General features: G+C 42.8%; 3 protein-coding genes and 1 pseudogene across 6 annotated transcripts; 1 reads left to right on the top strand and 3 right to left on the bottom strand.

Annotated features, from left to right (window-relative positions):
- Window positions 1-2,227: 2,227 nt before the first annotated feature.
- On the bottom strand, window positions 2,228-31,351 carry Armc1 (armadillo repeat containing 1). 2 transcript variants are annotated; one of them, XM_036179962.1, is made up of 7 exons: window positions 31,176-31,351; window positions 23,955-24,175; window positions 16,356-16,447; window positions 11,363-11,552; window positions 4,314-4,430; window positions 4,153-4,227; window positions 2,228-3,316 (listed from the first exon to the last, which is right to left on the bottom strand). In XM_036179962.1, the coding sequence occupies exons 2-7, from the start codon at window positions 24,135-24,137 to the stop codon at window positions 3,125-3,127; spliced, it is 849 nt and encodes a 282-aa protein (XP_036035855.1). In that variant the 5' UTR covers window positions 24,138-24,175; window positions 31,176-31,351; the 3' UTR covers window positions 2,228-3,124. The 2 variants fall into 2 exon arrangements, with proteins under 2 accessions (XP_036035855.1, XP_036035856.1); XM_036179963.1 differs by lacking the exon at window positions 31,176-31,351 and adding an exon at window positions 30,332-31,154.
- Window positions 31,352-31,750: 399 nt separating this feature from the next.
- Window positions 31,751-43,473, bottom strand: LOC118577843 (annotated as a pseudogene).
- Window positions 43,474-58,591: 15,118 nt separating this feature from the next.
- On the top strand, window positions 58,592-92,026 carry Mtfr1 (mitochondrial fission regulator 1). The gene is made up of 8 exons (XM_036179806.1): window positions 58,592-58,651; window positions 72,608-72,749; window positions 78,895-78,993; window positions 83,164-83,279; window positions 87,188-87,420; window positions 89,106-89,352; window positions 90,073-90,241; window positions 90,979-92,026. Exons 2-8 carry the CDS (start codon window positions 72,684-72,686, stop codon window positions 91,033-91,035), a joined length of 987 nt encoding a protein of 328 aa, XP_036035699.1. The 5' UTR covers window positions 58,592-58,651; window positions 72,608-72,683; the 3' UTR covers window positions 91,036-92,026.
- A 2,887-nt stretch (window positions 92,027-94,913) lies between these two features.
- Pde7a (phosphodiesterase 7A) lies at window positions 94,914-184,258 on the bottom strand. Of its 3 annotated transcripts, XR_004944228.1 has the most exons (14): window positions 184,062-184,258; window positions 134,250-134,310; window positions 131,518-131,601; window positions 117,763-117,914; window positions 115,565-115,628; window positions 110,971-111,066; window positions 110,497-110,597; window positions 105,590-105,721; window positions 104,992-105,083; window positions 102,848-102,992; window positions 102,112-102,208; window positions 101,521-101,601; window positions 98,516-99,647; window positions 94,914-96,826 (listed from the first exon to the last, which is right to left on the bottom strand). XR_004944228.1 is itself a non-coding variant. In XM_036178874.1 (13 exons), exons 1-13 carry the CDS (start codon window positions 184,197-184,199, stop codon window positions 99,442-99,444), a joined length of 1,449 nt encoding a protein of 482 aa, XP_036034767.1. In that variant the 5' UTR covers window positions 184,200-184,258; the 3' UTR covers window positions 97,892-99,441. The 3 variants fall into 3 exon arrangements, 2 of the variants coding, with proteins under 2 accessions (XP_036034767.1, XP_036034768.1); XM_036178874.1 differs by lacking the exon at window positions 94,914-96,826 and having other exon boundaries at window positions 97,892-99,647; XM_036178875.1 differs by lacking the exons at window positions 94,914-96,826; window positions 131,518-131,601; window positions 134,250-134,310; window positions 184,062-184,258 and adding an exon at window positions 120,961-121,597 and having other exon boundaries at window positions 97,892-99,647.
- Window positions 184,259-217,500: the final 33,242 nt, after the last annotated feature.

Below are 217,500 nucleotides of genomic sequence, written 5' to 3'. Positions count from 1 at the left end.
GTCAAAGCTAGTATTGGGTTCTCTCTCGGATTCAGGAGGCTGATGAGATGCCAAGTCATGCTGACCAGCTCAGTTCAATACTGGAACTTACATGATGGAAGAAGAGACGGCTCCCAGAAGCTGTCCTGACTTACATGTGTGCCTTGGCATGTGTGCACACGGGGGTGAGTGAGTCAGTATCAAGGAGACACTGTGTTACATGGCTAGTAGCAACTAATCCACTGGACACCAGTAAATATTTTTATAAAACATCATGATCTCATCCTAATGATGATCCTGTGAACTAGCCTGTGAAGGAATTTACCTTCATTTTACTACACAGTTCACGGATTAAATTACTATCTAGTTTTACATAGCTAACAAGTTACAAAATAAGAAGCAATTTTTATTCTCCTGTAACAATTCTTTAAAATAAGGGTAGATCTGAAGCTAGAATACAAACAAGCCTCTACAAGCAGCTCTGGAAAATCAAATCCAAAAGTATGACAGGAGAGCAAGTAAACTGATTCTAGGTCTGGATTCTCCAGATCAGGGGTCCGTCCATAGATACAGAGCAATTGGCCAAGTGATGCAACTGTAGAACTGGGACTGTGTTACATAGTATGTGTGCACACTGCTAAAGAGCCAGGCATGATGATGCACTCCTATAACCCTGGTATTCAGGATGTAAGCAAGAGAATTTAGAGTTCAAGGTTAACGAAGGCCAAACACAAGGTTCAGGTCGGCTTGGACTAGACTGCAAGAACCTGTCTCAAAGTAAATAAATAAAATACAAACAGGCTTAAATATTATCTTGAGTCCCTGGTTGAATGCCCAGCACCACCATAAAAAAGAAATTAAGACTCAATAATCTTTATACTACAATATCCCAGGGCTGGACAAATAGCTCAGTGGTTAAGAACATGTATTGTTCTTGCAGAGGACTGAGCTCAACTCCCAGCACCCATATTAGACAGCTCACAACTAACTTTAACTCCAGCTCCAGGGACCAGACACCCTTCTGACCTCCTCAGGCATGTGCACATAGAGAGACAGACATATGTACAAGTAAATAATATTTTAAAAATACAATATCCACTCAATTTTCATTGTTATTTTATTATTTTACAATATATTCCAAAAACTGCCATTATAGTTGCCTTGACTCCTCTGAGAGTCCCGGAATAAAGGAACACCTAGATACACACAAATATCAGTTCAAAATATCAACTGTCCTGAACCATCACTACAAAGGGCTATAGTTTTTAAATAAATGTGTGACAATGCAAAATAAAATAAAAATGTGTTAAAATAGAAAGTAAACTTTGCTTTAATGGCTATAGAAAGGAGGTGGTTTTGTTGTTTTGTTTTCAACACATCTGATTCTGGCAGCAAGTAGTATTAAGTGTTAGCAATGTGCCCTGAAAATCTCAGCTTTCTGTTTGTGCGTATCGCTTGAATCAGAGACCAGACATGTGGGAAAATGCTCTAAATACCTTCAACACCCTTACTCCAGAAAGCCACAATGTGAATGAACTCAAAAGCTCTCATGGGTCATAGTATTTTACGATTATTTTTTCCCAGTTAACACTGGATGATTTCAATCTTCTCTAGAAGAGAAACAATAAGAAGGCAAGGAAACCCTCCAGGGTCCGATTTCACGTCACATTCTCCAAGTAGCGCAACAGCAGCTCTACATGGTGATGAAGATGCATTTCAGTTTCCTCCTGTTAGTTTTCAATGAACCTGACACGAAAATAAATCTAGCTGGATTTCTAAAAAGAAAATATTAGTTGCCAAATATTTTAGAATCTTAAGAAAGCATCACATACATTTAATTCAGTCTTAAAAAAAAAAGTGTGTGTATTTATGTATCTTACCTTCACTGAAGTAATTTTTTTTCCTGGCTAGACATGAAAAATAAGACTAAGATCAGTGCTGGCTTTCTCTCTCTAAGGAACAATTTGGGTCCTGTTTTATTCCATTTGACTGCAGTATTTGCTTAAAAACCACAAAGGGCAATAAAAAGCAGCATCTCCGGAATGGGCACGTGCCAGGCAGTCTATGTCTGAAGTCTGTGTTTTCAAGTCTGTCAGTTCTTGAAACTATTAACTATTGAGTACTCTTCTTGCTGGGTGGTGGTGGCGCACGTGTTTAATCCCAGCACTCAGGAAGCAGAAGCAGGTGAATCTCTGAGTTCAAGGCCAGTCTGGTCTACAGAATGAGTTTCAAGACAGCCAGGGCTACACAGAGAAACCCTGTCCTGAAAAGCCAAACAAAACAAAACAAAAAATCTATTACTTTTCTCTAGCAGGACACAGTGTCATCACAGGGTAAGGCTGCTCACAAGATCACAGTGGACTTTATTCTCAAGAGCCACTATAACCTAAGTAAGCAGGAGTCAACAGAGCCATGCTTGGTCACATCCAAATTCTCCCAAATGCACTTTGCTGCTGTTCACGTCCCAGTTGTCTTAACTGGCTTACAGTAACCTTATTAAAATTATAACAAGTAAGATTGTACAGTTTTTTGTAGTTTTTTTTAAGGTATGTTCAAATGAAAATAATTCCATTTGCAAAATGCCATTAATAATGTCCTTTCTATAAACATGGTTGGCAAAATAAAAAAGGCACAGAAGGGGGCTAACTAGGTATGTTTTCAACTTCCAGAGAAGGGTACCAAAGCACATGTCATGTATCGTTCATGAAGAAAAGCTGATAAAAATACTCAGTAAATTCATGCACAACTTGAGCTATGCAAAACTTCTCTTCAGAAAGCTCCTGAGGCTTGAGGAGAAAACGAGTTTTTCCTAGTCACATGCTTCATGTAAAACAGAATGTAAAGCTGCACATACATTTGGTTTTAACAGTGGACCCATGTTTTTCAAAAAATAGTGAGGCAATTAAGCAAAGGAAAACAATACCAAAATACCTTCATAAACAAATTCCACCTACAGCCTCTGTCCTGTTTACCATTCGGTGGGGAAAATGTCCAATAAAATGTAAAATGCAGCATATGTAGTCATGTAATCTAGAAACTTTCCATGATAATCTATTGCAAATTGCACTTGACAGTTCACCACAACAATGGAAAGCTGGCCCCCTGTTGGTTTGCACAGTCCTTGAGCCCCAAACTGAAGTTGAAGTCACCAGTAAAATGATCTGGATAAAAAGTTTGCAGCTGTGCTCAACCAGCTGGCTCCACCCTCAGGATGTGAGCCAACGCGGGACACTGCCTTGTCCTGTTCCTTTGTGGGACTTTCATCCTCAGGTAGGTAGTCAGGTAGCTCTGTGTTTTCCTCCACTTCCACAGGGGCATCTTGGAATGGGACCAGCATCTGACACAGAAGTGTGAAGAGCCATTACAAACCCAAATGAGCATGACACCATACATTCCCTAAGTCATAGCCTCATCTAAGCATCATCTTCACTCCTGAGACTCTGGAAGGCTCTGTGTCTCCTAATGCTTTCTTCTTGCACGACAGTCTAAGAAGTGAGCCCTTTGCAAGCACACAAAGGAGAGCACCTGTCTCTAGAAATGGGTTAAAACATGGGCAGGACCACTCTGAACCCCTGGAGTGCCACAAAGCTGCTCATCTGTGGGAAGCCAAAGGAGTTCACAGCTTACAGATCCATCCTCCTCACTGCAGACCTAGAGCTCACCATATTTACTTGTTCAAAGAGTGTACTTTATTGTCTGGGATTCACAAAACTAGTTCAAGTTACAAAGAAAGTACTGAAAATCAATGTAAAAAAACTGTCCTTTACTTACATATATAATCTGCATCACATGTTTTCCACCGAGTTCAGAACATTCTGAACGTCACAAAAGACCTCATTATGTTACTAAGACAGTAAGTAATTAACTAGGAGTCGAGATATATCCACACCCTTACTTTATAGCTGTTCTTCTAGGACTGTTAGAACCCACTAACCACAAACAACCGGGAGCCCGGGTCTGGTGGGAGGGAGCAGGACTGTTGTGGGAGCCCGGTCTGGTGGGAGGGAGCAGGACTGTGGGAGCCCGGGTCTGGTGGGAGGGAGCAGGACTGTTGTGGGAGCCCGGTCTGGTGGGAGGGAGCAGGACTGATGGACACAGGTCTGGTGGGAAGGAGCAGGACTGTGGGAGCCCGGTCTGGTGGGAGGGAGCAGGACTGTTGAACACAGGTCTTACCTCTTCCCCACTCTCACTCTTCACGACTTGCTGAGCTTTCATGACCTTGGTTGATGCTATTGCTGAGGCCAAAGCCTGGATACAAGGACAAAAGGAACAATTGTGGTAAGTGATCTGCTTATTGATTACTTCAAGCATATTCAGTCACTGGAAGTACTCACCTCTGCTTTCAAATCCGAACGGATTCGCACCACGCATCTTTGAACAGCCATTTGAAAAGTAAAACTTATAACACCTTTAATTTTTAACAAAGCCTCTTCACACAGATTTCTTCGAGACTGAAAAAATAAAAGCAAATGTATTAAAACAACAGAGGAAATAAATCAACTTAAGCCATACTGAACCACTCACTCGTGCTGATTCTGTCACTGTGAAAACACCACAAAACAAGTTACACAAACTTCCATGGCACAGCCCTCACACTAAGCCTCCACAGCAGCTTGTTCCTGTTCTGGATACTGCAGGGAACTGAATACTGCGGGTACTTGCTTGTCCACCTAAGCACATCCAACCCAGTCCCAGCGGCATCATAATCTTAGGGAGGGAGCCACAGTGACATGTGTGGTCTACCACTGACAGCAGGAATCACTGGTGGGTGTTATTTGGTATAGGACTAGGTTTGGAAAGGGAGGGAGGCAAAAGTACAACAACAGTAATTCCTGGTATATTTCCAACCTCAATCTTAATATGTAGTTTTCATAACTCAGATCATAAAAAGAACAAGTGAAAAACAAAGTACTCAAAAACAAAAAGTAGGGGTCCTCGAGCTGAAGGGTGAGCAAACTGCAGTCTGTCAGCCATTTCTGTGACATTCTACTGAGACAGCCACATTCATTTACTTACACAGCATCTGATTTCAGTTTCCTGCTAAGACAGAGTTGGCAACTATAACAGAGAACTTACGGTTGTGCCTAAAACATTCCCTCCCTAGCCCTCTATTCCAATTTAAAAGTCTCTATCTTACGTTAGAATTAAAAGTATTCAGTGTCGGAGTCACTGTCCCTTATACATATATTTCAGCCTTCATTCAAGGCACTCCTAATGACTTCCACGGCAATATCAAGCATTATCAATACTCTCTTTTTGGCTTTCATTTTCCTCTGCTGGTATTCACATGACCTGATACGTTAAACAGGGTCCCAATCATCCCATTTCTCACTTTAGCATATCTTACTCTGTTTGTGTCCTCTTTTTTTGTTTTTTGTTTTTATTTGTTTTTTTTGAGGCAGGGTTTCTCTGTGTAGCTTTGCCCCTTTCCTGGAACTCGCTCTGTAGCCCAGGCTGGCCTCGAACTCACAGAGATCCACCTGGCTCTGCCTCCCGAGAGCTGAGATTAAAGGCGTGGGCCACCACCGCCCGGCTGTTTGTGTCCTCTTATCCCCACTGTCCAGCACCTGTAATTAAGAGACTGCTTTTCTGCTTTGATCGGGAGACTATCCGCATCACTTCAGCTATATTTCAGCCCACTTCAGATTTTGGCAAGCACAATTTTAATCTTCCTGTATACTGAGTTCCACTTTTGTAAGTAGTGAGGTTTGAGTGTGCGGTGTATATGGGAGGGCAGGGTGTACAGGCATGTATGTATTTGTGTGGTGCACCCAGGCATGCATGGAGGATACAGGGGACAGATGTCCTGCTTTATCACTCTCCCTCATTCCTTTGAGGCAGGGTGACAAGCAGAAAGCCGCAGCAATCCTCTTGTCTCCGGCCCCCAGAGCTGGCGTTCAGACATACCTGCACCCATGCCTGGCTTTGGACGTGGGTTCTGCGGATTACAGTGCAGGTCCCCATGACTACACACCAAGTATTCTTATTTCCTGAGCTATCTCCCTAGCCCCTTTTGGATTTTTGTGTTAGCTTTTAAAAAGTAACTGTTATTCATATTCAACAAAATTAACAAGATATTCTAGAGATATTTTAAATATATTAAGGTATTCCATTTAATCATTTCATGTATCAGAAATTTTCTAGAAATTTTTTTGGCTTTTGTGGCTCAGTTTCAGCAAATTAGTTAACTTATTTGATCCTGTCACAGGTAAGAAGAATGTACAAGTGCCCTCCCCCAACACACACACACACACACACACACACACACACACACACACACACATGCACGCACGCACGCACGCACATACACACACCCCTACTGAACCTTAAAACCTTAGCTTTAAGCCCCCAAATAAGACATTAGAAAAGGTTGTGGTTATCCTTAGAAAATCGACCTGGCATAGGTAAAGAGATAAGTGGTGAGTTATCAGGTTAAGTGTCTACCCCTGAATATGTAATATATAATTTTAAGAGAACTTTCAACTCTAGTCAAGCGGAAGTCACATATACTAGATTAAGATTAAACAATTAAAATATAGACAAATTATTATTTTAAAAAAGTGGTGCTTAGATATTGGAAAAATAACATCTCTGAAGGAAGAAAAAATGAGGTGAACGCCCTATCACTTAGAAGGTTTCTAAGGCCTAGCACAGCACACTGAAGCTGATATTAATCTTAGCTGTCAACCTGACTGGACTGAGAAGTGTCCCAGAGATTAGGAAAGTACACCTTGGAACTAAAGAAATAGCTCAAAGGTTAAGTAGGAGCATTGGCTGCTCTTCTAAAGGATCTGGGTTCAAGTCTCAGAATTCACATGGCAGCTTATATGTAACTCCAATTCCAGAGGATCCAACACTCTTCCAGCTTCTGTGAGCACTGTACAGATACACAGATAGGCAAAACACTCACATTAAGGTACATCTCTAGTATGCTATCTGTGAGAGCATTTACAGGGAATTCTCCAAAGGGAGTACGACCCTCTCTGAATAGAGATGCACCATCCCATATGCTGCAGTCCCAGATAGAGTAAACATGGAAAAGAAGGAAGTCCCACCAGACAGCTCCTGCTTCTGGGGTGACCAGCCTCCTCTACCACTCCATCTGCATGCAATGGCACAGCGTGTGTTTCAGGCCCAAAGGTCAGGAACTCTGAACTAAAAGCTGTAAACCAAAATAAGCAACTCCTCCCTTGAATTATTTCTGTTAAGTATTGTGACACAGCAACAAAAGGTCTAACAGAAAGCAGCCGGAACTCAGCAGCCTCCCTGAGCTGAAGACACAGTTAAGAACCCAGAGAGGCTTAAGGCACTCTAGTTCTCAGGGCAAAGCAAATGAAGAGTGACACAGAGGAGGGCCACACAGAGACAGCACCTCCCTAGGGTAAAGTGTAAAGGCTCCTCCTTTGAGCTGCTTGATAAGCAATGTGTGTCTGTTAGGAAGCAACCTGAAGCTGAGCGAAGATCTACCAGGGAAGAACAGAAAGAACAATTCTGTGGGCTCACACTGGATTAACGTTTCCATGAGCTATTCTAGAAATAATGGGAAACACACTGGCAGGGTTGGTAGGGATCATACTGTCGCAAGGGCACTACATCAGTAGTGTAGCAAAGTTATCCAGGTTGAAAGGTACGGTCTACATAACAAAACTATAAAGCAAGGCTCAAGATCCAACTTCGAACAAATAACTGTGATCCAGAATAAGGCTGAGCAGGGCATAGTGGCACACAGCTTAATTCTAGTTCTTAGGAGTCAGCCTGGTCTACAGAGAGTTCCAGGAACAGCCAGGGCTACTCAGAGGAAAACCTGTTTTGGAAGACAAAACAAAACAGAATAAGATGAAGAATATGTAAAGACTTTGCATACAAATGCATGCTGTGCTCCACAATACACAAAATATGTGGCATCCAAAAAAAAATTACTAGATGTTCAAAAGAAGCACAAAAACACTAAATGAGAAAAACAAATCAAAAGCAACCTATTCAGAAATAATTACAGGTGGTAGAGTTAGTATACAGGAACATTAAACAATTTTCTCGATCACTTTTCTATGTTCAAAAAGATACAGCATATGCCAAGTGGTGGTGGCTCATGCCTTTACTCCCAGCACTCAGGAGACAGAGGCAGGCGGATCTCTGTGAGTTCAAGGCCAGCCTGGTCTACAGAGAGAGTTCCAGGACAGGCTCCAAAGCTACACAGAGAAACCCTGTCTCGATAAAAACAAAACAAACAAAAAAGATACGGCATAAACATGCTATGGAAACATCATAAAAGATTTAAGTCAAACTTCAAAATATGCCGTAAAGCAATGTTCATAATGACAACCACACTGGAAGAGATTGTCAGCAAACTGAACACTCACAAAAGAAAATTAGTGAATACGGAAACCGTCCTAAAAGGAAAACAAATGAACAGGACACCAGTGAACTGTGTAGAAATCTAAAGTGGCAGACAACACATAATTAAGAGTCCCTGAAAGAGCCAGGGAAAGGGGGGAAATTCAGTTTTAAAAAGTCAATCCAAATTTGCCACAAATTTAAATCCACAAAGCCAAGAAATTGAACAAAACTGAAACAGAATTGAAAGCTTGAGCTCCTGCTACTGCTAGATCATGACCTTCAAACTGGAACCCCTGGGAACAGCCCTGTCACTCAGGAAGCTGTGTACCCTAGAGCCAGCCTGGGAAAGACCCTTAGCTTCACTCTCCTCAGCCTCCGAATATCAAAGGGGAAGCCCAGTCAATCAAACAGTGACAAAGGAGAACATCCTCCAGAAGCAGGCAGTGGGGAGGAAGACAGGAGAACAGTAGAAATGAGAGAGAGCAGAGTTCTCAATACAAGGAAATCCCAACACAAGACAGTGTGCTGCTATCTTCAAGTGCAGTGGAGGAAAGTCACCGTGGAGTCCACGTCCATCAGAAACAAAAGCATTTCTGAACAAACATAAAACGAGGCCTTTTGGACATGTGAAAGTGAGAGCTGGAAACTTGAATGTTGAAGTTGCACTAGGGAGGAATTAGTTTTGGCGAGCTGAGATCCTGTTGGGGGCGGGGGGTAGAGAAAGGAGGGAGAAAAGGAAAAGGAGAAAAGGAACAGTTTCTCTGAAGCAACGAAAGAATACCAGATTGAAAGCATGAAACAAATGATGAGGGAAGCCCTTATCAAAAGTGGTGCTTGGCAACCCAGTTTGGGACTACTCCCTGCTGCCAAGACTGTCCTCTACTTCTCAATAAAAACTTAGTACCCTTAAAAAAAGTTGGTTCTCAGTCCCAGAATAGCAGCACTCCTGAGGCTGAGGTGAAAGTCCCGAGTTCAAGGTCAGCCTAGGCTACAAAGTGAGACCAGATTTCAAAACAAACAAACAAAACCCAAGCCCACAGAACTGGTGAGATGTCACAGGGTAAGAATGCCTGTTATCAAGTCTAACAACCTGAGTTTGCTCCTGGGGATCCACATGGTGCAAGGACAGAATTGACTCTGTAATTAGTCCTCTGGCCTTAACATGTGCACTTCACCCCCAAAATTAAAATGTAATAAAAAGGTAAGAAAAAAAAAGAACATCTGATTCTTTGAACAGATCAATAGTTATCAAACCTTTAACTTCCAAGAAAAAGCCAATTAAACTCAGGAATAAAGAAGGAAATATTACTGCCAACCTTACAGAAATAAAGTTATTAAAGGCTAAGTATCCTTTACCTGGTCTTGGGATCAAAAGTGTTTTAGATCTGGGAGTTTTCCCCATATTTTACAAATTTGTGTAAACTTCACTAGCTGAACAAATTAAAAAAATTATTAATTCTCAGGGCTGGAGAGATGGCTGAGCGGTTAGAGCGACCACTACTCTAAGTCCCAGGCTCAGCTCCCCCAGCATCTACATGGTAGTTGACAAACTCCAGTTCCAGGGGGTCCAGGGCCAGCCTCTAGCACACATACACACACGCAGGCAAAACATTAATACACATGAAAAACCTAAAAAACTAGAGTAAAATTTTAATTAAAAAATTTTCTTCAAACTCCAAACCCTTCTGAGTATCACACTGATATTTTTTTTAAAAAAAGTTTTGGATTTTAAAGCATTTCAAAATTTGCATTTTTGGATCAAGGACACAGCTTGTACAAACAAATATTATAAATAACTATATCATGCCCTCAACAAAATGTACACAATACTAAAAAGACATAAACAACTAAAGCTTACTTTAAAAGGGGGGGGGGGGGGGAGAAACAGATGAATAGACCTAAAACAGGTAAAGAGATTCAATTAATGGTCAAAAAACTGCCCACAAAGCAAAGCCCAGGGCCAAATGACTTCATTGATGGTTTTAACAAAATGTATAAAAAGGGGGCTGGAGAGATGGCTCAATGGTTAAAAGTGGATCTGCCCTTATAGAGGACTCACATTCAATTCCAAGCACTGACAGCATTCAGAGATCTCAGCAATAAAAGACCATTTAAAACAAAGAAGAAATGAACATTTCCCTCAAATATAAATCTGAAATAACTTAAAATACATACACAATAAACCCCACTTCAACCACTATAAAAATAAGATTAATACATTTCTAAAATGTTGCTGCTCACCATCATTAGTTATCAGGACACAGTAAATCAAAACCCTGTAAGCAACACTTCAAATCCACCAGGAGAGCTGGAAAATGGCAAGTGCTCACGAGACATGGAGAAACCCGGCCCTCATAAAATGCTGGCTGAAATGTAGAACTGTGCAGCCACAGTGCACAATCTGAAAGCTAATTAAAAATTAAACTAATAATTACCATATGCCTGTGCAATTTCACTAGGTATATACCCAAGATGCTATTGACATGTGCTTAAAAACCACAACAAATGTATAAACACATGCTCCTAGCAGGTTTCTAAGAGCCAAGATATAGAAACAAGTCACCTGCCCATCAGATGATAAATGGATAAGCAAAGTACTGCATATCCACTCAATAGGATATATACAAAGTGGTGCACAAATACATGCTGCAATACAGATGAGCCCTCGAAAGTTAATGCTAACCAAAGATCCTTTTAATGCCTACAGGACCTAATGGTGTCTGTCCTATCTCATTGCTGACATTAGTAAGTTATACCTCATCTATATAAATCATGCACAGCTCTAATTAGACCCCTCTGCTTCTTGTATGTCTGTCAGTTCAGTGGTTACACTGCATATTCTTTAAGCCTTAGTATTAAGAGCATGTACATTTAAAACTGCTATGTATGCTGATTAGCCAATATTTTTAACATAAGATGTCCCTTCTGTCAAGAGTATAAAATATTAATATTGCAACTTTTTCTTAGAGAACATTAGCAAGTGACTGTAAAGAAAGTGGCGATACAATTTCTCTTGCCATCTACGAAGCACATCTATAAGTCTTACCGTATCATCGAGACCATCTATCTGCAAAACTACTGTTTTGGCACGTTTGTTTGTAGTTCCCAGAAAAAACTGAGCTTTTCTTCGACGTGAATTCATTTCATTAAAACTATCACCGTCAGCCATATTGGAGGACTGAAGGATGTCATAGATTTCAGAGGCCAGAAGTTTTGTTTCTCCTGGAGTTGTAGTCCTGCAAAAGACACGCAAAAAGTCACTTTCGCTGATTCTGTAATTTTACTTCTCTTTGGTGAGTTTTGTTTCCTTCATCTTGAAACCGTGTTCAATAAAAAAGCAACACCAATGAGTCTAAGAATAATCAATAATGGGAACTGGGGACGTAGTTCAGATGGCAGAGTACTCGCCTAAAATGCACGGAGCCCTACATTTCCAGCATCACATAAACAAGGTACCGTGACATTGTACTGTAATAACAGTACTCAAGGAACAGAGGCAAGAGGATCAGAAGTTCAAGGACTCCTTGGCCACATAAACTTAAACCGTCTATAATCCAAGACTCTAAAGAGTGAAAAGGAAAGAAGAAGAATCATCAATAATACAGGGAAAGCATCTAGTCTGTATGATCTCCTCTCAACTTTTTACACAGTCCAGGCTAACTTTCTCTACCTCACTGTGATGGTCTGAATGAAAATGGCCCCCATTGGCTCCCAGGGAGTGGCACAACTAGGTGTGTTGGAAGAAGTATGTCACTAGGGCTGGGCTTTTGAGGTGTCCAGAGCTCAAGGCAGCCCCAGTGTCCCTCTTCCTTCCTATGATGCTCTTTCTTTAGCACCATGTCTGCCTGCACACCACCATGCTTCCCACCATGACAATAATGGGCTAAACCTCTGAACTATAAGCCAGCCCCAACTTCTTTCAGAGTTGTCCTGGTCAGCTGACCTGAGCTAGTGGGAGCTCACAGACTCTGGACTGACAGCTGGGGAACCTGCATGGGACCAAACTAGGCCCTCTGAATGTGGGTGACAGCTATGTGGCTTGATCTGGCAGTGGGACCAGGATTTATTCATGGTGCATGAACTGGCTTTTTGGAGCCCATTCCTTATGGTGGAACACCTCGCTCAGCCTTGATGCAGGGTATCAAGGTCCTGCTTCAACTTGGTATGCCAGATTTTGTTGACTCCCCAAGGGAGGCCTAACCCTCTCTAAGTAGTGGTGGGAGGGGTGGGGAGGAAAGTGGGGTGAGCAGGAGAAGGAAGGGGAGGGAGGGGGAACTGTGGTTGGTATGTAAAATTTTTTCTAAAAAAGGGGGGGATTGTCCTGGTCATGGTGTCTCTTCACATCAATACAAACCCTAACTAAGACATTCATAATGAGCCATCATGCATGGCTATGCTGTAACAATCTCCTAATTTCATTTAAAACATGATCCATTGAGATTCAGAATCTATCCTAGCATGGTACAAAAGTACATTTAATTAAAATCATTAAACAGGAAACCAACTAACAAGATCGGGTTACCAAATGTCTCTGTTCCACAATTTTTGCTCAACCCATCTCTCTTCTATCAATTCAGGTAGCTTAAGTTATTTTTAAAGGTGAACTGTAGAGGCAGAGTTGCAATGCAGACATTTTTCAATGTTTGGGAAAAATCCAATGAGACAGAAACTGCTGGCAAGCACATTAACAATGCCATTTAAAGAACTACTAACAGAGCCAGGAAGACAGCTCAACAGGGGAGCACGTGCACGCCAGAGTGAGAGATGGAGTTTGGATCCCAGCACCCAGAGATGCCAGGTAACACGACAGTCTACCTGTAATTCTAACTCTGCAGGCAACGGTAACCAGGCTGACTAGGCTGACTAGACTAGCTAGCTATGTTAACACAGCATTCAAATACAGATGCTTCTAATGCTTGTTCTGGTGGACAGAATTTACCTTCCCCAAGCTTGAAAGGGAAGCTAGGACAAAAAAAAAACCAATAAAAAACAAACAAGCAAACAAACAAAACACACACACACACACACACACACACACACACACACACACACACATACACGAAGCTTGAAAGGGAACCTTCAAATATTGAGATCTACAGAAGCCAAATGAAGTACAATGTCTGTCTTATCTATTTATCAATAGTTGTATCTCCGCTACTAAAAAGGCTGTGGAACCAAATCAGAATGGGTATGATATAATAAATGTTTTATTATTAGTGGAGCAAGCAATCACCATACTGTCCTACAAATGTATACTTTATTTAAAGAAAAAATAAGTCACTTTCTGAAGTTGCTTGGATCCCCCTCAAGAAAAAAGGCTTTAATGACAAAGAAGGCAGGAAGATCTGACCCACCCAATTCACCTTCAAGTCTCTGAATATGATGGTCTGAACAGACAGATGCTTGTGCAAGCACATGAAACACACACACACACACACACACACACACACACACACACACACACACACAGTCTTACAGCCAATGAGATAGCTCAGCAGTTAAAGGTGCTTACTCAAGCTGTCCTCTGGCCTCTGCAGCCAGGCACACACCCATGCAAAATAAATCTAAAAAGTAAACTTAGATAAATTAAATAAAGGACTGTTCTTCTGCTATACTCATAGCAGTGAGCATAGCAGCTTTGGAACCATCACAAATCCAAGGGTAGGCGATGTTCTTCCCAAGCAGCCCTGAGTAAGTGTAGGACTGATCTAGAAGGCATTCTTTGCTTGCATGCAACTGCCCACTGGGATGGCTGTCAGGTCTATACTGTAATCACACTGCCCATCTGTTCCTTTCTTATCCAAAGTGTCCTAGCATCTGGGGACTTTCTCTGCCCAATGCTGTTCCAGCCTTCTTTATGTCTAAGACATTAATCCGCATTTCTAACTTTATCTTAGATCCCCTTCCCTGGTGACCTGCCAAGATAATGTCTTCAGTTTCTTTTAGTAACTTCATAGTAGTCTCCCTCCTTTGTCCATGTATCTTTTCCACATATACACACTTTACCACATCCTTGAGCCAACAAGGTTAAGAAATTACTTATCAGTTAAGTATATGTTACCTGAGCTCACTCTAAATTTTTAAAGTTCAAATGTAAAATGTATTTTAATTTCCAACTTTATTTTGGGTTATTTTTTAACATTTTATTATTTTTATGTGTATGGATGTTTTGTCTGTATGTATGTCTATGCACTACATACACGCAGTACCCACAGAGGCCAAAAGAGGGGCTCAGATCCCCTAAAACTGGCATTTCAGATAGTTGTGAGTGGCTATGGGGGTGGACCTCAGGAAGAGCAGCCAGTGCTCTGAACCACTGAGCCATCTCTTGTTGCTTTTAGAAGCAAGTCTCCAGAGTCCAAGTCGACTCTAGCTCCTGGGAATCCTTCTGCCTCAGACTTTTGGGTGCTAGAATGTTAGGTATGTGTAATAATACCTGGCTCTCAACATTTTTTTGTTTTGTTTTGTTTTTTTCTTGAGACAGGGTTTCTCTGTGTGGCCCTGGCTGTCCTGGATCTCATTCTGTAGACCAGGCTGCTCTCAAACTCAGAGACCCACCTACCTCCCTGCCTCTGGAGTAATGAGATTAAAGGCATGTGCCACCACCTCCCAGCTTTGACACTATGTTTAAATCTAATTTTCCATATCTCTCTTGTACCACTTACTTTCAACTTCAATAACTATGCCTGTTTAAGGAGTACACATGCCTCTGATTTGTTGAGATACACACATGCACACACACACACACACACACACACACACACACACACACACACACACGCACACACACATATGTTATGTTCCCATAAGCTTTCAATCAGATTCATAACAACCTCACCAAAAGAAACTGAATTTACATGACCGTGAAGGGTCCTCTGAGGAAAGCCAGATGAAGTAATAATGCGCCATGACATCCCTCTACAGATCATTTACTATGATTATCTGGCTGCTCTGCTACCAAAGCAATTCATGAAACTGATAAAGCTTCTTTCAGTGTAAGACTTTGTCTCAAAAAAAAAATATTCTCTCTCTCTCTCTCTCTCTCTCTCTCTCTCTCTCTCTCTCTCACACACACACACACACACACACACACACACACACACACACACAGAGCTGAGAATGTGGCTCGGTTGATAAAAGGCTTGACTGGCATGGATGAAGCTCTGAGTTCTATCCGCTACACCACAAAATCTAGGTATGGTGGCACACGCCTGCAACACCAGCACTCTGGAAGGCACAAAGATCTGTAGTTCAAGGTCATCCTTGACTACAGAGTAAATTTAAAGCCAGCCTGAGCTATGTGAAGACTGTCTCAAAAATAAAATAAACACACATATACACTATTCTTTCATTTTGAGGCAATGGCCTATGAGCAAGTGACTTCTTGATATCCTTTTTTAGCCAATAGGAAATATCTGGCTTTTAAATCCTGACAGCATAAATGCACAAGCAGTTAATGGGTCAGAGAACACAGTGGCAGGGAAATGTCTGACTGACTGACACTAAGAGCCATGGATATTCGGCTGGTGTGAAATTTGCACAACACCTCTGTTGCCCCGTTTCTGCCACACCAGTTGCAAATGTCCTAGGGATTATCACTATAATACATGAGAGAGAAGCCAATATCAAATACTTATTAATATCCCCAAAATGACAGGACAGATGTCAACATTTTAAATAAAATACAAACATATTTATAAGGACTGTTAATAGCCATGTTTATCATTATTAACAGCCAGGAACAGTGGCACACACTTTTAATCCCAGCACTCAGGAGGCAGAAGCAGGTGGATCTCTGAGTTCAAGATAAGCCTGGTCTACAGAGCGAGTTCTAGGACAGCCTACACAGAAAACTAATATTCACTAGCAAAATATTTTTGGACATAAAACTTACAGAAGTCTGTTTTGTTAAGAGTTAAAATTTCTAAATAATATTAGAAACTTAAAAAAGAAAATAATTTCAGTAAATTTGAGTCATCAATCAGCTTACACAGACCCATTTTCCTTCTGCCTCCGAGGACACTACCTGTCATACTTACTTCTGGATGACATTCTGTAAGCTTAACATCATGCCCAGCTCTCCCTTCATCTTCTCTCTGTTCGCACGACACTCAGCCAAGTACCGGAGCGCCTGCAGCGGAAACAAGAGTCAATTTAGACATCCAGACTGCTCGAAACTAAGGTCACTTATAACTTACTGGAAGAGGACAAAGGAAATAAGAGTTTTTGTTTTCAGCATCAACTGATTTTAAATTCTCATTCAAATGTAACATTCAAAATAATCTACTAGGGGCTATGGTAACTGAATGTGCATGGGAAATGAACATTCCAACCTATCTGCAAGGTCAAAATTAGGTAGTTCTACATTTCATCTTTACAAGACTATAAGGAACTATATTCCATTTATTAATCTCAAAGAGCAGTTCAAATGACCATCATTTCCCTGGATGCTTTTTACACATTAATTAAAATAAACAGCTGGGAAACAAAGCATACAGTGAACTTTATAAAATTAACTGACTCCAGTTTTACTATACTACACCTTTCAAATGTATTTTCAATTGGAGCCGGGTGGTGGTGGTGCACTAGCTCCAGGCCAGGCACCAAAACTACACAGAGAAACCCTGTCTTGAAAATAAATAAATAATTTAAAAAAGTATTTTAAACTGGAAAAACAAACAACAAAAACAAACAAACAAACAGGCATAGTTGCTTAGGACTACAATTTCACCAGGAAGGAGACTGGGCAGGAGGATCTGCTGTGAGTCAAAGGCTAGCCTTGACTGCATAGGAAGTTTCAGGATAATCTGGGCTACAGAAGGAGACCCTATCTCAAAACATCAAAATAAATAAAATGAAATTAAAAGATGAACTAATGGTCACAGTTCTGTATTTATGAGTTAAGCTAAGTGCTTCAGGCTCTTTTTCTCTTACAATAAGCACATTTTGCCACCATTTCCCTCACATGCTGCTTCTTTGGAGTTGTTCGGCTCTTTGCCTTTACACTTAACATTGGTATCATCTACAGACTTCATCATCAGAACTCAAAGCCATCTCAGTCTACTTACCTTTCAACTTTCAAGTAAAATTGCCAGGTCTTTATTAAAAATGTGTCAACTATAAAGGCCACAAACTCAACCACCTGTTTTTCTTCCTGCAATTGCTACGGCTGTGACTCCTGCTTCACCTACTAAAGACGTACCTGATTGCAAACTGCCCTTTCCTGCAGAAGCTTATCTCAATGTGTTTCAGGCACTGGTCAAGAGGCAGCATACAGCTGTGTCCGTAGGAGAAAGGGGTGAGGTAAGCCCTAGAACTGGCTCTTTCCTTCACTGCAAACATGGCCGCAGTCTAGACTGGTGGCATTTCAAAATGGTAGCACTAGAGGGGAACTCAAATGGGGTTGGTGGTTTGTGAGTTTGTGAGGTAGACATCAGACTGAAGAAGTCACAGCAGTCATATTTGCCGAAGTGGCCCACAGTAGGGTCCCAAACAGCAAGAATTCCAAAGATCTACAGAGGAGGCCAGAGAGTCTGTGTCTGAGTATCAACCTGCACATGCGAAGCACATGTGAGAGAGAACACCACCAGAAAGTAAATCAAACAAGCCCCGGAGCTCAGGATGAGGTGGGACTAGTTTGGGATGACCTCTGCCAGAGGAACAAAGATCTGAGCACACAAAAATCAAACTGGCCCCAAGTTACCTAAAAGCAACACTGGAAAAAGTTCAACAGTATTTATAGGAATATTTTAAACTATTCTTTTTTTTGTTTTGTTTTGTTTTAAGTTTTTGAAACAGGGTTTTTCTGTGTAGCGCTGGCTGTCCTGGAACTCACTCTGTAGACCAGGCTGGCCTTGAACTTAGAATCACCTGCCTCAGCCTCCTGAGTGCAGGAATTAAAGGTGTTTGCCACCACACTCAGCTTAAAACAATTTTCAAAAACCAACACATTAAACTATTTTTATATCTGGCATAAGGAGAAAATTGCCAGATTAGAAAAGAAGCAGGTAAATGTAACCTATAGCCAGAATAGTGAGGCAAAAAGTAACCAAAAGACACAAATCAAGGCAAACTCAAGATTATGAATTAGGCAAACATGAAAAAGGCTATTAATATATGCTCCCTGTCTGAGGCTGCGACGGGAACTGAAGATGGGAGGGGAGAGGTGGAAGCCATTAAGAAGGCAGACAGCTTCTACAGGACAGACCAGATCTGAAACAGATGCAGTGTAGACACTACAGACTAAAGAGCAGTGGGCTCTAAAAGGTAGCAACAGAAACCAGCCAAAATAAAGTGCAGAAAGGAAGAAACAGATCGAATAGAGGGCGTAAAGGCTCAGTGCAGCAGTGTCCATAGGACAATGTATGCTAATGATATGTGGACCTGAAAAATTAAAAATAAAAACCTATGAAAAAATAATGGATGAAAATTCCCTAAATCTCAGAAAAGTTAAACCCACAGACCAAAGAAGTTCAACAAATTCCAAGTAAAATAACGACAACAAAAAAATAACCACAAAATCCTTAAGAAACCTATCAACCATTTCCTGAAAAGCAGTAATACAGTTCACAGATGAAGTCATAAAAGCCATTATCAGGGCGGCAAGATGGCTCAGCAAGAAAAGGGGCACAAGCCATGAACGCCAGATGACCAGAGTTCAATCCCCAATCTGAATTTGATCCCTAGCCTGAGGTCAATCCCAGAGTATTCGGTAGAAGGAGAAAACCCACTCTTGAAAACTGGTCTCTGACCTCCACAAGTGAGCTGTGACACACACGTACACACGTACACGTGTACACACACACACACACACACAAATAAATGTACAGACATATAAAAAGTATTCAAAGAAAGTATAGCACTTGTCTTATTAGGAATCATATACGCTGGCAGCCTGATGTAGTGGCACACTCCTGTAGCTCCAGCACTCCAGAGGCCGAGGCAGGCGGACAGACATGAGCTCCAGGAAAGCCTGATTTACACAGCAAGTTCCAAGCCAGCCTGAACTACAAGAGTGAGACCTTATGGGGGAAAAAAAAGAAGAGAGAACATATAAGCCAGGAGACAAACAGCAGCAATAGTTTTTAAGTATAGGAAAACAATAGCAAACCTGTACTGCAAATGTTTTAAAAAAAAAAGTCCTCAGGCAGGAAAGAAAAGGATGCTAGTACAAATCCCACTCTATGTTTAGGGATGAAGAACACTAGAAACGGTAAAGATGAGAATAAACAGAAAGACATCTGAAACAATGTGGCTGTACATACCTTCAATTCTAGCTCTGAGAAAGGTGAACAAGGGGGTTAATAGTCCAAAGCAATACCAGGCATGGGAGCACATGCCTTTAATCTCAGCACTTTGAAAAGTAGAGGAAGGCAGATCTCTGTGAGTTCAAGGCCAGCCTGCTCTACAAAGTAAAGTCCAAGCCAGCCAGGGCTACACGAAACTCTGACTCAAAACAAAACCAGAGTTGGAGACAAGCCTGAACTATAGGGCAACAGCACTCCAAAAAATCCTCCAAACTTTCAGTGACTTAATATTTGAAACTAGGTATGGTAGCACATGCCTGTAATCTCAAGATTTGAGAGGCAGAGGCAGGCAGGACTCTTGGGAGCTCAAAACCAGCCTGATCTTATACAGTGAGTCCCAACAGCCAAGGCTATCTAGTGAGACCCTGTCAAGGACAAAATCAAAATCAAACTGAATTTTAAAAAATTTAATATATTTTAAAGCTAACTGAGAGCTAGGGAGTTAGCTAGGTGCTTGCTTAGCAGTGTGAGGTTCTAGTCCAATCCTGAGTATCCCTACACAGAGACTGAACGGACACTCACTGTTAAAGCAAATGTATGTATGTACATCTACAGTAGAAACACACAGCAGTATATAATGAAAATAAAACAAAGATGGGAGAGGAGGGGCCAGACTGTTGTATGATCTCACATCATACATAAAGCATCTGATGAAAGTGGGCAAATAAATTCAAAATGCAGCTTACCAAACATGAGCACTGAACTGAAGTTCTGAAGTTGTATTATGACACAGGAACTATTAAAATGCAAGCCTGCTTGTCATCCTTATTAGAACCTCAACCCACTGGCCTCTAGGTTTTCATTAGTTCTGGTGTTCTATGTCAGCTCCCTAACTGCTCAGGCTGGCACCTATAATCTTACCACTTTAACCCCTCTTGCCATGACCCTAGTCTAACTTCCTTGCAGTCATCCTGTCCAACTTACCTGCCCAAGTACCAACCCTGGACAAATCCAGCTAACAGGCTCTCAGAGCCTGAAGTGGGAAGAAAAGTATTTTAATAATCCAGTCGCAGGATCATATCAAACCAATCCTACTGCACTAAGCAGTTCTCAGCACTGCTGAGCAAGTTTACCCTCCCCCACAGTAAACAGCCTTTCCTAGTTTCGATACTTAGGAAATCCTCCTCAAAAAATTACCTACTCACAGCCAGATGTGATGGTGCCATACCTGTAATCCAAAACTAAGGGAGATGAGACAGGACAGGCTATATATAGTAGAGGTTCTATTTCCAAAACAACAAAACAAAACAAACAAAAATTACTGATGTGGTTTGAATCTGGAATGTCCCCCAGCAAAGGGCCATGTTTTGAAGAGCCAATCCAGTTTGTAGCACTATTGAAGGCTGTGGTTCCTTTAAGAATGTCTGGCTAGATCACTGCAGGGGGCAGGGAGCTTTTGAAGGTTATACCCAATCCTGGCTGCCATTCAGTTGTTTCACAGTCACTAGGATTCAAGGAGTCTCCCACACACAGGCACGTGCTCACTACCATGAGTGCAGGAACTGAGCTGTTCTGCCATGCCTTCCCCATCATGAAGAAAATCCCTCTGAAAAACTGAGACAAAAGAAACCTCCCCTTCTGCTGTTTCTGCCAGTTATTTGACTAAAGCGACATCTCATGTGACACAGGCTGACCTTTAACTCCTCATCCTCCTGCTTCCAGCCTGTCTCTTTTAAACTGTTACAGAAATATTGGGGCACACACATAAAGAAAATGTGTGATGACCCCTATGTACCCATCATTCAGCTTCAATAAGCACCAGTCACTTGACAATCTGGTTCTACCCCTCTCTCTGGTTCACAGTCATATCTGAACCTTAGAGAACATCTCATTTGTAGATATTTCTCTACATCTCTAAGAATTAGTTTGATGTTTCTGTCTATTGTTGTTCTGGGTTTTCAGACAGGGTCTCACTGTGTATACCTGGCCAGGTTGGAACTCATTATATAGACTATGCTGGCCTTGAACTCAGAGATTCACCTGCCTCTGCCTCCCAAGTGCTGGAATCAAAGATGTGACACCATACCCAGGAAAAAATTAGTTTTTAAATTTTCTTTAAATTTCTGCAAATTAAATCCTACACAAATGACTTTTAAAAAAGAAGTAACAACCTTTTCTTCAAGTCTTAACACATTTTCACTGTCTAGCTAAAAACATTTCAACAGCAACTTTGACAGAGTCTCACCATACAGTGCTAACTGGCCTGGAACTCACTATGTAGACCATGCTGGTCTCAAACTCACAGATATGCCTGCCTCTGCCTTTCAGGTGCCAGGATTAGTGTGTGCCACCACACTTGACAGCATTAGTCACCACACACAAAAGCATTACATTTTTCATTTAATTTTTACATTATTTATTTTATGTGTGCATGCCCCTGCACCACAACACAATGCCTGGAAGTCACCAGACAGATTGCAGAAGTTGGTTCTCTCCTCCCAAGATGTGGGTTCCAGGCATCAATTCAGGTCATCCGGCTTGGTTGGCAAGCACTTTCACCTGCCACCAAGCCATCTTACTGGCAATCCCTGCAATTTTTTGTTTTATTTAACGTATCTAGATATTTTGCTTTTAATATGCTTGCCTGCGTAGTACACACTACGGTACTGTGCAGGAGCAGCCTGAGCTCCTAACTGCCAAGTCATCTGACCAGCCTTCATAATGACTTTTTAGTGTCATCACTGTAGACTGTACACTCACTTCCAGCCACTTGAAAATTGCTTATGATGAATTTGTTTAAATCAGGATATAAGTCAGGTCTACAAATAACACTCAACTGACACATCCCTTAAAATGTGTAACAGTGACTTCCATCACTCCTCTCTCCTCTGCTGCCTTTCTTTTCTGTACTAAGGACTACTGAAGGGACCAGATTTTACCTGTCACTCAACTCCTCTACTCTGGATCTGTCTGATGCTTCCCATGTCTCTAGACTCCACATTTCTCATAATTCCTTTCGAATTGTTAACTTTGATCCTGTATATTTTCTCTGTCCTTATCTGTCCTCCTTACCATAGATTAAAATGAGTGGCATGTCTGTCAACTAGTGAATGGATAAACAAAATGGTGTGTGTCCATACAATAGAATGTTATCCAGACATAGAAAGAAATGGAGCACCGAAACTTGTTGAGGTATATCTGTCCCAACATAATACAAATGAAAGAAAAGTCACAAAAGTCACATAGTATATCATTGTATTTCTATGAAAACTCTACAGGCATTTTTGCAGAGTAGCAAATATGCAGTCCAGTGCTGCCTAAGCAATGGGGACGGTACTAGGGAGTAGGAGGTGAACAGTACAGTACTCTCTGGGGTGATAGAAAGGCTCTAGAGTAAGATGTGGTAACACTCTTCTATAATCCCAACACTTGAGAGGCTGAATCAACAGCACCTCAAGTGCCAGGTAGTCCTGAATACATAACAAGACTATGCCTCAAAACAATATAACAAAATTAAAATGTTCTAAAATTGACTACAAGGATGGCTATACCATTCTGTAAATAAAAGCCACTCAAGTGTACACTTTGAACACATGAACTTTATGATGGCACATGAGTTACATCTTTTAAATCTATTATGAACCAGATGGGGTTTTAAACAACTGTAATCCCAGTACTTGGGAAGTTGGGCCAGGATAAGTGAGTTCTAGGTTAGCCTGGGATACAAAGTAAGATCCTATCTCCATCTATTCCCCGCCCCCCCCCAAAAAAGCTGTTATGAAATTTAAAAAAAAAAAATTATCTTTTGAGTGATGGATGTAGTTCTGTACAGGATGTACTTAATGCCAATTTCAATCCCCTGTACTAAAAAGTACCTTTCTGAACTCAAGAGTTCTCTTAATTGATGGGCTAAAGAACATAGATCAGTATAGAAGGCTTGCCTAATATGCATAAAGCCCTGGGTTTGAGCCCCAGCTATATACACAAAGGGGGGGGGGGGTAAGAGGGAAAATACAGTAATGATCTGGGTGTGGTGGTATATTTCTGCACTCAACAGATGACCTGAGCCCAAGAATTGGAAAAACAGCCTGGTCAACACAGCAATATCCCATGTCAAAAAGAAAACGAAAATAATAGATCATGTTAACTGAAAATACCAAGTACCAGGGCATTTTATTATATGTGTTACATAGTTACCATTTACATTAAAGAACATGTGGCCATTTGTGTTAAAGAACTACACATGTCATAGTTTTATATTTTTATATGCCAAAATACAGACTGCATGATCTAACAATGTCCTTTAGTCTCTTACCATGTTATCAAATGACTTTGAAAATTCTTACTTGCAAAATTAAAACATCAAGACTGAAAACATTAAAAGCAACTCACAAGCAGAGCTGAGTGAACAACAGGGGGGTTGGGATGGTCCATAAATAAAATAAGGCCAGGCAGACATCCCTGATCCTGGACGATGGCTCTTCTATTTAAGGGATCTGCTGCTAAATCCCGTAGCTGGTTAACTACCGACAGAGCATCAGGCTCTTCATTCATAGTAGAAGAGGATGAATTCATCTTCTATGACATGTACATGAATACAATCTTCTTAAATTCTGTAAAAAGAAAAAATAAGGTTGACAAAATTAGTTATAGTCTGCCAAGGTAGACTAGGATCCCATCTGTTTATTTATTTACTTACTGAGACAGGGTCTCACATAGTCCAGACTGGCCTCAGACGACCTATGTGGCTGAGACTGTCCTTCTACTCCTGATCCTCCTGCCTCTACTTCTCAAAAGCCAGGGTTATAAGCATGCGCCAACTATGCCCAGCTATGGTGCTTTTAAAGTAACTGCATTATAATATCTTTAGAAGGAAGCAGATGAATCTAAATCACACACACAAAAATAAGAACTGGCAATTCCAGAGCTTGTGAGAAATAAAATGAACATAAGCTGAAGGAAGAAATCAAGTTATTTATATATGCAAAAGAGCATATGTCATCTTCAATATTCCAATAAATCTCATTTTAGCAACACATATTTTAACACTATGGTTCCAATAAACAAGGTCTTTCTGTACAGGCTCGTAACCTTTGCTCTCCTCTGCAGACTCTACCACTGCCAGGGCTGTTCCTCTCCTAAAACATTTCCAGGCCTACAGCAAGTGCTCAAGGAACGTGGTGAGCTGACATATTGGGTTTTCATTGCTCATCTGTGGGGAGGGACTGGGGAGAGACACATGGAACTATCTACAAAAGACACAGTCTCCTAGGGAAAAGGAGAGCACCAGAGGAGGTCTTGCCAGATACTGTGGCACACCTGTGATCCATGCTACTGAGACTGAGGCAGAAAGAACTCTAGTTCTTCAAGGAACTGGGGGTATAGCTAAATGGCAGAACACTGCCTAGTATACCTTACTTAGTTCCTGAGTTCAATCCCAAGGTCAGGGAAGAAAAAGAAAAAGGACTTCTCTGAAAGAAGTCAAGAGCCCATTTTGTATGTCTCATCTATGCCTCAACCCAACAGTCTGGATGACGGCAATGAAACTGGACTCATCTCTGCCATCTCCTAATGCCTAACAGAAAAGCAATGAGAAGAGGGACAGGAGACAAGGTAATTCATTTCACAGACAGGGAAACATCACAAGGAAGTTAAATATTTGTCCCAGGTCATCGGGTCACTAAGTATGGAACTGGGGGAGCTCTGACTTACTAGTATGTTCTGTTTCTCAACAGTCTTTCTACCTTCTAATCCCTCCTTGTAAATTTAGCTGATCTTCTCTCTATGTAAGTAACCAGCATAGCTAGGTTCAGTAGGTCACATCTGTAATCTCAACAAACAGGCTTCAGTAAGGCAAGAGGATCATGAGTTCCTGAGTTCAAGGCATAAGTTACAAGTAAGTCTCTGCCTTAAAAAACAGAGCATTACATGTAAAAGCCAAAGAAAGAAATAATTTTTGTAAATGCAGAAATTTAAAATCACAACTAATCAGACTTTATATTAAATTCCTTATTCTGAAGAACATACACCTATTAATAAGCATAACAGATAAAGTCTTAAAATTCCAGCAGACTATTCAAGTATCTTGTGGGAAAGGTAACAAAGTAGAACAGGACTTAGCACACACAGAGGTGGACAGAGATAAAGAGTAAAGCAGAGGTACTAGTGGAGGAAGGGAGAGAATGAGTATTTCCTAGCCAGGAGCACATACAAGCCTGTGGGCCCAGGCCTCCAGGGGCTGGCTCAAGAGCTCAGTCAGCCTGACTACAGCATGACCCTGACTCACAAAAAGTACGTCCTTGGGTTGGGGATTTAGCTCAGTGGTAGAGCGCTTGCCTAGCAAGAGCAAAGCCCTGGGTTCGGTCCTCAGCTCAAAAAAAAAAAAAAAAAAAAGTACATCCTAACATTAGCACTAGGTGTGTGGGCCAGCATTAGAACACTGACCTGGGTTCTATCCTCCACACTGCAAAAGATACCCCCCTCGGTTCTTTATGCATTCAAGGAGTCTTCCAGTCACACCAGACTGAGGTTTGGTCACTTAGAAACTGTGCTTTAAGAGACTGGAGAGGGGTCGGGGGTTTAGCTCAGTGGTAGAGCGCTTGCTAAGCGCAAGGCCCTGGGTTTGATTCTCAGCTCAAAAAAAAAAAAGAGAGAGAGAGACTGGAGAGATGATGGCCCAGCAGCTAGGAGTGCTTCCTGCTCTTCAAGAGGACCTGACTTCCCAGCACCCACACCAGGAGGTTCACAACAGCAAGGGACCTCAGCTCCAGGGCAGCCAACTCCTCTGGCCTCTGAAGGCACCCACACGCAGCTGCATACACTCACACAGACACACACATGCATGCACATCAACAAAATCTTTTTTGAAAAGCTATCATTTCTGGGAAACCCCTTACACTTTGTATCAGTGTCCACATCTGTAAAATGAGGTTGACAACACAAGCAACAAAGCATCGCACCTTATCAATGAAATGGCAATACATACAAAGAGCTTTGTCTATGCCTTCCACATAGTACATGTTCAATAAATGGTAGTTTTCTGTTACATGACAAAAAAAGAAATTCAAAATAGTGTTAGAGTAACTACTGAGCAATGTCAAAACCAGTAGTGGTCTTTAACTCATACCATACCGAGAAGAAAAAATACATGTAAAATACATTAATAATTTTAATCTCCAAGCAAATACAAAGAACTCAAGGAAAAGAAGGTAACAACATAATCTTTATCAAGTAGTTATCTTAGAAACAAAATATTAGTTATTTTTGCCATTCTAAAAGTCAGGATAAAAGAACACATGGATGAGACTACCAGGTTTAGGATTTGTGTAAATCCTGTAAATAAATGCATGTTAACACACACACCACCAACAACACAACAACCAAATATTATAAACAGTGGCTTTTTCACAGAAGCCAGGCCTTCCTTGAGACTATACAGTTCTGTTTTTATCTGCCATCCTTGGATAACTACAAATGGAGATTATCCCTTAAATTTTATAATCTTCCTGATCCTTTGGAACGGCCTGCAGTCAAAATATCTTAAACCTTCCAATCTTCAAACCCTACTGAGAAGGGCTCAAACTAGGGTCATCTAGAAGAGGCAGGACAGCCAGGCAGTGACAGAAACCAACTGCAACAAGCAGAGCTGTGGTCAAGGACATGGCGACTACAGCTTTCAAATGAGGCAAGCCAAGCAGGCTGAGCTCGGTTTGCCCTCCAAATTACAAGCTTTATGTAAAACTCCAGGGCAGAGCTACTCAATGTCAAAAGTTCACTTTATTTTAATATCTGATGGCATCAGGTTACACACACCCTTTTCTAACTATGTGGCCTGAATCTTTTAAAATAATCAATGTTTCTGTAGACTGCTGAGTTCACATAAGCAATTTTTATTTTATCTTAATTTTATTTCTAAGAGAAAGTCTCACTGAACAGCCCTAGCTAGGCTCTAACTTGCAGGAACCCTCTTCTAAAGCCCTGAGTGCTGACACGACCTGAGTACACAACTGTGCCTGTCAAATTCGATGATTTGTAAGAGGTATGCTGGGGTTAGGAAGATGGAAACAAGCTTGGGTAAAAGAGCACTTGCCTAGGTGCCACATACACACACAAAGAAAGGAAGCAGGAAGAGGAGAAGAGGAGGAGGAGGAAGAAGAGGAGGAGGAGGAGGAAAGAAACATTCTCCTCTCTCTGCTTCTGGAGTAATAGGATTACACTTGTCAGTCACTGCCTGGCTTCAAAGTTAGAACTTGGGGGGAAGAGATGGCTGAGTGGTTAAGAGAGCATACTGCCCTTGCAGAGGACCCATGTTCAGCTCCAAATATCCATGTTTGGTAGCTCACAACCACCTGTAACTCCAGTTTCAGGGCATCTAATACCCTCTTCTGTCCTCTGTGGGCACGTGCACTCATGTGCACATACCCACACATATAATCAAATATAAATCTTTTGTTAAATTGGAACTTTAAGCCTGACTTATTTACTGAATATACTTTGTAGGTTTTTTTGGTAACTATCAAGTTAAATTGTTTGATGGAGATATTTGCCTTCATAAGCTGGAAGAATGGTTATATGTGATTAGTGCAGGATTTACTCCAAACTTCTATTCCAAATTTAGCAGACCTCAAAATAAACAAGGGAAGGGAATGAAGGAGAGCAACATGTAATGACATATGAAGAAGCCATCATGAAATTCATTACTTTGTATGCTAATGTAAAAAATTTCAATTCATTGTGGCACACTAAAAATAATTTTAGGGCTGGAGAGATGGTTCAGTTGATAAAGTGTCTGCTGTGCAAGCATGAAAACTGAGTTTGCATTTCCAACCCCAATGCAGAAGCAGGGTGAAGTGTTGCATGTATGTAATCCTAGCTGTAGAGGTGCAGACAGATGGATCCCTGGAGGTTCAGTGACAGACCCTGTCACAAAGAGTAAAGTGGAGGGAGACTGACAAAGACACCTGATACCAATCTTTGGCATCCACATATGTGCACCCTTATGCACAGACCCACCTGAGAACACACACACACATTGTTGGGGAGATGGCTCAGTGGGTAAAGGGCTGCATGAGCAAGCACAAGGACCTGCATTTGGACCCCAAGAACCAGTGTAAAAACAAACAAACAAACAAACAAAAACTAAACAAAAACAAACAAACAAAAAAAAACAAGCATAGTGGCATACATCTAGTAATTTCAGTGCTGGGGCTGCAGAGAGTCCTGGAACTCATGGGTCAGCCAATTAGCCAAATCAGTGAGCCTCCAGGTTCAGCAAAAGACCCTGCTTCAAAACTAAGGTGTTAAGAGATGAAGGAAGCTGCTCAAGGTTAACCTCCAACCTCCACAGGCATACACACACACACACACACACACACACACACACACACGCACGCACGCACGCGCACGCGCACGCGCGCACACGCGCACACGTACACAGCACCAACAAAGAGGGATAATAATTTAAAATAACCTGAAATGCTGATCTGAGCAAATGTATAGGAGATAATGAACCACAATGAAGATTAAAACAAACAAAATCCTTCTCTTCCCTTCTATAATGAATACCACATTAGGCTCAAACACAGATATGTTTGTTCATTTGTCTGCTAGCTGTGTTTTCACCCAAAGCACTAATGTCAAGAAGCATGGACCTGGACAGCCTCAATCAATACAACTTCCTTGGGCCTATCAAAACATCAGTAAGTATTTTTGAAGGCAAGACCCAAGATCAAGCACATCAAATGATTTCTGGGGCAAACAGGAGCCTGAACTTTTATTCGGGTATATAAATGAATGCCTTTGAACAAAGCACTGAAGTGGGGCTTGAGAGATGGCCCAGAAGTTAGGAACAGTGGCTGATCTTCCAGAAGTCCCCATTCAATTCCCAGTACCCAGATAGCAGCTTACTACCCAGAACTAGAAAATCCAGTTCTAGAGTATCCAATGCCCTCTCCTGGCACCAGGCATGCACATGATGCACAGACATATATATGCAGGCAAAACACTCAATCACAGAAAAAATATTTTTTTTTTTAAATTTTTAAGAAAACACTGAAAACTAAAACTCTCCACGACACTAGCTTTAATTATTGAGCAATGGGATATTATGAATCTGGCAGCTTGTTTCAGTTTAATTATTAAATTGCCAAATGAATAAGCTGGAAAAACCCCTTCCTTCCAAAGAAACTAACTGGAAGACCTTCATGGCAAATGAAGAAAACTGGGGTGTGGGCCTTACAGAGGACGACTAGACTGCAGCAAACCGTGTGTAAATAAACGAAGGGGTTTTAGTTTTGTTTTGTTTTTTAACCGTCAGCAGTAAATTAGCATTCTTTTGTCTTAGTTTGTTCTTTTACCTTTAAAACCAGCACCTGCTGTCTTACAAGACGATTTGAAACACCTTACATACTGAGGTCTATTTTAAGATTTGGAGCTGCTAACTTAAAATTGTCGAGAGGCACATTTCATTTTTTAAAAATGAAAAAAATCAGTCTTACAAATGACAAAACTGAAAAACTCTGTCCTTGTCTTTCTGTATCTCAGTCTTAGAAGACATATAATGTATGCCTTTAGCCTTTCTTCTCCTTACTTAGCTCTGGTTGACCCACGTAGATGAGACTGGACTGGAACTAACAGGGATCTGCTTGCCACTACCTCCTCAATGCTGGGATTAAAGCCATACACCACCACGACCCAGCCTTATTTTCTCTTCCTTGGTTCTACTTGGACAAACACAATCCTCCTCAAACTTTAATGTGCACTGCGATCACCTAAGGAATCTTGTTAGAAAAGCAAGTTCAAGCTCAGTGGGTGCAGTGGGGTCTGGGAATCTGAGATGTCCGACCAGCTTCCAGATGAGGACTACGCCGCTGTCAGGCAAGCAGTCTTAGAAGCACGCAGCATGTGAGACATCTGTCTTTGGGCAGATGTCGGAAAGGTTCTCTTCTTTCAGCCAAGAATCACCACTTAATTCATAGAAGTACTTAGCTCTCAAGTGCTAACAGCTGCAGCGGGTACAGAGTCAGCCTAAGTCCTTAATGAGTTAAGTGGGGTTGAAAAGCAACCACCACCATCAAACACAGAGATCCGATTTGGCTTCTCCTTGCGATTAACTTAACTGTAACTCTGGGAATTGAGTTACCTCCTCCAAACCTCAGTTTCTTCACATAACAGTCTTCAGCGGGTTTCAGGGTGAAAGAATATAGTACTCAAGACAGAAAAATGTCAGGCAATCAAGCAAGCACAAAACAACTGGCCCAAGTGGGGCCTTCTACTGCAAGCGCTGGGGAGATAGTATCACGAAAAGAGCCGCTAACTGCGCAAATGCCCACCACCTGTGGCCACGGGTGTCTCTTGAACGAAGGCCTGCGCGCCGAGACTCGCAAGTGTGCGGCATTTACAGAAAGAACGCCGAGAGCCGAAGCAAAAGCAAAGAGGCAGGCGACACCCACTACCCGTAAGGCAGGCTGGCTGGTCAAAGCCGGATGCGGGGAGAAGAGCAAGCGTCTGGAGCTGCAGAAACGTCCCGCGGGATGCTGGCCGGAGGCGAGCGCAGCGGCGGGCCCGCGGTGCGGCCGCCGCCTCCCGGCCCCAGCTTGCCCCCGGCTCACGTACCCTCCAGAGCTCCGGGCGTCCGGAGCGAGCCGCAGCATCAGAGCTGCACCCACGACGGCACACGACCGGCGGCGCGGTAAGCCCGAGCCGCGGCCTGACTCAAAGGACCACAGGGTTCAGTCGCTGGCGGAGGAGGTCCTGTAGGATCCGCGGTGACCCTGTCACCTCTGCTGGCTTTGTCGTCCCATTGGCTGAGAATGAGTCCAACGTGAGGAAGGCCACCCAATCAGCGAAGGGTTATTTTCAAACTAACTCTCTCATTGGTGAAGTAGCCGGGACCAATGAGAACTCAGAACACTGAATTGGACCCAAGGGCTCGCCGTCCGGCGAGTACTGCATAAATTTGAGTCTATCGCTGCTTTGCGACTACAATTCCCAGAGTCCCCGCGGCATGGCTTCTGCTTCTGTGTTCAGAAATTCAAACCGAATATTCCGTCTACTGCAAGTCTTCCAGGTCTAATAAAACAACCTCGTAATCTTTCATCCGCGTCTGTGAGTCTTTACTCAGAATCTTCAGACGTTTCCTTGTAGTTTTTAACTATGAACGTCGGCACTCTGGCGTCCTTGGATTTCGTTCATTTCTTGTTAGTGCCGCTTTCTAGCAAAGCAAAGGACGCCAAGAGCAAGGGTTGGCCGAGGTGACTTGACGTCGGAACGAGTTTGTCTTCTTTCTTGTAAGTGACTTCTGTCAGTTTTTCAAGTTCGTCGTGAAGTTTTGAATACTGCTTTCTATTTATCAAAGTAAAGACATAACTTGTTTTATCGATAGTAGTCATTGAGAGGTTGCTTTAGATATGTGTTTTAGTCTCCAAAGTATTTCCCGAATTGTAATCCAAATCCCGCAGGCCAATCTGAAAATAATGCATCCATCACACTCATTGTGGATTTTCTTTTTTACTGCCTGATTCTGACGTGTAGTTCATATATTAAAGTTACAGGGATTGGTTGTTATTGTTTGTTACAAGGAATTTGAAGGGGCTTTAATTTGGAAAGAGTGTGGAAGAGTACCAGACTACTCTAAGCTCTTATCTCCAATAGTTTGTTAGTGAATTTATAAACCAGACGGCCAAGGTGGCGCAGGCCTGTGATCTGAGCACTAAGTAGGCTAAGGCTGAAGGGGGATCATTCCAAAAGTTCAAGGTCAGTTTAGGCTAACTAGAGCTTCACAGAGACCTTGGCTTAAAAAACAAAACAACAAAAGAACCCATCTAGTCGAGTTTCTTTGTGTCCCCTTGTTCCTGGTTATACTATAATAAACCTAAAGTGAAAACAGGAGCAAAGTAATGCTCAGTGGAAAATGATGACATGTCTCTAATACTATCTGACCTAGGGCAAAAACAAGTCTGCCATCCTTCATTTCCAAAGCCACAAAGGGGAATGGTAGTAAGAGAACATTGAGCCTGAATTAAAGCTGTGGGTGTAGAAAAACGGAAAAGAAAAGAAGGAAAGGGAAAAAAAGTAAATATCCTAAGTCCAAAGGGCACAGCCAGTGCCCTATCTGATTGAGTAAATAAAATGTCTACTATTCTAATAAAAGATGATTCAGTTATCCAGAAATATAAATTTACTATTTTTGCATATTAGGAAAAGATATATCGTATTTTCTGAACTAGTAATTAATGACAGTGTTTTGACACTGTTGGGAAAATATGTTTCACAAAGTCTTTATCTATTGGAAGTTCACCATCTGAAATTGAATGTATTCATATTTCTGCCATTAAAGCTCTGGGGAGGCTAGACTTTCTGCAAACTGCCATTACTAAGGAAAGATGGCCAGAACTAAAAAGCAAAGGATGCCTTAAAAAATAATTGGTGCTTCCTAACACTCCAGTGGATTAATTACAAGCCTCAGGGAAGTCTTTACGTTTTTATGAATTCTCATTCCTGATTTAAAAGTGTCTGAACTTGACACCTATGAAGTTGTGCTACCTACCATTATGAGTCATTGCTTGAGTCTTAGATATCTTGCCACGGGACAGACTGGAATGTAGAGTTTCTCAATCGCTGTGTTGCTTAAGACACTATACAGACCCTGTCAGTTTTATTTAATAGCCGTCTTTTGAATACACACATTGTGCCAGAGACAGTCTTAGCTATGGGTCAAAAAGAAGAAAACTCAGCCCTCCAAAGGGCTCAGAGTTCGGGAGCTCAGACAGCAGTGGCTTCTAGTGGCTTCAGATCAGACAATGCTTTTTCATTTTTGAGATTTCTAATCTTGCTTGTTTTTCATTTTCTTACATATATTATATGTTGGGAATATTACCCTCCCACCTATTTCTACCTTCCTTTTAATTACCCTTCCCATTGTCACCCTTTGTTCCCAAAGACGGTTGCACCTCTACTTTCATGCTGTGTATCATTCATGATTTCATGAGATTATATAAGACCTAGGAACCACAAACAAGAGAAAATATATTCATCTTTCTGAGACTGGCTTAATTCATTTAATATTATCATTTCCAGTTATGTGTATTTTCCTACAAAAAATATAACTTCATTCGTTATGGCTGGAAAGACTCCATTGTATTCACATGCCACATTTTCTTTACCCAGCTGGCTTGGTTCCATCATTTAGCAATTATGGATAGTGCTGTAGTCAACATTAATGTGCAGATCTCATATGTTGTCTTGGTGTCCTTCAGATAAATACACAGGAGTGGTGTAGATTGATTTATAGTTTATTGGGAAACTTCCATACAGAGTTCCACAGATGCCAGACTAGTTTATATTGTCAACGGCTGCAGAGAAAGTTCGATTTCATTCAGATCCTTACCAAGGTTACTTTTCTAACATCCTGACTGGAGTACAGTGGAATCTCAAATGTGTTTTGATTTTCATTTCTCATATGTTGTTGCTCAGGTTACCTGTATTTCATGTTGTACACTGCTCATTTCCATTAGCTCATTTGGTGATTGTGGGTTATTCCTTTTCAGTTTTGGTTCTTTTTATAGTCTGGATATTATTCCTCTGTCAGATGTATAGCTGGCAAAGATGTTCTCCCACTACATAGGCTGTCTTTTTGCTCTATTAAGCATTTCCTTTTCATTATAGGAGCCTTTTAGTTTCATGAGGTCCCATTTGTCTGCGATTGGACTTATTTCCTGAGCAACTAGGATCCTATTCAGAAAATTCTTGCCTGTGCTTATGTCTTGAAGTCTTTTCCTTTTCTTCTAACAATCTCAAAGTCACAGATCTTATATTAAAGTCTTTGATCTGTTTGGAGTTGGTTTCTTAGCAGTGTGAAAGACAAGTATCTAGCTTCATGCTTCTATATGTGGATATTCAACTTTTCTAGCGCTACTGGTTAAGCAGGCTGAGTTTCCTCCAATGTATATTTTTGGTATCAAAATCAGGTAGCTATAGCTGTGTGTGTTTATATCTAGATCAGCTAATCTCAATTAATCTGCATGTCTGTTTTGTTTTTGTTTTTGCCAGTTCCAAGCTGTTTCTGTTATGTGGTTCTGTACTATAACACAGAATCAGGTCTGATGTTACCTCTGACATTTGTTTTGCTCAAGATTGCTTTGGTTCTATGGAGTCTTTTGTGCTTCCAAATAAATTATAAATTATTTTTTCTATTTCTGTGACAAATGGCTTTGCGTTGGTGGGGGGCGGTATGTGGCATGAGCATGCCATGGTATAGGTGTGGAGGTTAGAGGACAATTTTGCAGAGTCACTTCCAGCCTTCTACATTGATATAAGTTGCAGGCATCAAGTCAAATGTATAGCCTTCACAGCAAGCACGTTTTCCCCACTGAGCCTTCTCTACTGGCCTGCTTTGGAATTTTGATGGGGGTTATTACATTGAATTTGTAGATTGCTTTTTGTAAAATAGTCATTTCACAATGTTAATTTTTCCAATCCATAAGCATGGTGATGGATAGGTCTTTCTGTCTTCTAGTGTCTTCAATTTCTTTTTTGACTAATTTAAAGTTTAATTTTTTTCAATCTATAGGTTTGGTTTTTTGCTTCCTTAGATTTATTTCAAAGTGATTTTTTGTTTATTTGCTTTCTTTTTGAAGCAGTTATTCCTTGGGTTGTTTCCCTGATTTATTTCTCAGCATGTCAAACAACTTTTGAGTTTCCTAGCACTTGATAAGTTGAGTCAAGAGGATCAGAAGTTCAAGACCATCCTTGGCAATGTGGTAGGTTATCTTCATCAAATAACATTGAGGTGGCTCGGGCTGGCTTTAAACTTGTGATCCTCCTGCCATAGCCTCCCAAGTGCTGAGATTATAGGCATGTCCCACCACACCTGGCCCTTAAGGACTACAACATACAACCTAGATATGCAGTGCAAGGACAGGGTAAGAAAACGGGAAGCAAAACAGAACAAAAAAATCTTTTGCATTTGGGAGGCAGAGGCAAGTGGATTTCTAAGTTAATGGCCAGCCTGGTCTGCAGAGCAACTTTCAGGACAGCCAGGGCTACACAAAGAAATCTTGTCTCAAAAAAATAACTACAAAGACAAATATTTTTGCTAGGCCAGAGACAAAAATATTGGGAAACATCCTTGACTATTAGTGAGTTTTAGGCCAGCTTGGGCTATGTCTCAAAAGAATCAACAAGTAGACCAGCAAGATGGCTCAGCAGATAAAGGCACTTGCCCACTGACAATGCAAGCCTGTGCTGAACGTGATCCCTGGGATGTGTGTTAGTTACTTCTCTGTTGCTGTAATAAAACACCAGGACAAGAAGCAGCTTAGAGGAGAATGGGATGGATTTTAGTTTAAGTCACAGAGGGGCAGAGTCAATCAAGTTAGGTTAGACGTGGCAGCAAGAACCTTCAACCCACCTGGAGTCAGGAGGCAGAGAGATCAGACTCTGTCTACTCAGGGTTTTAATTAGGGTTTCTATTGCTGCGATAAAACACCAGGACAAAAAGTGATTTGGGGAGGAAAATGTTTATTTCAGCTTACAATTCTTCACCACCGTCCACCACCAAAGGAACTAAAGGCAGGAACCTCAAGACAGGAACCAGAGGCCATGAAGGAACACTGCTTACGGGCTTGCTCATCATGGCTTGCTTAACCTACTTTCTTACACACCCCAGGAACACCTACCCCAAGGGAGCATCACTCATGGTGGAGTAGGCCCCCCTACATCAGTCATTAATCAAGAAAATGCCTAACAGACTTGCTACTGGTCAATTTTATGGAGGCATTTTCTCAATTGAGAGTCCTTCTTCCCAAGTGACTCTAGCTTATGTCAAGTTGACAAACAAACAAAAAAATTAAAAATAAAAATGATACCCAACCAGGATAATAAACCCCTTTTAAAAGTTGTAATGTTTTACATTGTGATATTGATACATATTAGTCTTTAAGTTTTCACCTTAAAAAATCACAGACTCTCTTTGAAATGTTCAAAATCTCTCTAAAACTCCAAATGGTTTCTCCGAAAAATCCAAGTTTCATAACTATGGGTTCCTGTGAAATCAAAATAAGTTAAATATTTCCATGTTCCAAGAGAGAGAACAGATCCAGACACTCTGCCCAAGGCTAACCTGGGGCCCAGCTGCCATCCTGTGAAGCCCAACAACTTGGAGATGTTAGTGAGATGACCCTACTGATCAACCTGTTCAGCTAAGATCCATTTGTGAGAGGTTTCAGAAGCCTACAGCCTGCAGTCTGAAGAAACAAGATCAGCTGAGGAGTTGGCAAGCAAGCAAAACGAGACCCTAGAACACAAGAGAAGGAGCCGTCCAGCCATTGAACCAGATCACCAGAGTCATAAGCCTACAGCAACTGGGAACAAGTAAGGCCCCCCATCTCTGGACCGGCAGACCAGGTCTCTAGCCCCTAGGCCCCAGCCATTGGAGCCCCAGGGACCAGGCAGCTTACCTTTCCCTGCTCCCTCACCATATGACAAGGGGACAGTCAGAATCAAATCTAAACAGAACCAAAGTTCCACAATGTAAACTCAGTCAGGCTTCTGGAACCCACTGAGAATCCCTCTGGGCTCCACAGGGCTGAGGCAGTTCAACTTCTCCAGGTCTGCTACGCACAGTCCACACAGATTATCTCTTAGGTCCAGGCCAGCTCCACTCTACAGCTGCTGCTCTCCTAGGCAGTCATTTCATTATGCTGACCTCTGGATCTCTACTGCAACTGGGATGTACATTTTCCAGGAGCTTCTCCTGGGCTCTCTTCAGGGACTCTGACCCTGCTTCATAGTGGCACAGTTCAACTCCTCTCCATTACCCCTTCAATACAGAGGCTTTTACTGCAACTGAGGCTGCACCTTCACTAATGGCCTCTCCTAAACTCTCTCCAGGGATGCCAGGCCTGTTACACAGTGACAAGCCTCATCCTCTCTCCATGACTCCTTCAAGTGTTGTGAAATAATTTTAAGGTGTGTTTTTTTTTTTATTTTGCATTTGTTTAATCCTGTAAAGCTGTGTTACTTTGCCTGTATAAAACACCTGATGGTCTAATAAAAAGCTGACCAGCCAATAGCAAGGCAGGAGAAAGGTTAGGCAGGGATGGCAAGAGAGAGAATATATAGGAGAAATCTGGGAGGAAGAAAGAAGAAAGAGCAAGAGAACAAGGAGAGGAGGACTTCAGGGGCCAGACACACAGCCAGCCACAGAGTAAGAAGGAAAGAACAGGCATACAGAAATAGAGAAATGTAAAAGCCCAGAGGCAAAATGTAGATGGGATAATAAACATTAAGAAAAGCTGGACAGCAACAAGCCAAGCTAAAGCCAAGCATTTATAATTAAGAATAAGCCACCATGTGTGATTTATTTGAGAGTTGGGTGGTAGGTCCCCAAAAGAGTCAAAAAAGTAAAAAAGCAAAGAGCAAAAACACACAACATACAAAAGTCACTTGGGTGACTCTTATACATTACCAAGTTTCCTGCCAGCATGAGATTCAACTTTAATACCCTCTATACCACAACTTCTGTGTGCTTGCCCTCAGGAAGTTTTTGCCACAATGATGCTATCTCTCTATCTCTCTGTCTCTCTGCTCTCACTCTCTCTGTCTCTCACCATTTGTTTTTTTACTTTTTAAAATAAATGTAAAATATATACACTGTACACTGTGGAGACAGGATGACCATCAGAGTGTGGATGATGGTCTGGCTGTAGAGCTGCTGAATATACTCCTTGGTGTAGTCAACTGCTGTCTTGGGTACTTCTGGTGGAGGTGGGGGTCTTTCTACCAGCTTCACAAAATAGTAACTGTAAGGATTATGTCCTTAATTATGTCACCAGCCTGGACACCGTCCAGCCTAAAAAGCAGGTGTGCTCTCTCTGTGCTTTCTCTTTCCGCACTCTCTCCTTCCATATTCTCCCTCCTCTGTGTGGTCTCTCTCTCTCTCTTTCTCTTTCCCTTTCTCTCCCAATAAAGCTCTAGAAAGGTAACCATGGCTTGTGACTCTTCCGTCACTGATACATCCAGCACTCTCCTCCATCAGCATGGTCGCCACAGGTGGTGGTGGCCAGCCACGAGCGCTGCCACCAACGTCTGGTGCCGTGACTTAGATAGACCACCGGAGGACCTGCTGTAACTGCTGCCACTTGCTGCCTCCTCCCCCATCCAGCAAGACCGCAAGCGCGTGCAATCGTCCCTTGCCTCCACTGGACCTCCACACAGCTACCACTACTGCTACCACCATGATTCTTCACCACAGTGAGTGAGTCTGCCGTTCTAGTGGCTGTAGTCTGAGCTATATTCTTTGCGACGGACATCCCGGGGGTTGTCCTCGGGCTGTGCTGGCAATGGCAGGCACATTTTCCGCTCCTGATGAGGGGGTAAATGCTGTCCACCGTGGACCAACTGCAGCAAAGCTGCATCCCTTACCATCCCTTGATGAAGAGGATGGCTAACTTGAGCTGATTCATATCTCTCTCTTCACTCCTGGGGATGCCAAAGGTTGGAGTCTGATCCTGGTTTGTTATTTTAATTTTTTATTTTTCTCTCTGCTATAGCCATGGGACAAAGGGGCGGATACATTTACCACTTACATTGATGGATAGGGGTGGGTACCAGTAAATCAAGCCACATAACAGCTTTGCGGGAACTTATGCCAGCAAACAGGCAAATAAAAGAGTTATTTTATCGCCAAATTTTCTTCAAAAGCTCTAAACCCTTCTTCCTCCCCACTTCTGCGTCTGCCACGTGCAACCTTTTCTGTCTGACTTCAGCTGGCAGTGGGCAGGCTCCCCAACTAAATTTAAACATCTGGAGAGCAAGGCTCCTGAACCCACAGGCAAAAGAGTCATCTGTGGCATTTAAGGTGTGCAGGAAAGAGATAAAAGCCCGAAATCAAAATTGCCAAGTGCTAGCAATCACTGACTCCCAAAAGCTGTTGGGTCCCTGTTCTAAGTGAGGAAAAAGCCACAGGCTAGTTAATGCCCTGCCAGGCCATCAACAGCCTTGTTAAAAGTGCCGCCTATAAAGACAACCAGTCAGCTGACTGCCCCCAGGTGCCAAAACGCATGGGTACATCAAGCTAAGACCTCCAGCAGACCTAGGCTTGGCTACAGACATGGCAGGGAAGCCAGAACACAGCAGGGAAGAGATCCTTTTCTTTCCTTCTAGACACCAAAATCACTGACTCAGTTCTGGGAGTTTTGAGATGTCACATCTCCTTTCTCTATTGTCGGGTACAGGGGACAGCCTTACCCACCTCACCAGATTTAATTGCACTTTCAGAGTTACTGCCTGTGTTTCTCGAGTGCATACAGACAGGGCCCTGATCTTTGCCTTGTCCATAATTCAAAAAAAATAAATTCTCATGCACCAAAGTTTTTCTCTTCCCATTTCCCTGTTCTAACTCACTGTTCAGCTAATGGTACAAGACCACCACAAAACTGGAGTCCAGAGATCAAGTAAGAAACTGTAACAGCTAAAGGTATTTACACCCCCAGACCCAAAAGTATCTGGGTACTACCTAAAGATTTTAATGTAAACATCTATTACTGTGAGATGCTTTTAACAATTGATTACCTGTCTCCTGGATGCCAAACTAGTAAAGAAAACAGGTGTTTTAAAATAATCTGTCTCTGATAAAGCTTAACATGTTTCAAAATCCGTCTGAACAGGCTGGATCTACCAACATAAAATAAATGATTCTTTTCTCTGTAAGCTTTTTTCTATGTCACCAACATCTTGTCAGACAGAAGGTTCCCAGCCACAGCCAAGAGGAATACATGTCTCCAGAGCAAACGGACAACAGATAGTATCCCACACCTGTCTACCTCGGAAGACTCCCCCAAGAGCCAAGCAACGTCCAACAGTCAGCTGGAAGAGGCTTTTGAGAGAAACAATGCCCCTATTCCCATCTACCTGCTTTTTTTTAATATATATATATATAATAAATGAAAGTCTAGGATGTAAGGATTATGTCCTTAATTATGTCACCAGCCTGCGACGGCATCCCAGCCTAAAAAGTGGGCGTGCTCTCTCTATGCTCTCTCTTTCCATATTCTCCCTCCTCCACACTGTCTCAATCTCTCTCTGTTTCTGTTTCTCTCTCTCTGTCTCTCTCTCTCTCTGACTCTCTCCCCCCCCCCCCATAAAGCTCTAGAAAGGTAACCATGGCTTGTGACTCTTCTGTCACCCATACATCCAGCACTCTCCTCCATTGGTACGAGTGCCACTGCTTAACCAACAGTGACAATAGACCTTCTCCATGATGCTAAGGCAACCTTAACCATGGTAATAGAGGTGCTTCAGGCACTGGCTGAGGGAGACTCGGCTATGTGTAAGCTGAATCTGAATTCCACATTATTATATCTCACTGTGATGTCTTGTGCTTCTAAGAGAACCTCTTTATTTGATCCTCCTTATCATTGAGCTCCAATTGAGCCAAAGTCTAATGGATGGACATGCATCGTATCAATTTTGCCAGATACCACATCTTGTCCTTGCTGTGTTTTATTTGTCTCCGACAATGGTCAATTTCTGCTGGTCTCTGAGGTTTCTCCAGGCAGGTGTGATGGGTAAACAATATTCTCCCATCGACAAGAAATGTCAAGAGAAGAACTTGTGTGGATACATGATTGGGGTAAAACTACCAGTGTCTGTGTTGTTGGGACCCTCAGGTTAGGTACCCATGATGCACCCAGCTCTGAAGCCTTGTCTGGTGCTGGTCTCTTTTTAATCACAGCTGATTCTTCAGCCCCAGCTGACCAGTATCAATCGTCCTATGAAAGCAAAGTTTCACTTTTGTGGTTTTGGTCTCTTGTTAATCACAGTGATTTTTTTATTTCCCAGTGACCAGAACCACGGAATCTTAATTTAAAACATCACATAAATGGTCCTCTTAGTGGTACTGCTTCTCTGAAACTTCACAGATGAAGTCTCCATCATCTAGATTGCTCTCAGCATTATCTTGCAAACTCACACAATAACAGCTCTTTAAACTCTGGGCACTCAACAGCTTTTCTAGTCCAAAGTTCCACAGTCCTTCCACAGTCCTCCCAAAATCACATGCGCAGGTTTGTCTCAGTAATACTCCATGCCCGCCACCAAATTCTGTCTTAGATATTCTTTTGCTGTGCTTTAAAAAAAATGACACTGGGCAGTGTGGTAGCACACAACTTAATCCAAGCACTCAGGAAGCAGAAGCAGGAGGACCTCTGTGAGTTCAAAGCCAGCCTGGTCTACAGAGCTAGTTTCAGGATAGCAAGAGCTACACAGAGAAACCCTGTCTTGAAAAACAAACAAAATGAGCAAAAGCAGCTTGAGGAGGAAAAGGTTTATTTCAGTTTACAGTTCCATACCACAGTCCATCATCACAGGAAACAGGAACTGAAGCAGAGGCCATGGTGGACTGCTTTACTTATACAACCTGCTTTCTTATACAACCCAGGATCAACTGCACAGAGAGGGCACTGCCCATACTGGGCTGGGCCTTCCCACATCAATCATTAATCAAGAAAATGCCCAAGAGACTTGCCTATAGGCCAATCTGATGGAAGCATTTTCTTCATTGAGAATCCTTCTTCCTAAATGACTCTAGCTTGTGTCAAGTTGACAAAAAACACCAAACAAACCAGGACACACAGAAGCTGGGTGGAGGGTGGGGGTGGGGAGGTGGAAGGGTAGCTATAGAACATCAAAAGCCTTTTTCCAGTGATATTTCCTTCAATAAATCTCTGTCCTAAAAGTTCCACAACATTCCCAAGTAGTGCCACTGACCCAGGACCAAATGTTCAAATATATGAAGCTATGGTGGAGATTTCTCATTCAAAACCATTAGAATTCCTGGCCACTCCCCCAGCTACATTACTGTACAAGTGCTGTCCAGTAGCCAGGCAAGAGGCTTAGTCATCCTTGGACCTTATGTCCTATGTAATCTGTGCATTGCGTGGTCATGTAATTTGCCCACAGCATGATCAGGTAATCTATGTGCATGTGTGGCATAGCTACTTAAGCCCATATGCACATATTGGGAGGGGGGGGATCTCTAAAAAGCAGGTCACAGACTCCTCCCCCCTCTTCTTCCTCTCTCTCCCTGCACAATCTCCCATAGGCCTAAGCACATTCCCCTCTGTTCCTTCGCTTAATAAAATCTTATAGTGGTTTTTGTCATGCCTTATGGCTTTTCTCGCATGGTAGACAGCACCACTTAATGACTAACACAGTATTGCATAATAATAACTAACGAAAACACATCACCACATAAAGGAGGAGGGAGAGAGCCAATGCCATAACCATTCTCTGACACAACACACACCGTAGCAGGTGTGTCTCCCCTCAGCATCACATACACAGAGTGATAAAGACAAAAAAATGTTTAAGAACAACTTTGCTAGGTGTGGCAGTGCACACCTGTAGTCCCAGAAGTCAGGAGATGGAAGCAGAAAGATCAGGAGTTCAATCAGCCTGTCTCACAAAAAGGGTGAGGACAGGAAATGGCACAGAGTGGAAAGGCACTTCCATCCAAGACATCAGTGACCTGAGTTCAGTTCCTGGAAACCACATGGTGGAAGGACAGTACACCTGCAAACTGTCTTCTGATCTCCACACAGAGGCCTTGGCATATGCACACCTCTTTTACAGAATACATACATAAAGCAGATGTAGGTGCAGCCCAGTGTTCAAGCTCTTCCCCAGCATGTGTGAGTCCCATCTCAGCAGTAAAACAAAAACCCATATTTTAATCCCATTTGTTCATCCGTGCACACATGCACTCAATGTACAGAATGTGTATGGAAGTCAGAGGACAACTTGCAGGAGTTAGTTCTCTCATGTGGGTCCCAGGGATCAAATCCACATCATTAGGCTTGGCAGGAAGCACCTTTACCTATTGAACTAACTCACCATCCTCCAAAATCAACATGTTTGAAAAGTATCTATGTGGGGAGAGGCTCATGGGCCCCACTCCTTTCTAAGGATCCATAGGCAGTTAATCATTGATGGGGAAGGGAAAGATGTTTTTCACAGCCACCGCAAGTTGCCCGTGCTCATAGAAGTACCCAAGATAAACTCAGTGGTTCACAGGGAGGGAGAGAGGGAGGAGGAGGGGGGAGGGGAAGAGAGGGAAGGGAAGGGAGAGAGAGAGAAGAAGGGGGAAGAGAGGGAGGGAAGAAGGGAGGAAGGAAGGAAAAAGTTGGGAAGAGAAAGGAGATCAGTGGAAGTAGGAGGAGAGCAAGAGGGGATGATGAAGGATGAATATGTCAAATACTGTATATACATAATGAAAATTTAGTGTAATCCACTACTGTGTAAAAATAATATATGCTAATAAAATGTTTTAAAATGCATAAACCTTCTGGTGGCAGCCCACATAAAAGGATATGGAAGAAAGACACTTTTCTTTTTTTTTTTTTTTTCTAGACAGGTTTTCTCTGTAGCTTTCTTTGGAGGCTGTCCTGGACTATCTCTGTAGACCAGGCTGGCCTCAAACTCACAGAGATCCACCTGCCTCTGCCTCCCAAGTGCTGGGATTACAGGCATGCGCCACCGCCGCCCGGCGACCCTTTTCTTTTTGTCTGTGTTTCCCCACTCCCGCCAGCAAGTGCACCTGTCCTACAGGTGCAGCAGTGTTAAAGCCAGCTGCCTCAGGATTCCAATTCCGAATGCAGACAGCAGCTGTCCAGGAATCCTTCAGGACTCCAGGGCCAGAGTGGGACTGAGTTGGGCTGAACAACAGATTCTCAGCCTTTCCATCATGCGATATCCTCTGTTAGACTACTCAGACCACATCTAGGAAGTCAGTCTATGAATCCCCTTTTAATGTATAGACTCATTCTGTAAGTTCTGTCCCTTTAGAAAATCCCAACTAATACATAAGGCTAGACAGAAGGACTGTGAGTTCTAAGCCATCCTGGGCTATGTAGGAAGCTCAAGAGAGAGCAAGAATTCTCAGCAAGAAGTACTGAGCAGAGGGCATGGTTCAGTGGTAGAATGCTTTCCTTGCAAGCATGAAGGGGAGGGGGGGTTCCCAGCCGAGAACCACAAAAATTAATAAAAATTACAATAATGAAGCATTAAAGAACTAGTGGAATGTTTGAGTAAATCATGATAATTCTACAGGCTTTGGGCCATTGTATAACCACTGGTAAATACAGATCAGAACTGGGGTAGTAGTGCAAATTTATAATCCCAGGATGTGGGGAACAGGCAAGAAGAGTGAATTTGAGGGTGGTCTCAGCTACAGAGCAAGATCCTGCCTCAAAAACAAGTAAGGAGCCAGGCAGTGGTAGCACACACCTTTAATCCCAGGCAGAGGCAGGCAGATCTCTGAGTATGAAGCCAGCCTGGTCTACAAAGTGAGTTCCAGAACAGCCAAGGTAAGTAACATAGAGAAACCTTGTCTCAAAAAAGAAAAACAAACAAACATAAAAAAACAAATAAGGAGTCGGGGAGATGGCTCAGTGATGGAGACGAACTTGCTGCTATTCCGGAGGACCCAGGTTCAATTCCCACCACCTACACCCCAGCTTCACTAGATATACCCATGAAGAAAATGCCTCCCTCTTTCTTCCCCAGCACCCATTACCCACCAATAACTCCTTTTGACTCGCTCCTTATCCAATATGGATCTCAGCTTCAGGTGATCCATTGCCATCTTCCGAACCCTGCAAGCACCAGTCATGAACAGGATACACAGACATACATGCAGGCAAAACATACATACATATTAAATAAGTAAGTAAGTAAATCTAAAAATTAAAATAAAATGAATGAATATAGTTAAAAATAAAACAATAAATTGAATTTCAAGTTGTTATTGGAGGCTTTTTCTCTTTTTAGAGAGGCTGCCACTCAGCTCCCAAATAAATCACACATGGATGTTTATTCTTAATTACCTTAATTATCAATGCCTGGCCATAGCTTGGCTTAGTTTCTAGCCAGCTTCCCTTAACTTATCCCATCTACCTTTTGCCTCTGGGCTTTTCCCGTTCTCTTACTTCTGTATCTTACTCTTACTCATGGCTTTCACTGTAGCTGGGTGGCTGGCCTGTGGAGTCCTCCTCCTTCTCTGGCTACTAGATCTTATCCAGCACCCCCTTTCTAGATTTCTCCCTCTATATATTCTCTCTCCTGCCAGTCCCACCTATCCTCTCTCCTGCCTTGCTATTGGCTAGTTCTTTATTAGACCATCAGGTGTTTTACACAGTCAAAGTAACACAGCTTCACAAAGTTCAACAAAAGCAACATAAACAAAACTTTAAAATATTCTACTATACTGAGTTGCAGAAACAGCCTTGTAATAATTTCTAAAATCTTAAGAAAAGCAAATACTAGTCATTTAAAAAAAATGACAGCAAAATAATTTTCTTCTTTTATGTGTATGAAAACTTTGCCTGCATATATGTACATGCACTACGTGCATGCCTGGTGCCTGCAGGGGTCAGAAGAAGGCACTGGATCCCCAGAACTAGAGTTACAGACAGTTATGAGCCGCCATGTAAGTGCTGGGTAAGAACCTAGGTCCTCTGCAAAAATAAAAAGTTCTCTCTTAACTGCTGAACCATCACCCCCATCTAATCTTATACAGTCAAAGTAAATTATGTATGATATGAACATTGGAAATACACAGAAAAGTGTATCTAGTTTTTTCAGTTGAAATGAGTGGGACAAGATCTGAGAAGAAAGAGATGTCTTAGGTTTCTATTGCAGTGATAAACATGACTAAATGCAACTTGGGGAGGAAAGGGTTGAGTCAGCTCACAGTCCATCATGAGGGTAAGGCAGGAACATGGAGGCAGGAACCTGGAGGCAGGAATGTAAGCAGAGGCCATGGAGGAGTGCTGCTTGCTCTCCAGACTACACTCAGATACTTTTCTTATACCTCCCAGGACTACCTGCCCAGGGATGGCACTGCCAATACTGGCTAGGCTGTCCCTCATCAATCATTCATTAAGAAAATTCCCCCGGGTTGGGGATTTAGCTCAGTGGTAGAGCGCTTGTCTAGCAAGCACAAGGCCCTGGGTTCGATCCTCAGCTCAAAAAAAAAAAAAAAAGATAAGAAAGAAAGGAAACTCCCCCACAAGCCAGGCTTTAATCCTAGCACTAGGGAGGCAGAGGCAGGTGGATCTCTGTGAGTTCAAGGCCAGCCTGGTCTACAGAGCAGCCAGAGCTAGAGCTACACAGAGAAACCCTGTCTTGAAAAACAAAACAAAACAAGACAAAACAAAAAACCAACTCCCTCCCCTAAAAAAGAAGAAGGAGGAGGAGGAGGAGGAGGAGGAGGAGGAGGAGGAGGAGGAGGAGGGAGGGAGGGGAAGAGGAGGAGGAAAGGAAGGAAGAAAAAAGGAAAATGCCCCCCATAGACTTACCTACAGGCCAATCTGATTAAAGCATTTTCTCGGTTGTTTCCTTTCCCCAGATAACTCTAGATTGTGTCAAATTGAAAAACAAAACATAAACAAAAACCCTTAATCAGGACAGGAGTCTACCACACAAAGAAAAGTACGTGACAGCAAGAATAACTTTATTGAGAAATGGGACATGTAGTTTTCTGTATCTGATGAGTTTGCATTAAGTGAAGTCATTTATGTAGTTCTTATCCCCTCTCCCGGCTCTCTCCCAGAAAAGAGCCAGAGGCAAGAGTTTTACTCAGTCCAGGTGAAGTTCCTGTGACATTTTAACAAGAATATTGTTTAAGGAGAGGTTAGTTCGTTCTACCTTTCCTGAGGACTGAGGGTGATACAAGATATGAAAACGCCAAGGGATGTTAAGAGCTTTATATAAGGTTTGGGAAATCTGGGAGGTGAATTCAGGACCATGGTCAGACTGGAGAGAGGTGGGAATCCCAAATCAAGGAATAATCTCCTGGAGAAGGAGGTCAGAGATTGTCTGAGCCTGTTTGTTAGTCGTTGGAAAGGCCTCAACTAAGCCTGAGAACATATCTACTAGAACCAGGAGATACTTAACTTGTCTGACTGTGGGCATGTGAATAAAATCAAATTTCCACTCAGTCCCTGGGAGGAAGCCCCTAGCCTGGTGGGTAGGAAAAGGATTGACTCCCATATTTAGAATTAGGGTCTGACTTTTGACAAATTTTACAAGAGGCAATAATAGATTTTAAGAACTGTAAGTCCTCAGGAGTGGGCTGTAGGTGAGCCTTGACAAAATGAGACAGAGCCTGACTATTAGGATGAAAGAACTGGTGTAGATAGTATAGAAGTTGCCAAGTGTCAGGAGATGACTATGAGGATGTGGGCTGTAGTGTACGGATTGATTCCCTGCAGTGGGTGGGGTGAGTCTGGGCCCTGGAGGGCTGCTATCCTAGCTGCCTTTGTCATTTCCCTTGGAGATGATGGAGCTGTTGGTCTAATGAGACCAGTAGTGAATAATTACTATAGCTTTGGAGAGATGGAGCGGGGGGGGGGGGGGGGGGGGGGGGGGCTTTTAGCATGACCATAATTTGGCCTGAGTTAGTTATGGATCCTCCTTTTGTTATAAGAAGCCTGCACTCTTTCCAGATGGCAATATGGGACAAGAGGACATGAAAAGCATATTTGGAGTCTGTGTAAACATTTAGGGATTGTCCTTGTGTTAATTGGAAGGCATAGATAAGGGCTATTAGCTCAGCCTGTTGGTTAGTAGTGTGAGCAGGGAATGCCTGTGCTTCAACCACCCTACTATCTGACACTGTGGCATAGGGCTTAGCCTGATTTATGGGTCCCCTCATGTAAAAAGGAGCTGCCATCTGTGTACCAGGTATAGGTGGCCCAAGGCAATGTGCCCTCCTGTATGTGTGAAGGATGGGACAGTAGTTCCTCTAGGGTTTCAGTGCAGGAATGAGATGGGGAATAGTCAGTAGTAGGTTGAGGGGAAAGACTTGAGATATTGAGGTGTGGACAAGATTGAAAAGTAAATGTGGCATCTTCCAGTAATGCCACTTGGAGAGAAAGAGTTTGTAAGCTTTGTAAGTTAAGAGATGGGACAGGTTGTGGTGGGAGAATGCTAAAGGTTTGTTTCTTTGATTCACAAATAATGAGCTCAGCAGCTGCTAGAGCATTTATGCAGGGTGCCCATCTGAAGCATGAATCTTAAAAGTCCTATTAATAAAATCAAACCCGAGGCAGGTATTGGGGTGAATGCTGGAAGATCAGAGAGACAGAACAAGCCACAGCTACCTCACCTCACCAGTTCCTCAGCTGGTCTTATTTCCTCAGACTGGAAACGTGTGAATCCTCATCCACATGAATCTCAGCTGAACTGTGCTGCTCAAAGCCTAAAAGCTTAACCAGCCAAATGCTGCTAGTTTCTGGTCTTCACGCCTTATATATCTTTCTATTTCTGCCTTCACTCCCTGGGATTAAAGGCTGGATTTCTGGGATTAAAGGAGTGTGTCACCATGCCTGGCTGTTTCTAATGTGGCCTTGAACTCAGAGATCCAGAGGTATTTCTGTCTCTGAAATGCTAGGATTAAAGGCATGTGCTACCACTGCCTATCCTCGTGTTTAATAGTGTGGCCGTCCTGTTCTCTGACCCCAATAAGTTTATTAGCCTGCACAATTTTTGGGAACACAATACCACATCCTTGAGTGGTAAGATCTAATTTTTTGACAGGTATGTTACAGGTGCAAAGGAAGGTCCCAGCTGCTGGCCTAGGACCCCAAGGGCATATCCCTCTTTTTCTATTGCCTAGAGGGAGAAGGAACAAGTTAGGTCTGGGAGACGGAGGGCTAGAGCCTGGAGAAGAGCCTTTTAGAAATTCTGAAAGGGCTTACTAATGGGATGGAGGAGGGGGTTTGTGTGGAGAGCCAAGAGCTGCCTCATATAAGGGGTGAGCAAGGAGAGAAAGAGGGGATCCAGGAGCATAAAAAGTCAACCATTCCTAGAAATGATAAAATCTCTTTAGTAGAGGAGACTGCAGGAGACTGAATTAAGTGCCTTCTATCTAAAGTAATAGCCTTGTGGGTTGGGGTAATAGTTAGACCCAAGTAGGTGTCCTGAGGGGTGGACAGTTGGACTTTGGAAGGTGAAATTCTATAGCCCTGGCTGGACAAGAGATTTAGGAAAGCAGAGGTGTTAGTTTTGTAATGGCGGGCTACAAAGTAGAATGTCATCTACATACTGTACGAATTTAGAGTTGGGGAGAGACAAAGAGAGTAAGTCAGAAGCCAGGGTCTGGCCAAATAGGTGTGGACTGTCCCGGAATCCCTGGAGTTAAACAGTCCTGGTGAGCTGTGTGGATAGGTGAGTGTCAGGGTCAGTCCAGCTGAAAGCAAAGGTATTTTGAAACTCAGGACTGAAGAGGAATAGAGAAGAAAGTGTTCTTGAGATCTAGAACTGAGAAATAGGAGGTTCCTGAATGGATAGTGGAAAGAAGTGCGTAAGGGATAGGCACTACAGGATAGAGGGGGACCACTGTACTGTGGGATGTCTTTCAGTATGCTGTGAATATGTGCTGCTCTGACTGGTTGATAAATAAAGCCGAATTAGCCTATAGCAGGGCAGGATGGAGTCGGGGAAAATCCAAGAGAGATAACGAAAAGAGAAAGGAGAGTAAGAGGAGACTCTAAACTGCCGTCCAAGGAGCAACATGTAATGGGATGCAGGTGAAGCCACAGAACACATGGCAATACATAGACTAATAGAAATGGATTAATTTAAGATGAAAGAGCTAGCTAGCAAGAAGCCTGCCATAGACTGTACAGTTGATAATTAATATAAGCCTCTGAGTGATTACTTGGCTATGGGACCTCAGGGCTGGGCAGGTGGGACACAGGAAAACTCCCAGCTACATTATGGCTGTGGGATCTAAGGGACAGGCAGGACACAGGAAAACTTCCAGCTACATTTTGGCCCCCAACATGGTAGCAAGAATTTCCACTTCAGGTTCCTGCTTCACAGAGGAGACTGCCAAACTTTCTACAGGACACAGGGAAAAGGGACTCTACACTTGTGCATGCATGGAGATGGGACCCCAGAAGCAGCTAGGAGCATATAGAAATGATATCAAGTCCCACAAGTTGGAAGGAAAGAAATGACTCCCAAGAGTTGTCCCCTGATCTCTTCCACATGGGCTCCAGGGTATTTTTATGCCTGCAAACACACACCTAAACACACACAGATGCACACAAACACACAGACACAGACACACTGATACACACACGCTATTTTAAAAAATTAAATGAATCAGAGGAAGGAAAAGCTTATAGAGGGAACAGTTGCTGTAGACTGCTGATTGCTGAAAATTGTGAGGACATGAAAAAAAAAAAAAAAAAAAAAAAAAGCCGGGGGCAGGATCCCCTTCACCTTGGAATCTGCTTGAAGCCTCTCACCAGCAGCAGAGCAAGAATTCCAGAATAATTAACAACTGCTTGGGGCCTTTCTTCCTTCCAGATACAAACCTGCAAGTGTTTAGAAATCTCAGTAGAAACCTTGCTTGCAGGGAAAAAACATGTACTAAACTCCTTGTGCAACTCTAGTGGCTCATAGTTTTACCTTATCAGATTATAATTCCATCCAAAGCATCTCAGGAACCACCCTATTGTTGTGTGATATCTTGTTTGTGTTCTGACAAATAAAGCTTGCTTGGAGTCAGAGGGTACAGCTAGCCACTAGTTAACCATAGAGGTCTGGAGGTCTATATAGAGAGGAACAGGAAGTGATAAGGCAGGGCGGAGACAGGATCTCAGCCCCTTTTGGATCAGAGGATCCAGAGAGGTAGGAAGTGACTATGGCTACTCCCTTGCTTCTCTGATCTTTCAGATTTTTACCCTGATATCTGACTCCTGGCTTTTATTGGTAAGATTAATTACATTTATAATCTCAAAGGGAGGATGAGATGTGATCCATCACAATAGTATATATGGTGAATGCTAAGACAATTGCAACTCTCCCTTGAAGAGCCCATACCAACACTTGGGTGTGTCTTGCTTAGTTTCTGTGACTCTTCTTTGAGAAGCACACACCAATTCTCTTGAGTGTGCCTTTATTTGTTGGAATGTCTATCAAAATGCCTTTTAAAAATTATGAGTGTCATATACCCACAGATACATACATAAATAAGTCTTAAAAACAAATTGTGTCTGTGTGCACGAGTGTGGGTGTGCAGGGGCCACAGCGTGCATGTGGAGGTCAGAGGGCAACCCTAGGTGTTGGTTCTTTCTTTCCACCTTGTTTGACACAAGGCCTTTTATTATTTGTCACTGCATAAACCAGGCAGGCTGGCCAGGGGTATTCCCGTCTCTGCCTCCCATCTGGCAGATGTTAGGTTTGGGGTAACAGATGTGTAGTAGCACATCTGGCTTTATGCGGGACCAGCAGATCCAAATTTAGGTCTTGAGCTTACACAGTAAGTGTTGTGCCCACTGACTCATCTCCCCAGCCATAAAATATCTTCAATAAACCCTCCAACTTTGCTTCACACTGACTAGTCTTGCAATCTTTTCTGCATCAAAGTCATGAATCCTGGAAGTCCTTGGGCTGTTGCAGGTACCAGCATGGAGTTGTGTCTTTGCCCTTCATTGACAGCTACTCTAGTATTCCTATTATGCTTTTTCTTTTGTGTATATTATTTTGTCATTTTTAGATTAAAACTGACCCTGAAAGTTTTCCTTGATTCTAACTAAGAACATTGGAGACTCATTTCAGTGTATCCCATTTCCTACAGTGAGGTAGTTGAAGCTAAGGGCAAAAGCAGAACAAGAAATCAAGCTTGATTGCTAGAAGCGACCACATGGAAATAAATTAATCTGGATCACCAAATGGGGCTGTCATTCAGCCTGACATGAGAGACAGGTTAATGTGGTCATTAGTCTTTATTAAACATTGGATCACAAGCACAGGAGTTTGTTTTTGTCCTTCATGGTGATGTTTTTGGGTCTTTGAAATAAGCCTGAAATTGGCCTTAGAATTTGGCAGATATTAAGCACTGAGTCCTCAAGGAGTCTTTGAGCTGGCCTTTTGGGATAGGAGTCACACAAAGTCAAAAGGAAAGTTGCTTTTCTAGATTTATTTTGTGCATGGGAGTGGTGTGTGTGTGTGTGTGTGTGTGTGTGTGTGTGTGTGTGTGTGAGAGAGAGAGAGAGAGAGAGAGAGAGAGAGAGAGAGAGAGAATTACTTTTCTCCCTCTGTTATATGGTTCCAGGATCAAATACAGGCTATTACACTTGGTGGCAACAGCCTTTACGTACTGAACCATCTCCCTGGCCTCCATAAGTGAAAGGAGCTTTTCAAGGCAACTGCTGACTCATTTCCCTCTCTTCATCCAAATAGCAGATGAACTTTTAGTTATTCAGGATTCTTCCAGAAAAGCTGAACCATTTGTTTAGGATAACTAAACAAGAAAACAAAAACCCTCCAGGATCAAATATACTAACAAAAAACAAAGTTCATTTTTTTTTTCTAATATTCCCAAATGGCTTGCCTGGTAACATTTGATATCTGCTTACCAATTTGGTCCAAATTCAGAAAAATCGCCTTAGAAAGAGTTTGTGTAGATGTTTTAGCAGCTCCAAACTGAAATGTAAGCGCCTATGGGCTTGGGGAAGAGAAGCTATATTCATTATCTCTTATTTCCCACCCAGCTCACTACAGACTGCCTCAGCCTAACACAATAGCCATGTATTATCTCCTGCTCTGTGGCAGGCAGCTGGCCTGAGCTTAGCTTAGTGTTGCTGGCTTGGCCACTCACAAGCTACCACAGGGGTGTTAGCTGTGGCTGCCGTCATTTCAAGGCTTCAGCAAGATCTTTCTCCCAGCTGAAGCCACACAGCTTTCAGCAGGATTTAGGTTCCCACAGACTGATGGATGGGTTCTCATTGCTGGCTACAGGCCAGAGAACTCCTTCATTTTCTTGCCATGTGGGTACCTCACAGCCATGACACTGGCTTCCTTCAGAGTGAGTAGAGGAGAGACCTAGGGGAAGCAAGCCAAGATCAAAGGCAGGGTCTCCTTTGGTACTTGCTCTATTCTGTTCATAAGAACCAAGTTACTAACAGCAGTCCATGTGCAAAAAGGAGGAGTTATACCAGGAGGTGGAGCCTAGTGAGGGCCACTTCAGAAGCTAGCTGTTGCAGGGCTGTATACCAAGAGTTAATAAACATGATAGGAGGCTGGAGAGATGGCTCAGCAGTTAAGAGACTTGCTGTGCAATCATGGGAAGAGTTCAGACCTCAGGACCCACCTAACAAGCCACATGTAACCCCAGCTTTGAGGTAGCCTGGCTAAGAAAATGCAAGCCCCAGATTCAAGGAGAGAACTTGCCTCAAAGGAATAGTTGAACAGTATTAGACGCCACCTCATGTCTCTTCTTGGCTTCTGCACACAACGCACAGGCCACATATTCATACAGATATACACAAATACAAACAATTCTTTTAAAATATTTATTTATGTATTTTACATACATGAGAGTTCTATCTGCATATATGCCTACTTGCCAGAAGAGGGCATCAGATCCCATTATAGAGGGTTGTGAGGCACCATGTGGTTGCTGAGAATTGAACTCAGGACCTCTGGAAGAGCAGCCAGAGCTCTTAACCATCTCTCCAGCCCATCAAATAATTAAAAAACAAAACAAAACAACATAGTGAAAATATATCAGTTTTGTCAGGTCACAAGTCTAAATTCATATACATTCCAGCAGTGACCAGGATACTCGGTACCTAAGCCTTGGTTTTTAAACACCATTCTAGGGCTCTTCAGAGAAAGGGCTGATGGTAGGGCTTGGGGCAAGAAATACACAAAATAAGCCCATAGCATCCTGCAGTTCTAGAAGAAAGGGCATAACCAAAAAGCAAACTGGCCACAAAAAACGACATAAAAGAGCTTCATGAGTGCTTTGAGCAAAGAAATAAAAATCACAAGATAAATTTAAAATGACACATACATATGTAAGTCTACATTAATGATTGAATAGAAATAAGGAAAAGAGGCAAATTTTTCTTATAATAGAATTCCAAATAATGTAGTAATGTACTTGGGTATGCCCTTTCAAGAGTTGAGGCCTCATCCTGCAGTCCTCTAAAATGTAGGCAGAACTAGTGAGGTGTGGTCCTAGTTAGTCTTATTAATAAAACCTGGAGTCGGGTTGGGGATTTAGCTCAGTGGTAGAGTGCTTGCCTAGCAAGCGCAAGGCCCTGGGTTCGGTCCTCAGCTCAAAACAAAACAAAAACCTGGAGTCAAATATTAGGGTGAAAGATCAGAGCTGCGGAGCAGCAGCCACAGCCACTTCTTACCTCTTCAGATCCTCTGACCGAATGGGGGGCTGAGACCCTGTCTCTTCCCACCTTATGTTCCTCTTACATTCCTGTTTCCACATCCCTAGTGCTGGGATCAAAGGCAGCGTGCACCACCACTGTCTGGCTCTGCTTCTCTTTTAGACTGGTTCAATCAATGTAGCCCAGGGTGGCCTTTAACTCCCGATCTTCCTGCTTCCTCCTCCCAAGGGCTGGGATTAAAGGGGTGTGCCACCTCTGCCTGGCCTCTATGGTTAACTAGTGGCTGGCTCCACACTCTGATATCCAGGCAAGCTTTATTAGAACACAAACAAAATATCATACAACCAAAGAGTGCAACCATACAAGTGAAGAAACTAGCAAAAACTGCCATGCTCAGCTGGCCAAAACATCCCTGCTAACATGATCCCTTTGGTATTATGTGAGTCAGGTATCTCTATATGTAGCATTTTCCTCAAATCATAATCTATTTATATAAAAAATACCAGACATATTCAAATCAGGAAGTGTTTTACAATTCCTGATTATATGCCTCAAAACTGTAACAGTTGCCAGGCGGTGGTGGCGTATGCCTGTAATCCCAGCACTCTGGAGGCAGAGGCAGGCAGATCTCTGTGAGTTTGGGGCCAGCCTGGGCTACCATGTAAGTTCCAGGAAAGGCGCAAAGCTACACAGAGAAACCCTGTCTTGAAAAACAAAACAAACAAACAAACAAAAAAGGGTTGGGGATTTAGCTCAGTGGTAGAGCGCTTGCCTAGCAAGTGCAAGGCCCTGAGTTTGATCCTCAGCTCAAAAAAAAAACAAAAACAAAAACAAAAAAACTGTAACAGTCATGTCAAAGTCATGAAATGTAAGACTAAGAAAGTACCAGAGGAGACGAAGGTGATTGTATGACTAAGTGCAGCCTTCAGTCTTTGCATAAATAAAACCTGAGTAGCGCTGGAGAGATAGATGGCTCGGCGGTTAAGAGCACTGGCTGTGCTTCCAGAGGACCCAGGTTCAATTCCCAGTATCCACATGGCAGCTCACAGCTGACTGTAATTCCAATTCCAGAGGACCTAACACCCTCACAGAAATGTACATGGAGGCAAAATACCAAAGCATATAAAATAAAAATCAATAATTAACTCTAAAACAAAAATAAATAAAACCTTAATAAAAGCCTGGAATTTTTTCAGTAATTATCTTAGTCAGGGTTTCTATTGCTGCAGTGAAACACCATGACCATAAAGCAAGTTGGAGAGCAAAGGGTTTATTTGGCTTACACTTCCACATTCAGCACCAAAGGAAGTCAGGACATAAACTCAAGCAGGCAGGAACCTAGAGGCAGAAGCTGATGCAGAGGCAATGGGGGCTGCTGCTTAATGGCTTGCTTCCCTTGGTTCGCTAAAACCCAGGACCACCAGCCCAGGGATGGCCCCACCCACACGGGGCTGGGCCCTCCCCCATCAATCACTAATTGAGAAAATGCCTTACAGCTGGATCTTATGGAGGCATTTTCTCACCTGAGGATCTTTCCTCTCTCATGACTCTAGCTGTGTCAACCAGCCAGGTCAGTAATAATGTCTGAGTGCTGGATTTCTAACTCTGTAAATGTAAGATTAGGGGACACTGGGTGAAGAGAACACCAGAGTTTTTTTCTACCCTTTGCCACTTTTCTGTAAAACTAAAATTATTACAAAATATTTTTATTTCTTTCAAAAAGCAAAGTTTAATAGTTTAAAAAGGTAATGACTGCAGGACTTTCTCCTAGGTCAGTTCCTGTCTCAAATTATTATTATTATTATTATTATTATTATTATTATTGTTTTTCGAGACAGGGTTTCTCTGTGTAGCTTTGCGCTCATCTTATTTCAGACTCTTTTGCCTTCACCAGGGTTTGTGTCACACTACTGAGATGGCACACAGCTGGGTCAGAGTTCTTAGAAATAATTCCATTATTGGGAGAAACAACAATACCTTATGATGAAATTGATCAGGTTTAAGCCATCTCTCCTTCATCCAGACATTCAAAAAGTCCAGGGCCCCTCTAGGGCACTTGAGGATAAAGCAAGGTGTGAAGGAAGGGAAGAAAGAAAAAAAAAAAAAAAACAGGTTCTAACCAATCTCCAGTTCAGGGGCGCTTTCAGACACCCCCTTTTCAGACACAGAGGATAACAGGCCACTGGTGTCACACAGCCAGGCGTTGCCCGTGGGTCACACTGCTGGTGGTCGGAGCTTCTAAACAACTGTTAGCTTAGCAGGAAATCCTACAAGTATTTCAGAAGCAAGACACCACTGCCAGGAAAGCCACTCCTGCCTGTCTGTTGCCCCCACCAGCTCAACTCAGCAGCTTTCACCCAGCCTCAGACCAAGCACTCACTCCTCTCTGAACTGTTCTGAGGCCTCCCACCCCCAGGCTTGGTCATGGTTTCCTGGCCCTTTTGTACTTGCATTATAACATCTGATCACACGTGGTGGTAACCTTATCTTTATCTCAGGGTGTGGTTCAAAGTTTAAAAAACAAAACAAAACAAAAAACACCACCAAAAAACAAAAAACCAACTTTGTACTGTCATAGTGGGCTCCCAACAAGCCATTACTGAGTAACTGAAAAGAAGCTCTTGCTGAAATACAATGCCCTAGCCAGGAGGAACTAGGCCATCCTGGGCAAGAACACCAGTGCTCCAGAGAGCTTCAGAATCAGCTGCCAAAGAGAGGGGTAAGAGAAAAGACGAAGTAGCAACAGCCTCTCCCCTGTTTTTTGTTTTGTTTTGTTTTTTGTTTTGGTGGTGTATGTGGGGGGACTTAAGGTTTCTTTCCAGTGGCTTAGGCTGGCCTGCCTTCAACTCCAGATCTCCAAACTGCTGGGATTACAGGCACCGGCCACCACGCCCAACTAGCAACAGCCTTTTGAAATACTGATAGGTTTTTCCCTCCATATTCATGTTTTATCGCGCCCACACACATTACCATGCTGCTTATGGCTAATTAGACACGGAGAGGTCATATTGTCACAAAGGTTATTTGAAATCTAGGGGGTCTCAGAATAGCCATTCATTAAAAAGCACGTGCACAAGCACTCTGGCTGTGGTGGCCCACGCCTTTAACACCTGTGGAAGAGACAGGCGTATCTCCGTGGGTTCAAAGCCAAGCCCGGTCTACAGAGCGCGTTCTGGGACAGCCAAGACTACGCAGAGAAACCCTGTCTTGGGAAAAAAACAAAACAAAACAAAACAAAACAAAAACCAAACCAAACCAAACCAAACCAACCAACCAACCAACCAGACCAAAGTGCACCAATTAGGCCGACTTTGAGGTGGGGGGCACGGACGGCAGGAAAGTAAACTCTTCATTCCCTCTGAGCAGCCCCGCATTCCTACTTCTCCAGAACAGACATCCGGGATGGGAGGCCGGAAACACAGATCGGCCTGGCCAACGCAGGTCCCCACCGAGCGCGCGTGGGATGAGAAGGGGCTCGACACAGGCTAGGTGAGGCTAAAGACCCAGCTCCTTCCAGCGGGCACACACTTTCGACTACACACGGAATGTGGGTCTCCCTACACCCTTACGGGGCGAAGTTTCCCAACAAAAGTAACCGCGCCAAGGAGCCCTGAAGACACAAAGCACCATTCACACAAAGCACCACGCCCCTTACTGTGCTCCGCGCGTGCGCACAGAGACCCGGAAAGGTAGCCGGCGCCGCTCGCGGGGGAGGCAGACACGCCTTCGGCCCGCCCTCCTGAGCCCGCCCCCAGGCCGCAGCGAGCCGCTCACTGGTCAGCCTGGGCCCGGCCAGGGGCGGGGATTGGCTGATTGGCATAAGGTCCCGGGACGGCCAATCTGGAAGGCTGAGTCGTCCGGGAAGGTGCAGGCTGCGGCGCCGCGGAGGTGAGTGGGGGTCGGGGACGGGGAAAAGCGGTTGGCGAGGGCGGCGGGGAATGGCTGCCACCCTGAGCTGGACGGCGGCGTGCGGGTTAGGGCGGAGACCGGAGCGCGGCGCGGGAAGACGGCGAGCGGGAGGGAGGCCGCCGGAGCCCGGAGCGGAGGGCAGCCTGCCGCCTCACCCGCGCCGGGCTCGCTGAGCTCCGCGGGCCGCCGGCCTGGCTCCCATCCCCCCGCCGTCGGTGCAGCCTCGGGCGCCGGCCGCCAGGCGGGGATCTCCGCGGTGCTCGTCCTCGCTGGGTCCAGGCTGGGGGCGCGGAGCGCGGCGACCCAGGACGTTCAACCTGCTCCACCTGGCCCCACGTTCCTGCCAGTGACGGCTCGCCGCCCTGCACTCCCCTCCTAAGCGTGCGCAGTTTGCGAAGTAGACCGATCAGCAGTCAGACTAAACAGACTTTCCCCTCCGATGGTTTGTTTTGGGACTGGTCTGATGTAACCCATTCTGGCCTTCACCTAGCGATATAGTTGAAGATGGCCTGGAAGTTCTGATCCCCCTCCCTCCACCTCCCAAGTGCAAAGTTTAAGGCTTGCTTCACCACTCTCAGGGGGAAAAGGGGGGATATTTCACGACACTTGGAAATTTAGCACTGGCTTTCTTTTTTTTTTTTTTTTTTGAGACAGGGTTGTGTCTTTTACTCCAGCCTGGGGTGGAATGCACTATGTAGATTAGGGAGGCTGAGCTGCCTACAACTCTTAGGTCACCCTCCTGCCTCAGCCACCACTCCCAACTCCATAAATAACCTTTTATTGGAATCCAGTCACATTTATTTTCATAGTGTGTGACTGCTTCTACATTACAATGATATAGTCACGGAGGTTGTGACAGACTTAAAAGAATTACTATCTAGTTACAAGAAAAGTTTGACAGTTCTGGCTGCTCCCCATCCCCCTCTCTCCATTTGAGCCAAAGTCTCACTAGGAAGACCTTGCTGGCTTACAGGTTGATACATAGACCAGAATAGTCTTGAACTTACAGAGACTCCTTGCTTGTTTCTCTAGTGCTAGGATTATAGATGCAAGATCTTGCTGTGTATTCCAGGCTAGCCATTTGTTGCCCAGTCTGGCCTCAAACACTTTATTTTTCCAAGTACAGGGATTATAGGCAGGTGCCACAATATGTGGCTGACTTTGGGCTTCTTTATTTTATCTCTAGACAGGGTTTCTCTGTGTAGCCCTTGCTGTCCTGGAACTCCCCCTGTAGATCAGGCTGGCCTCGAACTCACTGAGCCTCTGCCTCCTGAGGGATGAGATTACAGGTGTGCATCACCACCGCCCATCTGCTTCCTAGTTTGCAAGCACTTTACAGAAATAGTCAAACTTTGTTGTATATAATTGTAAATAGATTTCTTCTACCTTCTTTTTCAAAATAATTTTTAATTTTTTATTGCATTTGTGTGTGGGTGTGTGGTCAGTAGACAACATATGGGTTTTCTCTGACCATGTAGTTAGTCTCAGGGATCAAACTCAGGTCATCATGCTTGGCAGCAGGCTCCTTTACCCGCTGAGCTGTCACTGACATTACACCCACCCTTGAAAGCAGAATGGCTAGTAAAATAGCCTGAAGTCAGTCAGCAGGGAGTACGCTCTTACTGTTGTTTAGGAACCAGACTCTGCCATCTTGCAAGTAGGTCCTTCATTTATGAAACTTCAGTTATTAGCAGTCACACTGAAAGCCATTGTCACCAAGTAAATGTACAAATATTTGTAATCATTTAACAGTAGTTTATGGAACTGCATTTGACTAGCATAAGCTAGCTGTTAAAGTATAAAAGATAGACCGGGCGGCGGTGGCGCACGCCTTTAATCCCAGCACTGGGAGGCAGAGGCAGGCAGATCTCTGTGAGTTTGAGGACAGCCTGGTCTACAGAGCCAGATCCAGATCAAACACCAAAACTACATGGAGAAACCCTGTCTCGAAAAACAAAAAAACAAATTGTGTGTGTGTGTGTGTGTGTGTGTGTGTGTGTGTGTGTGTGTATGAAGACAGCAAGAAAATTAAGTTAAGCTAGGAAAATACATTTGTTTTTTGTTTTTGAATTTTCAAAAGAATCAAACCTTTATTAAGGACAATGAGAATATTTTATGGCTGCAATGGGTTTTACAGGACTTTCAGTTAAATTCTGAAGAAGAGTAAAACAGAAGCTGACAAGGGAAATTAGTGCTCTGAGTCCTCCAGTGGGCATGGATCTGAGTCTTGTGTCTGGGCTCCCAAATTCATAGATGTAAGGATTATGTCCTTAATTACATCACCAGCCTGCAACGGCATCCCAGCCTAAATAGTGGGCGTGCCCCTCTGTACCCCCTCTGTCCATATGGCCTCTAGGAAATACATTTGTAATAAGTTGTAAATAAATATCAATATAGCTAGAATTCTTAAACTTAAAAAAGAGTCTTTCTTTGTAGCTCTGGTTGGCTTGGACCTCACTGTGTAGATCAAATTGAGCTTTGAACTCATGGACGATTGTCCTTTCCAAATGCTTGGATTGTAAGAACTCATTCTGTAGACCAGGTTGGGCTTAAACTCAGATCCATCTGCGTTAGCTTCCTGAGTGTTGGGATTAAAAGTGTGTGCCACCACCCCGTTAAAGACAGGGCTGCCCTGCTTGGCTATGTAGACTAGGCTGGCCTCAAACTCAGATCTTTGTGCTTCTAATCCTGATAGCTGGGATTAAAGGTGCATGCCACCATACCCAGCAACCCACAGCTATATATTTGTTTTAAAGATTTATTTATTATGTATATAGTGTTTTGCCTGCACTCCAGAGGAGGGCACCAAATCTCATTATAGATGGTTGTGAGCTACCATGTAGTTGCTGGGAATTGAACTCAAGACCTCTGGAAGAGCAGCCAGTGCTCTTAACCCCTGAGCCATCTCTCCAGCCCCTTCTAGTTTTTTGGGTTTTTTTTTTTGTTTGTTTGTTTGTTTGTTTGTTTTTTTATTTATTTTTTTATTTTTTAAAACCTTTGCATATAAATCTAATCCCAGCATTGGATAATGGAGGCAGGTGGATCTCTGTGAGTTCCAGGCTAGCCAGGACTATATAGTAAGACTCTATCTTTCGTTGTTGTTGTTGTTGTTGTTGTTTTTTTCAAAACAGGGTTTTGTGTAACAGCCCTGGCTGTCCTGAAACTCTCTTGGTAGACCAGGCTGGCCTGAAACTCAGAGCACAGAGATCTGCCTACCTCTACCTCTCAAGGACTGAAGGAGTGCTTAATCACGCCCAGAGTAAGGCTCTGTCTTAAAAAGCTTAAGTTTTATGTTAGTTTTTAAATGAGCTTACCATAGTAAATACTAATTTAATATATAATGGGAGTTGAAGCAGCCTGGGTTACAGAATGAGACCCTGTCTCAAGAGGAAGAGGAGGATGAAAAAACAAACCAGAAAATGAATTATTCTATTTGAAGTTACCAACAATATAGAAGTTAATGAATGCAAGAACAAGTAAAAGGGGAGGGGTCTCATGACTTGCTCTGAGATGTCTTCAGTGTTACCTTTCCCTCTGTAGACATCAAGAATCTTTTGCACCACTGTTTCTTTGTGGATCTGTGGTATGTGCAGATGTGTGTGTAGCTGAAATTTTTCTCTGGTCCCACCCAGTCCCCCTGCTGCTCTGACTGCAGCCCCATGGTCCCAATAAACACACAGAGGCTTATATTACTTATAAACTGTTTGGCCAATAGCTCAGGCTTATTACTGACTAGCTCTTACACTTAAATTAACCCCTAATTCTTATCTATGTTTAGCCACGTGGTTGGTGCCTTTTCCCAGTTCTACTTTGTTGTCTTGCTTCTCATGGTGGCAGCTGGCAGCGTTTTGTCTGTTCTCTTTTCTTCTCCCTCTCTCTCCAGTTAGAATGTTCTGCCTAACCTTATTCTGCCTCCCCATTGGCCAAACAGCTTTATATCAACCAATCAGAGCAACATTTTCACAGCATACAGAGAGACATTCCTCATCATGTATGTGGAGGCCAATGAGAGCAGCACGTGCCTTCCTCTATTACCCTCCCCCCTTTTTTTGTTTTGTTTTCTTGAGACAGGGTTTCTCTGTATAGTTTTGGTTCCTGTCCTGGATCTAACTCTGTAGATCAGGCTGGCCTTGAACTCACAGAGATCCACCTGGCTCTGCCTCCCGAGTGCTGGGATTAAAGGCGAGCACCACTGCCACCCAGCTCTATTTTTTAAGACAGAGTCTCTTACTGAATCTGAATGGAAACTCAGGATTTCAGCTGGACTAGTTAGGTGACCTACAAGTTACTAGCCTATATACCATCATTTCAAAGTTTCTAAGATAAAGCCTCTTTAGCTCTACATATGTATTCATACACAACTTAGGAAATAATCTGCAGCCTGTTCTTTTGGGGAGGAGGTTTGAGATAGGGTTTCTTTGTGTAGCCTTGGCTGTCCTGGAATCAAGAGAGGTCGCCTCTGCCTCCCCAGTGCTGGGAATAAAGGTGTGTGCCACCACTACTACCCAGCATCTGCAGCCTGTTTTAATGATATTTCTTTTAGCCTTGTGAAAAAGCTGGGCTTGGTGGCATGCACTTATAATCTCAGAGGATTCTGGGGGCTCACAGGCCCTCCAGCCTAGCTAGTTGATTATTCCAGACCAATGGGAGACCTATGGTGTGGGATGGGAACTATACTTTTCTATGGGCGTAAGGAGAAATAATTTAGAATGTCGTTTATACTATAGGATTATGTAGGATTATGCTGGTTTAATTAAAGTGGCAGTTGTTGGTTCTCCAAGATCTGTGACTTCACAGCCCCAGGTAGTTGGCAAGTTTTCCGGTGCCATTCTTGATTTCCCTCTTGTTGAGTGGGCCTTAAGTCCAATAAGAGAGCTGTTGGGGACAGACAGGTAATCACTATTGTACCCTTAGGGTCACTGTGCCATCCTGGTCACTGTTCTGGTTCATAGCTGGGTAGGATTGTGGGTTGTTTTTCCTCCTTAGGAAGCTTGCATATGGAGCCTCTTGGTACCCTGAAAGCTAGTCTCCAGGGAGGAAGCTTTCCTGCCAGGGAAGAGCACATCAGTTGATTGAGTATCCAGTACTAAATGGGCAGCCCTAAAACCGTATACATGCAAGTAACACACAGACTGGAGCAGATTGTATTTATATTTTTGGAATCTGTGGTATTAGTCAGGGTTCTCTAGAGGAACAGAACTGATCCTCTAGATCCCAGTAGTCCAGCAATGGCTGTCTGCTGACAGGAAGGTCAAGGACCTGAAGGTTGTTCAGTCCACGAGACTGGATGTGTCTCAGTAGCCCCAGTCTGATGCTGGAGTCCTAGAGAGGTACCAGTCTTTGGTCTGCATTGGAATCCCAAAATCCCAAGTGGATTCTAATACCAGTGAAGGAATGTCTCAGCAACAGGACAGATGAACTTACCAGTGAGAGTGAGGGCAAGCAGGCAAAAAAGCAGTTTCCTCCTGCTGCACCCTTTGTGGACTGCAGTTCCCTCCTGCTGCACCCTATGTGGACTGCAGTTTCCTGCTGCACCCTATGTGGACTGCGACCATAAGGTATAGCCTAGATTTTGGATGAGTCTTCCCATCTCAAATGAACCAACTAAGAAAAATCCCTTACAGGTGTTCCAGCTGCTTAGGTTCTAGTCCATTCCAGATGTGCTTAGGTTGACAAGATTAGCTATCGCACATGCATACTTAAATTTATATACACGCGCGTGTGCGTGTGCGTGTGCGTGTACACATATATGCATCAGTGCTGGGTGTGGTGGGGGAAGCAAGCTGGATGGCTCTTGAAGTACAATTCCCAAAGTTGTCCTCTGATCTACACACATACACACACACACACACACACACACACACACACACACACACACGAAATGCTATTTGCTTGTTTGGTTTTTTGTTTTTCCTTAGACAGTTTTTCTCTGTGTAGTCCTGGCTGTTCTGGAACTCGCTTTGTAGACAAGGCTGGCCTCAATAGAATTCTGAGATCTGCCTGCCTCTGCCGTGCTGGGATTAAAGGCATGCGCCACCACCACCACCTGGCTGATTGGAACAGGTTTTAAGTGTTCTCAAATTAGATCTTTTTAAAAACAGTTTTGAATTATGAAACATATTAGCTACTTTTTCACTGCTGTGACTAAATACTTGTTAAGGAGGAGAAGGGAAGAACGCTTTTGAGGGCACATTCTTTTCTGGTGGGGCAGGCCTGGTAGCAGGGTCTCCTTGCAGCTTTGGGAGCCTATAGCAACAGGTTACTGACATTCCAGAGGATCAGACAGCAGAAAAGTCATTCTGCTAATGGTGTTATTTGATCTAGGACTCCAGCACTTGGGAAGGGGTACCAATGTACCAAGCAGGCCTTACTCCCTCAGTTAATTATTTCTGGAAACATCCTTCCCAGACACACCCAAAGGTGTGCCTTAATGATACCAGTCAGGTTGACAGTGGAAATTAGCCATTACATGAAGTATGTGTAACTCTATCACAAAACATTCATGTAATAGTCACCCAAATTAAGAGAAGAAAGTTGTATGCATATCAGAATACACCCCAATAACCCTTTCCCAACTATTAATTACCCACATGGATCTAGAGGTAACTGCCATAACTCCTAGTGTTTTCCTTATGAGTCCCTTGTTACCTGTGGGGTATATGCTGATGTCCTTTTTAAGATTCTGTTCCTGATAGCACTGATTTACTCCTCTGTTTTCTTGAAGAATCTCTTCAGAGCACTATATTCTTACACTTTCTAGTCTCACAGAGAACCGGCCTGTTCATTCTTAGTCACTTTTGTTTTATAAAGGTCTCTATATATGGCCCATGCTGGCTGTGAACTCACAATTCTCCTGTCTCCACCTCTAAAGTACAGGAGTTAAAAGAATTTGCCTTCATGCCTGGCTAAAGAGCCAACTCTTGACTTTACTTTCCTGTCTTGATAGGTCTCTGATGGTTTCAGGGACATGATTTTGTTTTCCTTTTTTTCCAGCTAATTTACTTGTCCTATGTGAGAGGAAAGTTTGCTTGAATATTACTCATAGAAGCAAAAGTCTGTGTGTGTGTGTGTGTGTGTGTGTGTGTGTGTGTGTGTGTGTATACTTATATACAATCTGTTTTTGAGGCTTGGTCTCCCTGTGTAGTTCAAGCTGGTCTTGAACTCTTTTTTTTCCTTTAAAAACTTGTATTACATTTTAATTAATGTGTGTGCATGTTTGTAGATGGGTGTGTGGCACATGGTGGAGGTCGGAGGACAAGTTGCAGGAGTCAGTGTTTTCCTCTCACTGTGTGGGTCCTGGGAATCCTGCATGGTCTTTAGGCATGACAGCAGGCAGGCAACTTTACCTCTTGGTCATCTTGTTGCCATTTCTTTGAACTCTGATCCCCTGCCTCAGACTTCTACATACTGGGGTTAGAGGAACATCACCATATTTGACTTGACAGCCACTTAACACTTGAGCAGCTATTACACACTGCCCCAAAAGCTGAGATATAGTGTCTTTCCAAGTGAATGAGAAAAGCAATTTGGGCATATTGTTTTAATGTGCTAATGCACAGAGAAATATAGGCACAGGAGGGTCTTCATTCCGGTTGATCAAGAAAGACTTCTTAGAGGAGGCATAGCTTAGCTGAGACAAAGAATTAGTAAGACCTAAATTAGTGTAGGAGACAGTAGGGAGGTAGAACACTGACTGTAGGTTGAGCATTGAAGAGAGTATATTGGATTTCTGGAGTTACCTTTATGACTCTATCAAAGCATACACTATGAATGATGAAGAGGACAACAGAGAACTGACCAGCTCATAATAAATTAGGATAGCAGTGCATGGAAAGGAAGGAATAATATCCAATTATTTACAGTTGTGAGGTTTCTAGTAATAGTGAAGACAATGAGACGGTATCTCGTGAAGACAACTTGATTGATACAGAAAATGAAAGCAAAAAGGAATAACTGGCGATACAGATGTGCTTTTCTCAAGTTTAGGAGGTTGGGAGGGAAGTTTGGAAGATGTGTTTGGATTTTCTTTTAAATGCAGAGGGGACTAGGAAGTAGTGAGGGTGGAGAGGGAACCGATGCCGTGCAGGGCATGTTTGGTGGTGGAAGACCCTGCAGTGACACTAGAGGAGACCTGAGCATCTGCTGAGGGTACAGTAAAGGCACAAATGCAAATAAATATGTGGCAGGGCACTATGAGATTTGTACTCAGATGATGTGTCAGTCTGTTGCTTTATCTGCTGAGAAATGGAGGAAGATCCATTTAAGTAATAGTCCGTTTTCTGTGCTCTTACCAGAATGTCCAAGAAAGATAGTTGGTTTCTTTTTGTTTTTGTTTTTAATTAACGGCACTGTTTGGCTCTTTTGGAGACTAGGAAGTGCAGTACCTCGGCACCTGTTTCTGGAAAGGCACACCGTCCAGTGAGGAAAGGTGAACAGCATGGGAGGGAAGTTGGGGAGGCGACATACACACAAGGTGTTGAACTGGTTTTTCTAGCCAGAAACCAACCACATCACACGCCCTCCCTGCCTACCCATCATCATGGGCTGATACCCCATCTGGATAGCTCCTTGGGTATCAAGTTTTTGGTTTTTGTTTTGTTTGAGGCTGGGTCTTGATACACAGCCTCCACTAGCTTTTAACTCAGGATAGCTGATTTTGGCATTGAATTCAGTGCAGTCCTGTGCAGCCTCTAGGAGGACTAGGATTTTATTACTACTTTAGGGATTAGGTTTCTTTCACAAGGTCATTCATTGTGCAGAGCCAGGCCTGATGGTGGCTCACACTTGTTTGGTTTTCCTGTATCTGTTTTATTTTATGTGTGAGTGCCTGTATTTAAATCACATACAATGCAGCTCTATCAGAGGCCAGAGAGGGTGACAGGTTTCTGTGGAACTGGAGTTATAGGTGGTTGTTACAGCTGCCATGTGGATGCTGGGAACTGACCTCATGAACTCAGATCCTCTGCAAGAGCAGCAAGTACTTGGAACCACTGAGTGGCTCACACTTGTAATTCTATTGCTTAGGAAGTAGGGGGAGAAGGGTCAAGCCATCTGTGCCTACATAGTGAGTATAAGACCAGCCTGGGCTACCTTGTAGCCCGAACCAATTGAAACAAAAACAAAAAAATTGGAGGGCAAAGAAATTGGAGGGCATAGTCAAATTGTGGATAAGTTTGAAAGAGCTGGCCTGGCAAGTGTAGGAGGGAGTAATGTGTAAGGAGAGGTAAAAATGTGTAAAAAAAGCTTCGTAAACTTTTTACAGCCTCATTGCTAAAGGGAAGATTTATGGAATTGTAAAGTTTCCGAGAAAAACCGCTGAAAATAATGGCAAATCTGTGAGTCAAGTGATCCTTGGATGTAGTGGGTACAAGAGTGAGGGTGAAGACTGGCTAGGAGAACATTGCTGCATAGGCCAGGGATGCAGCTCCATGGTACAGCTCCCCTTGTGTGTTGAAGCCATTCAGTACTATGAAATGGAGAAAAAGACTTAGGGCCAAATAGGATTTCTTTTTGGTGATGCTAAAGTCTGAACCTGGAGTTTTGTGCATGCTACAATCCTCAGCCCTAGATTGGGGGTGTGTGTGTGTGTGGGGAGTCATCTTGCATATCCTAGGTTGACTTCAGATTGACTGTACAGCTGAAGATAGCCCTGAGTTCTGTCTCCCAGGCACAGGCATTACAGGAGTTCACCGCCATACCCAGATCCTAAATTTTGTTGTGCTTTTGTTGTATGTATGTATGTGTGTATGTATGTGTTTATTTATTTATTTAGAGCCAGTGTCTTGTTATGTAGTCCTGGCTGGCGTGGAACTCACTGTATAGACCAGGCTGGCCTCACACAAAGCTCCATCTGTTTCTACCTAAAGTTTGGTTTTAAGTGAGACACTAAACATTTTCAAACATTGCCTACATAGTAATGACTATATAAGGACAAGATTGCCTCTGTCTACTCTGGTCAGCTTTAATAGTTTGACAAATATCTTTCTGTACATAAGAAAAATAAAAAGTGGAGAATTTTTATAAAAATGAAATCATACTGTTTAGAGAACATTGTTCCTAGTGATGTGACTGGACCTTCAAGTCAGTATATAAACTATATATGCATAGAATTTTATAATATTCTGTGATTATTGTATTGATAACCTTTAAAACCACTACAGAGTATGTTTTAATACAGCAAAAATTTCCATTGCTATGTAACTTGTTCAGCTGGCTGTGATGGTGCACACTTTTAATTCCAGCACTTGGGAGGCTGAGGCAGGTGGATCCCTATGAGTTGGGAGGCCAGCCTGGTCTACATAGTGAGTTCCAGTAAGCCAGGGCTATGTAGAGAGACTGAAGGGTTCAAGCAGGCTCAAGCATGGCAAACATGGCACCTGCAGGCTTTGCCCTTCCCCCTCCCTTGCTGGAAACCATTAGGTTACATTCCTAAAGCTAGTTCCCAAGGTCCATTCCCTTATTTGGCCACTGACTCATTCCTGATCCAAAACACCAAGGTCCAATAATCAAAATTCATTATTCGGCTAACTTATCCAATCAGGGTTAACCACTATCCTTGCTCAGACTCTCCCTTTTTCTCCTTAAAAACCCACTCCTCTGCAAAAAAACACCTACTTGCTACTGCTGCTTGCTGCTTGCTGTCTGCTTTGCCTGATTCAGAGGCACCCCCTGCCCCTGCCCATCCAGGGTAATAAATCTCTTTTGTGCTGAGAACTTGGTTCTGGGTGTGTCCTGTACTGACTCCTGAGGGCTGACCAACCTCCCCAACTGACCCTGTCTCAAACCAAAACCCAAACACAGGCTGTTTTGTAAAACTTTGAGTTGAAGAATAACTACACTCCTGAAAAGTTTGCAGACATCTTGGTGAGTTATTAAGAAATCTATACATGAGTATCTGTGCCAAGAAATAGTGTCAGGAACCCCGAGCTCTGCTGGGACCTCTTACCGGCCACAGCCTCCTCCTTCTTGTTTGCCCCCTTTTTAAGTCAGGGTCTCGTGGAGTCCAGGCTGGCAGACTACTATGAGCTGGTTTCTGCTGCGTCCTCCAGGTGTAGGGATGGCATGTGTTTTAGTCTTACCTTCTTATGTCTTTCTGACAATGGGCATCATCTGTGGGACAGTGATGGGACCAGTCACTAGACAGTCAAGTGTGCAGGATTACTTTTAGGGAAGGCCTTAAAGACTCAGTGAAAGTCACAGCTGAATGACAGGAGTGAATTGAGTGTCACAGACATAATGTGGGGTGGTTGGTGGTGAAGAAGCAGCACTTTGGGAGAGTTCAGAGTCAGAGTTGGAGAACTGGCTTGCTGGGTAAGAGCACCGGCTGCTTTTCCATAGGACTAAGTTCAGTTTCCTGACCCCCTTCTGAAAACCTCCTAGATCCTGCTCCAGGAAATTTGATGCTATCTTCTGGCCTTTCTCAGGCACTCACAGACATGTGGCATATAGACATACTTGGATACAGATCATAAAAGTAAAAAATCTTAAAAGCTGAGAGTGCATTCCTTTACTGCATCCTGTGTTTGAGGTTTGTTTGTTTTTTTTAACAAAGTGGGGGAATTGCTGAGAAGCAACATTGACAAGTTTAAGGGAATAGTGAAGAGAAACCTTTTGGAGAAGTCTGTAGGAGGAGGAATATTCCAGTGGCTAGCCAAAATCCCACTGAAGAGTGAACATGGGCTAGGAAAATTCAATGTTGGGTGATTATGTTGACTGTGGAGTTGGGGAATGTTCCATAGAGCACAGTGGAGGTCATTTGGTCACTTATCCCTCCCATTTTCAATTCAGCATGACATTTTCAATCTCTATAGTAGTTAGTGAGTCAGTGTGTCGTACATCCTATTGATTCTGATTTTCTTGAGAATCCTGACCAATACACTATTAAAAATAAAGAAATCTGGCTATGTATGGCAGCACATACTTAGAGAGAACTCAGGAAGTGGAGGCAGGAGGATCAGAAATACAAGGTCGGTCATTCTAGTTTATTCAGTGAATCAAACCTGGTTTGAATTACATTAGACCCATCTGAAGAAAAAAGAATAATTCAAGCAAAAAACCAAACCAAACCAAAACAAAAAACAACCCAGGGTTGGGGAGGTAGCTCAGTTATTAAAGACGGGGACCTGCATTTAGTTCCCAGAACCCAACTGAAAAAAACTGAGTAGGCAATGAACGCTTGTAATCCCAGCACTGGGAAGAGGAGATAGGCAAATCCCTGGGGCTCGCTAGCCAGCCAGTACTCTGCTCAGGCAAGTTCCAGGTCAAGGGGTGGCCTTGTGTTGAAAGTAAAGGGTTAAAAAAAAGACAGCATCGGGGTGTCCTGTGATACCCACAAGCAGGTAGGTGCTCATGCATTCCTCCACTCGACACAAAATGATGTACATAGATGTCGTTTTCTATTGATAATTATTAACGCTTGGAAGCAATTGATGTCTTTAGATGACTGACTGAATAATAAACCGTGACACTTTCAGACAAGGAAATATTCACTACAAAAGAAATTCTCTCTCAAACTGGAAAATATTTGGAGAAAGCTGAAGTGTATCATACAGGGTAAAAGAAGCTAGACTGAGAAGCTGCAAACTGTAGGATTCCAGCCGAGACAAATCTGAAGGACTTTAAAGGATCAGTGTGCTTAAAAGGATAATAAGTTAGTTGGGAATGCTGTGCATACCTTTAGACAGAAGCAGGTGGATCCCTGAGTTCAAGACCAGAGTGAGTTCTGGTCAGCCAGGGCTACCCAGAGAAACCCTATCTTCAAAAACAAAAACAACACCAAAAAAAACCACCAAAACCCCACACAATGAAAACCCCCAAAACAAGAAATTAAAGTTTGTGTTTGCTTATGTAGAGACAGGGTCTTGCTGTCTGGCCTACGCTGGCTGGAAGCTCTCATTTCTTCTTGTGCTTCAGAAGTGCTGGAATTACGGGAGTATTCCACCACATTTGGATCTGTACACATCTATATTAAGTTAATCTCTCAAAGTGATAGGGTACTATTATTTTATTTGTGGACAGGATATTACTGTATAAGCCATGTATACTGATGTCTATCCTTCAGCCCCAGCCTTCTGAGTGCTACCACACCCATGAAGTGTTTAGTGTGTGCTTTGTTTTTTGGGTTTTTTGTTTGTTTGTTTGTTTTTGTTTTTTTGAGACAGGGTTTCTCTGAGGAGTAGCCCTGGCTGCCCTGGAACTCACTTTGTAGACCATGCTGACCTCGAACTTAGAGATGCCTCTGCTTCTGCCTCCCAAGTGCTGGGATTAAAGGCGTGTGCTACCACTGCCCAGCTTGTAATTTAGGGTGGCTCTGAATACCCGATCTTCCTGTTTCTATCTCCAAAGTGCTGCGATTACATGTGAGGCTCGCAACATCCAGCTGCTTTATTAAAAAAAATTTTCCAGCCATTTCTGTTTTGACAGTTTTGAGTCTTTGCTTTTTAAGTTCCTGTTGACTCAGAGACGATTTATTCATATAAATCAAGGTGATCTACAATGTGTCTGACCAAAGGTCTAGTCATGGACATGGTATAAAGTAATGAAGACACACATGTTCTGGTTAGAGTTGGACATGCAGCATGATTTTACCATTACATATGCTGTGTCATCTCAGCCTACTTTATTATTATTATTACTTGTTTGTTTATTGTTTTGTTTGAGACAGGGTCTCTAGGTAGCTCTGACTACTCTGAAACCGTGTAGACCAGGCTGGTCTCAGACTCAGAGTTTGCCTGCGTCTGCCTCCTGAGTGCTGGGATTAAAGGTGTGTGCTAACATGTAAGCAAGCTGAGAATGTGTAATTTTTTTTTCTCTGATTTGCACACCAAGTTTTGATGTGTTGTATTTTAAGCTGACTTTATGAGACATATAAATAGTAGAAGTTGTGAATAAGAATGATCTCATGTTAGTACTCAGCATTTGTGTTGAAAATTTCAGCGTGCTCTATGGACCATGTGCTGCTGTGGATGCTTGAAGCACTTGAACTGCAGGTTGGGAAGACGTGGACACCTAAATGCTGGGCTGGATTAAGTGCCTGATGAGGATGGTGATTCAGCGAGTTGGGATCAGCATGCAGTCGGTGAGTGCTCACAGTCCAGCCTAAAAATCCAGACATTTGATGTTCTGAGGCTTTCCTGAGGAAAATGGTATGAACATTAACAACAGCATTTATAATTATTGTTTGTGTTTTGTGATTTGATGGCTATTTAAATCACAGAAGTGGGTCTGTTCCTGGCACAGTGAGGCAGTAACTTCCTAGATTATGCTCAAAACTTATTATTATAGTTACATGACCTTAAAAACAATGCATTCACTAATGAAGAAAAGGATTAATCTATAGAGAATCACTGATTGTTTAGCTTGCAATTTGTAACTGTTTTTAATTAATATTAAATATTATAAGTAAATGATAAAGCATGTTTTCCTAAAATGTAACAATAGCGACAAAGAAAATTTAGCCTGTTTTATAATTCTATGCCATAGATTATTTATTTATCTATTTATTTAATTCCATTTTATTCATTCATTCATTCATTCATTTATTTATTATGTATGCAGTATTCTGTCTGCATGTGTCCCTGCAGGCCAGAAGAGGGCACCAGATCTCATTACAGATGGTTGTGAGTCACAATGTGGGTGCTGGGAATTGAACTCAGGACCTCTGGAAGAGCAGTCAGCGCTCTTAACCACTGAGCCATCTCTCCAGCCCCCTTTTTTAAACTCTCCTGCAAGTTGATGTATGGGCAGATTTTCGTCTCTGAATAAGAATACTTGCCAGTATAGTTAGCGATGTATTAGATGGCGGTCTGTCTGGATAGGGCATCAAGGGAATAAAGAACGGACAGAATGAAACTGGGATCAGGTGGTTAGCATGCATTGTGTATTTTCTCAAGGACTTGGCATGAAAATGAATTTGATTTAATGCTTGAAAGTGTCCTGGAAGCCCAAATTGTTCTCACCCGTCACCTGTTTTATCTATATCTTCACTTTTTAAACATTTCATACTTTTTTTTTTTCATTCATTGTGCATGTGTACAAGCATTGGAGAAACTTCAGGAGTTGGTTCTTTCATTATGTGAGTTTCAAGGATGGAACTTGGGCCATCAGGCTTACAACAAAGTGTCTTGACCTGCTGAGCCATCTTGCTGGCTGGAGTCTTTGTCTCTCTGGAGATGAGCATTTGTGTGTGTGTGTGTGTGTGTGTGTGTGTGTGTATTTATTTGCTGTATTGGACATTGGACCTAGGGCCTAGTACATGCTAGGCATGTGCTCTACCACTGAACTTCATCTCCATCTCCCAGATCCTTGTATGATGTGTAGATGTGGGTTAGTTAATACTATGGCACATGTTGGAGGTCCGAGTTGTGGGTTTCAGGGATCGAACTCAAGCTGCCAGTCTTGGGCAAGTCCCTTTAACTGTTGAGTCTTTGCACCAGCGACTCCTCATCCCTTAAAAGCAATGTTAGATTGCCTCACAAAGCTACTCAGGCTGGCCTTGAACCTGCAGTTATGCCCCCTTAGCCTCCTGGGTAATTGGGATTACAGGTCATGTCACTGGGTCTGATTTAGCTCTGTGTTTTACTGTAGATACCAGAAGAGGGTATCAGGTCCCCCAGAACTGGAGTTAAGAGACCACTGTTTGTGAGTGCTGAGAATTAAACTCGGGTCTCTTGGAAGAAGAGTTAATCCTGTTAACTACTGAGCCATCTCTCCAGCCCCTCAACTTTTTTTTTTAAGTGTGTGTGTGTGTGTGTGTGTACCATAGCATGTGTATTTAAATCAGAGGGCAACCCCAGTTGGAGAAAGGAAAGGAAAGAAAAGGCAAACTCCAGTCAGCAAGATGGCTCAGCAGGTGAAGACACTTGGTGCCAAGCCTGATGGCCCAAGTTCTATCTTTGGAACCCACAGAGTGGGTGAAAGTCTTGCAAGGCTCCTTTGCAATGACTCCTGCAAATCTCCGCCATGCTTGAATACATGAACGAACACACACACACACACACACACACACACACACACACACACACAAATGTAAAGAAAAGTTTAGAATTTAAATTAGAGGAGTGAGCTTTCTCCTTCCTTCCACAGTGTGGGTTCTGGGTATTGAGCTCAGGTCAGGCTCAGCTACTTCTGCCTTCTTTACCTGATGAACCGTCTCACGAGCCATAATTCAACATTTGTTTGTGCTTAAAACATATTCATAATGTTTGACTTTTTTCTCAGTCCTATATGTTTATCCTTAAGTAGAAATTTCAAAATTTGTGTTTATATTTAGACTTTTTTTGAGATGGTCTTAACTATGTAGGCCATGCTGGACTTGAACTCAAGATCCCTCTGTCTCAGTCTCCAGAGTGATGATGGTATTACACCATGCCTGCATTCAAATATGACCGGAACTGGTCCCGCAATTTCTGTTTGAAAAGTTAAAGGCAGTATGTAATTTGTATTAGCAATCTATTAATACACACTAATTATCCCTTTGTTTCATTTTGTTCTGTGGAGGAAGAGTATAAATGAGTAAGGCTGGGAGCACTGAGAGAGGCCTGCTTTCTAGTTAGGGATTCTACTGTCGTACATATGTGTGTGGTATATGTGTGTGGTACATGTGTGTGGTATATGTGTGTGGTACATGTGTGTGGTGTATGTGTGTGATGTATGTGTGTGGTATATGTGTGTGGCATATGTGTGTGATATATGTGTGGTACAAGTGTGTGATATATGTGTGTGGCATATGTGTGTGGTACATGTGTGTGGCGTATGTGTGTGGTACATGTGTGTGGTACATGTGTGTGGCGTATGTGTGTGGTACATGTGTGTGGCGTATGTGTGTGGTACATGTGTGTGGTATGTGTGTGGCGTATGTGTGTGGTTTATGTGTGTGATGTATGTGTGTGGTATATGTATGTGGCATATGTGTGTGGTGTATGTGTGTGGCATATGTGTGTGGCATATGTGTACAGGCGTTTGTATCTGGACAGTCGCACACCAGCACCCTTTTTTATTTTCCTTGGCTCCTTTGGAATTAGGAATATATATTTATTGGATCTCTTTAAACATTGTGATTAATGGTGTGGATTCCCCCCCAAAATGTTACATGTACATGTTAATTTACAAATAATTTCAGGGATAAGAGACTCAAATTATATTGTGTAGTTTGAAGAAAATACCAGAAAGAAGCTTATTGTTTGACTAAATATTTTCTTTCAATTAATATATATATTAGTTTCTAATGGATTCCTCTATTGAGCAGGGACAGATGACAGCTTCAGATTCTAGCTTGGAGCATCAACACTTCTAGGGTAGCATTTCACAATTGGAAAAGAACAAAGTGCTTTCCCTTTGTCTCCTTGCTGTCATCATTTGAAACACTGTTGCTAAATGTTATAGACTGTCACTGCAAGACACAGGCATGCACAAATACACAGGCATAGTAGATTATTTTTAAGCAATTTTCATAGATAAAGCAATAGATAGTTTCTTCTTAGAAGTGGATTGTCTTAATAATTAGATCAAATGTTCTAGGAATGACAGTTTTCTCCCTGCTTTCTCTTACATCTGAAAAAAAAAATGGTGACAGTTTGTCTCTAGAGAGAGTCTGCCCTTCTCCAGACCAGGATTCTGACAAGCACAGTTCAGCCCCAAGTTAGGGTAGGAGATGCACTTGGGTCATGCAGCCTGCCAGTGCACAGATGGTGACTTTTCAGTACCATCTGCTCACTGTTTCTTCCCAGCCATTTACAATTTCTGCCCCACTGTGAGGGCTGTATTAAAAGAAAAAGGAAAACAAAACAAAACAAAAAGCAAGTATAAGGGCCTGGCGTCAGACTTCTGGAATTGAGCTGTTCTTTCCTCTCGTTTCTTACTATTTAATGGGGGCTGTGACTCTTCTTTCTAAATATTCCTGTCGTTGTTACATAGACCTTTTGTTTCATTCTGTTTTCATATTAAGTCCTGGGCAGTTCACAAGGATCAGAAGAGCAACATTATGTTAGTCTCTTGTGTCTGCTTAAAAAAATAATGACAACAAAGTAATCTGTTCCCAGTTTGTAGGCAAAACCCTAAACAGGTTACTTATTCCTTGTAATGAAAAGCTGGACCACTGGCCACCTTTCTTCCTGAAAGCACTTGGCGTTCTTTGCCCCTGGTATGAAACAGATGGGAAGATGCTAGTGAGGGTCACTGGAAGCTGGCAGATGCTCTGGGTCCTGACCTGGGCAGGTCCTCTCTGAGTTTTTCTTTGTGAACTTTTGTCTTCTCTAGGCGGGAACTTGTTTCCTAGAGAGGTGGAGGTTCACTTCCGACTAGGTAATCGTTACATTATGATGCACAAATAGCATTCCATTTTTCCTACATCATAGAGTTTGGCTTGTGACTAAATGGAAGATTAGAAAAGAAATGAGTGAGTGGTGTGGTCATTATTGCCTTATGGGTTTTGTTTTAAGAGATCAAGACCTATTAAAATGTACAAGGTAAAAAGCTTAGTGACTATTTCATAATGATTCTATTGTTTCTTGGCTGGTGAATCTTTACTAAACTCTGAAGAACTGGGAGAACTGTCTCCTCTGTCAGAAGTTCTTCCTAGTCCTCATGTAATGAAGACTGCTAATGGCCCTCTGTAATCCGTGGAGCCATTGATACTTTGCTGTAGGCTTGGGTAGCTTTGCCTCTTAAATCTTTGTGTAACTTAATTCATCTTTTCATTATCTGCTGACCCAAATTTCCAAATTGTGCTATCACTTTTTATTTACATTTACGAAGAAAGAATTCTGGGTTTTGTTGGCTGTTATAGCCAATTTTCTGGACTTCTCCCAGGTAAAAGTTAGTGAAACCAGGAGCATATATGATTGTAGTTAGAGTTTTCCTGCCTGGCCCTGTCAGGACAAATCTCTCACCCGCCAGGCCCACAGTCGCTCAGACCCAACCAAGAAAGCACACAGAAACTTAAATTGTTTAGAAACTGTATGGCCGTGGCAGGCTTCTTGTTATCTACTTCTTCTATCTTAAATTAACCCATTTCTGTTAGTCTGTACTTTGCCACATGGCTTGTGGCTTACCAGTGTCTTTACATGTTGTTTCTCATAGCGGCGGCAGCTGGTAGTGTCTGTCTCTCTGCCTTCCACTTCCCAGAATTCTCTTTTCTGCTTGTCCCGCCTATACTTTCTGCCTGGCCACTGGCCAAACAGCATTTTATTTATACAGAGTGATATCCACAGCATATGATAGAATACTTTTTAAAACATTGAGGCAAATGCATGAGGGGTGGGTACCATATGTACCCCACAAACCTCACTTTTGACTCATACGTATTAGTATACTAAATTGGATTTGATTGCTAAATTTGAGAATATAAAGCTATTTCTGTAACTTTTATATGCCGTGTGTGCTTAGAGAATGGTGTGAGGTCTAGTTCAGCTTAGTGTTAGAGGCAGGCACCACATAAATGGATACCAACTGCTGGTCATAAAATTTCCATAATTATACTAATATATTAGCGTAATTTCATTCTTTAAATTAGAATTTTGGCTGACCTTAAAAAGGGAACTGTGTCCATTCTTTTATCGGGTTGGTGTTTATTTAGTGTTAAGAGAGAATTGGATGTGAACGTTTGAGTAAAGTGTGGTCCTTTTCTTTGAAGATCACACTCAGCACTGTGCTGCACCCTGTACCTCTCTGTCTAGGCTTTTAGTTGTAGCACTCAACATGGCCAGATTTTCTGGGTAAGGAAAGGTAATGTTACAGGTGTAATTTGCAGTGACTTAACATTTTAAGTTTGCTAGAGGATGTCATTGGGGCTGGTGAGATGGTTCCACTTGCTGCCAAGGAGTGACTAACAACTTGAATCTGGTCCCCAGAATTCATGGAAAGTAGCAAGAGAGAAGAGACTCAACAGAGCTGTTCTCGGACCTCCACATGTGAGCCAGTATACACACATCTGAGCACGCACACATGCACAAACACACACACACACAAAAAAAAACAAAAAATTGCTAGATACTATTCTGTATCTCTATATAATATCTTATATGAAGTCTTATTGCTTTAATACCAAATATCTGTCTAGCTATCTATCCTTTCAATTTTGAATTGAGCAATACTAGCTTATTTCCTAGAACATTTAGAACATTCTGATACTGTGATTAATGTGTTAGCATGCACTCAGTAGGCCAATGTATTGTATTAACAGTTTGAGAAATTTTGTAAACGTTTAGTTTTCCCTATTTCCTTAGGTACTTTGGTCTGGAAAACCATATGGTTCATCTCGAAGTATCGTAAGGAAAATTGGTACCAACTTATCTCTGATTCAGTGTCCAAGAGTACAATTTCAGGTACTGTTTTATATTTTTCAGATTTTCATGGTAATATGTGCCTTAGAATGTGAATGGGCAATGTGGTTTGGAAGTACTGAACTGTTTTGGAGGCTTTCTCTTATTAATAACACTGAAATAGAGAGGATTAACAGCAAAGGTCTTTCTAATTTTAGTTCCTCTGAAGTGATTATTCCAGATCCTCAACATTTATCCTCCTTGAAATGCCTAGGGGAAGCTTCAGAGACCTGTGATAAGACAGTTGTTAATTCCCAGGTGACCTTGAACATATTTGGCCTTTGGGTTTAACATGCCTTCTTTAGCTACTCTGGTCCTAAAAGAAGTCCTTTTTTTGTGGCGGTGGCTAGGGTTTACCTGAGGGCCTTAGATGTGCTAGGCAAATGCTCTACCATTTATCTGTACCTTTTGCATTTACAAATGTTTCTTGGGGTCAGCAAGACAACAAGAATGATGATTTTTTTCCCTGGGACCCTCATGGTAGATTTGCACACTCACAGTGGCACACACACACAGAGCAAATAAGTAAATAAATAGACGTAGAAATCACGACTGTTCCTCCCCAGCAATACATGTTCATCACTGTGAAGACTTGAAGGTTTGTGTTTTTATGGATTTCTAAGTTGTGTGAAGTAAAAACACAAGAGGTGGGTGTACACACTCCTGTATCCCAGCACTTTAGAGGCTGAACTAGGAGGATCAGGAGTTACAGGCTAGCCTGAACTACATAAGGTTACCATGTTTCTGTAACAAAGATGGAAATAAAAACGAAGCCCTGAAACGGAAGTGTGCATTTTTTTTAATGTTTTAACCTTAAGAACACAGACATACCGGTGATCACAAATATAACCAGGGTAAGAGTTGATGGTAGGATGGTTAATTCGAATTCCACCTGCTGCAGGGACAAGCCTCAGGGTGAGTCGATCTTGACTATTCTTTTTGGTAATTCTGTTCCAGGCTGTTTTCTTGGATTTTGAGGAGTGGTTTTTGGAATTGGAAAAGTTATGTGACTGCACAAGTAATGAGTTACAGTCTCACTACAGGCCACCCACAAATCCGGGAGCAAAATGGCCACTCGAAGAAAATGGCCAATTTGTCTCCAACAAACTTGAAGTTTGTGCTTTTTGCTAGGTGTTGATATTCTCCTAGAGAGACACTAAACAAGCAAATGTGTTAATAAAACACAGGGTTAGGATCAGAAATGTCTGTAAAACCCACAAAACCATGTATACAGAGCATAAACCGACTCGCGGAAGTTAAACAATGTTAGGTATTACAAAGTAACGTGGGGATGAGTGGTTGAGGAATATGGGTGGATGTGGACATGTTATGTAAATGCATAGGCCATTTTAGAGCAAGTGACCCACGCTTGCTATGCTTTGGTATGTATGGAAGATGTCCTGGAAGCCGGCCCACCACGGTCACTAAGCATTTTGTTGTTGAAGTACATTTCTCAGAATAGTTTTACATTATCACACTATTTTAAATTAGTCAAGAGTATTGTGGTAAGATTCTGAGATATTGCTGAGTTTTGGTTTACTGTTTTTCAAATTAAGAAATTCATTTGAATTTCTTAAAACTTTAAAACTGCAGTGCCTGCTCTCCATTTCTGTGTCTTCACTCTTCCATCTTTTCTGCTAACAGTAGCTTTAACAGGACAGGACCTTCCTACAAATGAACAGTAAGTCCTTTGTTTTCAGACATCTCATTTATCCGTGCATGCCCATGGGAGTGATGTCTAAATCATGCTTGAAGAACTTGGTCTCGTTCCCCCACCAGTGCCCACTTCTCCTTGGCCCAGACTTTGCTTCAGTTGTCCTGGAAATCGCCTTTCCCGTGTCATGCTTAGCCACTCAGTGAATGGTTCTTTGCAAGCAGTAGCTGAAATGGCCTTTTAAAAAGTTTGGGGTCCACTTTCTGTTGTCTCTTAACTGAATTTGGCTTCCGTGGGGGAACAGCTTGTGTTGGGGAGAGTATCAGATCAAGATGGTAGAGACAGATCTTGACTGGTGCACTGCCATCTCGAGACCACTGGTCATGTGTCATGTGTTCATGTACATGGCAAAGTTTTACAGCATAATAAATATTTAAGATTGCAAAATGAGCCCTGGGAGGGGTGTGTGTGTGTGTGTGTGTGTTTCTGTGTGTGTGTATGGATGCATGCATGTTCTGTGGAAAGGTCAGAGGATAAGTTCCAGGAGTCATTTTTTCCCACAGTGTGAGTTTCAGGGATCAAACTCAGACATAAAATTAGAAACGATGTTTGATCCATAATTATCATCATTTATAAAACCTTGAAAATTAGATTTGAGTCCTTAAATGTGGCCTGTTTTTTTTTTTCCTCCTTGTTTGAAATAAGGTCTGACTATAGCCAAGATTGGACTGGAATCTCTGATCATCTCCGCTTACTGCCTAGTATTGGGTTGCAGGCATGCGCTACCATGCGCTGACTCAAGTCTCTGTTTTCCTGTCCTTTTTCCTTCTTGTTTTTGGGACACAGTCACATATCCCAGAGCTTCCAGCTCTGTCACGCTCTTCTGTGGTGCCGGGGATCAAGCTTAGGGCCTTCCATATGCTAGGCAAGTACAGATGTTAAGCATATAGCACATAAAATCTACTTTTGATTAAGACTTTTACTTTTCTGTAAAAATTACAGAATTTTCAGCCTTCCTCCAATATAAAGCATAGCTAAAGACACAGAGTTCAGGGTCTGGTGTAAGGAGCCCTGTGTTTACAGAAAGATGGTCCAAATACTGACAGTTCTCAGCACAGCGATGCTGATGAATGTGGTAGGAAATCTCTTTGGCCTTGTTGCTTCCTTTTCCTCAATTATAAAGCGAGTTGTCTTGTTTTAGTTCTTTGAATTATTTCTTCCTTTTGATGCACTGGGGACTGAACCTAGGATTTTTGCATGCTAGACAAGCACTCTACAACTGACCTCAGCCCCTCTCTACCTCACCTTTAGGAAGTTAATGAGCTAGCTCCTCAGCCCCTCTCCACTTCTTCTAAGAAGTTTAAACTGTTAACTATTGACCTTCTGACTCTGACACATAATATGTGAAATGTAGCCTAAGTTTAATTCAGTTAAATTGTTTTCCCTAGATACATTTTAGAATCTACTTTGGTATTTCTTTCACCCTATGTTTAAGTTTAGCCAGAGAATTCTCTTCCTCTGCTCTTTGTTTTTATAATAGTGCTAAAACTTAATACTTTGCTGTTTAATGCTAATTAAAATGTAAGAGCGTAAAGGCATGTAAGACTTTACTTCCAGCCCCACCATACTGCATACAGCATGAGAGCTACAAACATGTGTCCACTGCTCTGCTCATCGCTGGGGCCAAATCCCTGACGGAGTGACTTAAGGCAGAGGGGAAGGCGTGGTGGTGGGAGGGGTCAGGTGACACTGCCCTTCCTCTGCAGTCCAAACAGAGAAGCTGGAACCCGTTGGCTTCCTTCTTAACCACATCTAGGGTAGGTCTTCCCTCCTCACTGAAACCAAGAGATGTGTCTTCTGTGTGTGTGTGTGTGTGTGTGTGTGTGTGTGTGTGTGTGTGTGTGTAAGACATGATTATATCTGTATCCATGGCAGGCCTGGAACTCACTTTATAGACCAGGTTGGCTTTAAACTCACCTGCTTCTCTGCCTCCTGAGTGTTCTGGGTGATCTTAAATGCAGTCACTTTGATAAGAATATTAACCATCACCATCACTAGTGCAGTAGCACTCTCCACAGGTGGGCTTGTTGACTCTGGGCCCCCTATATTTGCTTCCCTGAGTCTCTTCAGGAAACAGTGGCATCTTTGGTTTGTTTTGGGTGCTAGAGAGCTCAGGCCTTGAGAGTGCCGTGGAAGTAGCATTGCTAAGCTGCATTCCTAGCTCCAAATCAGACTTCTCATACTTAGAATCTAAATTTTTTTCTTACGCTTTTGGATGAATGAAGTAAAAGAATTATATGATGTAAAACTTGGGTAATGTTAATCTTGATTATAATAATCCAGAGGTGGTGACCCAGAGCTGGGTGGCCTATGATAGTACTGGTCAGCCCTTTCATGGAGGCCTGCCATCGAGCTACTGGACAACCATGTGCTCTAACACCGGCTGACAGTATCTCTTTGGTTTTTAATTTTCTGTGAAATTTTACAGATAAAGAACTTTCTCTCTTTGTAACTTCCAGCTTACCAGCCACGCCGCAGAAGGGAGTCCTGCCCACCCAGGAGAGGATGCAGTGGCATCTTTTGCAGATGTTGGATGGGTAGCTACAGAAGAAGGAGAGTGCTCAACAAGACTCAGGTTCGTTTGGAAGGCTGCTGGGGCTGAGATGCAGTGTGTGCTGTTGTTTCCAAGCTTGTGTTGGAATACATGAAGATCCTGATTTGATGATATCTTGCCCTGCTCTTTTTTTCTTGAACAGTCTTCTTTGTGGTTTATTTTTTGGAATCTAGTATTTGTAAAGTTCCCAAGAACATATGTCCTAAGTCCTTGTGAACAACAGAATCTCCTTCCATTCAGGAAGTTACATTCTAGCACAAGGGCCAGAGAGAACTATCAATGTTAGCTAAGTTATAATAGTTTCATTGGAGCACAGGGATCCATCGGATCATAGAGAACTTTTGTACTTGGAGAATGTTTCTTAAAAACTGTATCAAGGTTGTGTCATGTAATCATGGTTACAGGAGGGGACAGTGAGTGTAAGAGATGTTTCCATTCATTGGAAGCTTATAGAGAATATCCACTCTGCAGTCAATCTATGAAAGTTACTCAGCACCTACTCTCCACTGGGCACCAGAGAGCAGACACAGTCAGGTATGAGAGACACGTCGCACTGGAGGAGATCCCAGGGGAAGTCAGTGTTCCTGATAGTGGAAAGTGTACCAAGCAGGTAGAGAAAGTCCCTGCATGAAGAGAGAAGTTAGCCTGGCTTCTTGAGAAGTGGGTGCCAGAGCTGAATGTTGAGGGGCCAGCAGGAGGTGAACAGATGGGGAGGGCTGTTTCTCAAAGGGTGGGAGATCTTATTGAAAGGTCAGCCGAGACACCTGAGACTATCTCAAAATAAAGTCTAGAGTGCCTTCTCTTTACATCAAAGAAGAATGATAATTGTCCTCGTTAATGTTGGTATTGTTGTCATGAAACACCAGAACCAAAAGTAACTTGGGGAGGAAAGGGTTGATTTCACTCACAGTTCCACAGAACAGTCCATCATCAAAAGCAATGAGGGCAGGAACTCAGGCAGGGCAGGAACCTGGAGGCAGGAGCTGATCCAGAGGCCATGGAGGGGTGCTGCTTACTGGCTTGTTCCCCAAGGCTTGCTCAGCCTGCTTTCTTATAGAACCCAGGACCACCAGCCCAGTGGTGACCCCACCCACAATGGACTGGGCTCTCCCCTATCATCACTAAGAAAATGCCCAAAAGGCTTGTCTGTTTATAGCCAATCTGGAGCAGTGGTTCTCAACTGTGGGTCTTGACCCCCTTTAGGTTAGACAACCCTTTCATAGAAGAAAACATAGATATTTACATTATGATTCATAACAGTAGCAAAATTAGTTATGAAGTAGCAACAAAAGTAATTTTATAGTGGGGGTGGTCACCACAGCATGAGGACTGTATTAAAGGGTCAGGGCATTAGGAAGGCTGAGAACCATGGGTCTGGAGGTGTTTTCTCAATTGATGGTCCTCCTCTCAGATGACTCCAGCTGTATCAAGTTGACATAAGACAAACCAGCACAGTAGTAAAGTTAGGTAATGTCAGAGCATTGGACTTTACCCAAGAGCCTGTGCTTTTCTACCTTAGAGTATGTGGGAGCCAAGTGGAACAGGTAAAACAAGAAATCTCACTAGCAGAGCTGGTGTGGTGAGATGATTTTAAAGGAACATCACAGCTGTTTTCTGTTTTTAAACATCTGTGCTAGGTACTCCTTTTTGTTTTTATATTTGTTAAGATTTCAGTCAAATGAAAAGGAAAAGGATAATATTCATCTATAGTCATTATGTAGAAATGTAATCCTTACTTTGTGTATGTGTGTGCTGTGTGGTGTGTGCTTGTTCGTGTTTGTTAACATATATGCACATATACAAATGTGTGGAGGCCAGAGGTCAGCCTCAGGTATTCTTCTAGTACTGTCCATCTTGTGTTTTGAGACAAAATCTCTCTAGTACCTGGGCTTGCAGATTAGGCTAGGCTGCCTGGCCACTGAGTCCCAGGGATCCACCTTCCTCTGCCTCTACACTGCTGAAGCTACAAGCATGTACACCCACACCTAGCTTTTCACATGAGTTCTAGGGATCAAACTTAGGTCCACAAGGTTGTGCAGCAAGCACTTTCTATCAACTAATGATCTCTCTAGACTCTCTTGTTTTTTGAGACAGGGTCTCTTGTGGCCCAATGTATCCTTGAACTTACTGTGTAATGAAGGATGATTGATTTTGAACTCCTCTCTCTTGCCTCTACCACCACAGTCCTGGGACTGTAGGCATAGTCTGCTGTCCCTAGTCCTGTGCAGTGTTTGAAGCCAGCGCCTTGTACATGCGGAACCAGTACTCCACTGACTGAAGTACATTACCCCAGCCCTCAGATGGTGTTTCCTGTGTAGGTACTTTGTACTAGCTTTGTACTCATGACCTCTCAAGTTCTGGAATGACAGGCATATGTCACCATGTCCAGCCTTTGGAAGTTTTTGTGAAGGTTTATTTTTCACTCATCTTTTAAACCGATTTCCTCATTTGGTCATCTCAGTGTCAAGGTAAAAAAGGAAGCAGTAATCAAGGCTTCAGAACCCAAACACTTCGCTATCCCACACATATTCCAAATTAAATAAAGTTACTGCTATGATGCTAGGTGGGCTAAGGACTGGGGAAGAACAGGCATTTATTCTTGAAATTTTTTGTTTAAATCTTATAGGTGAAAAGGCAGCTTGCAAAAATTTTAACTCATAGAGATTCGAACAAAACACCCGGATTCAGTTCCTAATGCTTAAAGCCAAGAGCCATACATACAGTTCTCCAGCAAAACAAAGCACCAATATCAAGTTAGGCAAAAGCTAAACTGAGTGTTGCTTAACGGACTTGATTAATGCCCGTGACTAGTAACATTTGATTATGCATGGGCATATAATCCCAGAATTTGGGGCTAGAGGTTGGAGTATCCTTGAAAGCTGGGCTGCCTAGAGAGTTTTAAATCAGCCAGAGGTTCGCAGTGAGCCCCTTCCTCAAAAACTAAAAAAAAAAACAAGAATTAGTCTGATTGCATGTGATAGAGAAGCTATGAGGAAAGTGGTTTGGCTAATGTGGCGGCCCACTTTTTATGCCAAGTGGTTTATTTTCTGTCTCAGAAATCTCCAAGCATAGCTGGGTGTCATGGAGCCAGCCTTGCTGAGGTCTACAGTGTGTGCTGCCACACTACCTGCTCTCACTAAGTACCACTGGGCACTGACGGTCTCAGCGCAGAGGAAGGTTGAGGCTTGGCTGCCTTCAGCTGTTGTCGACTGGTCCTGTCTGAAGCTCTGTCAGTCTGGTTAGCTACATGTTCCCCAAACTGCAAGAGAAACTGGAAAGTACAGTCTTTAAGCTAGGCACAACGCAACTCTTTCTGCTCTTTGTAGCACAGGTTGGCTTCCAACTTACTATGTAGTCCAGACCACTTTGAATTAGCAATCTTCGTACCAGGAATTGCTTCCTGCACTCATGAAGAATTCTTCTGGTTTTGTAGTATTCCCAGTGACTGGCAGATCAGAGCCCAGGGAACAGTGTTTGCAATGTCCAGACTTTCACAGCGTGGGTATAAGGGGAATGACACGGATTCCCCTTTCCTTTCAGTCTCTGGGATGTGGTTGCTTATATTGCCCTCATATTTCTTGTTTGATGTGTTCTGTCAAATATGAGGAGGTACTGGAAGGCAGAAGCCAGGACCCTAGAGACGGGCTCATGAATTTCTGGTTTGATCCGTCGGTTATGATTAGATTACCATTTAGAAGATGATAATTGTCTTAGTTGAAGCTGAAACAGAACACAGACCATCAGCAGCTTGTCTGGGCTCCTGTGGTGCCTCTTGACAGTGGTGGATTAGCACTGTAGACAATGAAGGAGTGGGGCAGTGCCGGCCGGTAGCTGGAGAATGCTGCCTTGTGTGATAGCATCGTGTGGGGGTCTACTCATGTCTCCGTAACAGCCCTGTGATGGCCACCTTTATTATGTTTTCCTTGCAGGGCAGAGGTCAGGTCCAAGTCTCCCCCCGAGGATGACCTTCCTTGCCTTGAGAAGCCCCCAAGTAGGCACATTTCCTTACCAAACTTGTCTCAGGATGAGCATCCTCCAAAGACAGCACTGGCCAGTGAGGAGGCCTTGCAGAAGATCTCCGCACTTGAGAATGAGCTTGCTGCCCTTAGAGCTCAGATTGCCAAGATTGTGACCCTGCAGGAGCAGCAGAGTCTCAGTGCAGGTATGTGGCTCCTGACTGGCCTTTTATGATTAGCCAACAGGATGAAGGTAGGACAGTGCGAGTTGTTAGTCTTCTTCAGTGTGAACCTGGTGTGTGTGTGTGTGTGTGTGTGTGGTGTGTGTGTGTGAGTGTGTGTGTGTGTGTCTGTGTGTGTCTGTGTGTGTGGTGTGTGTGTGTGTGTGTGTGTGTGTGTGTGTGTGTGTGTGTGTGTGTGTGTGTGTGTGTATGCATGCCTTTGTGTTTGAGAAAATGACTAGGGAATTATCTACTTGGCAAACACTGAAATGCTTGCTGAGGTGTGTGCTGTTATGAATTGCTGTTATGAATGGTTGCTTTATGGGAAGCTTAGCTCCCTCCATCTGATAACCGCTTCTCTCAGACACGAGGACAACCCATGGCTGTGGCTTTTTGTCTAGTGAAAGGAACCAGTTCTGGGTGGGACTTGTGCCAAGTGCTATTTATGCTTGCATGGCTTGAGGTAAACCTCTGATATTTCACCTCTCTTTCCTGCTCTAAGTTAGGTATAACAGTACCCATGTTACCAAGTCTCTCTGCCATTAAGTATAGAAAGTAAATGAATGCACACAGCAGATACCTAATGGCCATTCTCTTCCTCTTGTCCAGAGCAGAAACCAAATTCAGGACTTTTGATCTAATACTGTTGGCTTAATTAGTGTGGCGTTTTTTTTTTCCATGGAGAAGAGACTATGGCCAGTCTGTTGGAAAGTAGTGGTTGTTTTCCCTGTTGTTTCTTTTGTAGCAAGTGCCCTGTGTTTGAATCATGTTGGAATCCCCATGCAGTGTGGCATGATGGGTAAAGGTGCTTTAGGCCTGAGCACTGGAAGGTGAAGTGTGGTCTTTTAGTGATTTGCATAGACATGTGTTTGCATATCAAGTTCTGGCTTTTTCTTCTGTTAACTTGGAAGTGTTTTCTTTACCTCCCTCTGTTGGGAGACTAGGAAAATTACCACAAACTGGAGTTGGTTGAGATGTCTTAGTTGTAATCTGAATACTCTCTACACATAACTGTCGCCCCCAAGTGCTCATTAGTACATTTCTGCAGCAGGGAAAGCTAACTTGAATTAGATGAAACAATGAATTTTAGGCTTTTTATTTCCTTTTTGTTTGGAAATTAAGTGTAACACTGTTTTGTGGGACACTTCTGTGTCTCTGACCGGCCTGGAATTTATTATCTAGCTCAGGTTGGCCTTGAACACACCAGTTCATCTTCCTGCTTCCTTCCCCCCATGCCAGTGCTGGCATTATAGGTATGTGCCAAAGTACACACCTATGATGCAGGTTTCTGTGAGACTTACAATAGTTCTGAGTTGTCCAGCGTGTATTGAGGACAAATGTTTCTGAGTATAGACGGCTTTATTTTTTTTGCTGAGTGATTATGTTGTGTACCACAAAAGATGATCTCAAATCTCAAAACCACCTTTATCCATTTGAATGAGACATTTCCATTGGGTGAGTTTGGCTTCAGTGGAGTAGTAACTCAGACTGAGACATTTTTCAGCAATTGAACTGCATTTTCCAGCAATTGAACTGCATTTTCCTTATAGAACTGAGATTCTTTAAGGATACTGCTTTTAGGAGTACAGAAGTCTGTTACATACTTTTGCTTTTAAAAAGTGATGTTTTCTTGCCTGTTACCAAAAAGTTTATGTTCGTTTCTTCTGTAGGTCACTCAGATTCCTCCACGGTAGCACCACCCCCTCCTCCTCCTCCCCCACCCCCACCACCCCCACCTCCCCCTCCCCCACCGCTCCACCAAAGTATGTCTGCTGTTGATCTGATTAAAGAGCGAAGAGAGCAAAGACTCAATGCTGGGAAGACTTTGGTGAAGAGCCACCCAAAGCCGCCTGACATGCCAAATATGCTGGAGATCCTTAAAGACATGAACAGTGTGAAGCTACGGTCAGTCAGGAGGTGAGACGCTCCCCTTCATTCTTGTTCCCATTTGTCTTGTAGAACCAGTGTTGCCTCAGAAATGTTGACAGAGTGACTGCCACGCACCATCTTCCCTTCAAGAAAGGCTTCTCCATACAGAACAGCCAAGGGCAGGCTTCTCAATTCCACCAAGTATCATCCTCTAGACCAGGATGGCCTTGAACTCTCAGCGATCTAACTGCCTTTGCCTCTCTCTGTCTCCTGAGTGTTAGGATTAAGGGCATGTGCCATCACCCCCTGGCCATAAACTCCTATCTTTAAAAAAGATTACCTGTTTTAAGAAAAAGTTCCAGGGGCTGGAAAGAAGGCTTAGTGGTTAAGAGCACTGGCTGCTCTTCCAGAAGACCCAGGTTCAATTCCCAGCACCCACATGATAGCTCACAACCATCTCTAGTGGGACCTGATGCCCTCTTCTGGCATAAAATTGTACATGCAGATAGAGAATTCTTAAATAAATAAATCTTTAAAAAAAAAAAAATAGAAAGAAAAGGCTCCATGTGTGTATGGGGAGGTCAGAAGAGAACGTGTGGGAATTGGTTCTTGCCTTCCATGGGAGTCCTGGGGATTGAATTGAGTCTTCAGTCTTGGTTGCAGACTCCTTTACTTGCTGAGCCTTCTCATTAGCCCACGTGTGGGTTCTTTAGTGTGAATGCTCACTCAGTGAAGGCTGTTCCTTTGGTTTCTGCTCCCTTCTCAAAGGTCAGAGAAAGATGTCAAGCCTAGGCCAGTAGATACTACTGACCCTGCTGCCCTCATAGCAGAGGCTCTGAAAAAGAAATTTGCTTATCGCTATCAACACAGTAGTCAAGGCGAAGTTGAAAGAGAAATTCCAAAGCCAGAGTCAGAGGCCGCGTCAGAGCCAGCCCTGGTGAGTATTAGCAAGTGAGGTGGTGATTTGTATGCTGGTCACCCGTGTGTGTCCCCTGCAGGACGCACTGGGTCCTGTTTTCTACCTGTATGGAGAGTGGCTAGCTGGGTGGGAAAAGGTGGTTCTTTTGTCCGTTTGAGACATGAAATCCAGATTGGCCTTGAACTTGGCTTGTAGCTAAACTGGCTTAAGTCCTGATCTTACCACCACCTCCATGTGCTAGGATTAAAGGAGTTGGGCCACTGTGCCCTGCAAGGACATCTTTGTTTCTGCTTTTCTCACTGTAAAAGCTACTTGTTTGGAAACCCAAAACTTACAGAGAAGTATATGTGAAAAAAGCAGTCTACCCTGAATTTCCCTGCAAGCTTTATTATGAAATTCAACCTAATAAAAATTTCATTATGACAGTGTATAGTGTTTTTATTCAAATTTTAAAATAGAACGGGGGGGGGGGGGGGGGGGAAGGGGGGAGGGTTGAGGATTTAGCTCAGTGGTAGAGCGCTTGCTAGGCCCTGGGTTCGATCCTCAGCTCCAAAAAAATAAAAATAAATAAAACAGGATCATTTTCTCCCGGGGCACCCTGTGAGTTTTCCTAGTGAGATCTGACATGGACTTGGAAGGTGTGTGCCAGGCGTCTTAGAGACTGAGCAGACAGCTCTAATACTAATTCCTTTCTGCCTGTGTTTGCATGAAGAAACCTGTTGACCTAGTTCATGCTTTTTTCTTTTCTTTTCCAGTTTGGCCCACATATATTGAAGTCTACAGGGAAAATGAAGGCTTTAATTGACTCCTAATGGACAATGAGTTCAGAAAGAAGCCTGGTTCACCTGTTGGCTTGCAGAGCTGAATTTGACTAGTAGAAATCACCAGTATTTAGTAAATTCCTGACTGTAGTATTCATTGGTCTCCTTAGCCTAATTAGGAGTAAGAAGTAGTGAAGCGGCAGGAGTTGGTTGACTCTTATGAGATGATCAGTTCTAGAGCTCTCCTTAACACAATGATTATGACATGTTTTTTAATAGGAGCCAGGCTTTATCTTCCAGCCTCAAAAGTATGTGTAGGGCTTCAGGATACAAACAGGCCATTTGTGGATGTTGCTGTGCATTCTCAATTCTTAACACTAATATCTGTGCAGATGTTTTATATGCACACATTTGGATATAAAACTGTGTAAAAACTCGTTTTTATAAATGGCATCAGTGAGGATACTGTTATCTTCATCTTTGAGTTGACTGGTCCGTGACGGAACAGCTGGTGTACCCTGTTATTAGAGTAGAGTACTGGAGGTGGGAATGCCCCAAACAGAACTTAGAAATGTTCTCACATTTTCTTCCTCTTGGAGCTGAGTTTACATAAGCAGCAGCAGCAGCAGCAGCAGCAGCAGCAGCAGATGTTTACTGCCGAGTTTCCATATTGCTTTCTGTTAGAGGGAAGTGAGGGCCAGGAAGGCTGCTTACACCGCATTGCCACCCAGTACTGGGAAGCCAGTATACTTCTCAAGTGGTAACAATCAAATTATTGAATTAAATCACTTTGTAAATAAAAGGCAGAATGTATCATCGTTCTTTTCAGTTTAATGAGTGGCCTCATGAAGATGATTTATTGCTAAATTAACAACCGTCTTAGTTAAGTTTACTATTGCCATGATGAAACACCACGAACCAAAAGTAACTTGGGGAGGAGAGGGTTTATGTCTCTCACAGTTCCACAGAACAGTTCATCATCCAAAGTGGTGAAGGCAGGAACTCAGGCAGGGCAGGAACCTGGAGGCAGGAGCTGATGCAGAGGACGTGGAGGGTGCTGCTTACTGACCTGCTCCCTGGCTTACTCAGCCAGCTTTCTTATAGAACCCAGAGCACTAGCCCATGATGGCCCCACACACAGCAGGCTGGGCCCTCCCCCTCAATCAGTAGTTAAGAAAATGCCTTACAACTGGATCTTACAGAGGCATCATTTTCTCAGTTGAAGGTCTCCTTTCTGATGGTTCTAGCTTGTCAAGCTGACATCAAGGTAGCCAGCACAACAGTATAAAATGTTAGCATAACTAAGTTCATACATTTTAAATACTGGTCAAAATAGCCTTTACAATGAAACATTACTGAATAGGTGAATAAAATCCCTCTAAGCTGTTTGTCATTGGTCAGCGGGCAAATTGCATTATGCAGATAAACCTTAGGAGTTCCTAGAAAGTTGAAAACTGCCTTTATTATCTAGGGCTTGAAAGGACTTGTTGTAATTTAAAGTACTTAATAAGTTTTCATGATTTTTGTGTTTCCAACAAGCTCAACTATCTTTAATATCAGAATCTCTTACTTTGAATAAATACTTGGATTATTTAAATCTAGCGACTAGTTCTTCCCAGGAGAATTAAGAGATGGGAAGTATAGATAGGTATTTTAAGTTATTGAAAATATGTGTTTTAAATCTTAAAGATTGAGCTATTTTTCATAGTTTATTTAGTTTAAAATGTGGTATGTTATTGATGTATATTGTTTCTAAATGTTTTATATGGTTTGAAAACTGTCTTTTATGAGATTCAGAAAATTCACCTGACCACATATTTTGACCTAAGAAACTTATTTATTCAATAATACGATATTTATATCAGTATTGAATTTGGCTAGTATTCCAATATATGAAAGTTACTATTTTACAATAAAGCAAGCTGTTGAATTTTCTTTCGACTACACTGTTCTCTTTGTGCATTGACCTCCCTTCTCCTCCTTTCCTGTGTAGCTAAGGTTCTTTGTGCTGCACCCGTGGCTGCAGGGTACCTTGTAATGCATTTTTAAGCAGCGATACATTCCTTAATGAGCTGTGTTAGCTATTGTTCACTTCCTCTTAGGCTGGTTTAGTGCAGGGAAGCCGCCCCAGAGGCCTGAATGAAACACAACGTACAGCTAAGGAGAGTTCTCCTGGTAGAGGAACGGTGCATCTGACAGCTGTGGTGGCAGTTCATAGATAGAGCATGTGAGTCAGAGCACTGGATTTGGAGCCACACATGATCGTGGACAAGTGAATTTATTCTGGAGCCATGGAGATCCCTGTCTCAAGTGGTTGTTTGCCATTCTGGGCTCCTCTTGAGCCTGTTTCTTGGTTCTTCTTGAACAGTCCTTGGAAACCCTCTAAGCAGGCCAGCACTACACTGGTCTTAGTGGTACCTTGATGACAAACAGAAAAACAAAAACACCACGGCCAAGTAAGGACCCAGCAGTATCTTGTATTTTTCCGGAGGAAGTTGTCAGTAGTCTGCTCCAGGACTAAGAGATGGTCCTCTAGCTAGAAGTTCTCAGACTTTTGTCTTTGGATGGATTTTCTGGACTCTTGGAATAGTCAGACGGCCCTTTATGGCTAGAGCAGAACATGAGTGTAATTTTAATATTCTCAGGGCAAAGGGTCAGATAGCATTTCAAACCAAGTGCTTATGGTAGGGGAGCCATGATTACTTCATGGTGAAAAACCATAATTTAAGGACAAAGGCCACTTTTTACAAGGTTCTCACCTAAGGTAATAACATGTCTGTCTTTGTTCCCAATGGCCATTCCTGTTTACTGACCAGATGTTTTTATGAAAGAGTAAAAGGTTCACACCCCAAGGATTTTATGTTAGAAACCAATGTCTTAGGGGAAACAAAAAGGCCTCAAGTATAGCCAGGAAGTCATTCTGCAGTACTGATGTTAGCAACAGAGCAAACAGGTGTGTGTGTCGCAGCACAGGGTCACATTAGCCAGGTGGTCCTTATCCGCCCTGACACATGGAGCCTAGGCCACAGACTTCTTCCAGAAATCTGAATGGGAATCTCTGTGGACTTAACAGCTCAAGGGTGTCATGAGGAAATGGACTAGCACCATTTCTTTAGTACTTACCAGCTCTTTGACTTCATGAGGTAAATATTTTAGAAGTCAGGAAGATCAGGTACCTTGTTGAATGAAGGACATAAACCCAGGTCTGCCATGCTGTGGACACTATTCCTAAAAACGACACTACATAATCCTGCTTCCTAAGGAGAAACTGAGGCAGAGGGAAGAAAATCGGAACCAAGATCAAGGGGAAGCTCCCAGGATAGATGAATTAATTCCATTCCATGTCCCCAGAAGTTCAGCTTTGTAAAACTGGTCCCCACTGCGACACACAAATCTCTGTATAGCATCCCAGTGACCTGAACTGATGTGTCCACTCCAACAGAAACACTTAGCTCCTTCCTGTTACGATGATTCTCAGATGGAAAGCCCAGTTTACTGTTCATTTTGTGTGACAGAGAGCTTTCCGCATGGCAGACACAAGCTCTACCACTGAGCTGTATGTATCTGTACACCTAAGAATCTGGAGCAGTTAATGAGTGCATGTTTGTGTAATACCCTTCTCCTCATGCAAGACTCTAACTCATTACAGGGATGGGTCTTTGGGTGGCAGTTATGTCCACAGAAGGAGACCCCACGATGGGATTCATGTTCTCAGAATAGGAAAATGAGCCCTCTCTCCTACTGGCCATGGGAGAATGAACTAAGTTAGCAAACAGGGAAGGCAGCCCTTTTGGAACAACGGTCCTGGCATCTGATCACGCACCCATCCAGTCTGTGAGCTGTTCTGTGCTACAACGCCTGAAGTAAACCGACAGGTAGACTGATGTTTCCTTCAAAACTTTATAATCTTTATAAATTTTTAGGTAAGATTAAAAAAAACTGATAGCATTACAGTTCTCTGAAATTTTAAAGACGTGTCCAAACAGTGAAGACATACTTCAAATTTATTTTACGCACACACACACACACACACACACACACACACACACACACCCGAGAAGGAAAGAGAGAGTGTGAGAGCTTAAAGACCAGTACAAGATGGAATTTTTTAATAGACTACTGAATCAACTGAAAGCTGTAAATGACTAAGTCAGCAGGTTTCAATTTTAAGTTCACAGCCGATAATATTGAGAATAATGGCATTTCTCTGTCCCCTCCCATCCTACCAGATTCTAAAGATGGAGTCCAGGGTAGCTTAGAAAAGCTAGGGAGTTTAAATGTAGCTGATGAAGTCAGTATTTTATACAAAGTACCATTCTGAATACCGAAAACTACAGTAAAGTCTGACTGTAAGTGCTTCAGGTATTAAGAGACAAGAATGGCGTTGGTCTCATCATTAGCCAGTCTCTCAAACAATGCCCCAGCATTCCCTTCATATGTAATTCTGAAAGCTAATGACAAACATTTTCTTTCACCAAGAAAATTTGAAAGGAGACCCTGGCTTGTAACTTGAAATGCTCTTTAAAATTCTAACACCCATTGTCACCTTCTGTATACAGCAGGAACCCAGACACTGTTTATGATACAACTTCAGCACTACCAAAACCACTCCTAGTAAATTCCTTCTCCATAATCTGATAGCTAAAGGGCACACTCCACAGTAATTTACACCTGCCCTACGCCATGCACACTCAAGAACATGAGACCCTTTATATTTCTGTCAGCTCATCCCCATGTTGCCCTGCAGTGGTGGTGACCCCTCCTGAAGACCATGTCCTCATGGGGGTCCTCCCAATGCCATATAGGTTCTTAGTAGGGAATGGTGCGGCCCAAATCTCCAATGTAAGTTATGTTTCAAATACACATTGAAGATATGCTAACTACTCTGAACATTTCTTTAAAAGCAGTATGAATTACATTAGTTACTGGTCTCAAGACATGACAAGCTTGTGACAGTTTTTAAGTCTTAAATCGGAAACATAAACATCCAAAAAGCATTGTGGGAAAGACCAATGCAGAACCTCGAAGGGATCACTAGCACCTCTAACCTATACCTCAGGTACAGAGTATTTTTTCCAGGTTTGCAAAGGACAAAAGTAGATATAATTTTTGCTTTTTTTTTTTTTTTAATACAAAGAGGCTTGTTACAAATATTAATGAAGAACCAGATTTGTAGTTAAGGTAGGACTTCTTAATTTTTTCTCACCCCTAAAGCAGACTCCCTCACCCACCTCCTCTTCAGTACTGGGCCCAGACTCCCAAATGGCTGCTACAACCTCAAAAATTCTTTGACATGTCCAATTTATCTTGAAATGCCATGAATTTTGCACTATGTGTTTGCTTACTTTAAAAAAAAAATGTGATCGAAATGTTTCCTCAGATTCTTCTGGAAGAACCAATTGTTCAAGGAATATAAGTCAAAGAAGCAAGAGGGTGTCAGGCAATTCCCACACAGCTGTAAGCAGACCAACTCTGGGGTTTGGGAGCATCACCTAGCTTCCCTTTGAGGAGCTGTAAACAGCTACACCTTGGTGGTAGTAAACTCAAGACCAGCAGAAGTAAACAGCCACCCCAGGCAGTGTGACTGCCTAGGCAAGCTCAACAGAAAAGGGCTGAAGAAGTAACAGATGCAGTGGAATTACCAATCAAGCTAATGTGTAGGGGCAGCTAGTGGCAGAGAACCTCTAGCACCCAGGGGAAGAGGGTACCCAGTCCACAGCTATGGATATCAGCAGGTATCCCCACAGGGAGATGGATGCATGAGGAAACGCGTCCCTTGCTCAGAATCCTTGCTCACTGAGTAAACCAGCTGCTCCTAATTTGGCTTCTCAAGGAGATTTGCCTAAAGGGAGAGAATGATTGGTAGTTACATTTCTCATTGCAAATTAAAATGCCAAGACTGTTCTGTACAATATCAGTTATTGTGAACGTGTTTAAGGTGAGTTTCTCATGAGCTGGGAAACAATCTATGGGCTTACAGGAGTTTTTGTCAGACCGTGGACAAATCAAATCCCACTTTAGGAGGGACCAATTGGCTTTCTTCAGGTAAACCGGACTGTTATCCTGAACCTGTGCTGTCTAATAAGAGAGCCAATTATGAGCATGGACCACTTGAAATGAGACTGGTCTGAATTGAGATGTGGTGTAAGTTTAAAATACAAAATTTAAATTTCAAAGACAACACTCCACTTTAAAAAAAAAAAGATAAAGTATCTTTAAACATTATCATATGCCTAAATAAAATACTTAGGATATATTAGAATAAGATTATTGAAGTTCCATCTTTATGTAGAAAACAGGTATCACTCAAGTGGGTTCTGTAAACTTCTACTTTCTTCTAGAAATTAAGAACACAAATGTTTGACTTTAAAATTTGCACTATATCCCTTTTAGTGAATTAGGCCTGGGAAGGCAGAAAGGCCACTCTTACCTGGCATGGAAAATTAAAGGTACACACCTTTAATCCCAGGAGACAGAAGCAGGGAGATAGATCTGCATGAGTGAGGCCAGGTGTCTACACTGTTAAAAGGCCACCTGAGACTGGGGAGACCCTGTCTCAAAAAAAAAAAGTGAGTGGCTGTTGGTTATGTTGCTTTAAGAAGGCCAACATAAACACAGCTGGTACTTTCAGCCCTTTCCAAGGTGTGATTTCCTAGGCAATTCCCAATTTCGGGAACAAAATGCTTTGAAGTCAAGTACCATCCACACAAGGCAAGACTGATCAAACTGAACCAGGCTTTGCCACACTTGTAGGGTGCAGAAAATAAGGGCCACATAAGCCAGAGGTGTCTGCATACAGCTTAGACTGCAGAATACCCAGGAGTGAATGGACCACCAGCTGACTGACCACCTAGGAATTCAGAACATGATTTCCAAAGGGTTGAGTGGGAGGTAAAATGCAAAGATAAAAATGAGAAAAGACCGGTTTTTATTCATCGAAAGTTAACAGCAACAGGCACATGTTTAAATGAGTATGGCAAAGCCTTTGACAAATGGCTTTACACTCAAGCTTTCTCCCAAGATGGCTGTTGCAACAAACTGTAAACATAATTAATAAACAGTCTTTTACAGTAACAAGGGAAATACAAATTAACTAAAAGAAAGCACCGTTTCTCTTAAACTAGATTACAGTTGTGCTTGCTCTACATAAAACCATTGAAAACAAATTACAAAAGTGGAATGTTTTGTCTAAAATTAGTCCTTGAATTTTATCCTAGAAAACGTCTATTCACATCAAAAGGCCCACCAGAGCGCAACATTTCATCAAAGGGAGGGGCAAGAGAGCAATGCACCTTTCCAATCACAAGGAGAAGTTTGGTCACTTAGCTTTGTGCATAGTTTAAGGCAACTGGAGCATCTTTCAGCTTTACCCACCTTCCCCTCCCCCACGTGTGGCTGCTCACTAGGTCACATTCTAAAACAATAAATAAAAGCTTACATTTCCAATCCCTTCCCACATGGATGGACAGAACATGCACAGCCATACATGCACAAACATGCACGCAAATACACATACAGTCACACAACATACCTCTCACGCACTGCAGCGAAAGGGACTTTAGTTCCCTTGATCTGAAGGACACACTTTCCTATCCCACTTTATTTCGGATTGGCAAATACCCTGAGCTGATTATGGTGTGTTAAACATTCCACCTTTTTCTTGCATGTGCAGGTCAAGTGCACAGTAGTGAAAACAACATGCAGTGTCTTCACTGCAGAGTCTGGACACAGCTGGGACATTGGTGTTCCTTCCCTCCCGCCCCAAATTAAAAACGGAGAGTTAAAAATCTGCATTGCCACACAGCACTGGAATGAAACACTTGGTGCTCTGTGAAAACCACTCACTCTCCAGTGCACAAGACAAAACAGTGAACAAGAGGCTCTGAGGGCATCCAAAGAAGAAAAAAGGCAAACCACAGGAGAGCTGCAGTCTCCAGTTCGAGCAGTGAATGTCTCAGTGGTTCCTTCACAATCATGCTCCAAGGCAATTTAGAACCAGTATTTCAGAGTTGATTTGTAAACATTTGAGTCTTGCCAGAGGCAGCAGAGGCTGGGCACTTCACATTTCTGTTTTCTCAGAGAGAAGATAGTGGAAGGGATGGATGCGCTGCTGTATCAGACAGGTAGACCAAGATTGCTGCTGAGATTCGGTTCAAGTTTCAGGGCTTGGAGGACACTGTGAAAATGGCAGCAAGTCTTCCTCTGTTAATCCTTTCTGGTTCTCCTGCTGAGCTTTGAATATTCAAGGTCTCACACAAAAGCCAGATGCATATTGCTGTATATTCAGGGCTTATCATTAAAAAGTGGGCTCAAACGATCCAAACAGAGGAAAACGCAATAATAAATAATGCTGGCATCAGTTCCCTGGAAACCCGGCAGTCAGAACCAGTTCTTCACCTCGACACCCATTTCACAGTTCCAATCTTGCAGGAGGGAGTTTTTCCCACTGGTTCAGGGTTATGATAATTGATTTTCCTGAGTTAGCAACTGTGAGTTCAAATCAAATGCAGCATTGGCATCCTCGCTGCTGGGCTGCTGTCTTTGCAGTCCCTTCCAGCTGGCTTTATTCAGCCCCACATGTCCGAGCATTGTCTGTGACAGCCTCGTGTCTGAAAACCTGGCCCACTCTGTAAATAAAGGCTCCACCAGGTAAGTCATAAAACCTTGAGAAACGGGGAGAAAAGCCATTAGTACACATATCTTGCATTGATCTTTAAAACATCTAGAGTTTTAATGTTCTTCAGTTCCACACAAGTATTACCAGAATACGATTTTTTAAAAGGTCTGGGTGTGTGTGCACATGTCATTTACAAATCTGGATCTCTTAGGTATCTTGGTGGTGCTCTAACCAGTGAGCTGGCCAACATTATCCCGCCTTTCCTGACTCTCTCAGCTGCACAACCACATCCTACATAAGCTATCGGATGGTGGCCACACCAACTCTAAGGACACCAGGACAGAACGCGACTCAAGGGACATTCTCCGACAACTGCAGGCCAAGAGGGGCTCACTGGTGACGGCTTCACTTCCTCAGGGATGGAATGTTATACCTGGCACAGCTTAGTATTTATGCAGATGTCAAAACTCCTGAGAAGAAACAGTCTAAGAATCATGAGACTAGTTTTTAAAAAAGTGATTAAAATGAGACCAGCACAGTGCACAAGGGGAGGTCAGAGGCCAGCGTGCGGGAGATGGTTCTGTCCTAAACCATGTGAGTCCCAGGATCAGACTCAGTCTGTCAGACTCGATGGCAGGCACACTGAACCATCTTGCCAGTCCTTGTTTTGGTCTTTGAGTCTGGCATACCCCGTTATAGCTAAGGATGGATGACCTTGAACTTCTGCCCCTTCCTCCCCGACTCCGAAAATGGTGAGATTATAGCCATGTATAGTCATGCCCAGCTAAAGTCATGACTTAAATAAAACATACTTTTACTCATGTATGTGTGCCAAGTGCCTTCCAGATGTGTTTGAGTGTCCTCAGAGGCAGAGGCCAGAAGAGGGTGTCAGAGTCCCTAGAGCTAGAGTTATGGGTGAGCCACCTGATGTGGGTGCTTCCAACAGCTCCGGAGCAGCTGAGCCATGGAAGTTCTCTTTAGACTAGGGAGTAATTTCCTCAGGCAAAAAGACATTAAAGGGACTACCTATTCACCTAGCTTGCATATTTCACCTATTCTTTGGACTTGAGAATCCTTGAAAATCAAGACAGCAGCAGATCTGTTCACTGTCTCCTCAGCTCCACCAAGAGAAAATGCAGTGTACAGCCTCGGCCACAGGAGCCGGTGGTGACTGCTACAGGCTCAGCACCAGGCACTCCCGCAAGCTGTGCCTGGTTCCTGCATCTCTGCCTCTGTAGTCAGGTCAGCCCCTTTGCTCTACAGGAAGACGCTCTGTGATCAGGGGCATCAAGGTGCTGCTGCTGCTGCTGCATTTCCCCCACCGCATTATACCTGTGCTAGCCACGAATTTCTAGAAACTTCACCTTCCTGACATTTATCAATCCACTTCACTATGTTCAATCTAAACTCTAAGGCCCTCCCAACCCCAGCCGCTTAACATTCATTCTATTGTAACTCTTGAGTGACATCAGTCATCTTCCTTCACCTTCAGTGGCGATCACAGGACAGTCTGTGTGCTTTCCAGGACACACTTAGTTCCCTCAATTCCAAAGTGCTTCCCACCTCTCAGTACAGCGGCGACAGGCAGTGAGGACAACAAAGTCAGAAGCAACGAATGCGTGTGTGATACGAGTGTGCACTTTGGGAGCCCGACAGATGGACTGACTGCCTGGGGACAGGAGGTGGCTTCGGGAGGAAGTGACATTTGAACCTTCAAGAAACGAGTCTAGGAGGCAGACAGGAGGGCTGGCAGAGCAGAGAGGGAACAGGTGACAGTGGTTCAGAGTTCCTCAACTCTGCCACAAACTAGAATGAGCATAAGCTGAATGCTTTGTTTTGAATGATTTTCTAGTCTAGTCCTAACAAAATCAAAATGAGTGTAATTTTTTAACAAGCTGCAACTAAATGTGCATAGTTACCAATCTGGATGTTGGCAATAGACTCGGTCTGACGATCGCAAAGTGGACTCACACCCAAATGATACTTTTTTTCTATATCTCCTATAAATTAAAAAGAAGGGAAATGTTAAGATGGAACAGATCTGCTGTCTAAATCTGTAACAAATACCTTCATTGTATCTGTAAATTTACTGGAAGAACATCACACAATCCTCATGAGGGGATTAAACGTGAAGTTAGTGACGCCCAGAAAGCCTGCCAAATTGGTATCACTGTTTAAATGCACCAAATAGAGTATTGTTTACTAGGTGTTCCTCCCAAAACTAATTCTGTCAGTATTTTCAAGCATGCCTCACATGCTCACATGGTCCTGCGTTCTACGCAGGCAAAGGGATGGAGTGACTTCAGAACCATCTTTCTGCACAGTCAAGCCTCCAGCCTACTTTCTGTATAGTCATGAACACACAGGGTCACTCATATTCAGAGATGCTCCGAGTGTTACTGGTCATGCACACATGAACTATGAATAGTTGTTAAAGACGTGATGCATCTACGGTGAGGCTCTTCTAAATGCTTGGGTTCTGAGGTTATTCACACATTACTATAACCTGCCTTGGTGGAAGAATTCCTCCGTTACTTTTTCACTCCACTGCTTGCTTAATTCCCAGTTCCGACATGGGTTACAAATGTCAGCACATTTCAAGGCCATCTAGCAAACAAAATATTAAAACTGTGTTAAGGAAGAAAAGCTCTTAGTTGTACCAAGTTTCAATAAACTCCAACAATGGGAAGAACACGGAAGAGAGAAAGGAGCACCTGGGCTGGTAGCTCAGGTGTAGGGCATGTGTTTAGTGTGCCTGGGATCCAGAACCAAATCAAATGGAAGCCAGCAAAGAGGAAACTACTGTGAATGAAAACTCACGGTTACATTAACTTGACGCTGCCACCGACCTACCAATTATCTGTGCAGAAACACTGATAAGGGCGCTAAGCCTGTTAACTAGAACTACCCTCGACAATCCCAAGAAGGCAGCAACTGGGTCAGTCATAAAGTACCAACAAACCAGAGAGACCATCTACCTTGCCCCCTTAATGTGAGAACTCATCAGAACAGAAAGCCGCTGATGACTGGGTGCCTTCTTCGCTCTTCATCAGAAACTCGGGGATCAAAGTACCAAAGCCAAAACCACTTCTCCAGCCTGTCCCTCCGGAAGGGAGCGAGCTAACTGAGGAACTTCTTTTTCCTTCCAACTCACCCTGAAAAAATATGCTGCTACAGTATTTCCTTTTTGCTCTGCCCATCACATGAGTTACTCTGGAAACAGAATCTTTGCAGTGTGGACCTTACCTGTAGAACCAAATGCCTATGTCTGCCATCGTCCAGGTGTAAGTCACCTCTGTCCAGGTGAGATCTGAACAATGACAGGTACTCGTTCTGGCGACTGATGTCTGTGGCTAGTATTAAAGCACCTATCTGAGTCTCCATCTGCTGCCTGGAATTAGAGACATAAGAAAAAGACACTGAGTACTTTCAGTTCATTGTCTCCCTTAAACTTAAATATTCAGAAAGCTTTACAAAACCCTAAGATACCCTGTCGGTTGCTTTAAACTTAATATATAAAAAAGTATTGTGAAGAATGCATTCAAAAAAAACTATTAAAATAATCAAAGTCAAACTGAGTTTACAGGGAAATATCACTATGTAAATATTCCAAAGTAGTGTCTTTTTCTGTCAGCCAAAGTGTCATTATTCACTTAAAAGGAGAAGAGTCAGTATAATACTGGAGTGCCACTTGAGAAATTCTTAAGAATTTTCTTATTTTCTTAGAAATCCATGTGTACAGCAAATGACCTAAAAGTCAGAACATTCAGATAGAGAAAACGCTAGCCCATTCAACTGTCCACTGAGACACTTTAGAAAGGTGCTTCATGAAATCCTAATAAAAGTCTACTCAGCAGTTTAATCAAGTGGCCAGAGAGATGGCTTAGTGGTCAAGGGCATAGACTCTTCTTCCAAAGGACTTGGGTTGATCCCACTCCCACATACACTACCCACACAGTAACTCCAGTTTCAGGGAGTCCTCACTCTCTCTTGGTTCTGGGGCACCAGGCACACATGTGGTGAATGGATATATATGTGGCAAAACACTCATGCACATTAAAAAAAAAAAATGAAAAGTCAATTATCTATATAAGTACATTTGCATTTTCTGGAGGGAAAATGTAATATGTTAATACAGGGAGCAGCTACACTGAATCATTTTAAAAACTGCCTCATGTGAGATAACAAGAGAAAGACACTTAAAAAAAAAAATCTGTCCTTAACAAGGTTACAATAAGCTTATCTTCAATAAAGAGCTGTCAGCAAGGCCAGTGAGATGGCTCAGTGGGAAGAGCACTTGCCGCCCAAGCTTGATGACCTGAGTTCACCTGAGGCCCCAAGAGGAAGGAGGAGGCTGCGGTAGGCAGTCCTCAGACCTCTGCATGTGTGTGCCCCGCAGCACGTCTGTGCTGAATGCATACGACACAGTTTTACAGTTTAGAAAACACAGTTAAAGAGGTCAGGACAAACACAATACTGGATATTTAAAACCAAGTGACCAAAGACCCCCCTGGCAGGGCAGGAGATGTTTCTGCCACCACCACCACATTGGACTAATTTACACTAGTGTTTTTATTAGGCTACCAGAACGGCCTGTTCAGTATTACACTACTTTTTCTAAGCTGTCTTATACTGTCCTTTCTGCTCTTTTGCCTGACAGCACCCCGGTGGTGCCGAGACTGCACGTCTGCAGGCACGGGGCTGACACGTAGTGTGGTACTGGCTTTGAAGGCGTCCTTGGGCCTGAGTGAGTCTGGCTATGCAGGGCCTCCTTTCAGTGGGATCTTTCAGGCCCAGGTCTGAAGCCTTTGTCAGCAAAGTATGAAAAGTTAAGTAAACCACCGAACCCCTGTATGTGGAGGTTGACAATATTCAAACAGATGCAATATCAACCAACAGTAACATCGTAACAGCCAATATCATAAACAGCCAACGAAACACCAGGGGCACCTACACAACAGAATTTTGATAGAACTTCCTTTGGATGTTAAGGGTGTAAGTATTTGACCCACATTTATGTGTAGGTGCTGGGAATGGATGTCTGTGAGCCGGCATGTGGGTACTGGGAACTGAACTGAACCCAGGCCCTTGCCAAGAACAGCAGATGCTCTTGACTTCTGAGCCCATTCTCCAGCTCCACAATTTTGATTTTTTTTTTTTTTTTAAGCTGAGGATTGAACCCAGGGCCTTGCACTTACTAAGCAAGCACTCTACCACTGAGCTAAATCCCCAACCCTAATTTTGATAATTTTTAAGAAGATACATCCAGTTTAACAAAAACTGAAAACTATGGAACATCTGACTAATAACATATTCTTCAAACCTTTATTAACTAGCTTAATTACTAACTTTATTTCCATAGTCAATGTATTTGTCTTAATCCTACTTACCTGCTCTCCAGTGGCAAATGTGAGAACAAACCAGATTCTCTCAACAAGCCCACTGCTGATCTCCAGTGGTGATTTTCCAGGACTGAGGTATTCTATAAAAAGGGTTTCTCAGTTACCCAACAGTCATTTCGGAGCATGAAAACCACTCGTCAGCAATACTAACTTGGCTAAGGCTCTAACATTCATTGGAAATCTGCTTTCACTACTTTTATTTCCATAGAACACTAAAGAACATGGAATGCAAAGTATTAAAGTATTAATAATTTATTCGTGTGTGTGTGTGTGTGTGTGTGTGTGTGTGTGTGTGTGTGTGTGTATTTGTGGGTAGGTGAGTGCATTTGTGGTGTGAGCAGTGTGCACACGAGCATGTATGTAGAGGCCAGTGATCAACCTTGGATGCCACTCCTCAGGAGTCGTCCACACTGTTTTCTGAGGGTCTCTCACCGGCCTGGGCCTCAAGGATTAAGTGAGGCTGGTCAGCTAGTGAGCTCAAGGGATCCTCTTGTCTCTTTCTCCCCAGTGCTGGGATTTTAAGTACATACTTAAAAAAAAAAAAAAAAAAAAAAAACTAATTAATTCTCAATGAAACTGTACTAACCTTGTATAAAGTTGCCAAATAATGGTTGGTTTTGATAAGGAAAGGCTGATTAACACCTGGGTGATCCAGATCATGAGTAGCAGCTGCAATTAAGCTCAGCAAGATATCCCAAGGAGTTACAGAATTCGCAAGCTGGAGTGTAACAAAAGAATAATTAGTAATAAGAATTAATAATAATAATAATAATAATAATAATAATAATCACAAACACACCTGAAATATACTCTCTATCACTAGGAGCCAATGAGGGTGGTGGGTCTCCTCCTCTGCCTGGTAATTTTTCAGGTACTCCTTAATGCCATCAAGATCCTGCTAGGTAATGACTCAGGGGACAGTGTAGCCTCAACTGGGATGCATGGTGCCACTGCCTGATGGACAGAGCTTATCATGATTCTACCTCACTGTCACCACACACCTAAAAACAGCTAAGACAGGAAGTACTCTTCCTCAGAAGCAATTGACTCTCAACTGACAAACGGTTGTGGATTTTCATTCTACCAATGGATGGCCATATTCAGGACAGTGAAGTCACACCAGAAAAGGAATTTCATTGATTGCAATGTAACTTCAGTCTTAGTAATTATCACCAAACATAACCAAGAAAATAACCACAGTTAAAAGTCTATTATCAGCTGATGAACAATTTTAGTAATAAAACCATGGGTCTGTCACCTCCAGCTCTCATGAGGCGGCCCTTTCTGGAAAACCTGTACCCATCCTGTAGGGCCATCTCCAGGGACCCACACTGCACCGTCTCCTTGCTCTCTCCTTCAGCTCTGGCCCTGGCAAAGGACACATCTGTGTCCCCAGCCCTTTCTTTACAAGCCTGGCCATAGCGGCACACTCATTCAATCCTTTTTATAGTTAGGTTCACTTTCAGATAATTTGAGCTTGTACAACCTTGTAATCCAACAGTAAAACCTTCTGAGCATAAATCACTGACAATGCTAACATATGAGAGAAATGAGGGTGTTACAAAAACTTCAACAAGATTATAAGTAAATTTACATTCAAATTTGGGTATTGCCTTCCATGCCAGAATAAACCTTTTTCTACCTATGTGTTGAGGTTGAGCTCAGTCACAAGTCATTGAGTACTTGCATCTAGGAAGCTACAAAGTATCTTTAAATTTTTGATTTATTATTGGGGTGGGGTGAGGAGACACATGCCATGATATGCGTATGAAGGTCAGAGAAAACCTTTCAGGAGCTGGTGTTTTAATTCTGCCGTCCAGGGACAGTGATCACTGCACCAGCCCAGTGAGGTATCTTAAGGTAGAGAATATATATATGATTTCTCTTTGTATCATACAAGTTAGTTCATTCCGAACTCAATAAATATGGCACAGTTAGTAAAGAAAATGCAAAGGGTTTACAAATTGAACTTGAAAGCATATTTTCATTAATTCTTTGAGAATTTCATACTTGTACATAATGTGAGTTGATCATACTTGCCCAACTCTTGCCCTTACCTCCTCCCAGATCCACCTCTCACTTCCCCTACTAACTCCATGTTCTCTTTTTAAAAAAGTAATCCACAAAAGTCTAATCTGTGCTGCTCAGAACTCATGGATGTGGGGCCATCCTCTGCAGTGTATTGAACCTACCAGGGCCTGGACTACCCTAAGAGGAAACTGTCCCTGCCCTAAGAGCCATCACTGTCTACAGCTCTTCCACTAGGGAAAGCTGTGTCTCCTGACCCATCTAGAATGCTGACTTGATCTTGTGTAGGTCCTTGTGTAGGTCCTGTGGCTGTGAGTTCATGATTCGTCTTGCCGTATCCAGAAGACTTTTGCCCAGGCCCTTTCTGGCCTCTGGCTCGTACTGTGTATCCGCCCTCTTTCTCCATGGTTCCCGAGGCTTGCACAGAAGGGATATGATCTGATATAAATGTCCTATTTATGGTTGAATAGTCAGTCCATAGTACTTCTCTGCTCTTTGACCAGCTGTGAACCAAGTTTTTTGAGACAGAAGTCTCACACAGCCCAGGCTGGCCTTGAACTCACTATGTAGCTAAGGATGACCCTGAATAGATTTGGATCCTCCTGCCTCACTCTTTAGAATGCTGGGATTACACATGTGTACCATCACGCCCAGTTTTATAACATGTGTAGGACTTGAACCTATGCCTTTCTATCAAGCTAAGCAAGCATTCTACCAAATTATCTAGACCCCCTGCCCTAAACACAAACGTCTGAAAGCACTAACAGAAAGATGAACAGAAGGTGGACTGTAAATCAAGCACTCTCCTGTGACTCAAATCAATGAGCATGGGAGTACACACCTACTGAACACCTAATTTATGAATGGGGAGGGGGTTATAAGTGGAATGCCATGTCTTTCATTAAGCAACATGGTAAAGTATTATATTCTTACAATAAGAGGAGGTGGTAAATAACAGTGAAGTACCTTCCTGGAAGAAAACGGTAACTTAGATTTACTGCAAAATTACTACATGACCACACATAATTTTACAATCTCAGGTAAAAAAAAAATGACACACAAAAAGAAACAACTGAATTTTTAAAAATTCCGTGGGAGGGTTGAAGACAGCCAGGTGGGTAAGAGCACTTGCCCTAGACCTGAGAACCTTTGTTCAATCCCCAGAAATCCTCAAAGGAAAGAACAGACTCCTAAAAGTCATGCTTCCACTTCTCTGCTCCAACTGGGGCATGTTCATGCCCTCCCCCAAAGACACAGTAATCATAATGAAGTCTGTGGGGGAAATATAAAAGCAAATCACATATTTAAAGCAGAAAAATGATTAAAAATATAACGTTTCAGGCTGGAGAGATGGCTCAGCGGTTAAGAGCACTGGTTGTTCTTTCAGAGGTCCTGAATTCAATTCCCAGCAAGCACATGGTGGCTCACAACTATCTGTAATGAGATCTGGCGCCCTCTTCTGGCCTGCAAGGACACATGCAGGCAGAACACTATACATAATAAATAAATAAATCTTATATATAAAATATATATAATGTTTCTGTTTAAAACTTTTACTAAAAGAGAACTTTGTAACAAATACAAGTAATTCAATGGTGTGTGCATATGTGTGTAAATGCATGTGCACATTCACGTGTGTGAATATGTGTGTGTCCTTGCTATGGCATGCTGTGGAAGTCTGAGGACAAGCTCAAGTGTTGATGTCACTCACCCATCTTCATCTGAGACATGGGTCTCTGTTCTTCCCACAGCACACTCCAGGACAGCTGTCCTGCCAAGCTCCAGACTTTCCTGCCTCCCATCTCTGCAGAAGTGCTGGGGTTACAGACACTCTAGGACACAGATGCTACGTATCCAACTCCTACATAGGTTTTAGGGATGCAAACCCAGGTTCTCAGGCTTGTGAGGCAAACACTTGAACCCACTGAACTATCTCCCCAGCTGTGCTAGTCTTCATCTTCATTACTGTGCTAAAACACTAACCCTGGCAGTGTGGAGAGGAAAGTTGACTTCTTCCTACTCCCCAGGTTACAATGCACCGTCAGTGGAAGCTGAAGCAGGAACTCAGGGTAGGAGCTTGAGGCAGAAACCATGGAGGGATGCTGCTCACTGGTTTGCTCAGGTACACTTCCATACAGCCCAGGCCCACTTGCCTAGGGATGGCACCATCTATTATTGGGCTGAATCTTTTTCTATCAACTAACAATTAAGGAAACACTTCACAGACATGGCCACAGGCAGTCTGAGTGGACAATCTTCAGTTGAGTTCCTCATCCTAGGTGGTTCTAGATGTGTGTCAGTTAACAGCAGAGGCGCACTACGACACCAGCCCTAACACATATTTAGAGTGTATGTACGTAATCCTTGACCTTCCCATCCTTTTAATTCAGCCTCCCGAGTATTTACAAGCATGAACCACTCCACCTGTCTAGAAGGGGTTTTTATGAAGACAAATGTTGTTACTAAATGGCTATGGATTCTAGTAATATCTGAGTTTTGTGAATAAGAAACTACAACTCTTTTAAAGTGTCTGAAAGTCAGATTCACTTGTATCTATCTGTAAAACTATCTTCAGGGCCCTTTTCAATAAAGCAGAAAACTACGAAGAGGTGAGGTGGCGTTCCTCCAGGGAGATTCTGGTGCTGGCTGCTTGCTGGCACTATGGGTATTTTCCTCTGGAACGGCTACTACAAGGGCCATCATCATTTTTATGGAAGATGTAAGTAGCCTGCCCCAGCAGGCTGACATTTTCTATGTCAGGTAATAACATGACCCACAACTGACACTGCAGGCCAAAATTCCTTCTTTCTTTCTTATGTCACTGACATGTCTGTCACAAGCAGCCAGCACATCACTTAGGACATCACTACATGTCCGCCGCTAAGGAGAGCTGCTCAGTAGTCACCAGCTCCTGACAGGCTACGGTGAGAGGAAGCTACCACCAAGTTCAGTCTGCCTTCAAACTACTGGCAATCCTGCTATCCGGGCTTTTCGAGAGCTGGGATTTATAGGTGTTAGCCACCACACCTGCCTTAAAGTCAGGCTCCTACTATGGACCGCCAGGGACCAGAAGAACAGTACTGAAGCACTGTTATCAAGTGGGCTTGAGCATCTCCAGAACAGGTGGAAGAATGCTTTTTCAGGCCTATGTCCCACAGCCTCAGGCTCTGCGTCAGCACGCCCAACAGTCTCGCATGGCGACACTTGAAAAGAAAACTACATCTCTAATGAACAGAGCCCCCGGGGAACTCAATCACATGACAAATGCTCTCACAGAACCCAGGGTTTTCAGATGTCTGGGCACAGTTCTCTAGTCTTCAGCCACATCTGGAAAGCCAGTCAAGTTTGATCTCACTCTTACAGAAGAAGCTTCTGAATTTGCGCTGAACCACACTAACTTGTGGAAATCTATGTCCAAAGAAATTGACTTGTGAGTGTCTCCTGAAGTTGGTTCCCACCGCTTACCTTAGGTTCCTTTAGGTAACAGTGCATGGCCTGAGTAACGTCTGCAGCATGGACCGCATTGTGGTAAGGATTTTGACTGTGGTAATCTTCTTGAATCATAACTGAATTAAACAAAAAAAAAAAAAGACTGTTTTTACTATACAAGAAGGACACGCAAATACTGAAAGTGGTAATTATGAGTGACCCACATACATTTTCCATGTGGCTATCAACTCAGGCTGTTCACATTCACCTCAATTCGGGCAGTCACCAGGCAGTTCAATACCACGTCACAGCAGAGAGCATCAAAACAGAATGTGGCTGCAAGGCCAACTGATCCATGGCCTGTCACACATGCTGCCTGTCACTGACCCAGATGTTGCTATGTGGTGTGCAGCTACAGGCTTGTATGAGCCTGAACAGTTTGTTATGGCTGACTGACAGCCAAACAGATTCTTGTACACTTTCATTGTTAAATGGGTTAGAATCACTTACCTAAAAATCGACGGAGTTTCACCATATCTAAATGGAAGTACTCAATCAATCCATGAAGACTAAATAAATGAAAGGTTAAACTTACTAGACTATTTCCTAGGAAAGAAAGAGGAGAGGCCGCGTTAGTAAGACATGCAAGGCCAAAAGGCTACTGTCCCTAAACAGAGTCCGACCATGACCCCGGAAACAGCACCCACACCCACTCTGTTCTACTAAAGTCTGTATGCAGCACCTTACTCTGATAGCTATATACTTTAAGAAAAAAAAAAGTTTCAGTTTTCCACAAAGAACTGAAAGATAAAACTTTTAAGGATTTTCAGGTTAACTTTTTTTTTTTTTTAAAGATTTATTTATTTAGTATACAGAAGAGGGCACCAGATCTCATTACAGATGGTTGTGAGTCACCATGTGGTTGCTGGGAATTGAACTCAGGACCTCTGGAAGAGCAGCCGGTGCTCTTAACCTCTGAGCCATCTCTCCAGCCCCCAGGTTAACTTTTTAAGCTACCAAATAATACTCAATAGTGGAATGGGAAAACTGACCTATAGTGAACAAGCCAATCCAACTTTACAAGCACGTCATAGAAACGAGTGGACTCAGAGCAAATTTGGCCACAACCTTCCAAGGTGGAAACTGTGTTTATTTTTACTGGAACACAACTAGTCACCTCCTCAAGGTTCCCAAAATAGAAGCTTTGAGCTAATCCTCTTGCCTTTTCCTTATTTGAGCAGAAAATCTGAGAGCTGGCAGGGGAGCGGGGTGGCAATATGACAAAACCTACCACAATGAAGCTATGGGACCACTGCCGGGCGATCTCACTGTTTTGTTAGGGAAATCCCTCTGTCACTTTGTAAAGCACCTATTTCCAAGACTTTGCCATTCTTCTTAAAACTTTAACATGCTGATTTCCCATCTTTTCCCCCATTTTCCCCAAGCCTTTAGTTTCCCTTCCCTTAAACACTAATTCATCCATCTCTCCTCAAAGACAGATCCTGATCCACTGGATGCATTTGACCTCATCAATCCACGCTGTCCCTTCTCTCTTTCCTGTGATGTCCAAAGGAGCATAAACACCCAAACATCTGTGCATCCCTGTGGCTCTCCATTCCCCACACAAGCGCCGTCAGTGCTCATCCTTGTGTGAATCCCCATCTTTACACACTTGTTTGTTCCCTTCCCTGACAAAACTCTCCAGGTCTCCATACTGTTATATGTCTCGGGATTTTGTAGACTCCATCTACAGGACAAATATGCTGTATTAACAGTTAAAATTGTTTTAAAGGGATTTACTCTCACAAGTAACTGCAACATGAATAACATGTGTGACGCTAGTATCTTTTGAAAAATACGTTAAAGGTATAACAAATCTCACACTAAGAATTTACAATATTTAGGAGGTTAACAAAGCATTACCCAACAACTCATTAAACCTACAGATGAGTACAGGTAAACACTTAAACACATCTGGAGCACCATGGAGGCTGTGGTACACAGGGGCAGTCCACAAGAGGGTTTTTTTTAACATAACTGCTTGTGTGTGTGTGTGTGTGTGTGTGTGTGTGTGTGTGTGTGTGAGAGAGAGAGAGAGAGAGAGAGAGAGAGAGAGAGAGAGAGAGAGAGAGAGAGAGAGAGAGAGAGAGAGAGAGAGAGAAGGTCAGAGAACTTTGGCAAATCAGTTCTTCCACCTTTATTGGGAATTGATTTCAGGTCACCAGGCTTTTATAGCAAGAGTCTTCATTTACTGAATCATCTTGCTGGTCCATAAGGATTCTTTTACACACACACACACACACACACACACACACACACACACACACACACACGCACGCCATGGTACATGCGTGGAAGTTGAAGGGCAACTTGTAGAAGTCATTCTTGCTTTCTTCAAGTGGGTCCAGAACAACAAAGTCAGATGTGCTGGCTAGTTGCAAAGCCATCTTGCCAGCCCCAAGGTTCTTTTTAAAGATAACCTGGCATATCATCTTCATATGGAAAGAAAAAAATATCTATAAGAAATTGAATGCCAACAAACCAGGCATGGTGGCACAGATCTTTAGTCCCAGCACTAAGTAAGTAAGTAAGTAAGTAAAGGGAGGGAGGGAGGGAGGGAGGAAGGGAGGAAGGAAGGGAGGAAGGAAGGGAGGGAGGAAGGAAACCCTATTTAGAGTAAAGCTGCCACAATGAAAATACAGGCCAGCTAGGGTGTGGTGACCCCTAGTGTTTAGAAATTGACTCTCCATGAGAGCTGGAGCAGCAACACAAGCTGGCCACTCTCCCCACTCAGACCAGAGGCTCTCAGGAGCAACAGCAGGGCCTTGCTAGGGCTCATCACCTGACTGACATCCCTGTAAGAGGAGAGTCAGACAGTAACTGCTCTCCCTCTGAGAGCAGATAAGGAGATGGGGTGCACCGTCCTGACAAGCCACTCCACTCTGCCTGCTCCTTCCTCCCTCTCCCCTACCACCGAGAGAGTGCCAGAGTAAGAAATGCAAACCACCACTGAATCACATAAGCAAGGAGGGGAAACTGTGAACTTGGATATGCTGAGCACAAATCATAGAGAATTTTAGTTCTGAAAGGAAACCATTCCAACTATATAATGCAAGCTGAAGAACAATTTTTTCTGCCCATTTGTTCAATTACATTTCTTCCAGTAGATCATCTCTGTGGCTTCCAAGGGGCTGTCGTTAGCTTCCTACAAAAGCAAAGGTGAGCGGCTAACAATTTTTCACTTGGGCCAAGTCATTCGGCCATGCTCTCCAAAAACCCAGTTCAAGTGGGGTAAGTCTAAGGAAAGGGGGTTAGTAATGGAGACTGACAGAACTCGGCTGAGCTCACTGGCTTTCACTCTAAGCCTCTGATGAGCTGGTTGTATACTTCTTAAAATTAAATTTAGAAAAGAACAACCAACTGTGTCAATGAATGACAGCATCCCAGTAGCTGAAAAACAGGCTAGGAACCATCAGTTATAAGGCTGGCCTTTAAAAGTGTTGTGGCTGGTAGTGCTCCATCTGCATCCATCTGTGACAACTGAAGTCATGTTTGTGTTACGTTAGGAAGGAAGAATTTCCCAAATCTTGAAGGAGGTAGGCCACCTACTATTTCCCCATCTGCATTAAAAAACAAGAAAGGGCTGGAGAGATGGCTCAGGGGTTAAGAGCACTGACTGCTCTTCCAGAGGTCCTGAGTTCAATTCCTAGCAACCATAATGAGATCTGGTGCCCTCTTCTGGCTTGCAAGGACACGTGCAGGCAGAACACTGTACACATAAACAAACAAACAAATAAATCTTTAAAAAAATTCTCTGGGATATAGTTCAGGAATCCAAAAAAACAAACAACAACAAAAAAAAACCAAAAAACAAAAAACAAACCCACCAGCAGGCCCAGAGGAAGGCCACCTGCCTTTCCAGTAGGGCAGCCAGCTAGGTGGCAGGGAGAGAGCAACAGGACACTAACCACCCTGGGGCTCCAGAGAGGTGGGGAGAAATGGAGACCAACAGACGGGCAGGGTGCCAGGGCGCCTGAATGACAGCGCAAACCTCATGGTCTTCACCACTCTGCCCATCAGTCTTCTCTGCTTCTACTGCTCAGAGGCAATAACAGGGACACTCAAGGAACTGCAGCAGGGCCAGTGAGAGGGATCAGTGGGGAAAGGTGCTTGCAGAAGAGGGCTTGACAAACTGAGTTGGAACCCAGTAAGTAACCCACTGGAGAGAGAACCCACTTCAGCAAGTCATCCTCTGATTTCCACGCGTGCATGCTGGCATGTGCAGACACACCGCCATAAATCAATCAACACATTCTTAGAAGAAAAAGCAAGTAACTTCAAAGTAAGAGGGGGCACATGCGTTAGTCCACCCTTGCCAACAGAAAACCTGACTTCTTGGTCTAACTTTATTAAAAGTGTACTGAGACAGAAGGGGCAAAGATGGCTAGTGTCACCAAGAATTCTGCCAAAGACTGTCCTAAATAAAAAAGGTTTCCAAATAGAATCCATTTTTGGATCCCAAAGAGAGTAAAAAGAAAAGGCAAGGCCAACATCAGATAAAACAGGGCTAAGCTAGCGGCAGGGACAGAGTCGAATGACCTGTGAGAAATTTCTCCAAACCACTCTTACTCTCCAGAGCCTGAGCTACAGGCCCTTCTCCAGCATGGGGCGGCAGTGGCAGAGGGAGGCTTCGGGCCTCTGCAGAAGAAGGACCAGCACACTCAAGAAAGGATCAACGGGTACACCACGCCTCTGCATGGGAATACTGTGTCCGGAAAAGGCACCGTAAATAGTTACACACTGAAGAAATTTAAAGGGAAAGTCAAGACTGCTCTGAGATTCAGTCTGAGTTATTAAAAATGGCAGTAAACACTGTCAATTGGCCAAGTTGTGACAGAGGTGACTTTTGATTACTATCAAGACTAATAATAAAAGCAAAAAATTATGAAATGATTTCTGTTGGCTTTTTGCAAAGTCACGACCAAGGACAAGATGCTGTCACTAGGTTACAGCCTAAGTGAGTAAACCAAGGACGCGCCACGCTGAGGCTTCCAGAGGCGTCTAGTGACCACGGAAACTCGAGTAAGTCCAACGCTTCACTTACCATTTGTTAGTCTGTCAAACAGAAAGATATCAAAATTCCAGTTTCCAACTCTGTCCAGCATACACTGAAATGAAAACCAAACATGTCTCCTGTAATTTAGTCTCAGTAACGCCCACTCTCTGCAGACAGTCCATAACAAAGTTAATGGAAATGAAAAGTGGCTTATTTACTTTGAGAAACATCAAGGATAATTTGCCTTTGTTAATTTTATTTTCTAGTTTTGTTTTTTATTTTTCAATCCCAATGTGTTTACTGGGATGATCCCGCTCATCTTACACCGGTGCTTTCAGCCTTGATTTTCTGCCTGCAGCAGCGGCCACCACACAAGACTACTGTTTGCAGGGCTGAGGCCGCGGAGACGCTGCAGCATCCTGCTGGGCCTTGCACACCCCTAAAGGAGACCAGGGGCTCTGCACCACGCCACTTTGCTTCTGTTTCCTCTTCTTGTCTTCTGGAGAGGGATGGGGAGATCCTTTGCGCGAGGCACGTTCTTGTACTGGTTGTCACCCCTGGAAAGGCTATGTTCTAGTTTTGAGGCAGGGTCCCACTTACGCACCCAGGCTAGTCTACAACTCATGGTAATTCTCCTGCTTTGGCCTCCTGAGTGCTGGGGTTACAGGTGTGTGCCACCACACTTGGTGTTCATTCTCCTTTTAGTTAAGACGTTTCCAACTGGCTCCAAAATTGTCTACAGAAATAAACTCCCTTGGAAAACAAATTATTTTATTTTTCAATTAATATGTATAGGTCAGGTCAGCCTTTCAACCTGTTCCTATGATCTACATACTTAAGAGAATCTGGAAATAATTTACCAGCATATAGCCCATATGCTGCATATTCTGAAATCAGATTTTAAGACTCTGCCAAAGCGTTATAATGGCCACCGAGTAGTGGCTAACGGCTGGGTGTGTCATCGCCCGTCCTCACGTACACCTGGGAAACAGAGGAACAACTGGTTCAGCTAGAGCAGAAAGCTGTGCTGCTGCCTGAGGAGTCACTGGCCGTGGATCCCCACACTGAACCCACACCACAGCACAATTCAACGATTTGCCATCCAGAGTTTTTTGTTTTGTTCTTTTGCGACAAGGTCTCACTCTGCAACCCTGGCTGTCCTAGAACTCAGTATGCAGACCAGGCTGACCTCAAACTCAGATCTGTCTCCCTCTCTTCCATAGTGCTAGGATTAAAGGTGTGTATGACCACGCGTGGCTTGCTCACCAGCTTTTTAAAAAGACCCTTGAACTATGGGGTATTTACTTAAATGTCATTCAAAATTACCAATGGAACCAACCAATTAACTTTTAGGATAATATTTACTTAGGTAAACAAATCTACCTAAGTCCGTATTTCATGGGCTTTTAAAGTAGATATTTTATTTTGTATCCCAAAGTTCCCCGTACATACAACAATGAACAAACCACCACCAGCAACATTAGTGCGACATTTGTGGAGACTTAAGTCACAGCACCAATAGCCGGCAACACCACACAGGTTAATGTTCTGACCGAAACACAGAGTTCACAAGTAGTTTCAATTTTAGAGGATCAATAGTTCTGACTTCTCACCCAGGGAATGTTCTTTTCTTGAAACTTTAACATAAATTCAAAGAAGATACCTCAAGGCCAATCTATATAACTTTAGAAATCCTGGCCTATAAAACTTAAGTAAAAAAATAATTTTCAATAAATTAAAATTCAAGATTATATAAAATCCCATCTGATAAAAAAACAAACCCATTCATTTCACTTCAATCTTACTGAGAAATTTCCTGTGAAGTTTGTAAGAGTGAAGTAAGTAATTCTTAAAAGCAATGGCTTTAGCTAAGATGAAGCCGATGGAACTTTTGTGTGGAACCCTTGGGTGAACTCTGCCTCTTACGCTGTACAGCTCCCAGCTTCTGCATCTATAGCACCGAGGCATCGGATTGGGCCCTCTTCCCAGCGTCAAACTCCGGCCAGCTTACAGTTGACTGTTCTGTTGATCCACTCATTACTTAATGTTATAATAAATGCAAATGCGTTCACTACGTTTCTTAGAAATTTTCCTTGTTCTTTTAGACCTCCTTACAAACAAACAGCCCCAAATCTGAAAAGTTGGCTCAATTCAGACAGGAAAAAGGTGTCTAAATCAGTATTTTGGGGAGGTGGCTCCAGGAACTTAACAAGCAACTCAAATCTTTTGGAAGAAGTTGTACAAACCTTGGCTTGTCCATTATAATCGTCATCTAGAATGTTTAGAGAGCTAGGAACTGTGGCGCCCCGGAAAAAGCGCGAGGATCTGAGATAGCGCTGGAAACTTAGCAGCCTTCTGATGTTCCTGGCGGACACTGACGCTTCAATTTCAGACTGAGCTGAAAGAAAGGGAGTAGCTGTGACACACAGGCAAACCCGCAGAGGCCGCTCTGTAACACCCCGGGGTCCATGATACACAGGCAAACCCGCAGAGGCCGCTCTGTAACACCCCGGGGTCCATGACACACAGGCAAACCCGCAGAGGCCGCTCTGTAACACCCCGGGGTCCATGACACACAGGCAAACCCGCAGAGGCCGCTCTGTAACACCCCGGGGTCCATGACACACAGGCAAACCCGCAGAGGCCGCTCTGTAACACCCCGGGGTCCATGCAAGTACTTCAAATGTGCTATATACACACACTTACATTTTTTCCCTTTAGTTTTCGTGTATGGGTGCTTTGCCTGCACGTATGCATGTGCACCTGGTGTCCTCTCGAAGGACAGCCAGTCCTCTTAACTGCTGAGGCATTTCTACAGCCCCAATACACATGTTTTTAAAATTCATTAATTGCCACAAAGAGTTCTTCCTAGAAGTACTTCATTTCTATATGTTGAACTGAAGAAGTAAAAAACTTTTGACACCTTTAGAGAGCTATGAAAGCGTCTGGATTTAGAAGCAGTTTTAAAGTTTAGTTTAACTACCGGTAACCACTACGTCTCACTCTGTTGCTGCAATACACTACACAAATATAAAATCGGAGCAAGCACACACACACATTTTAGTCTCACTACTCAAGAGCTGAACCCCAGTCACACAGGAGATATTAACAACTACAGTAATAACACATCTCAAATCCTAATGAGAGTTTAAATATCTTAAAGATAATCTTAACTATTAAAAAAAAAAAAAAGGAATAAATCTGTTTACGTCCTGGAAGGTTCTAAAGGATAAAAATAAAAAGTCCTCTAAAGAGCAAGACTCTGGGGACCGTGGTTGTTCACTGGAAACAGTGTGTCCTTTCAATGAGTGTAACATTGTTTCCGCCCTCTACTGTCAAGGAAACAAAGATGGTGGTTATTTAGCTCTGTACCTCAGCTCCACAGTCCTTCCAACATTAAAAGTTACTGAGTTACTCAACTACAGGCCTCTAAAGAATCCTCCCATGCGCTCATGATCACCAGTTTTCTGTGTGTGTGCCGGCTCCCATGGTTACACTACTCATTTCCTCTATTCCCTCCCTCCCTCTCTTCCTTCCCTCCCTTTCCTGCATTTATTCAGGACCACAGTCCGACTATGGAAATTAGCAAGCGGTAGCATCCAGCTGTTGCTAGCAAGCCTTTTATTCCCCTTCAACTCTGAGATGATTACTATTAATTGTTAATTAGAAAAAATCTAGAATCATGTGGGAGACTAAGCCCTCACGTTCACCTGTGGTGGGTGATTCTCAGTTAACCAATGCAGAAAGCCCCAGCGAATGGTGGTCAGGACCTTCCCCTGTGGATCTGGACTGGAAAAGGATGGAGAGGCATCTGGACCCCATTGCTGTCAATGCTCTCTGCTCCCTGACTCAGGGGAGGAGATGCGGCCAGTCTCCTGAAACCCACTGTGCATCCTGCTGTGCCGGACTGTAACCTGGAACTGCACGCTGGAATGTGCCCTTTCTCCCGGAAGCTGCTCTTGCCAGGGTATTTTATTGCAAAGTTAAAACAAAACAAAACAAAAAACCAAAAAGCAAAGCCGGGCGGTGGTGGGCACGCAGGAGGCAGAGCCTGGTGGATCTCTGTGAGTTCAAGGCCAGCCCAGACCACAAAGTGAGTTCCAGTAAAGGCGCAAAGCTACACAGAGAAACCCTGTCTTGAAAAACAAAACAAAACTACAAAAAAACTAGGACAAACTAGTCAGAGCCAGCCACAACTCCTCCCTGGGCACGTGTGCTTGTACATACACCCACACGCAAATACTTTTAAAGATGCTGCATGTAATTCTCAAGGCAACCACTAAAAACTTAAAAATACACGCAACAAGAAAGAATCAAAGTGGTACACAAAGGAAGATCAGACTTTTTTCTTTCCTTACATTTTCTTTTTCCATACAATACACCCTGATCACGGCTTCCCTTTCCTCTACTCTTCCTCCCCTCCTATCCAGATCCACCCCTTTTCTGTCTCTCATTAAGAAAAGAACACACTTCTAAGGGATAATATTAAATACAACAAAATAAAGAATAATACTACAAAACTACCACATTAGAGTTGGACAAGACAAAAACAAATAGAAGGAAGAGAGCCCTAGAGAAGGCACGGGAACCAGAGACCCACTCATACACACAATCTGGAATCCATAAAAACACTAAACTGGAAGCCATAATACATATATACAGAGGACCTGGTGCAGACCTGTGCAGGCCCTGTGCACACTGCTTCAGGCTCTGTGAGATCATATGGGCTTTGCTCATGTCAGTGTGGAGGGCCTTGTTGTCTCGGTGTCCTCCAGCCCCTCTGCCTCTTACACTTTCTGCTTCCCCTTCCTTGGGGTTCCCTAGCTCTGAGGGGAGGGATCTGATAGAGACATCCCATTTAGAGCAGCGTGTTCCAAGGCCTCTCACTCTCTGCATATGTCTGGCTGCGGGTCCCTGGGTTTGCTCCCCTCTGCTGCAGGAGAACAGGAAGACTACAGATTTTGTTAGTGTGTAGGAGAGAGATTATACATGTGCATGAAGGTAGCGGCTACTCAACTTTTTCCAATTTCTTTTTTCATAAAGAATCCTGTAGGGTTGGGGATTTAGCCCAGTGGTAGAGTGCTTGCCTACCAAATGCAAGGCCCTGGGTTCGATCCTCAGATTAAAAAAAAAAAAATCCTGTAATGATAAGCTCTGTGGAAATCCCTCTACACAGCCTAACTCCCTCACAGTCAATCCTCAGAAGCAGGGCAAGTGAAAAAGCTTCTGTCACCAGTGTCTAACACACAGGCCCCACTAGAGAATAAGATTTCTGTAAGTGAGGTAAAGAAGTTTCTAGAATTGTCCTGGGAGAGCTTTGGAAACACAATCTAATAAAGGGTTGGGAACTATAAATCAACACTCATCACCGTAACACTGTTGGAAATGTGTATTTTCTTTCTGCCCCCCACCCCAGTATAGTAACTAGTGGCGAAGGTCCTTACACTGAAAATCCAGTGGAGACATCTTCTGGAGCACCCGTAAGGGTTACGTCGGAAGACTGTGCTCAGCTTTTCTTTCAACCTAGCTAACCCTGGAGCCAGTGCAGAGGGAGGCTTCAGGCTGAGTGGATAACAGCATCTAGGACTATATCAGAGACGGCATTCAGGAATGGGAAAGAGTCCAGCACCCTTCATTTGGATAATTACTGAAAAACTCACCCTCTGGCCAACTCACACAAAAATCCAAGCCTATTATCAATACTCAGATGAGCTCATTCTGTACTCGAGGTGAGTCATTGCTTCACAGCACAACAGATTAAACTTATCTTACTAAAGCTCAGCCGTCATCAAGCTTGGACTACTTGCTTCCCGGGCTTGTTCTGGTTATCACGTTAGTTACACTCTGACACAGCTTAGAAAGCCCCTGGCATAAGGAAGTTCACGTTATTATCAGAGGGTTCCTTAAAAAGCACCACCACCCCATGCAGACCATCCAGCACCACCAAAGCTAATGAGTATGGGCATTGTGTCCAGGCGTCCTTTCTCTACTTTTCTGGACCCAAAAATAAAGTAGAGGACAGTGGGTGATTTTTAAAACATGCTGGGTTTTCCTCATCATCATATTAGAAAGTACAGAGGAAATACAAGCCCCAGGATAGGAAGAGAAAGGGCTGGAGATGGGCTTCCATGAGCACCCGACTCTCCTGCAGATAGCTCTCTACTACACCCCTCTGCAAACCACACCCTTGGGCATAGCTGTTAGAAAGGCCCTTCACAAAGGTCCTTGGCTCTTGAAACGGACCACTGCTCTCATAATCCACAAGGGGGCGCCCTCTAACCACGGGCTCTGTACACAAATCAGACACAGGAATTACTGCTCAGTTCTTCATCTTTATAACTAAGTGCTCTAAGGTTTTAGCTCTAGTCCAACTCAATACTATGTTGAACAAAGACTGAATAAAAATTGCAAATATATTCTAATTTTTCCTTTCCTTCCCTTAGCTTCCCTCAAAAAAAAAAAAAAAAAAAAAAAAGCTACATAAAAACCACATCTAAAAGTCAATTATTTAAAAAAAAAAGAGTAATTGCATTTCTCCTACATCCGTGGGACAAGGTTTTTAAGAAGAATTTTTGACTTTGGCAGGTATGGCCAGGTGGGAAACACTGTTCTAGGCAGGCTGCTCTGAGCAATGGTCTTCAGCTGCCTGTGCTGAGAATGGAGACGAGACCCAGAACAGGAAAAGACAGGTTTAGAACAGAGACTCCTCCGGGTCCGGATCCTGCTCTGTCAAACGAGCTTTGTACTGACAGTTTCTGCATGTCCTCCGTTCTTTATCAGGAAAACAGGCCTGAGGACTGTGGTAGAGTCCAAATGATGTAGTCCAAACATGCAGAATGTCTGTCTCTACATGGTTCTGGAAAGAAGCAAGCACTCAAAAAATACAAAGGATAAATTATATTTATATTAAAATGATAATTATAAACATAATACTTTAAACATAGACTTTTATACTTTTAATTTTGAAGATCAGATTTCTTTTTTGTGGTTACATATTTAATACTGAAAACTACTGTATATGTAAGTACTTCAGAACTAACTGTACTTTTACAAGATTTCAAAATAGTCTCAGGACTCTAAAATGAACATGTGGTTCAAGCCTTACTATGAATAAAAAGTGAGCCACTCACAATCTCAAATTAGATCAGCTCTAATAAGAATGAAATGTATCACCAGTATTTTCCCCTCAAATTAGATCAACTCCAATAAGAATGAAATGTATCACCAGTATTTTCCCCTCAAATTAGATCAACTCCAATAAGAATGAAATGTATCACCAGTATTTTCCCCTCAAATTAGATCAACTCCAATAAGAATGAAATGTATCACCAGTATTTTCCCTCAAGCACTTCTTTTTTTTTTTTTTTTTTTTTGGCTGAGGATTGAACTCAGGGCCTTGTGCTCTACCACTGAGCTAAATACCCAACCCCCCCCCCTCAAGCAATCTTATAACCCAGGTTCACAGAATTAATGCTCATTCTGATGATTGAATAATTAAATAAGAGATGCAAAACTCTTTGAGACAAGACTGTTCTTGCTACGGATTAGGTATCTTCATTTCTCAGGCTGGAACATATGTTATTTAATGCTCAGGCCTTGAACTTAGCTATGTACACGAGATTCTTAATTCCCTATTAATGAGCTCGGAGAGAAGGGGAAGGAAACAGGTTTAGTGCGCACTTCCTTCAAAGAGCAGCTGCAAAAGCACATCAGGGTGGATTTCAACCTCTCTGGTTCTGCCACGTACAGAAGAGCAACCACCACAGGACTGGAGTAAGATGAAGGTCCAATCCATATCAGCCCCTACGAGTTTATTCAATGAAGTCATCAAAGATATCCAGAATAACCATTTCTTCCTCCAAGTCTGGGACAAAGCAATGAAAATGCTTCTTAAGTGCAGGTGTCTGAGAAGGTTCTGGAAACCAGAGTGGCATTTCCCAGTGCATCAACATGGCAGTGCTCATCTCTACACACCAGCTGGTAAGGGGCGACTACTAAAAGGAGTAGGGACCTCGGGTCACTGTCAGGAAAAAGGATGGAGTTCGTGTGTGTGTGTGTGTGTGTGTGTGTGCGCGCGTGTGCGTGTGTGTGTGTGTGTGTGTGTGTGTGTGTGTGTACACGCATGAACACACAGGCGCACATGCACTACCATGTGTTATGCTCATGGGAAGTGAGTTCTCTCCTTGCACCACGTGGGTCCCGGGCACTGAGCTCAGACCTGACGACAAGAACCTTTACTTAGCTGTACCGATCTTGCCAGCCTTGTTTCAGTGACAGCTCTGTGAGTTCAAGAAATGCTGCCGTGGAAAGACGCAGGTGTGATTTCAAGATGAATATGCGGGAGTCAACTAATTTAACCGACACTTTGGACAAAGTGGCCCTGGTCTATAATGGCACATCCACAGGTGCAGGCTGGGTGTTCACGTTTGAGTAAGAAACTAAATTATAGAAGACAGAGACACCTCGTTAGACCAACCAATCATCAAAACAAACTAGCCTGTGAACAGGAAGGTGGTGATGGGCAGTGGGAACATGAAGGGGAAGGCAAGGACAGACGGACAGGTGAGGAAAGTGCCAATCAAACATCAATGCTTATGGGCCGAGGGATGGATACGGCGGCCGCCACCCTCATACAGCTGCTCCATACGGAAGCGGAGTTCGAAACTATCCTGATCCACACTGGAAAGCTCAGGGCACACACAGACCCAGATGGTGTTCATATCATGTAAGCACGAAGCAAACAATCTAAGCCTAATACAGCCTTGTTACGATGACAGGAAACAACCCAAAGCCAATATACCTGAGGAACTATGGCAAAGGGTTTTGTATGTTTCAATAGACAGTCATAATAAAGACAATGTAAAAGGCTTAACTCAAAAGGAAAACAGCACGTAGCCTGAACTTGGGGGAAGCAAATAAAGATTATCGTCGGGGAACTGTCAATAAGACCCTATAACTCTAATTGGTAGAAGACACATAGCCCCAGTCAATTCAGTGCAATAAAAATATCTCAGGATCCAGCATGAACTGGAGCTGCTGGAGAGCAGGGATGAATAAATAAATGAAGGGAAAGCCTAAAGCTAAGAGCTTTGAGGAAACAATGCAAATACTCTGGCTCCCCCACTGCCCTGGCACGCACTGGTGGAGAGCGGCACTGAAGGAAAATGAACAGTGGGAGGTAATGGGTAAAACACACTTACTTCGGCAGAAAGAGAAAAAAATGGAGATGACTGCATTTGTGTAGACGTGAAAAACAGTAAAGAAGCATTCCATGTGTTACATCTCCCAGACGTTGCAGAAACCACATCCCCTGTCTGTTGACGTCAACGGGCTGTGGCAAATCCCAAGGAGGGAACAGACAGGCTGACAACTTCCACTATGATTTAACAAGCATGCCAGAATCTAAGTAGAACAGGATTGTGATGGTGTTATTTGAGGTACTGGGAAACAAAACTAGGGCCTTGTACATGCTAGCAATAGTTCTACCAACAAACTACATCCTCACCTATGATTCTTAACGGATGAAGGAAAAGATGGCCGAATTTCAAGCAAACAAAGGGTTACCTGGTATGTGTATGTGTGTACGTGCCTCTCCCCGCCCCCCCTCGTAGTGTGTGTGTGTGTGTGTGTGTGTGTGTGTGTGTGTGTGTGTGTGTATACCAGAGAGATTGAGGTCAAATGCCACTCTCAATGGCTCTCTACTTTTCCTGTTTTATTTCTGGTAGTGATGGTGTTGAACATAGGGCCTCATACATGTGAGGCCCATACTACCATTACACTATAGCCCTAGCTTCCAAATTTCTATTTGAGACGGGGTCTCTTGCAGAACCTAGAGCTCATCATTTACTCAAATGGCCAGCAGCATGCTCTGGGCCCCCCGTCTCAGCTTCCTTAGTCCTGGGACCCGAGACTTGCTCTCCCACACCTTGCTCTTTATGAGGGTGCTAAGGATCTAAACTCACGCTTAACAGGGAGAGCACTGTACTGAGACGTGTCCATGACACACAAACACATATCAACATAGAATTCAATTATATTATCATGGCCAGTTAATTTAGGAGACCACTTATCTATGGCCAACAGAGCACGGGGAAAATAGAATCTCTGCAGGCTACTTGGGACTTTTGCTTCAGCCTACTGAACTCAAAAAGAAGGTAAGAGACAGGAGCTTTCCTCTGGGTTCTCTCTGGGTTTGTTTGTTTTTCTTTAAGTGGGAGCCTGAAAACACCTAGAGGGGGGAGCTGTCACAACTGAGGACAGGCATCCTGAGGACAAGGCAGGAGGACGTGCCGAAGACCCACAAGCTCCAGGCCACTGTCAGCCCTGCACTGACCTGGCCCCACTGTCTCCTCCCTACATTCTCTTCCAATATCAATGACGACTCACGTGGGAAAGAAAGACGCCTTCTCTTGAGCTTATGCAACTACATATAATAGATATCTCTGAGCTACAACAGACAAGACAAAAGATAAAGTCCATAAAATACGAAGACTGCTTCAGAAAACCTCTTGGGTGAGAGGTCTCTGGGGAAATGTTTAGATTTTGACATGAAGACATGAATTCCTAAAAGCTCAAATGTAGGACGAAGCTCCTCAAGAGCGAACGTGTCTCTGACACTTCTATCTAAAAAAAACAACCTGAAAAGACGGACTTCCATCAGCAGAGCAGCTCACACAAGGGGCTGCCAGGTTAGCCCTACCTGCAGACTCCGGATCTTTGGGAAGCATGTCTTGGCAGAGGACCTCACCATGGAAATCACTCTGCTCTGTGGCCATGAATAAAAAAAAAAAAAATCAAAATGTCTCCAAATTTAAATTCTCCCAGTTCTTTATAAATAACTGCAAGACTGGTTTAATGTAACCTAATTAACAAAAACATGGTCTGAATATAAGCCTATGACTTTATATAAAGAACTAATTTCATTATATCACATTTTTTTAAATCTCTAAATGATTAACACCATCATTTAGGGCATTAGTATCACAAACTAGTCAAATGTGAATTCCTTTGAATGAACTTACATATTTAATCTGATTATCCCTCTGTGTGTCTTTCTAGTTCTAGTGGTGACATCTGATAGGAAAGATGTTGGGGGTTTTTAATGCATATTATCACACTGTCCTGAGTCTGAAACAACTGTAATTTCCACCCTGTGTCTTAGTTCATTGTTGGCTGAACTTTCTAAGTCAGAAAGGACTTTGTTTAGTAAGGTTGATTATTTATTGTAATTAATAAGCTCCTGTGCTCAACTGATTTTCTTTCCTTCATTGGGGATAAGATCTCATATAGCCCAGTGTATCCTTCTTTTGGCATGTACCTGAAACTGGTCTTGAACCCCTGAACTTTCTGCCTCTACCTCTCAATTGCTAGGATCATAGGTGTATGCCATTCATTGATTTTTCTCCTCCTCCTCCTCCTTTTTTTTTTAAACCTCCCAGCCTCCACCTTCCGGAAGATGTATTCATTCATTCATTCATTCATTCATTATTCATTTATTTATGAGGCAGGGCCTTGCTATATAGCCCAGGCTGCCCTCACACTGGCCTCTTGTCTTCATTTCCTGAATGCTGGGATCATAGACGCCATACCCAGCTAAAAGGTCTCTTTAAAGTGAAAAAATGCTGGGCAGGAAGGCCTATGGCCAATCCGACTGTGAAAGTATACTTACAGGCCTTCAGAGAAGAATTATGACAAGAATAAGAGGTAAGCCAAGACACAGAAATTCCCAGCAAGGAAAAGTACTGTCTACATAAGATTAACACTGAGGTCCTTCTTTAAAACCTTGGAGCCTGTAATCAGTCCCCCAACTGGTGCCTATCTGGTTTAAACTGGCTGACAGGAGAATTAACCTTCAGAATGTGAACCCAAGCAGCGTTTATAATGAGCCATATACAGAAGAAAAGCTCAACGCTGCAATGTCTGAATGTCTCATTTCTAGGAAAATCTAGTAAAGAAATTTACTCAACACAGAAGAGAACATATAATCTCCGAGTTAAAATATCTGTAGCACCTGGAAACGATCAGCGGATGGAGGCAGAGCACAGAGAATACAAGAGCCCAGCCTAGTCAGCTCCCACGCTCTGCTAGAAGCGCGTGTCTTTGGTTTGTCAGTGTCTTTCCTTCTCCCCTGAGAAGCCCTGATCCTGGGCTCAGCAGGGAACGTGGGGGACAGAAACCCTAAGGGCTTGAAGACAGAAAACCACCAGAACTAGAACAGAATCACTGAAGGCTCAAGGAGGCCAGAGGGGACAAGCATGACTGCAACTTAAGAACACCAACACGCACAGGACTTGGTAATGGGCTAACCTGAAGCAGAAGGGTGAAAACGGCCAAGACTGCAGCAGGGGGTTAACAGTTAGGGCCGAGGTAAAGAGGTGCATAGAAAGGTGGGCGGAGCTGCGGACGGAAAATTACACCTACATCCGGAATTTAAATAACATTTTATTTCAGCATGCATGTTTTTATGTCATTGTGAAAGTAGTATTATTTTAAATTATACATGTAAGAGAAAAGGCGTATGATAGTCTTTTAAAAGGTTGGGTTACCTGAACCTTCAAACCTACCCTGCAAAGTCAACTACGTGCAGGTGCCCGTACCAAGTCAAGATCCCAGGAAGTGAAGGAGCTTATGGCTGCAGGTGTCTAGGCAGGGCACTTCATAAGGAGCAGAGAGAAAGAACAACTTTGCCTCCACAGAAATAAACCAGATATTTCCACCTTGTATGAAAAGATGGAACACTACAAGGAAGAGCCCTGACAAGTCATGGCCAGCTACCCCTGAAGGTTGTGGCAGTTTAGTGCATACATGTAGGCCTAAGGGTCACACATTTCACTTATCATCCAACCTGGCAATCTTTAACTCGGAAAAGGAACATGTAACAATTTATAAACTTTTCTCCACCACCGGCACATTTGCTCTGTCTGCTCTTATTTTTAGATTATGTCTTATCTCTTCCTGGCTTCATAATGATGTAAGAATTCCCTACTACTCCATCCCTTCCCCACCAAAGTTTACCATTCTGTCTCCTATTTGAAACTTCCAACATCCTTTATAGCAATCTTATTTCCCAAATCTTCTTTTACTGAATTTAGTGAAACTCTGGGGGTGTATGAGAGAGAAGACCCCTAAACCAATACATCAGAGACAGATGTCTCCAACAGTCTTAGGACCAGAGGGTTTTATAGCAGATACCTCAAAAGTTTAAAAGACTGATAGTTTTAAAGCTGTTCAAACTTCATATCATAAAAATGGAACCAAACGAAGTAATTTTATAAAGGAAAAAGTCTTTTTAAAAGCAAATGCAACATTCTTACTGGAATGTCAGTCAGTAATGAAATCTTTTAACACCGCCAACATGCCCTCAGTAAAGGTGGCAGCACTAACCCACTTCCTTACTGTCTTCTGTGAACTAGCCACACTGCCCAGTTCGAGGAGGGAGCCAGAGAAGCCCGGTCCTACAGACACTTTCCCTTGTTGATCTCTAGAATTTATTCTTTATATTGACCTCTACTCTTATTACTGGAATCAATCACGCTGACTTTCTTCAATGCTTAAAGCAATCTTTGGTTCCAAGCAAAGATCTATCAGTTTTCCAATACATTACAGATGTAACCTGACGCTCTTTGGAACGCCTCGTCTTACACAGGTGGGGTCCGGCTGTGACTGTTCTTTCATATGCAGGCAGTGTCGAGACCATGCCAGCCTTAAGAATTAATCTAAGTGTATTCTGTTTCCTCTACTTTGGCTTCCTTTTTTGGTAGCACTTCACAGCTAAGGTCTTTCCTTTCTCTTCTAGCCTCTTGGTTCCTTTGCGCAGCAGGCCCCCACCTCACAGCTCCTGACTCGGCCTCTCTTGTAAACAGCTCTGCTACCCTAGCCTCAGGATGCCCTGAAGCCAAAGGGCTGCAAGAGCACCCCACACAGCAGATGCTCTACTTGGAGAGGGTGGTACAAAAGGAAAGTGGAGGTTTCCTCACTGGCAAACTGGTAACTGCCTCTTTGCAGGTTCAGGTTTTGCCTCTTTTACGATTTTTGCTATTTGCTCTTTGACTTTGGTTTTCACAGTTGTACCAGGAACCACCTAAGCATGCTTTTCCTTCGATGTTTCTCTACTTTGCAGGGCGTTTACCCACCAACCCCACAGCTCCCCAGAGTTTTCTTGAGTGTGAGCAGCAGGAAATATTAGATAGAGGGATTTATAGTGCAGAGATAAACAGATAAAAAATAAAGGAGAGCCTGGAGAGGGCCTGGAACCTATTCCAACGGCCCTGACTGTCTCTGCCCCAGGGTATTTATAGAGATGCCAAGGGGTGGAGCAAAAGACCCCCCCCCCCCAGCACAGCCAAGTGCAGACCATCTCAGTCAGACACCTGCAGAGGCCTGTGGTCCTGATCGTCCTTTCTATGTGGACCTGCTGGGTAAAGCACAAGGAACCTGAAAACGGGCTCCCACTCTGCTCTAGGCTTAAAATACTTCTTGATCTGCATTTGAAAAGGCGGCTGTTCTATGACAGTAGTTTTGAGTCATTTGTTACTGTAGGAAGAAATGATCTTTTAAGGCAGCCAGTGTCCCTGCACACTCTCACTGGTTGTGCAAAGTCTGAGAAGCCGCTAACATGCTGCCACGAGCATCTTTTCTTGGGATGCTTGTTACAGACTGCAACCACCTTGACATAAGCAGGGCTTGAGATATTTCAAAGTTAGGATTCATTTCTAACCTTACAAAGTGCTTCGGGTTTCGCTCAAGCACCGAGGTAAACCGTGCGCTGCTCCCTCAGCCCATGCAAATGTGGCAGGTTGTAAAGCCCTGCTTCTGCTTCTCTAACAGTAAGTGTCCCGTGGAAGGAAGCTCTGGTCACCTTATCCCCTTTCTCAGAATCAGCACATGACCCTTCAGGGGAAGGTGACTCAATGCCAGGCTCACCTCCCCACCTCACTGTATTATGAATTATTTAGGTTGTTTTTTATATTCTGTCAAGTTTGGCTTCATTTTTTAGAGTGTTAATGTATATTACTAAATATTACCAAAAGCCGAATGAGTCCAAAACTAGACTTAACACATTTATTTAGTGTTTAAGAGTTCTATCACTTGTTCCCCTTTCTCTCCACTAAGATCAAGACACACACAAAATGTTTTTAAAATATGCTATTCTATCGGTATTTTTAAATAAACCAAAAAGATGACATTTCATTCAACTTCTAAACACTATTAAAAATATTATTTGCATAAAAATGCTGATGTTACCTCAAGTAATGAAGAAAAACAGTAACAGAAACACCTACAATCTAATTTAGTGTGGCTCAGTTGGTGGAGTGCTTGCTGGGCAGGCATGGAGCCTTAGGTTTGATCTCCAGCACCAGAGACCAGGCATAGTAACTCACGCCTATAATCGAAGACCCAGGAGGGAGGGAGAGGCAGAAAAATCAGATGTTCAAGGTCATCTTGAGCTACACAGGGAGTATGAGGCCAGCCTGAGCTACATGAGACCCTGAGTCAAAAACAAAGCCCTAATTATTCTCTTCTCTTCTCTTCTCTTCTCTTCTCTTCTCTTCCCTTCCCTTCCCTTCCCCTCCCTTCCCCTCCCCTCCCCTCCCCTCCCCTCCCCTCCCCCCCCCTCCCTCCCTCCCTCCCTCCCTCCCTCCCTCCCTCTCTCTCTCTCTCTCTCTCTCTCTCTCTCTCTCGTTTTTCGAGACAGTTTCTTTGAGTAGCTTTGTGCCTTTCCTAAAACTTACTCTGCAGCCCAGGCTGGCCTCGAACTCACAAAGATCTGCCTGCCTCTGCCTCCCAAGTGCTCGGATTAAAGGCATCTGCCACCACTGCCAGGCTCATTATCTCTATTTTTTAACGTTATCTACAAATATAGTATAATTTATGAACTTATGTTTTTTAAAAGTGAGAATATAATACAGCATTTTTTTCTTCCTTGTATTCTTTCTCCTTGAGGAAATTAAATGCTATGAAGACCAAAACTTTAGTTTTGAAAACATGAGAGAAATACGTACAGTGGAAAACACGGAAGTCAATATATGGGTGTGAACCTCTTCTTTCTGCTTCAAATCCTGCACGGCTTCTTACGCGGACATCTCCTGGACAGAGTCAGGAACAAATGTAAGTTTAGAAAGCTGTTTCCCTTGTACACATAGGCCCATGTGGGATCCTACTCAGTACGGCCCCGTCACAGGAGGCCAGTGAGGAAGGTAACAGGTCAGTACAGCAACATGCATGTGAAAATGTCACATTGAAACCCATGACTGTACGGTAAAAAATAATCCAAACAAAATGAGCTGAATGAATGGTTAAGACTGACTTATTTGGAGGAGGCAACAAAATTTCAGTATTGAGTTGTAAGGCTGGGTTAGAAAACTTCTAAAAATTTCATTCCTTAATAATTATCTATGTTTTAAAGGTCATTTCATAATGCTGATGGGGTTGAACCAATAACGATAAAAGGCCAGTGGGAAACAAAATCTGTTTCACAGAAGAAAATCCTAAAACAAACTTCAAAAGGCATAGCAAGCAGGCCTCCACCAGCACGCCTGCTCTGCTGAAGCCGGCACACTGGACTGCCCACAGAGTACGGACACAGGAAGCGTGATCACTCCCAAGTAGCCTGACATCCGAGATGGACTCGCGAACTCCCACTGGACTCTTCCCACTGGAAATCTCTCTCCTCACCCGAGGTTTTTAGCAAGTGCTTACATTTTTGTTTTTATCTGTTTGATGCTGTTCTTACATGCTTTTCAGATAATTCCACAACCAATTACCAGGCACTTGCTGTATCACTGATAAATTCCGCAATCAAACCTAAAGAAGAATCTTAGTTCCCATTCTGTGGGTGAGAAATTGGGCTCTGGCAGATCAAATCACATTTGCATGCCTGAGTTAGTGCAAATGACAAGTAGTACTTAAACCCACGGTTCAAAATGCAGCACTTTCCTGTTAATGCTGCCACAGAGAGCAAGTTCATAACAGAGGGGAGCCTTGTAACCTCCTGTGCTCCTGAAACTGTGACTTCTTGAGGATCTCCCTTCATCAACTGTGACTCCATCTTTATCTACCAAGGCTTCTTTTATGTAGTGACTCCTCATTATGACAAAAGTTTGCCGAGTACATGTCAGACCCAGCACATACCAGTGCACAGTTCACCTTCTCAGGGGCCAGACAAATAAAACAAACACATAACTCCTTTCTAGGGGAGGGTGAGAGGCTATAAAGTAAGTTAAGAGGAATGGGGAATGGAGGGATGTGACGGGACAATGTCATTGAAGAGGTCTCTAAACAGGGACTTGTGGCGAGTGAGCCAGAAGGCTATCAGAGGAAAGAGGCTTCCAAGCACAAGCAAGGGCAAGCATGAACACCCTAGGCCAGGAGCACACATGGCGTGTTCTCAGCCAAGTGAAAAGGCCAGCACGGCAGGAGCACTGGGCGAGTGAACTTGGGAAGCGTGAGCTCAAAGAGGCATCAGGCCTGATCCCACTGGACACTGGTACCTAGCATACCATACTGGCGTCGCTCTAGGGCTGGAAGTTCTCAGAGTCCTCTGAACACACAGTTAAGGCGACTTCAGATGACTTTAATGATGGAAAAGGTTCACCTTGGTTGTGTAGACCACAGTTCCAGAAGACCAATTAGGACCAAGTTCAAGAAGGAAGGCAATACCATGGTCTAGATTGGGCAGCAATCGTCAGGATGGGGCCAGGCTGGCTTTTTGAAGCAGAACTAGTCAATGAACTAGACATAGACTATATAAGAAACAGGAGTCAAGAATGACTGCCTTTTGGGAGAATGGAGTTGTATCTATTGAGATGATAAGACCACAAATGTGGAAAACAAATATTCCCAGTCCTGTTAAAAGTCTGAAGTCCCCATCACATACCCATAGAAATAGAGTAACTATGTCTAAAGATTTGTTTCAAGGGTAGAAGAGCCATAAACGTCTTTTTTAAGAGACAGGGGAAGAGGTAGGACAGAGTGGAAGTGGGTAAAACACACAAGACACCAAGTAAATGAAAGAGGAAGGAGTAAGAGCGAGAACAGAACTTTGGGCCACGGTTAGGCTTAAGCGTACAGAGTCAGTGAAGGACTCAAAGGAAAGAACAGACGTAGATAAACTGTAAGGGATTGCCGGCATCTCAAAGCTGGGGGCGGAGCTCTGACACGGGGAGAAAAGCCAGGAGCAACTTCTCAAACATGAGCAACTATGCCTGCTGGGATCTAACTGTGTGTGTTTAATAGGGTGAAAAAAAGCACACGGGAGTGTTTGGCTGAAGAGGGAATGCCAGCAAAGTCAGGAAGGAAAAATATCCATATATGTGCAGCTGGTTACATGACTTGTGAAATGAGGTAATATATAAGAATCTTAATTAAGTACCAAGTTCTCTCAGTAAGCCCCGAGAACAGAATGAAGACTACCTAATAGGAATTTCTCAGATTCGTCTTCATCCATGTTGGTATGCACTTCTTTATTTAGCAGCTCTAGAAACCTATTTTCCATGAAGAATGCTCTAGAACAGTTAAAAGCTGGACACTAAGAATACTGTCTTACTAAATCAGACTTCTGAATTGTCTTTTAACTCTAAAATGCATCTTATTTATTCTTCACACTCAGTACTAGTTTTTAGATACTAGACTTCAATTTCTGTTACAAGTAATGAAAAGGCTACTTCAACAAAGATACCTCATCCCAAATAATGTGACTACAAAATTAACTGGTACTGATACAAACTGTGCTTACCTAGCATACGAATATATAACGCAGTCTGATCAGAACTGTCATAGGAAATAGCTCCACGTCTCTGGAAAAAAAAAAGCATACATTTTAGTACATGATAATGAAATATGATCTAAAATTTAATTCAGTAAACATGCATTTATTACATGTTATTTGCAAAGCATTGTGCACAAAAGGTTGACTCTACCAAATCCGCTCTGGTCTCCAGCTGGAGGGAAGGGAAATACATGGCTGAGAACTACCATGACAAATGGCTACAAGAGAAAAGGGCTTGTGATGCACAAGTTGATTTCTTTTGGAGGTGTGGGAGGCTGAGGATAGAACCCAGAGACTCTGGTATGCTAAGAAAGCACTCTATCATTGAACTCTATCTCTTCTATAGAAGGCTGTTTCTTTAAAAACAACAACAAACCCCCACGAGTTACGAAGTGGGAGAGAGAGAGGGTAAGGGCACTCTGCTGGCGTTCAGGTGCATCTCCAAGCCCCAGGTCTTTATATGTTAGAAGAGTGACTATTTCACATCCCACTCACAGTTTTCCAACAGCTCCCTCTGCACTGGAGATGAGCCCACACTCTCGGGTCCCCAGCTTCCAGGGTCTGCTCCAGCTGTTCTTGTCCTAGCACACCCTTCCCCACTAGGATTCGGTCATGTGGTCCTTCCTCCTCTCACCCTGCCCCTGCCTGAGGCACTGCCATTCCTGTTTCTTATCTCTTAGGTCAGGATGGAACAATCTCAGACGTCCCTGCCTAACAAAGCTGCAGCCATCTGAGAACCATGTTCTCCTGCAGTGCCCACAGCATTGGCTCCATTTGCTACTGCCTTTAAAGCAACAAATGCCACTGACTGCTTAAAAATAAATAAAAATAAAAACAGTAACAAGAAAACAGCTGGGCCTGGTGGCACACACCTTCAATCCCAGCACTCAGGAGGCAGAGGTAGCTCAGCTTCCTTGTAGCATTTGGCTAGTATTACCCTATTTGCTCTGTATTAAAATAGAAATTTCACAGAAGCTGGGACCTTATCTGTATCAGTTACCACAGTATCCTGGCCTCTAAAATAGGAACTATCACTTAGTAAATAAATAATAATGATAATACTTTGTCAACAAATGCACTTGTTGCAAATGAAACTTAGGAACTGAGGAGTAAGTGAACAGTTACTGATAGAGCCAATACAAATGACTACACTTCAAAATCTGGCTGGCAAAACTGACCCACTCTCATCAGCATCTAAGTTCTGTGCCAGCCAGCCCCTGAAGCACGGCTGCCTACCCAGATCCACACCAAAACCCAACGTTCAGGGCGGCACCTGGCACACCAAAACTGGAGAAGGAGCTGGCGAGACGGCTCAGTAGGTGAAGGTGCTTGCTGCCAATCCACGGCCTGGGTTCAATCCCCTAGACTAACATAGCAGGAGGAGAGAGATTCCTGCAAGGTGTTCTCTGACCTCTACAGGCATGCTGTGGCATGTGAGTACACACACACACACACACACACACACACACACACACACACACACACACACTTGATCACAGTACATTAAAATAAAACTTTGGTAAGATCACCATTTTTACTATGTTAATCCCGCCTATCCACGAGCATGGGAGATCTTTCCATTTTCTGACATCTTCTTCAATTTCTTTTTTCAGGGACTTAAAGTTCTTGTCATATAGGTCCTTCACATGCTTAGTAAGAGTAACCCCGAGGTATTTTATATCATTTGTGGCTATTGTCAAGGGTGATGTATCTCTGATTTCTTTCTCAGCCTGTTTGTATCTAGGAGGGCTACTGATTTTTTTGAGTTGATCTTGTATCCTGCTATGTTGCTGAAGGTGTTTATAAGCTGTATCAGTTCCTTGGTTGAATTTTTGGGGTCACTCATGTATACTATCATGTCATCTGCAAATAGGGAAAGCTTGACTTCTTCCTTTCCAATTTGTATCCCCTTAATCTCTTTATGTTGTCTTATAGCTCTGGCTAGAACTTCAAGTACTATATTGACTAAGTAGGGGGAGAGGGAACACCCTTGCCTTGTTCCTGATTTTAGTGGTATTGCTTTGAGTTTCTCTCCATTTAATTTGATGTTGGCTGTTGGCTTGCTGTAGATTGCCTTTATTATGTTTAGGTATGTTCCCTGTATTCCTGATCACTCCAAGACCTTTATCATGAAGGGGTGTTGGATTTTGTCAAATGCCTTTTCTGCATCTAGTGAGATGATCATGTAGTTTTTTGCTTTGAGTTTGTTTATATGGTGTATTACATTGACGGACTTTTGTATGTTGAACCATCCCTGCATCCCTGGGATGAAGTCTACTTGATCATGGTGGATAATTAATTGTTTTGATGTGTTCTTGGAGTCTGTTCGCCAGTATTTTATTGAGTATTTTTGCATCAATGTTCATGAGGGAGAGCGATCTATAGTTCTATTTCTTTGTTGCATCTTTGTTTGGCTTAGGAATCAGGGTAATTGTAGCCTCATAGAAGGAGTTTGGTAATGTTCTTTCTGCTTCTACTGCATGGAACAATTTAAAGAGTATTGGTATTAAGTCTTCTTTAAAGATCTGGTAGAATTCTGCAGCGAAACCATCAGGTCCAGGGCTTTTTTTGGTTGGGAGACTTTTAATGACTGATTCTATTTCCTTAGGGGTTATTGGACTATTTAAATGGTTTATCTAGTCTTAATTTAACTTAGGTATGTGGTACCTATCCAGAAAATTATCCATTTCTTTTAGATTTTCCAGTTTTGTGGAGTAGAGGTTTTTGAAGTATGACCTGATGATTCTCTGGATTTCCTCATTGTCTATTGTTATGTCCCCCTTTTCATTTCTGATTTTGTTAATTTGGATGCTCTCTCTCTCTGTGAAGTGCTGGCTGTCCTGGAACTTGCATGTAGACCAGGCTGACCTCGAACTCACACTTCCACTCTGCCTCTGCCTCCCAAATGCTGGGATTAAAGTGTGTGCCACCACTGCCTGGACGTTTTTTAAAGCAGTCAATACAATTAGTTCCTTTAAAGGCAGTAGTAACTGGAGCCAGTGTCACGGGGTACTGTATGGTGATATGATACTACAAAGACCTGAGGAGACAACCGGGGGGGGGGGGGGGGGGAGTGGGGGGGGGCAAATACTATTATTTAATACATATACCAAAAAAGAAAAGAAAAGAAAAGAAAGAAAGGAGAGCTGCTCAACCTCATCAACAAAAGTGTACACTGAAGTCATGTAATCAAAGTTCTACTCATCAGATTAATGACCTTCTATCCCACAAAATGTTGGCTGGGATTTATAGGCACTTAACATGTATGTATCTACAAATCTCCAGGGAGGTAAGAATATTGGCTTAAAAATAATTATAAAAAAGTTTGCTTTAAGTGATTACACAGAATTGGTATGCAAAACCACTCCCCCCAATATTTTTTTGGTTTTTTTTTTTTCTTTTTTTTTTTGGTGTGTGTATGTGAAGGGGTAGAGGCTAGAGGTCAATCTCCAGAGCCTATACCTCAAGCATCATCCACTTTGTTTTGTGGAACAGTCTCTCACTTGGCCTAGAACTCATCAAGTAGGCTAGACTGGCTGGCCAGAGAACCCCGGGATCCGCCCGTCTGAGTCTTCAGGGCTGGAATTGCAGGTGTGCACCAACAAGTCTGGCAACCCCTGCAGGTCCTCAAGCTTGACCACAAGCACTTCACCAGTTGGGCTCGCCTCTCTGCCCCAAGTTATATTCGTAATGCTTACTTATCATTTCAGGAAAACCAAAAACAAAAACAAAAAACAAAGACAGACTAGAACCTTGTATAACTTAACCTTCCTAAAAACATAGAACAAACCTTTCAACCAAAATTAAATTCTATCAATATCCATTGTCTCCAAGGACAATGGAACACTTTAATGCATAGCTTTGTGCTTTTAAAATTTTATAGCATGTATAGTTATTACATTTCACAAAGCAAATAAAATAAAACGTGGAAATCATCTAAAAAAAAAACCCTACAAAGAAAATATGATCTCAAGTAGCAAGGAACCAATGCATACAGAACACATCCCTGACCCCATCGTAACAGTGTCTGAAACAGCTGCTGTTCCACAGTCTAGAATAAAAAGCCATGGCTATCACCTGATGTTAAGACGACACTCAGCTGGGATTACGGTCATCTCCAAATGCTCAGTTTACTAGGTTACAGGCCTCACTGGCAGGCTAATGGTAAGCCCGTCTGGAAAGAGTGTATGAGGCAATAATATTTCTATTGGCTAAAGCCTATTAATGAAAGCACAGACATCAATATGTAATAACTTGACACTGCCATACCCATCAATCTGGTAGTGTCAATAACAACTTGTGAAACAGTCAGTTAAAAGGAAATCTGAAGTGCCATTCTCTACTAGGGGTGGTCGGCAGTACTGCTTTTCCTGTAGGGCACATAGCTACCAAACAGCCACTTTTTAAAGGCAAAGTCTCCTTGATTACATCACATAAAGAGCAGCTGGAGACACACGTCAGCTCTGCAGTGACACATGTCGAAGTTAGGAACAAACACAATCTAGAGGAGTTCAGCCACTCACAGTAATATACTGTAAGGTAAACATTTCGGACTCACGTAGGAAGCACTAGACATGCAAAGGGCAGGGCCTCTACTAATCTGGGCAAAAAGCGTAAAATTTAATGTATCTCAATTAAGTATATATTGACAACTGCTTTTATTCAATAAATAAAATATTCAATTTGTACTTACTTAAGGCTAGTCTATAAATACTTAGCCTAAGAGCTATCCTTAATCCCAAGATACAGCACCTACTAAATAAATCCAAATGAAACTAATTTTGAAAAAAAGAATGGACCCACCAATGAATATAAATCACACATCAACGTCCTCATAAATGACACTTACTATGAACACCATCAAGTTCTCACTGTGAGCAATCTAGGTAATCTAAAGGAACTCACTTTGGGAAATGAGTTATACTATACTCTATGAATTAGAGTAAAATTGTATTCCATGGATGAGTGTCACTTTCAAAGATGTGCTTTATACACCAAGACACAAGCTTCACAAATGTTTCTTAAAGGATCTTAAGTTTTAAAGCCACATACTGGTAGAACTGTATTTTTGGTAAAAACAGTACAACAAAGTTCATCAGAGTCCTGTGTCCGCATCAGTCCTGAAGGCCGCTGGGCTGCCGCCCACATCCCACTGCACTCTCCAGCAAATGGAAATACCCAAGGCTTCCACTCGTGACTCTTCTAATTTAGCCATCCTGGGAACAGCTTGTAAAGCAAACCAGTATAGGTCAAAACATGGGCGAGGCTGAGCTAATCAGCAACCAACAGCCGCAGCAGAGACATGTTAAAGCGTAGGTAGGCTCCCAAGAACCACGGCCCTCTCATAGCTGCCTGAGACACTCGTGTGCCCTGGAACCGAGTGAATCATTCTTCCATAAAGACTTCTTTTGGAGGGAAAGGACAAAAGGTATAGAAGTTGTTCCCAATATTAGTTAATACATAACTTTTAAAGACAGGCACAGTAAAAGCAACAGCAGGTAATGTTCTAGGTGTTTTCATATAAAATCTCATTTAACCCACACAAGAATTCTGAACACTAGCCTTTATCTCCACTTTGCAGACTGGTAAACTGAGTTAATGGATTTAAATACAATAGCTCTAACTGAAGTTTCTGGGAACAACACTGGAAAATTACACCACGTATGCAACAGACAAAACACAACCAAAGTTCCAGAACCATTTTTCCCAATACAGCAAACATGTTTTTAGAACACAAGTCTCTTAACACGGACTAAGAAGGCAAGCTTTTATCTAACTGCCTGACCAAACGCCACCTTCACCTGTCTAGTCTTCTGTCCAACATGTATTCTAAAATAACCAGGCGTCAGCATTTAAAAAAAAATTAAATTCTGGTGGTCACTGAAAAAGCGGGGCTCTGCAACCATCTCCAGCATGACTAATGCATTATTAACACTAACTTGACCTTCATCCCACAACGCGGCAAGCCAAACCTTTAAAAAGGAGCAAATGACTGAACAAAAACAATCCTTACGTTTTCTAACACAGGAGTTTTTAGAGTGTACTGGATTTCTTGAAGAAATGTCTTTGATCAAATGCACTGACAAGAAGGAACCACTTCAAATACAAGACAAGTATGCCTAGAATGCTGTGCTTCAAGGTGAACAATTCAACAGTAGGCTTACAATGTTGCTTGAAAAAGAACACTCACTTTACAGGCACTTTCTGTTGCTTAGCAAACAATGGCTGCCTTGTGAATTTTAACTTAATATTTGCCTCCTTCCTATACAGAAAGAAAAGAAAGTGCATGGTAGATGAAAGATGGAACTGTTTCTATGAACATGTAGAAAATACTTTCAAACAGTGTGGACTTAAGTGTTGGAACTTCAGCTTTGACTGGTTCAGGTGGCCAGTTGGCTAACTCACTCTCAAGTATTTCTCAACTGAGTTCACCTTCAAAACAACAGATCATAATTATATTTTTGTGGATATATTTTAGCTAAGGTCCAAGACTTAAGAGAGACCATACGACAGGGTGGGTTTTGGTTTATAAAGCTTGCCATTGTTTAGAATATCCTCAATAATTATACTTTACATATAAACATCAGTCAATCCTTTTTATCAAAAAGAAAAATATTTAAAATATGTGTACTCAAAATCTGGCTTGTTTAATTCTATTATCTTCAAAGTCAAACTTCTTTAAAGGAAGGGCAATGGGCAGGCTACTCTGCTTCTAAAGAATGATACCATAAAAAGCCTGTAAGAGCAATAAAGTGAGGTAAAGAAAAAACCAAACAAAGCAAACCCCACAAATAGCAATTCTAAACCTTTTCACTGACAGAACTCACAGCTCTCTGGAATCAGAAAGATTAAAATCAAGACATAAAAAGGAGGTGTTACACACCTATCAAATATGCAAATTAATGATGGATGCCACGATCCTAAGAGCAAAGACGCCAGCCTACCTTAGAGGCGATCCACTTGATCAGAACCAAAGCTAGACACCAGATCAAAGTGATTCCCATCGGATCAACCAAAAGCCCACTGCATACTCTCTCCCGCAACCAGTGAGCAATGGCAAGGAAGACTTCTTCAGGAGTCTGATGAGTAACAGCTGTCCCCGCCGGGCAGGAGCGAGGGGACACTGACTGCCTTGAACCTTAAGCAGCTGCCTTCGGGCAGTGGTCACCTGACTCCTCTGAGAATGCACGGCCTGGCCAGCCTTTCTGCCCAGTGAATTTGACTGCCACAACCCCACAGTTGGGATAGGGCACAGGAAGTAATGCTGGAAGACAGGAAAAATGTCGCTGGTGTAACAGTCTCACAAAAGGTCTCAGGCTAGCCCAAACATGTCTATAACCATTCTACAGAGTATTTTGAAACCATTTTCAAAAATACTTGGCAAGGCTAAAACTTTCCTCATTCTTTTCATGAAGGCCCGTTTTGCAAGCATAATACATTTGGAAATGTTAGTGCATTTTTTACTTTACCTCTGAGTATTGAATTTCTTCAATCTCCTATTTCCTTTCAAACTGGACTGCTTTATGTCAAGAGCGGCTGTTGTAGATGAGGTCTGGGCTACGTAACATTACTCGACACTCCTTTAGATGTACTGACAAGTATTTTCAAATAATAAAGGTGTTTGTTCTCAAACCCTAGGGCAATCTAGCTCCTGTAATATCCAGGGTGCGTGTCTTGCTCTTGTGACTGCAAATGATCTGTCCAGGGACAAAGTTTGCCTCTCTCCATCCATCTTTACAACCTCTCAGAGCATCCAGCAGGTTGCAGATTGTTTCTGATAAAACGCCTCTCCTGAAACTCTCACTCATTCAACAAACATTTATTAATCTGCCATCATGTACCAGGCTCCATGATAATGACAGGATGTAGAAAGCTGAGTGATCGATTGCAAGCATGACTCCTGACCTTTCGACAGCTACAGGGTCTGTGCTGACCAAATGGCTGCAAACAAACACGAAATTGCTAGAGACAGAAAAAGCCTGAGTCTCTACTGCAGAGAGGTGGGCCCCTACTGCTGCAGATGGGGAGCACAGGCCAGACCTGCAGAGCCGTCTGGAGGCCCTGTGCCAAAAAAGTTGAACACATTTTGATTCTAAGACCAATTCGGCCAGTGTAACTCAGAGAGGTAGGGGCTGGCTGGGCAGTTGGGACATCACAGCAGAGGCTCCAGGGAGAACAGATGACAGCTGGATGGACAGAAATACACAGAGGAGATGAAAGAGTGTGCCACGGACTTCAGTTCCCAAGGAGACAGTACCGTCCACATAGCTCCACCTTACAAACGATGACATTAACATGTGTGAAAGAACCCAAATAATAACGGATTCTTTGTTATCCAATTTTCAGTATAAGCGGCTTATTTGGCTTAAAAATATTTTGTGTGTGTGTGTGTGTGTGTGTGTGTGTGTGAGAGAGAGAGAGAGAGAGAGAGAGAGAGAGAGAGAGAGAGAGAGAGAGAGAGAGCACACCACTCAGGTAACAGTTCTAACTTCCAGGATCCAGACTGAACGCAGGTCACTAGGCTTGCACGAAATGGCCTCCACCCACGGAGCCCTCTCACTAGTCCCAAAGTATTTAAAAGAACTTAATTCTATACCTATCAAAAGTGAAATAAGCACAACGCACATGTCTAAATTATGATTTCCTAAATTGAAATTATTCTTAACACAGAACCATAAACTTTGTACATCTTGCTATAAAAGATACAATAACAAGACGTAACATGCAAATTATTATCTTGAATTGTGCAAGGATAATTTGTCTCTGATGCTCTGCTCCAGTAAGACTCCAACAATCAAAATCAAAGGACCCCCATCCAGGAGACAGAGGCACAGGGCAGAGAGCGTCTGTCTGGCTTAGTACTCTACTCTTCTACAGGAGACCTCATGGAGCCAGTGGCTAGTAAGAGAGTGGGGTCATTCTCTGCCACCTAGCCTGGACTCTAAACTTCAAATCAGCCCATCTCTATGATGACCAGGAATGTGTCCCTTATCACCTTCAAACTTCTTGCCAATCAGCTGCTAACATGGCTCATTTTAAGAAGCCAGATATAAAATTGCTATATTTTTATACACTACTTAAGTATGTTTAATGTGTCTTTGTTTATGGTGAACACATGAACTTGTATTTTCTTTCAAACTAAAAGAGAAGGGCTGTAAAAGGAGGAGATTCAGAAACACTGTAAAAGAAAAAAAGGAACAATAAGAAAAATAAGCCCAAAGTTCTCTTGTGTAAACGAATTTCTGTTGGGATTATTTTTACCATCTCAAAACTCCACTGGGCTTGGGCATGGGAGCTGCCTTATGCCTTATGCCCTTCCCCCACCTCCCAGACAACAGCTAGCAGTATGTGGTGGTGGCACACACCTGTCATTCCAGTTCTCAGGAGGCTGAAACAGAAGCCTAAATAACATGAGATTTTGCATAAAACAACAAAGGCCTGAGTGTGGGGCATGTAGGTTGGAGGTCATGCCTTTCTGGCGTGTACATGGGTTTTTATCCCAGCATAGCAAAACCAATTCATAGTGTGTTATCAGTGCTATGCCCTAACCACTCTGGCTCCAACTTGATTCTGGATCCCAATTCCAATATCCAGCAGTTCACAGCATGCTAGTCATGTGGAAAGAAACCTCTCACCCAGGACAGGCCTAGCAACTAACTGGGCTTTCATTTCTAACATCACCTAAGAATTTGGCTCTCTACAATGGTGGGACATTCCCAACCCAGTACCCACTTCTTACATGTCTCCTGTGTGTCTGATACTGTGATGCAGAGATAATCAAGACACAATCTCTCCTATCAGAAAATTTCCTAGTAGACGGAAAAAAAAAATAGCTATTGAATTTACAACTAAAATCAGTCTTCACTGCGGATAACATGTTTACTGTTCGAAGATTTTGCCCAAATCTCAGGCAATACAGTTCTCTGTAAACCATGCTTATTTATCTCAATGTCAGGAATCTAATGGCTTTCCAACTCTTTATTATTTGAGACACACTTAGTTCTAATTTATCTTGGTAAACTGTAAGGCTTCTTGTCATAAAGAAAATGTTTTCCGTAAGACTGAAAATAAAGGTTCTCATTGAGCTTGTTGTCTGCGTCACTGAGACCAGATATACTCTTTCACATCACCTTTCTTTAGTGTCTTAAATCCTCAGTGAAACATACCAGTGCAGCAACAAGATGCTTGACAATTCCAGAAAAATGAGGGCATTAAACACAGCTAAACCTTCACAGACAAGCAGGTATACATCTTTTAAAACCTTTTGGTTTATAAGATTGGTGTCTGAAAACTCAGTTACAAGCAGACCTTATTAGTTTGTGAGGGTGATCAATAGAAAACCAAGTATGACTTTGATCACTGTTTCCTAAAGGAGTAATTCAAGAGCAGAGTTTATCCGGGGCTCTCTGCTGTGCTCAGGACACCTGTCAATCTTGGCAACAGCCTTGAGCTATCTATACAGACACTCAGCATGTCCCTCAACCAAATTAGACTAACCTCATCTGCATTGACATCAGTGCCTATAATTTTGGAATCTTGCAGACAGAAATAGCTTGTCACAGAGTTCTTTATATAAATGTGGTATAGTGTTTTTAAAAAAACTGTAACTAGATTTATGATAGAAAAATGTGGACACTTTTATAGTGAAACTCCAATTATGCGTTACCATCCTGCAGCCTATGATGGTAAAAAGTAAACGAGAGGGAAGCTTATTTTGCCTTTTACTAAAAGCCACAGGTTAACATTTTTCAAGTGGTATGAATTTGAAAAACTAAACACTGGTGGACTGGTGAGACAGTGCAGTGGGTGGATAAAGGTGCTCTCCAGGCAAGCCTGACACTCTGAGTTCAATCCCTAGAATTCACATAGGCGGAACGGGAGAACCAACCCCAGAATTGTCCTCTTACCTCTGCATATGTCCGCGACACATGTGCCCTCCCCGTGTGTGTGTGTGTGTGTGTGTGTGTGTGTGTGTGTGTAAGCTCTAACAAGTTAAACACTTACTTGTTTGTTCTAGATGTGTGGTTTTCAACCTGTGGGTCATGACCATCAAGAAAAATTTCTGATGGTCTTTAAAACCCCAACCTTAAAATTTATTTTCACTGATACTTCCTTCATAACTGTAATTTTGTCACTGAGCAGTGTCTCAGTTCCTAAGTGTTGTGGGATATTTGTATACTGTGTGGAGATGTGTTGCTGTGACTGGTGTAATTAAAAAGTGAACAGCTGATACCTAGGCAGGAGAGACTGGCGGGACTTCCGGGAAGAGAGGAAGAGGAGATAATCAAGGAACACAGGAGATGCTGAACCAGTCAGACACACAGAATGGGAGAGAGGTAAAAGCCACGTGGTAGGACACAGATTACAAAAAAAAAAACCAAAAAAAAACCATGGGTTAATTTAAGTTATATGAGCTGGTGGGACAAGCCTAAACTAATGGCCAAGCTTTCATTAATTAGTAAGTCTCCCTGTCGTTATCTGCGAGCTGGCGGCTGACAAGAAAGCTTACTAGACCTAAGGCTATAGGGAAATACATGTTTTCTGATGTGTGTCTCGACCCACAGTTAAGAACTGCTGTTCTAGATTTATCTGTCTATCTATCCAACCTATCTATCTATCTATCTATCATCTATCTATCTATCTATCTATCTATCTATCTATCTATCATCTATCTATCTACCTACCTACCTACCTACCTACCTTATCTATCTATCTATCTATCCAACCTATCTATCTATCATCTATCTACCTACCTACCTACCTACCTACCTTATCTATCTATCTATCTATCTATCTACCTACCTACCTACCTACCTACCTTATCTATCTATCTATCTATCTACCTACCTACCTACCTACCTACCTACCTTATCTATCTATCTATCCTCCTCCTTACTACCTACTACCTACCTACCCTACCTACCTCCTACTACCTACCTACTTTGGTTTTTCGAGACAAGATTTCTTGGTGTAGGTTTGGTGCCTGTCCTGGATCTCACTCTGTAGCCCAGGCTGGTCTCGAACTCACAGAGATCCACCTGCCTCTGCCTCCCAAGTGCTGGGATTTAAAGGCATGCACCATGGTCACCCAGCCTCTAGATATATTTATTAACAAATTTATTTTATGTCAAAAATGCAGATGATTGTTTAAAATTTAAGACTTAGCAAACTAAAAAAAGTGCACTTTGTATTTCATGTGCAACTTTTTTTTCTGAGCTCTATGCCACAGCATGTAAGCTATGGAACAAGGCAAGGTCAATAAAAGAAGGTTCCACTACTTGGACCCGGAGCACTTTCTCTCTGGGAATGTCTTGACCAGCAAGCCGTCTTCTCGAGGATTCAGGACTCACGTTCCTCTCATTTTGATCTTGTGGATGCCATCAGAGACGGTGGAGCCTTGATGAAATCTAGGTGTACTGGAGCTGACTCCTGGTCTAACATGCTAGTAGCCTTAGGCTTACGGCATGCCAGTGTGTGGTCCCTTTTAGTGTCCACACTCCATAGCTGGGGATCTGCACTGCTATCTTGATTGTTTTCAATACCTGGCAGTGTCTGGTGACAGCGTCCTACTTCGCCACAATTTTAAAGCAATTATAGCACGGAGTCAACAAGCAAATCTTTGCACTGTCTTGGTGTCCCAGGATGCTGCTCTGCCCACTAGACTGGAAAACTTAGGGTACTTGTGAAAAATCAGGATGATTTTACTTCTTCCTTCAAATGAGGAGTAACACGCCCCTCAAATACTGGGTTACAATGTGCCAAAGGGTGTACCTCACAATGACCAGATGGCCTTAAGTAGGTGGTGAAGCCCCACCTTACATTTACACATTGCTGCTGCTGTCCTGTAGAAGCTCAGCTTTTTGTTTCTCAGTTTAGTAACTTTTCTTTTAATTAGAACTTTGTAATTACATTTCTTTCTTTCTTTTTTCATTGTATGTGTTTGGGCGCTGTTACTTGTTTTTAAAAAGTGGGCTGGTCTTGAAGTCCCAGGCTCAAGCCCTCAGCTCCCCAAATAGCTCCAACTTCAGCAAGTCAGTCCATTGCTGAAGTTTCAAGGTTTCACATTTTCACAAAAGCCTAGCATATTTAAATTCTAGATTAATAAGAGAATAATTGAAGACACTCTTAGGAGACACCAAGGATTAGCAAACTATCCGGGTCAAGGCACTACAGTCTTTATACAAACTTCAGGTACCAAGTCAGTTTAGTCACCACAAAGTTTTCCTAGTGAAGTTACTAAAGGCTCCTCAATGGGACAGGGCATCCACCATCTGACCCCTCGAGAGACTCGTTTCAATGAGACCTACTTGTAGGTTAAGAATAAAACAACATTCTACCCTTGAAATAGTGTATGAACAAAACACTGACAATAGTTGCTACACTCCCCAAAACAACCAACAGAAAAGGTTCCCAAAGTACACCAGAGGGACTCTGGTTCAACGGTGTATCTCATCTGCAGATGTACTGTTGTGAAGGAGGGGAAGAAAGGGAGAAAGGAGGCTGGAAGATGGAGCAGACTTGCAACTCTTCACTGTGTTGGGCCCTGGGGACTCAAAATGCACCAGTGATCAGCATCACAGGAAAATGCTAGGTGCCCTTAGTATGACACATGTGACGTCTGACCCATCAAAGAAGACACCAGGATAATGTGACATGGTCAGTTTTTCAGGTTAAAAAAAAAAAGAAAAGAAAAAAAAAGGATAAGGAAGAGAAAGCAGGCGAGGCTCAGTATGTTTAACAATCAGAAAACTGCTGCCTAAAACCACAAGGTGCTACTACACATCCACAAAGAATGGTTACAATAAAATGAAAAATATATCAGTGATGTCTAGTGTTGGCAAGAAATGGTTTGAACACAAATGTTCATAACTGTTTCATTCATCTCAATCAAGGGTGGTGACTGGTCCAACACCCATTAGTGGATGAACAAATAAATTATAGTGCATGCAATGGCATGCTCCCCAGCAATACAATGGGAGAGAAAGAGGGCCCATACACATTTGACTAATGAATAAATGTAATTTAAAAACTTGGGCCAGGAGGTGGTGGCGCACGCCTGTAATCCCAGCACTCGGGAGACAGAGACAGGTGGATCTCTGTGAGTTCGAGGCCAGCCTGGTCTACAGAGCTAGTCCAGGACAGGCTCCAAAGCTACAGAGAAACCCTGTCTTGAAAAACCAAAAAAAAAAAAAAAAAAAAAACCCAAAAACCAAAAACCAAACCAAAACAAAAACTTTAATTATAAGATAATATAAAACTGGGGGGAGGGAAGGGCATCTACAGACGGGCAGCAATGTGTAAACGTTGTAATGTGGGGGCTTTGCCAGTTAGCTAAGATCATTTGGTCACTGTGAGCTACACTGTTTGGCACACTGCAAATCAATATTCGATGGGAATGAGCATGTTTACCTGCAGAAGTAATCTCAAAAGCACCACAAAAAGCAAGGAGGGGTGCTGTCAGCAGGTAACACTTGCATCAAATAGCAGAAGTCTGACCAGTGAGGTCTGGGGCAGGGGCTGAGGGGACTGAGGATACAGTATCTTGACTGGAATACAAGGTGATCTGTAAGAGAGAGAGCCGATGGCCACGGGCTGATTCGCATCTGTGTGTCCAGAGAGGGCTAGTGCCTGAGCACAGCATTCTGTGCCGGTCTCAAGGCCTGGGAAGAGCCGGGCTGGCAAGGGGGATTTAGGAGTAATCCTGCACTAACCGAACTGTAGGGTGACTAGGATCATACATTTTTTTTTTAAAGATGGCTGAATCAAAGCCTCCACCCTCACAGACAGAAGAGGGTGGGGAGGACAGCAGTCCAAAACTCCCAATGGCACTTAACTATCCAAGCTGAACAGCTTCCCCGCCCCGTCACCCATCCACTCTCACAGGTCCACGCGCGGGTAACACTCCTGACCCTCTCACACCTCAGTAGCACTAAAGTCAGAAAAGAAGCTTGAAATACAACCCCCAAAGTGACAAGAAGGTTCAACAAGTAACAACCCAGGGACTGGAGAGGTGGCAGAGCTGGCTAAATGCTCACCTAGCATGCACACAGCCCTGGCTGGATCCCCAGCACCATGTAAAGCAGGCCAGGCAGCCTCAAATCCCGCACTCTGGAGCTCTAGCAGAAAGGTCAAGTCGGGGAAGTCTCTGCCCCACAGTGAGTTAAGACAGCCTGGACTACACAAGACCCGTCTCTAAAAACAAACAAAATGCCCCAACAGCACAGGACTCCCCATTTGGACCCAGCATGGACAAAAATCTGGCTCCAATCCTCTTCACTCCCTTTTCAGGAGATGAAAGCAAACTATACCAGCTATTAATTTAATTAATTTAAAATTTTAATTAATATTAAAAATTATTCAGTCCTGCTGTGGACACTGATTTGTATAATGCCTAAGACAAAAATCTGTGTTCTTATCATTATTATTTACTAGGAAAGATGAATGATTTATTTAACAAAGACTCTGAAAATATCCCAGCACTAAAGTAATTCAAAGAACTGGTTCCACCAAAGAAAACTGAAAAACGCTGGAAACCTTAGGAAATATCGGCAACGATTCTGTGACTGATATGAAAATTGAGAATACTCAACAGAACGAAGTCAAGGCTGGAATGCAAGAAGAGCACAGACTCTGCCTTTCCCTCAAGTAGAGTGAGTGAGTGATCCCAAGTCTTAGGTTTTCCACAATCTCCTGGGTAAATGAACAAAACCAACAAAGACCTGACCAAAGATCAGAGCAACCCTGGTAACTAGTACTAGCGGGGGACAGTGAAAATCAGTCACCACAGATCAGCTCCAGTAACTAGTACTAATGGGAGACAGTGAACAGCAGTCACCACACTCCTGACTCATTTAGAAAGCCCCAATCAAATCATGTGCAGTTATGCCAACTGGCAAACAAACAAAAAACCAAATCACTGTCCTCTCTTGGGTTCACTACATTTTAGAGAAACTGATTTCAAAGGCAATTAAGATAATCAGTAAACCACGTTAAAGAACTCTTAACTAAAACAAAGCATAAAAAAACATTCCAAACAAGAACTATCTTCTCAACACCATTTATTTACATGAGAACAAGAAGCATATAGTTATGATAGTTTAATATGGAAGACGAAAAATTCAGAAGGCAAAAATAACTTGATTTGCACTGAAATACAAGGTGCTTTGTGTTTTTAAAGGGCACTTATAATAATGAATACTCTATAAAGACATTTAAAAGTTAACCTGTGTGACAGTTGAGTAAGAATGGTCCCCACAGGCTCATATATTTGAATGCTTAGTCATCAGGGAGTGGCAGGGCTGGAGAAGGATTAGGAGGTGTGACCTTGTTGGAGGAAGTGTGTCACTAGGGGTGGGCTTTGAGGTCTCAGGAGCCCAAGCCAGGCCCAGTGTCTCTCTTCCCACTGAATCCAGATGTAGAATTCTCCATTCCTTCTCCAGCACCATCTCTGCCTGCATGCAGCTAAGCTCTGGGCAATGATGATAATGAGCTAGACCTCTGAACCTGTAAGCAAGCCACAAGTAAAGTCTTTCTCTTATAAGAGTTGCCATGGTCATGGTGTCTCTTCACAGCAAGAGAACACTAGGACAATCTCTGTCATCTAATAGCAACAACTTTGTCATTAAAAAATTCTTTGCTTGGGCTGGGGATTACCTCAGCGGGAGAGTTCTGGCCTAGCATGCACAGGGTGTGGTTTTTACCTGAACCAAAACTACTCATCCTAGAGACCGGGAGAATGAGAAGGGCTTTACTAGTGGCCGAGAGGGACAAAAGTTTCTGCTTTGGGGTACAGTTTCTGTTTGGAATGATGAAAACGTTTAAGAAATGGAAGGCTGTGGCAGCCACAAAACATTCTGAATGTACTTAATGGATATAATTTGTTTCTGAAAGCTCCAGGACAGTAAGTACTTTGTTAGGTTTAACACAATAAGATTTATATATCTATAGATTGAATGTACTTAATGGATAGAATTTGTTTCTGAAAGCGCCAGGACAGTAAGTACTTTGTTAGGTTTAACACAATAAGATTTATATATCTATAGATTGAATGTACTTAATGGATAGAATTTGCTTCTAAGAGTGCCAGGACAGTGAGTACTTTGTCAGGTTTAACACAATTTAGATAGATAGATATAGATATAGATCTAAAACATTCTTCTATGTTACTTAAAGTTTGGAATCCTCTTTTCAAAGTCTAAAATTCATGCAAACAATGTGCTCTTAGAGCAGGAGCAAGAACGTCGTCATTCATGGGCCATCTAATCACTGATTTCAATGCAATGTTCGCTGTTCCTAGCCATCCAGCCTCTTGGCATTTTCTTTTTTAAAATCTTTAAAATATTTTTGTACATATGTATGCATTAAATGTATGTATGATGCATCTATGTTTGTGCTTTTGTGTGTGAGAGCACACGCACACCACAGTAAACGTGTGGACATCAGAGGACAACCTTGGAAGTCTGGGGTCAGTCCTTGACATCTGTTTTGAGAGTGTGTGTGCGTGTGCGTGTGTGTGTGTGTGTGTGTGTGTGTGTGTGTGTGTGTGTGTGTTTGGTTGGCTGGTTGGTTGGATGGTTGGTTGGTTGGTTGGTTCTCTCCTTCCACCTTTATAGCCTGGTTGAACTGGGGTCCCCAGGCTGGCAAGATAACTAACTAACTTTAGTTGCTAAGCCAGCATAGGCTCCTAGCTTGCTCCATGCCCCCAGCACCCTTTGGAAACAGTTTCTCACTATGTAGCTCTGGCTTGGAACTGGCTATGGAGACCAGACTGAGCTCGGACTCACAGAGCTATCTGCCTCCCCCTCCTCCTGAGTACAGGGATTGAAGGTGTGTGCCACCATTCCTGGCTACCCATCTTGCTTTTTGAGGCAGGGCATCTCCTTTGGTTTGCCACTGCACAGGCTAGTTGGCCCACAAATATTCAGAGGATTTTCCTACCTTGTAGGAATGCTGAGATTATAGACACCTGCTACCTCATCTGCCATTTTACAAGGTTCTGGGATTCAAACTCAGATGGCCAGCAAGAGCTGTTACCTGCTGAACCACCTTGATGGCCTGACATTACTTTCTATGTCTCAGGTTGTTGTTTTGTTTTTCCCCCACCAAAATAATGGAAGACATTTCAACAGAATTGTAAGGAGCACAACATTTATAAAGATATTCAAGAACTTAATCAACATTTCCTTATCCATTTCTCTGCTGCAATTCAATCATTAATAAAAAATCCTAAACCTTTACAAATCAACCATCTAGGGACTGGAGAGATAGCTCAATGGTTAAAGCCTTGGTAATATAATCATGAAGACAGGAGTTCTGATCCCCAGGACCTACATTAAGTCCTGGAGAGCATGGAGGCCTGTCTGTAATTTCAGCTGGGAAGGCAGAGAAAGGAGTCCCCTGAGTAAGGTGTCTAGTCATATTAGCAAACTCTGGGTTTGACTGGGGTTGGGGGTGGGGCCTCTGCCTCAATGAGTGAGGTGGAAAAGCCATATGGGATGAACCATGACATCAACCCTAGGCTTCTAAGTGCCCTTGCACCCACATCCACACACATGCAAACACTCACAACACACACACACACACACAAAAAAAAAAAAAAAAAGAAAGAAAGAAAAGAAAAAAGAAAAAAAATCATCTACCTAACTCCCTTCAATGAGGGCTTTGATTCTATGTATGCACGTATGTTTTGAGTCAGTCTCTCATGCAGCCCAGGTTGGAAGTGAACTTAATTTACAGCCAAGGATGACCTTGAAAGGTGTATCAGTTTTTAAAAACTCCAAAAGAAAAGGTGAAATTATCACTTTTGATCATGAGAATATTTTAAAACTTAACCAGAAAAGCTTACTAAAAAACTGAAATAGGTAGTTTGATAAAACTGAAAGATTTGATTCATTTTATGAACAATTAAGAACCGGTTATGTATAGAATAAGCAGTTTACAACTGTTGAATAATACATATATAAAAAGTCCAGCCCAACAAACAAGCTTCTGGATTAAATGACCTTACAGGCATGTGCAGAAGGTCCCATTCCAGCACTGCAAAGCACACATTCTTCTCAGCAGCATCACTAAGATGCACCACTTACTGGACACAATGTAAGTCTGCACAGGTATAGGAATATTAAATAATTCCTCGTATCTATCTGATCATAGGGGTACAGCCAGAAATTCACCTCAAGAGAAGGTAAGAAACACACAGACTCATGGGACTGAACAAACACTATTGCATGATCAATGTCTACTTGAAGGAATAAAAAGAAACTTGAAAATGCCTTGAAAATGAACATGAAAACACAATCTATCCAAGACTATGGGTACAAAGAAAGCAGCCCAGAAGTGGAAGGCCCTAAGTACCTGCATTAACAACACCAGAAAGAATTCAAATAGGCAACTTAACGTTGTACCTTAGGGCTTAGGAAAACACAAACAAACCATCCCAGAGTCGGGAGACGGGAATAACTGAGAACAGGGCAGAGAGAAGATGGTGTAGAGGACATGAGGTCCTTGTGCTCACAGAGAAGCAGGAGGGAACCAGGAATGGCAAATACACAGGGCTGTCTCTTCAAAGGAGGAGATGCAGAACCTGTTTTCTGCCCAGAAGGCTGGGAATGGATATGGTTAATAGCCTGCTGACCTCTGTGCTGTCCGTAAGGCCAGGCCACACCTGTCTCCCTGACTCTTGTTTGCCTCGGTCATTCTCCCTAACCCCTTATCTTGAGCAGTTTCTCAGTCAATCTATAGACCTCATCCTTACAGGAGATGTCACATAGACTTTACAAATGGGAACAGAGGTGGTTCATAGTTTAGTGACCTTTGCACTACTTGTATGACCAATACGAAACCAGATCTTCCCCCCAACCCTTACGATATCACATGTAGTCAATCTATGGAACCCATCTTTCTGGAAGATGTCACAAGTACTTTACAAATTTCAATGTAGTCATGTCCTAAGCTTTGTTGTACACACAGAATTGTGTAATTATCTTTAGGAAACTTTTTTCCAAATTGTGCTATACTTAAATATGCCTAAAATTAACTGTCCAGAGTCAGACTCTGGAAGTTTGAACCAACACCTGCTCCTGAGTCATGCTAACCAGATTTCCTTCTTGCCTCACACAGATGGACTCTGCCAGCTCTGGTGTTTGCAGACACCTCCTCAAAATGAAGCCAGGCTCTAAACGTAAGTGAAAGAAAGTTTGGCTCTTTGAAAAGATAAATAAAATCAACAAGTTCTTAGCTAAACTAATAAAAAGAAATGATGGAAGTGATCCAAATTAATAAAATTAGAAGTGAAAATGGAGATAACAGATACCAATGCAGCTCAGAGAATTAAGACATACCTTAAAAACTTGTATTTCACTAAATTGGAAAATTTACAAGAAACAGATACATTTCTAAACACATATGACAGACCAGAATTAACCTGAAATAAACCATACAGATCTACAACAAGATTGAAGCAATAACATATTTCCCAACTAAGGAAAGTCAAGGATCCAGATGGACTGTAGTGAACTCCATAAGACCATTAAAGAACTGACTCCAATGGGTTCCAGAATATTCCATGAAGTAGAAAAGGAAGGAATACTCCAACTTTCTTTTTAATAAGCCAATATTACTGACACCAAAATCAGATAAAGACAGAGGAGGGAAAAAGAAAATTATAAAACCAAGCTCATTGCTAAACACAGATGTAAAAATTTTCAATAATATGCACTTAATGCAGGGTTGGTTAAACATATGCTAATCGATAAATGTAATATATCACACAAATGGCCTCAAGGACGTCTCAACAGATGTAAAGACAGATTATGATAAAATCCAAAATCCCTTATTACAAAACTCTGATAAAGGGGGAATACAAGGAGCAAATCTCAACATAATAAAGACTGTATGGGACAAAACTACAGCTCAAATCATTCTCCACGGGGAAAATGCTGGGCATCTCCACTCAAATCAAGAAGAGAGCATGGCACACACTTCTTGACACAGTGCTTGAAGACTTAGCTAAAGCCACAGGGAGGGAACTCACAGGAATAAGAATGAGAGCGTAGCTGAAGTTTTCTCCAGTCCTGCCCAGCACCTTGGACTCCGCAACCGCTTATAAAATAACCATTCAGAAGTTTATATTAATTAAACTGCTCAGCCATTAGCTCAGGTCTACCACTGACTAGCTCTTGCATTTAAACTCAACCCATTTCTGTTCATCTGTATGTTGCCACATGTTCCGTGGCTTTACCTGTTGCCTTTACATGCTGCCCCCTGGATGGCAGGCTGGCGTCTCCCTGACTCAGCCTTCCTGTTCCCAGAATTCTTTTCTCTGCTTGTCCCGCCTATACTTCCCGCCTGGCTACTGGACAATCAGTATCTTATTTATAAGGAGCAATATCCACAGCAAGAGAGGAACCTGCAGATGATTTGAGTCTATACACAAAAGACCCTAAAAGCTCCAGCAGAAAACTGTTACGTCTGATAGAAATCTCAGCAAGTGGCAGGGTATGAACCGAACATAAAAACCAGCAGCTCTCTTACTTACCAATAACAAAACCTGAGAAAGAAACCAGAACAGTCCCATTCATAACTGCCTCAACCTATTTAACCTTGAAATAAGCCTAAGAAAGTGAAAGACCTTTACAATGAAAACTTAAGACACTGAAGGAAGAAACTGAGGGAGATACTGGAAAACGGACACTTCCTAAGCTCATGGGTTGAAAGAATTAATACTGTGAAAATGACCGTGCTGTCAGAAGAAACCCAGAGTCTATATCATCCCAAAGGAAATCCCAGTGCCATTCTTCACCATAGAAGAAAAGTCATAAAACTCATATGGAAACACAAAAGACTCCAAAGACCCAAAGCAACCCTGAGCAAATAAAGATGGAAAGGTCATCTGACTTCAATTAAGCTATAGAACCACAGTAACAAACACAGCATGTTACTGGCCCAAAAATGTATCTGTAGATCAATGCATTAGAATAGATGATCTAATATGAACTACAGCCACACAGTTTTTCCTTCACATATACATTATATGTAGTAGTGGGTTTCATGACATTTTCATGAACTTGTACGTACTATGATCATATCTGTGTTGGTCTGAATAGAAATGGCCCCCATAGACTCATGTGTTTGAATGCTTGGTCTATAGGGAGTGGCACTATTAGGAGGTGTGGCCTTGTTGGAGGAACTGCGTCACTGTGGAGGCAAGCTTTGAGGTCTTATATGCTACACCCAGTGTGGTATACAGTCTCCTTCTGCTGCCTGCAGATCAAGAGGAAGGAACTCACAGCTCCTTCTCCAGCACCATGTCTGCCTGCATGCAGCCATGCTCCCTGCCATGACAATAGACTAAACCTCTGAACCTGTAAGCTAGCCCCAATTAAATGTTTTCCTTCACAAGACTGTCTCCTCACAACAACAGAAACCCTAACTAAGACAGTGTATATGTCTGTACAGAGCCATAGTTGCCATGGTAATGGTGTCTCTTCACAGCAATAGAACACTGAGACACCATTCATCAACACTGACTCTGACTCTTCCCAACTCCTATTTCTGTGAGAGAGTGAGTGTGTGTGCATGTCCCAGTGGGTTTCATCGGGTTGCTTACAGGAACATGGGCATTTTGACAATGGCTGTACCACTAAAAAGCACTACCCCCTCCCTGAAACCATAAGAAAGAGTGGGCCCTTGTGAATCCCTCCTCCCTTCATGACAGGAAGGTGACAGGCCCAATCTTAGGTAGGTCTCATGTGAGGTTATTACAGCTGCTAAAAGTTCAAGCATGTCCGTTTCACCTGGCGGACAATGGTCCACAGCACTCCACCCCATCCTCTGACCTTTACAATCTTCTGCTCCCTCTTCTGAGATCTATTCTGAAGCCTTTGAGCCTCGAAGGAGGTAACAGGGCTGTCAGATTTATGGCTTGACATTCAATAGGTCGTTTACTCTCAGCATTTCGACAAGTCATGAGTCTGTCACTCAACACAGCCCACCACAAAAAGAAGCCTCTTTGACCACTGTGTGCATCAACACTAATCTACTCAGGTAGGTATAACGGCGTAGAAGACCATGTGCCAGGCCTGTCACATCAAGTAGCTTCCCTACTAGGACCTATAACGCACCCCTGTGGCAGTGTGAATGTAATTGACCCCATAGTCTCATAGGTAGTGGCACTATTAGGAGGTGTGGCTTTGCTGGAGTGAGTATGGCCTTGTTGGAGGACATGTGTCACTGTGGAGGTGGGCTCTGAGGTCTCACATATGCTCAAGATACTGCCCACTCTCTCAGATCACTTCCTTGCCTGTGAGTCAAGATCTAAGAACTCTGAGCTCCCTCTCCAGCACCACATCTACCTGCACACCACCATGCTCCCAACCGTGATGATAATGGACTGAACCTCTAAAACTGTAAGCAAACCACCACAATTAAATGTTTTCTTTATAAGAGTTGCTGTAGTCATAGTATCTCTTCACAGAAATAGAAACCCTAACTAAGACAAACCCTCCTCCCCAGCAGTTCTGGGCTTCTGATCAGGTTTATAGTACCAGACAAGAATTTTCTCCTGTGGAGCAGGCCTGGATTTCAGAGAATAGTTCCGGACACTCCACGTCCTATAACCAACTAGCCAGTCCCGCAGGTGAGCAGGTCCTGCCCCTGGTACAGAATGCACATTCAAGCTGAGTTGAGACTGCTGATGACAGGTCTCCCCAGCAGCCTGCCTAGCATCTCCCAGCCCTGTGAGGGCTAGTCAGCAGGGAAGGGACTGTTGTGTAACCAGAGCACGTTACATCTTCAGCAAAAGCAGCTTACCATCTGGTTCTGCTTTACAACTACCTGATGTTTAATTTAAAAAAACAAACAAAAATAATACACTGAAGAAGAAACACTCTTTCTTTAACAATACAGTGGGGAATCATGAAGGAGGAGGAAGAGAAGGAAAAGGAAAAGAAGAGGGGGAGGGGTTACCAGAAGCAGAAGAAGAGCAGGAGAAGCAGGAGGGGAGCGGCCACTCCTTTAGGACCTGAAAGGCAGGATGGTACCCCACCAACATTGCTTCTCTGGGGTACTTCCTAGAACATTGATGACTAAATTAGAAAAATTCACTGAAAAGTTTGTAAAATATTGGGTAGAAAGCAATTTCACAGTTCCCTCTACCTTCCCGTCTCCCATTCCCCCCTCACCTCCCACCATTCCTTAGAGAGGGTAAGGCCTCCCCTGGGGAGTCAACAAAGTCTGGCATACCAAGTAGAGGCAGGCCCAAGCCCCCCCCCCCCCGCCCCATGCATCAAGGCTGAGCAAGGCATCCCACCAAAGGGAATGGGCTCTAATAAGCCAGTTCATGTGCCCAGGATAAGTCCTGATCCCACTGCCAGGGGCCCCACAAACAGATCGAGCCACACAACTGTCACCCACATTAAGAAGGCCTAGTTCAGTCCCATGCAGGTTCCCCAGCTGTCAGTCTAGAGTCTGTGAGCTCCCACTAGCTTCGGTCAGCTCTCTCTGTGGGTTTCCCCATTATGATCTTGACCCCCCTTGCTCATATGATCCCTCCTCCCTCTCTTCAGCTGATGATGCAGGGATCACCCCAGGTAGGGGAAATGGTTAAGATCTGGGTAAACTGGGAGGGGGTACATGGGAGGGATTGAGAGATAGGAACATGAACAATCAAGATGGCCGAGTTGGGGGAGGGGACAGAGAGAGAGAGAGCAATGAAAGAGATATATTGATAGAGAGAGCCATTATGGAGTTAGAGAAACCTGGTGCTAGGGAAATCCCCAGGAACCCACAAAGGTGACCCTAGCTAAGACTCTTAGCAATGATGGAGAGGGTACCCGAACTAGCCTTCCCCTGTACTCAGACTGGCGACTACCCTAATTGCCATTACAGAACCTACATCCAGTGACTAATGGAAGCAGATGCAGAGATCCATAGCCAAACACTTAGGCGAGCTCCTGGATTTCTATTTTCTTTAAACACACATTTTAATTTCCAATATGTTACTTATAAATTAAAATAATAAAATAGAAACATGGACTTGGGTTATTGATGACTTTAGAAAAATTTATTTACTATTCATTGCTTGGGATATTTTATAACATGGAAAATTGCTGTGGTATAATTTAGATTAAAAACCCTAATCATAAAACATGCAGGAGGAGAGAATACATGTTGACAGACACAGGGTTCCTGAAATGAACACCAATGTGTTCACAATGTTATCTCTTTACCTCTGGCTATAAGACTGCAAATAATTCTCATAATTTTTTTAAAATCTGTCCTCTCCCTTAAATTTTCATTATGACATTAATGGTGATAAGAAAACCACAATTTTTTTACAATAATAATAAATTTAGCATCTTTTTTTCAAGTACAAGATGACACTATTCTTCCACTGTGCTAAGGAAGGGCTGTGCAGTCCCTTCCAGCAGGGGGAGACTCCAACTGGGCAGCTCTGGATGGCAGCCTCCAGTTCTCTTGGTGTGGCAGGCACTGAGAACATGCTGCATTCCTCACACATAACGTCTATGAAAACATGACCTAAGCCAGTCTCTCCTATCTAAACACGTGAGCTGATCCCTCAACCTCAGTCAGCCTCCTTCTAAAGACAGCATGCTCAAGCAAAGGAACAATGAGCCTTAGACCAAGACTTGGTTTATCAGTCTATTGATCCATATTTGATCCATATGAGTGCTCTGTACGCCAGAAGAGGGCAACGAAGCCTCTTACAGGTGGTTGTGAGCCCTCACATGGGTGCTGGGAATTGAACTCAGGACCTCTGGAAGAGCAGCCGGAGCTCTTAATTGCTGAGCCATCTCTCCAGCCCCCAGTTTGTCAATCTAAAGCTAAACATTATTGGGCCATGTAATTTCTGGCAGGCAACAACAGTTCACTCTAGATCTTACTTGTTGTGGGGACTAAGAATACCATGCTACCCCCTCAGGAGATAAAGCAGGTGGAAACAGCTGAGAAGTGAGAGCATGATCCTACATCACTACTTTATTAGAGTACCTACAGCTCGGGAGCAGCTGCACTTCATTCCACGTTGGCACAAGACAGCTCTTCAGCCAGTAAAGTGTGGAACCAGCTCCCTAAGAACAAGCTAACTTGCTGATTGCATTCAAGATCTTCCCATGGAAAAGCATGTGTGTGTGTGTGTGTGTGTGTGTGTGTGTGTGTGTGTGTGTACATGTGGGGTTAGGTGTGTGTGTGTATACTTGTGACAGTGGGTGTATATGTGTGTGAATTCTCTTGACTGCTTTAAATTTAACTTAAAAAAAAAAAAAAACAACCACAAACCAACAACAAACAATGTCAAAGATGATGTCAACAATGTTACTTCCAAAACACTAGGGAAGGAAAGCAGAGCTACAGACCAGTTTCAACCACAGTTGCTGCAGTAGTCCTAAATAAAACATCAGCAGCATACAGGATCATTGAAAGAATAGCATCCTTACCTAACAAGAAGCCTATAAATACAACAGGAAATTACTTGCATATGAATTAAAATGTTGGCACCTCAACAGATGCCCCTCAAAATATCAGGATAAAATAAATATCCACTCCCAAATAAATATTTCGAAGGAAATGAAAAAGAGGTAAAATTATCATTTATAAGAAACTATTAGATAAGTAAGAAAAGGCACTGAAAACTATTAGAAATACTAAGTTTATTTCATAGTTGTTTATAAAAGTAACCTACAAAATTCAGTAGTGTTAGCTGGATGTGGTGATGCACGCCTTTAATCCCAGCACATGGGAAGCAGAGGCAGCAGATCTCTGAGTGAAGTGCCAGCCTGGTCTACAGAGCGAGTTCCAGGACATATAGTATTGTGAAAAGTCTACCTTAGTGAATCCTCAGGGTGGGGATTGAAATGTAATTGTAAATAATGACAATGATTGACTTGTCAAGATATTTTATTTAAAATATAAATCAAGTTTAAACAATTTTGAGTCATAATTTCACCTCTGCACAAATTCTTAGAATAAAAAAATGAATGGAGTCCTTCACATGTTTCTGTCATGAGACAATCACAAGCAGAAGACATTTGGCAGAAATACTGAAGGGCTTGGTTCCTTTTGTCCCTAAGATCTTCTCTCTAATCACTTGGTGCTACAAGCCAGACTCCCTTAAAGCATTTAGTGTGCAATAATCCTTGATAATTTTCTCAATTGTCACTCTATAAATAGCTTGGAGCTCTGCAGCATCACACCCATGAACTCCTCATAAAAAAACAGCACACTCTGCAAGATGTGAAATTACATCTGTATCTTGTTTTCCTGAAGGGTCAGGAGCAGACACTACGCTATCATTAAATGAGTGTGTCTATTACAGTGATATGAAGATGCTGGAGCTCTATGAAGTCGCAGGACAATGATGTAATGACTGCAGGGCATAACATATGCACACATCATACAACCAACATGTGCTCCCACGGAAACATATTTTCAGAAAAAACTTTTAAGAAACTAAAAGTTACTGAACCCGGGAACCGGTAAAAAAGGTACCTTGAAAACCAGGTTTTCCTTTTTAATATTATTTTCAGTGTGTGTGTGTGTGTGTGTGTGTGTGAGAGAGAGAGAGAGAGAGAGAGAGAGAGAGAGACAGAGACAGAGACAGAGACAGAGAGAGAGAGAGAGACAGACAGAGAAGGAGGAGGAAGAGGATGTGAGAACTGTGGAGGTCAGAGGATGACTTTCAGGAGAAAGAGAGAGAGGGAAAGGAGGAAGTGAAGGAGGAGGTGGTGGAGGAGGGGGAGGAGATGGAGGAGGTGGTGGAGGGGGAGGTGGAGGAGGAGGAGATGGAGAAGGAGGAGGAGGAGGAGGAAGAGATGGAGGAGGAGGAAGTGGCAGAGGAGGAGGAGGAGGTGTCGGAGGAGGAGCAGGAGGAGATGGAGGAGGAGGTGGAGGAGGAGGAGGAGGAGATGGAGGAGGAGGAGGAGGAGGAGGAGGAGGAGCAGGAGGAGATGGAGGAGGAGGTGGAGGAGGAGGAGGAGGAGATGGAGGAGGAGGAGGAGGAGCAGGAGGAGATGGAGGAGGAGGAGGAGGAGGAGGAGGAGAGGAGGAGGAGGAGGAGGAGGAGGAGGAGGAGGAGGAGGAGGGAAGTGTGAAGGTCAGAGGACAACTTTCAGGACCCCATTCTCTCCTTTCACAATGTGGTCTCAGGACCTGAACTTGGATCATCAGGCTTGAGCAGCAAGAGCTTTTCACTTACAGAGCGATCTCACCAGATTAATTACATCATTACATTTTATATCAAATACACAATAACAGAAAAACCTATGATTCTAGCCCTCAAGAATTTAAACTCTCACTTAAAGTTGTAACTTTAGAAATCTAAGCTTTTTAAAGAGATCTTGCAAAAGGCCACTCTTAGTCAACACTCAACTGTCCAGCATTGTTTTTCCAAACATAAAACATCTGTTACTTCATTTAAAAAGAAAAGTTCTTTTTTTAAGTTTTGTTTTATGTGTTTTGCCTACACGTATGTCTATGCATCAGGTTCCATGCAGTGCGCAGGGAGGCCACAAGAGGGCATCAGACTGCCTAGGAACAGGAGTTACAGTTCTCAGGCACCTTGTGGGTGATGGAAATCAAACCAGGGTCCTTTGCAAGGGCCTCCAGGAGTCTGACTGTTGAGCTTGGCCTCTATTTACTTCATCTCTTAAGTGTCTTGAGTTTTGATTACTAAAATGAAAACAAAATTTGATATTTAACAGGCAAATATAAGCGGCACAATTATAAAACAAACAAAACACCTGTACTGACTGAAGCAACTTTATTCTAAAATTGTTTCCACTTTGAAAAATACATATTTATTTCATATTAAAGTTCTTAATAATATTTAACATTGAAACAGCCCACAATTTCCAGTATGTACTGGGACAACACTGGACTCAAGAGATAAAATTATGTATTAAACAATTCATCCAAATAATAACATGAAATGAAAGATTTTAATTAAAAAGAAGGAATAAAAACTTGTTGATTTGGTTTCAGATCCTACACTGCAACTTCCTTTTACAAAACTACCACTTGAGTTTCAGAGTCCTACCAAAGTTTATCCAGTTACACATAAAGACTCTAAAATTCACATCCTTCATCCAACTACACCCAACTGGAGTCAATTTTGTTCACACATGTCAGGTCAAAGCAACATGTCACAAGCTCCATTGAGAAGCCTCACACAAACCTTGCCTTCTCTGAGGGCAGACACTAATAAAAGTTGAAAACATAAAATGCCACCACTTTCCTCCTGATTTTTCTTTGGGAAATTACAGATTTTTATTTTGTTTAAAACAAAAACATGCTATATATGTCACATATAATTCAAAGCATTGTTGTCAAATGAATATTATTTTAAAGTTTTGTTCTTATTTCTAGTATAGCAATACATAAAACCCAGATAAAGCAAAGGCTCTTTGGAGTCCACAATAAAGAAACAAGCCTGAAGATGCTTCAATGGTTAAGAGCCTGGTCCTGCTTGCACTGGACCTGGGTTCAGTTCTCAACGCCCATGTCAGGCAGCTCACATACATATCGGTGTGATTCCAGCGCCAGGAAACCAAACACTCTCTCTCTCTCTCTCTCTCTCTCTCTCTCTCTCTCTCTCTCTCTCTCTCTCTCTCTCTCACACACACACACACACACACACACACACACACACACACACTCTTTAATGGAAAGAAGTCTTGAATCTGAAAATTCTGAGAATCACCACCAGTTACCCTATGAAGCAGGAAGTAATCAGGTGAGAGCCTCTGCCGTTGGGAAGGAATCAAAAGAGTGCAGGTACTCCATTTCCTCCCAGTTACAACTGTTCACAAGAAGAAAGTTTATTTTAACGTTCATATGGTATTTCCGATTTTAAATATTTCTTGCAAAGCAGATGTGCTGACTACAAATTATTACAGCATTTGTTTGTGGAGGGATTTAGTTCATCTTCATTTTTCTAGTTTAGTTTTTGATAAATCCAGAATTTTCCACAGGTGTATATATTCTCTGTCAGCACTCTGAAGTTACTTGGGTGCCTTCCAGCCTCCACTGACAGACAAGATCATCCACTAGCCACACAGCAACTCTGCTCTTCAGACTGAGTTCATTCTTTCTTGCTTTCAAAAAAGTCCTCTTTCTACAGACTCTGACTGCTGTGTCTGAGTGTGTTTCCCTCTACAGACTCTGACTGCTGAGTGTGCCTCTCCATTAATCCTTGTGAGGCTCAACTGAGCTTCTATGTGTACAGTTTGTGGTTTTCATCAAAATTGGAAAGTTTCTCAAAAGGCCATTTTCTGCACATCTCTGTCTCATCGGCCTCCATCACATGTAAGATATGTCTTTGCCACAGACTCTGGGGTTCACTTTACTTCAATCAATTTCCCCCTTCAATTTCTACTGGTCTGTCTTCAAATTCACGGACTCCTTTGTATCTCAGGTCTGCATGCGTCAGCTTTGGATTTCCATTTGAATTTTCAACAGTTTTACTTTGGCATACAGTGATTTTCAGAAAAGCCACAAAGCTACAGAGTTCCTATAAATGCTTCCTGATGTTAACATTTTACCATAGCATGTTATACATAACATGTACATGTTGTATGATATTTTGTGTTCTAACAAATAAAGCTTGCCTGGAGATTGGAAGGTGAAACCATAGAAGCTGGGTAGTGGTGGCTACACCTTTCATCCCAGCACTTGGGAAGTTCACACCTTTTATTCCCAGCTCTCAGGAGGCAGAGACAGGAAGTGACAAGGCAGGGCAAAGACAGGATCTTGGTCCTTCTGGTTAAAAGATCGGGAGAAGTAAGAAGTCACTGGTGGCTGCTCTATTGCTCTCTGATCTTTCAGGTGATTACCCCAATATTTGACTCCTGGATTTTATTGATAAGACTAATTACGTTGACATTTCATCTGGCACCCAACTTTTGGGGCAACTTTGCAGCCACTAGCCCAGGCCAGAGCTGCGGGTGGGGTGGCCCCTCACCACCAGCAGCTCTGCCTTCAGGCAGCTCCTGACACATGTGCCTTTTTCAGACAGCGGGCTCCCTCTCCTGGTGGGCTGTGGGCTTCCCGTGGACCTCCTCCTCAGGCCGCTGCCACACTAGGTAGCTGCTTTGACACCTTACTTGGGCTTCTACTGTTCTACACAGCGGCAGCCAGCCGCACACTTCACCTTCATCATCATCAGATTTGGTGCAACAATTGGGAATTCTTAAAGGGGGCAATTAGTTTAAAAAAAGAGAGAGAGTTGTTTTCTCACACTAAAAAATGGGAAACAATATTACAATGGAAGGAGTTAGGTCTCTATATGGTTAACACACTGGATGGTTTGAAACAACTAAATGAGGGGATAATTATTCATGCTTCATGTACACATGTGTATGTCCACATTTATAAGCCTGCATAGGCATCCCCCCCCCCTCTCACACACACATACACTTAAGTCACTTACTATAGCATAATTACCAATTAAATTACTCACTACTTAAATCTCACTATCTCTCCAATTATTATTACTGTTTGTTTCAGGATCCAATACAGGGTATCATTTGCATTCAGTGACCACATCTGCATGATCTTGACAGCTTCAAGGACCACTCACCAGGTGCCCACCTAGAAGAATTCTAACCATTTTCTTTCTTTTTAGGTTTTGGAGAAGGTCAAGAATACTGTCATCACATATCAGAGGGTTGTTTTTATTTTTGTTTTTCTTTTTCTTCTAATTATTTCTATGTTTTTATTGAAAATCTCTATTTGTTCACTTGTTACACTCTTCTTTAGTTGTTTAAATATGGTTTCCTTTAGTCCTTTTAACATATTCCCAACAGTTGAAGCCTTTACCAGATTCAGTATTTGGGAACAGAAACAATTACTGATGATGCTGGTTAGCCTAGCAATTTCGTCACTGATGTTAAACCCAGGCCAGCCTTGAATTCATTCCAAACTTTCTAATAACTAAATCTAATGCTTAAAGTGGTGATAATGTGCACCTTAACACAACTACAAATGTATCTAACTAGAGAAACAAACAACAAATGCCATAAAATGTCCTTTCTAGATCTGTGTTATCCCATGAGAATCATTAGTCTCTGTGGCTACAGTCAGAATCAAGATATGTCCCAGAAAATACACATTGGATTTTAAAGAATAACCAAAAATGTAAAATAAAATGCATCAGTATCTTTATAATAAGGTTACATATCAAATTAATACTTTGGACATAGTAAAATAGAGCAAGTTTCTCTTACTTTGCTTCATAAAATTTGTCTATTAAAAAACTTGGCTCACATTATATGTCTACTGAATATCAATTATTTTATGCCTAAATCAGTTCCTAACGTGAAGAGATATAACCATTTCCTTTTGGTTTAGTATTCTTTAATTCCTTACTCATGCTTAAAAAAAAAAAGAACATGTGTGGTCTGGGCCTATGGCCCGGAGGTACTGAAGGTGAGGAGCTGCCTACAGCCAACCTATTAAATCAACCAGGGAGACAGAGCCAGAGCCAGAGGCCTATGGCCCAGAGGTACTGAAGGTGAGGAGCTGCCTACAGTCAACCTATTAAATCAATCAGGGAGACTTAACCAGAGCCAGAGGCCTCTTGGTTGATTTAACTTTAGTTTCCTATTCCCAATGGTTTTTCTCACATAGCCAACTTGAATCACACTCTGAGGTATCTTAACATTAAACTAGGAAATTAAACAGTATATTAAAACTACATCACAAATGGGAATGAGCTAAAGCCTACTGAGAAAACAAACCCCACACCTCAGAGGCCCTTCTGGAAAGTTTTGCTCTGAAATGAATTTGGGACATTTCACCATGATGCACAGGAAGGGAAGAGTGGAGAAGCACTTGCCCACATCAAGTCTGTGTTCTGCTTTGACAGAAGTCCCCTCTACACTCTAAACTGCTGAAATCCTCGTAATGTTTGTAGACAGAAATTCTTTTTAGAAATTGAAAGATTTTTAGAACAGTATCTAAAATGGGTCCTATATTCCATATCTCTAAAACTGCAGAAGTAAAAGTGTGACAAAATTACAGAGTCTGCTGGCAGGGAGTCCTGAGATAGCCCGGAGACAGGACACTTAGTCCTCAAGCCTTTCGTTCTCAAGAATAAATTTCCCCCACCAGCACACATTCTCAAAGGAAACAACGTCACTTTCTTCTTTATCATTATTGCAAATGCAGAGGTAATAAGCCCAGTGTTTGCTGCAGCTACTCAGATGAAAGGACTCATTCTCAAACTCATGATGGAGCCAAGCTGACATGTGGGAGAGTTCAAACTACTGAAAACTTATTAATAATAAACTTACTCCTGTTATTACATCAAGAGACTTAAGACTTAGTAGGTAAGTTTGTCTATATAAGTAGAATGCCCTTTTATTAAGATTTTAAAAGTTGAAGTTTATTTACAAATATGACAAAATGTCCCTTATCATTCAAAAATTGATTTAATAGCTATGCTAAAATGCCAAGAAAATTAGGTAATAAATAAACAAGTCACAGAAGATACATATTAATTAATATAAAGCATATATTACAAGTTGAATATCAACAAAGATCTAAGAAAAGAAACTAAAAATACTGGCAAAGCATAAAGACTCCCATACACTGCTCGTGCCAACAGATGGGTGTGATTTCAGCAGCGAGGGTGCTAACAGTGGCTATCTCTGGGCGGTGGGACCGTGGGTGACGCTTCGTCTTCTTCAAATTTTTTTTATAGCCTTGTATTTTATAACAAGCACATATTAACTGTAGCCCGCCCCCTAAAATCTGAGTTACTTTATAAAGCTCCATTTAAATATCACCCATTTCTTCTTAGAGAAACAAGTAACAAGCGTTTGCTATTTACGTCTCAGAGGGCAGCTTCCTAACCTATTTCCAGGTTTGCATCTCCTACTCATCCAGAGGAGCAGCCTCCCACCAGGCCCCACCACAGCCCCAAAGTCCCCCCCCCCCCAACACACCAGCATACATAGAAATCTCAGCTGGAAAGAGCTCAGTTCAAATCCTAGGTTCCACTCACAGCTATGCTACTACGGACAGCTGATTGTTTTAATCTCACTACATTCTCCTTTTTCAGGATTCTGAGTTTTTACTTTATGTGTATGTGTATTTTGTCAGTGTGTCTTCATGCTACCTACATGCTGGTGCCTGCAGAGTCCAGAAAGTGTTGTATCCCCTGGAACTGGAGTCACAGACAGTTGTAAGCTGCAAAGTGGGTGCTGGGCATCAAACCCAGGTCCTCTGGAAGAGCAGTCAGAGCTCTTAACCACGGAGCCATTTCTCCAGCCCCTAGTCCCAGTAAATTTTTATGTGAGATCTACATAAATTAGAGAATAAGAGAGCACCAGTAAATCTGAAGGCAAGTTAAACATAGGACAAACTTGAAGATGGCGTTATAATATGAAATTATGAAGAAACTGGAGACTGAGCCTAAGGGAAGCTTATGGTGGCCTGTGTTCTGACCTAGGAATTAGACCACAAGTTTTCTTACTCTTCTGTCCAGAACCTTAATCAGTGTTGCACACTCCAGACACTGAGGTGGATAGAGAGACATGCCCACTATGTGCTAACCAGGGGTTCTGTGGTGGCAGAGGTAGCAGGGGAAATAGAAACAGACAGCAGGTAGAGACACACTATGTCAAGCAAAACAAGGGTTGAGATAGATGGGGACCGAAGGAAGGTCTGCAAACGCTGGGCTGAGACTGGGTGGCAGAGCTATGGGAGAATCCTGAGTCCTAATGCTGGCCCATTCACAGACCGAAAAGAGCATTGTGAAGAGTGAGGAAGAGAAGGGGCTGGGGCCAATCAAGCAGACCTCCCCCTCCCCCCCGAAAAAAACCTGGATTTTATACACACAAAAAACCCACTAGTTTCAGCTGGCTGACATGACTGGACCTGCATTTTAAAAAATCAATTCTACCTTAGCTGGTCGTAGTGACACACATCTTTAATTCCAGCATCTGAGAGGCAAAGGCAGGTGGATCTCTGAGTTCAAGCACATGGATCTCACTTTGTAAAAGGGTTTTTGATTCCCAGACCCAAAGACTATCTACCCCTTAACTTCATGAACTATCCAAATGAACCCATATAAAAATGCACCACAATTTTGTGTTTATGTGTAAATCTGGTTATCTCAGCTCAATCTCAGAACCCATGTAGTAAACACCACAAAGTTATCCTCTGGTTTCCCTATGGTATCCCTACCCCCATCACACACACAGACACACACACAGACACACACACACACACACACACACACACACACACACACAGACACACACACACACACACACACACACAGGAAACAATCAATGCTATATGTGTCCATCTCCTATGGCTGCTGTAACACAGTACTACAAACTGGATGAGTTAAAACAAGAGAAATTTATTCTCCCCAGTTCGAGGATGGAGGTCCAAAACCAAACACTGAGAGTGCCGTGCTCCTTCGCAAGGTTCCCTCCCTCTCCCCAGTCCCTTCTGAACCCAGCTAGCTTTGGCCTTGCTAGGATACAGCTGCCTCTCACCAGCTCTTGGCGTCTAGATCCACTTAGCTTTCTTCTCCAAATGCATCATGGTCTGTATGTATCCACAAAGATAAATGATCTCATATAATTATGGATCTAAAGATATTTAGTCTAAGAGAGGTCACATTGTGAGGTTCCTGCCAGTTCTGATCCTGGTTTTCTTCATGGACTTTTCATACATGTGTCATTATAGTTTACTGTACTTTTGCTCCCTCGTGATGTTCCACGTCGCTCTTCCCGCTGTGCCTGCCTCTTCTCTCCCTTTACATGCAATCCATTCCTATTTCCACTTGGAGTTTTGTGACCTTCTACACACACACACACACTTTTAAATTTAGTTTCCACATGAGAGAGGAAGGAGGAGGTAGTTGCCCTTCTGAGTCTGCATATTTTGCTTCCCATCGTGAAATTCAGCTGCATCCATTTCCCCTCCAGTTGCACTGGTCTCTTTAACGTGGTCATCCTGCTCTCGAAATGTTCATGACTCAACAGTCAAAACCAAGTCTGCTCAAGAGAAGAGTCTGCACTGTCCCTGGGCCTCAGCTCTGCAGTTCAGTCATCTGTGTGACGCTGGGGACTGAGCTCTGGGCTCTCTTCTGACCATACCTTTTCTTCAAGACTTCTTAGATTTTTTTTTTTCCACATAAAGAGATCCTCAAACAGTTCATTAAGTTAAGTTTACAACCAAAAATTTCCCTTCCAAGTTCTGAGGTAGGCAATTAAAACTTTTTTTTTTTTTTCCATTAAGACTGTAGTGTTTTCTCCATACAACACTTCAAACACTATTCATTGTGGCTGCAGTTTTCCTTACAGCTGAATTTGCAGGTAAAAGAATAGAACAAGAGTTGGGGATTTGGCTCAGTAGTAGAGTGCTTGCCTAGCAAGCGTAAGGCCCTGGGTTCGATCTTCAGCTCAAAAAAAAAAAAAGAACAGAACAAAATATTTACTGCATGAAGTAGCACAGACCTTTTATTTGTGGGTGCTAACTCAGAATCTTCAGACACCGTTATATTGTGTGGGGTAACCAGATATGGGGAAAGTTAAAGGGACTGAGGGGACCCCGAGCACAGGACACCAGAGAGGAGAATAAACAGGACACAGGTGCCATGGAAGGGGGAATGGGAAATGAGTGGGGGAGACTCCCGGGTGCAGGAAGAGGATGGCGGACTAGGGAGAGGGAAGGAGAGGAGTCCACACAAGGATGACTGAAAGGCCACAGGGAATTCTGCCTGCTTAAAATTCTCTCTCCCTCCCCGCCCTCCTCACCCCGCCTCACACATAAACACACACACAAAACTATGCATATATGTTGCTTAACTGAAGTTACTGCAATTAAGGTTAGCAATGTCCCCGCAAACCACCCCAGACGAACAAATACCCCAGTGCCAGGCAAAGGTAACCTGAGCTGTTGCTCAGGGAAGTCCAAGAGACCTTCAAACAATGCAGGCTCTGCTGCTGCCCTTGGTAATTTCCAGAAAATGCCCTTTCCCTGAAGACTCCTCCCTGAGGAATAGCTAGAAGTACTAAAGGAGCCAGTGGGAGAAGAGCAATCAGTGGCACTATCCTGTAGTATCAGCAATAAGCAGCATGGCAAGATATTGTAAAAGGGGCAACCATGGCGCTCATATCCTGCGGGTGACCAAAACCCAATTGGATCTCAGGCCTGCTCAACAACAGGAGGGAATTCATGCCCGGCACTGTAAAGTTAGCCAACTATCAGTGGCTGTGTAGGTCACAAAAACCTAGAGGAGAGGCCGTTATGGCTGCTTCCCTAAACGGTTAAACTGTATTCTAAGAACCTCTCCTTACACCCACAGTGGAGTGAGTAGAACTCTCACTTCTCATCAAAGAACTTCTTTTTGCAGGAGACAGAGATGATCACAAAAAGCCACAGCTGGTCAGAGGCAAACACCAACTGTCTGTGAGATGCCCAACCCCAATTAATACATTTACAACACAACCCCTCACTTAATGCTTAGGGAACATCATGGGGAAAGAGGGAGAAAGATTTTACAGAGGATGAGGAAAGCTTCAGTGAGAGAGTGAGTCTTCTCTTAAAACAAAACCCACAAAAGACATGGTGGCTGGAGATCCTGGGAGGAGTGGGGGGAGGGTGAATATGATCATAATTCATTGTATGGAATTCTTTAAGAAGAAAAATCATCACAAAACTAATTATGGTAAAACTTCTCAATGTGAAGAGGTTGAAGAACATTTGTCCTCTTGAATAAAATTTATCTATATTTATACTTAAAACCAGGCTCAGGAATACAGTGATGAATACACCACTATTTTATTAAATTAACTAGGCTTGGTTTTCTCATAATTTTAAAATTCTACTTGAACAATGTTCAAACGGAACAAATAAATGCAAATCAAAGGTTTCAAAAAATGTCTTTGTTGATTTTAGATCTCACACACACAAATGTTCTCATTATATAACAAAAATCACCAAAGTAAGACAGTAAAAATCACCACAATTTCACTATCCAAAGCCAGCTACATCAATATTACACTGAACAACCTTACAGATTTAACATAGTCACACACTGACATCTGTGGCATCATCCACGATTTTCCCTTCAAGCATAGATGCTACTAGAAAGCTAATTAACAGTCCAGGCACGGTAGCACACAGCCGCCATCCCAGCACTTTGGAAGGTGGAAGCAAGTTTGGGCGGTACAGTGAGATATCTTAAAAATATCCTCACTCCCTGGAAGGGAAGAGGGAGGAAAGACAAGCAGGCAACATAAATACTAATTTATTCCTTAATTCAAACAGCTGAATAATTTTTCCACGATAAATCTGACTAGGTGGCATTGAATACTGTATTCTGTTTAATTAAAATATCATCAATTGAGTTAGGGATGTAGGGAGCTGGTAGAATGCCTACCTGGAACATCTAAGGCCCTGGGTTTGAGCCTCAGCACTGGAAAGGTAAACAAAATACTATGAATGTAATATTCTTCCACTGATGAATACTGAAATGTAAGTCATTATTAATGTTACAAAGTGTCATCAAAAATCTGTATAAGGATGACAAGATGGCTCAGCAGGTAAAGGGGCCTAGAGTACGAGCCCCAGGACCCACACAGCAGAAGAACTGACTCCTGAAAGTCATCCTCTGACTTCTACACACACTGCAGCATGTACAAACAAAGTGATATCCCACTTCTTGGAACCAACTTCTGTCTTAGTAAGGGTTTCTATTCCTGTGAAGAGACATCATGACCATAATCTTATAGAGGAAAACATTTAAATGGGGCTGGTTTAAAGTTTCAAAGGTTTAGTCCATTAGCTTCATGGCGGCATGCAGACAGAAGGAGCTGGAGAAGGAGCTGAGAGTTCTACATCTTTATGCACAGGCAGCAGCAGGACACCATGAGTCACACTGGGCACAGCTTGAGCATATGAGACCTCAAAGCCTGCTCCCACAGTGGCACACTTCTTCCAACAAGGGTATACCTCCTAATAGTGCCTATGGGCCTATGGATGTCATTTTCTCTCAAACCACCACAATGTGTATGTCTCTGTGTGTGCACATGCGTGTACAGGTACCCACAGGTCAGAAGGGGACTGTGATCACTTGGGGCTGGAGTTAAACGGTGTTTGTGAGTGGCCGGACTTGGGTGCTTGGATCCAAAGTCCAATCCTCATGCCTGCACTGTGAGTGCTCTTAACAACTGACCCATCTCATCTTTCCAGCACCTAGAATGAGAGAACCTTAATGCTCACTGATTTTTGGAATTTATTGTAGAGTACTGTCTTGGGGTTTCTCTAGCAACGTCTGGAGAACCAGAAGAGTATTTCAAAATATTCATGGCAGAAAGAAGTTAAGACTAGACACAAGGTTATCAAATCTTTTCTCTAAGTCACTAATTCCATGAAAATCTAGTTGCTAGCTGACAAAGCATGAAAACAGTTTGGATAAGGGACATTGTGTTGCATGTAACTCAAGAACAGTAAGCAGTACTAACACACAGCGTATTTATGATCCATCAATTTTTTTAAAAGATGCATTTACTTGTATTTTATGTGCACGAGTATTCTGACCCAGGTGCATGCATGCGTTTGAGAGCCTATACATGTGCACCATGTGCATGACGGTGTCCGTGGAGGCCACAGGGGGCATCAGGAACTGCAGTTAAGACTGGAAAGCTGCCAGATGGGTGCTGGAAACTGAAACTGGGTTATTTGCAAGATCAGCAAGTACTCTTAACCACAGAGCCACTGCTCCAATCTAATAAATTCAAAAATTAGGTTTCAGAGCAGGGTGTGGCAGCACACACCTTTAACCCCAGCCTTCGGGAGGCAGAGGCAGAGGCAGAGGCAGCTCTGAGTTTGAGTTGCAGGACTCCACAAAGACACCTTGTCTCAAAAAATAAAGAAATAAATAAATAAAAATTGCGATAGTTGGATCTGATCTGTCTTCCAAGTTCTAGGTAGTAAAGTACTGATTCCCAGCATGGCAATGTTAGGAGGCATCAGGTCTGCAGCAGTGTGCCCTGAAAGGGGAACAGTGGGACCCTAGCTTTTTCCCCTACTAACTTCCTGGCCAAGAGAGGAGATTTTATTATAACATGGGCCCTCAACATGATATGCTGCCTCACCGCAGGCTCAAAGGCAACAGAACTGATCATGAATTGAAATGTATCAAATGTGAAACAAAGTAAGCCTTGTCTCTTTATAAGTTACTTGTCTCTGGTATTTTATAATAATGAAAAACTAACAAACTTTCAGTAGTAAGGCAAAAAAAGAACAGAATCAATACAAGACTCCACATTTTCTGGTGATTAATATAAATGGATAGATAAAATATCACTGAAATCAAAACCATCTGTACCACTGAAAATGCATGTCTGGCAAAATTTGACTTTAATACTTATTAAAAATTTTGTGATTCACAGTTTTTAAATTTTCTACTCTTAGCCATGAGTGCAGCAGTAACTCAGACGTTAATAAATCTGACGTTGACGGAGCCCTGATTGGATGTGTTTGCAGTCTCAACCCAGGCTAGCCTCAAACTCACCATGCAGCTGAGACTGACCACGAACCTTGGATCCTCCTGCCTTGACGTGGAATGCAGGCATTACAGGTGTGTGTCACCACCGCCTGGCCAATTCAGTATTTTTACATTAGAATTTTGCATTAGGATTGTGTCCTGGAATCCAGAACTAGGTGACTGGTGAAACTCAAGCACTCCTCATTCCATGCCCTGAGTTTGTGGGAAAGCTTACGCCTCCATTTGCTGAGAAGTATGTTATAATGACTAACAAAAATGTTCAAGTCTAAACGCATTTACTAGAATAATAACATGTAGAGAGAATAAGAGATCAGAGAGAAAAGGAAATATAAAACTGACAAAGTCATGAGCTGTTCATGTGTTTTTAATGGGTGGAGGATGTTGAACTGCTACACATTTAAATTTTAACAAGAACGTTTTAAATTGTGAGTTAAATAACAAACCAAACATTTTATCACTTCCAAATACTGAAGCCCGGAGGACACTCCCTGGAGGAGTCGGAGCAGTAAGGGTCTCCACCTCCCACGAGCATGCGTGGCCTGCCTCCTCACTGTGGCCTGCACTGGCCTGATGCTTTACCTCCTCCTGCCGGAGCAGGTCAGAGCAGAAGCCTAAGGGATGCGGTCAGCAGTGGAGCTCTTGTTGGCCTGTGACAGGCAAAGAGTAAGCAGGAAGGCAGGGAGGAAGGGAGGAAAAGCTTGCCTGTGATTTGTCACTTGCTTCATGATCTGCAGGCTCTCCCAAACTTCAAAAGTAGGACTATCTGACCCCACGACCTGACTGCCCAGTCCTCCCCTCTCCAGTGCCATTTTGAAGACCACCTCATTAGCTGTGATCTGATAGTTCCTCCCAACAATTCCACGTTATTTCCCAGTCTCTCCCCTACAGGATGAAACTGCTTCATAATGAGCAGAGCTACACAAGCAGAGCCGTGGAACTGGAGTAACCCAGAGCATTGTGAAATGGTAAACCTGGAAGGAAGCAGAGGAGTCAGTTCCCCCTGGGAACGTCGTGATGACTCCATCATCACCAAAGAAGAGCTTACAATCCCATGAGGCAGCCCACTCTATCTGCCAGCAACCTCACCCCCAAACAGCTGGCTTCACTTCTTCACTCCTAAATACTGATCTGAAAGAATTCTGTTGACAAACTAGCAATGTAAACTGATTATGTAAACCTTCTAAATAAAAAATAGAAATTACTTCAATTTCATCATCCTGAGACAGTGTTAACATTTGGAGATAAGGCCAGCTTTTTCTTCTTGCAAGCGTGTTTGTGTGTGTGCATACCTATATACATTGAGATTTTTTTTGTAGTTAAATTGGGAAATTCTAGGATATTCCAAATTTTCTTCACTTAATTATGTTTTAAGCATTTTTTCATGCAATTAAATATTCTTTAATTCACTTGAGTAGCTATACATTATAAAATAAGAAAAACACTAATGTATTTCACTATATGTGATCTGAACTATTATATTTTAAGCTCTTCAAAGCATTTAAGTAGCTGTATAACACAGAATGATTTAATTACCATATTCCATAACAAGAAAACTGTACTTAGCCGTTTAGCAATTATTTGTTGTTCCTAATTTTTCACAATGGCAAATAATGGGATAAATATCCTTGACAATTAATCTTTATCAACATTTCTAATTCTAGTAACCAGAATAGAGTCCTAAAAGTAAAATCTCAACTAAAAGCATTCATTCTCTAAGCATTTATTTAATTCATCTGTCACTCTGAAGAAACACACAATAATTTACAACTCTGTTCCATATTATATAATACTACATATTATATGGTATTATCCCATAAATATAACTTTCAATTTATAAAACAAAATTGTAAATTTGAAACCTAAAAAGAAAAAGAAAAAAGGCAGCGTAAGAGTAACAAAGTTAGAATGGGACATCCCTTTAAAAGTTCAGAGTGATGCTTCAGACAGGCCAGTCTCCAAGCTTAGCTGACTCCCTGGTATTTTAGAGTTCAAAGTAACTAATGAAACACTTTAATACTTCATTAAGTGTTCGGTTACGGTCCCTCTTCCAGTCCTCACTGTTCCCTGCTATGGGTCCTCTTTCCATCCATACTCAGTAATACACTATGTGGTCTGAATGAAGATGGCCCCCATAGGGCTCTCAGATGGTGAATCGTTTAGGAAGGATCGGGGGTGTGGCCTTTCAGAGGTGTGCCACAGGGGCAGGCCAGGCCCAGTCTCTCGGCCTGTGGATCAGGGTGTAAGTTCTCAGCAACTGCTCCATACTTCCTGCCATGATGATCACAAACTCACTCGCTGAAACTGTCACCAAGCCCCCAATTAAATGCTTTCTTCTCTAAGTTACCTTGGTCATGGTGTCTCTTCACAGCAACAGAAACGTTACTAACACACATGCTTTCACATGTAGTAAAATGAAGCAAAAGAGAATGCACAGACTAAAGTCACGACTTGGAGTTTAAGCCACTCCCAAAACCCAGTTGTGTTACCTTGAAAAATGACAACATGAAGCTTCTGTTTTCTCTACATTAGATACACTTGACACAAAATGCAAACAGGATGCAACAAGTGGGGTTACAGGACAAGTCCAGATCTATCTTCCTCCTTTCTCCTCCTCTCATTCCCAAGCCAGAGCTGTGGATGCAAGAAGACAGCAGTACTCCACCACATGCACAGCACTGTCCACCTCCAACTCAGCCAGAGCTGTGGATGCAAGAAGACAGCAGTACTCCACCACATGCACAGCACCGTCCACCTCCAACTCAACCAGAGCTGCAGATGCAGGAAGACAGCAGTATTCCACCACCATGCACAGCACCATCCACCTCCATCTCAACCAGAGCTGCAGATGCAGGAAGACAGCAGTACTCCACTACCATGCACAGCACCGTCCACCTCCAACTCAACCAGAGCTGCAGATGCAGGAAGACAGCAGTACTCCACCACATGCACAGCATTGTCCACCTCCAACTCAACCAGAGCTGCAGATGCAAGAAGACTGCAGTACTCCACCACATGCACAGCACCGTCCACCTCCAACTCAACCAGAGCTGCAGATGCAAGAAGACTGCAGTACTCCACCACATGCACAGCACCGTACACTTCCAATTCAAATCCTCCTGGATGAAGTGTGCCCTTTTCCCTTCAGATAAAGTGTCTCTAATTTCTTTAGTCACACATCAAACAAAGTGGATTCCAATCTCTCACTCTCCTGGGTCACATGATTTAGTTATATCTTCCTTAGAACATGGCCTCTGGACTGAAATACTTCCAAGATGCTCTGGAAAGCCCCGAGTGAAGGTTATCACCTCAAACAGTGACCAAATTGTGTCCAATTCATTTTCTTTACTCATAGTTACAGGCTATCACAATTCATAATCCGTGAACCTAAAATTCTGACAATAGTCCACTTACCATCATCACGGAGACAGGTAAAATTAGTAAGAGTAAGGCAGTTGGAAGAAATCAAGGTATTTCATAGCCCACAGCTCTGTTTACTACTGGGCACAAACGGGAGTAATACCACTTATTTTACAGAGAGCATTTATAAAGATTAAAAGTATCAGCTAAACAACCAGACATGTACATGTTACTCCGAAATAAACAGTAATTATTATTTTTATTATTTAAGAAAGGACAATGTTTCTTCATTAGGCACCAAATTTGCCAAATACTTTTTTGTTTGTTTGTTTTTGTTTTTCAAGACAGGATTTCTCCATGTAGTTTTGGTGCCTGTAGACCAGCCTGGCCTCGAACTCAGAGATCCACCTGGCTCTGCCCCCCAAGTGTTGGGATTAAAGGTCTGTGCCACCGCCGCCCCAGCTACCAAATACTTTTTTTTTTTGTTTTTTGTTTTTCGAGACAGGGTTTCTCTGTGTAGCTTTGCGCCTTTCCTGGAACTCGCTTTAGAGACCAGGCTGGCCTCGAACTCACAGAGATCCGCCTGGCTCTGCCTCCCGAGTGCTGGGATTAAAGGTGTGTGCCACCACCGCCGCCCGGCTACCAAATACTTTTAATGGTCCAAAGCAGTACTTTGGTCTATTCAAAATCTGAGTAGTGGTAGGCTTTGTTGAAACTCAAGCTACCAAGTTAGCAACCATATAGTCATTATCTTCTGAAAATTAAGATCCATCTCTACCAGTAGGTGGAGCCATGGAGCAGCAATCAAAACTTTCTGGACCAGCGTTCATGGGTAGCTTTGTGAAGAGTCAATGTTAACAATGTTGCATAATGCACACTTATAAACGGATGCTGGATTTGGAGTAGTTACAAAGGATTGAAAGACATGAAAAATAAATTTCCCTAGAAAAATGCAAATAGTTCAAACAACACTTCAGAAAGCACAAACTCTCGCTTACTCTCATCAAAACAAACCCAGATGCAGCCCATCTACTACAGGAGCAAATATTTATAAAGTCTGGTGACATATGAGCAGAGACGAAAGTAGTATGATTATTTATCTTCATACATGAAAGGACAGAGCTTGTACAGAAAGCCAGAACAATGTTCTTACCTTCTGACATGAGCTAGTGATTCCAAAGACTTTATCTAACATGCATGAAGGCATCTATTAAAGGGAGTTTTACGTACAACAAAAGCTTGGCAGAAAATGTTCAACATTTGAAGAATGTGCTGCTGATCCATCAACCTGACATCCTGCTAACCATCAGCAAGCAAGGACCTATACACTTGCTCTGGCGTCTGCTCAGCCACTAACTACACAGTTATTTCATTAACTCAGCTAACGTGTCATGCCCTTAGTCATACCCACATTTCAACTGTCCACCACATAGTTAGTGACTTCACACTGGGGAGTTCAGAGAACGTACAAAATCACAGAAGACTTAACAAGCAGCACTCATCTCCACAGATGTCCACACAACGCACCCTTTCTCCCCTTCCCCCTAGTTTACTAATTTGTCTACAAACACCTACTTAATCTTCAGCCTTGGCCGAAAGGTCAATGACTGTACTGGGTTACCGCAGCTTATCCCAGGACCTAGGTGGTTCATCACACTTGATAACATGCTAATAACCCCACAGATTTTTTTCTCAATCTGTACACAAAGGGAAAAAAAAAAGAAAGCAAACTGTTAAGACAGCAATCTCAAGGTGGTTTTGTAATTATGACTCCTTTACATCTCCTAACATCTAATACAGAGTCTGATAAGTGTTCTGTGGGTCTTTCTTGGTATGAAATAGTGTCTTAAAGAAAGACTTTTCACACAGTGCTGCATACATGTGAGTCCAGGACTGCGGAAGTTCAAAGTAGGAGGAAGAGAAGTTCAAAAGTCTCCAGCTGTAGAATTAGTTCAAGATCAGCCTGGCTACCCAAGACCTTGTTTCAAACAACCAAAATGGGGCACGGGGAGAGGAAACAACCCCACAAGAATTCAAAATGAGATTGGAGGCAAAGGTAGGAAGCGTAAAGCTTTGAGGCCAGCCTGAAGTACACCGTGAGCTCCAGCCCAGCTGGAACACCACAATGAGACTATAGATAGTAGCTTATATTCATATTCCGCATCCTAATACTTCGTTCAGTCAAAGTGCTTACATTTTTACATTTTAAAAACTAAACCTCAAATTTCTAACACAAATAAATTTTCTGTTGCTATGGTAGAGCACCATGACCAAAGCACCTCCATCTATAGATCATCATCCAGGGAAGCTGGGCCAGAACATGATGGCAGAACAGGTGGAGAGGCCATGGAGGAGTGCCGCTTACTGGCTTATTCTCATGGCTTGCTCAGCCTGCTTTCTTTCTTTCTTTTTTTTTTTTTGAGCTGAGGATGGAACCCAGGGCCTTGCGCTTGCTAGGCAAGCGCTCTACCACTGAGCTAAATCCCCAGCCTGCTTTCTTATAGTACTCAGAACCCTCAGCCCAAGGGAGGCACCACCACAGTAAGCTGGGCCCTTCTTCATCCATCATTAATCAATCAAAAATATGCACCATAGGCTGCCCACAGGCCAATCCGGTAGAGCATCTTCTCAACTGAGGTTCTCAAATAACTCTAGCTTGTGCCATGCTGACACAGAACTAGCCCATACAGCCTCCAAACCCGACTAACACCCCCAAGTGCAGTGCCCCAGCACCCCCATCAACACACTACTCAACTCTCACACTTAATGAACCATAAATATGTAAAACACCAATGGTGAATACAGCACAATTTATACCTTATTTCCTTTCAAATATGAATTTTGTTCTGAAAGACTAACATTTAAACTCCTCTATGTAACAGGCATCCAAAATGGCAACACACAGGATTCATTTATTGTCCTCACTTTTCAAATAATTAAAGAACTTCTTATTAGTTGTTTGGAAAGTAGCATAATGACTGGTTTAAGATACAATGCCAATGCCTCCGCCTAAGAAAAGCCAGTGCTGCAGAGGTGAGTTCTCCAGGAAGCTTTACTTCTGAGCACAAAGCATTAACTGGCACACAAATCTTTTTTGCCCCACAGGCTGAATCTTTTAACTGGGAAAATCTGACTTTGTGCAGCATTTTCTGACTAATAATCACTTTGTTCCACAACACTCAAGTCCATAAGCTAAATATCCCAACAATGCCTTTAAAACTCATACCAGCTTGGGAAACTTCTTCCCATCCCTCACTTGTGGTAGGTCAGCTGTCAATCTGTGTTTCTGTCAGGGTGATCGGCCTGGAGCTGCTTGTAACTCCATTCCCAATTCCCTGCTACTCTGAAAAGTTTGCTCAACCTCACAGGCTTTGAGAGAGATGATGCTAAAATCTATTTTGGTTGCTCAGAGTCTTGTTTTAAATTTTATTATGGTGTGTGGGGGGGGGGCCACAATGTGGAGGCCGAGGACAACTATGCAGATCCAGTTCTCTCCCTCCACCTTTCTGAGGGTTCTGAGGACTGAACTCGGACAGTCAGGCTTCCATGATCTGGCAGCAAGTACCTGTGCTACCTGCTCAAATTTTTTCGTGCTAGTTGTCTGGGTCATTTTCTAATCTACAATCACATGTTTGAAACCAAATTTTGGATAATGACCCCTTATTCTACATTGATCTCTGATTGTTTCCTATTCACAAGTGATGCTCAGCTCAGTCTGAGGTGATTTCATCTATTCATTCATTCAAATGTTTATTACATACCTACCATGAGCTGGGCTCCTGTACTGTGGTGAAAATAAATAACTAGAATGAGAGCTAGTTTTGAACCTATTTTAAAATAAAAAATTGTAATTAAAATTGTACTTAGTAACTGAAAGAAAAAAATTAAGTCTCTTAAATAAAATTACAAAACCACCTAAACTTCTGCCAAGTTCTGTAACCTTAAGCTTAGGAACTAAAGATTCATGGGTAATGAAAGCCTGTGATTCAATCAAATGCCTGTTTTAAAAAGCTCTGAATATGATTCCAAGATTATCTACCCTTTTTTCCCATTACATATCCCCATCTACCCGCAAAGTACTCAGTATCAACACACAATTTATTATTATGTGGTACACAAAGCCTTGATAGGGATAATATACCCATCTTAGCCTCTGGATAAGTTTATATTCCCTGTAACAACTGAGCAATGTTGTTCAGGAAATAAAATCTTCATTAATGAGAAATTTCTGTCTCAAACCTAAGGAGTTCCAACATACTCTCTGGAGACCTAGAAATTGTTACCAAGTTTTAAGAGCTGGTAAAATAGGTATCACTCTACAGGATCAGCTTTATGTGTCAACATCGTGGTTTTAAAATTCCGATACCCATTTAAATACCCTTAGTCTAGGAATGAGTGATGAAAAAAAAATGAAGCTTAAATTGGTCTTTGTGGGTTAATTACGACGCTGGGTAAAACTCTTGGGATCAGCCTGATTTTCCATCCCTTGGAAGCCTCCTCTTGTTCATATCCTCCTCGGGGAGCAGGAACATTTAACAGACAGAATAACTTTATATAAAGCGATTGCCTTTACTATTTACACGTAACTGAAAGTGGGTGTCTGCCATGCCTGGTGATCTGAGGAAGTCAAGAGTATTTAGAAATAAAAAAGTTACTTCCACTAAAGACCTTTAATTAAGCTGGGCAGTCGGTGGCGCACGCCTTTACCCCAGCACTTGGGAGGCAGAGCCAGGTGGATATCTGAGTTTGAGGGCAGCATGGTCTACACAGAGAAATCCTATCTTGAAAAACCAAAAATAAATAAATAAAATTTAAAAATACCTTGCTCATGATACTTACAATATAATTGAGGGGAGAAAATAGGCTGCCATAAAAGGTAATACTAAGTAACAGGAAAAATTAGAATATTTTATTTTACAAAACGATCATGGGACCCAGCATGATGGCTCAGGCCTGCTAATTGAAAGTCTGAAGCAGGAGTATCATGAGTTAAAGGTAGGGCTGTATAGAAAGGTTCTGCCATAAGTAAATAAACAATAAACAAACAAATAAATGGTTGGGGCTCACTGGTTGGAATGCTAGCCTAGCAAGTGTGAGAGAGACTCTAAGTACACTCCCCCAGTATCCATCCCCAAAGTAAACCTCATAAACACAGAACTTCTGGCAGAAGGCAGTGAGGGCACCCGGTTCATATGTAAACAAAGTAAAATTCTTCTGTCTCGTTATTCTAAATCTGGCAACCAAAATTAACCCAACTACGGAGTTGAGCCAAGGACTTCATAGAAAAAAAAATAAAAAATGTTCAGGAGCAACTGGTGTTGGGCCATCGGAAACAAAGTCCTTGTGAATGCTCATCGGTGGTTTCTCTCCTAAAAACTCCTTCATCAAATGAGAAAACTGATTCGAAACCATCAACTTTGCACACGAGTTCCTGGCACCTAAGGCCCATCCGCTAAAAGGAAGCAGTTCGGGTGAGGACCACAATGGGACATCTAGGCCCATTGTTCTGAGAACCTCAGGACCAGCGCCGCACTGCAAGGCACGCGAACCCGCGCAGGTGTGGGGGGAGGGCCAGGGGGCGGGGGCGAACAGGTGTACTCCGGGTCACCGCTACGGGACCAGGGGCCCAACTCGAAAGAGGTGCGGAGAAAGGAGCAGAGGGACAAAGTCACTGCTGGGGCTAGCAGCGGGAGTGACGGGCTAGCACCGGGCGGGGGGTCGCAGAGGCCGAGGACACGGAGCCCGGCCCAGGGTGAAAGGCTGTCCACCGGGAGATGGACCGAGCAGCTTACAGTGCCCGAACAATGGCCCGAGTCCCCTCCGAGAGAAGACAAAAGCGCTGAGCCGCGGGGTGCGGGCCCCGGGGCGGCGGTTACCTGCGAGAGCTGCCGGGGATGCGGGCAGCCGAAGAGCGCGGAGCTGGAGCTGAAGCTGATGGCTCCTCGGCGGCTGAGGACGTGCTGGGGGACCGGCCTGTCCAGGGGCAGCACCGGCAGCTGGTAGCATACTTCCATTGAACACGCCCGCCTTGCCTCCGCGCGGCGCCCGCCAGTCCGCGGCCGCCCGCCCCTGCGCTGCGAGGGGGCCGCGCCGCGGGGACCCGGGACCGAGGGGCGCGCGGGGCGGGCGGGCGGCGCAGACGGCCGCGGACGCCTCCCAGCCCTCCGCGCCGCTGGCGGCGGGAAGGGGCTGCAGCGGGCGACCAGGGGCCGGGGGTGGGGACCGAGCAGGACAGGCGGGCGGCGTTCCAGGGGAAGCAGCCGGCCCGGGGCTCCGCGGCGCGAGAGCGGTCCGGGGCCCGGTGCACGGTGCACGGGCGCGGAGCAGCGGAGCAGCGAGCAGCTCGGCCGCCGGAGCCCTGCCCCTCCCCTCCCCGAGCCTCACTCCACTCCGCCGGCGGCGCGAGCCCGGCGTAATTCACACTTTGCAGCAGCGGACCCTGCGCCAACCACGGCCGCCGCCACCGTGACGTCACGACGCCGCGCCGCAGGCCCCGCGCCCCGCGCCGCCGCCGCCGCCGCCGCCGCCGCCGCCGCTGCAGCAGCGCCCGGGAGCCCGCTGGTGGCCGGGACTAGGCTGCCTGCGTCCTCGCCACTCTGCGCCGCGCCCCGCGCCGCGCCGGCCCCTCCCGCCTCCCCGCAGCAACCCGCGGCGCGTGCGCAGGAGTGTGGCGCGGGGCATCCTCGGGCGCACGGACCCGGAGTTTGTGCGGCCTACGCGACGGGCGCTGTTAAGTCCGCCCGGCTCCCCAAAGCCCGAAGCACCGGGCGCCCTCATCGCGCTCAGCCCGGCCCGCCCCGGCGGGGCACCGCACGCTTCCCCTCCTGGAATTCCGGTCCTAGGGCTTCCCGGGAGTCCGCTGCGGCGGTGACGTCAGCAGGCCTCGCGGGCACGGTCCTCCCGCTACGTCACCGCCCATGCCCTAGCCAGGCAAGGCTCCCGAGGCTGGCCTTGGCAGGTGAGGCCCCAGGCCATAGGGGCCAAAAACTCCAGAGTGATGAGGGTCTTTGACTGATGAGGGGAAACTCCGAGGCTTAGAAGCAAAATTCTGCCACCAAGAAAAAAAGATGAGAAATGACGAGATCGAGAAGACAAAGGGGACAGAGAGACCGAAAGTTCCTCTAGCCAAACGTGTTGCTTCTTTGTTAGCATTTGCTGTTTAGGATACAGGAAAAGCTCTTCACCTGTTTTGCTTGTTTTTTTTTTTTTCTTGTTTTGTTTTGTTTTTTGTTTTTTTGTGTGTGTGTTTTTTGCCAAGTTTCTGGCCCAAACTGCCAAAGCTTTTCAGCAGGAACTGACTGTTCCTGATGCTTTCGGCATTAGATTCTTCAACCTGAACAATCTCTCCCCTGCTGGCAAAATGGATTTGGATCATTTCTCAGGGCATCTAGTCTCCCAGTTATTTGAGATCATTGGCAAAGTGGCAGGCCTTTAGAAGTACAGTGCTGAGCCTGAGCTTAATGATGATATAAGTCGAGTACTGAATACACATGATCAGATAAACGAACAAAGGTGTATTCTCTTACTATTTAAACAGTGTGTCCCTATGTATTTTTACTTGCCTGGCCTTCATTGTTATAGGATACCTCCTGTGTTGTGGAATTTGTCTTCCCTGGATGGTGAAGCATTAACTGAGCTCTTGTAGTGCCAGACCTGGTCTTACTGTCTTTGAAACCCCAGTTATTCCCTTAACATGTAGTAGATGTGTTAAGCATCTCATTTGGGATTCTGCTGAGTACTTCTGCCCATTTACCCTTCAGGAAATCCTTATCATACAACAGACTTAGAGGTAGATTCATAGAAACAAACGTGCCCTACACCTTACATAGATACGTCCCAAGAACTAACCTCAAGCAGTATGTACTCTGCATCTATTGGACATGGCAGCATACACATATAATTGCAGTTCTTGGGAAACCGAGGCAGCAGGATGAAGAGTCAGCTCAGACATCATAGTGACTTCAAAACGAGGCACACTACATATTGAAACCCTATCTCAAGCAATAACAAAAACCATTTGAGTACCTCTACACAAAGCTGGTACTGGTGAAAATTTGTGTTGAATAAAATATACCACATTAATAATATCCAAGTGTTAGTTAATAGTAAGATTCACCACTATGTAGGCAACTGAGCAGTATACCCCTCTAGCAAAGTACATTACAGTGTACCTCTTTGAGCAAAGAATCCTGGCAGATACGCTCCATGCAGTGTTTTACCCAACTCTGTAGTCACATAAGTAATTTGATCCAATTTCTACAGATAAGCCATCAGTTTCCAAAACGAAGTCACTTATAGTAAACTCTGGTCTGCCTTCAGAGCCCTGAGTTTTCCACCACGCCATGCAGTGTATCAGGGAAAGAAATTCATTTGTCTTCAGTGTTCTTGGGGGAGGCATTAGGGTTCATCAGAGAAACACCAGAAAGGGTTGGGGGTGTTAAGAGAGATTTTAAGAGATTGGCTCAAGATTGCTAAAGCTGAGATCTGGGGAGCAGACGGACAGTAAGAGTTGATTTGTATTCTGGGACCTGAAACCTCTCAGAGAAAACTGCACAGGCGGGATTTCCACAGTGGAGTCCTTAGACAGAGTCGCTGCTGCTTCAGAAAACCTAAATTCTCCAGCTGACTAGACGAGGCTCGGCTGCTTTGGTAAGGATAATCTGCTTAAAATGGACACAGTGTAACAGTTGGCAGTGTTGACCCCTGTCGTACCAAACAACTGGATGCTATAGCCTTACCAAGTTGACACATAAAGTGAACCACCACCAAGAGAAACGTTAAGCTTCAATCATGAAAGAAGTTCCATTACCTAAAGCAACACAAAGATACCTAAAAATAAACGTAAAGGAAGTCAAAGGTTCATGCAAAGGATGCTTTTACATGAGTAGACTACAGTAGACTTGGATGTTGAAGAAGAATGTCTTCTGAATATAAAGACTTAACCTACTTAAAAAAAAAAAAAGCCTGCCACCCACCAAGTTAATCTATACACTTACATGGTCATGGAGCATAGTCCAGTGTGTTTTAACTAGACATGCAGATTCTAAAACTGCCAGAAGATGTTAGCCACAACACTTGTATGAGATTTTGAAAAACAACAAAAAACAAAGTGAATATGAAGAGTTGGATCGAAGAAGCAGAATCATTGAAAGTGGTACCCGAAGGATTTTTTATAGAGATTTGTTATTAAAATACAGGCTTTCCTATGGAGAAGCTGGTGTGGTAAGGTCAGTAAGGAATGATTACAGGCTCACAGAAAAGCCACTAAGCCCGGAGCAGGAAGGGGAACTAAAGAGGTTTATGGACGGCCTTTGCCTCCATGTCTAGTAGTGAGTCTGAAGTCACTATAAGTCAGCATACAGGCAGATGGGAAGAAAAGTCAGCTGCAAAGAGCTAACAGGTTTGGACAAGTTGTGACCTATGAGAAAAAAAACTGGAACCCATGTCTTCTCCTCACTGTGTCTCACTCCAGTGACCCAATCTACAGAAGAAGCTGGTGCCATTAGCCAAGGAGCTAGCCCTGGGTACAGAGCAGCTAGAGACACTGCAGGCCTGGCTACTCCCCCTCAACCCTGAGGCAAGCTGACAGAGGAGGGGGCATTTGCACAAGTCTCAGTGGCACCTAGGATGTGGCACAGACCTCCAAGAAGTAATGACTTCATAGCCACTCTTCAAATCTTGTGAGTGTCTGCTGTGGCAGCTGAGACCAGAACCATAAAATGGGGGTGGGCAGGGGAGACGACGTCTTGGAAATGCAGTCCTAGTTAGCAAAATTCATTGACAGTACAAAATTACGCCAGCCCTACGCTTACCACCCTGACATCCATGCTCACTTACTCACTTACTTTTCAGCAGAATCATACTTCTTCCTGTAATGTATAGCTCTCTCTTGCACAACCCAGGCCAGATCACCCCCTCTCCAAAAGAGATTACAATGTCTTCTTCAGTTATGTTCGTTTCTCCACTTGATAAGTTACAGCACCTCCCTGATATTCTGAAACTTAAATACTAACATATAAGGCAACCTACCATTAATCAGTATTAGAAGAATGAGATGGAAGCAAGTAGAAATTTATTTGGCTAGGATGTACAGACCTGTGTCAAAATGTTCATAACTATTGTTCTTGTGTCTGCATCTGGTAACATGCCTATGACTACTGTTTATAACTACCACCTTTCCCTGCCATGACCATTTCATACTCCCTTTGCCTTCAGGAAATGTCTTAGCTGGTAGTGGTTCCTTGCCTTGTGAGCTGACCAAACCTTCTTTCCTGACCAGTCTTCTTTTCAGAGGGATTGTTGTCATTTACCCACAGAACCTACGAACACCACGTACCAAGAAGAGTCCCAAAGTCTCCTGCATGACTTTCTTCTCTGGCTGTGTGGCCAGTGGGGTTGGTCACTCCAGATAACATAGTCATCCCTTCCTGGGTCTCCAGCTGTGTGGCCAGTGGGGTCGGTCAGTCCAGATAACATAGTCATCCCTTCCTGGGTCTCCAGCTGTGTGGCCAGTGGGATCAGTCACTCCAGATAACATAGTCATCCCTTCCTGGGTTTGATAGTTAACTAGGAGTCCAGAATGGCCAAGTGACCATCTCAACTTCCAATATAATTCTTACTGTGAGCCGCAGTGGGAGCATTCTCTTCTAGGATATTCAGAGGGAGTGACAACTCAATTTTGGATTTATAGTGTCTGTATCAATGAAGAGTAAACTGCTGTTTTTAGCACCCAGTTTCTCACCATTTGTTGTAGCAGCCCTGGGAAACACAATAACGATACTCAGCAGGTTTTATGAAGGTTCTAGATTCATTTCTCTATGTCAGGTTATAAAAGTGTCCCCTGCTTATGACAGAGCTACACAGCAGCTGGGGTTGCCTGTCCAAGACCAGCATAACATCAAGCCAATCAATAGTCCAGCATGGGTTGGGGAGGGGCTCATGAGACCCCACCCCTAGCTGAGAGTTATTGGCAGTTGATGGCTTCTTGAGGAGGGAGAGTCAGTTTTCTTAAGGGGTGTGGCCTCTCCTCTCAAAGGTCACCCATGCCTGGTGTCTGGCCCTACATTCATGTGCGTTTGGACAGCACTAACTGGACTTAAAGGTTTGTAAAGAGAGAAAAAAAAAAAAGGAGGGGATAGAAAGTTGGGAAGAGGACATGAGGGGGTCCAGGAGAAATTGGAGGGGACAGTGGGGGGTTTATGTGGTCAAATTACGTTGTGGACATACATGAAATACTTAAAGAACAGGTAAAAAAAATCTTAAAAAATATAAAGCTTTTAAAATGGGGGAAAGTAACAACTAATCAAGTTAGCTGTTTTTCCTTTGTTGTTGTTTTGGGGAGGGGCACAGCAGAACATTCATTTGCTAATTAAAGGATGTGGGAGACCTGACAACATGGGATCACAAATGTTAGTCTCTAGTTATAAACATTGAAGTAACTGCTTGTGTGGCATTTAAATTCTGTCTTTAAAAACATGCTCCTCTCTTGCCATCTCTGGAAAATAGTTATGAAGAACAGGGGGCCTTTCCTTCACTCTCCATGAAGGCCCTGTGAAATGTCAAACAGAATGAAGCTTAGAACAGCAGAATCTTGAACATTGATTGCTAAGCAGTGATTTACAAATATTTTATTTTCAAATTATGTATGTATATGTGTGTGCCTATGTTTGTGCACATGACTGCAAGTGCCTGGTAGCATGGGCTCTGGAAAGCAAGTCCTCTGGTTTCTAAGCAGTTTATTTTCACAACTATCTTTGAACGTAACTGCCATTTTGATATAAAATAGTAACATTTGGGGTTAATCAGATGTCTCAGCAGATAAAGACACTTGCTGGCAGGCCTGATGACCTGACTTTAATCCACAGGACTCACATGGTGGAAGGAGAATACAACCTAGTCCCACAAGTTGTCCTCTGCCCTCTGTGTGTATACTTTTGATCATTGATGGAGTTGGCTATTTTGGTTTGATTTTAGGTAATTAAGTTAGAATGCATGTATTTTGCATTCCGTAGTGGTCCTACGAGTCATTGGTGGCCAAAGGCAGAAGGATGCTATGGTTTGAATCTGAAATGTACAGGTTCATGTGAGTGCTTATTCCTTGGCTGGCTATGATATTTTGGGAAGCTCTGGATCCTTTGGGAATAGGGTCTGCCTGGAGGAATAGGTTACTAGGGGCAGCTCTTTATTGGTTATACCTGGCTATACTTCCTGCCTCACTCCAAAGTTCTTGGTATGCCATATGTATGATGAGTGGCCTCTGCCAAAAGCTCCTATTGCTAATGAACTTAGAGGCTCTGCCATTCTTTCCCTGGCTTGAAAAACTGAAATAATTAGAAACTGTGAGCTAAAGTAAGCTGGTTCTAGCTTGCTTTTCTGTTGCTCTAATAAAATACCATGACCAAAAGCAACTTGAGGAAGAAAGGATTTATTTGTCTCATTGGTTATAGTCCAGTCAAGGAAAGCCAGTGAGGGAACTCAAAGCCTCAAGCAGAAACAATGGAAGTGGTATCCAAGACTCATGCTTAGCTGCCTTTCTTAATAGCCCAGAACCTCCTGTCTAGGAAGGGCACTGCCCAACGGAGACTGGGCCCTCCTCCATCAATTAGCAGTCAAGAAAATATCCCACAGACATACCCACTGGCCTATCTAATGGGGACAGTTTCTCAACTGAGGGTCCCTCTTCTCAGGCATGTCAGGTTAACAGCCAGGATCAACCATCACACAGTCTTCCCCTCTGAATTGCTTCTGCCACAGCAACATGAACCAAACAGATTTTTTTTTTTAATTACAGCACAATTTTAATAGCAAGGGAGAGAAGAAAATACCTTTTCAATCCCCAGATTTTCTGTGCATCTGTTGATTCACTGGATATTTACCAAATAGCCACAAGATTTTGGATGTTCTACCAGGCATCTAAAATAAATCTGAGAGTGGTTTCTGTCCAAATGAAGTCACTTATTAATGGAGGCATGTATAAGTAAGTAAATGTGTAACAGTATAACGTAACATGTGGTAGCATTAGGGGATGTATTAGTTGGCTTTCTGTCACTAACACATACCTACAATAAAGCAACTTACAAGGAGAGAAATAAAAGCGTACAGTTTTTTTCTGGCCTACAGGTTCAATATTTTCATTCTATGTTTTTTTTGGGGGGGGCCCATTGTTGGGCCAGTGGCAAAGGAGCACATAGGGTATGAGGCTGCTCTCCCCATTCTGGTTAGAAACTGAAAGAGAAAGGACCAAGATGACCTCCTAAATGGTCTGCCAAGTCACAATAGCACCACAGGCTGAAGACTGAGCTTTCAACACTTGGACCATTAGGAGATACTCATCCAAACCATAGCTGGTACCATGACTCAGAAAGTATACCAGAAAGCAGAACACAGAGGTCAAGGAAGCCTTCCTTGAAAAGGTGATATGCTATCAGAGACCTCACGGAAATGAGGAAATGAGTTAAACAGGGACTGAGGCTTGGGAAGAGAACTTCCTTGAATGAGATCCAGTACAGATGTCTAATGCATAAGTAACTCTAACGTAGGGAGAGGCTAGTAGTCCAGAACCAGAGAAGGGAGACAAGATCAGGTTACTAAAGGTACAGATGTCTAGTGCATAAGTAACTCTAATGTAGGGAGAGGCTAGTGGTCCAGAACCAGAGAAGGGAGACAAGATCAGACTACTGAAGACCCTCCTGGGCCTGTTGAAGGATTTGGATTTTATTCTTAACTATGATGGAAAGCCACTGGGATGTTACTGCTTAGTGTTTCAGCAAAGTGGCATTCACATCTGACTTAGACATCTGTTTTAAAAATCTTTCTGGTCGTAGCTACATAGACAGTTGTTTCTAAATGGAAACTTGAAGTAAGGAAATCGTTTCTAATAGCTTTAAGTCACCTGAAAGACAGACAACGGCACCTTCAAGTTTTCCAGGCTGCACTATGCAAAGTTACATAGCACACATGCACAGATAAAGATCTAACCCTCCCAGAGCCATCCTCCTTTCAAGTTAAAATCAAAACAGTCACAGAGTTCGTCAATGTTTCCTGAAGTTTTTCAAGTTAGAAACCTGTAAGAGTTTCTGAATAACCAGTGTACATCCATTCCAATATCTTATTCTTAGCTCAAGAAATTAGAACCACTCAAGTTGGTGGATAAAAATAAAACACCTCCTTAAAAACCTCAAAATAATTTTATTTCTCAGAAACAACTTAGATATTAAAAGTTTATAAGACATGGTGAAATGAATTATATGCTAGCAGAAACAAATACCTTTTTTTAACTGACAAAACATACATTAAATTTTAGTCACAAGGACAATGATTTTGTTAAATGCAACTAAAACAAATCTTAAAAAATATAGGAAGCAACATAACCCAAGAATTACTAATATTCAGAATTCTTAGACTAAAATTAATAATGCAACATTTAGCTAACTTTAAGGTGAAATTTTCACTTGGGAATAAGTGAGAATTAGTAGTAATTCTGGTTATTGACTTTAGAAAATGGAAGGATGAAATGTTCAGGGTCACAGCTTTTTAACAGGCAGGTATGATACTACATGCTTTTAGTCCCAACAGTGGGAAGACTGTGTCGGGAGGATCATGAGTTTGAGGCCACCCGGAAGCTACATAGCAAGACACTGTCTGTCTCTTGACTTAAAAACAAAGACTTTTAACACATCTTCCAAAGACAAACAGTTCAGTTAAGAAATAGGCAAAGAAATGGGCTTGGATCTGTGATCCAAGCACTTAGGAAGTTGAGGCAGGAGGATTGTGAAAGTGAGGCCAGCCTGGGGCATAGAGCAAGTGTCTTGAAAGAAAAAAAGCGAGCTGAGGAACAGTTACATCAGGAAAAGCAAAGGACTGAGCAGACGTTTTAAGGAGGTGTTACTAAGCACCTAAGAAGAGGCTGAATGTCACTTGCCATGCAAGTGACAACCACAGAGAGGTGTCACTTCCTCATTCGGGCAGTTATCAGATGTATTAATGTCTCTATCTACACAACAGGAAATAACAGATGTTGATAAGGATGTGAAGATAATGGAAACTCTGGACACTGCTGGTATGTAAATGTAAAATAGTTCTTCTAGAACGGATAACAGTTTGACAGTTTTTCAAAATATTATACATCGGATTACCATATGATGAAGTAATTTCACTTTCTAACCCCCTAAAGATACAGAAGCAGATATTGAAATGGATACCTGTTTGCCATTGTTCGCAGTGCTCAGGAAGTGGAAACAGTCCAAACGTGTATTAGTAGGTGAATGAATAACAAAATGTTGCACCTACATGCAACAGAATATTATTCAGCCTTAGAAAGAAATTCTGATGTGTTCTATACAATAGATGAGCCAATAGTGACATTTTGTTAAGTGAAATAAACCACAAATGTAAGGAAAATACTTTATGATTCCAGTTGTATGATGTAACTAAAGTAGTTCAATCCATAAAATAACCAAAAGTGTGATGGAGATTACCAGGGTTGGGAAAAGAGAATATGTCTAGACCATTTTCTGCTGCTATAACAAAACAATGAAGTCTAGGAAATTTATAAAGATAAGAAGTTTATCTAACTCACACTTCTGGAAGTCTAAGGATACTGTGCCAACATATGTTCACCTTCTGATGGGGACTTCATGCTGTATCACAACAAGACAAAGGTGTGGAATTAAGTTTGTGCAAAGAAGAGATATATACCAGAGAGAGGAAGTGAGGGGTGAGAGGTGACCTTGCTGTATGTCATCCTGCTCTTGAGAGAGCCAATCCAGTTCCATCAGAGCAAGAACGTCCCATGAGAAAAGCATCAATCATTCATAAAAACGTAACCACCTCTTAGAGGTGCTGCCACTTCTCAGTACAGTTGCTTAATAATTATATTTCAGCATGAGTTTTTTCTGAGAATGACCACATCTAACCCAAGGCAGGGATGAATGGGGAGTTAGTGTTTACTGGGTTCACAGTTTCAGTTTGGAACAATAAAAGGCACCTAGAAACAAATAGTTGTCTAGCACTGTAACTGTACCGAATACCACTAAATTATATAATTATGACTCATTGAAATGGTCACTTTTATTACCCCCCCCACCCCTGTTGCATGAGTCCTAATTGGTCTTAATAAAAAACCCCAGAGCCAGATGTCGGAGTAAATGCTGAGAGATCAGAAAGACAAAGGAACAAGCCACAGCTGCCTCTCACCTCACCAACTCCTCAGCCAAAAGGAGTGAGCTCCTCTCTCCTCCCACTTTAAATTCCTTTCTATGCCCAGCCATATCACTTCCTGTCTCAGCTCCCTAGTTCTGGGATTAAAGGTGTGTGTGCCTCTCAAGTACTGGGAGCAAAGGCCTGAGATCCAAGTGCTGAGGTTAAAGGTGTGTGCTGTCTGGTCTCTATGGCTAACTAGTGGATGGCTTTGCCCTCTGATCTTCAGGCAAGCTTTATTTGTTAGAGCTTACACAAAATATCAACACACACACACACACACACACACACACACACACACACACACACACACACGCCCCAACAAAAATCCTCCCACTTAGAGGATGTGCTATGACAGTTCATTTCTTTAGCCATTCCCTCTGGAGCCTAGAATAATACCCGATGGAAGCAGGGGACCACGTTTGCATGCTCACTGTGAGTACATTCTCAGAACATGGTCATAGCTCCCCTTCACTACAGTGGCTAGAGTTGAGCTGTGATGTGGCTCATCAGAGCTTCTGTTATATCTTTCTTTATTTTCCCAGGCAACTGTAAAAAACCTTTTCCAAAATGCCTGTGACACTTCCTCTTTCATTTCAAGTATTCTGAATCGAATAAAAATATTGAAGTTGTTTGCTATGATGAACTCTGTACAAGTGTTTTTTTGTTTTTTTTTTTGTTTGTTTTTTGGTTTTTGGAGACAGGGTTTCTCTGTGTAGCTTTGCGCCTTTCCTGGAACTCGCTTTGGAGACCAGGCTGGCCTCGAACTCACAAAGATCTGCCTGGCTCTGCCTCCGGAGTGCTGGGATTAAAGGCGTGTGCCACCACCACCCAGCTGTGATTTTTTTCCCCCAATACTTTATCTGTTGATTCTTTGATTCAGGCTGGTCTATGACAGGTGACATGGATTTTTTGTTTGCAACACCCACACATGTTGTTGGAAATAGTATACCTTAGAATCTCAGCTCTTGTGTATATATATTTCCTTGGTTTGAACAATTTATCCAATCCAAGCAGGCAAAGAGATATAACTGACAGTTACCTGCTGACATGTGATAAGCCATGTGGGTTCAACTCGGTAGAACCACTGAAACTACAGTTCATAAGGGAATGGGCAGAGAGAAATGAGCCATGCAACAAACAGAATACTAATAAAACTTGAAAGAAATGCTTTGTAATTAGATCTGGGTGGGTTCATTTTGGGATTTTAATTTTAATTATCACCATGTCTGTGTGTGTGTGTGTGTGTGTGTGTGTGTGTGTGTGTGTGTGTGTGTGTGTGTGTACATGAGTGCAGGTACCACAGGAGCCAAAAGAGGGCATAGGATCCCCTGGAGCTGGTGTTACAGGTGACTGCCAACTGCCCAATGTGGGCTCCAGGGTTGTAGCAGAGGCTTTTACAAGAGCCTAGCAGAGCCAGGCAGCAGCACTTACTTGTTTACTTGCTGTGTGTGTGTTGTTTTCTCTTAAACACAAAAACAATCATATGCCTTAAAGGAGAAAAAAACCTGGAACCACGAGAAACAATTTGTCTTTGCATCATCTGACAACTTTGGGGTTGGAGAGATGGCTCAGAGGTAAAGAGAACTGGCTATTCTTCCAGAGGTCCTGAGTTCAATTCCCAGCAACCATGTGGTGGCTCAAATCCATCTTTAATGGGACCTGATTCCCTCTTCTGGTGTGGATGAAAAGAAAGCACTCATACACATAACATACACAAACATCTGACAGCTTTGGTCGCATCAAAGAGATAACTGGAAGAAATATTTACTAGATATTACTTTACTCTTTACTCCATACCATTAAAATGTGATACCAGGACCGCTCAGACCTGTAATGGCAGCAGCGATGAAAAGTCACAGAGAAAGAGGAACACCTTGAAAACATGAAACAAAGTTACCAATGGGAAAATGATGCCAATCTTTCTGCCAAAATAATTGGTGGGGTGAGGGAGGCAGGCAGTGCCAGTAGTCGGGTAAGTTACTATTAGGAACATAGCTAAGACCATCTGGTGTAACATAAAAGCCATGTTATGTGACTTGGAATAAGATGCCTGAGCTTGCCAATAGGCAGCTCTGATAAGGGTTAGACTTGATATGCTAATGAACTAGCCCCAAGGTGGTGTTGGTCTGCTGGTGAACCACCCCCAACCCCTGAGCTCTGATAGCGCAAAGGTACCGAAGCCCAGTGAAATGATACAAAATCGAAACTTTGGGAATGGTCTCTAGGATTGCACTGCTGGGCTCCCAAGACATGGCTTCTGTGGTCTCAGTGTTGATACTCATCTGCAAGAGGACTTGAGACTCTGCATGGCCCTGGCCTCAGTGATCGTTGAATGCCCAGCATTTGTCGCCGGGCTCACACATCCTTGTTTGTCAGCACTAGGTGCTGGCCTGTGCTCTCAAGGACTTCATGGATGTCCATCAGTTCCATCCTCCCCACCTGCCACATGGGTCGAGCCTCTAAGTTTCTGAAGCATCCTCACTGGAGATGATTCCTCTGTGGAACCCTCTAGCAGCATTTCTGCCGGAACAACTGTTCCCTGCTTGGTGAGATGTCTAACGTTCATATTAGGATGATATAAGGAATGTTTGCGTGGATAAACCGAGCATATTCGAAAGACAAATCTTGTGTGGAGATCTTAATTGCGAGTGCCTTGCAGTCCGTCGGCCCTGCTCTCTGCAGATATTTAACATGTGAGTCTTTGAGGTCACTTGAGTCCTCAAAGCCTTTGCTCCAGTGTGTGTAACTAGTCTCGCAGGTGTCCGTTCCTCTTGTCTCTCTCGAAGGTGTCCCTCTTGTCTATGTGTTTTGTTCGTGGTGCTTCCTCTATCTGGAACAACTCACCAATTGCAGTTCTAGTCATAGGACTTGGCTTAACCATTGCAGTGAGCCCGTCCCAGGTCAGCCAGAGCAATCACTCTGGGGGGCGGGGGGGTTTAGAGACAGGGGTTCTCTATGCAGTTTTGGTTCCTGTCCTGGATCTCACTCTGTAGACCAGGCTGGCCTCAAACTCCCAGAGATCCACCTGGCTCTGCCTCCCAAATGCCGGGATAAAAGGCGTGCGCCACCACCGCCCAGTGGCTTACTACATTTTTAAAGATTGGATGTATTTTTTTTAATGTACTTACATATGGTAGTGTTTGCCTTTATTTACACTCACGATTTTTTTATTAAATATGTTTATTTATTTAATTTTTTTCCAATTTACATACCAACCCCAGTTCCTCTTCCCTCCCCTTCTCCCACCTCCTCACCTCCCTCCCACTCTACCCCCATCCACTCCTCAGAGTGGGTAAGGCCTCCCATGGTAGTCAACAAAGTCTGGCATACCAAGTTGAAGGAGAGCCTAGCCCCTCCCCATTGTATCAAGGCTGAGCAAGGTATCCCACCACAGGGAATGGGCTCCAAAAAGTCAGTTCATGCACCTGGGATAAGTCCTGGTCCTGCTGCTAGGGTCCTACAAACAGATCGAGTCACATAGCTGTCACCCACATTCAGCGGGCCTAGTTCGGTCCCATGTACATTCCTGAGCTGTCAGTCCAGTCAGTGAGCTCCAACTAGCACTGGTCAGCTGTCTCTGTGGGTTTCCCCATCATGATCTTGACCCCCTCTTCTTTTTTTTTTTTGAATGTCGAACGTCATTTATTGAAGGAGGGAGGAGGTCTTAAATACAGACTTACAGCACAATGGGGGAACCCCGGTTGGCAGAAGTTTGCTTCTGATGTGGTTTTTTGGTTTTTGTTTTTTGTTTTTTGTTTTTTAGCTGGACCCCGGGCCTTGCACTTGCTAGGCAAGTGCTCTACCATTGAGCTAAATCCGAACCCCCGCTTCTGATGTTTTACAATTTTGCATCTAAGCAGTTAACACCCAATATGCTGGATTCACAGATGAGGAGCTTCCCTTAAGCATTCAGGAGGGTGGAATCTCTCAGGGAATTAGCATAGGGAGGATATCAAGGTCAAGGTCAGGAAGTAAGGCAACAGTTACCCAAAACAAGGGCCAGGGACCTACACGTCCCCCCCCTTTTACTAAAAAATGAGCTTCTGACTTAGTTTGCATGGAACGTCAGCAGAACACCTTACCCGTCATGGAGACACCACACTCATGATCTTAATGACCTTTAAAACATATTTCCCCCAACTAGTCCTGGTTCCTTTTCTAGGTCTGGATTACAGCTTTCTCCTGCTATACTAGATGCACACACCTCTCTACCACGACCATGCCCCAGCACTTCACAACATCTCACATCTAGGAAAGTGACTCCCAAACCTCTTAAGTTTCTGTCCTGTACTTCCCTCAAAATTTACTCCCTTCTTTCTGCCCATGGTCTGGATTTTTGCTCTATGTGGTCCCTTTAAGCTTTATTTAAATTTACAGTGGCAATGCTTTGAGGCAGCCATTTCTCTTACCTTGGGATGTTCCTGTGCCACAATGTTCATTTATATAGTGTTTACTGAGATACACCCCAAATTATATGTTCTCCCTGCACCTGTGAAGGCAAATTTCATATTTCTCAACCAGTCTGGGTTCTTGTTTGCAAACAGCATTAGATTACTTTGGCACTTAAGTTTTTTTATTAGTGTTTATTAACTATTCAAAATAATTTCATTGTGACATCATTTTTCCTAACAGTCCCACTTCTACTCTCTCATCTTACATATAAGAGAAAACCGTCGATAGTTGTCTTTCTGAGTCCGACTTATTTCACTTAGCAAGTTCATTCCCAGATCCATCCATTTTATTGCAAATAGCATAGTATCATTCTTCGTGATGGCTAAATACCACATGTTCTTAACCCACTCACCTGTTGACTGACATTAAGGCTGATTCTATAACTTACCTATAGTGAACAGTGTCTCAATAAACTAAGTTGTACAAGGATCTTTATTATGGCTGCCTTTTATTCCTTCAGGTATATACTCAGATGTGGGATAGCAGGATCCTATGGTAGTTTCTTTCTAGTTTTTTGAAGATCTTCCATACTGATTTGCATAGAAGTTAGACTACATGAAACTTCAAACTATACAGGAAAGCACAGCAAAAACACTTCAAGATAGAGGCATAGGCAGTGAGTTTCTGAATAGTCTTTCAATAGCTAGAGAAATAAAAGATAGAAATGACATTTAAAAAAAATGAAATGACAAAGGGAATTGTATTAAAAGACTTTTGCATAACAAAGGAAAGAACAGAGTTAGGAGACGGCCTACAGAACAGAAGAAAATCCCTGCTAGTTATTCACCTGACAGGGGTAATATCCGGATTATAAAAAGCTAAAAAGAAAAAAAATCACCCAAAGAACAAATAATCCAATCAAAATATGGGTGAATGAGCTAAATACTTTTTAAAGTAAGACATGTAAGTGCTCAATAAGCCCAAGAAAAAATACTGAACACTTTTAGCCACACAAGAACTAAAAATACAAATTACATTAAAACTCTGTGTCACCCCAGTCAGTACAGCTATTATCACCAAGAAAACAAAAGCCAGTAAATGCTAGCAAGGATGCTTGGGGAAAAGAATAATTGCACATGATTTGTGAGAATTATCATTTTAATGTGTTGTTGAATTTTATTTGCAAGTATTTTGTTGAGGATTTTTGCATCTATGTTCATCAAGAACATGTGTGCATGATTTTTGTTTGTATTCTCTGGTTTGGGTATCAAGGGTAGCACTGGCTTCATAGCATGAGTATGAAAGCATTCTTTCCTTTACCTTTTATGGGACAATCTGAGGAACATTGATCTTAGTTCTTAAACATCTTATGAACTCCAATAGTGAGTTCCTTGTTGGGAAACTGTTACTGTTTCAATCTCATTGCTCATCATGGATCTGTTTAAGTTACTTATATCCTCTTGGTTCAATTTGGGTAAGCCATATGTGACTAGACATTTATCCTCTTCTAAGTTATCCCATTTCTTGGAGTGTATGTTTTCAAAATAATCACTTACGATCCTCTGAACTCCGGCAGTACCTATTGGAGTAGATAATTTTCCATCTCTGATTCTATTAACTCCAATTCCATCCTTTTCTTTTAGTCAGTTTGACTAAGGGCTTCTCAATAGTATTAACTTTTTCAACTTGCTGCTTGTTGATTTTTTTATCTGGATTTTCAGAGTGTGGACTGGAATTAACATTTTTATTGAGTCCTGGAGCCTATTAGTCAACTTATGTCCACTAATGATTGTTTAATGACATCTGGTGCATCAGTATTCAGTACGTGCATACTTACAATCACTAGAGCTTCTTAATTTTCCTTTACTAGAATGTGGTGACCTTCCTTTTCTCTTCTAACTTTGGAATGGCATCTACTTTGTTGGAGATGTCAATAGTTACTCATGCTTGCTTCTAGACTCTAATTAGAGTATAATTTCCTTCTTTTCTCTTTCAATATCTCTGTATGAATATCCTTTGAAGTGCATTGCTTGCAGGTAGCGAACAGTTGGGTCTTATTTTTACCCAGTTAGCCAGTCAATATTTTTTGATTAGCACATTAAAATCATTTACTTTACTGGTTACAATGTAAAGGTGCATACTGATCCCTGACATTTTGTTGTCTTTCTAATTTTCTCTGTTTCTCATTTCTTATACTCACACTGGAATTTATTCTTCCCTGTGATCTTAAGGTTATCTTTATCTTCTTATTTTGTATAGCAGCCTTTTAAATACTGTTTGCAATCTTGGCTTCATGATCATGAATTCCTTGGGTTTAATGCTTATCTTGTAAGTTTTTTGTTTATTCTTTAATAACTTTGCTCAATAGAGTAACCTAGGATTGTGGATTTTTTTTCTTTCAGGCCTTGAAACATGTCATTCTAAGATGTTCTTCTACATCTTAAATACATGGATTTGTTTTAATTGTGTCACAGAGATCTTGCATCTTTTGTTCATGTATTTGTTTTCTTTACTACTGTCCGGATCTTCTAATTTATCAGTCTTGGCTCTAAGGCCTAAGCTTCTGTGTTTCATTTAATTTATCTATTGTTATAACTTCCAACTGAGCTATTTGATTCTCTGGACTTTGTATCTTAAAGATTTCTGGTTTTGTAAAACTTTGAACATTTTGTATATTTTACTGAGTTTTTTCACTCATGTCCCATCTCAATCTTCCTTAATTTATTCAGTCTTTTGCTTTTCTGTATTCTGTCAGAATGTATTGACCTTTTAAAAAGCATTCTTTTGAATACTTTATCAAGTTCTTCAGTATCTTTGGAGTTTGTTACAAGGGAATTATGAGCTTTCAGTGGAGTCACTGTGGTGTTTGAATGGGAATGCCCCCATATGCTCATATATTTGAATGCTTGTCATCATGGCATGGCTAGCGAAGGACTAGGGGATGTGATGTGGCCACAGTTTTCTCAGGTCCTGCCTGGCACTGCAGTCCTGCAGCCACTTATAACATAATCACTCAGAAGCTTAATATTAATTATAACTGCTTGGCCATTAGCTCAGGCTTATTACTGACTAGCTCTTACACTTAAAGTAACCCATAATTCTTATCTATGCTTAGCTACATGGCTTGGTACCTTTTCTCAGTTCTGCCTTGTCATCTTGCTTCCTCTGTGTCTGGCTAGTGACTCCTGACTGCTTCCTCTTCCCAGCATTCTTTTAGTCTGCTCGCCCCACCCATACTTCCTGCCTGGCTACTGGCCAATCAGCATTTTATTAAACCAGTGTATAAGAGCATTATCCCCCAGCAGTGTGACCTTATTGGAGGAAGTGTGTCACTGTGGGTGGGCTTGGAGGTTTCCAAAGCCCAAGCCAGGCCCGGGTGTCACTATCTTCTGGCTGCCTGCAGATCTGGATGTAGAGCTCTCAGCTATTTTTCTAACACCTGCATGCTGCCATGCTCCCCCACCATGATGATAATGAACTAAACCTCTGAAGCTGTAAGCAAATCCCAACTAAATATGTTCCTTTCTAAGAGTTGCCATGCTGATGGTGTCTCTTCACAGCAATAGAACACTGACTAAGACAGTCATACTGCCTGGCTCTATTACACTTTTCCATCAGTCTTCACATTTGTTTGTCTGTTGCAATACATTTCTTCTCTACTTTCACATGCAAACCTTTTAGAGAACAGCCTTGTCTTGACAACATAAAGATATTGGGTTTTGGAAGTTTTGAGTAGATTTCCAACTGTATTTTATAGTGTACTTTTCCTATTACTTCTTTGATGTGGTTAGTATGTCTAGACATTGTGTGAAATGTATTAGAGCCAGGGGGTCCTGCATTGCTTTAGGTTTCAGAAAAGTATGGTGCTTCTAGAAGACTGAGTTCACAACAAAGTCTATGGGGCATACTCTCCGTAGTTACTCCTCCAAACATGTCAGCAATGTGCAAAGGGTGTGGGAATGACTTACGCTGCAGTCCATTGTAGGAACACTGTTCTCTCTGTAGGGAGGGGTGTCCAGGCGTGGGTCTTTAGGATCTCCTTATAGCACTCACTTGTTACCTAGTGTTGGCTTCAGGTTTTTAATTCAACATTTTTTTTTTTTTAATCCTTCTTGAGTGAAAGCATTTGCTAAAGTTTGAGTGAGATTGGGCTGTGTATGCAGCAACATCTCCTGATTCTGACCTGGCCTGGGAATGCAGCCCAGTAGCAGAACAGTGACAAAACGTACTTGAAAGGTCATCCTTGATTGTCAGCAATGTAGAAACAACAGTAAACAATATCAGGGGTCAGTGAACCATTTCTAGAAATAAACACTAAATTTTGACTAAGACATATACAATTCTAATGACAAAAACAACAGGAATGGTGGGCGCAGAGATAATACAAGTCAAAAAAGTTTAAAATACGATAAAAAAAAAGAGAAAGAATTAATAGAGAAGAAAAATGAGAAATTAAAAAATAAAAGTAAAAGGGGATAAAGCAGGAGAAGGGTGGAGAGTAGAAAGAGAACAAGATAGGAGAAGGAGAAGATAAAGTAAATAATGAAGAATATATTTGGATTGTGACTCATGTCATCCTATTGGCCTGATACAATTGTGATGGCTGAGTATCCACTTCCTTCTTAGCTTCCCCGTGTGGTTCCTTCCCAAGCCCTACACTTGATGGAAGAGGATGACCTCGTGGATAAAGGAAGACTGTTCTTCAGTTATGTGTATAGCTGTGATTTCCTACTAGGATCTCCAAACAACCTGTCAATATCGTATAGACCACAAGGGCCAGTGGGATGGCTCAATGGGTAAAGGCAGTAGCCACCAAGCTTGGGGACCTGAGTTTGGTCTCTGGGGCACATGTGGTGGAAGGAGAGAACTGACTCCTACATGCTGTTCTCTGACCTCCACATGTGCACTATGGCATGTGTGCACTCATACACATACATAAAAAACATGTACATTAAAAAACAATGCACATGCATAAGAATAATTTTTAATTGTCAAACACAAAATAGCCAGCCAGTCAGCAAGCTTAAAGAAGGAGAAAGGGTAGGAGAAAGGAGGAGGAGCAGAGGGAAGAGGAGGAGAAGAGGAAGGAAGAGGAGAAGGGAGAGGAGGAGGAAAGAAGAGGACAGAGGGAGAGAGAAGGATTGGTCTTAATTAAAACAAAATTGATTATCTTTACCAGCATGACTGTGCAGATGAAAGTTCATATTCCCTACTCTGTCATTCTGCATTTTCTGTGTTTTCTTTGACTATTTGCCCTACAGAGATAGTCATCTCTGTCTTTTTCCTTTTTCTCTTGTTTGCTTGTTTGTTTAGTTTTGAGACAGAATCTCACTGTATAGCTCTGGCTGATCTGGAACTACGTAGATGAGGCAGGCCTGGAACCCATAGAGATCTGTCTGCCTCTGCTCTCTGAGTGCTGAGATTAAAGGGGTGTGCCATGTACACCTGGCACCCCTCTTCTTTTTCTTCTGTTTGTTACTAACCAGCTGGTCAATGGGAGTGATTTCAGTTCAAATCTGGTTGTGGTTGTTTTCAGTTTCTATATTCACTGGTAAAAGTATCATGAACTCAAAGATTCCTCCTCTGGAAGCTACTCCAGTCAGATTAGTTTTCCCATTTTTCTCTGAGCAAGGCTGCCTTTGAGTTCTCAGACACATCTGGGTTTTACACACCCTGTGGTGCACATGTGAAGGGTGAGGCAACCAACTCTATTGGATGGAGGAGGGTTCAGTAGTCTTAGGCTTTTCATCTCCCGAGCATCCAGCTTCTGAGGCTCAGTCCCTGCACACAATTAGAAGGGCATGCTCTATTCTTTAACTCTCCCCAACTGGCTGTATAAGCCATGAAAAAAGAGGTCTAGTCCCTGTCTCTGACCCAAATTACACTTCATATACCTATCAATTAATTTACTTAAGTGAAGCTTTTCTGGGCCACAAGATAGATGGTGGCTGAGACAGCAGAAAACATGTGGGTTTTCAAAGCAGCAAATGTAGAAGACCCCAAGATGACTCCACGTTACAGCCTCACATACTTTCCTGTGTGTACATGTGTACATGGGTATTTATTAATATATGCAGGAATATGTCTGTGGATTGATTGGTGTGTGTTATGCACATGGAAGCCTGATGACAAGTGTCAGGTATCTTTCCTTTGGTGCCATCAATATTTCAACTAAATTTAATTTTATGTGTATGGGTTTTGTCTGCATTTCTGTCCATGTACTATGTGGGTGCCTGGTGACCTTGGACCACCTGGGACTGGAGTTACAAACAGCTCTGAGCTGCTCTATGGGTCTGGGAATTGAACTCAGGTCTCCTGGAAGAGCAGCCAGAGTGCTTAAGCATCATCATTTTTTCCTTGACATAGTCACTCACTGGTCTGGATCTCACCAAGTAAACTAGGCTGGCTGGCCGGCAAGCCCCAGGGAACTGCTGGCTCTGCCTCCCCAGCACTGCAGTTATAAGCATGTGCCGGGTGTCTGAATTTTTCTTTCTTTCAACGTGAGTTCTAAGGATCGAATTCAGGTCCCAGTGCTTGCAAGGCAGGCCCTTTACCAACGGAACCATCTCCCCAGCTCCCAACACAACGCTTTGGTGTTGAAAATATTTCCAGGTTTTCTCAACTGTGAGCCGCCAAGAAGCTAGGACGTGTTGCTTCGCTACTCGTCTGCCATCTTGCCTCTCCTAAATCAGACAGTGTAAAATGAAGAACAGCAGAACTGATTTATTGAATGCATGTTGTGGAGACTGGGAGAAAGGATAGGTGACTGAAAAACAGTCAGGCTAGTCTATGGCATGGCAGAGTATCAACCAAGGGCCAACCTTTATTGGCTCTGTAACTACTGCTGTTGGGCCTGGAAGACATTACAATATCTTCTCACTGTTCTTCATTTTTAATCACTTGTTTAGGGTTCAAAGATGGGTACATATATTTGCCTAAGCCTGGGTTAGCCTCTGGCCAGAATGGCAGGCTTGAGGATACAGACTATTTGATTCTTCACTTTTGTAGTCAGTGACAAGACTGACTCTCCAGAAATTCTCAATGGGAGAATGTCTATGTCTCCAGAGGACCCCTACACTGTACAGCTAAGATAAACCAGCAAAAGGACATTTCCCTCCAGCATCCATGTCTCAGAGCCTCTTTGAGCCTCTAAGTTCCATGGAGCAGAACGTCTGTTTGACTCATTTTTGTTCTCATGGTGTTTCCTAGAAAAGCACTTCCTATTTTTCATAACTGAGACCTCTTTTTAAATTTGAAAGTTTCTGGTTTAAGCTACTCCACACTACTTCAAGTTGTTCAGAGTCTTAAAATTTCTGATACATTCTTTTAGTGTTTCATAAATAGTTATCAAAGAAGAGAATAGATAACCTCTTTTTTAAAGCCAAGAACCCACAATGTCTTGTGTGTGTGTGGTGACAGAGACAGAGAGAGAGAAGATGAGAGAGAGAGAGAGAGAGAACACGTCAGCTTTGTCACTGTCTTAGCATACCTGAAAGGATCAATTTTGAAAGAGGAAAGGGTTAGACTCCCAGTTTGGAGGGTTACAGGACATGACTCATTAGCCCTGCTGGTTTGTGCCCACTGTGACCCATCACATCCTAGCAGGAGTGGACAGCAGAGAAAATCTGTTGACTTCATGGCCAGGAAACAGAAAGAAGGGGAAAGGGAGAAGGGCCCCACATCCTCCTCAAGGACATTTCTCAATGTCTAGGCCTTGCCTACAGAATGCTTCAGCAGCAGCAGCCCTCCTCAGCACAATGTTGAGGACCAAGACTTAGCAGATGGCCCATTGAGAGACAGTCACTAGTCACTAGTCAAACTACAGAATCCCATTCCTGGGACCTGAAGGTTCATGTCCATCTATAATGCAAAGCACATTTATTCCATCACCACATACTGTCCATTCTGTGTCTCTTCTACCAAAACATGAGTTGAGGAGTCCCAGCTGTACTCTCACTTTCCTGGAGCCACCTGCCACCGTGTTTTTCTCTCCATGATAGACTGTACACATACACTGTAAGCTGAAATAATCCTTTCCTCCATTAGATTGCTTCCTGTCTTGTGTTTGATTATAGCAACAGGAGCACTAATGAACACAGAAGTCTGTGACAAATTAAATGCATTCTTCCTATATAATCAAGCAACGATGCTCTTGGTGTTTGCTGAAATGAGTTGCAAACGTGGTCGGGTGTGGAGGCACGGGTCTGCAATCTCGGCAATCTTGGGAGTCTGAAGCAGGATAAAAGGGATTTGCAACTAGTTTGGGCTTTCTTTAAAAAATCAAAACAGGAGCTGGAGGAGAGATGACTCAATGGTTAAGAGTACTGTGTTCTTGCAGGGGACCCAGGTTCGATTCCCAGCAGCTACACGTAGCTCACAATCATCTGCAACTCCATTTCCAGGGGTCCAACACCTTCTTCTGGCTTGTGTTAGCCCCAGTCACACATGTTGTATATAGAAATACGTGCAGATGAACTAACACACATAAAATTAAAAGTTAAAACAAATCTATTAAAAATGGAAGACAGTGGACAGAGGATTGAGGGAGGAATGAAGAAAAGAAAGGGAAAGGAAGGAGGGAGAGAAAAATTCAGGTCCATATAAATACTTTCCATGACTACAGTAACTCTATTCATAATTGCTGAAAGTTATCCTTCAGTATGTGAATAAATAAATATGAAGTGCTGGAAAGACAGCTGAGTGGTTAAGAACACTTATTACTCTTCCTGAGGACCCCGGTTCAGTTCCCGGCACCCTATCAGGCAGCTCATAACTGTCTGTAACTCTAGCTCCAAAGGATCCATTACCCTCTTCTGTCCTCCATGGGCACTGCACACATGTGGGCACAGACACACGTTAACAGCTAAAAATAATTATTAAGTCAACAAACATGGAATATTTATACAATATAATATTCCCATTGCAAAGGGAAAGAAGACATGAGTTATAGAGTCGGGGACATTCAAGAAATTTAGACGCATATTGTCAAGTGAAAGAAGCTAAACCAAAAAAGATAAATACCCTATGGTTCCGACTCCGTGGTATTGTGGAAAGGGCACAGCTAGGGAGGCAGTGAAAGGATTGGTGACTGTCAGAAAGTCAGGCAGACGGGAGGTTTTATAAGAGACGGTCCTACAATGGTGGTTACATGTTATTACATGTTTGTCAAGCACAAACAGAGGCTGATTGGGGAGCTTGTCAAGAGTCGGAGGCCAGCAAAGTCTATATAGTAAGGTAGAGGCTCCATCTCTGGGCTACTCAGCACGACCCCGTCTCAAAACCAAACCAAACATAAAATGTGTGAACACAGAGTGAATCCTGCCATTGTGAGCTGTGTCCAGGCTGGTTCACTGGCTGAAGCAAACACACTCTAGTGAGTCAACGTGGTGATGCACAGGAAGCCGCGTCAGCGCTCACACTTGCACTGTGTGCACCTGGGAAAAGGAAGCAGGACTGTGGGGGTGCTCTGTGCTTCCCCTTTCTTAGTTCTTCCACGGCAGGCTCTTGCGATGTACCTCAGGCTGGCTGTAATGCCCACTCCTCTTGCCTTTACTTCCCCAGTTGCCAGGAGCATAGGCATGAGCATCACCAGGCTTTCCCTCGATTATATTGGACATATAAAATTGCGAAGATAAAGTGTCTGTTAGTTTTAAGAAAATAAATTTTACTGACTAATAAAAGTGGCTGTGAACTCTAAGAGCTTTTTGTTTCTGTGATATTTATCCCATCAGAAGCTGACATTTTAAAAATACTTTAAAACAATTATAATAAGTCTGTTAGAGGTTGAACAAATAATAGTTCATCCTGGAAAATTTCTGGAGTAAAAGCAGTGGAAAGGTTTATTGTTTTCACATGTTTGTAAATCTCTTTAATATGAGTCTTTTAAGTGTATTCATAGTGTAGTAATTAATACCTCCACTGTATCAGAGAACTCCATAAAGATTAAGCTTATGGTGATGGATAACAGTTTTCAAAAGTCTAATTTAAACATGAATGTTTGGATGTGTTGCAGACAACAAATATTGTCATGTATTTACTTTGAAGTGACATTGAGTTAATTCTGGAGAAAAGCTGTCAAATACTCAAGACTTGGTAACCATCATTTTTCTGCCAGTCATTCTTTCCAATGAAATGGTATTTCATGCAAAACACAGCTTCCTCAGTTCCCAGTGCAAACAATGGCCCAGTGTTTCCTTGAGCCAACAACCATCCAGCAGCAAAGGGATTTGTGCACACTGACAGTTCCATCACACAACGTGTTAAGAAGTGGACCCAAGAGTTGACATGTAATAAAACATAATCAGTTGGCTTCAAAACCATGCCTAAGCTGAAACGGGCCTTTTGAAGTGTGTGTGGATTGCAGTGAAGCATGCTCTGCCTGGTGGGACAGTTGGATCGGTGCCAAGGCATCACAGATTTACGGGCTATTTCTGTTATGCCATCATAGCAAGTGTCAACACAGTGAAAAAGGCAGGTGTCTTTGTGTGCTTGGGAAAATAACTCTGATCTTGTAAGGCCTCCTCCCCTGAAAGGGAGACTGTGGATCACACTTTGTGAACTCTGAACCATATCATACAAGAGTGCAATTGCTCCCATTTAAAAGCTTAACTCAGGCCATCTCTAGATACGCTACTGCTCGTTTACCATTACTCAATTTGTTCAACGAACTTTGTGTGTGTGTTGGGCATCCAAAAAGCATCAGGGAATGGATGCTGGCTGTAAAGAACATGAATACTATTGAAAAGACTGAATTTGCAAGGAAGACGTAAGAAACTTGATAAATCTAAAAGTTTAAAGTTTATAGCTTTAATTACAAAACATGAATGCAAGGCAAATAGAATTAAGTAATTGGAAACACATACTTTCTACATGAAGGAAGGGTAAACTAAATGAAGCATGTTATATTCATGACACTTATGAATCATAAGCATAAATACTTTCAAATGAAAAAAATAGACTGATTTTTATGTGTGTAGTATATGAGTGAGTGTGTATGTGTGTTCACATGTGTTTGTCTCACACATATGCATGTATAGATTGTGGCCCAAGATTGACATCAGAAGCCTTCCTTGACCTCTTTTCATCTTCTTCCTTAAGGCAGGGTCTCTTAATTGAACCCAGAACTTGCTGATGCAACAGGTTCGGCTAGAAAATTTGCTTCAGGGATCTCAATGCCTTCTAAGGCTGGAAATCTGGGAGTGTCACCTTGCCCATCCAACATTTATGTGGGCTCCAGGAAACCAACCTCTGATCCAGATCACTTTGAGTGGCAGGTGCTTTAACCACTGGGCTTAGTCGGATACTACTGAATCAGTCGTGCCTGATAGCAGATGAAAGGTTCATAGTTAGGAGAGAAATTGAACACATCTTTTTTAGAGAAAAGAATATGAAATTTTATTAATTTTAAACACTTTCATGAATTTATTAACTGCTACAGCAGAAAACAGCTATTAATATGATTTTTTTAAAAGTGGGTTATATAATTTATGTTACTACAGTTTTTTTAAATGTCCTTCAAAGGCCTGCCTGTATGCTAAGTGGTAATCTCCAGGTTGGCACTATGAAAAGGAAATGGAAACTTTAAGAGATGGGCTTTACTGAGAGGTATTAGGTCCCTGGGAACACGCTTTTGAAGGGAATTGTGAGACCATCCCTCTTCCTTGTTTTTCACTTTCTGGTTGTGTGGTCAACATTTTTCTCCCTCATGCCCTCCTACTGTGAGGTCTTGCTTCACCACAGGCCCAGAGTAATGGAGCAGACTGGCCACAGAAGACTAGAACCTCTAAAAGTAAGGACCAAAGACATTGTGAGTACACTGTGTCAGACTCGCACACCCCTGTGTCTTTCCACACTCTCAGATTTATTAAGTAACACTACATTCACAGGGTATGGGAGCTCCAGTGGCAGCAATCTGCTAGATACCCCCTCCTCTTTCCTTGGTAGCCCTGGCCAAAAGGAGCATAGGCTCTTTCATTAAGATTTCAGTCTTAATCATTAATGTTACCAGCTGGAGGTCTCTGGAGAGGCCCTGGAGCTGCTGCTCTAAGCTGCAGGGTCAGAGCTAAGTTGCAGGGACAAGGTGAAGTGAAGGTCAAGATCAGGTCCAGATGAGCAAATGAGTGGATGGAGGGCAGGTCAAGATCAGCCAACAGGAGAATTAGCAAACAGCAATTCAAGTAGTCTACATGAGCAATAGGGAGCAAAGCTAATGTCAGGACAGCAAGGAATTTACCTCACAACCAGAAAGTGAAAGACCGGAAGAGAAAAGGAGGGTCCTGTAACACCCTTCAAAAGCATGTCCCCAGTGACCTAAATACCTCTCATTAAGCCCCGTCTCACTAAGAGAACTCTAGACTGTCCATTCCTGACACACCCACCTGAATGACGAGATGACAGGTTTGGAGTGGGTGGGGGTTACAATCACAGTGTCAACAGGTTCAGGTGAGAAAGTTATACATGGTCCTTGGTCTTGTGGGTCTGATAAGTTCTCTGGCCTGGTATCCTGATAGGAGTTTGTTTTTGTTGTTGTTGTTTAGACTTATTTATTTTATTTTATGTGTATGAGTGTTCTTCTTGCATTCATGACTCTGCACTACATGCATGCCTAGTAACCACAAAGGTCAGATGGGGCATCAGATCCTTCTGAGAATGGCGTTATGGATGGTTGTGAGCTGTCATGTGGGTGCTAGGATCTAACCTGGATCCTCTACAAGAACAAGCCATCTCTCTAATCCCTCAATTGGATTTTAATATGTCCATATACCCTTGTGGTCTCAGTTCATCCTGATAAATTAATAAGGTGCTACCCTTTCTATCTCCAGAAATAAGTCATTTATCAATCTGTGTCACATTGTTGGTGCTGGACAGATGGTGTCATTCGTGTCTACCCAAGGATAGAGTTATCCTTCATGCTAAAAACAGAGTTACAACCTGTTTATAAAATGGAATTTCTCAAGGAAAGGCCCAGCATGAAAAAAAAACCCCACTATTTTATATAAAATGGAGTAACTTAGAAAATGGCTAGCCTGATCTCAGCAATAATGGTTTTTCTCTTTATAAATTGACTATCTCAGATATTTTGTTATAGCAACATAATGCTGACCAACACAAAAGCTGTTATTAAGAAGTAGGGATGTTGGTCATAGTGTACCTCAGACCATGGGCAGAATCCTTTGTATTTGGTTTATGAGAAATATCTGGTTCCACATAATGGTCTGGAGAAAACTTAAAATGATCAAAGGGAACTTGATAGGTTATTCTGGTGGTACATCATAGGCCAAATAATGTTAGAAATGTGGGCAGAAACTGTGGTGCTGTGTTAAAGACGGTAATGAAAATGAACTGAACGAGGGCCAGTCTTGTTTTTATCATGACAAAGTATTTGGCTGCATGCTGTTAATAGCTTGACAGTTTGTGAGAGGCTGAACTTGAAGATGATGGACTGTTTGGCAAAGTTCAAGGCAGCCAAGTAGACAAGCAAAGACATGTCCATGACTGTCTGTATACAGCCCAACTTTCAATGAGAGTCAGAAGTGAACGAGAGTGCTGCAGGGAGACAGATGCAAACATCTTCAACTTGGCCGGAAAATGAGTGCACATGAAAGTGTGGCCAAGGAGGGCATACATGCTGGTACCAGTCAGGACATAGGAAAGGAAACCCTGCGGGCAACTAGAAAGATCAGCCAGGGCACTCACTGTCTCCGCAGAATCATCTTATACAAAAAGCCTTCAAGTCAAAAACATTTCAGAGTCCCAGGATGCCTGGCTGTCCCCAGGATTGCCTAGGAAGTCCTTTCCCTGAGCTCTTTTGTCAAAATGACAAGAAGCTTGGGGCTGTTGTAGTCAGGGACCCAAGTGTCTCAGTTAAAGCTCACAGTGGTAACAGACCTTACTACTGTCAAGTGTGAGTTTGGTTTTGCAGGCATGCAGGGCCGACAAGAGTCTTAGCATTCAAAGGAAGTCCTGATACATCTGTGTGTGTGTTGGGGGGGGGTGGCAGTGCAATGTGTGATGAAGCTAAGACTGTAGTGGAGACAGGTAGAGATGCTGGCAGGACACAGCACCTGCTGAGGGAAACTGTAGGTAGCATGCACAAGAAAGAGGAGCCGTAGGTGCTCTGACCAGCAGGAGTTGCAAGATGGCGTGTCCTGGTTGCTGGGTATGAGGAGTTAAGATTGTTTGCTTTTCCTGGTTTCTATCTTCATTTTAATACCTTATTTTGATACCTTATTGTCTTTGATACCCTTTTCCCCTTTTGGGATGGAATGCTGACTTTGTACCTGTTCTGCTCATTGTATTTCAGAAGTATGTGGTTTCCTTTATTTGGTTTTTGTAGAGTTGCCTTAAGGCTCAGAAGAGACATTGGACTTCGTTTTTGAGCAATGCCACAAAGAAGGATTCTAAGGTTTTGGATGAGGATTATAGATGGACATTAACCTTCAGGTCCCAGGAATGGGATTCTGTAGTTTGACTAGTGACTGTCCCTCATTGGGCCATCTGCTAAGTCATGGTCCTCAACATTGTGCTGAGGAGGGCTGCTGCGCTCTCGCTCTCTCTCTCTCTCTCTCTCTCTCTCTCTCTCTCTCTCTCTCTGCCACACACACACACAAAAGACATTGTGGGTTCTTGGCTTTAAAAAAGATGTTATCTATTCTCTTCTTTGATAACTATTTATGAACCACTAAAATAATATATCAGAAATGTAAAGACTGAAAAATTTGAAGTAGCGTGGAGTACCTTATGATGTAATACGGTATCCCATATGCATTTCTTCCTTGGTGATGTGTCTGTTCAGAATTTTTGTCCACTTTTAATTAGGTTATCTGTGTTCTTCATTGGATGTAAGGATTATTTATATCTGCTGGATATAAATTCATTATATATGTATTTTGCAAATGTTTTCTCTTAGTCTGTGGGGTTTTTTTTGACACCACCTGTGACAGAACATGCTTCTTCCTTCCTTCCTTCCTTCCTTCCTTCCTTCCTTCCTTCCCTTTGTCTTTTTCTTATTGAAAATAAACTTTTTTGAGGGCTGGAGAAATGGCTCAGAGGTTAAGAGCACTGACTGCTCTTCCAGAGGTTCTGAGTTCAAGTCCCAGCAACCACATGGTGGCTCACAACCCTCTGTAATGAGATCTGGTGCCCTCTTCTAGCCTGCAGGCAGAACACTGCCTACATAATAAATAAATAAAATAAAAAATAAACTCTTTTCACACAATATTTTCTGATCATGATTTTCATTCCTTTATCTCCTCCCAGAGCCTCCCTACCTCTCCACCCATCCAACTCCATCCTCTTTCTCTTTCTCTCTTTAGAAAGCAAACAGGCCCAAAACAAAACAAAACAAAACAAAACAAAACAACAGAATAAAAATGAAACAAAATAAAACTTAAAAAAAAAGAACCAAAAAACAAACAAGAATCACCAGAAACACACACACACACACACACACACACACACACACACGCAAAACTTGAAACTATAGTATATAAGCAAAAGACCAGTAAGGTAAAAAATGCTCCCTAAGAGCATTATGAGACAAAAATACCCTCCAGAATTACCATTCAGTAGGTTTTGTGTTGACTGTTTACTGCCCTTAAGTGTGGTTTGTATACCCAGTGAGATTCCTTAGGAGAGAACATTAGTTTTTCCTTTGAGAGCAGTTGTCAATTAGAGATAGCTTCTGGGTTAGGGATGGGGGCCTGTGTCTGCTTCCCCTCTCAGTGCTGGGACCCCATCTGGACCTGTGCAGGCCCTGTGCATGCTGCCACAGACTGTGAATACAAAGCAGTTTTTAAGTGTAATGGAGCCCAGCCCACCTACTTTTCTTTCATGTATCATGCACTGGGCATTGTATCTAAAGAGTCATTGCCAGACTGAAGGTCGCTGATGTTTTCTCCTTTATAACTTTAGGAGTTTTATAGTTTTGCATTTATACCAGATCTGCATCCAATTGTGAGTTAATTTTTGTGAATTATGTATGATTTAGGTTAGATTCATATATTTGCATGTGGATGAACAGGGCTAGCATTATTTGTTGAAGAGACTATCTTTTTGTCACTGCTCTTTTGTCCGTTTTGCAGAAGTCTGGTTCAAGGCTATCTACTCTGTCCCACCATCTGTCTATTCTTTGACCAACTCCACTGTCTTAACTGGTGTAGCTTCAGAGTAGGTCCTGAAGTTGGATAGTGTCAGTCCTTCCAGTTTGTTCTGTAACACAAGCTTGTCCATTCTGTCTTTTGTCTTCCCACATCAGCCTGGAACCAGCTGTTGCCATGTACAAAACCTTGCTGAGCTCTCATATGAAGCTGTCCACCAAGGAAGGAGGGACTGATACTGTGGCAGTACTGAATCTTCCTACTCATGTATTAAGACCATTTACTTTGGTCTTCTTGGGTGTCTTGTCAAGGTTTTGTAATTTTCTCCATATAATTTTCATATACATTGTGTCACATGTATATAAAGCTCTTTCATTGTGTGTTCAAATTCTAATTGTTACTGGTAATTGAACGTTTTTATATTTAACTTTTCATTCTTATGGGTTAGAGATTTCCCCCTTCAATATGTATTTTTTATTTTCATTTATATGTATGTGGGTGTGGGGTGTCGGTGTGTACAAACGAGTGCATTTGCTCTTAGAGGACAGAGGTGAGCCAGATTTCCAGGAGCTGGAGTTACAGGCAGTTCTGAGCTGCCCAGAGGTCTGCTGGGAACTGAACTCAGGTCCTCTGCAAGAGCAGGACGTGCTCTTAACCCCTGAGCCATCATCTCTCCAGCCTCCCTTTCAATACATTTTAAATATGAGGGAAACACTGGGATTTCAATATTCAAGGATGACTAATATTTTCTAGTGAACCAGGTACAGCTCGCTTTGGGGGCTAGGTATAACACTTGTTCTCTCCATCAGTACGGGAAGTAATTCACCGTCTCGACCTGTAGAGAAATAGGTTGAAACAATGACTACCTCACAGAATTTTCTTGGGTAACAATGATAATACCCTGGGGAGTCAACGTATCATCTAGCATGTAGAGGAAACACAATTAGTAAAAACTATCATTTTCATTGAGATTATTAAGATCATCCTGTAGTTCCATCATATAATCCAGGTGTGCTCTCTTATCAATCTGCTAGTGCTGTGAGCCCTCCTTGGAAATATTTTTGCCGTGGTCTTGAGTTTCCTCCAACATGAGAGAAAACTAAAGAAATGAACTGAGACCCACGGGAGGGAAGGAGGGTGCAGGGAGGGAGGGAAGGAAGGAAAGAAAAAAAAAATACAGAGTCAAAAGGGCAATTCTGAGCCTGGTGGTGGTGACACACACCTTTAGTCTCAGCACTCAGGAGGCCGAGGCAGGTGGATCTCTGGGAGTTCAGAGCCAGCCTGGTCTCTAGAGCCAGTTCCAGGACAGCCAAGGCTGTTACACAGAGAAACCCTATGTTGAAAAACAAACAAAAACAATCAAAACAAGAACAACAACAAAAAAGAAAGAAAGAAAAAGAGCGATTCTGAATCCTTCTTCTCACTGAGAAATCATGGAGCTAAGGGAAATAAATTTAATCTCTCCAGCCCTTCATTTGCTGTGTATAAAGAAAGACTGGGTAAGTTACCTGTCAGTTCCCATCCATATTTAAGAATTCTTTGAAGTCTATTGTTAAAATATGGTGTATGTCTTTGGACCATTAGCAGACAGTACCTGCAAGCTCTGAGATTATTCTGTTTGTCTCTTCTCACCCCTGTCTGGTTGCTCTGTCAGAATACCTCCTTCCCACTTCCTTCCTGTAGTCAGATCTTTCACCACCACCTGGACTCTGCTTTCTGTTGGAATTCTCTTCCTTGCTCAGTTATATCAGGCCTCCACCCAGAAAGTATTCTCAGGTAAGAGGCTCCTCGAAGCAGAGCTAAGTTGTTATTACTGTTATTACCAAGCTGAAGCCACGTCTCTGTTGTAGGCATTTTGTTAAGTGTGTTGTAAACATCTCATTAATTTCTCACAGCCACTTAGTGATGTAGGTATTTAATTCACAATTTATAGTTGAGAAAACAAGCCTCAGAGGTGTAGCAAATTGCTCAAGACCACACAGGATGGTTTCCTCCAGCATTCTTTACATTAAATGTACAAGACTGAGAATAGCAGCCATTTTTCAGCAGTGGGTCTGGCTACTGTATTTAACGTTTCCAAGTTCAGTGAGTACATGGGCATCCTTAAGACCTATGTTACAAACAGCCAGTTTCTCCTTCCCTTAAGGAAAAAATTGTAATATTGTTGCTAAAGGTTATTAGGATGATAATGGAAGATCATGCCATCTAACTTGCACAGAACACTAAGTTCCAGCAAAGCTGTGGAGGCCAGAGAGGCTGTCTTCAAAATGTAACCTTCTAGAATAAATAAGAAATTCAAGAGTAATCTTTTTACTCTTAGGAATTCATTGCAGCTGTTGATTTCCCAAATCTCTGTGTTAGTGGACTTCAGTTATTTCAAATAAGGTTTAATTGCTGCTGTAAGAAGTAATACCACTTTCTATTCTCTGCTTCAATTTTCAAAAACAATTTATTTATTTATTTATTTATTTGTGTGTGTGTGTGTGTGTGTGTGTGTGTGTGTGTGTGTGTGTGTGTGTGTGTGAAAGCCAGAGGAAGATGTCAAATCTTCTGGAGCTTGACTTGCAAGTGGTTGTAAACTGCTGGATGCTGGTGCTGGAACTAAACATGAGTCCTCTGGAAGATC

The sequence above is a fragment of the Onychomys torridus genome, chromosome 2 (genome assembly GCF_903995425.1).
Source record: "Onychomys torridus chromosome 2, mOncTor1.1, whole genome shotgun sequence".
NCBI lineage: Eukaryota > Metazoa > Chordata > Mammalia > Rodentia > Cricetidae > Onychomys > Onychomys torridus.
The sequence above is the reverse complement of the archived record's forward strand: the minus strand, read 5'-3'. Positions and strand labels throughout refer to the sequence as shown.

What these genes read in the sequence shown, in the direction of transcription:
- Pde7a (XM_036178874.1), bottom strand. Translation starts at nt 184,199, where the DNA reads ATGGAAGTATGCTACCAGCTGCCGGTGCTGCCCCTGGACAGGCCGGTC. An exon ending in ATTTGGCAACTTTATACAAG is followed by an intron (nt 105,084 to 105,589) that starts GTTAGTACAGTT and finishes CCCTTTTTATAG; the next exon opens with AATACCTCAGTCCTGGAAAA. An exon ending in TATTGCCAACATCCAGATTG is followed by an intron (nt 99,648 to 101,520) that starts GTAACTATGCAC and finishes CCGTTTCTCAAG; the next exon opens with GTTTTATGACTTACCTGGTG.
- Armc1 (XM_036179962.1), bottom strand. Translation starts at nt 24,137, where the DNA reads ATGAATTCATCCTCTTCTACTATGAATGAAGAGCCTGATGCTCTGTCG. An exon ending in TTGTTCACTCAGCTCTGCTT is followed by an intron (nt 16,448 to 23,954) that starts GTGAGTTGCTTT and finishes TTTCCGCTGCAG; the next exon opens with GCGCTCCGGTACTTGGCTGA. An exon ending in TAGATGGTCTCGATGATACG is followed by an intron (nt 4,431 to 11,362) that starts GTAAGACTTATA and finishes TTATTTTTTCAG; the next exon opens with TCTCGAAGAAATCTGTGTGA.
- Mtfr1 (XM_036179806.1), top strand. Translation starts at nt 72,684, where the DNA reads ATGCTGGGCTGGATTAAGTGCCTGATGAGGATGGTGATTCAGCGAGTT. An exon ending in GAGTGCTCAACAAGACTCAG is followed by an intron (nt 83,280 to 87,187) that starts GTTCGTTTGGAA and finishes TTTTCCTTGCAG; the next exon opens with GGCAGAGGTCAGGTCCAAGT. An exon ending in GCAGCAGAGTCTCAGTGCAG is followed by an intron (nt 87,421 to 89,105) that starts GTATGTGGCTCC and finishes TTTCTTCTGTAG; the next exon opens with GTCACTCAGATTCCTCCACG.